At 46.5% G+C, this 288,358-nt stretch overlaps 1 protein-coding gene across 1 annotated transcript; it reads right to left on the minus strand.

Moving 5' to 3' along the window:
• Window positions 1-7,232: 7,232 nt before the first annotated feature.
• Window positions 7,233-236,712, minus strand: TRIM54 (tripartite motif containing 54). Its single transcript, XM_085613274.1, has 9 exons — window positions 235,820-236,712; window positions 122,278-122,450; window positions 88,745-88,916; window positions 85,632-85,727; window positions 83,127-83,360; window positions 80,554-80,576; window positions 60,733-60,857; window positions 34,905-34,991; window positions 7,233-9,513 (listed from the first exon to the last, which is right to left on the minus strand). The coding sequence occupies exons 1-9, from the start codon at window positions 235,985-235,987 to the stop codon at window positions 9,497-9,499; spliced, it is 1,095 nt and encodes a 364-aa protein (XP_085469400.1). The 5' UTR covers window positions 235,988-236,712; the 3' UTR covers window positions 7,233-9,496.
• Window positions 236,713-288,358: the final 51,646 nt, after the last annotated feature.

Here is a 288,358-nt window from a genome sequence, read left to right on the forward strand (position 1 = left end):
TCAATAAACCTCCCACTGTTGAAAAAGAATCAGTATTTTCTTACAAACTGCAGCAAAATAATATGAACAATACATAACAGGTAACTTCTGTAATATATTTCTATATTACCAACTCCACGTGCAGGTGGCATTTAAAAAGTCTTCTGTCCTTGGCCATGTGGTTTATGATGTCACTAGAACCCCCAAACGGAAATATAAGATCATATTACATGGTTCCCCTTCATTTATCCTCTATATGTTTATGTCATATGATTGGTGCTTTGGTGGAACAAAATGGAGCCCCGTTTCGAAGTCTGTATTTCGTAAGGTACAATGCAATATGGAAAGTATTTCACTGGTCTCACTGGCATCCGAATTTCCTCATCATTCGAAAGCCATCTGCCCAGCTTTTCCGCTGTCAGTCCTGTAACAAACATTCTAATTTCAATCAGTGACCATTGTTAGCTGCACCTTGCAGGGAACACCTCCTCAGTGTGAAGTTAAAAGTCTCTCTCTACAGGCAGAATGCATTTTTTAACAAAGGAACTTTTGTTTTCTTAATTTGTACATCCTTCACCTCTCGGATGCGGCCATTGACGTGACGTCCATGTCAAGCATGCTCCAAGCCAGGCACTGTTGATGTGGAGGCCACATAAAAGCGCCAAAGGCACAGAGTCCCTCTGCTGCTCGCACCAGAGGGATTCTCTTTTTTTTTTTTTCAGGTCGGGCTGCTGGGGAAGAGCTTCCCCAGCAGCAAGCCGCTGTTTTTTTAATGACGGTCAGCGCACATGGCGCGCTGACATCATAACTGATAAAGTGAAAGTAAAATGAGCCAATTGACTCATCTTAGTTTCACTTGCATGGGTGCTCAGTGCATATTTCTGCCCCCCCTTATACCCATTTCAATGGGGGCGGGGGGGGGCGATGTTGGAAAGGAAAGAATCTCCACTTTCCAAAGGTATCCCTCCTTAGTAGATCTCTGCTTGCGGATTAACCTCAAAGGGAGACAGTCACTGGAGGTGGCCACTAGACACAGGGATTTGCATAAAAAGAAAAAAAGGGGTGGAGGTGGCCCACCCTGGCATAGTGCCATGCCCTCACCCTAAAGGCACCCACCCCCAGATCTGTTTGGAGGTCTCTTTTGTTGGGGGCAGCATCTGTTTTTTATCAGAACAAGTGTGGGAACACTGGATGGTGGAAAATGTGTGGCTCTCTGCCAATTCTGGCCCTTTCCCTTCACCGAAATATAAGGAAAATGCTTGTTTAAGTAAAAATGTGAGGATTGCAAAGGCTTCTGGGCAAAAAAACATTCTGAGATCAATGCAAGTCATATCAGCCTTGGCTACCCTGAGTGTCTAGTTTTTAGAAATATCTGGGTTTGGTAGGATTCCCTGAAGGGGCAGGCGAGCCACGACTCAAAATCCCCAGTTACCCACATCACCAAACCGAGTTATTTTTTCCCTCTGATTTTTTATGTCTCTGTGCCGTGATGTTGAGTGTTTGGTGCTCTGGGCTTTAGGCCCAGCCAGATAAGTTGGAGTACCATTTTCATCAGCAGTGTGGAAACACTGGGTGGTAGGAATTTTTGGTTCCACACAGTTTCTGGATCTTTCTCTCGCAGAGATGTGAGCAAGTTTATGTTTTTAGTCAAAGGTTGAGGTGTGCACGGCAATCTGGGTAAAAAAAACCATTGTGGGATACACGAGTCACCAGCCCATGGAATCCCTTGAGTGTCTTGTTTTCATAAATGCCAGGGTTTGGTAGGTTTCCCTGGGTGGTGGCTGATCTAGCGCCAAATTCCACAGCCCCCCACATTGTAAAAACAGCATTCACTTTTCTAGGTGAAATGTGATATCTCGAGGTCGCGTTTTAGGGCGTTTTGGGACACTGGTGCCTGACCCAGCCACACAAGTGTAGTAACATTGTTATTGGGAGACAAGTAGAAACACATAACAGTAGAGCATCTGTTATTACCAATTGGATTTCCTGACACTTTCGCTTTCAAGTGTGAGTCATTCTGCAAGAAAGAAGATATTTCACAAAATACATTCTGAATCATGATTTTATGGGTAACCCCAAATTCAGAGGAGTCCAAATAACCACTGTTCCTAAACTCAGTATCTTGTTCAAAAACACATAGGTTTCCCTCATTCCCATTTCTCATTCATTATATTTTACCATAAGAATGGATGTATGGTCAGTACACCATGAAAAATCATTATAATCGGAGTTGCTGTCTCTGGGTGTCACGTGTTTAGAGAACCTACAACCCCTAGATCTGAGCTAGCGATCAAAAGAGTTTATTTGACATAAAATTACAGATGAAAACGTTGTCATCAATGACTATTATTTCCTGCTCATTTTCATTATTTACTTTTATTTCAAGGATTAGTTCCCTCGGCAAAATCTTGAGGGATCTACACAAATTACAAATACACAATGGCAAATGCTGAATTCAGAATTTTGTCATCTTTTTAGAAGTGTGTAGCTTTCTGGGATCACTCATGTTTTGAGGAAATGTGACTGAACAGTCAGGGCTGCTGACTTTGGAACTAGGTAGCCAGGTTTGCGTCCCGGCATTGGTTCACCAGCATGTGACTCTGGGGAGGTCACTTAATCGCCCCGTGCTGGGGAAAAAAAGAATCTCACCTTGTGTAATTCAATCTGGTGCACACGTAGAGCGCTCCAATGCTCTGGAGCCAGTCTTAACAAGGCTGTTGGGTAGATGGGCATCCATTGCCCTGGATTGAAAAAATGATTACCACATTAGCTGGTGCAAAAGGTTTCTCAAAACTTCAATTTCTTTTTTTTTGGGGTGGGGGGAGGAATTTTATATAGCGTGAACTAGACCCGATCGGGTATCAGAGCGCTTTAAAAGCACCAGTTTCGTTACACAAGGACACATTCATTTTTCTTAGGCACGGGGAGATTAAGTGATTTGCCCAGAATCACACGTTGATGAGCGTCGTAGCCGAGAGTCGGACCCGGTTCCCCAGCTTCGACGTTGACCACTCTAGCCGTAAGGCTACATACTCTCCCCACATGAAATCAGCATACCACCACGTGGTCTTAGCTGAAGAGTCTAAGCATCTTACTGCTTTTGTTACACCATCTGGAGTATTTCAATTTTGCAGGATGCCTTTTGGACTTGCTTCGTCTGCTTGCTGCTGTCTTTTGGTGAGTTATTATAGGGATTTTGAAGGGGTTGGGGGCTGCCTTGGTATTCCAGGATGCCATTATGGTGAGTGGGAAGGATTACCATGAGAATAGTTCAAGATTAAAAGCTGATCTTTCTGCCCTTAAAACTAGAGGATTGAGATTAAGAAGGGATAAATGTGAGTTTGGTGTACCCAGATTCGACTATATTAGTCATGTTGTATCAGTTGATAGAGTTGGCCCATGTCCAGGCTTTCTCAAAGAGACTGAAGAGGTTCCTACACCATTAGATTGTGCACAGCTTCAGGCTTTTCTTTGTATGTGGCAAACACAAAAAGATGATGGATGGAGTTCTGAAACTTTTCAACTACTCACCCTCAGTCAAGAGATATGGGTTCAACCCATCGTTCTTTTACTCACCATGGAACCCCAGAATGGACCCAGCCATATGCAAATCAGTCTTGACACTGCTCCCCATTGAAACAGTCCAGCCAAAACTGCCAGGCAAGGTCCTCCCTTTACTGGAAACAAGCATCCTAGGACTGGTTTTGGGGTATCACCCCTAATCAGCCAGGCTAACTTAAATCCAGTGGCACAGCGAGGGAAGGGACCCATGTCTGGGCACACCCTAGGCCACTTACGGCAAACACAGCATATACAACAAGATGATTGACAGAGTGCTGAAACTTTTCAACCACTCAGTCCCAGTCAAGAGTTCTGGGTTAAATCCATTGTTCTTTTGCTCACCATGCCACCCCAGTTTGAACCCAGCCATATGCAAATCAGTCTTGACCCTGTTCCCGATGGGAACAGTCCAGCCCAATCTGCCAGGCCAGGTACTCCCTGGACCGGAAACAAGACTCCTGGGACTGATTTCGTAGTTTGTGAAGTTGATGGAGTATATTGGCAGGTGGTCTGTCTTGTTTTCTATGATCTGGTGATGAACTGGAAGAAATATTAGACAGAATGCAGATTATTTGATGGCAAGTATTGTATGGGGAAAAACTGTGTCATTGAAGGTGAAGGGAGGAAATAAATGGCTCATGATATCTCTATGCAGAAATATATGGATAACATGAGTAAAGGTTGGCCCAGAGAAAGAAATTTGCCAGTAACTTTACAACCTTATTGTAAAGTGCAATCAGAGTTATCAGTTGAAGCAGGGTTGTTCTTTAGAGAGAACAAGTTAGTTCCACCAAGTGCCGTCAGAAGCAAACTATTAAAACTTAGTCATGAATGTCATATTAGCATGAATCTTAGCAAGAAAAGATTAAGACAAACATATTGGTGGCCAGAGATGGACAGGGAGGTCAAAGGATGTATTCAGAAATATTCATTTTGTGTGTTACATCTCATATGGTGGAAGTTGGCACTCCAGAAAGGGTGTGGAGTATAGTGAGTTTGGATTTTCTTGGTCCATTTTATTTACTTCCTAACGCTCAAGGTTTTGCTATAGTCCTTATTGATCTTTTATCTTGTGAATGGAAGTCAACTTTGTAAGCAAAGCAAACAATAGGCCAGTAATTAAGTTTTTGATGGACATATGCTCCAGAGAGAGTTTTCCATTCAAGTTATCTCTCATAACGGTGTGCAATATATTTTGGCTGAAATTATAACATTTTTAAAAGACGCAGGTTATAAACACACAAAAAAAAATGTCTGTATCATCCTCAAAACAACGGCAAAGTGGAACGAGCCAACAGTATAGTAAGTGAACGTGTAAAACGTAAAGTTTTCAAGAGAGTGGATGTTGTAGATGCAGTACATGCCATGTTGTGGTCTTACCACAACACTTCTCTTAGCTTTATGGGGCTGTCTCCGTTCCAGACATTAAGAGGGAGGTTTTCTCAGAATTTACTTACACCTGCTTAGTTGGGTGATTTATCTAAACAAGGTCAGATTTTGTTGTCGTCACACAAAACATTGATAAGATGCTTTCCAAATGTAAACAAAGTCAATTAAACAGTAAGAGCAGGTAAGATGTATGCAAAAGAACTAAGTTGATTTCTGTTGGAAAAGGATATTGGGTGCGGGTCAAACTACCTCAAACTAAGATAGAATATGACAGGGTAACATTTGGCACACCATGCCAGATTGTGGAAGTGAGTCAGAATGACTGTGCTTTGAGATTGGAAAATAGGAAATGGTTGAATGTGGCTCATGTAGTGAAAGTGACAAAAGTTTCCAAGAATTAAGTCTCTTCTTTAAGAAGAGGAGTAAAGACGTAGGCATCTCTTTTTATAGTAAACAAAAAAATCTAGATTTCCTGCTAAATTCAAAGACTGTTATGAGATAAATGAATGTAGTTTCAAATGCTTATTATTGGAAGTTTAATATCAATGCATTATTTGTGTATGCAATATATTGAATGTTTATACTTAATGCATTGTTCATCAAATTTGAATGTTATATTTTATAATTGATCTTAATTTTATTTTGTAATTTGTTGTGTAAAAATTATCCTATATTATTGTTGAGAAAGGAGATGTGTTATGACCTGTCATCTCCCTTGTGCTCGTGTTCCTCGCACTTACATAGAATGTTTGAATCCTGTAATGACTAGGACTCTAGAAAAATGAGGAGCGTGAGATGTGAGATAGAAGGTTGATCAGACATTCAAGTAGTTCTGTTGGCGGTTACATATTAACTTGCATTCTTAAAAAAACTCATACTTACCTTACATACAATGTAACATATGAACTACCCTAAACAAGGGTTTAGCACCAGGGGGAAAACCCTAGCAGTTAACTGATTAACTACATAAATATGTATTTTGTTTATTTCACTACAGACAACCAAACAGGATAGTCCAGTATTTCACTTACTGTTTTCAATAAACATTTCTCTGTTTAAAAAAAAACAGATTTACAAGGTAACCTCCCCAAATAAAAATGGAATATAAACAATACGTAACATGTATAATATGGTTCTATGTTGCCACCATCGGATGTTGGTGACCAAACACTTATACTTCGGCCTTCAGGTTTATAACATCACCAGAAGCCCTAGATGACAATACGTAATCATTTTACACAGTTACCCATTGTGTATCCTCTCTCTCTCTCGCTATCCCCTCTCTATATATATGCACAGCTACACACAGAGGGGCTTATTTACAAGCCCCTTGCACCACCCATACCTCACTTTTCCCCATGTGAAAAATGTCGCAAACGTGGCGCAAGAGGCTTGTAAATATGCCCATGAGGATGTATTTCCTGCAGTTGATGTCGACAGCTTATGTCCATGGACCCGACGGGCCACCATAATCAAGGCTTATTAGAGTACTGTGACCTCTTTCAGGGGACTGAGCAATTAGCTGAGGTTCCTGGAAAAGGTCTTTGATGCTGTCTACATCATAACGGAAGGAGGAAGACAAGATCAGCCTGGGTGGCCTGGTTCAGTGTGTTGTTTTTCCAATCTACATTCAATAAAGTACTTTGTTGATACACTTAATACGTTTAAAAGATACTGATCACCATAAATACCCAGGACAGATAGGTTTACCAACCCTCTCTCTAGTTCCTCTTCCTCAGCCCTCTCACTCACTACAGGGAAATGACATTCAGGGACCTTGGAATGTCAATGACATGGATGTGAGACCTGCTCCTCCCTTGACTGCAGCCAACAAGCGTGTCCTGCTGCACCGCAGAGTCAAGGCACAACACGCGGTGCTTTCAGTGATGACCGCGGTGGCATGATTACAGCAATGTATGTGTAGAAAGTGCTTTCTGGCACTGACAAGAAGTGAGTCAAGGATATATCATGTGGTCAGACATTTCTCTCTTCTTGGAATGAAAATGGAGATGTTAAATCGCCCCTACACCAAAACTAGAACTAGTTCTAAGGTTTAATCAGCATAGACAGCAATTTGAATGTTGACATATGTCATGGGCTGAGCATGGGTTTGGGTAGAGCCTGGGACCTACAGCGGCTGTGCATTAGCATCTCTTTTAGGTCCATGGGACCTGCTCCAGTCCTGGCACTCATGGAGAAAGAATGTTTCACAAGTTGGAAAGTAGGAGAGGCACAAGCAACAGTAGTGACAGTATGCATTGACCAGGTCTTTTTTTGCAAAATCAAAACCAACCACTCAGATATTCAGTTATATGCACTTTAATTGATAACAGGTGATTGCTGAAAAAAAGTTGAACATCAAACAGAATACAAAGAAACACTCAACCTTTTCAGCCATCCCTCAACAAAGGGCTTTGCTGTTTATTTTGTCGCTGACACTGCAAATGCGCCACCAAAGGGCATAGAAACTAAGATAGATACTACCCCTAACTACCGTCTGCCAGAGCATTCCCAAGCCCCCGCCATCCCGCCTGACTGCAACCAGTGTGCAGGAACATAAACTCCTCCTCAACAGAAGTGGTACATCAGAAAACAACATCCCTAGACTGTAAGGGGCATGTTTACAATAGTTTAGCAGTGCTGCAAGCCTTCTAGCCACGCTGCCCTACGTCAAAAGAAAAGGGCAGGAATGCACTGTATCTACAAGATACGGCAGAATCCTGTCATTTCTGCTGGCACAGGCGCACAAATTGCAGCCGAGCACCAATGCCGGCACCCTTGCACCATGGTGCAAGGGTGTCTGTGTCGTTGGTATAAATCTTTTTGTGCAGGGACACCTTCCAGCACAAAATCAATCCATAGAGTAGTTTTCCTTGTTCTATGTGTGCTGCAGAATGCAGCACACATGGAAAGAGGAAAAAACTAGGCGATACGCCTGCTTTGGGAAGGCGATAGTTTTGGGGCTGCCCCAGATTTACACTATGTTGTAAATCTGGGGCAGTATCAAAATCCATGGGTGTTGTGCGGGAACACCCACAGCAACAACCATGGAACGCCCCTTCCACGCAGAATAAGGCATTGCCTTACTCCATATTTATAGGACCATAAAATGCCACACAGGGTGGCTTTGAGTGGCCTTGTATTCAGGGGCCAGCACACTGTGCCTCCGGAGTGTCACCAAAGTGATGCTCGGGTTGCGTAAAAGTGCCTCAGGGGCATTGTAAATATGCCCCTAAGTGTCCCAGAATGAAGATGTTGGCTACCCTATGAGAAGGGACACTTTGCTACTCTCCCCGGCAGTGGCACCCTTCGCTGTTTCTAGAGGCCGTACTGCACCGTGCTAGTGGCACGTGGAGGGACGTAGAACCAGCACTCTCTCAAAACATGCAGTCCTTCCTCTTTCTAAACACTTACCTCTGGCCACTCTTTCTCTTTCTAGTAAAATCCCCTTCATTTTTGTCTAGCGCGTTACATGAATTAAAAAATATATTTTCCCCTCCTTCGGCCTCATTGACAAAATTCTCCTTTCTTATGTTATTTTATTTTGGAACAGTGGTGTGTGCCATGCAACCCAATAAAAAATTAGCTACAAGCAATATCTGCCTCTGCGCCTACCTCAAAAAACACACAGTGGGCCTGATTCACAAAGGGCCTCTGCACTCGTGGCAGGGTGTCCTCATTCGTGGCAGGACCTCTGAACTTTAGTTTGTCATTGAGGGGGTCCCACCATGAGTGAGGGCCCTTTGCCATGACTGGTGATCCTTTGCCGCAACTGAGGGTCCGCCGCTACAAGTGCGTGTCATCCGCCACACGTGAGGGTCCTCCGCCACAAGTGAGGGCCCCTGCCACAAATGCGGTCGTCCGCAACAATTGCGGGTCCTCTGCCACGAGTGTGGGCACTCCGCCACGAGTGTGTGCCCTCTGCCACGAATGCGGGGCCTCTTCCACAAGTGCGGGGCCTTTACCACTAGTGCGGGTCTTCCACCACGAGCGCGGGGCGTCTGCCACAACTGCAGGTCCTCCACCACGAGTGCGAGGTCTTCGTTACGACTGCGGAGGCCCTTTGTGAATCGGGCCCACATTCTGGAAGTTTCTGCAAACCAAACCACAAGTCGAAGGAGTTGAGGAATTTTTGCGTTTGTAATTGAACCCAAAGAAATATCTGTTTTGATGGTGTGCGTAATATCACTAGTCGGTATGATTTTAAATGGTAAGAATTTAAACAAATGTGCATTAATAACTGAGTGTAAAAAAACATAATTGCATCGCCTTTTTCTTGTTTCAGTCCTTGTTCCGAACTTCGAAGTTGTTCATCGCTACAACAAAAAACCTAGAACGACTTTCTTTTTGTGTTCCCAAACGAGAAACAAGATATCGACTTTGAAACTGTTCAAAAAAATTATTAAAAAACAATGTTTTTTGGCAGTATAAGAAAAAAGATGGAGGGAAGCACATTTTGCTAATCTGGGATAAGGGGGGTTGCTTGGCTTTGCAGACTTGAGGTACTGTCTCCATCCTTGGTACATTCATCGGTGGTCACCGGAAGTTCCACGCCCGCTTCTTGCCACTAATGTGGACCTGTTCCTGAGAGAAAGAAAAGAAGCGTCAGTCCTGGCATTTTACTTTTAGAGTCAGAAGTCAAATACTACACAAAGGGACCTTATTTAATTTGAATCTTGTGCACACCAGTTTCTTAAGCGTCAGCGCTGGAACATTTTTCACTAAGCGGGTGCTGAAGTCAAGGAAAGGGCCCAGATTAGCGCCAGCTCCATCAAAAAAGAGTTTTTGCTTGTGGTGTTGAACGCCCACCTCTCTTTAACCCCTTCAGCGCGGCGCGGATTTCCGCCCCACGCTTAAGGTTCCGTGCGCGGGCGGGGCCATGACGGAGCGGTTCCGTCATGCGCACAGCGCAACCGACGTGCATGACGGAACCGCTCCATCATGCGCGTCGAAGGGGTTAAAATGGCTGCATGCGTAGCTGGAAGCTACAAGAGAGCCCTCTTTGCTGCCCCCTGCTGGTGTAGGCAAAGCACCTCCCCTTCAGAATGTCTCAGGAATACAAAAGTCATGAATTTAAATGGAAAGAAACGACTCATCAATAACAGCCCTTTGCTAATCTTTTAATGCTTTAAGCAATCAAATTCATACTAACTGATATGTTTCCTGTTGTAAAAACTACTGGCCTGGTTTAGAGTTTAGCGGGTATCCCGTCCGCCTTATTACAAATTCATTAGGATGCTGGTGCAATAGAAAGCGCTTGTAGTAATGTGGAGCTCATATACGTCATGTTTGTGATCGAGTACCCGTCTGCCAAACTCTAAATCTGGCCCTATGTTCTTCTGCTTTCAAGTCATCCTTGTTGTCTAGCTCTGTTTTTTCCTCACTCTTTTCAATTCTGCCTTCACCTCCACAGATCAATTGTCCAACATCATCAATTTTATGAAGCGTTTTGGCAAAAGTACTTCAAAACTTCTAAAATGAGTAAATGAGTGCTGGGGGTCTGCGTCAGTGATACTTCACCGCCAGGTCCACAGCTTCTAACACAAGTTCTCACGGGTAAGGCAAGGGAAGGGTGTCATCTTAAGGGAAAAAATGCTCAAAATACGTAAAAAGACAATAAGAAAGAGAAAAAATGAAAGGAGTCCATGTGCCTAGCATATTTAAAGAGTAAACGTTTACATGAGAAGCGCTTTCTCACCTTTTTCTGATTGCAGATACGTCTTTGACCAAATGCTGTGAAATTTACTCGTTTGCAATGTGCCCATGAGCTTTCTCAGGTATCCTAACCTATGTATTCCTAGAGACAGTGTTCTACGGTCCAGAAATACATTTGACTGTTTATGTTGGCTGGCCTAACCTTTGTGATGAAGGTTTGTGTATGAGGGTTGGCCCCACTGAAGGCAGGATCTCACCCTTCCTCACCCACTCCCTGAGAAAACAGACGCAGGAAAGTGGGCAAAATTAATGATCCAATGACTTACTTTTAATCTTGGACGCACTGAGTCCTCTTCTTTCTCATCACAGTCAAACAGAACAAGGTAGCTATCCTCCATGGAAGCATGACAGAGATGCTTGCCCTTAATGAAAACAAAAAACTTTGAAACTCCTCCCTGTTCCACCACTCCCTGCCCATAGAGGGCGCCCTAGCCCTCTTCTCCAGCATGTGCTGTCATACATAGCAGTAGACCGCCAGAACTCCCAGTAAGGGATTGGAGAAAGCCGAACTATGATGAAGATGAAGTAATGAAGATTAACTGGACCATTAATGCCTCGTGCATCTTCCTAGTCAGTCATACAAGAATGGAGATTTCACATGCAGTATGGGTAAGACAAAGTCAGAAACCCGAAATGCCAGCACAAGCATTTAATAGAAATAACCAGAAACACCATTCAATGCCGTCTTACCGAAACTCTCTGAAGCACATTTCACAAGAGACGGCTGATAAAGCTCAGAAAGAATGAGGGGCAGACCAAGTTGCTACATTACAGATGTGTCTCAAGGATACTCCTCTGCATTTGGGCCTGGAAGTTACCCTGCTCCTTGCGAAACAGCCTTACATCATCTCAGGCCTGGTTATATGTTATAGCCAACAGTTTAATACCACTGTTTTTGGATCATGGCCCCTAGGCCAGAGTGGCAGAAGTTACAGAGAAATACAAGGACAAAAGAGAGAAACCTGATGATAAGATTATAACAGCATTGATTTCACCTTCACCAAGTGGAGTCCATCCGTCTCGTAAGGTACGGGCTTTGCAAAAATACATAAATCATGGCAGAACTCCGCCTTGGCTCAAATGAGATGTGGAGCAGAGCTTTGACATAAAGGACAAGCACAGACATAGGAGATCCTAAGAGACTATTCATGGTTTAACTATAGCCTCAACTTGTGCCCATGCCAAGCTCATGCAATAGGCACCAAGAAAAAGTCTTATCTGGGAGAAATGCAAAAGAACACCCTAGAAAAGACTCAAAGGGCAGGAGCTGAATATACTGCATGACTAATGAGTGACCCCAGGGAGCTACTGGAGAGTAGACCACCAGAGGCAGAAAGGAAAACTTTGAAGATTGCCAGAACAAATTCCTCCCCCACTAAAGAAGCATTGAGCCAGATCCTTGGAATGCCTGAATGGCAGCCTGTTGGGTGCACAAAGAGGAAACCAACAGAGCTAATCAGAAGGCATCCCTGAAAAACTCAAGGACCATTAGTGGACCATTAGTGGATCGCAGCAAGAAGAAACATTCCCCTAATGCGGCCGCCATCAGGCCAAGGTAGATTGGGGCCTGGACTGCAGGATGTCCTCTGTTACTTCCTTCAAGCATCTCCATCTCAGTAGATGGAACCCCACACTCACTGTGCAGCCGGACAGACGAATGACTATCTATAGGGAAAGAGGGGGAGATCCAGGGAAGAGGATGGTAATATCACAAGCAGTAGTAGAGCCTGTATCATCACCTGCAGTAATAGAAAGAATCAATATATTGAGGTCACCTGGAAGCAGCAGTGATCACCTCCACCCGTTCCATCTGGATCTTATGAAGAATACTGTCAATTGAGGGAAACAAAGAGATGCATGGACACTGCATTGCTGTCACTGAAATAAGAGGCCACCCAACTGCCACGCTGTTGACAACATGGCCATCATACAAAAACACGAGGAGGAGAACTGGATTATCTCACCAAAAGATTGGGCTATAAAGCCTTCAGCTAGTGAGAAAAGAATTGAAAAATATGGGGAAATTGCAAAAACTAACAGGCAAAGAAAATGGTGGAATTCAAACAATGTGTTGGAAAGTTTTAAATCAGGGAGAAAACTGTTGACGATGAGTAGAGATGTCCCTCTCCCCATAGGCCAATCAATTCTGTCAAGTCCACCGGAACGCTAGATCAGGTTTGTCTCAGGAAGGTGATGTATGCCGTAACAAACTGATTCTCCCCGCAGACCTGGACTGCTCCTCCACTGATCTGAGTGAAGAACAATTCCAATCTTCTCCAGTTGTATAAATGTTGGATCTCGAAAAAGGACCACTTGTTATGCAAGAAGAGAGGGCGAGCACGTGCAACAGTTGAAAATACCCAAGAGCTTCGATATGCATAGACCTTTTTGTAAATGTGAATGTACAGAACTTTGCATATGTATGTTATCCTGAAGCAACATTCGGAGAACGACAAAAGGGCAAGCCGTGCCTCAAAATGTACTTGCGTTGAACAACAGAAACTGCATTTCCTGCCATCTCTACTATCTATTAAATGGTAGACTTCAGGAAGAACTAATCAGCAGCTCATTGCTAATAAGTTCCTCATTAAATTTCTAAAAGAAGCCGTTTCTCCATCCTCCCTCACTCCAGTTGTCTGAGTCTCCACGCTCCAGACACAGGAGTGCTGGGAATACACTTCCACTCTCTGCAGAAGCTGTCCTCATTTTCCATTGTGTGCCACATTGAATCACTGCCCTCGGGTTATTCAAGAACTCGGACTGCTGGTGACTGAGATGCCTTTCCCTTGATCTTCTATTTATTAGATTATCGGGTCCATTGTGCTTTGCTCGCAAGTGTTAACATGAGCCTAAAACTATTGCCCTAAGATTTGCGTCATTACTGCGCACCGCTGACTTCCTGGTTTTCGAGCTTTACTCTCGCTTTGCTCCAGTTTCTCTGAATCTCAGCGCTTTGTTCGCCCCCTGGATCATGAATCTTATGTGTGCTTACCCCCAGAGAAATTGACCATGTAATTCGACTAAGTGTTGTCTTGATCATGTACATCTGATGACAATATTTTAAAGCACCGTTTGAATAAAGCAACCCGGTCCTGATGATGATCCCAATTTAACCGGATCGAAACGCCGTCGACATTTCAGCTCAATTGATGGCCCCATGGTTCTTTAAATAAATACAAAATCATTTCTACTGTTAAAAATTTGAGTTTAGAACCTTTGTATTTAGTTTCTTATTCACCTTCACTTCACTTTGCGCCGTCCCTTGCTGAATTCACTTTGTCACTTGTGTCGCTGTCTCCGTGTCACTTACACCTTAAGCACCAAGTACAATTTCGGGTTGTCCCTATGCAAATTGAAATTGCCTACAGTGCTGTTACAACTGTTTTATTATTCTTTTGTATTAACTGGATTTAATACAAGATGCTTTTTTCTAATTTTTTTGCCTGAGAGTCTTCCTTTTCTTCCTTTTTGTAATTTCTTGTACATGCATTTTTACTTGTCTACTCTAAATGATACCAGTTGAGATTATTTGTTGTCCTTTACATTGAACCAGTGACATTCACAATGGATCTCAGATTCACACAACACACAACGTCCTATTACCACGCATGTGCTACATACTCAATGCACTTACACACACTCGATATGCAGACAGGATGGGAGTGTGAGGTTCTCGGTTTCACATAAGAGCAGACCAAAACAACAATAAGAGAACACTAGATACAATCTCTGGCACCATCACACTCACAACACTGGCTCAGTGGTTGCCACCTCAATAGTACACCCAAATCAAGTTATACTCGCACATCACAACAGCAGCAAACACCTGATTTTGAACATGTTATAGGAAAATAGAAATTAGAAGGATGCACTATAAAAGTACATGTATTATTTTATACTTAAAAAAAAAATCGGGGGCGTGGCTTGAGCGCCGAAGCGACATGGCGGATCCCGCTTGAGCTCCGCTTCACCGCGGGACTCAGAACCTCCTACGTAACTTCAATTTTGCAGTTTCGCTGCTGAGAAGACCTGCCTCACAATGTTGACATTGCGGTGAGTCTTTTGGACGCCTCACCTTCGAATTTCTTCACCTTTGACGGTCTTTCTCCATGACGGCAGTTTTTTTCCCTCAGAGATGCGAGCGGCCGCCATTTTGTTGCGTTTTTCCGCGGCGCTCGCATCTCCTTCTCCTGATCTTGTCTCCTAATGGTGACTTTTGAATTGAGGCTCTGCTGCCTCCAACGTGTTTTTGTGATGTCTGAAGCCCACCACTGGCACTATTAGTGTTGTTATCAACCGTTTTCCACCACTTCCTGGTTCTGCAAATGCCCTGGCCCGCCTCCTGTCTCAATTTACATTGCTTGACCTCGCATGTTCTGAAGTATATGTGGTGCCCATACCGTTACTGGTTTCTTCAATTTTTGCTGCTCTTGCCAGGTGCTTTCTAACTGATACTGCTGGACTGCTTTCACTCAAGGCTTGGACCCATTGGTCTTTATTAATCTGTTCATCGGAGAATTGGCCTTGGGGTGCCTCTGCCTTGTACTAGCCTAAGTTTACATCCATATCCAGTCATCTCTTACTAAGTTGTTGCAGTGCACCTGTTTGAGTGGCGTACCTACTTTCCTACATTGCAGTGCCGTCAAATTTTTGCTGCTTTGAGTTTCCTTCGCTGTTTGACTTTTTGTTGTTTCTGATGATGGCTAGCGATCCTCACACGTCCAGGGCATCGGTTTCTGGCACAAAACCGAAAAGGCACAAAAATGATCCGCCTTCGCCAATTTTATCATCACCAAATCCAGTCCTGGATTTCATCTTAGATGAGGTCAGAGGTCTCCAGCTCTTCATGTCCGCGACCAACGACAAACTTAAACAAATAGAGGAAAGATGGATTGTCATGGAAAGTAAGGTTCTGGATCTTGAGCAACGAGTCAGCGACATACAAGACGTTTCAACAAAGATTCCTCTCCTTGCCCAAGAAATCCTTAAACTAAAACTCCACACTGAGGATCTTGAAAATGGCAATCGTAGAAATAATCTACGCCTTTTTGGCCTGCCGGAAAATGTTGAAGGGTCTGACTTAATATCATTTCTACAGAAACTCCTTCCAGAACTTCTAGACCTTCAGGCTTCGTCCACTCCTCTTAACATACAAAGAGCGCACCGGTTGGGTCGTCTTCATCCATCTGCTAATAAACCTCGTGGTATTATAATGTTGTTCCTGGAATTCACCGAACTCATGCAAGTTTTGAAGGCTGTTAGACTCAAACGTCGGCTTAATTGGTCTGGTCATAACATTTTCATATCCCAAGATGTTTCCAATGCCACAAACGCCAGACGAAAAGAATTCCTTGCACTTCGACCTCAGTTGCGTCAACTCAATATTCAATATGGAATTCTCCATCCCTGCCTTTGCAAAATCACGCATGAGGGTCGCACACGTTCCTTTGAGGATCCGGATAAACTCAAGCTGTTTATTCATAATTTCTCCTCTCACGGCATGGATACTGGTTCTTGATTCCAATCTTATTGCTGGATTATTTCTTCTTTCTTTGTTATATCGATTTGCATGTTCTCTCATGTTGTTTTTCATTCCCTCCTTACTTTTGTGAGGCTCTAATTCATTCCCTGTTTTCTGCATCTGCGTTCTTTGTGGTCCGCGTCCTTTGGTGTTTACCATGTCCCCCGCTCTTAGATCTTCTATTTCTTTACAGATCTGGATGTTTTTCCTTGATCTATTTACTTTTCTCCTGCCTTCTCTTTTATCTCTCTTTTCTCTCCTTCTTCTTTATTTCTACTTTTCTTTTCATCATAATTACTTGTTCTTACTTTGGTGTTCTTGTTCTGATGCCTATCCTATATTTTGTTCTTTCGCATTACTTACTGAAAATTGTCTTTCCTTATTTTTTCTTGTCTTCCCCGCAGTTTTATGGTCCTATGTCTGTACGTTCCCCTGCATCCAGAAGTATGGTTAATGTCGTTTCGTGGAATGTTCGTGGTCTGGGTCACCCCGTCAAACGTCAGAAGGTATTGTCTCATCTAGCTAAACTTAACACCCAGGTTGCTTTTTTACAGGAAACCCACTGTAATGATAAAGAATCACTTAAACTTAAACATCAATGGGTCAATCAGATTGTTTTCTCTCCTGCTATTGATCGTCATGGTGGTGTTGCTATTCTGTTTCACAAATCTGTTAATGCACAAATTATATCATCTGAGTGTGATCCGAATGGTCGTTGGGTATTGACTGAGGTTAGCATAAATAAAAGACAAGTGACTTTTTTAAATATTTATGGGCCTGTTAAACCTGAAATTGAATTTTGGCAATCTATAAAACTGAAACTATTGTCTATTTCCAATTCTGATATTGTGATTGGTGGTGATTTTAATAATTGGTTGGACCCGTTCACTGATAGAAAATCTAAATGCAAGTTCAAACCTGACAAATCCCACAAATCATTTCAGGCAGCCATTTCTTCTCGCCCTCTATTCGATACCTGGAAAACATGTAACCCTGATACCTCAGAATTTACTTTCTTTTCTCCTGTACACCATACTAGATCTCGTATTGATTATATTCTTGTCTCCAAGTCACTGTTACCTTGTCTCCAGTCTTCTGATATTGGTTCCATTTTTATATCTGACCATGCTCCTGTCTCCACCAATATTGATTTATCTCTTACTACGTGCAAACAAGGTAGATGGCGTTTCAATAATTTCCTTTTATCTGACCGTACTTTTGTTTTAGAAGCGACCTCTTTTATTAAAGAGTTCTTTTCTTTCAATAATCCTTTAGACACCTCCTTACATAACAATTGGGATGCCTTCAAAGCATCTTTCAGAGCTTTCACTATTGCCTATTCCTCTAAGCAGAAAAAACTGATGCATACTAAATATAATGAAACTTTAACTGCTATAAAATCGTTAGAACACAAGTATTACTCTTCCAAATCTCCCTCTTCATTACAAGACTTAATCAAAGCTAAATCTAATCTGAATAAGATTGTTACAAGGGATGCCTGTAATATTCTCCTCAAGATTAAGTCGAAGTATCACGGTGGCCAAAACAAAGCCGGAAAAATGTTAGCAAATTATCTAAAAATTAAATCAGAACGTAAAGCTATTGGCCCCATTCATTCAGAATCAGAAGATACACTCCTTTCATCTGACTCTGACATTATTGCCACATTTCAATCATATTATAAGCTCCTTTATACCGAAACTACCAAGCCCTCTGAAGATGCCTTTGCTTCTTTTTTTCGTGATATTCCTAAGCCCAAAACTCCCCAAGATCTGTTCCAACCCCTTGAAAACGACATTTCCCTACAAGAATTATCTGATGCTCTTAAATCTATGAAGAAAGCAAAAGCGCCTGGCCCAGATGGCTTTTCAATTGAACTACTTTCTGCTTTCTCCTCAATTTTTGCGCCCAAATTATTAGACCTTTTTAATTCCTTTATCTCTAACTCCCAAGCCTGTGGTTCTTTTTTGGAAGCCCTTATCATTGTAATCCCCAAACCTGATAAAGATTCCTCCTATTGTAAAAATTATCGGCCCATTTCACTAATTAATTATGATTGTAAGATTTTTGCAAAAATATTGGCTTCTCGTTTAGAGAAAATAATCCCTTTACTCATTAACCCAGACCAAGTTGGTTTTGTTAAAGGTCGTTTGGCCTCTGATAATGCCAGAATGTTTTCCAATATCATTGCTCTCAGTAAAAAATACCCCTCCCCATTAGCTGCTTTATCCTTGGATGCTGAAAAAGCCTTTGACCGTGTAAATTGGGAATTCTTGCATCATACGTTACGATGGTTTGATTTTGGTCCAAAATTTATGTCATATGTTAAATTGTTATACACCAACCCTAAAACCTGTATTTTTGTTAATGGTCTCTTTTCCCCTTATTTCTCCCTTCAAAGGGGTACACGTCAGGGCTGCCCCCTTTCACCTCTCCTCTTTCTGTTATGTTTAGAGCCATTTCTGGAACGTATCAGAAACAATCCGTTAATTACTGGTTTTAATCTTAAAACTCACCACATTAAGTTATCTGCATATGCTGATGATGTTCTTATTTACATGTCTAATCCTACATCTTCCCTACCACCGTTTTTACAGGAAATTGCATCATTTGCTAAGGTTTCTGGTTACAAACTGAACTTCTCTAAAACTGAGTGTCTACCTTTAAATCCTTCCTGTTACAGGTATATGTTTGAATCGTCTAATTTCACATGGTGTCCTCAAAAAATAAAATATCTTGGCACATGGTTCGCCCCCAACATCCGTGACACATTAGCTCAGAATTTTTCTGCCTTAAAACTTAAAATTACTAACTTGTTAAACCTCTGGTCTCCCCTGTTTCTCTCTTGGTGGGGCAGACTTGATACAATTAAAATGATGATTGTCCCTCAGATTCTGTTTATATTATCTATGTTGCCGTTTAAGATTCCTAATTATTATTTCTCTCAGATTAATTCATTATGCACCAAATTTCTATGGAATAATAAACATGCACGTATTGCTTTATCTAAATTGATTCGTCCTAAAAATGAAGGGGGGGGTAAGATTCCCTGATTTTAATTTATATCATAATGCATTTTTGGTTCGTCAATTTTTTGCTTTATCTAAGGATTATCAAGACTGACCTAAACCTTCTTGGGTTAATGTTGAATGCACATTGTTAAATGACTTTTCAATACGTGATGTTGTTCATATGACTAACTGTACTTTTATTTCCAAATACCCTATTTTGAAACATTCACAAATTTTGTTACGCACACTTTTTTAAAAAATTTGAATAGTTATCAATCCCTTCTGGCGTTATCACTTTGGTTTAATAAGTTCATTAAATTTTGCCACAAATCTTTCTACTACAAACAATGGAAAGAAAAGGGCCTTTTTTATGTACATCAACTGATTGTTAACAATGAGATTCTTTCTTTCCATCAGTTGCAAGAATCTTTTCAACTTCCAGACACCTGTATTCAGCAATATGATACTTTACTTCCTATTTTACAGGGGTGTCTACAGAAATTCCTCTCTTTACCAACTCCTACTTCCTGTCTTTCTGATTCTCCACTATTTCAAATTTCTCCTGATACTATTCCTAGTGCCTCCTTTATATATAAATCTTTATCTATTCCTATCTGTACACGGGTCAAAAATAAGGTGGAACTGGATTGGGAACATGACCTCTCCGTTACTCTATCGTTACCACACTGGGATACATTTTGGCAGAAACTATTCAAGACTTCCAAAGCTGCCAATCTCACACAGTCCCTATTTTTTATTTTTAATAGAGTCGTTATTACTCCCCTTATGTTATATAAATTCAACCATTCTGTCACGTCTTCTTGTTGGTCTTGTCTTAATGCTGAAGGTTCTTTAATACACCTATTATTTTATTGTCCTAAGGTTTATGATTTTTGGAATGATATATGGTCAAAATGTTCATTGATATTCTCTCATAATGTACAACTTAGTATTCAAAATGTATTTTTAGGCACTGTTTCGCCAGATTTTAATCTTGTTGCCCCTGTTTCTCCATTACTGGATTTATTTCTTGCTGTGGCATTTAAAGTTATCCTCACTTGCTGGAAAGACAATTCTAAATTATCCTTTCTCCATTGGTGGAACTATATATGTGATGAACATAGAATCGCTTCTATTCCTCAATCCTCCATTCATCTGCAAATTAAATCTGACCTACTTTGGCTACCCTTTACATCTTTCCTTTCATCATCATCATAATCTCTACCTACTTTTTCTATCTTGATCTTCTTCTCTTTCTTTCTATCCTCTCTCTTCTTTTCCTTCTCTTTTCTTTCTTTCTCCTCTTATCTTCTCCTTCTTTCCGTTTCCTTTTTCCTTTTTGATAAAAAATATTATCCCCCTATTTTAACGTTATGTTATTTCTTACATTGTTTATAACCTTTTTTCTATAGATTTCACTTCCCTTCTTGTCACTATTTTTATATGCTTATATGCTTACATTTTTTGTTTTCTCTTGTTCCTAAGTGGCTAAATACATGTTTGTAATCCTGTGCATTTATAACTTCAATAAAAAACTATTTAACTAAAAAAAAAATCATTTTAAGCAACAGAGTTTTGCAGCCCGGATCCAATACCTTCTCACACCAGTTCCCACCTGGTGCGTTTAAACATGCAATAAATATAGTCACTAAAACGGAGCCACACAGGAAAAACTATTTCTGCACAAATGTAAATTAGTTCAAACCATTCCATCTTTGGTAAAAATCTTGAGTATTTTCTTCATTTCTGACTGCTTTAGAACTATTATAATCCTATCAATTCGCCATTAACAGAGAATTTTGTAGAAGCTATTGGATATATGAAGATTTTTACTGACGTTGGAAGAATGTGAATATATAAACATTTGTGTATAAATATTTTTCCTACATACTATACTTTAGTGACTAGATCTTATTTTTGTTGTCTCACCTTGCTAAACAAGCAATGGCAAAGCCAACATTTCTGGCAGTGGCTGCCCGCCTTTTGGCTTTTCAGTGCTCGTTTTGTTTTATCATTTGTTTTGCAAAACTGTATTTTTGAGGAAGCTGCCTGGGCCATGCAAATCTAAAAACAAAAAAATTGGCTAAAATCTAAATTTGGTCCCTAAAAGTTCACATTGCCTTAGTTAGATTGTCGCGCCTCAGGGAACTACTTTGTGTGTGGATGTGCTCCATGTGAAATGCCAGAACGCTGTCATTCACAGTGAAAATAGCCAATGGCTGACGTGGGCTGACCCCACGCTGTAGGCAGTGGTGAATTCAAATGTGAATGTCAATAACAGACCAATGGATGAAGAGGACTGTTTAACATCCTCAATAAGTAGACACATACAATATATACATATATAATATAAGTAAAATCAAAAGGTCTTGGCTATCGCCAGACCTAAAAATACCTGCATACATTATTTTAACTTCTTAATAATCACGATAAAAGCACTCTTGATGTGGCTGCACACCTAGCTCCAACTCAGAGTAATTTTACATGGATCTGTGAACTCTCAGGATGGAACAGCAGGTACAACAAACTAACAATGTTTTATCACAACATCATTAGTACTTAATATAGCAATACACAACAAGCATCTACAAATGATGGGATCTTACCCAGTTGTGAACTGGCAGCTTTCTGCCGCGATCCCGGATCTGCAAAGGAGTCATATTAAACAAACAAAAAAATTCTTCATCTTGCCAGGTGATTTGGTGCAGAGGAGTGCTTGTAAATGTTGCATGTGATTTGGATAAAATGTTGAGCAAAAAACCTTTTTTATTCAAACGCTAACTGGTGAGTAAACCCTTCCATAATTTTCCTTCTTTACTTCTTTTTTAGCTCCCATTTTTATACTGTATTGATATGCATTTCCAATATTCCATTTTCTCAGATGCACCACATATACATATATTCATACAAAAAAAAAGTTTACAGGGGCGTTATAGTTAGGTTCCGACTTTACACACACAAAACCATAGAAATTAAGCAGTTATAGTTATACTTATCTTAAAAAATGATAACTCATGCTATGACTCGAGCTCTTGCTATGCACTGCTTCTTCATCAATAATTTTATTGAAAATGTTACATTTACATTATCAAACGATGTCATAAATGATGTCATGACTGATGTGGGATATTTAGAAATGCATGGCGAGGTTGCGAGTTATATTTACCTTAGGGAATAAGTTATACTTTTGTGAGATAAGTATACCTATAACTGCTGAATTTTTATAACTTTGTTTGTGTAAAATCTAAACCTAACTATAACGTTCTTGTAACCGTTGTTTTTTGTTGTGAATTTCTATGTTTAAAAAAAATTCTATTTCCCAACTATAACATCCCTGTAACCTGTGTGCTTTTTCAGTGAATTTCAATGTTTTTTAAATGGTATTTCCTAACTATAACGTCCCTGTAGCCTTTGGTTCATGTGTGGCACAATTCCCATTTACAATATTGCTGGGCCTCGGGAGATAGTGTCCCAGGAGCTGTATTGTCCAGGGAAGTGGGGGCCACATGCCCCCTTCCCCATAATACAGCTGTGGGCCCCAGGGTATGGGGTACCCAGGGACAAAAGACGGGTCGGGGAGGGGGGGCCACGTACTCTCCTCCCCTAAAAAAATATGTCCGCCTCGAGGGATTGGGACCCGGAGGTCGGATTCGGCCCAGGGAGGCGGGGCTACGTGCCCCTCTCCCAGGTACAGTGCCTTTGAGTGGTTCGCTGTATGCAAGGGGTTGGCCACAGGCCAACTCCCTGCAGGCACTGCAGCCAACCCCCTTCATGGTCGAGCCCTTTGGCAAACCCCTCACATGCAGTCAACCCCATGCATGGCACAACCCTAGGTGGGCCTCACCCCAAAACTAGCCAAGTCGGGAGGGTGACAAGAAGCCTCCCTCCCTGGGCCGATTTTGGCCCTGGGAACCCATCCTCAATGGCCGACCACATTATTTAGGAGAGGGGAGTACATGGCCACCCTCCCCAGGCCAATTTTTGTCCTGGGGACCCCATCCCCCAGGGCCCACCACTGAATTTATTGGTGAAAGGGGCACGCAGCCCCACTCTCCAGGCCAATTTTGGCCCCTGGGACCCTATCTTTCAGGGCCTGTCAATATTGTAAATGTAGAGGGGGAGCACAGCCCCTCTCCCTGGGCTAATTTCTGGCCCCAGGATCCCACCTCCCGGGGCCCGGCCATAGAGGGGGGCACGAAGCCTCCCTCCTCAGCCTAATTTGGCCCCGGGGACCCCATTCCCCAGGGCCCGTCAATATTGTTAATGTAGAGGGGGGACATGTAGGAGAGTAGGATCTGCTTCACATGGGTACCCCCACTTTTTGTTGGTGTTTCTCTGTTTTTCGACCTTAGTCTGGCTGTGGCCCTGCTAATCAGGACCACAGCCTAGCTGCTTCCTCTCTAAAATGGTTTTAGGTACATATCTAATTGGATTCTGGAGTGCCTTATAGGCCAGTAGTATATGGTATACTATGTACCTAGGGCATAGGTACCTCAGAGGCCTACCAGGGGCTGCAGCATATATTATACCACCCCTGGGAAGCACTCCAAAATGACACCACAGGTCTGCTACTGCAGCCTGGGTAAGGGTGTGCTTGCACCCCTTACAGTGGTATAGGCTACCTATATCACTACCCTATACAGACACATGTAAACCTATAAGCCACTCCTATGGCAGGCCTTGACAATCCTGAAGGCAGAGTGCTTGGTTTTATGTGAGAGGGTGCCCAAGCATGAGCTGAGCCCCTCTGCAGCTTTCGGAAATACTTCCTTATGGCTGTTCTGTGATACAGCCATACCATATACTCTTAAGTGCATTATAACCTCGCGGTAAATGCTAACTTTGGGATGGCTGCATCAAAACATGTCGTGTTTGGAATACTACCCCCCGCCAGTCCTGGCGGTGGGGGTCATTTTCCACCCTTCTAGAGGGAGAGACATGTTCACACTGGCTAAACCCGGTAGGACTTTCCTGAGCCCTGGCATCACAAAATGGATGCCTCTGCCACAGACACGGGTCTGGCCTCCTGCTGCTGACCAAAACTCCGGCAGGGGAGGCCTGGGCAATAGGTTTCCTGTCGAGGGGAGGTGTCCCCACCTCCCCAGACAGGCTGATGTGTATTGGGGCTGAGCGGGAGCACTCTCTGGTGCTTTGAAGTCCTGTACTGGGGCACACTTGGTGTCCCTGTGCATACTCCAGTTCAAACCGGTTGCAGGGGCTACCTGCCCCTGCTCTGGCGCAAAACTGGACAAAGGAAATGGGTGTAACCACCCCTCTTTCCTGGCCCACCCATAGGTGGGACCTTAGAGTTAGTCCATCCCCTAAACTTAGTATAAGTATAGGAATCCAGTCCCTAGGACTTTAGATTACCCTGGACAAAACTCTGTAACGTACATCCTGGACCTTCGACGTTCTATCCTGACTAGACGACTGAAGAAATCTCCCTTGGGGTCAAGGAGTGACTCCCCTGCTTGGCAACTGACCGGTCTGCAATTCTGAAGCTCCCGCCGGATGCCGAAGTCTCTGCATCCCCAGAGGTGGATTTCCAGACTTCCCCGAGGCTACCCTGAGTCCACAACAAAGCTGAGGCCCGTGGCTATCATGGGTGACGTGGAACCGTGACCCCTGGACACTGTGAACTTTTGCAGCAACACTATCTCCCTGGTCCTCCTCGAAGTTGTGCTTTGGGCTCCGAGTAGCCCCAGCCTTGAGCACCTCCTGTACCGAAGATTGTTGGCCTCCACTCCACGAGTGACCCGTGGGCCAGCTCCAAGTGCGACCGCTTGAGGCTCCTTCGCGATCACTAGCCCGTTGGCTAGCAGGTCCCCATGAAGGTGACTCATTTTCTGATTGGGCTTACCTGGTTGCTCCAGACGTGCCCCGACTTACCCTCGCTGGGTGAGTCCCTCAGACCTTGCTGGTCTGCACTGCAGTCCTTTCTCTGAATTCCAGTGACTTGCTGTTGCCAAGGCTTGTTGGGTCCTTTCTGGTCGCCGACACCACAGCACTCGACAGACTTTGTGGGACAGCTCGAATCTGGCTCGTGGACTTTGTCGACGCATCCTGGACCTCGTGGCTGAAGAGTCAAGACACCCATCAACTCACCTGAAGCACCCGACATCTGTGGGCATTGGTCCATCCTTCCCTCGGTCACTGGCTAGTGACCCAGACTCTGTCCCCTCTGCTTTCAGGTTCCTTACATCCTAGATCCAAGCTTGGATCTCTTCGGACACTTCTCCTCTTCATGGCAGCAGCAGTTCTTTGTAGGCTTCCATTGAAATCGACGACGCGACCCGACACCAAAAGACACCTATGCACGCGGCTTCCCTGGGTAAGGTAAATCGAGTACTCCACTGCTCTTGTGGGTGCTAGCCCTAGAACTTCTTAAGTCCAAAAGGGTTTGGTCCAGACTCGATTAGAAGTGTCCCTAATCTTTACATTTCCAACCGCGACATTGCCATAGAAGATTATAGGAACCCGTGGTTGTGTTTTCACACTGCATACAGCTCCCGTGGGTCCCCTGTGTCACTACCTTGGGTGGTTCCTTGGGGTCCCAGCGATTCTAGAGGCAATAGGCCAAGTGCCTGTTCCAGTCGTGGTTCTTATACCACTTTTTTGGTATATGATTTGGTACGCCCCTAGGGCCCAAATGTGTATTTGTGCTTTTACTGATGCTTGATCACTTGTAACTTAAGTACTTCGAACTCCAGTCTCATAAAGAGACTAGAGGGGTGTGTGTTAACCTAAATACATATATTTAAAATATATACCTGGTGTGGTTGTCCTTTCACTTGATCATTCAAGAGATTATAGACTGGTAAAACAAGCTGCTTTACATTCCTTCAAGACTTAGCCTGAAGGCTGCTCTCCATAGCTACCACTAGGATAGCTTTCATATAAGGTTGTCTTTAACCTATCACCATAAGGGGTTGTTTGGACTGATACAAGGTGCCCACTAGAACTAGTGGACAGCATAGATCAGGTCACCTTCTCACAAAACACAGCCCCTCTCCCTGGGCCAATTTCTGGCTCAGGGGATCCCACATCCTGGAGCCCGGCCATAGAGGGGGGCACATAGCCTCCCTCCTCTGGCTTATTTGGCCCTGGGGATCCCATCCCCTAGGGCCCTCCACGTTTTTAAATAGGGAGGGGGCTAGGGAAGGGGGCACGCAGCCCCCCTCCCTGGGCCACTATCAGCCCTGAGGACCCCATTCCCCAGGGCCTGGCCAATTAATTATGGGGGAGGGGGGCCTGTGTGGTTACCCTTCCCAGGCCGATTTCAGACCTGGGGACCCCATCCCACATGGCCCAGCCATATTATAAAGGTTTTTAAATGTCCCACTTAGGGTACCCACCATCTCTTTGTTGGGGGCTGCGGAGGGAGCCCCAAGGCCCCTGCGGCTCCAGCCAGCTCCCTGCCTCCAACGGGAGGCAGCATTGCTCCCACCCCAGCTAAAAATGTTGCTCCCTGTAGGCTGGAGCAATATTTCGTCTGTTTCCCTGCCCGCTTCAGTTAAGGAAGGGAAACAGATGAAAAGTCCGCTCCCAGCGTTTGCTCTCACTTGGCAGGAGCTTTGAAGTTGCTCCTGCCAAATGAGAGCAAAAACAGGTTTCCCTGCCTGCATCAGTGCGGGCAGGGAAACCACTATGTCCCAGGGGTGGGCACCCAGGGACATAGCAGGAGCTGGCCTTGGGGGACGGGGTCCGCAGGGCCATTAATGGCTACAGGAGGGGCTGTCCCCTTAACCACTGAAAGCACAGTTGGGCCCTGGGGAATGCGGTCCACGGGGCAGATCGTGGCCAAGGGAGAGGGGGCGACATGGACTGTCTCCTCATTTTTGCTAAGGCCAGGCCATGGGAAATGGTGTCCCTGTGGCTGAAATCGGCTGAGGATGGGGACTGCATGGCCCCCCTGTTTTTAAAACCAGCTGGGCTGTGGGGGATGGGGTCCCTGGGGCCAAAATCGGCCTGGATAGGAAGTCATGTGGCCCCGCTCGCCCTTTCTTTTACATGGCTGGGCCCCTGGGGATGGGTACCCAGGGGACAAATGCAGCCCGGGGAGTGGGGATGCATGTGCCCCCTCCCCATTATATAATAATGTATTCCCCTGGGACCTGGCCCAACCGGGAGGCTAGTAAAAACAAGTGCAGGAAACACTGCTTGTTTTTGTTACATTTTCCAGCTAATCCGTTTTATGGCCCCCTGGGGGGTCTCTGTGGGACCTCACCACCAGGCCTACGGGATCAGGGGATTCCTACCCCACCTCCTTCTGTTTAAAAAAAAAAAATGTTGGTAGCGGCTGTAGTCATGTTCAAAATCCCTGTGCGAAAATGCATGGGGAAAACGTGTTTTGGGACACCCTCTTTTTCTTGCCCCGCACTTGACGAATCAACCCAAAACTTTGAGGACAGCAGCTAAATTAGTGGCAAACAGGTTTTGGAAATTTCGTGAGGATTTGTCAAACAGCCAAAGTTATTGGCAAAACAAAAAAACACTTTTCCTATGGAAACTAGGTCCTAACTCTAACTAAACTACCTACTGACGTATATGATTCCTGCTAACTTCCATTTTAGGGATGTGCCTTAGAGTCTGCCCTTCACCAATCCTAACACCCATTTGCCGGCCCCACTTGCTCCACCCAGTCTTCACTCGGTTCCCTGTAACCCGCCAACCCACTGGCAATCCTGCACTTGCCCCCAGAGTTGATATTCTGATTGTCCCTCCTGCAGCCTGGCCATACGTTAAAAATTTGTCTGGGGTCCCTGCTTGGAAACCAGAACCCGAATGAGATCCTAATGGTAAGGAGGGTGAGCTGGCTGGGTTATTCACAAAAGTCTTTTCTGGGAGACTGCATTGTTATACATTTCAGAAGGACCACAAATGTAAAGAGAAAACTAGGTGCAAAAGAATTTAACATGCATAGTCCAACTGACATGGTCACCTATCACCCAGGATATTTCTAGAGGCCGCAGGTTTTTCAAAACAGTCCCCTGCCCTCAGTTCAGTGCATTACCTCTTCTATTCCCTCTCCCAATGCATTTTCACTGAAGGATTTAGAAAGTGTGGATTGACGGAAGGCAGCTCCGAGGATGTGCATCCACATCGAAGAAGGGACCGGTATAGCCCATCCTAGTATCATCTACACCAATCTCCAATAGCACTCAGTACTCGGCCCTCTGGGCTTCGCATCCGATCCCCTTACGACTACTGCTAACACCTGTAATACTACACAGAGAATCCTTGGTTGGAACAAGGCCGGTCTCAGCTCTAAGATTCTATACCTATTGGCAGCGTTTCATAAGGGGGTATGACATAATCCTACTGCGGGAAACATGGGGGTATGACATAATCCTACTGCGGGAAACATGGGGGTAGGACATAATCCTACTGCGGGAAACATGGGGGTAGGACATAATCCTACTGCGGGAAACATGGGGGTAGGACATAATCCTACTGCGGGAAACATGGGGGTAGGATATAATCCTACTGCGGGAAGCATGGGGGTAGGATATAATCCTACTGCGGGAAGCATGGGGGTAGGACATAATCCTACTGCGGGAAGCATGGGGGTAGGACATAATCCTACTGCGGGAAGCATGGGGGTAGGACATAATCCTACTGCAGGAATAATGGGGGTAGGACATAATCCTACTGCGGGAAACATGGGGGTATGACATAATCCTACTGCCAAAACATGGGGGTATGACGTAATCCTACTGCGGGAAACATGGGGGGTAGGATATAATCCTACTGCCAAAACATAGGAGTAGGATATAATCCTACTGCGGGAAACATGGGAGGTAGGACATAATCCTTCTGCGGGAAACATGGAGGTATGACATAATCCTACTGAGGGAAACATGGGGGGTAGGACATAATCCTACTGCGGGAAACATGGGGGTAGGACATAATCCTACTGCGGGAAACATGGGGGTATGACATAATCCTACTGCGGGAAACATGGGGTGTAGGACATAATCCTACTGCGGGAAACATGGGGGTATTACATAATCCTACTGTGGGAAACATGGGGGTAGGACATAATCCTACTGCAGGAAACATGGGGGTATGACATAATCCTACTGCCAAAACATGGGGGTATGACATAATCCTACTGCGGGAAACATGGGGGGTAGGACATAATCCTACTGCCAAAACATAGGGGTAGGATATAATCCTACTGTGGGAAACATGGGGGGTAGGACATAATCCTACTGCGGGAAACATGGGGGTATGACATAATCCTACTGCGGGAAACATGGGGGGTAGGACATAATCCTACTGCAGGAAACATGGGGGTATGACATAATCCTACTGCCAAAACATGGGGGTATGACATAATCCTACTGCGGGAAACATGGGGGGTAGGACATAATCCTACTGCCAAAACATAGGGGTAGGATATAATCCTACTGTGGGAAACATGGGGGGTAGGACATAATCCTACTGCGGGAAACATGGGGGTATGACATAATCCTACTGCGGGAAACATGGGGGGTAGGACATAATCCTACTGCGGGAAACATGGGGGTAGGACATAATCCTACTGCGGAAAACATGGGGGTATGACAATCCTACTGTGGGAAACATGGGGGGTAGGACATAATCCTACTACAGGAAACTTGGGGGGTATCACATAATCCTACTGAAGGAAACATGGGAGATATCCCACACACAATTCGATGGTTATCAATGCTCCTCCAACTAAGCAGCGCCCTGAAATAGAGGCTGTGCTTCTGGGGGGCTGGCGATTTGGATAAAGAATACAGAGGGTACAATTAAAGGCATAAAGACACATGATAATAGTTTTCAAGCTATGGTTTTTAATTCCACTATTAGCTTGCATATAGTAAACTTTTACAACAATAATTTAGTCAATATTCCCAACTCAAAGTTTCCACCACTATTTAATTTTATTTCCAATTTAATGGATAACTTAGCCGCAGGGGATCATTCACTACACCTTTGTTTGGCTGGTCAATTTAATGTGCACATTCCCATCACTCTTGAGACTCACCCGAAATTCCACCGCAAGGATGTTAGTTCATGCACCGACTCACGCGGTAGCGAACTAATCGCTTTTCTCACCTCAGTCAACATGACTAACTCATTGGCAGCTATAAAGCCTAGTTGTAGTAAAGTCCCTACATTCAAGGGCAGAGGGAGTCCATCTGTTATCGACTATTTTTTTTATTGCTGACAGTTTTGGAGACCTAATCTAGCAGGGCATGGTTGTCCCATCAACCTTTAGCGACCATAACCCGATTTAAATTATGTTGTCATTTCCTTTTAGGGGGGAATCTAGGAGAGATGTTGGTGCCTGCAGCCTCCACCCGTCAAATGACAACCTAAGGGGGCATGGAGACTACAAGATCCTGACCTGTTTTTAATTCCCTTATCAGGGCCAATCTTGAGCTGGTGTTTTTTTGTTTTATGAAGAGGCCACAGACCGGTAGCGGGTGGGGGCTTTTTTCTGAATTATGCCATAAAATAAAGGAAGGCTTATTGGAACCAGCCAAACCCGCTCTAGACACTCCAAAATGGTTCAACACTGAGTGTTCTATTGCTAACAGGGCCCCCCGCTCAGCACTTAGGGCCAAATCAAGGTACTCCAACCAAGTGTGTAGGTTGCGCAAGTGATACAAACAAATAACCAACAAACGCCGGCAGGAAGTTGTAATGTCCAGTTGGGAACTACTGTTGCAGGCGTCCCATCAGGGCAGTGGCAAGACATTTTGGTCCACTGTTTCTGAACTCAAAACTAGTTTCAGGGCCCCTGACATGATCCCTTTTCATATTACTAGTGATATATGGAAGGAGCACTTTAGGGGCGTCTATGCTACATCTTCTGCGGCAGATACCTTTTGGAACAGATTCCTTAGTTCCTTGTTTCCATACATCCCTGTCGGAGGTTGAGTATGCTATTAAACAAAGCACTGGTGGAAAGGCACCCGGCCCAATGGGGTCCCTATCGAGCTGAATAAACTTAATATACCCTTTTGGGCCGCTCTCCTTACTAACATCTTCAATGGTGCTGCACACTCTGTCCTACCCAACACATGGCGCTTGTCAACCATAATTCCTATATTTAAAACGGGGGATTGTTCATCACCATTCTGTTACAGGCCGATCTCGCTCATAGACATCACTGCTAAATTATTGGGCCGAGTCATATATATTAGGACGATGGAGAGGGTGGACACCAAATCCGTTTAGCCCAGTTGCCAACATAGGTCCATGCGCAAACTGGGTACAATCAAGCAATGCCTTAATCTTAACCTGGGGCTAGGTAAATACACAGTGGGCAAACAATCTCAACTTTAACTAGCATTCATGGATTTAACTTCGGCATTTGATTGCATCAACAGGGCTAAACTTTGGCACATTCTTACTGTCCGGAGACTCAACACTGCCCTGGTACACTTCCTGCCCACCTACATGAGGGAATGAAGGCAAGGGTCCGTATTAGCCAGCAGGGGGAGGTTTCAGGAGATATTGTGATCCATCGCAGAGTCAGGCAGCGCTGTGTGTCGGCTCCTCTTTTATTTATCTTATATGTTAATGGTCTTCATCCTTCTCTTTTGGAGCCACTCAAGATGTACCTATGATGGGGAAACCACTCCCAGCGCTCCTGTACGCGGATGATGCAGTGCTCATATCACGCACTCTGAGAGCACCGAGTCTCGCAGTACATGCCTTCCTTAACTTTATAAAGCAAAAACCAAAGGAAATGATGGACGGAGTGTTGAACATTGCAAGCACTCACCCCCAGTCAACTGATCTGGGTTTAATCCATCACCGTTCTTTAGCCCACTCTGCCACCCCAGTTCAGACATGGCCATATGCAAATCAGACTGACCCTGTGCCTCATGGGAACAGTCCAGCCCGAACTGCCAAACCATGCCTTCCCTGGACCGGAAACAAGCTTCCTAGGACCGGTTTCTGGCATTTCAGCCGTCTTCAGCCAGGCCCGCCTGAATCCAGTGGCAATGTGAGCAAGGGACTCACGTCTGAGCATACCCTGCCAACTTATGGCGAACAAAGCAAAAACCAAAGGAAATGATGGACGGACAGCTATCCTGGCTGAAGAGGGGTGAAACCCCGAAACTGGTCCTAGGATGCTTGTTTCCTGTCCAGGGAGGACCTGGCTTGGCAGTTCGGGCTGGACTGTTCCCATGAGGCACAGGGTCAAGACTGATTTGCATATGTGTCTGGGTTCAAACTGGAAAGGCATGGTGAGCAAAAAAACGATGGATTTAGGCCCAGATCTCTGTACTGGGGTGAATGTATGACATTGTTCTGCATTCTGTCCATCAATTGTTGTTTTTGCATTTGTCACCCCGAGTGGGAAGGGTATGCCCAGACGTGGGTCCCGTGCTCTCCATGCCACTGGAATCAAGCTATCCTGGCTGAAGAGGGGTGAAACCCCGAAACCGGTCCTAGGATGCTTGTTTCCAGTCCAGGGAGGACCTGGCTTGGCAGTTCGGGCTGGACTGTTCCCATGAGGCGCAGGGTCAAGACTGATTTGCATATGGCTGGGTTTAAACTGGAATGGCATGGTGAGCAAAACAAGGATGGATTTAGACCCAGATCTCTGTACTGGGGTGAATGTATGACATTGTTTTGCATTCTATCCATCAATTTTTGTTTTTGCAATTTCCTTAACTTGATGGCCTCCCTCGACCTCCGGACTCATTTCACTGTCTCATTTTATGTCCCGCTGTCCCAAGTGTAGGCCCCTGCCAAACCTGGTAATCAACCCCAATACACTGACTAGAACCAGCTCTTTCCCTTCTCTAGGAATCTACTTTTCTGCCAAGGAATCTTGGTCCCCCAATGTCTCACACCGTACGACCAAATTCTCTATGGCTAATGGGTCTTTATGCAGCCTTCCCCAGCCCTCGGGCGGTGGCTCCCTAAAGCCGTTGCGCCAAATCTATACATCTCAGTGCTTACCCATTGCCATGTACGGCGCTGAGATATGGGGGATTTCTAATTGCATTGACATTCAACGAGAAGAGAAGAGAAAAGATTTCTTAGAAGGGTGCTATCCCTCCCCATATCTGCTGCCACTTATATTTGCCACAAGGAACTTGGGCTACCCCATCTTGAAGATTAGATCCGGGTACCAACGGCTTTGCTCTGGCTATCAATCTGGAAGAACTCTGAAACTGCTCTAACCAAATCCCTTGGATTCGGTCTGTTAAATCTGTAGATCGCTGTATAGGGCTGGAATCCTTTTTCTCTGATCCCCTCACCTATGCTTCCTTAAGCAAAAGGTGTGTGGTTGATGCATTTCATCAGTTTGAGGCATCTCAGGGGATAAAGAGTCTTTCGCAGAGATTGTCTGTAGCCAGGTACCTGGATCTATGGGACTATGGGACTATGATAACCCTACTAATTATAAATGGACTGTCGGCCACAGGTGGGAACGCGCCTCTTCTATCTCAGACACCGATACCTGGCTGTTTCCCGCTGGGCTTTACCCACCGCTTCGAACTCTTACCTTGTCCCTGCGATGACATATCTGAACAGACAATGCTCAATTTCACCTTTTTCTGCACATTTTATATATGTCATACTAGACTCTTCTTAGTTCCAATCCTAAAGAAGTATTGCTACAACCTCAGCCAGTGCAGACCTGCTCTTAGATTTGTATTACTTTTAAATAATGCGTGCGCGTATCCAATGCTCTGGATCCATCTGGTGCTGTTGTTTGGGACTGTACTATTCTGCATTTATTTTGTATGCATTTTACTTGATGTAATTCCGAGTTTTATCTGCTTCATCTTATTGTGGCTTACTTCTCTGGTTGCTACAATGCCACTGAATTGAATAGTTGAGCAGTTATAAATGGTTTCTATCAGATCTACTTGGTAGGATGTGTGTTTTTGGCACCAAATGAACTACAATGGAGAAAAGCCCAGTTGTTTGCTAGGGCTGGTTATCGGTCTTTAATGATGTCAGTTGGTTTGAGTTGGTATTTTTATTGAATCGGCAGAATGTCTCATGATTCTCATGTTTTTCCAGCTGTGTGTATAATGTACAATGTCCTAAAACCCCAATATGCATCTGGCTTCAGTAGAAACAATTTGTAACTGTTTAATTGGGACTTCCTCGTGGGATGTCATTCATGTGATGCGACTGAAACAGGGAGAGAAACAAGTGATCCGGCAAAGGTTTGGAGGTGACAGAGAAAACAACAGCGCCGTCCTGGCTGCAGCTAAAGGTGCCTGTGGCAAAAGAGAGAAAGGACTAAACATGGCGCGTGTAAGCGGACGCGCAGGCGCAGGCTGGTGAATAGAAGGCTGTTAGAAAGCAACTGAAGGGGTTCTGGAGGCCATTACTAATAGCAGAGCAGCCTCCAGTGGTACAGCAGCTTCTAGCATCTGTTTCTATAACTGAAACCTTTCTTTCCTCGGTAAACACACTACACAGTGTATACATTTGGGACTCTTGATGATTCAGCAAGCTCCATTCTTTGGGGGCTGCCAGGGGAACCCCCGTCCACGGCGCCCCTCATTTTGTGATCACAAATACATGTGTAAATTGTATATTCTACCTAAATTGCAAAGTACAGGAGTTATTTTTCTTCCATGAAGTTTGCAAAGCCCAAACTATTTTGTGACAAACGAGCAAAAGAGAGTGTCAGTCGTGCTGTCCGAGGTTACCCAAATGTAAAGGTGAGCACAGGTGATTAAACATGGCTATGAGAGACAGTAACTCACCCTCCGGAGCGTCCTGCCTCTCCTCGTCCACGACAGCCTCCCGCTCGTCGACATCGAAGGCGTCTTCTTCATCCTCGTTGACCACACCTGAAAGAGGAGACCACAGGGTTGAGGACACAGGTCTGGTCTCAGAGTAGGAACAAAGGAAGCACCGGCTGGCACCAGGGGTAAGTACCAGGGGCATGTACCAGGTCCTTGCCTGGTTATAAGCATGAGGAGGCAGGCATTTACTGGGCACTGCCCTTTAAAAGCACCAGGAAACCAGGCCTACTGGGTTCTGTGTGTAAAAATGCCCAGAGAGAGGAATGTCCCTGGTGCAGCTCTGCAGTAAGCATGAGGAGGCAGGACTTTACCAAACACTGCCCTATTACAATCAAGCACCTGGCAATGACTTTCTATCAAGGTATTTTCTGCTTTTAGCACCAGGAGACAGGAGCTAACCAGTCGCTCGCGTGTTATAAACACAATGTATGATGTGGTTCACACGCATACAGAGACCCTGCACTTTCTTTCATTTACTAGTCTCGTCTCTTTACCATGTCCTATCAACTTCCCTCTGGACATCGTGATGTTTGCCCCCTTTGCCAGAAATCGGAATGTTTTCCTTAGTCTAGAAAGAGACTGGAGTCTTTTTTTATTAGCACTGTCGCTGCAGTGCAGTATTGAGTATTAATATACAAAAGGCCAGCCCACTCATTCTATTCTCCACAGCTAAAGCACTCATGAATTCCACTGTCCCCAGTAAACTGGCTGGTGTAACACTCCCTTAGAGGGCCTCTATGACAAGTTGGGTTGGTGGGGAGGCTATGGGGGGGCAGGGTGGACAACAGCCACAATGCTGGTCAGGGTGAACTACAAAAAAGTCACTAAATTAACCTGTGCTTAACCCTCTGGTTGCTTCGCATCGATCTTAACTTAGAGGCAATGTGTGTAGTATTTATGCAGTACAGTAAAAATCCCATATCAATTTCGAAAAAATAGAGTAGAATGTAATACATTATTTGACATAAAAATAACAAAAATCCATTTAGTAGAACTAGATATATGTAATTTTTAACCTTTACGTAAAAATAATGCAAACTGTGGTAATCTGTTCGCACCGGTCCAGGACAACGTCACAAGTTCAGGCAGACAGTGAATATAGGGACTAGGTTAAACCTACTGAGAATTATACCTTATATCTTCGATGAGAGGCGATGCACTGCACCGCACAGCAGAGGTACCCAAGGAGGAATGCGGGTACTGCGTTGAGGTGCGTCATGCTGCATTGGTTCTGATGAGCATTGCTGGGTCCTATATCAGGTTGCGTTGCGCTGCATCACTTCTGATGAGGAGCTGAAAGGCAAGGTCCACATCGAGGTGCGTCGGGCTGTGTTCAGTTCCGATGATGAGCTGTGACGACTGCAATATGAGGTCAGGTTGTGTTGGTTTCCAATGAGGAGCTGCAAGGGCTGTAATGCAAGATCCGCGAAGAAGTGCGTTGCTCTATTTTGGTTCCGATGAGGAGCAGCGGGGGTTGCATCAGGTTGCGCCACCCTGCATGAGTTCTGAGGGGGACCACAGTTGGGCTGGCAGCGCACCTTTATCCCTACTTGCAGGGGTCCAGGACTGGGAAGGCACCACTTGGGGGGTTAGGACTCACAGCAGATAGAGCCACGGTGCAGGGTTCAAGGGTGTTGGAGCTTTTTGTGGCCCTATAGCGCAGAATAGGAGGGCAGCCTACTAGCCTTGGAGTCCCTCTGGTGGTCCTGGGTTCAAGGTACAGGTCCAGTCCTTCTTCCTCAGGTAGCAGAGCAGTCCCTCTTGAAGGCACAGCAATAGGGAAGCAACGCAGCAGATCAGCTGGCAGTCCTTCTTGCAGCAGAGCAGCAGGGCAGGCCTTCTTCTGAGTCTTCCACAGGTCCAGAAGGGATCTGACGTGTTGGTGCTAAGGGTCCAATATTTATACCAGGAGCCGTATTACAGAAAGTGCAACGGGGCGCAACGGGCATGTGTGCCCACTATGTGCGCCCCTGTGGTGCTTTGGTTTTACAGAAGAGGCCTCAGATGCTTGTGGGGCCCCTTCTGTAATACAGATAGCGCCGGCGCACATGTAGCGCCAGCGCTATCTCAAGAGGACGTTCACTCATTTGCATGAGGGAATCTCTTTGCCTCTGCGCTCGCGCCGAATCATGAACATGGAGGCAAAGGCAAAGAAGCTGCCAGGAGGTGCACAGAAATTGCATCACAGAAAAAGGTGTCAGTGCGCCCCCTGATGGCAGCCCTCTGGAGGGGGGAAAGGGGTTCCATGGACCATTCAGACATCCCCTTGCAGGCGGTGCCATCATTCATTGCACCCTCCTGCAAAGGGATCTCTAATCCCTCCTAAAAGTGCAGGTGAGTTGCCGTCTGCACAGTGAAACACAGAGCTTTGAAGCAGCCGCTCCATATTTCACTGGAGTGTGCTGCCCCCAGGGCAGCAAAAGTTCACGGCTGCCCTGGAGCAGCGCATTCACTATAATGGAGCGCAGTTTCCCAGTTTGCACATGGTGCATCTATTTAAAGGAGCGGTATGGTGCTTCTGGAGTTTCCTATCACAGAGTGTATGGAATTTTGTGCTTCCCTGCCCTGGTCCCAGTCTGTCTGCAGTAACAATAGGCTAGGGGGGAAGTCCTTTGTGTGTGAGATGCATCAGTGTATTTGAAGAACAAGTGTGACAGGTGACAGCTCTGCCCCTCTCATTAAGTCAGGATGGCCCATCAGGCTAACTCCCAGACCCTCTATTGTGATGCTGCCTGAGAAAATCACACAAACGCTAACTGCCAACGATGCCTAGTAATGTGACCAAGGAGCAAGCTGCAGGCACCAAATGGTTAGGACAAGAAAATACCACATTTCTAAACATGTTATTTTCAGAATTGTGACCTAAAATCTGACTTTACCATTAAAAAGGTTTTTAAATTACAATTCCTCAGATACCAAACATGAGGTTATCACTAATCAAATGTATTAGGATAACCCAATGTTATCCTATGGGGAGGTAGGCCGTGTAGTAATGAAAAACAAAATAAAGAGTTTTTCACTACCAGGACATGTAAAACTTAAAAGTACATTTCCAACTTTTTACATACGCTGCACTCTGCACTATGGGCTGTTTAGGGCCTACCCTAGGGGTGAATTACATGTTTTAAAAAAGAAAGGTTAGGTCTGAGAAAAGGTTTGTTCTGCCAAGTCGAAGTGTCAGTTCATAACATCAAACACAGGCTGTAATGGCAGGCCTGATGGCAGATTTAAAGGAATTCTTAAGTGGGTGGCACAATCAATGCTGGAGGCGCACTAGTAGCATTTAATTGATAGCTCTGGGTGCATGTAGTACCAATTTACAAGGGACTTACAAGTGAATGAAATGTGGCAATCGGGTGTAAGCCAATTTCACCATGTCTGAAGTTGAGAGTTCAAACACTTTAGCACTTGTTATCAGTGATAAAGTGCCCAGAGTCCTAATGCCAACAAAAACGAATTCAGCAACAGTAGGAGGATTAAAGGGAAAGATTTAGGGAAAGATCAACTTAATCTTCACAGTTCTAACAGCCCTCTTTGCAATAGGGCCGGAAACCTCACTACAAGAACACTTTACAATCTTCCCAGGAGCCCTCCTTCCTCTGCCTATCCCTGCCATGTTGGCTGGCTATCTACAAAAATACAGGGTCCTTTCGAAGTTACCAAGACTTGCATTCAACGCTATTCCTAGCTAAGCACTGGATTGCCTTTCTACTTGCCGGGACAGCTGTAACTCTAATTGGAGCTTCCAATGTGCTAACCAGAATCTTACAAATTCACCCATCTACCTACTTGATTCCCTGGCATGGAATTCACAGCCGCCAATCAACAGGGCCTGGCCTTCTATCCAAGAGTGTAAACACCTCTGTGGGATCTCCTTACAGCACTGGAAGGCTAGTGTTGAGTCTGACTCCCACAGTCAAGATTCATTTCACCCCTCACATATGTCACACCTTGTAAATTATACATTTGAGTATTTTTTTGTTTTTATCTCTATGCCTGTCTGTACTTGCTTTATAGATATGTAGACTTAAGTACTTGTGCATCCATGGGTGTGTCGGTGTTTGTGGCTCATATTGAAACAAAGGCCATTACACTCATCACGCATTCTCACACTTTTTAGGTCGAGCCTGGGCAGTGCATGAGCTGCTCTGCGAGGCATGCTGTATTCAGTGTATTGAAGCTCCGCCCATGCTCCGCCCATATTTTTCATTGGCTTGTGTCATTGTCCACTGTAAATTGTGGCTGTTCATTGGTCAATAGGCTTAGTAGTCCCTTCTCAGTTCCGCCTTGTTTCATTTTGTAGACTGCCATGGCAACACCCCCTGTTATGTGTGTTGTTACTCAGTAGGCTTTAATTACAGCCTCCGAGCACTATTTTCTCAAATAGCTTTGTGTGCCTGCTGTTGCAGGCAGGACACGCTCTCTCCTAGACACACTCTCTCCTAATGCTTTATTTTTATTTTATAGCTCCGGCACCTAATGCTTTTGCAAAGCAATAGGTCTTGCATTTGTGAGAGCTTAAGCTATTAGCATTGTAAATGACAATGCCTTTTATTTATCTGTTTTAAAAACAGCACATAAATAAAGGGCATTGACATTTACAATGCCAATAGCTCAAACTCTCGTAAATACGAGACCTATTGCATTGCAAATGCTTGTTGTGTTTGACATGCCCATAGGAACTTTTTGGTGCAGCCATGGATAGATTCGTCATTCTTTCTGCTTTGATTACAACATCGTGGAGAAGTGTGGCTCACTGGCTAGAGTAGGCAGACCTGGAAGCAGAGGTCAGCCCGGGACCAGGGTTCAATTCCCGGCTCGGCTGGGTCTTGAGTCCATAAATTGTCCATGGACTCGATAATTCTCGCTCCAGTGCATACTCGATTCATGGGTTCACACTCTGCAACTCTGGGCAATAGCTTGCTTAATCTCCACAATGGCCCCTCGCGGCGGGATGCCTGGCTTTCACCTTGTGGATGCCCTGCTGGGTTATCTCACAGGGGAATACCAGGACGGGTTCCCTAAGCAAGCGCTTAGAGACCGGTTGGTGATTTGCGATATATAAATATCTGTACATTTACATTTACATTACATTGCAACAGAGCCATATTTTAAACAATACCAGTTTGCTGTTTTTAGCGCCACCTAGTGGTCACTAGAAAAACTTCAGCAGAAGTGTGGACGACAGAACACCAAGTTATGGCTAGAATTGGGAAATTCGCAGGTGCAGAGTTATTGCGAACACCTGCCATGTTGTCAGGCCGGGAATAGGATGTAATTCCGTTTGCTATAATGTGTGGCCCAAGAAAAAACGATACCTTACCTCGTTGGTGTGTGTTGTCTGAGGACCGGAGTTAACAGTTGTGTGTTTTGAGTGTCTGCCATTTATTGCAGTTTTTTACCTCTACTAGTACTTTGTATGCTTTTGTAACCTGCACACATGTCACTTTTTCCTTTTGTAACGTATCGTTTGCTACCTCTTGTATTTTGTTTGCTCTTGATACTTGCACAATTGTCACTATTGCCTCATGTAACGTAACGTTTGCGTTTGTAACATGCTCACTTGTAATTTTTTTCCTCATGTATCATTACTGTTCCTATTGTAAAGCGCTTTGAGACCTTCGGGTAAAGTCCACGCTATATAAAAACAAATTAAATAAAATAAATAAATAAAATATTAACCCTGGCTAAGGTGTGGTGGGGGAGGGTGGCGGTGGGTGTGTCAGTGCCGGGGGCCAGTCAGAGACGTTTTAATGCATGGGCAAAGTGGGCTCTGGCCCAGGGCCCCAGCCTTTCAGGGGGCCCCCTGACAGAGTCAGCTCCATTCTCCAGAGTTTTGCCCTAATGACCTTGATTATTTCTTAAACGGATTGTTTTAAATACTGTTTTCCTTTAATTTATGTTTTATGTGCCTGATGCGTTTATGTTTCATGCCATATACAGAAAAAAAGTTTCTTTTAGATCAAAACAAGGCCTAACATATAAGAAATGGGAGGGCGTCACAGAGATTATTTGCAGTAATATTGGTGAGCTGCTGCTGTGTTACAATATTGAAAACACACATAACTATCCCTGAATATTAGATGTAAACACATTTAGGGCCTTATTTATGAGAAGTGATGCATCGCTGTGTGAAAACAGGGATGCGTCACTTCTTAGTGCACCCTCCTTGCGACATGACGGAAACGTCATATTTACTGTATGTCCCATCATGTCGCAAGGAATTACAGATACATCAGTATTTCTGGCGTATCTGTAAGCGCAAAAGTGATGCATTGCTGGGGTGTGTCTGAAAATAGGCGCAAAGCCAGCTATGTGTCCTTTCACATGGGGCAAGCCCCATGTGAAAGGGCCTGCATCAGTGTTACACCTGCTGTGAGGCAGGTGTAAGATATGGACGCAATGGCCTCCTAGAAGTGGCGGACTGAGTTCTCATAGATTTCAATGTGCCACTTCTACGAGGCTTTTGCGGGGGAACACCCACTCTGCATACATTATACCTGGCGCAAGTATAATGTGGTGCAGGGGTTTACAAAGTGACGCATCTGCCTAGATGCGTCACTTTGTATATAGGGCGCAACATGGCACATTTTTTTCGCTGCCGGTGCGTCACAAAAAGCGACGCACCGGCGGCATAAAAGTGAAACAAGGCCTCATAAATAAGGCCCTTAGAATTTGGACGAGTGTTCCTTTGCACTGTCAGGGACCTAATGAAATTAAATGAAATAATGTATTTAATAAAGCGCGCAGCCACTCAGACTAGAGTGTCCTGGCACATGACAGCGGGAGGAGACCGTGCGTAAAAGACCCATCAGTTATTAAAAAGCCAGGTTTTTATGTTCTTCCTGAAAGTGAGTAGGTCTGTGGTTAGTCTCAGAGACTCAGGGAGTCTATTCCACAATTTTGCGCCTAGAAAGCAGAGTGATCTGCCTCCAGTGCGGGCACGGCATATTTTAGGCATGATGGCCAGGTAGGCATTGGAAGATCTTAGGTGTCTAGATGTTGTGCAGTGATTAACGCGCTTATTTAGGTAGCTGGCTCCTAAGCTGTGGAAAGCTTTAAAGAAGATGGTCATCTCTTTGAAGTTGATCCGTTCTTTTATGCGGAGCCAGTGTAGAGACTTAAGAATAGGGTTCATACTAGATCTGGGTTTAGGTTTCAGGATGGCTCTGGCCGCCGCATTTTGTACTACTTGTAGGTGCTGGATAAGGGCTTTGGGAAGACCGAGGTACAAGCTGTTGACATAGTCAAGCTTTGATGTCACCAGAGCCTGCACCACGATCTTTCGACTCTCATGCGGTAACAGTAGCAGGAATTTTTTTAGCATCCGGAGTATGCCAAAGCAAGCTTCAGTTAGAGTTTGGATTGGAAAGCGCATGGAGAGTGTCTTGTCTATGACAATTCCTACGTTTTTGACTGTCTCCTTTTCCGCGGGTGGGGGCAGCAGATCTTTTGGCCACCAAGAGCTCCAGTCAGGTGTTTCTGGATTACCAAAGAAAATAACTTCAGTTTTGTCCGGATTGCACTTCAGCTGATTGATCTTAAGCCAGTTAAAAACCTTTGTGAAGCAAGACCTAATCATTGCACCGTCAAAGTCGGTTCCTTTTTCACATGTAAAAATCAGCTGAGTGTCATCAGCATAGGAACCAATTTTGACGCTCTCTTCCTCTATCATAAATGCAAAGGGGGATAGATATATATTAAAAAGGGTAGGACTGAGAATGGAGCCCTGAGGGACACCTACATTCATGGCCGGAACCGGGGATGAGAAAGGTGGGAGCCAGATGTCCTGAGATCTATTTGCCAAGAAGGATGACATCCATGTTAAGGCGCCCCCCCCCCGTTGATGTTAGCAAGTCTCTCCAGGAGCCTCTCATGTGGGACCGTATCGAAGGCCGCCGACAGATCGAGCACTATCAGAACAGACTTGCCTCCCTGGTCCAGCTTACCCTTGAGCAATTCAGTCACATCCAGGAGAGAGTACTTCGTACTGTAGTTAGCCCTAGAACCGGATTGGGACTCATGAAGGAGCTTCCCATCATTAATGTGTTTTTGGAGGGCGTTGTTTACATGCTTTTCTAATACTTTGGAGAGGGCAGGAAGAAGGGAGATTGGCCTGTAGTTGGCAGGGTCTGTCAGTTTGGCGTTAGCCTTTTTTATCAGTGGAAGAATCTTAGCATTCTTAAATAGTTTTGGCATGTTGCCTGAGGAGAGGGAAGCATTAAAGAGCTGGTTTATGGTGGGAGCTAATAGGTTCAGGATATTCGCTGGACATGGGTCGGTAGGAGAGCCAGACTTAATGCTTTGGAGAAGAGTCAGTGACTCTTCAAGCTAAAACTCAGGGAAAACTAGTAAAGATGGAGGATCCAAGAGGTGAAATTTGCTATTGGAACTAAGGTAGAAGGTCAGTTCTTCCTCTGAGATGTTACTGATGGCTTGTTGGATCACGGAGATCTTTTTGTGGAAAAATTGAGCTAATTGCTTAGACCATTCTTCCGTACATGGCCCTTCCTTTGTGCCTGCTTTCGGGACGGTAAAGGATTTAACTATGCTAAAGATTTCCTTACTCTTATTTTGGGCATTTTCTATTTTGGTTTGAAAGAAGTTTTTCTTGGTTGCCTTCACAAGAATGTAATGAGCTTTTAAGGTGTCTTTATACACCTTCCTGTCCACAGGTAGATAGGATTTACGCCATTTCCGTTCCATTTTTCTACAATTTCTTTTGCTAGATCTGAGGGAACCGTTAAACCATGGAGCTGGTGAGGCCGACCTCTTTGAGGAGCGGGAAACAACCGGTACCACTGTACCAATGTTGGTACGGAGCCAGGAATCTATTGAGAGGGTGTCAGAGTCGGGGCAGCCAGACAGCTCCGGTGAGGAACAACCGAGGGCATCTGCTAACATCGGGATGGATATTTTATGGAACGTCCTGTAATTAGGGACCCTGTGCCTTGTGTTAGCCCGAGGGGCTGTGGCAGAGTTGGGAAGGACACATTTTAATAGTAGGTGGTCAGACCAGGTAATGGGAAGAGGTAGGCTTGCTTATATGTTAAAGTTGTGTAAGATTTGGTCTATGGTATGGCCCTTCTCATGGGTGGCAGAAGAAATAGATGGAAACATGTTGCAGGCCTGCAGCGTCCCCAACAAGGAAATTGTTTGAGGGTCTTTTCCATTGTCCATATACATATTGAATTCTCCCAGAATAAGGCAGTTGTTGTATTTTAAGGCCAGGGAGGTGGTGGCTGTATTAAGCGTAGTAATAACATTTCCAATTGCAATGAGAGGTCTGTAAATCAGAAAAACAGCTATGCTATGATGGGGGATAAGGTACAGCAGAAGCCTAAGGACTCTGCACCCTCGATGTTTTCCATTGGTATGGGAGAGCAGTCTAGTTTTTAATTGTAAATTTTGGTGACACCGCCCCCCTTCCCACTTTGTCGTTCTCTCCTAAAGATTTTATAATCCGTAGGGATGGCCAAGGTGATAGTAGGGTTGGAGGCTACAGCCAGCCAGGTCTCAGTGAGAAATAAAAGATCAGGCTGTTCGTCTAAAAGCAGGTCATAAATGTGTGGTTCATGCATTTGCATAGAGCGACAATTTAACAGGGTGGCCTTTAAGTCCTCTGTTTTCTTATTGTTTTTACACTTATTGTTGTGTGGGAGGATCTTGGGTGCAAGTTTCCTAGGCTGGAGGAGAGACTTATTGCATCGAAAGTCTACCTCCAAGCTCGGATCAGCCGCTGTACACTGACATAATGGTAGCCGCCTAAGGCTAAGCAGTTTTTCCCTATTGTAATATAGTGGAAGAAACTCACCGGAGGGGAACTGGGCAGCATGGCCAGAGCCAGATGCCTCCGGGAGGGTGACGGGCGCAGAGGGCCTTGCGCCTTTGGCACACCAGCGGCGCGCCGAAGGCACGCGTCCGTTTGCATCGGGAAGATATAGGCTAATGCCTTTGATGAAACTGGACCGCTAACGCAGCTGAGGAAGCGTAAACTACGTGGGCGGAAGTGAGGAGCTCGATAGTAGCCCCAGCCCTCCGCACAACCGGCGTATCAGCCACGGCGGACCAGAAATGGAGAAAAAGCGAGATGTGAATCGGAGCAGCTAAGGAGGTGCAGGCAAGCAGAATCAAGTAAAGTGCAAGTGCGCGTAGGTAGAAGAAATTGTTAAAAAGCAAGGAGTAATTCAGCCACAATATACAATTTAAAAAAGTATTAAAAACCTAGTAGCAGGGCAGGAAACACTAAATCCTACTGCTGTCAGCTGCACGCGTCTGTTTGCATCAGGAATATATAGGCTAATGCCTATGATGCAAACTGGATCGCTAATGCAGCTGAGGAAGCAGAAACTGCGTGGGAAACAGGGGCTCAAATTGGATCAGAAATTCAAAGCTGTTCTGAACAGGGGCCCCCAAAATATGTTTGGCCCAGGGCCCCCAAAATCCTTAAGATGTCCCTCATCCGTCCAATGTTTTACTTCAGGGGGAGTGGAGAGCCGCCCCTCTCTGCCTAATCAATCAACACTCGTGATCAACAGCAATTACTGAACTGATTAAGTGCCTGGGGGCAGGTGTGAGATTAGCACGGACAGAAGCTGCTGATATCAGACGCAATGGGCAGCAGGGGGCGCACTCTGACACCCCCAGTTCAGGAAAAGACACTGCAAACTTCCTTCTACAAGGGACTTAACAGAAACACTGTAGCAGGAAGGAGAAACATTTTTAGAAAGGTATTCTGTCTTCCCAAGTACATGTAAACGTATGTGCCATTAGAACACCAATCTTAGCAGTTCATTTTCTTTTTTTCTTTATGTAAGTCCGGTCGTAACCTGTGGTCTAAAGTTAACAATAGGTTAAGAAATAATAACGTTGTTTTATATAACGTTATTTCTATAAACCTGTATTTGAAGTGCCACCCCGTAATATACATGATTACACTACAACTTATAACAGATTTACCCCGTTGTCGGGCTTGGACTGTCAAGATTGACTGCGTACTCAGTCAGTGAATGCTCCAAGAACTAACGCTACAATCCTAGTACCAACCCAAGATAGTCCCCATGCTCCCATATTGGATATATTAGACACCAGGGAAAATAATCAGACACTTAAAATCTTAAGTTGGAATATAGCTGGTTTGTCATCCAAGCTAAATTTAGTGGATTGGCAAGCATTAATTAATCAGCAGGATGTTGTTATGTTCCAGGAGACTTGGGCAACCCAGGATTTGTATATGGAGGGGTTTGAATGTTTTAATATCTTGTCCCCCATCCCCACATCAGGCAGACCTGCTGGAGGTCTGTCAATTTGGATTAATATTAAGGCAGGTGGTCGTTTCAGAATTATACCTACGAACAGCGACAAATTTCATGCAGTTCTTTATACTAGGGGAGTTTCAATTTATTTGATAAATTTTTACAATGATGATTTTAAAACTGTGCCCAATATGAACTTTTCATCTCTGTTTAATTTTGTTTTACAATTACAATCTAGTACGTGCGATGACCAAATTATGGGTATATGTTTGGGCGGTGATTTTAATGTTAAGATTCACAAAGACATTTTTTCTGCTATCCGACTTGACACACGAGTTCCTCTGAGTCAACGAGGGGAACAACTAGTGAATCTTTTAAGTTCCCATAATTTCCGGAATGTTATGCAGATTGCCGATCCCCCCCCCCCTGACAGTAGCGCAATTCCTACCTATAGAAGCAGAGGCTCCACTTCTATTATTGACTATATATTTGTAACCGCCTCTTTAGAAAGTTATGTGTTAAAGGCAGAGGTGATACAAACTATGCAAAGCGACCATAATCCGATTAGTACTACTCTAAGCTTTTCACGTCGCCCTGCGCATGATTTTGCGCTCGGTGCACGAGATCTGGTGGCATCAAATGACAAACTCAGAGTAGTTTGGCGCAATATTGACAACAACACTTTATTTGAAAAAATGATTAAACACCACTCAAATCTGGTGGACATTTGTTTAACGCCCTGCCTTTATAATATAAAGGTAGTTAACGCCTTTTCAGGGCTATGCTCTGGCATTAAAAATATACTGTCTAAACCAATAAGGGAGCCGAGTTATGAGCTTGGTTGGTTTAATGCTGAATGCTCTGCGGCTAATAGAGCATTAAGAAAGGCCCTTGTAAGCAAACCCAGAGTGGCGTCCGCTATATCATCACTCAGGGCAAACTATAAAAAAGTTATAAAACGCAGAAAGGAAGAGCTTACTAATAACAACTGGGCAAATCTTGTGCAGGCTAATGTGTTAAAAAACAGCAAGAATTTTTGGAAGGCAGTTAAGGATATGAAATCTATGGGTAATATCCCCACACCAATTGCATGTAACATTATGAGTGAATCTTGGGAAGATCATTTTAGTAAGATTTATGCTGCCCCAATTTCCAATAATCCCAAAAAAGAATACATATACACTGGTGGGATATTGATTGAACTATATGAGGTCGAAGAAGCAATAACTCAAAGCCTGGGGGGCAAAGCCCCCGGACCAGACGGTCTCCCTATCGACCTTATTAAAAGTAAACCTGATTTTTGGGCGCCACTTCTTACGAATGTTTTTAACAATCTCACCAACTCATCTATCCCAGACACTTGGTCAGTTAGCACTATTGTCCCAATTTTTAAGAAAGGAGACCGATCCAACCCGAGCTGTTATAGGCCAATCTCATTGATTGATAACACCCTAAAAATCCTGGGACGGGTGTTATTTAACAGAATTAATTCATGGGCTGAGGATAACAAGATCCTGCATCGGTCTCAATTGGGTTTTAGGAGTAGGGTCGGCACTGTTGAACAATGCCTGAATCTTCACCTGATTGTCAGTAAATACACCGTAGCTAAGAAAACACCAATGTATCTGGCATTCATGGACCTTACCTCAGCCTTTGATTTTGTAAACAGATCCCAGCTGTGGAAAACCCTTTTAATTCTCGGCCTTGACGACTCATTAGTCTCCTTTTTAGCATATATACACAGAGACCTGAAAGCCAGGGTTCGCATTGGAAGGAACGGTGAGGTCTCTAAGCCAATTGAAATTGGTAGGGGGGTCAGACAGGGCTGTGTCTTGGCCCCCCTCCTATTCATTTTATACATCAATGACCTATCTAAATCTCTACTGCCCCTAACTGAGGACGTCCCTAGCATCGACGGGAATAAAATCCCCGCGCTGCTTTATGCAGATGATGCTGTGCTAATGGGGCGTACCCCTAATGCCCTGAGAGCTTTGGTCAACGGTTTTGTGGAATTTATGGCAACATTAGATCTGTGTACTAATTTTAAGAAATCATTTTTAATGTCATGTGGGACTAAGAAGTATTTTAACCTTTCTATTGTATCTAACTCTACCAGATTGTCTAGCACCAGCACTTTTCCGTATCTGGGCCAGGTCTTTGCATCTAACGGTTTGTGGAATGATCACATTGCCCATTGCAATAGGAAATTTATTAATTCTATTAATACAATTCTCAGGCTACCCAAACCCAAAAACATAGAGGTAGTGCCTGCTATTGTCAAAATTTACAGACAACAATGCATTCCAACCGTTACGTACGGCGCAGAGGTATGGGGGAACACTGCCAGCTCACCTATCCAACGAGAAGAGAACAGGTTTTGTCGCAAAATATTGGGTGCCCCATTTTCCTCATCTACATATGCTTGTCACGGCGAGCTTCACTTATCCTATATAGAGGATTTTATTAAGGCACGCCCGACATTATTCTGGCTTAGGATTTGGAAAAACCCGGCCGCACAACTGACTAGGGAAATTATCCTGGATTGTTTAAAATGTGACAGAGGGCTGGTCATATCATGGTTGGCCGGAGTCCACAAAAGCTTAATTAGCCTGAATTTGGAACATCGTTTTATAAACCCTTTAGCCCACAACCCCCCAAGCATTAAAACTGTGGAAAAACTACTCTATGCATCGTATAAAGAAACTAGGCTAGCAGCTGAACGTAATAAAACCTCAGTTGCTAGATATATGCGAATAGAGCATGTATCCACAGTAATGCCTACATATCTCTTAAAACCTGTTGGCTGTTGGGAACGGGGTCTATTCTTCAGGCTAAGGACCGACACCATGAAATACTTACTGTCTTTTCCAACTGGCTATTCTCTGAACCTTGATCACACCCCCTGTCCATGTACCCACAATCTGAAACAATCAATGTTACATTTCTCATTCTTTTGTTCCTTCTATTTACCGCTCACGAAAAAAATTCTGATTCCGTACTTTAAATCCCGATGCGTAACTGATTATAAAATAGCCTATGAGTTGATGCTTGCAATTGATAATGATGAATTATGTTTCCGAGTTGGATCCTTTTTAAAAATGGCTGTACGTTTTCGTAATTCTATGATTTCGGACTAATTTCTTCTATGTCCAACTGTAAATAATGTTTTTTAACTGCACTTTTATGGATATGTTGTTTTTATCCGAATAAAGTTCATATTGATTGATTGATTGATTGATAACGTGCTAAATACCAGAATGCTGCAGTTTCCAAGCGCTATAAAAAAACCGTAAATTACTGTTACACAATTTATGGTACTGCACAAAAGAACTGCTACATCCTCATATCTGTTTAAAGAACAGTCCATACATCATGCTACATAATTCACATGACGTTTCTGGGTACATATGTGGGGATGTCGCCATCTACGTGCCTTCTGCGGGAGTCTATATCTAACATGTACGAAACGTGCTTAATACCAGTGAGGGCATTTAAACTTTTCATCCTTCTAAGATTGATAAAATGAGCAGAACTGAGTTAGCTAATAGAAATGTTTATTTACAGTACACAAAGAGGCTTAATATGCGGTAACAAACGCCACACGTACACAAGGTATGCTATAATTGTTTAATTAAAAAAAACAAAGGTTTCAATGGAAATTAAAGTTACAAAAGGTGTATGCCACAACGCATAGGAAAACAAGTCTGAAAAGTAAGGTAATTTGTAAAACAATAACACCATAGCGCCTTAGAAATACTGTCAATATTCCCGATTAATGCCCGGAGTCATGTCTTTCAATAATCGTGATTGGTCAGAATTTCTTAAGATTTTCGCATGGCATCGTTATGTCTTTTATTTACTTGGCTGTTGTATTTCAGTACCTTTGATCTCTTTGGCCAGTGTTTGACTCTGCAACTATGACGCTCTTTACTCCTGTTGTAAACTTTCTGTTGAGTGAATGAGTGATAAAACAGAGCTATGTAGCACACACTTAGGGGCACATTATCAAGCCAGGCGATAAAATTATCGCCGCTTGAGCGGCAGAAAACTGCCGCTAAAACGGCGATAATGGGCTTGATAATATGCTCTATGGAATTCCAATTGAAGCTCAGGTTAGACGTCCTTCACATTTAACCCGGGCTTCAATTGGAATTCCATAGAGCATATTATCAAGCCCATTATCGCCGTTTTAGCGGCAGTTTTCTGCCGCTCAAGCGGCGATAATTTTAGCGCCTGGCTTGATAATATGCCCCTAAGGACTTATCTAGAAAGATTAAATATTCTTTCCAGGTCTGTTAAATTAAAGTCACATCGCATTCAATATGATTGCTTTCTCAAATGAATATTTCTACTTTTGCTGTCAATTTACTTGGTACATGTTGAGTTGAACCCTATAAAATTATTTTTTGTGTGAATATTCATTGTTCTAAATGTACATCCGTTTGCGCTGTCCTACCTACATTCATAGTTTCACATGTACTGTGTTGGTGTTGTTTAATTGTAAATTTTTTGACAGTGAATCTCTACTTGCTTGTAACTTCTTAGGCTCGTCACAACTGGCCATATGCTGTCAGACCCTAGATGAGTTGATTCCACGCACCCCCCATGTTGGGTCTTGCCTGCTCTTCCGCGCATCTTTTTAGCCCGCCCAAGCCTCATCGCAGTCCCCCCAGAGGCAGAGCTTTGCAGTCAGGCCCGCGAGCTGTAAGGGGCGAGCAGCTCTCAGGCCCGCGAGCTGTAAGGGGCGAGCAGCTCTTAGGCCTGCGAGCTGTAAGTGGCGAGCAGCTCTTAGGCCCGCGAGCTGTAAGTGGCTAGCAGCTCTCAGGCCCGCGAGCTGTAAGTGGCTAGCAGCTCTCAGGCCCGCGAGCTGTAAGTGGCAAGCAGCTCTTAGGCCCGCGAGCTGTAAGTGGCGAGCAGCTCTCAGGCCCGTGAGCTGTAAGTGGCGAGCAGCTCTTAGGCCTGCGAGCTGTAAGTGGCGAGCAGCTCTTAGGCCTGCGAGCTGTAAGTGGCGAGCAGCTCTCAGGCCCGCGAGCTGTAAGTGGCTAGCAGCTCTCAGGCCCGTGAGCTGTAAGTGGCGAGCAGCTCTTAGGCCTGCGAGCTGTAAGTGGCGAGCAGCTCTTAGGGCCCTATTTATCAAGGGGGTTCCTCGCTTTTGCACCAGGCAACTCAATTCACCCACAAAATCCGATTTATCAAGCCACACAATGCCATATTGCTTGGTCCTGAGTGGCTTGATATATCAGGCGTGACGCAACACAATTGCTGCGTTGCGTTACTCTGCCCTGGGAAGGTGCGCCATGGGCGTTGCGTGGGTGATCCCACGCACCTCCCTTGGACCTTGGTGCATTCCCAGATTGACCATTCCTGGGAATGCGCTAAAAATGCTATGCCTTCCCGGGGAGGAGTAACGAGGAGATATATCTTTATTACCCCTCGTTACTTCCTCTTTCTATGTGTGCTGCATTCTGTAGCCCACAAAGAAAGAGGAATATGCCCCATGGGATTGTTTTTGTGCAGGAAGGTGCCCCTTGCGGCACGAAAACAATCCGGAATGCACCGTGGTGCAAGGGAGCCTGCTTTGGTGCTAGGCCGCCCATTTTGCATCAGTGCTGGGAAATCACAGAGATGCGCGGTATTGTGATACATAGGGTGCACGCCTGCCCTTTCCCTGTAACGCAGCGCAGCTGTGTATTGGTGTCTGCCCTCTGTCTGTTTCTTAAAGTATTTCCCTCCATCATTAATATTTGAGCGGCCAAATAACTTGAGCCGGCATACAACAGCAAACATTACAAAATACATCACACCTCTGCACCCAACACAATTCAGAGAGTGCCCTTTCCACCTGCAGTGCTTCTTGCTGCTTTTCTACAGGTCTGACTGCTCACCCCCCTTCAGGAGGACCTGCCTGGTAGGACAGGAATATACCTGCATCCTTTATTGTATCTTGTCAAGTCTTGTCACGTCATCTTATGCTCTCTTGTAGCAAAGGAAAAGTGTTGCATAACTATAAAAGGAATGGAAAAGTGATATTTTGTACTGTTTCATGTCATGTCTTACAGTCATGTCTCGCTGTATTGTCTAGTGTCCTCTAGCCTGAGATGAGGGGTGGGGCATTCTGTGTCACATGTCATGTACCACTGTCATGTTTGTTGTAATGTCTTGTGTCACATGTAGGAATGACAGTGTGGTATTCTGCTGTGTCGCATGTCATGTGTCGCTGACAACTCGTGCAGCAACGTGTTGAGGTTCCTTACCGTTTGCGAGGAGTGTTGTGGCCTGTAGTGTGTCATGTCTCGCTGTCAGGCTTTTTGTAATGTCTTGTGTCACTTGTAGGACTGGAGACTGGATGAGTGTGGTATGCTGCTGTGTCACATGTCATGTACCACAGTCATGTTTGTTGTAATGTCTTGTGTCACATGTAGGAATGACAGAGTGTGGTATTCTGCTGTGTCGCATGTCATGTGTCGCTGACAACTCGTGCAGCAACGTGTTGAGGTTCCTTACCGTTTGCGAGGAGTGTTGTGGCCTGTAGTGTGTCATGTCTCGCTGTCAGGCTTTTTGTAATGTCTTGTGTCACTTGTAGGACTGGAGACTGGATGAGTGTGGTATGCTGCTGTGTCACATGTCATGTACCACAGTCATGTTTGTTGTAATGTCTTGTGTCACATGTAGGAATGACAGAGTGTGGTATTCTGCTGTGTCGCATGTCATGTGTCGCTGACAACTCGTGCAGCAACGTGTTGTGGTTCCTTACCGTTTGGGAGGAGTGTTGTGGCCTGCAGTGTGTCATGCCTTGCTGTCATGTTTGCTGCAATGTCTTGTGTCACTTGTAGGACTGACGAAGTGTGGTATTCTGTGGGGTGTCACATGTCATATGTCATTGTCATGTCTCACTGTTATATTGTTGTAATGTCTTGTGTCACTTGTAGGACTGGAGACTGGATGAGTGTGGTATTCTGCTGTGTCACATGTCATGCCTTGTTGTTATGGCTATCAGCAATGTGTTGTTCTTCCTTGTAGCTAGGGAGAAGTGTTGGTTCCTCCAGTGTGCAGTATCTTGCACTTGTGCCTTGCTGCGCTCTCTTTTAGGGCTAGAGGAGTGTGCAATCTTGCTGTGTCGCATGTCCTTTATCCCTGTCAACGCGTGCAGCAACGTGTTGTGGTTCCTTGCAGTTAGGGAGGAGTGTTATGCCCTGCAGTGTGTCATGTCTTGCTGTCATGTTTACTGCAATGTCTTGTGTCACTTGTAGAACTGACGGAGTGTGGTATTCTGCTGTGTCGCACGCCATGTGTCATTGTCATGTCTCACTCTTATGTTTGTTTCAATGTCTTGTCTCACTTGTAGGACTGGAGACTGGAGGATTGTGGAATTCTGCTGTGTCGCATGTCATGTATCGCTGTCATGTCGTGCAGCAATGTGTTGTGGTTATTTGCAGTTAAGGAGGAGTGTTGTGTCCTGCAGTGTGTCATGTCTCAATGTCATGTTCACTGCAATGTCTTGTGTCACTTGTAGAACTGGAGGAGTGTGGTATCTTGCTGTGTCGCATGTCATGTGTTGATGTCATGTCTCACTGTCATGTTTGCTGTTATGTCTTGTATCACTTGTAGGACTGACAGAGTGTGGTAGCGTGGTATTCTGCTGTGTCACATGCCAAGTGTCATGTCGTGCAGCAACGTGTTGTGGTTCCTTGCAGTTTAGGAGGAGTGATGTGCACTGCAGTGTGTCATGTCTCGTGGTCAGGTTTGTTGTAATGTTTTGTGTCATTTCTAGGGCTGGAGACTGGAGGAGTGGTGTGGTATTCTGCTGTGTCGCATGTCATGTATCGCTGTCATGTCGTGCAGCAGCGTGTTGTGGTTCCTTGCAGTTAAGGAGGTTGTGTTGTGCTCGGCAGTGTGTCATGCCTTGCTGTCATGTTTGCTGCAATGTCTTGTGTCACTTGTAGGACTGACGGAGTGTGGTATTCTGTGGGGTGTCACATGTCATATGTCATTGTCATGTCTCACTGTTATATTGTTGTAATGTCTTGTGTCACTTATAGGACTGACAGAGTGGTGTAGTGGCATATTCTGCTGTATAGCATGTCATGTGTCGCTGTAATCTCGTGCAGCAACGTGTTGTGGTTCTTTGCAGTTAGGGAGGAGTGTTGTGTCCTGCAGTGTGCCATGTCTCGCTGTCATGTTTGTTTTAATGTCTTGTCTCACTTGTAGGACTGGTGACCGGAGGATTGTAGAATTCTGCTGTGTCGCATGGCATGTATCGCTGTCAAGTCATGCAACAATGTGTTGTGGTTCCTTGCAGTTAGGGAGGAGTGTTGTGTCCAGCATTGTGTCATGTCTCAATATCATGTTTGCTGCGATGTCTTGTGTCACTTGTAGAACTGGAGGAGTGTGGTATCTTGTTGTGTCGCATGTCATGTGTTACTGTCATGTCTCCCTGTCACGTTTGTTGTTATGTTGTGTATCACTAGTAGGACAGTGGTAGTGTGGTATTCTGCTGTGTAGCATGCCATGTGTCGCGGTCATGTTGTGCAGAAAGGTGTTGTGGTTCCTTGCAGTTAATGAGGAGTGTTGTGCACTGCAGTGTGTCATGTCTCGCTGTCATGTTTGTTGTAATGTCTTGTGTCAATTCTAGGGCTGGAGGAGTGTGGTATTCTGCTGTGTTGCACGTTTCGCAGAAATGTGCTGTGATTCCTCGTTGCTTCATCTTGCCGTCTGCCATTTCTTGCAGCCTTGCCTTCTGTTCTCTTTTACGAAAGGAAGGGCTTCACATCCTGCTTGGAGTCATGTCCCTGTCCCACATGTGTGTTTGTATGTAACACCTTGCCATTCATTCCTTTGATGTCATGTTGCCCTGACCCTGCCTAGGTTTCAACAGCGGTGCTTGGTCCAGAGAGCCCTGGGCTGAGTGACTGGCAGTATGACAGCCCCTGGTTGGGCTGTGCAGTGTACACTTGACATAGGAGTCCAGTCACTGCAAGCACAGCTGGGTTCAGACACACCAGAGTGCACTGGTACTGAGAAGCGAGCAAGGCCCCCACTCACACCAGTCGCGCTGGACACGCCCCTCCGCAGCATGGCGGCCAACGTTTGCGTCACTTCCGAAGCCGCTCAGATGCTGGTGGGTAAGCAACAGCCGGGGTGGAGGAGAGCGGGGCACCAGAGAAGGTCACCCAATATTGATATTCACTCCCAGTGACTGATGAAGGCTGTCACCCGGAAACTGCAGATTGATGACATTTTGTACAGAGCGGACACCTCCAACAACGATTCCCACGCTGCTGAACGCGCAGGTTGCCTCCCACAGGGGGGCGGGCGCCACTGACTTTTCATCTAGTGTGATAATGATGTATCATTTACATGCACGTGACCGTAAGTGCACAGCGGGATATTAATTCATCCCTGCACAGCTCATCATCATTCATGGACAGGGTCGGCCTGTCATGATCCGACGGGCCTTCACGGTGAATGTTCATTTCTACTGCACAGTGGATATTTTTAATGTTAAAAAAATCATTATAAATTACATACAAATATATAGCTGGGTTTTGGTCAGTTTTCTTCACCCATTGGTCTGACTGAGTGTCCTTTATATTTTGTTTCCGCCCACCACACAATACAGCATGGGGTAATAGGTCAGCCCCATCAGCTATTGGCCGGCTTCACTTTGAGTGACGGAATTATCCTCTTGCATATCTGCATATCCACCCAAAAGTAGTCCACTTCAGTGCCAGAGAAAATAGGCCAATATCTTCTTTTTTCTACTTTCTATACTTTTATTTTTAATTTTTCCAATGGGCAATTTTTACTTTTTTTTGCAAACATATACATGCTACCTTTATATGATATTGATTTTGCCAAGGCTTGTTTTCAAAATGTTTGTACTCATCACACTACTAAGACTGGTTGCTTATGCTTCAGTTTCATTACTCTCAAAACATGTCAACCATATCACTCGGATGAGCCCCGCACAAGAGAAATGACGGTGCGAGTTGAATATCTTTGAGAGATATATGCAGTGCGGCCTGTACTTAAAGGCAGAGGGGCCCGCCCCCTCACCTGTTTGCAGACGAGTGTGAGCAAGAGTCAGCCTGAGAGACACTTTTCATGTTCAGGTCAGGCAGACAGGCGCTGTACGTGCACTGATGTACAGGCGCCTGCAGAAAGGTTTCACAACCCTGTGGGTGTGACCGCGTCAGTCCGGCAAAGCGCTTGGAGGTCTTCCCCCTCATGATGAGGGAGCATGTCACAGATAGACTCAGGCCTGGGCGCTTCAGTTTTAAACCCTGAAGTGTCCAAGACCAAGTGTACATCAGGGACGCTTGTCACAGAGTGGGTGGGGTCAGCAGTCTCACTGGCCCAATCCCTCTCTGTGACAAGTGAGGGACTGCCGACTCCTCTCATTGGCCGACCCATAACAAGGTCAGCCAGTGAGAGGAGGCGGCAGTCCCAATAATCCAGGAACCACTGAGACTTATCTCAGGGTTGGATTAGCCAACTGGGCAATCAGGCATTGCCCTGTGGGCTGGTCTGTTAGATCGGTGTGCAGGCCGTTTTTTAAGCAGTTTGTGGGCCTGATTTATAGCCAGGTGGGATGGGGTTTACTGCTTTCTCTGATATTACCACAAACATTGCCTGCAGCAAACACAAGTGCATGCAATCTCCCATAGCTTGCGCAATACCCACACAGCAGGTCTTTACAAGTTCAAAACGGCCCTGATTTGCAAATGTGGGCATATATTTTAGCAACCTGGTTAGCTACTGGGGGCCACTTGTATTTTGTTTCCTGTGCCAATTTTTGTCCCATTTCCACCTTGTTTTCTTTCCCACCACCCGAGATCAGCACTGCAGCCTGGTATTTTTTTTTTTTAACATTAGGTGTGTGCATTCATATGTATATGTATGAATGTCTGTGTATTTATGCATGTGTGCAGTGAATGGGTGTGTCAGTGTATGTGTACTTTTGAATGGTGGGTGCATGTGTGCACACTTGTGAATGCATGGGTGTAAGTGAGTGTGCATGTAGATGGGTGACTGAGAATGTGAGTGCGTAAATATGATGGTCTGTGTATTTATGCATGTGTGCAGTGAATTTGTGCGTGAGTGTGTATGTACTTGTGAACGGTGGGAGTATGTGTGTACGCTTGTGAATGCATGGGTGTGAGTGTGCAAGTAGATGGGTGTGAGTATGTGGGTGTGTGTGTGTTTATATATATGAATGTCTGTGTATTTATGCATGCATGCATTGAATGGGTGCGTGAGTGTGTATGTACTTATGAACGGTGGGAGTATGTGTGTACGCTTGTGAATGCATGGGTGTGAGTGTGCAAGTAGATGGGTGTGAGTATGTGGGTGTGTGTGTGTTTATATATATGAATGTCTGTGTATTTATGCATGCATGCATTGAATGGGTGCGTGAGTGTGTATGTACTTATGAACGGTGGGAGTATGTGTGTACGCTTGTGAATGCATGGGTGTGAGTGTGCAAGTAGATGGGTGTGAGTATGTGGGTGTGTATGTGTTTATATATATGAATGTCTGTGTATTTATGCATGCATGCATTGAATGGGTGCGTGAGTGTGTATGTACTTGCGAACGGTGGGTGTATGTGTGTGTGTGCATGTAGGTGTGTGTGTGTGTGTGTGTGTGTGTGCGCGCGAGAGAGTGTGGACAAGCTCAAGTCACCAGCAGCCACTGGATATAAGAATCTGGTTGATAGTTATGTTTAAAGTGACGCTGCTTGGGACTTTAGTGGTGCAAAGCACGGCGCAGCACCTGTACCTTAACAGATCAGACATTGACATAACCCCCCACAACGTAACATGGCATTTCATACCAATAGACAACATACAAAAGCGTTGTAGGTTTAGGATTGTGGGTTACCCTTCTTTTGTTGGCTTTTTAGGTCTCGCCTGGCGTTAGCAGCGCACAGCGTTGCTAACGCCATGCGAGGGCTTTTTGTAATCAATTTAACATGTGCACGCGTACGGAGGGACAAAGATGGCATCGGGCTGTCCACATACAGCTGCAAATGCACGCGCATGTGGACAGCCCGACGCCAGACTTCTTTGCCAGGCGTATGGAAGCCCCGGTCGTTAGAAGGTACCGGGTGCTTCCCTGTTTGTTTTCAGTTTTCGCAATCCTTCAGACATGCGCTGCTCCCCTCCCCACTGCTTTTTCACCTGTATGTTTCTTCCCATAGGTCAATGTAGCACTCTCTCGTTTGCTTTTCTCCCTCACCCCTCCGGCTCCACGTTGCTCTCTCTCCGAGTCATTTGCTTTCCTCCAACTGCGCCATCCTTTACTATGTCGCTTCTACAGCCTGCTTTTCAAAAAAATAACACCACACTTTTACACATTTTTTTTCTATTTATTTGCAGATCCAACTTGGATTGGCAAAAAAACGGGGGGGAAAGTGTATGAGTCTTTTTGTAGGTGCACGCCTGATAGAATAATGCAGCCAGATAAATCATAACCCTTTTATCTTCTTTAGTCAACCAGAACAGCATTGAGAATACGCCTAGTGTGGCTAAAAACCACTGACAAAGCCAATAGGTCCCAAAGGTGAGACCTATTTGCTTTACCAATGCTTGTTTAGTCTTGTGTCATGGTCCCTCAAAGGCACCGTGCTTGTGTGACTTACCTGAATCATGGGTGGGTGGTTAGCTGCTTGGATGCTTTTCATGTGTTCTAGCATTTAGTAGTATTTGTTTCTACAACAGACATAGGCACTCAACACTCCGAGTATGTCTGTTTTTTAGCTACTGGACAGTGGAAAGATCTTCTGGTGGGCCCTTATATGTATGTATGTATGTATGTATGTATGTATGTATGTATGTGTGTATGTGTGTATGTATATAGGAGTACTGAATAATGGGCCCCTGTCTCAGCATCATCTCAATCAGAAGTAGTTTCCTGCTAAAATCATCTTTAAAAAAGAAGAAATCAATCAAGAGTACCACATTTCCCAGCAGCCATCTGAACGGGGAGTGACATCACCACATATCCCAACATCCATCTCTACAAGAAGTGGCATCACTGGTTACTACCAAAGATATCTTTAAAAAGAGAGGGTAAGACAGTGGAGCCTTTTTGCCAGCATCCATCTCAAACGAAAGTGACGTCACTGCATTTCCTAGAACACTACAGACACTTCTTGACCCTCCTAGCCTACTTCGGTCAACTCTTCATGGTGCCCTTCCATCTCGGCCCTTCCAGCACTGGGCAGATGGAAACAAGGATGTCACCTGCTAGGACAGACAGATAAAAGTGTCACCTGTCTGGGCCTGTTGGGGAGAGTAAGGGCTTTGGACTATAGTTCCCTGATTCCAGCAATAAATGTTATGACATTATAAATTATTTTGTGGCCTAAATGAACTGTCAGAGCACTGGCAGGGAACGGTGGCACGTGGCCGGGGACAGGTTAGAAAAAAAAAGACTTACCTGCTTGTCGCCAATCGCCAGCCTCGCCTCTCCTCCGTCCTCTGCTCTTCCTCGATCCCGGCAGCACTCAGGCTTCCAGACTCCCCTAGCCAATCACAATGCTGATGTCACCATGACAGCAGTGTCGTGATTGGTCTGAGCGTGTGGTTCGGCACTCAGACAGCGGCTGGGAGGCTCTGCATGCTCTCCACCCAGGCTGTGCATTACAGCCCGATGGAGAACATGCTAAGTGCGCATGACGGTTTGGCCGGCCCAAGACGACCGGCCAAATCGTCATGCACACATAGGCGCACCATCCACTCCTCCCCCGAAACGAGCCTTGCCCCGCCCCACCTTAACCTGGCTCGAGTCCATTATAATAAAAATGATTATAACGTTCAGTTCTCATTTTAATTTTCCTTTAGACTGCTCATAGAGCAGTAGGGCCACGCTCCTCCGCCTTAGTGGAGGAGCCGCCACTGGTCTTGAGACCCCAGATAGTATGGCAAAAAACAAAAAGATAATCACAGGTTTGTGAGTGTGGTCTCAGAGAGGCGGGGGCCCTGCCACACTTGCTCATGGCTGAGACCAAAGAGAACTAGGAAGGAAATATCTGTAAAAACCGATGAAAGCATCAGGGGTCGGACCACGTAAGGATGTCATGGGTTATGTCCTGTGACACTGACCGGAAGTGACGAGAGCTACACCAGGGCTTCTCAGGAGACTCTCAGATTAACCTTGAGGTATGAAGGCTCCAGGCAGGTGGCATCGTGTTACGTAATCCAGATGTATCTAAAATGAACCTTATTGTCTCTCTGTCTCACGTAACCCCTCCCTTTCATATATATATATATTTTTCCCTGCCTTGATTTTAAAGTGTGAATATCTGTTTCACCATTTTACCTCTATACTGCAAAGGCTTTCAGCTGATTGAAAATAAACAAACACTCAGTGTATCGACCTCATAAGGATAAATGGCTGAGCTAGCCGTGACTGGAATAAAATCCGTGGGCCAACTGTCACGCACAGATGTCAGGTGTGGGCGATGAGTTCACGTGCAGGTGGCACGTGACCCTTCTCGCCTGTGAGTGGCGCGCGACACCTCCACATACCTGAGTGAAACTCGATGGTTCTCAGCATCTCGGACACGTAGTCCACGTTCACGCTGAAGTGGTCCATGGTCTCGTAGCCGGGCTCAGGGCGCTCGATGGGGGGCTCCTTGGACGTGTCCGTGATCCTGCAAAGATGGAGGAGTGTAGGTAAGTGGGCGGCTTCTCAAAGCTTGACCAATGAACAATCAGTTTACTTTGATGGTGTGTACTCTGAGATGCTGGAGGCCACAACAGTGTCCTATTGCATAGGGTGTTTCAAACTCATCATCCAAATTCAGTGAGACCACAAGTGGACTGGGAGGCAGGAATAAGGCCAGGCTGGATGGGGAAACACAAGCAATCCTCGCAAAAATGTTGGATCCAGTGTCTTTCTTTCTTCCCTCCATTCATTCATTCATTCATTCATTCTTTCTTCCTCCATTCATTCATTCTTCCCTCCATTCATTCATTCTTCCCTCCATTCATTCGCTATTTCTTTCCTCTATTCATTCAATCATTCTTTTTTCCTCCATTCATTCATTCTTCCCTCCATTTATTCATTCTTTCTTTCCTCCATTCATTCGTTTTCTTTCCTCCATTCATTCATTCTTTCTTTCTTCCCTCAATTCATTCATTCTTTCTCTCTTCCTCCATTCATTCATTCGTTCTTCCCTCCATTCATTCATCCCTTGTTTCTTTCTTTCTCTCTCTCCTTTTGCTCTTTCTTTCATCTCTTTTTCGGTTTCTCTCGTCTCTCTGCTTATGACCCCCATGTTCCTGCTACAATACCCCCCGGGGGCTGGAGAGGGTGGCAGGGGGAGCCGTGGTCCCTTCCAAAAGGGGCCTCTAATGTCTGCTGCAGCCCGGGGAGACGCCTGGTGAGATAAACAGCCAGTCCAGCCCTGGATAAGGCAGTGAGGAGTGAGCACCGGACGCTCCCCTCCCCAGAGTGACACCTGGTAAAGGGATGCTTGTAGCACCCCGACAATTCAAACAAGCACCTTAGAACAAGGGGGCAAGGCAGCTGGTGAAAGCCAACCACAAGACATGGAAAGAATACAGGTCCTCGTAATCCCTGGGCGTCCGGAGGGGATTGTCTGAGGAATGGCAGGGAGTGAGAGCCAACAGATGGAGGTAGGACCGAGTGAGTGCCGAGGGAAGGAGGAAGGGGAGAATGAGAGCAGAAGGATGGAAGGACAGAGTGAGAGCAGAAGGATGGAGGAAGGACAGAGTGAGAGCAGGGGGACAGATGAAGGACAGAGTGAGAGCAGAGGGACAGAGGAAGGACAGACTGAGAGCAGGAGGATGGAAGAAGGACAGAGTGAGAGCAGAAGGATGGAAGAAAGACAGAGCGAGAGCAGAGGGACAGAGGAAGGACAGACTGAGAGCAGAAGGATGGAAGGACAGAGTGAGAGCAGAAGGATGGAGGAAGGACAGAGTGAGAGCAGGGGGACAGATGAAGGACAGAGTGAGAGCAGAGGGACAGAGGAAGGAAAGACTGAGAGCAGGAGGATGGAAGAAGGACAGAGTGAGAGCAGAAGGATGGAAGGACAGAGCGAAAGGAGAGGGACAGAAGGACAGAGCAAAAGCAGAAGGATGGAAGAAGGACAGAGCGAGAGCAGAAGGATGGAGGAAGGACAGAGTGAGAGCAGAGGGACAGATGAAGGACAGAGTGAGAGCAGAGGGACAGAGGAAGGACAGAGTGAGAGCAGAGGGACAGATGAAGGACAGAGTGAGAGCAGAGGGACAGAGGAAGGACAGACTGAGAGCAGACGGCTGGAAGAAGGACAGAGCAAGAGCAGAAGGAGGAAGAAAGACAGAGCGAGAGCAGAGGGACAGAAGAAGGACATAGTGAGAGCAGAAGGATGGAAGAAGGACAGAGTGAGAGCAGATGGATGGAGGAAGGACAGAGTAAGAGCAGAAGGAGGAATGGACAGAGTGAGAGCAGAAGGACAGAAGAAGCCAGAGTGAGAGCAGAAGGATGGAAGGACAGAGCAAGAGCAGAAGGATGGAGGAAGGACAGAGTGAGAGCAGATGGATGGAGGAAGGACAGAGTAAGAGCAGAAGGAGGAATGGACAGAGTGAGAGCAGAAGGACAGAAGAAGGACAGAGCGAGAGCAGAAGGATGGAAGGACAGAGCGAGAGTAGAAGGATGGAGGAAGGGCAGAGTGAGAGCAGAGGGACAGAAGAAGGACAGAGTGAGAGCAGAAGGATGGAAGAAGGACAGAGCGAGAGTAGAAGGAGGAAGGGACAGAGTGAGAGCAGAGGGACAGAAGAAGGACAGAGTGAGAGCAGAAGGATGGAAGAAGGACAGAGCGAGAGTAGAGGGATGGAGGAAGGACAGAGTAAGAGCAGAGGGACGGAGGAAGGACAGAGTGAGAGCAGAGGGACGGAGGAAGGACAGAGTAAGAGCAGAGGGACGGAGGAAGGACAGAGTGAGAGCAGAGGGACGGAGGAAGGACAGAGTGAGAGCAGAAGGATGGAAGAAGGACAGAGCGAGAGTAGAGGGATGGAGGAAGGGCAGAGTGAGAGCAGAGGGACAGAAGAAGGACAGAGTGAGAGCAGAAGGATGGAAGAAGGACAGAGCGAGAGTAGAGGGATGGAGGAAGGGCAGAGTGAGAGCAGAGGGACAGAAGAAGGACAGAGTGAGAGCAGATGGGTGGAGGAAGGTCAGAGGAAGGTCAGAGAAAGAGCAGAAGGAGGAAGGGACAGAGTGAGAGCAGAGGGATGGAGGAAGGACAGAGTGAGAGCAGAGGGACAGAGGAAGGACAGAGTGAGAGCAGAAGGATAGAAGAAGGACAGAGTGAGAGCAGAGGGACAGAAGAAGGACAGAGTGAGAGCAGATGGGTGGAGGAAGGTCAGAGAAAGAGCAGAAGGAGGAAGGGACAGAGTGAGAGCAGAGGGATGGAGGAAGGACAGAATAAGAGTAGATGGAGGAAGGACAGCGTGATAGAAGAAAGAGGAATGAGAGCGACTGAGACTGCCAGCTGCCGGTGTATTTCCAACGAGCAGGAACATACTGCAGGCTGCCTTCTTTCAATTTAACTGCCTTGTACCTGGAGCTCCTGTACCCCACCAGTGACCCCTCATTTTGTTGCCTTGGTGGTCTCACCAGCCAATTTTTGCTGCATTGGATCGGGGACCTAACTGTGTACATTACCCAAGAAACGCTGCCGCAATCTCTGATTCCTGTGTCAGAGGTTCATCTTAAGGAGTATGTCACAGATGCAGTCTTGTGTGCAGGTTCCTGCGCTCAAGGCCGGTTTAAGCGCTGGTGGTGCCCAGTGCGACAATGGTTGTTGGCGCCCCAATGACCACCTCCGCCACAGATTCCTTCACTACTACCCTTTAACCGTGCCTCTCAAGTCTCCATAACCACTCTCTCTCAGATGCATTTAATTAGCTTTATAGTGCCACTCATACCAGTGTAGGGTGTCCGAGCACTTCACATCACACACACTACACAAGACAATCAATCATATGTGTGTAAATCAATGTACAGGAAATGTTACATAAGTCAGAGGACTACAAGGTGTAGAAGTCACATGTCATCCACACTGGTAGACAGTGTAGTTTAATAATGCTTGGTCTGGAGAAGCACAAACTCAGAACTTTAAATGTAACACCATGGTTGGGGGTTCGCTTTAATAATCAGAATTGATTTCTATCAAATGAACTCCTTTTCCAATGTTAGGATAATGAAAGACTAGGGGAAAAATCAAAATGCTTTAATCTATAATTTGTAGTTTGCATGTAGCTCTTAGATGACTGTTAATAGCTCACTGTTCCATGCTAGAATTTAAACTTGTAAACTCCAAGTAACAAAAGGATATCTCAGACAAAAGCAGTAACCAACTGACCTATGTACATTATATGTACTTTGTGATCTGCATGGTACATGTTCTTTGCAACAGGTATATTAACCTTCTGCGCTACCTTACCATGAGTCGAAATTTCCACTAGAAAAATCTCTGATCTCTCTCCCAGAAGAACATTAATCATTAGAGTTATCTTGACATTTTTATTGTTTCCTGACAATTGCTTTAGACCAGGAACGAAGCAGCAGGTGCACTACAAACCGTAATATACTTGCAAAGAGGATGCCCCCACCCGAAGACAGCGCCTGGTACGGTCGCACCAGTCGCGCTGCTCTAGAGCCAGCCCTGACTGCACTTGAGCAACAGGTCTGTGTTCCTCCGCTGGTCTTTTCTTCTTTCCCCTTCAGGAAGTTCCTGCTTTCACTTCTGGCCTGTCATTTTGTTCAGGTGAACATTACTATACTGGTGGGAAAGGAGCTCCCTCTAGTGGCCAAAACTCAGTACTAGTGTGTATGATCTCCAAGGCTAGGGGTGGACAGTCAACTTCGCTCCACCAGCGGAGTTCGCAGAGTTTGCCCACTCCGTGCTCCACTTGGAGCACGGAGTTCTGGAAAAAAAACTCTGCCATCCACTGGCGGAGGAAAGTAATACAGGCGTGCTCACTGCAGCACTCGCCCCTGCGCAAACTTAACATGATGGTATTGGAGCGCTTCACTTACGCACTGCATTCTATCTCGAAGCTACGGGGAGATGAAGTGATTTGCCCAGAATCATAGGACGTCGAGATGCAAGCCTGGCTCCTCAGGTTCAAACTAAAGATGGCAGCTCTGGCCGTTATGCTTGTGTTATTGGCAGGTCCCACACGTTCGTTCCAACAATGCTTATTTACATGAACATGCTCTGCTTCGGAACCACATTTACTCTTCTATAGCGGCGCATGAAGAATGACATGTGGTTCCTCCATCATTGACTGGTAACTAATGGCTTAACGCAGCAAACACGATGTCGCTGTTTTACTTCAAATTGCTTTGCATGAGTTAGTTTTAAACAGTACAATTCGTGCCATGCCAGCCAAGCCGGCGCTTTTAATTCCAATCAACGGGCCTGTGTTCACTTGTTTTCACAACACAGACAAGCCTTTCTTTAAGAGGAGAAGCAAGTGCCCTGTCTGTGATTTAACTTGTAGCCAGTGTTATGCAGACTAGAGCTGCCCAAGATCACAACACAGACAGAAGGTGGCCCAGACCAGGCTCACTTCCAAAGTTTCTCAATCGAAAACAGATGGGTCTCAATTGAGCATAACTCTGGCGTCCTTGTCCAGGAGACATCAGAAGTATGCCAACGCCCCAAATCCTCCTGACCTGACCCCTGAAAGGGGTGGCTCCCTCCAGGCCTGGCTTTCCTCTGTGAGTCCAGACTGCCAAGTCATAGTAAGTCAGCCCGGGCTGTCCCAGGATTTAAACATCACAAGAGACCCCTTTGCTGCCCACCCAGCCGGCTGAGGAAAGGTATTAGAAGTAGCGGGGCCTGCATGGTGGAGCACTAGGGCGAGGGAAGCAGCGCTGTAGAGCAGGCAGAACACCGCCGGGCCCTGGCTGCCAGAGGACGACTTTGATTTCTTCCAGTTTCTTCCCTCTCTGGGTGCCAGTTAGTAGGGCTGGACTAAGCTCTGCCAGGAAGGCGCAGGATGAGACACCGCAAGGTTCTGGCGCGGTTACAGGGACCCCTGCTGTGCCTGCTGCTCCTGGTGCACATCACCCACGTGAGTAACGTGCACATGTGGCCCTGCTTTTGTTTAGGGGGTGTGGGTGTACATGTGGGGGCAGGTGGGCAACTTTTGGGGGGTGCATACCTAGGGTCCTAAACTCGTTCACGTTGATATCCGGGTCCCCTGACGGTGCAGTCCTGGTTCAACTTGAACTTGTAATAAAGCACAGTGAACACTGCCCACTCACACAACTCCGTGGAATTTCACAGAGTTTTTAAGTCACTCTGCGGAATTCTGCAGATTGAAACTCTGTGAGCTCTGCCCAGCCCTAAATGTGAGCGCTTTGTGTCCTGAGGTCCATTATTGGCAAAGTGCAGTACTTTTTCAACTTTTCTAATCCTTGAATAATCAGGTCATGCCCACAGCCAGCAAGTCACAGCCACCGGCATGACTCAATGAAGCTGGGGAGCCTGTCCTGGTTTGGAAGGAATGGTTACACACACAAAACAGGAGGTAGGGTATAAAGAGGCCTCAATCAAATGGCAATTGTTGGTAATTTCAAGAAAGCACACATGTTTTGTGAAAACTGCCCTCACCCACAACAAGTTGTGGCATGCTTCATCATCGGGCTGCTACTGACACCTCTGCGCCTACCAACGCTAGAGGCGGAGCAATAGGGAGGGGTAAACAGTACAACAATGATACAAACAAACAAAAAGGCAGGATCCTTTAGTGCAGAAAAGGTGAGTTTAAAAACTGACCCAGGGATGTCTCTATAATAATTTTATTCCTGGATTCCCCAGTCAGATTAAAAAGGTATATATGTGAAGAAACTATATACCAAATGGATGATGGTGGAGTGAGCTAATTTAAGTGCTCACCACCCCTCCATGCTGCATAACAGTCGACATGTTTCTGCCGATCCAAAATTAAATCTTCGGCATTCCTCAGGACAAATTGGATCCTTATGCCCTTTTCCAAACCCCCGTAAATCCCCACTATTGTGGGTTATACTCCACCTATCAGTCTGGAGTTCCTTGTGTAACTTACTAAAACAAAAAAATGTGAAAATAAAACCTCACATTTATCACAACAAAACTTTATCACGTGTGCTTCTTGGACAAACAACAGCAATTGCCAACCACCTATTTGGTGTGGCCGAAATTTTAGTCTATGTGGAGCTCAATTCACCATCATAATTCAATCAGGCAAGCAATGGCCCATCCAGTGGTGTATTCAAGACACACTATTATGTGCTTAGTACCCACAACAATATCTGAATGTATTTATTACATCACTCACACGGAGTAACGCGTCGCACCACATGCCAGAGACATACTCCAACACCCACACATGTAAGTAAAAGTTATTTTGGGGTTATTACCCCATCATAATAGGAGGTATTTCCAACAAATACGTGTAAGCTCAGTACCATATCCAGCCTGTCAATATGCTTACCAGAGTTTATTAAGCACGTTGCTCGACAAGGCACTGGAGTAGAGAGCGACCCTCTGTAGTCACACACTGCAGAGGGGGAAACAAAAACCACAAGTGTGTTTAATGTTAAAGATCGTCAGTCGAGTCCAACGTGGTCCCTCTATACGGTCTAGCTTATGGACCCGTATATGTCACATAATTGCACTTAGTTTCCTATTATCCTCGTTGTATTAGCTATGGAAGTTGTACTCTGTCCTCCTCATTCACAGCCTCTTTAGAAAACCATGGAGGCTCTCGTGAACTTCTGCTTAATGCGTATGTACCCCCTGTTGTAAAAAGGGAACCGGAGATACCTTGCTACACTCAGGCTTCTCTTTGCATGCTGCCGGATCAAGTGCTCTAAGTTCTTCCCCTCAATAGCTATAAACTCGATCTGGCTCACTTCACTCACTCTCTCAGCAAATACCCCTTACTTCGTCAAGAGTGGTGCGCCGCCTACGGACTCCGTCTCTCCTGGTGCCGCGAAGATGGTCTCACTGGCAATTCCTACGGTATATCACTTCCGCTATCATAACACGTAATGCGTGCTGATGACGGTGTGCGTGACATGTAATCGCGCGTCAAGGCTCGTTCACACTTCTATGCTAGACTGCTAACCTTACTAGTACACTCTCAATTTAGTAGAAGTTAGGAGGCCATTATGTCTACAAACGTAGTGATACAGAGTCTCGGCATGATGTTACATACAACTTATTACGAGTGGGCTCAGAAATTGTTATATGTCTATGATGTAAACTTTAAATGTTAGAGGATACCTTAGTGTGTGTCTCTACCCATATTAACAAGAAGTTAACGTAAACAAACAGAAACAACGTCCTTTCGTCTCCTTTATTATAGGTATGCCCATTGATCCTCTTATTTGTTCCTGATACTATAAGACATTAAACTCCAGGGACTCCTCAAATTCACCAGGTGACTGTTGCCCACTGTACTGGATCATTTTCTTCCTAGAGCTGACCACGGTATGTCATCGTTGAGTCCAGTTTCATGACTTCTAGTACGATATACCCACTTCTGCTCTCGCCAGAAAAGGAACATTGAAGGATCCCTCACAGAAGATGTAATATTGGGTTTATCTAATACTGTCCACAATATGTCCTGTGTTGTATGTCCTTTCTCTGCATAGTGTAAAGTGAGGCGTGTGTTGGTCCTGGCGCACCTGATATTACTCCTATGCTCCATAATCCTTACTTTAACCTTTCTGCAGGTCATCCCGATGTAGATGAAATTACACGGGCACTTGATCATGTAAATAACATTAGATGAGTTACAGTTTGTATGTACTCGCTGTTGCCACGGGTATTTCAAACCCACATCCACCTCTTTAGTGTTCCTGGTCAGGTGACAAACGTCACATGACCCACATTGTGTGTGCCCCGTAACTGGTGTCAAAAAACCTCCTGTTCGGGGAGCCCCCCGAAAGTTGTTTTTAGGGCGAGAGTGTACCAATTGATCCCTCAGATTCTGGCCCCTCCTAAAAGCGAAGAGGGGTTTCTCTAGTTTGAGGCCACTGGAGTTCAATATCCGCCAGTGTTTCAGGACAATACGCTTAATAGCTGTGGAGGAGGTGTTAAAGGTCGTCACACACACTATCTTATTGCTCGCTGGTCTTTCAACTTTCGTTAGTAATGCCTCTCTAGGGCAATTCCATGCTCGTTTTGGAGCTCGTCTGACAATATGTGTCGGATATCCTCTCGCATTCAATTTGCCTTCTAAGCGTACTGCCTCAGTCTTAAACTCATTAGGTTGAGAACAGTTCCTGCGAAGTCGCAGGAACTGTCCTACCGGAAGATTTTCCCGTAGGGATCTGGGGTGAAAACTCCCAAAATGCAACAGTCCATTCTTGTCCGTGATCTTATGATAGACTTTAGTAGACAGTTTTCCCTCAAAGGGAGAGATGACCAAATCCAAAAAAGGTAAACTCTCCTTGGTGATCGTCTTGGTGAAATGTAAAAACTGGTTACGTGCATTTAGCCAGTGTAAGAACTCCTTTATAGATGTCTCATTACCTCTCCAAATGAGGAGGACGTCATCTATAAACCGTTTCCAGACCTGTATGTTATTGGTCCATGGATTGTCTGCATTAAAGATGTATTTCTGCTCAAAAGTTGCCACATTGAGACCCGCTAGACTGGGTGCGAAGGCACTTCCCATAGAAGTACCATGGGTTTGCAAATACAGTACTCCATTGAACTCAAAGAAATTTTTTGTTAGGGCCAACTCAGCTAGATGTAAAATAAATGGTCTAGGGGTCTGATACTGCCAATCCAGGTCAAATAGAAGTTCCTCCATCATACTCAGAGTCTCTTGTTGCGGAATATTGGTGTAAAGGGACTCAATGTCCAATCCCACCAAAAATTCCTCTTCTGGGTCAAAATCCATGTCTGTTAGGAGATTGAGAACCTCAGTTGTATCTTTAAGGTATGCCCTACTACTCTGTACCAACGGTTTAAGATAAAAATCACAATATTGTGACAAGGGCTCCAATATGGAATTAATTCCTGCCACAATAGGTCTTCCTGGTGGAGGTCTAGTGACTTTGTGTACTTTAGGTAGGGTATAGAACGCTGGTGTCACAGGGTCTTTCTTAAGTAAAAAACCAGCCTCATGGTCTGTGATCCAGTCATTATTTAGGGCTTCCTCAACAATCATGCCGATCTCTATTTGAAGTTCTGGGGTAGGATCGCTTCTAAGAATTCTGTAATTCCTCTCATCTCCCAATAATCTCCTGCATTCATTTTCGTATGCCTCTTTTAGTTGGATAACTATAGCTCCCCCCTTATCGGCGGGTTTTATAGTTATTTGTTGATTCCTCTTAAGCTCGTCTAGGGCTTCCCTTTCTTCTCTTGTGATATTCCTGAAGGGTTGTTTGTGAATATCACATAGTTTGTTTATATCATATATAACCGCTCTCTCAAAAGTGGTCACTTCATTGGGGAGTACCGAGTTCATAGGAGTGAAAGTAGACTTATGACGAAAATTAGTGTCCCCTCTTTTTTCTGGTCTATCTTCCTGATCTGAAAAAAAGACATTCAGTCTTACTGATCTAAAAAAATCCGACAGTTCTTGGTGTACCTTGAAACTGTCCATGATGTTCGTGGGGACAAACCCCAGGCCCTTATTTAGTACTCTTTGTTGTATGGATGTAAGTGGAAGGTCAGTGAGGTTCATAACTAGGTCGTCTCCCTGCTGGTTCCCGGTGTTGCCCTGCCTCTGCCTAAAAAAGGGGAGCCCTTTTTTAGGCAGAGGCAGGGGCCGGGGCAGGGGGAGGCAGAGAGGCAACCTGGGTGTCCAGTGGGAAGACCTAAATCAAAGAATTACCCGGAGCATGGCACGGGATCCAACACCGGGAACCAGCAGGGAGACGACCTAGTTATGAACCTCACTGACCTTCCACTTACATCCATACAACAAAGAGTACTAAATAAGGGCCTGGGGTTTGTCCCCACGAACATCATGGACAGTTTCAAGGTACACCAAGAACTGTCAGATTTTTTTAGATCAGTAAGACTGAATGTCTTTTTTTCAGATCAGGAAGATAGACCAGAAAAAAGAGGGGACACTAATTTTCGTCCTAAGTCTACTTTCACTCCTATGAACTCGGTACTCCCCAATGAAGTGACCACTTTTGAGAGAGCGGTTATATATGATATAAACAAACTATGTGATATTCACAAACAACCCTTCAGGAATATCACAAGAGAAGAAAGGGAAGCCCTAGACGAGCTTAAGAGGAATCAACAAATAACTATAAAACCCGCCGATAAGGGGGGAGCTATAGTTATCCAACTAAAAGAGGCATACGAAAATGAATGCAGGAGATTATTGGGAGATGAGAGGAATTACAGAATTCTTAGAAGCGATCCTACCCCAGAACTTCAAATAGAGATCGGCATGATTGTTGAGGAAGCCCTAAATAATGACTGGATCACAGACCATGAGGCTGGTTTTTTACTTAAGAAAGACCCTGTGACACCAGCGTTCTATACCCTACCTAAAGTACACAAAGTCACTAGACCTCCACCAGGAAGACCTATTGTGGCAGGAATTAATTCCATATTGGAGCCCTTGTCACAATATTGTGATTTTTATCTTAACCCCTTCAGTGCCCATGACGAGCTGGACTCGTCATGGGCCGCGGTGGCGCTGTGCCCATGACGAGTCCAGCTCGTCATAGACCCCGCCCGCTAATGCAACGGCCGGCACTGGGCGGGGAAAGGGGCGGGCACTGAAGGGGTTAAACCGTTGGTACAGAGTAGTAGGGCATACCTTAAAGATACAACTGAGGTTCTCAATCTCCTAACAGACATGGATTTTGACCCAGAAGAGGAATTTTTGGTGGGATTGGACATTGAGTCCCTTTACACCAATATTCCGCAACAAGAGACTCTGAGTATGATGGAGGAACTTCTATTTGACCTGGATTGGCAGTATCAGACCCCTAGACCATTTATTTTACATCTAGCTGAGTTGGCCCTAACAAAAAATTTCTTTGAGTTCAATGGAGTACTGTATTTGCAAACCCATGGTACTTCTATGGGAAGTGCCTTCGCACCCAGTCTAGCGGGTCTCGATGTGGCAACTTTTGAGCAGAAATACATCTTTAATGCAGACAATCCATGGACCAATAACATACAGGTCTGGAAACGGTTTATAGATGACGTCCTCCTCATTTGGAGAGGTAATGAGACATCTATAAAGGAGTTCTTACACTGGCTAAATGCACGTAACCAGTTTTTACATTTCACCAAGACGATCACCAAGGAGAGTTTACCTTTTTTGGATTTGGTCATCTCTCCCTTTGAGGGAAAACTGTCTACTAAAGTCTATCATAAGATCACGGACAAGAATGGACTGTTGCATTTTGGGAGTTTTCACCCCAGATCCCTACGGGAAAATCTTCCGGTAGGACAGTTCCTGCGACTTCGCAGGAACTGTTCTCAACCTAATGAGTTTAAGACTGAGGCAGTACGCTTAGCAGGCAAATTGAATGCGAGAGGATATCCGACACATATTGTCAGACGAGCTCCGAAACGAGCATGGAATTGCCCTAGAGAGGCATTACTAACGAAAGTTGAAAGACCAGCGAGCAATAAGATAGTGTGTGTGACGACCTTTAACACCTCCTCCACAGCTATTAAGCGTATTGTCCTGAAACACTGGCGGATATTGAACTCCAGTGGCCTCAAACTAGAGAAACCCCTCTTCGCTTTTAGGAGGGGCCAGAATCTGAGGGATCAATTGGTACACTCTCGCCCTAAAAACAACTTTCGGGGGGCTCCCCGAACAGGAGGTTTTTTGACACCAGTTACGGGGCACACACAATGTGGGTCATGTGACGTTTGTCACCTGACCAGGAACACTAAAGAGGTGGATGTGGGTTTGAAATACCCGTGGCAACAGCGAGTACATACAAACTGTAACTCATCTAATGTTATTTACATGATCAAGTGCCCGTGTAATTTCATCTACATCGGGATGACCTGCAGAAAGGTTAAAGTAAGGATTATGGAGCATAGGAGTAATATCAGGTGCGCCAGGACCAACACACGCCTCACTTTACACTATGCAGAGAAAGGACATACAACACAGGACATATTGTGGACAGTATTAGATAAACCCAATATTACATCTTCTGTGAGGGATCCTTCAAAGTTCCTTTTCTGGCGAGAGCAGAAGTGGGTATATCGTACTAGAAGTCATGAAACTGGACTCAACGATGACATACCGTGGTCAGCTCTAGGAAGAAAATGATCCAGTACAGTGGGCAACAGTCACCTGGTGAATTTGAGGAGTCCCTGGAGTTTAATGTCTTATAGTATCAGGAACAAATAAGAGGATCAATGGGCATACCTATAATAAAGGAGACGAAAGGACGTTGTTTCTGTTTGTTTACGTTAACTTCTTGTTAATATGGGTAGAGACACACACTAAGGTATCCTCTAACATTTAAAGTTTACATCATAGACATATAACAATTTCTGAGCCCACTCGTAATAAGTTGTATGTAACATCATGCCGAGACTCTGTATCACTACGTTTGTAGACATAATGGCCTCCTAACTTCTACTAAATTGAGAGTGTACTAGTAAGGTTAGCAGTCTAGCATAGAAGTGTGAACGAGCCTTGACGCCCGATTACGTGTCACGCACACCGTCATCAGCACGCATTACGTGTTATGATAGCGGAAGTGATATACCGTAGGAATTGCCAGTGAGACCATCTTCGCGGCACCAGGAGAGACGGAGTCCGTAGGCGGCGCACCACTCTTGACGAAGTAAGGGGTATTTGCTGAGAGAGTGAGTGAAGTGAGCCAGATCGAGTTTATAGCTATCGAGGGGAAGAACTTAGAGCACTTGATCCGGCAGCATGCAAAGAGAAGCCTGAGTGTAGCAAGGTATCTCCGGCTCCCTTTTTACAACAGGGGGTACATACGCATTAAGCAGAAGTTCACGAGAGCCTCCATGGTTTTCTAAAGAGGCTGTGAATGAGGAGGACAGAGTACAACTTCCATAGCTAATACAATGAGGATAATAGGAAACTAAGTGCAATTATGTGACATATACGGGTCCATAAGCTAGACCGTATAGAGGGACCACGTTGGACTCGACTGACGATCTTTAACATTAAACACACTTGTGGTTTTTGTTTCCCCCTCTGCAGTGTGTGACTACAGAGGGTCGCTCTCTACTCCAGTGCCTTGTCGAGCAACGTGCTTAATAAACTCTGGTAAGCATATTGACAGGCTGGATATGGTACTGAGCTTACACGTATTTGTTGGAAATACCTCCTATTATGATGGGGGTAATAACCCCAAAATAACTTTTACTTACATGTGTGGGTGTTGGAGTATGTCTCTGGCATGTGGTGCGACGCGTTACTCCGTGTGAGTGATGTAATAAATACATTCAGATATTGTTGTGGGTACTAAGCACATAATAGTGTGTCTTGAATACACCACTGGATGGGCCATTGCTTGCCTGATTGAATTATGATGGTGAATTGAGCTCCACATAGACTAAAATTTCGGCCACACCAAATAGGTGGTTGGCAATTGCTGTTGTTTGTCCAAGAAGCACACGTGATAAAGTTTTGTTGTGATAAATGTGAGGTTTTATTTTCACATTTTTTTGTTTTAGTAAGTTACACAAGGAACTCCAGACTGATAGGTGGAGTATAACCCACAATAGTGGGGATTTACGGGGGTTTGGAAAAGGGCATAAGGATCCAATTTGTCCTGAGGAATGCCGAAGATTTAATTTTGGATCGGCAGAAACATGTCGACTGTTATGCAGCATGGAGGGGTGGTGAGCACTTAAATTAACTCACTCCACCATCATCCATTTGGTATATAGTTTCTTCACATATATACCTTTTTAATCTGACTGGGGAATCCAGGAATAAAATTATTATAGAGACATCCCTGGGTCAGTTTTTAAACTCACCTTTTCTGCACTAAAGGATCCTGCCTTTTTGTTTGTTTGTATCATTGTTGTACTGTTTACCCCTCCCTATTGCTCCGCCTCTAGCGTTGGTAGGCGCAGAGGCGTCAGTAGCAGCCCGATGATGAAGCATGCCACAACTTGTTGTGGGTGAGGGCAGTTTTCACAAAACATGTGTGCTTTCTTGAAATTACCAACAATTGCCATTTGATTGAGGCCTCTTTATACCCTACCTCCTGTTTTGTGTGTGTAACTTTATTCTTGAGGAGGATGAGGTAGGGTTTATACCTTCTCCCCCTTTTCTTTATTGTGATTAATATTGGAAGGAATGGTGTCATATATTTGAGTCCTATCTCACTGCAAAACGGAGGAGAAAATGACATGCTCTCATGCATTACTTAGAGCTGACGGCAGGAACATTTATGAGACACTATCAACCCAGTCAGCGAATCAGGACAAAGTGGGGGATCTAAGTTGGATTTATTCCAAACCAGGATGACAATGCTTGAGGATCATTTTGGAGACAAAGTGAATGTTGTCTTAGAAAGACATAACTTCTTTGGCTGGATATAAGGGAAAATGGAAAGTTGCTCGATTTTATATATATATATAAGAGCATTGCATGGAATATCTAACATGTGTAACTTTGGGACCTTGCATGATTCTTTAATAAGAGATCAACTGATACGCGGCAGAAACTATTCCCACATCCAAGAAAATCTTTGGGCTGCAAACCCATATTCGAAGGAAGCTAAAGATATACCCACGAGGGTAGAACATACTGATTAATGTGTTAAAATGATGGAATCTCCTGACGCATACATGTATACAAATACATTAAGAGGTTATAATGCAAAGAATAAAAAAAAACAAGATAAATTGTCACGTGATAGAGCCTTGATTAAATGTCGTCATTGGGGGTCATGTAGCTAACATCCTTGTGGAAAGGGCTCAATATAGGAAATGTGGGAAGAGGGGACATTTCCTAAGAGTATGCAATGACTCAAAAATAAAAAAAAAGTGTGAGTGTGGATGTGGTTGACACTGTGAAAGACAATAACAAGTATTGTGTTTAAAATTGATGCAGTACTTTCCATGATCCAATCACCATCTTGTAAGATTGTATTAGATAATGAGGCAGCACAAGTCTTTGCACACTCACATTCCTCTTTCACTCTGACTGATAGGGAAGTGATCAATGACAAATGTGGCTTACATAAATATGTGATTGAAAAAATGGGCATCAAACCAGGTGGTTTTAATAAGGACTCTTTTCAATTGGAATGATTGGTCCAAATGGAAATTTGATTTAAGGGCAGAATGAAAATAGGAAATACAAATATTGCAAAACGTTATAAAAGCAAACAAATGCAAACTGGAAATTGCTGAGACAATTGCGACAATCAGAGGGAACAGACTATAACAAGGGGACTGAATTGAAAACAAGGAATACATGGACATGTATTGTAATGTTTTAATATGTATTGTATATTTGACGAATAAAAAGAATTAAAAAAAATTAAATATGCAAAAAAAGGGACCCAACCTCCTAGGATAGAGAGACCAGAAATAACTTGAAATTATTATAACTTCCAATGCGTAGGAACATGTTCTTATTGTAAATCGCTCTTTCACAGGAGAAGAGGTATGCAAGGAATTCCCTGAATTATTTACTGGTGACTTAGGACTTCTTTCTAATTTCAAACACAAAATTAAACTTAAATCTTCTGCCAGACCTGTGTCACATAAGGTCTGTCCCGTCCGGCACATGATGAAAGAGCCTTTGAAAAAAGAGCTTGACAATCTCCTGAAACTTAAAGTTATTAAATCTATAAAAGGTTTGCTTTGGTTGGCTCCTATAGTTATCAATGCCAAGGAGGGTGGGAAAGACATACCTATATTTGTTGATTTAAGGGATCTAAATGCCAATGTATGAGTGGGTCGCCATCCCGTTCCTTGAATAAATGAAATGCTGAGCGTTATAGGAGAAGCAAGCGGATTTTCAGTGTTGGATTTATCATCAGAATACCATGAAGTGGTCTTACACCAGATTCCTGCGCCCTCACTTCCTTCACAACGCCTTTTGGGGCTTTTCAGTCTCATTGCGTGCCATTCGGGTTGGCCTCTGCTGCCATTGCCTTTCAATGCATAATGCAAAAGCTACTGCAGCCGAATGATCAAGATGACATGCGGCAAGGATGAGTCAAGGCACAATAAGATTTTAATGCATGTATTAACGAGACTTAAAAAGCTGGTCTGAGCATAAAAAAAAGAGAAATGTGAACTAGGTGTCTGATCGGTTTCACATTTAGGTCACACATTGTCTAAAGACAGAATTAAGCCCAAGACAGATCTGGTAGGAGCTGCTGGCACAGCATCAAAGATGAGGCAAGGTCTTTCCTGGGCCTGGCTGAATACTATTCCAAATTTGCAAAAGGTTTTGCAGACAAGGTTGAGCCAATTAGGACCTTACATTAGAAAGGAACTCTCTTTATATGGACATCCAACTGTAATGAGACTTTCTTAACCAGAAGGAAATTCATTGTTGAAGCCCCGTCTTTAGCTGATTTTGATAAATGTCTTGTACCATCCTAACCACAGATGCCAGCACCAAAGGTTTAGGTGCCATGTTAGCTGAGTATGCCACGTCTGGTGGCTCAGTATGCCCGGTCTGGTGGTTTAGTGGACTAATGCATCCACTGTAGGGGTCTGTGTTCGACCTCATGGTCACAGGTTCAAATCCCAGTGGGTCCACTCATCCTTTCATCCTTCTGAGGTCGATAAAATGAGTATCATTGAGTTGGGTAACAATAAACAGCTTTTACACAGCGCCAAGATACCCCTGGGTGAACGTGTGCTTTAGAAATACACATGTTATGTTGAGGTAAGAAAAAGGTCATAACTTTTGATTCCAGCACACTTAAGTGTTCTGAGACAAATTACTCTACCGTGAGAAGGAGGCTTTGACATGTGCTTGGACAATTAAACATTAGAAGCTTTTTATGGGGTTTTCTTTCATTGTAAGAACAGATTACAAACCTTCATTTTTGCCTCTTCTCTAAAGGATGTAGAACGCACACTCCCAGAAATGTTCAATGGTCACTATGAGTAATAGATTACAATGTTAAGATGGAGTATCGTCCCGATTCACATACTAAGGTGGTTGACTGTCTATCCCGGACACCTATTAAAAGTAGGGATAGTGTTGAGTGACAATGTGGTGACAATAATGATGGAAGGACCTAACAACAGATTAGAAGTGAAGTTCGGAACAAGGTGAAGAACTTAAAATGTTAGAAATATACATAAAAAGGGTTGCTAATAAGTCGTAAGGATGTGCCTGAGCAGGCAAAGAGAAGTCAGAAGTGAGATATGTCTAGTGGGTGACATGGTACTGAGAGGCAAGAAAACAGTGCCCCAGATCTCTGAGAGATCAAATAGTCGACTTAGCTCATGAGAGTCATCAGGGCAGAAGTTTATCCAAAAACAACGTCCATCATCATTTTAGTGGCCTCACGTGGATAACTTGATAGAAGAGAAGGTTCGAGATTGCATACGGTGTGCCAATAGCAACAGTTCTAAATGTACCAGAAAGACTCCCTTGTCACCAGCGGAGGTACCCAACAAACCGTAGACCAAATTAGCTATGGAATTCAATTACCCCATTCAATAACCCGGTTTAGGGGCAGATATATTACAATACTGGTAGACAACCATTCCAAATGGATAGAACCCTTTGTTTTTTACATCACCACTGGTGTCCTCCTGAATGTCCTTACAACTATTTTCCTGAGGGAGGTTCACCCAAGACGTTGAAAACTAGAAATGCAGAACAATTTAATTCAGAGCATTTTCAGAATTTCCTCCAAGAATGTTTGGTAGAACATCTCAGAAGAGCTCTAGATTGGCCACAAGCTAAAGGCTTGGTTGGAAGAGTCAATAAAATGATCCAATCATGTATTCAATGGGCTTGTATTTTGGGTAAAGATATTGATGAGGCGATACAGGAGAAGTTGTGGTCTTAGGGCATCACCCCTTATAGGATCACAGGGTTCTTAAGGAGTGGACTGCCTGCTACTAAAAGGGTTCTTGCGTGGTTATCAGAGAGTGTGGCAGTGAGTGTTGATATACAACAAAAAAGGGTCCTGGAAACAAATAAAGAGTTGCCAAAGGAAAAACAAGACCAGATGCGACAGAAGACATTGCATAAAAAACACTGTAATGGAAGAGTTTGAAAATCTGCCGGGCAAACGAACCCAGTGTGTAAGAAAAAAACAAATGTCTCTTTCCTATCCCATAAAGATTGAGGAACTCGGATGTAAAGTTGTCATATTGGAAAATGGATCGCTGTGTAGTATGGACAGACTGATTACAGCAGCTCCACATACTGTAGGGATAGTAATGTTGCTAATCCGAGAATGACTCGCGATGCACCTATTTTGATCAAGAAACCTACCAGAGCCAAAGACCCACCTGTTTTACAGGAGACGTTTTGTGAAAATGATTGTTTATGTAGTTCTTCTGCACTCTTTTGTATGTTTTTTAATCCACAAGTATTAGCATGTACATATGTTTACTTTCCTCCCCTTCCCCTTCCCCTCCCCCTCCCGAGGGAGATGCGTTATAATTATGTACTTATAATATATTGATTTTCTCTAACTCATAGTAGGCTCTCCCACCCCTGTCCCCTGCTCTCACTTGGAACATCCCTGGTCTAGAATGTTGCTGCCCTAAGATTCTACTCAGTCACATTATGAAGAACTGTGAAGCCAACAGGCACCGGATTTTGGAAGCCGAGTCTTGGTCTGGAAGAATAAAACCTCTCTATTCATCACCTCTCCGTGTAGGGTGATACAACAGAGAGACCGAGGCACCATCACCCGGCATCCAAGGCGTTCGGTTCACCCGGCCTTTACGCATATCCATTGCAAGTGATGCGTGGGAAACATTTAAAGCAGTATGTGCCTCCGTGCTCAAGGCGTCACTGCTGCAATACCAAGGCCACAGGCGCCCTCTAGTGTCACTAAAGAGGCATTACTTCAAAACTGAAAACATGGAGGTGGTAGGTTAAAGCCAACAGCATGACTGGGTGAAAGCAGCAACCTGCCACAGTGTAAATGCTTCTAACTGACGATTACTAGCCGCCGGAAAACATGGCAAAGGCATACAAAAAATCATTTTTACTCATTACAGGTTGCAATGTGTGCTGATGGAGTCAACAGTTGCTACAGGGGTCAGAAGTTGTGTATCTTCATGTTAACATATTAAATAGGTGACCAGGCTAAGTTTGCACATGAGTTTTTTTAAGACAACAAGATTAAAAGTTTGGGGTCATACATCGATCATGTGAGTAGAACACGGAAGGGGGGGCACTTACTTCTTGTTCAGCTCTTTGGCGTGCTGCAACGAGAGAAGAAAGACATTGATTTGCAACCACAGTTCATGATTCTGGATTCACTGGCCTATCCTCCGCCCTCCAAACCCGCTTGTTTCATGTTTTAAAAAAAAAAATCATTTAAAACTGAGGTTGCTTTTTCCCCACGAAGTCTCAATTTTGGCAGATGACGATGCCGCGGGCGACAGGACAAGTGACTTGCCCAGGATCTTGCCATTTTGCCAAAATGAGAAGCCAGGATTGAAATTCAAGTGTTCTCTTTCCCAAGCCAACAGTTCAGCCACTAAGCTGATGTCTCCCTAGTTTCATTGGATTGAAAACCCCATGATATTAACCCAGCGCTCACTGCTGCAGCGCCGACCCATAGGGATTGAGAAGTGCTTTAGAAGTGCTCCCCAGATGTTCGCCAGAAGATGATTTACCTCCCAGGACCCCGCGCCTCTCCCTGTCTCATGGACTGCACATCTACAGGTCATGACTAGAAGGAACATCTCCTGTAATGCAAATCACCCCCTGACCAGCTGACTCCATTGAAACGTCCCATACAGCGGTCCTCTCAAGACCCTCGTGTTACCCCTCCTCATACCACCAGCCTGCGAAGGGGCTGTTGGGGATTGTGCTCGGCCAGCTGTGTGACGGATTTCAGTTTAAATCCATAGACACTGGCAAAACCCCACCAGATGGAGATTTTCCTTTGCCTATTATACCAAGGCGCGCCATTTCCCCCACTTTTCAGGTTAACTTTAGCTGGAACTGGGGACTCTGCGTGTGTAATGCATTCAGGTGTGTATTTTGGTGTACCTTAACCTTTGACCTGCCTGTCCAGCAGAAGAGGGGAAAGGAGGAGGAAAGAGGTTCTAGTTGCCATAAAAACAGTCTGTGAACATCCCAGCACATCCAGGAATGGACTCCTTTAGGTGATACTACAGATGTGGGGCGGACATACATTCTAAAATGTGGGAACAAGTGTTCCAGCTGCTGGGTGTTCTGAAATGAGTGATCAAGGTCCTTGAAGATAATACAGGCTCCAGATGTTCCCATGTGGGACTTAAGGCAATGAGACACCACGGCAGAAAGGTACCATCAGCGGCAGGGATATGTGTCTAGGCGTGTGCCGACCACTGCCGGCGTATATGATGTGGAAGTCATGTGCCCTCCTAGACTCAGAGCCCTCAGGTTATTTGACCAAATGGCTGCTAATAGCAGGGCCAACAACACAGACATAATCCTTACAGTGTGGAGAAAACTGATGGGGGCATTTTATTCCCTCCGTCTGGTTCTTGGCTACAGATGTTTGTGTGATTTAGGGTAATGGGTTGGCATAGGTAAATGAGCGGGATAGGGACGCTTCCAGATGAGAGAGGTTATCTTTCCTTACAGGATCATTGTGTTCATTTTTGTGGAATATTTGGGAAGGCGCCACCTCACAACCCACACGGAAGAGGATTATGATAGATCTGATTGGACTTTTAAAAAGTAATAAAAACAATATTAGAAAAGGCAGGTGAAGTTGACCCAGATAGCGGGGCAACACTTGGCAGTTAGGACAATATACGCATCCCTCCTGTATGATGTGTTTATAGGGAAGCAGAGAGTGCATCCAGGAAACCCCTGGGTATTTGTGCAATCAAGTCCTTAGGCACCTGTGTCTTAGTGTCAGACCTGAGAGATAGCTGTACCTTTTACAAGATAAAACAGCGTTTATTTTGCCACAACCAAGGGGGTAAAAGATTATTCGGTCCTGAGGGATTCAAACTTGCAATCGATCGCCTCCACGCTTCTTTTGCGGACTCCGCGTCTCACTATCAGAGCGCAGCAGCCTTTCTGGGAAGGAAGAGAAATAACAAAGCCTTTGCGGGGCCCGAGCTCTGGTGCACAACAAAGGGCAGAACCAAAATGGATCCCATTGCTTTGGAAGCTCTGGCTGCAGACCTGCTCAGAGATGCTTGAGGAGTCTGACTTCTACCTCCTAATGCACATTGTTAGGCCATACGCGGCCTCCCCCTGTGTCCTGCACTGGAAGGGGTTTGGAAAGGCAGCAGCCCTGCCCAGGAAGTCTGCACTGCCCCCCTGAGAATGTATATTCAGATCCCCCTCAACCACATGGCCCAGCTTTAAACTGAACTTAGCTTCTCGTTATCGCCCCTTGGAATGGATACAAGCTGCCCATGCAGGGCCAGCCCATGTATGTGTGTGGACTTCAGAAGACGCTCTACAGCCCCAGCTTGGAAAGACACCTGACCAGCACACCCTGTGTTACTGCTCTCCCGGTGAACAGCGCCCAGTGTCCCTTATTTCCGACCCCTGGATCCTCGGTGTTCCTGTTACAGGGACATTTGAACTTTTGACATTACATCTTCATGGGTGGACATTTTCGTTCAGGTTTTGGTGGTGGGCTTTTGGATTTTACAGACTTATTAAATCTTTATCCGCCCGCCACATGACCTTTCACCCCTGTCTGTGTATTTCCCACCCCACTGCCTGAAGTAGTGTCGGGCTCCAGTACTGCGCGCCAAAGCCGTGCACTGAAGCCCAAAAGTGGGCGCCCACGTCACCTGCAGGAAGGCGGCCATCTGCGGCTCCTCCATGGACTGGATGGCGGTCTCCACCAGCTTGGAGGTGACCTCCAGGTGGTCGCCATGCTGGCGGATGAGGGCGCGCACGTGCCGCAGCTTCTCCTCCTGCTCTCGCGCGATGAACTGCAGCAGCTCCTTCTTCCGCTCCTCCATGATGGCGTAGAGGGAGTCGAAGCGCTGGCTCAGGTGCTGCTTCTGGCGCCGGCTGTTCTCCTGCGGATGAATCCAGAGGGTCAAGAGATGAAAAGAGTGCACTGCACACTGTTCAGCTGGAGAGGGGGCCGTGTTTTAGGGTCTACAATATCTGGTTATATAATAACATATATATGGATTATGGGGGGGGGGGTTATTCACAAGTGGGGTACGGTTAAGACACATCAACGCTCATCCCTCGTGTATAGGGTAAAAAGAGGTACTCCGTTTAATAAATATAGATGTATAAAACTGAGACACAAAAATATAACTTAGTTGAAGCCTAAAAATCATGTTTAGTTTTCTGTCAGCAGGTCTCATAGTCAACAGCTCTTTGGATCAGTATTTAGCTGTGCTTTAAATGGGCAGGTGCTGTCCGGTACGGAGTACCTGCACTTGTTTAATTTAAAACGGAGAGTGCCTGCACTTCTCAGCACTGCTGCAATGCATTTAATGGCAGAGTACGGGCACTTCTCATGAACCAGCTGGTACTGTGGATAATGAGTGCCGGCACTTTCATATTTCCATTCCTAGCACTGGTACTATGCCTGGCCAAACCTTCACCTCGGTGGTAGTTGTTACTTGGGCGATGGCCTGGGGCGCAGTCTCATCAGAGAGGTAATACTTTGAGGGAAGGCAGAGCATTTGCAGAATTTCAAACCTGCTAATCAGGGGCTGTGCCAGGCACAGCCTTGTGGAAAAAAGTAAAAAAGCCTCTTGAAGTTGTGTCTCCTTTTTCTATGAAATATTATTACATTGCATTATTATGACTTTCTTCAGACTCTAGGGTGTTACTCTGACTTTTGCCTTGCCCTCCTTTTCCTCTGGGTATTTCATTTAAACATACTGTGCGAGACCGCCAATAGAGTCGGTCAAACAAAACAGCACAATGTTGGGCTTTTATGGCCTCAACAGAATGAACATGCTGAATATCTCTGTCCTTTATTGATCAGTTTTCTCTCCTTCTACCTTTCGAGGCTCTGCTGGTCATGTTCCCAATTCAGTTAATTTGTCTTTGGGATAGAATCAGGTTTAAAATTAGACTCAAAATGCCGCCAAACAGAACCCCCCCCCCCCCCCAGTATTAAGGTAAGTCATCACAACCAAGTGCAAGTGAACCCCCTTGACCAGGCTAGATGTCGGTTAGGCAAAGGATGAGCAGCTAAATCTTTTCATGATCTCCTTCCCTAAAATAGTATTTTATGGCCTAATGTGACAGTGACGTGGCCGAGAAGAATGGGAAGGAGGAGGTTTTGTCTATGATCTTCTGACATCACTTCCCTAACAAGGCCCAAGGGTTTCTGGATTTAGAACGCTTTGGAAGGTGATGTGAATAAGCCCCGAGTTGACTCGATTCAAATTCGTTACTCAATTTTGATGTTTTTTATTATGATTATAATGTGTATGAATTGCTTTTATGATTGCAGTATCTTACAATCGAATAAAGCTGAATTTGAATTTGACTCTATTCATCACAGACAGAGCTGGCTGCCATCGGCCTCTAGACCCTCATAGGAGGGCACTACACTGTTTGGGGAGAGTGCCAGGAATTCATATGGGACTACCCTGTTCCTGGGATGAGTCAAGAAGTCACCCCTCAGAATTCACCCTCAAGGCGCTGTCATATGGAAGGAGGCAGGATCATAGGCTTTCAATTCTAAACCACCTCCTCTTCAGAAGCCCCTGATGAAGAGAGGGTAGCTGGCGAAAGGAGGTCGGGTTACCTGGAAAGGGCGAGCAGATGGGCTCTTGGGTTCACTTTTCATGTATCTTTTAAAGGTGAGATGTTTTAAAGGCGGTCTTTGTTTTAGGCGAAAGTGATAATCTTACCACTTTGCACAGATCATGAAGTTTGAGCTAGTAAGTCAGGTTCCTTAAGTGAAAAAAGGATTTGTTTAAAAGTCTTCACACAAAAATGTTCTTAAAAAGATAATTCTGCTAAAAAGTGGGGGTTGCAGTGTTTTTTCTCCTGCAAATCTGATTGTAACTGAAGGTTTCTCGAACAATTAATTTATTTTAAAACGTTGAACACTTTATCAGATTTATAAAGATTGCAAAGTTGAAAACAAAATTCATAAACATTTCCTAGGAGGAAATCCTTGGAACCTTTCACGCTAAGCAGTCCTGGTCGCCATGTGTTGGCGGCCCTGTGGCACACTGCTGATCTGTTCCAATGGGCAGCACAGGTGTGGGTTTTCATCTTCTATGGATGCAGCTCCTGCCATGCTCCAGCCCCCTCCCCTCGCCTCCAGTTCAGTAATGGCCGCCCACATGCCCGTCCGCTGAGCTTACCTCGATGGTCTTGCAGATCTCCTCCATCTGCGAGATGATCGCCTGGATCCTATCGTTGCCGGCCACCATCATGGCGATGCCATCGCTCAGCTCGCTCTGTGGGAGGTGGAACGAAAAGGGTCAGCTCAGCAGCAAACAGGAGTCTGTGTGTCAGCCGGGAGTCTGTGCATTGACCGCAGAACAGCACCCAGAGCGAAGAGGGGTCAACAGGAAAACTAACCATTTCAAGCATGGAGATTAATTAGCTAGAGAAACATTATCTTAGGGAAATGAGTTTTTGGGCTTTATATGTGTGTAACATAGACTACGAGTAACCCCTAGCGTGATGGGTGTAGCGTGATGGGTGTGCCCAGATGTAGGTCCTGTGGCACGCTTTGCCAAAGGACTCAACCTGCACCACTTGCATGAGACGGAGAAAGGCTTATAAACATCTGGAGTTGGTTGTGTTCCATCAGGAGGCAGCAGATCCAAGCCGAACAAAGCAGCCAGTATTATATCGCCAGGAAAGATCACCATTGGGGCCCAAGCGACAGAAACACCACTCTCATCACCAGGACTCCTCGGTGCTGGGTGTGTGGTCCAGATAGAAAGTTCTATGAATTATTCATTTGCTACAATGTTTTTGTTTTACATTATATTTCATTAACTTTGATATCCATACTATAATCGGTTCTCTCAGGTCCATGCAATAAGGACAAGAAGAGATCTTGAGAGGGTTCAACTTTAGAGAAAGGCAAAACCGTGCTATGAAAGACAGTAAAGATAGTAAAGCTCAACTCATACGTCATTAGGCTGCCTGGGATTTGGGATGGTTAAACACATGACCTTGAATTTCATGTTAAACCCCATAATATGAGGATTGAGTTTTAAAGCACCCCGCTCAGTGACAGAATTACTTTTGTGAATGTGGGCAGACAATGTCATCCATATGGAATCACCCACAACAATTTCCCGCTTGCCCATATGAGGAAAAGTATATTATGGCAACAAGCATTGGCCAAACCTTACAGGCTCATGTAGAAGCTGAAGGATGCCCTCCATTTGTATACTAAGTATTCGCGCTAAACGTAGAATTACTCTTCTCCCATAATTCTGCATAATCTCACGGAACTCGTAGGTAATTCTGCATGATTGCGCTGTACAGAATGACATGAATTACGCACACCCCTAATCACTATCTGTGACCCTTGACAGTTAGGGCAAAGGTTATGGTTACCTTCAATAGCTTCAATAGACAAAAAAATTGAGAAAGACCCTTGGGATCCCTGGACAGAAACTATGGAACAGTCTCAGTCGTTGATTCTGAACAAAACCTGTTTCACTACATTCCAGTAAAAACGACAAAACTAAACTTCCCAAACACACCTTTAACGAATTTAATTCCAGAATTGAGTATCCATAGAAAGCAAGAACTAAACACATCCTACACATCTGTTGGGAGAAGAACTGCCCTGTCCTGATAATAGGATGCATCTAGCTCCATGGCTCTGAAAGGACCTTGGTGACATGCAGCAATATATAAACCTTAAAACAATAAATTGAAATAAAAGAAATCCCTTAAAAACCTAGTAATAAAGATGTAAAGATTAACTCTAAAATATCCACCTATCAGTTCATATAGCTACCAAGCCCGATTACTTATGAGCAGTCAGGACCTGGTGAGGTAAGCGAGTCTTTGCAGAGCACTGACGTGGTGAGGTTGTGATACCACAATATCAACTTTTAAATATTGAACTTCGATCTCATAAAATTCAAGATATTAATGTCTACAACATTACCAAGGTAATGTACAAGAAAAGTAAATCTACATTCTCTAAATTTGCTTACCTTGAGATGTTGTGCAAGTCAATATCTTGCAGTCAATGTTGTTGCAGGACGAATTTTCTGCGTTTGTATTTCTAACATACAATTATGATTTAAAAAGGGGAAAACTTCTCAAACTAAGGGGCACTGTAGGTCGAAAAGGCATCTGACCAAGTGAATTGGGGCTTGTAGCAGGACGTGCTAAATACATTTATCTCAACACAAGAAAGCCAGTCTTTGCAAACTATGCCTCACAATCTGCTGTTTTGCTTTGAATGGCTTTCTGTGATTTTCCAATGTCTCCGTTACTATTTCCAATGGCACATAAGACCTCTTACCCAGAGAACTGACAGTGAATAAAGTTTGAGATCTAGTGAACAAAGTCTTGTTAGGGGACAATTGTCTATAAAGAGGAAAAATACTGGAACCGGCCTCTCCTGTTGCTCCGTGTTTTAAAGCTATTCTGTGTAAACCTGAGGCACTAAACTTGGCATTACTGATATCAAATGAGAAAACAGAACCGAAAGGAATAATGGCTTTTTGTTAAAACAAATACTTCGTATTAATTTTAAATCATTGAATTCTGACAAAAATCACATTTTTTTTACCAGACCTTTCTATGTCCTCATATGATTAAATTATGAAGAACAGCTTCTTGTATTTCTGTAATGTATATGTGTATTTCATGTTGTAGTTACGTGTAATCCTAAATATTGTAAGCTCCCCTGGGCCCATTGTATCCAGTAACTCTCACTTTTCACCTCATCTTCCTCTTCTGTAAGAGTGAAATGTCAGCCTAACTATAACGTCCCAGTAACCTTTGGTTTTTGTCAGTGAATATATATTCAATGAAAAAAACCAAAGGTTACATGGACTTTATAGTTAGGCTGACATTTCACTTGACATAAACAGAGAAATACACCAGTTATAGTTACCTGAGCTAACTATAACTCACACCCCGCAATGAACTGCTTATGACCTCACATATTACATCACTCATGACATGGTCAGTGATATATATATACATATATATATAGTCATCTTGGCTCCATGTTTCCAGCCCAGGGCTTTCATTTGACAACCCAATGTGTTGTGAAAGTTTAATTTTAGAACCAATTTACCTGACCTGATAATAACCCCCATGGGTGGGTTCTTTGCTGACTTTGGCAGCCCCACATAACGAACGCAAGAGCTCTGTTGTCGCCCCCATGTTGGGTGCTTGCTATGAGAGTCGTATCGGAGGCCCTGTGCCAGGAATTTCAGACTGCGCTTTCAGACCTCTGGCAGCAGGAGGCGGGGAGGGACAGTACCTTCTGGCGCTTGTAGACGTTGGCGAGAGGTGCCACCTCGCAGTTCTTGTGCGCCCCGAAGACCTTGCACATGGAGCAGGTGGGGGCCTCGCAGGTCAGGCAGTAAATGTTAATCTTCTCGTCCTCGTGCTCCTCACACATGATTTGTTGCTCCGCCTTGGTGTGGATCGGCCTATGGTGAAAGAGGTCAGAGGTCAAGAGGGGGTAAATGTTGGAAATGTCAACCACACTCAACTAGTCAAGGTGACAGGCAAGCACAACATCTGCAGTGCCATGGAGGATAGTGGAGCCACTCTGGGAGATGGGGGTGCAGTTCCATTGCTGTGAGATATTCCTGCACAGGTTCATTTAGTGCTTCCACTGGGGTTGCTGGGTCCTAAGAACCCCAAGTTCTTTAAGGGAAATAAAAGGTACATAGATAAAGGGCCCTGTTCATAAAGCTTTCTTCCAGGATTAGATGTGTCTCATAAAAATTCAACAAAACTTTTCTAAGTCATACCTACCCACAAGAAAATCTTTGTGTAGGGGTCTGAAAGTGATTCGCCAGTGAACACACAATTTGATAAGTAGAAAAAACTGAATTGGAGCTGTATTACGAACTGAAAGCACAGGCACATCTGCCAATCACGCATAATCAGGAAGCGGGTTCGAATCCCAGAAAATCTCCATGCGTCAAGAAACACCTGTAACGTAGTCTGTGTCTATTGTGAAGCGCTGCTAAGTCCTTGGGCAAGGTTGGCGCTATGTAAAACTGTCCAAAATAAGATGCAGATCCCAGTGGCACAACGAAACTTGAGGGGGTCCCTTTGCAAAGTACAAGGAGGGGGGACGACACGCTACGACCCAGTCAGCTTTCAGGCCAGGGCCCCGCTGCCCGTGCACAGTGCCTGAGTGGACCCCCTGGAGCTCCCTACCCCCCCATCCCCCGGCACCGCAGGGGTAGCAGGGGCTGTTGTTACGCCACTGGTGGATCCTGCCTGTCACTCACAGTCTAAATCTCATCCTCCAAGAGTATGGGCAAAGCATTCATTGTTGATGTCAGGATTCGTCGGTGAATTGCAAAGCGTGAGAATGGAAAATAAGGGATCAATCCCAGCTTGACCAAAGGGTGTGATCTTAGACAAATGCTTTATTTCACAAGCCTCCTATCTGTGCATTATCACTTGTCAAAGTACCTTCAAATGCATGAGTTCAGGTTATGCACTGTACAAAAATCATGTCTTGTGTTTAATTTAATAGGCTATAAGATTTCTCCTTCTGTGATAAGCATCTAAGCAGCATTTACTAATAGCATTGTTATCATAAACTGTCCCTTTTAATAAAAGCTTTTCATAACTTTAAGTAGGAGAGTGAAAAGCTTCCATCTGTTAAAGAAATACACTTTCTTGAACTTTGAAGACACCGTATAATATTCTCACGTGATGTTTATTAGGGCTTGGCTCCTGCACAGGCTCTTAGAGCCAGTGTCAACTCTTGGCTCGGCTCGCACTGTTAATTTGTTGACTCACCCACCTCTAGCAAATTCCCACTGAAATCGAGGTGCACTTCAACAGTCCAGCCGCAAGACTCAAGTGTCCATCACATAACCACATCTCTAGTGTCCACCACGTCTCCACTGTACAGCACACAAGCACGTGTCCAGTGTGCATAACACAACCACGTCTCCGGTATCCACCACACAACCGCATCTCCAGTGTCAACCACACAACCACGTCTCCAGTCTGCACAACACAACCACGTCTCCAGGGTCCACCACACAACCACATCTCCAGTGTCCACCACACAACCACATCTCCAGTGTACACCATGCAAGCACAAAGGGAAAACTCATGTACACTACACTTGAAACTCCTGGGTGTCACAGACTACATTCAAAAAGTCATAAATCATATTTACATCACTTTTTAAATAATGCATCATGGTACTGTGGCTTCAAGGTAAAAACGCACTCAATGTAAAAATACTGTACTGCTAGAAATAGTTGTTAATCTAGAAAAACCCACTAATCTCACCATGCACGCACAAGGGTGGCGTGCAACGCCCTGACACTGCAGCCCACACGTCTAACAGAATCCCCTTCAAGTACTGTGAGGAAATGGGGTGTGTTTTATGGTGTGGTTGTGCAACCTCACAGTGTAATACACTTGAGAATCCCCTTTAGGAACAGTATGGTTCATCTGCCAAACCTTAGTTGAACCCTGGGTAGCCGTGGCACTGAGCAGCAAGGCTTCCACAGAGGAACAAGTGTAAAGCATTTAAACAGCACCAAAACAATTGACGATGAAATCGACATGGGTGCTGCAGGCTGCAAGGAAGAGAGGGGCGCGTTGCTCCGGTCCTGACTGTGGTGTCGGCCCCTGCTGTGGTTGCTTCGCTCGGCAGGCTTGTTTACCGGTGCTGAGAGACCCGGGCGGCGTCGGGGGCAGGCTGCTTAATCGAGGAGGGCCCGACTTGCTTTGGACGGTTGGCTGACCCGGTGTTTTCCCACTGAGGCTGCAGCGAAGGAATCAAGGTTCGGAGCGGTTTACAGCGGCTGGGGCGAGATTCCGGTTTTTGAAAGGAGAGATTCCCTCGTTGGCCGCGGCTGGCTGAACAGCAAGGTGAGAAGCAAAACGGAGGGGAAAACAAGATATGAGCAGTCAGGGTTTTTTCCTTTTGTGACTTGGCACTTGGAGGAGGAAGAGTTGCAGGTGGTGGATGACCTGGAGGCTGTATTGCATCTTAGTCCCGAGGTGCAGCAGGCCATTGAGCAGTGTTGAAAACGTACATTTGAAAGTGCCCTTATTCTCCTGGTGTGTTGGTAGCTGTCACCTTACCTGCTTGCCCTGGAAAGGATCGTTGTGCCTGCTGACTGTCTCCCTCCCGCTGCCGCCATCTCACCGCGGCCGCTGTGAGGAGAGGAGACTACACCCCCCAGCATCCTCTGCGGCGGAAGAGGAAGCCGCCCCGTGTACTTTCGCGCCTGGAGGCGCTATAAACAGCTGCTGGGCTTCCGCCTCACGGGACCGCGCGCGGGCGGCGCCGGGCTGAGCCCGGGCAGAGGGCGGGCCGTCTGTGGCCGTCCGGGGCTGGCCGTGGCTGGGCTGGGCCAGTGGACAAGTGCACCAGGAATTATTTAATTCTTAACACGGACAGATACTTGTCGTGTATTGGTTTATTATTTTAGTGATATAGAGATTCTGGTTGATCCAGATCAAGGCCATTCAGAGTGCGTAGTTTTATTACTTTTTTGATTGTTTATTAAGTGTATTAACCATGTCAACATCTACTAAGGAGATTGTGCGATCCAATATAGCCACCCTTGACAATTACCTTGTGAAAGTAGTGGATAAAATTAACAAAGAACGTCGACTTTCCTTAGGCCGGAGGTGTACTTTGGATCCTCTTTCTAATACTCCTAATCCACCCACCTCTTTGCCTATCTTACCCGGGGGTGGCAGTGACAATTCAATATGCCTCGAACCATCTAGTATGGTTTCCGTCCCAGAACCAGAGTCCGTTCCAGAACCAGAACCAGAGTCTATATCGACTATGTCAGATCCACCCCAAGTACCATTGGTTTTATGCTCTCCGGTTCCGAGAGCACAGAGAGTGCTAAGATCAGGGAAGGGCGCTGGTAGGCCAACTATTTCAAAACGGGGGGGGGAACCATAACAAAAAAAGATTAGACCCCCCATCTAAGTGCATAGTGAGTGATCCAGTCATAGAAACTGAAAACACCCAAGTTAAATTAGATTCTAAGCAATTAGAGTTTTTGGTCAGTATAATAGATACGAAACTTGATAAGATCATTTTGTCTTTAATGGATAAACTTGATACTCTTTCAGAAGAAATTAAGAGGCTGGGCGGGCTTTTATTTATTTATTTATTTATTTATTTATTTAAATTCTTTTTATTTGCATTTTTAAACAACAAAAAACAACGCAACCCACTGCTGTGTACACATAACATGATATGGACGATACAGCCGCCCATCAATCCACCGCCAGTAATACTATAGATACGCTCCCCTACAAAGTGTTCGATCAACATGCACTTGACCCAGCCATCCACCCACCCCCTCCCGCCGTACTGTCTCATGACCCATCTATGTAATCCAGCGTGCCCTACATGTAATCCGACCCGCATTCGTCTCCCAGCAATATCAGGACATGTACATTGAAATTACAGTGCTTGAAGCGTGGTCTGCGCCAACCAGTGAGTGAAGGGCTCCCAGATGTCCTTTGGCCTGGATCGCATCGGCATCAGCTCCCAATATAGCGCTAGCTGCGACTGGCAATATACTACGCTTCGAACCCAGTCCCTGATACTAGGCGCTGTAGCCACCCCCCAGTGCATCGCAATTTGGCGTTTGGCCAGTAGGATAAGCATCGCTGGCAACTTCCGGTGCTTGGGTTTGACCATAGGCAATATACCTAGCAGTGCAGCCTGCGGGGTGCATGGGAGCAGCAGACCAGTGATTGTTCCCACTATGTTCATCACTTTGACCCAGAAAGCCGCCAGCGGGGGACAGTCCCACGCCATATGTATGAAGGTCGCCCCGCCCGCGTGACACCGCCAGCAAGTATCGGAATCTCTCAATCCCATGCGGTGGAGCCGGCGAGGGGTACGATATACCATATGAATATATTTAAAATGTATCAGGCGAAGTCGGTAATTGGGGGATAGGACCTCCAGGAGTCTACAGCATAGATCCCAGTGTTCATCAGAAATGTCGGCACCCAATTCCGCAGACCACAGCTCACGGGCCGTCGGGATCACTACGGGATGGCTATATTGCATACGTTGGTACAATCTGGATATAAGCTTGCGTCCTGACTCCACCGCTAGCACGCTCTCTAGGGCTGGTAAATCTGGCGGAGGAGCCGGAAACGTAGGAAACAGTTTTTGACCTGTGTGGCGTAACTGGTAGTAAAGTAGTGTGTCCAGCAGCGTCGGAGCTTCCTCGCCACACATCTGCTCCAGCGTGATGAAGGAACCGCCCGGGAATAAATCTCCCACTGTGCGAAGGCCGTGTGCCGCAGCTCGCTCGCCAGTGCGCATATTTTGCAGCGGGGACCACATCGGGTTATTCCGCAGCGGCATCGATCCGGCATGTAAGAGGTCCAGTCCGGCCCTGCGCCGTAGCCCATCCCAGGCCCATCTAAGTGCGTGCACCGGGTCTATGTCGGTGCATCTCCGCTTGTGCGGCGCATATAGGGCCTATGCGAGCGGCAACGGTGCCGCTCTATCCGTTTCTATCGCCACATGTGGCTGGAACGGTGTTGGGTGGACCCAGTGGTGTAAAAACTGTGCCTGCGCGCAGTAGGCATAGAGTGGGAAATCCGGCGCTGCCAGGCCTCCCTGCCGTTGCGGGAGAGTGAGGGTCTCCCACGCCACCCTCGGCTGCTTACCTCCCCACGCCAGCTCCACCATCTGCGAGCGCAATTGGCGCAAAAAACTAGCAGTCAGGGGCAGCGGAATGTTCCCGAAGAGATATAAGAACTTCGTCAGGATGACCATCTTGGCCACTGCAATCCTGCCCGCCAGCGAAAGGGGCAAATGCTTCCAGCGGCCGACCCGCTCCTCGACCCAGCCCAGCGCCCGCCCATAATTCTCCGACCATATTTGCTGCATATCAGTGCTGATCCAGACCCCCAAGTATCGCACCGGTCCGTCCGCCCACTCCAGCGGGCAATTCGGGGAAAAGCGAGTCGTCCCGGCCATCAAAGGTAGAATAACCGACTTCTCCCAATTTATGGTTACACCCGATAGCAAGCCATACTCTATCAATTCTCCGGTCATGGGCGAAAGGTTTTCCTGCGGGTCGGTTACATATAAAGTAATATCATCCGCGTATAGGGACACGGTCAGTGCCCTCGATGAAAAGCCAATGCTCCGGTCTGCATGGTGCTGTCGGATGCGAGCCGCCAATGGTTCTGTGGCGATAGCAAATAGCAGGGGCGATAAGGGGCAGCCCTGTCTCGTACCCCTCCCGATGGCAAAGGGCGCAGAGACGAGCCCGTTCACCCGTACCCGGGCAGTGATGTTGGTATACAGCAAGCGAATATAGCCAATGAATGCCACACTCATACCCATTCGCTGCAGCAAGGGAAACAGGAATCCCCATTCCAGGGAGTCGAACGCTTTTGTTGCGTCCAACAGCACCGCTACGGCTTGTACATGCGGGGCTAAGTAGTGTAGCACACCAAATAATGTTCGAAGGTTGTGAGACGTAGAGCGGCCCGGCACAAAGCCCGATTGGTCAGGGCGTATCATAAGTGGCAGTACCGGTTGCAACCGCGATGCTAGCATTTTCGCGAATATCTTTGCATCCGTATTAATTAAGGACAGCGGCCTATATGAATCGCAGTGTTGCGCGTCTTTATCCGGTTTTAAGAGGGCGATAATGACCGCCTCTCTCATCGATTCCGGGAGCACACCCGCTTCAACGGCCTCAGCATATACTGCCAGTAGTTTGGGGGCCAGCAGTTCCGCATATTCCTTGTAGAATTGCGCCGGTAACCCATCCGGACCCGGCGCTTTTCCGGCTGCCAATGCGCCTATCGCATCCTTAACGTCTTCTATCTCGAAGGGGCGATCAAAGTACCCCTTTTGGTGTGCATTGAACCAAATGAGCTGGATCGTATCAAAGTATCCCGACAGCTCCGACAGCGGTGGCGCACCCCGGGTACGGTACAATTCTTTATAAAAAGTCCGAAACGTATCTAGAATTGCTGGAGGAGTATACGCATGCCCACCCTCCGATGTCGCCACTGAGGAGATGAAGGGGGATGGCCTCTGCGAACGCAGCAGGAGAGCGAGCGTCCTGCCCGGTCGGTCCCCCTCGCCATATCTGCGGGCCACAGCCTGTTTAGTCAGAAACTTAAGCTCCCTATCTGCTTCAGCCTGGTATTCGGTGAGCTTGGTGCGCGTGTCCGCCAGAGTTGTCGCCGATAGGTCCGAACAGTACTGCACCTCCAGAGTATGCAGGCTGTCTTCCAGCCGCTTCAGCGTTCCCCTGATGGTCTTCAGCACTGTGGCCTGTCCCTCAATGCAGTGACCTCTTATCACCACCTTGAAAGCGTCCCACAGGGTGCCTTCCGACGCAACAGAGCCAGTGTTCTGTTCAAAATATTCCGTCACGTGTTGGTATATGCCTTCCCGAAACACGGCTGGGCGGGCTTTTAAACTCCCACCCAGGGACCAAGCTTAATACAAAGGACCCATTAATGGTTAAGGCATCAGAACCGAAAACTCTTAATAACGAGGATCCTTGCCCTAATACTACAGCCATACCGAACTTAGCGGTGGGTCCAAATACACCTCTTACATCCACCGTGGTGAATAAGTCAGGGAATATTGTCGATAAGACTAAAAGTTATGGCCATCCTAGACCTAATTTACCCCCGGAATGTGCACCATATGTGGTGGTTCTGACTAATGTTCCACCACTTCAGGTCAATGGGTCCTGTAGTAATCCAGAAACCCATGAGTCCCTTAAGAACAAAACGGTGGCTTGGTTAAATCGAGAGTGTGGGTACCCAGTAGCATTGTCTCATCAAATCTTAACTACTACTAGAGCGAATTGGATAGGGAACTCTCCCAAAAGCAATGGTGGCGATTGTGTGATCGTCAATTTAAACGACCCACAACTAGCTACCACCACTCTGCTTAGAGCCACCTCTCGATCCTCGAATGAACAGGGTATTTTACTCAGACCACTGGGGTTTTTCTATCAACATGTTATTAGTAAACCCTCTAATGTTTTTAAAAGGGGTAGTGGCAGTGCCTCTAATGTGTTCAATAGGTCTGAGGTAGTTACATCTAATCGGTTTTAATGTTTGAGTGATCTAGACTGTAATGACTGACTGGTTCCCGATGTGGCACCCTGCGAAGATGGATTAGCACTCAGTGGGGTGGCGCTAGAAGGAAATACTCCTGGGACGTCTGAAAATGTTAGTACTCCCCTTGACGTCTGCCCGTTAATCAGTTCTGCGGACGATATTGAGGGGGATAAAGGAGTATCTCATGTAGTTGACAATCCCAGCTTGAGCCCAAGCATTTCCCCCCTGGTTGAAGGCATCGAAACATCTTCTGGTTCTATAAGTAGCTTTTTGGTAAGCTGGAATATTGCTGGTCTAGCTTCAAAAGAAACTAGCTTGGGGTGGTCAGAGTTTATTAACCTCTTTGACATTTGCTGCTTCCAAGAAACATGGTGTAAAAAAATTTCAGGTTATAATGGTTTTGTTTCTTACCAGTTACCTGCAACTGCATCCATTTCTGGTAGAGCTAAGGGAGGGCTCTTGGTTTTAATTTCCATCCAAATCCCCATTATTGTTAAGAAACATGTTCTAGTGGGAGCCCACTCACAGATTGTATGGCTTTCAGAGAAGGATGGAAGAAATATTCTTTTAATTAATTTTTATAATAATATTTTTGATAGCAGTAGGTATTTGGTGGTAGATGCTCTGAGTAGTGCAATTGAAGATATTGTCAATGATTCTAATGTTGTTTTTGAATTTATTTTTGCAGGGGATTTTAATACTGTTGTTTGCCCCCTCTCAAGTCATAGTTTGTGTGGGATTACCAACCGCTTTGGGGACGTGGATCTTCATTTTCCTCATAATAAATATGGGGACTCCTTGAATTATCTCCTAGCGGCCCTTGACATGGAAATATTGGTTAATGAAAAGAACGATCAAGATGACAGTATCCCGACATTTACAGGGAGGGGGGCAAACACAGTTATTGATTTTATTTGTATGTCTACAAGTCTTGTCCCATTGAGTTTGGCACCTAAGGTCGTGGATATCATGCTTAGCGATCATAATTGTATTGTTGTAGAGGCTGTCCTGTGGAACAAAAAACCTGTATCCATACAAGAGACTATAGATAATATCGAACCACATAGACCGAATGGTATTCGGTTAAGATGGAAAGGTGACAAATCGGAAATTACGTCCGATTTTATTATTAATAGTTGCTTACCTGAAATTACGGAGATCCTTGTGCAGGATGACGTCACTGCCGATCTTGTCCAACACTTCGTCCGAATCAACACTATAATAGCCCGAAAATTTACAAAATTAAGTGAGGGTAAGTCTAAACAACCAAGGGGTTGGTTTGACCGTGCCTGTACCTGCGCTCTTAGAGAGCTTAAAGATGCTCTGGCAATTAAACCTAGAGATAGGGACCAGGTGTGTCAGCTCAGACTTTATTATAAGAACACTGTTAAGTGCAGGAAGATAGAATTACAACAAGAGACCTGGGATAAATTGTCACAGGCTGCTGAACTGAAAGATTGTTCATTATTCTGGGCTACGGTTAATTGCCCCTTTTTAAAAGATGAGAAGGCTCCGGAATTAACCTCAATGGTTAGTATGGACTCTTGGGTTTCCCATTTTTCTACTATTTTCGATACAGGTAATGTTTTGCTCAACCAAAATGGTTGCTGGCCTATAGTGCCCCTGAATATTAGTATCACGGAGGTTCTAGATAGTATTACCACAAGTAAAGGTGGTAAGGCCCAGGGCCCTGATGGAGTGCCCATTGATATCTACAAATTTATACCAGAGATTTGGGGACCTATATTGGTTAAGGTTTTTAATGCCGCAGTCTGCCTTGGGGTGCCCCCAACTTGGGAGGAATCAATTATCATACCTATTTATAAGAAAGGCGACAGGGGGGATGTAAAGAATTACCGCCCCATTTCCCTGTTGGACTCCTCTGTAAAAATAATGAGTAGGGTACTCCTGGTAAGGCTGGAAGAATGGGCAGAAACCAATGGCATCCTGGCAAATTGCCAGTATGGTTTCAGAAAGGGCCGTGGGACGATCGAGCAATGCTTGAATCTTGAACTTATATTTGGGAAATATACCCAGGCTAGAAAGGGCTCTATTTATCTCTGCTTTGCAGATTTAAGTAGCGCCTTCGATCTGGTGGATCATGCTATTCTCTGGGCTAAGCTGATCGAAATGGGGGCCCCTGAGGGTATCATCTTTTTCCTGGCCCGTCTTTATGAAAAACTCCAAACTAGTGTTAGGTACGGTTCAAATGGGGAGTGTACCACCAAATTTCGGATCGGCAGGGGCATAAGGCAGGGTTGTGTTCTTGCCCCCCTGCTTTTTACCCTTTTCATAAACGAAGTGGACTGTGTCCTACAGTCAGTAGCGGCCGACGCACCCAGAGTTAATAACATTAATGTACCGGTTCTACTCTATGCGGACGATGCCGTTTTATTGTCCAGGACCCCGATAGGTCTCCAACGCCTAATGGATAGGTTTTCACAGTTTATTACATCTAGAAAGCTTGTGATTAACAAAACCAAAACCTATACCATGGAATGTGGTTGCGGAAAGAATAAGCCTCATTCTTATTAAATTGATCAACACAGGGTTAAACTAGTTGATAATTTCAGCTATCTTGGAATTGTTTTTTCTAAGAATTGTAGTTGGGCTAATGAGCACACCAGTGTTAGAGCCAAGATGGCTAGAAGCTCTAATGGGGTGTTCACCTTTGCAACTAAATTAGGTGATAAACGAATAAGCGATATGCTCAAGATTTTCCAGTCACGTTGCCTCTCTACTGCGCTTTATGGGGCAGGGATCTGGGGCTTCACTACGGCTGGGTGCCTACAGGTGGAGGAGAATGTCTTTTTGAAAAAACTGCTGAACCTACCCAAATCTGCCTCAAATGACTTAGTCCATAGTGAACTTGGTATCCCTTTTTTAAATGATTTGATTCTCCTTAGGCCATTATTGTTGTGGCGGTCAATTTGGCTGAAAGAGGAGACGTCATTAAATAAAGCCATTATCAATGACTGCCTCACTTGTGACAATCATTTAAAGATACCATGAATTAAGTATATTGTCAACAGTTTCCAGGAGATTTATGGTATCGATATCAAAACTGATAGATATGGGGCCGCAGTAATCTCGAAGTCAGAAATGAAGCATATTTTTCTGCTGAGTAAATCTGAGAATAGGATTGGTAATTATGGCACTCTATCTACCTGTGTGCAATATAATACTATGAATGAATTAAAGGGTTACCAGCCGTATCTCACCATGGTGAACAGAGTTTCCCACAAGTTTGTCTTAACTAGACTCAGAATGGGGATGGTGCATAAATTGGTCGCTTTCCCTTCTGTGAATAAACAGCCTGTCGGTCCCTGCCCCTGTGACAATTTGACAGCACAAAGCACGATGCACTTTCTTTTGATGTGCCCATTGTATGGGAATTTACGTGTAGCTTTTTTAAAACCTATTTTTAAAAAATTTGGTGTTAGGACACTTCATGATTCTTTTAAATTGCTTTTTAATCTGCATCATGCTGATATTTGTTTTTTTACTGCAATATTTTTACTAAAAGCTATTTATATCAGGAAAAGCATGAGTTTTTAACTATTTTATTCTCCCCTTGTTTTGTTTCATATGTTTGTTTATTAATTATTTGTTGACTACTGTGATGATCTGTAATGCCATCAATCTTTACTATGTATGTGCTTATATGGACATTATTTTTTACTCCGAATAAAGCCTTATGAAATGAATGAATGAAATCGACACGACACTCACGAAATACAAAACCAATTTATAAAAAATAAAGTAGATTTTTATATAATTTTTGACACCACACCGAAAAAGATCCACCTGAGGGTTCCAGCGACATGGATTTGACAGGGTACAGTAAATCAAAGCATTTCACTCAACCGTGAACAAGCAATGGCAAATTCAACAAATTTGACACTTAGAAACAAAAAGTTGGGCATGTTGTAATGCAGTCGGTCAGAGTTACTTGGGGTGACCAACAACAACAGGGAGCAAGCCAGGGGGACCTGCAAGTCCCTCAGAAAAAGGTACCTCCACACAAAAAGCAGTCTTCCAGCAGTTCCTGACAATTTATCCTCGTCCAATAGATTTCTATGGAAGTGGTCCTGATGCTGAGGGTACAAGATGCTTGAAGATGCTCAAGGATGCTGTGGGTACGATGCGGTCAACTGGAGTCTTCCTGCAGTAACTCCTCGGTCCACAAAGGTGATGAGGGGGTCATGGACACATGGTTCGACATTCCACGAGGTCCGCTACGGTCTGGCTGAGACAACTCGCCACTGGACTACCACTTATCTGGCATCGTTGGCTGTAGCTTCACTTCTGGGTGGCCAAGCTGCACTTCAGTGACTCTCCCGGTTCCTGCATACTCAGGTGCAACTTCTGAGCATTGTGGCCTGGTTCCTGGTGCACGACGGCGAGAAGCAACAATCCGGGCATCTGGGCTACCACTCACCTTTAGCACGCATCCTCAGCTGTGAACAGGAGGTCAGTCGGCCAACCCTTGGAGCCTTTGGCTGGGCTCTGGAGACAACTTCTCCCTGAGCAGAACACAGCAGGTGCTGTCCCTCTCTTTGCTGGCCACCTGCTGCAGCAAGTGCATTTCACGTCGGCACAGCCTCTCTTTGACAGGAACTTGGTGCAGCAGAGCAGTCCTTCTTCAGTCCCTCTTCAGTCCAGTCGAGACCTGATTTCAGGAAACCAGGAGTGCACCTTTTATGCCCAGAAAATGCCCACAGGGTACGATGTGGTTGATAGCCAATTGGCTTGTTGGTTCCTTCCCACCTGATGACCACTTCCTTCAAAGTGTGGTACCTGGCTATCCCAGGATGCAATATTCTGCCCACTTCCAACATGGCGAGATCTCTTTCTCAGCATCCCTAGCCCAACCCAGAATTGTGGCTACCAAAAGGGCTTCACACCCAGCAACGGTCAGCACGGATCGGAGGTAGGGGGGCGAGGGCTGGGGCCAGAAGGGGGAGGACGCAGGGGAAGCAGGCAGCAAAAATTAAAATAAAAAACATACCTTCTCGCCGCTTCCTTGCAGCATCTCTCCTCCCTAGTCCTCCATCGTTGACCTGAACAACAGGAAGCACATCCAGGCTCACAGTCAGCCAATCACAACGCTGTCTTAGTAGCATTGTGATTGGTCTGAGTGCTGTGTTTCAGCGCTCAGACGCTGACTGGGAGACTGGGCATGTTCTCCATGCGGGCTGCAATGCAGCCTGCATGGAGAACATGCAAAGTGAGCAAGACTGTTTTGGGCGACCCGCGAGGGCTGGCCAAGCAGTCATTGCACACGTAGGAGGGTGCAACAACTCCACCCCTGTGCCTATCCCTTCATGTAAGCTGCGGAAGTAGGAAAAAATAAAATGATAACGCGAGTTAATATCATTTTATTTTCTCTTTATTTCACTGCTAAAAAGCAGTGGGGCAATGCTCCTCCGCCTTAGCGAAGGAGCTGCCACTGTACACGCCCCTGGAAATCTGGTTAGGCAACTGGTTTTCCCTCACCTGTCCCCAGTGCCAGCCTGTCTGCCTAAACAATAGCGTTGCCCCTCTCCCAAGTCTTTCCCATTTACCCTTCTAAGGCAACTTCTCCATAGAAGATTGCCTTTTGTGCCACCCTCCCTTTGGCTCCCTGCAAGATGGAGATAACACCTCCGCCCAGTGCAGGCCCCGATTGTATCCTTTCCTAGGAGTCGTTAGCACATCTCCCCAGGAGGGCAGAAAGCCGTCTCGGAGGCAGGACCCCATGTACAACTGGCAAGGGTGCAGGGGATTTAAAGCAACAAAGTGGCAACTTTGTAGAAGTTGCACACTACAACTTTCTACATAAATTTCGGCTTGAGAATCATGTTTGGCTTAATATAATAAGTTGTTTGATACCTTGGAGTGCCCACTTTGTTCGCACCACTCCAGGGTTAGTACAGCTGAGGGGTCAGCGTGTAACTCTAAACTCACCATTTGGGAGACCAAGGCTTACCACAATGAAAACAAGTTTATGTTTTTACTGTCAAAACATGTAAAATACATGTTCTGTCCAAGTAATAGCTGCACCCTGCGTTTAGGGCTCGATAGGCCTGCCATCGGGTTGACTTACACATAGTGTGCGGTGACATGGCTTTGCTATTAGTTTTTGGTGATGTTGTAGGAAGATATGAGGGAACGTCAAAAGAGAGTGCAAGTGAGACAAGGAAAACGTAGAGCTAAGGGGGATTTTGAGAGATACTCAGGGTCTGATTTAGAGCTCCGTGGTATATGGAAGATCTTCAGATCTGCAGGGAGAGTGCTGCTTGCAGAGGAGACACCACCAGTGGAATTTCTAGCCATCAATGCAGTTACGTGCTACTGCTTCCGCACGCTCCACCTGCTTTGTAACACCTTCAAGTGGATCCCCACAGAGTCCAGGAAAACAGTCCCCCATGCGCTCGTCAAAAGCAGACTCAACTACGGCAATGTACTCCATGCTGGCACCACCCAGAAACTCTGAAAGAAACTGCAGAACATCTAGAACGCCTCCGCCAGACTCATCCTGAACATCCCACGCTGCAGCCACATCACCGGCCACCTTAGAGGCCTTCACTGACTACCTATCAACAAAAGAATTACTTTCAAGCTCCTCACGCACACCTACAAGGCCCTCCACAATGCCGGACCTGCATACCTCAACCACCGCCTCTCCTTCTACACTACCACCAGACACCTCCACTTCGCCCAACGGGCCCTGGCTACCATCCCACGGATCTGCAAGACCACGGCTGGAGGAAGATCTTTCTCCAGCCTCGCTACAAAGACGTGGAACTCCCTGCCTCTGCACCTCAAGCAATCACCATCACTGCCACAATTCAGGAAAGACCTCAAGACTTGGCTCTTCGACTGAACAGCAGCCCCCCTCGCCAACTCAGCGCCTTGAGAACCTCACGGTTGAATAGTCGCATTTTTATAAAACACCGATTGATTGATTGAGCATGATATCCATTTGCTGAAGGAAACTCTAGTGATGTATCCCCCACTGGATTAGCACTTCCTCCATATCCTGTAGGATTGCCTGTTACTACCCAACTCTACATGACACCCACTGAGAGGGAGAGTCAGAGATTTTGTTCAAATTCAATTTTATTATGGCGATGTATGAGACCATAGACGTAGGAGAAGTGGTGCTCGAGTCCACACTACACAGCAATCAACTAGTGCCTGGGACTAAAACACCTATGTTGGGTTCACCTCACAACCAGAACTTCAGTGGTACCTCTCATGATAGATGAACATTTCAGGTGCTTTTTCAGCTTAAAATGGCTGACGGATAGATCGGAGCAATGTGTGAGCCCATTAAGGACTAAACACAGTTACAGAAATCACCCGGAGAATAAACGTAAGAATAACCATGAGAAATCCCCACTGGAATATCAACACAAGACAAAGTTCAATGTGTAAACAGGGAGGGTTTATTCAAAATTCAAATCGAAAGTGAAAGATACTGTTAATCATTTAGTTCAAATATGCAAAATATACATTGGCAGTGAAAATTAAACCCTAATCTAGTTCAAAGCCAGTACCGAAAACGGACCAGCACAAGGTTAAAAGAGAGAGTAATAGGTCTATAGGGCTGCTGAGTATAGACAGGCGAAGGTAATCATGAAAATAATTCTACGTGCAGATCAGTAAACAGACTGGCATGGAGTCTGCTTTCTAAAATGGCCAGAGTTAATCTCAATGGCATCCTAAATTAAGGGCTTTTATACAATTTTAAGCAAAGAAATCATACAGTCACTATGGTTTGAGAAGAAAGATACAATCCCTAAACCAATTATAAAACAGAAAACGCATCATATGGTAAAGGTAACATCTTACCTTATTCTAATGAAAAAGCCTGCATTGTGTACTACATAGAACACAATAACACGAGTATAACAACGTCTCCGTTCGGGCAGAGGAAATGGCCTTCATTTTAATACATGTAAGGTCCATGGTGCAGGAAAGAACATTAGAATGAAAGGACATATTCTTACAAACAGGACCATCAAACTAACTAAACCTCGTACATTTAATGCAAACGGTGAGGTCACATTGGAGGTTTTTGGTACACAGACAGGGACAGGGAAGAACCGATGAGTGTAGGGTGCACTGAAAAGAAAATGAAAACACCAATAGGCCTAAGTTGGTCACCAGAAGCATAGTTTAGCATTTCTTCATGTTAAAATTCAATGCGTACATTTAGAAAACGCCTCTCAGTAATGCCAGTTTAATTGTGCAGGAATATTTTAGAATTGTCTCTCACAATTGCACAATATGTACACACATCAGCAAAAATGCATCCTGGCAAGGTGACACTTGAATGGGTACATATTACGATGGCCACAGATCACGGCCTGTACGTGCAATGATAAGCACATGCCAAGGTGACTACACGTAAAGATGAGAGGTCAGAAAGATCAGAACTTAGCGTTACATTTGGAGTGGTAAGCAGCCGCAGGAGGCAGGCAGCACAGGTACCCTATTCAGGAACAATGTACAGGTGTGGAGACCCCACCAGGAGCCAGGATAGACCCGGCTCAGTCCCCAGATGTGGACAAACTTCAACTGATATGGACAGGGCACACACTACTGGCCATGTAGTACACGTGATTCACAACATTCCAAAACAGCAGTGCTTAATTTGAGCCGTGGCTCAGCACCGGTACTTAATTGTCAACACCAGCACTTATGACACCTTGCCACATGCTGGCGCTGTTAGTCTAATTTTGTGATGAGCACCAGAACAGTCGTTTAGTAGTTCAACACACATTTAAAACGACTAATAGTTGACCGCCCAAGCTATTCGTGTAGCTTTGGGGGCCTGGAATAGTCTCAGTTTTCACACTTGTAGGATGTCATGGTTTGCAGTTGTGTTCATACTGTTGCTCGAAGCACTGGCAGGAGAGATGGGTGGTACAAGCTTCAGTGGCCTCCTGAAGAGGACCTTGGCACTTATTGTTTTACAAATCAAGCCCTGGAGCCCAGGTTACGGCAGAAGACATGGCACCCCACATCGCCATGATTTCATGGCACACAGAAAACAGCAAAATGTACAGTTTGTTCATCGCAGTGAATGAATAGCATGATAAGTGCACGTCACCTGGATGGAAAATCACTGAAAGTACAGCACACGTGTTGTGGGTATACATCGCCCTTCACCCTGATGGTGCAGATCATGACGTGGATGCATAACGGGGCGAGTCACGATTAAACTGTTGTGAAATACACAGGAAAGACCAGTCAATCTAGTGTTCTTGCAGCAACTTCTTTCATGGCTGCATGTATTACCGCCTTGAAGCACTCCAAAGAGGCACTTTACACAGCTCCACTGTTGCATGTCACAAATCACTAATTCTGATTTAAGGACAGGGGCAGTCATATGTGTAATGGGCAGAGGATTGAGAACACACACTAAGGTGCACTGAATCAGCACTACAAGGACATGCGGTAGGCTATGATTGAACAAGAGTGTTTTGCCATGACTTGGGCCCTCTGAAAGTGCCAGCCTTATCTCTTAAATATGAAGTTCAAAAGCCAAATGACTACTGGAAATGACGCGTGCCTCCAATCCAAAATGGCTGCATGAGCAGGAACACTTCAGGGTGTCGGTGTGAAGATGGCTGCTCGCCTTCACACTCACAAAGATGATGATGCTTCGACTGGATTTATAGATACAAAAGCAAATCACTCTCCCCAGAACTGAATGCACTGTCCAACTTTCTATACTTGGGGGTAGGAAATAGGCGGCACCAGGTGGCACCCTCTTCGTGTCCAGGAACCCCAGCATCATTTCAAATCACCTGTGGTAACTCAGCACACAAAAAGGTAAACCTTCTGCCCGGAACCAAAAACTAAAATAAATGTTTTTATACATGTGAAGCATACATTGCAGAAGACCATACAAGGTCTTCCAATGAGTCAGTATAATGTATTGAATTAATATTTGGAGTGGGCGACTACCCGCGTCGAGGAATAATCATAAACCTATTCAGGGTCTCAACCCCCTGGTGGCTATGGCACAGAGCAGACAGGGCCAACCCAGGGCAATGAGTACGGGATGTAAGCAGTACAAAAACAGTAACAAAGCAAAAATGCAAAATAGTAAGAATCGTAAATGGAATTGATGGCAAAAATTTAACAAGAGAAACCAGAGATATGAAATAAAAAATTTTAAAGTTAAAATAGCACCAAAAAGCCCAAAACACCAATGATACTCAACGCTCGCAGTAGAATAGGACCTAGGCTCAATCTGAAACGGACGGCAATGGAGCATGGGTCAGATACATAAACCATGTTCTTGCTGGTCAAAGATTTGACTTCTGGCTTAGTCTCTTAAGTCCCAATCCACGACTAGAGTACACATCTAAAGCCTCCCAGGACCTCAGGAGAGGCACTTAGAAACTCACGGGGTGTCACGCAGAGACCAACAGGACGGTCCAGTCCAGGTCCAGTTGCCACTGGTCAGTTTTGTACTTCCAGCAAAAGGCCGCTTGCAGCTTGTTGTCTCCCTGTAGCCACCAAGAGGTCTACCATCTGACCCTTGGAGTCTCCTTTTTTGTCCTGTCTACAGACACAAGAGGGTGCAGGTCCAGTCCTTCAAGGTTCCTCTCAGGTCACAGACCGCAGGCACATCCTTATCCAATCATCAGCAGGTCCAGAGAGTGTTCTGAAGTGGGTACCTGGAGGAGCCACATTTATGCCTGGCACTAGCTAGTGGGTGGTGCCCTAACCAATGGGGTAAAAGTTCCCAGAGCCAACACTACCACTTTGGGCATTTTCAAGATGGCGTAACTCTTCGGTCACACTCCACTTGAACTCTGAGGACTTGAGGTGTGTGAGGACAGCGTACTATGGTGATCCTAGTGTCCTCTCACATCTAACACTAAAATCCAGTTTGAGGCAGCCATTGTAACTACAACAACCCCAGAGACAGACGACTGGTAGGAGAAAAGAAAGGTCCCTCGGCAACCAGATACAATACAAGGCACACTAAAAAATATGAATCAACACCTGAATAGTATTACTTTTGCATGGGCATAATTCTACACATTTCAGTAATTCATAAAATGACCCCATGTTGTATGTGGAAAGCTGAGCCAGGTGTATCCAGCAAAAGTTTTATTAATTCGTTTTTTCTGCTTGACAGAGGCATTTAAACATTGTGGGGCCTGCTACCAGAGGTAAACTTGCACCTGAGTAAATCTACATGTTTATGTTTAATTTTACATTTTTCAGTAACTTTACTACTTTCAACTATTCACCTTTTACAATTGTAAAGTTACTCAAAAGTGTAGACTTACATGAATTCAGGGGGTGGGGCCTAATTCATGTGTGTAAAGTTACTACTTGGAACTTTTCACAAGTAGGTGGAGATCTCTGCCAGAGGGCTGTTAATTTTATATCTTTATTTAACCTGAAGAATAACCTAAACAATAACTTGGACCATTAACTGTGTTTTAAATTAAAAATGCTATCATTTTGAATGTATTAAATTTACAATAGAATTATTTTTCAGACCCTCAAGTACAAATATCCAATCTAAAGTAAAAAACATATTTTTATTATGTACTTATAATTATTTAAAGTGATGTCTAGAAATAATTAACAGCAATGTAATTATTTTTTATAAATATTAATTTTACAATGATGTTTATATTGTAAAAAGTTAAAATATGTTAAAATAATTAACTATTTTTTATGTTTCGAATTTTTTTAACATTACATAAAATGTACTCATATTTTCAAACACTTTAAATATTATTATTTTTTAAAAAATTTTGTCCTATGGGATTTTATTTTAAACCCCTGCCGCCATTATTTTCTTTGGGATGGTTTAGCAGTACCTGTGTGTTTTCATAGGTGGTGCTGGACTTACTCCAGCTCTGAGCTGGACTACAATTACAACAGCTTGGCATTCTTTTTGGTTGCACTAACTATATATGGGCATTTTGTGAATGGGAAGGTGCTTACTCTTCTTTGGATGGTTGCATATCCATCCCTAAACCCCTCTTCACCCTCCCTCAACCTTTCCTACTTCTCACTTAACTTCTCCCCTATAGTAGTAAGTATTTCCCATTTTCCAAGCACTCCCTCTGTCCCTCTAACATTTTCTAATAAAACATATACTTATGCGTGCAGAGATTTTTGGAGTCGGGTGGAGATTTCCCCTCATAAAAGATAGAAGAGTCGGAGACCACCACACATAGGTAGGTGCATAGCATTTTATAGTGTGTTTAGTAGTACTACCGTAGTACAACTAAAGGTACTGCAGGAGGAAATTTTTGAATAGGCCGTTGTGCATTTTTAGGCAATGTTTAGCTATGCTTTGTCAAATGTCTGCTCCCTTGTGCAATGCCACTAATATTTTTCCTGAACATGGAAAATATTTTTCCACATGTAGAAAACCCCTTTCCCTACACCCTAATTAATTTTGGAGTTATCGCCTTCCATGTACCTTCCTCAAAAGTACTTTACTTCTGCCCTTGATATGAGCAAATGGGCTACAATGACATGGGTGGGTGTACACAACCTTTGATGGCAACTCATGCCTTGGAACACCCACTCCCCACCCCTTGCACTGGATTAATTAAATGAGATAAAAGTACCCCCTGCTGCACAGTGTAAGGATAATGAAAGTCACCATGGAGTTCCGTGACCATATGGAGGCACGAGGCCACAGTTCGTGTGACTTTATTGGTCACAGAACTCCTTGGTGACTTGCAGTATCCTTCACAACATAACGTCAGGTGTATTTTAACCCCTTGCTCTCTCCTTCTCTAAATACATTACTTAGCTGACAAGTGGCACAATGTTCAGCATCCACATTACTACATGCATATCCCTCACTTCTCATCTCTCATCTGTCTTCCAACATCCCTCATTCAACTTCCATCATCCACCATTTCCCATCCATCATTTCCCACCCTTCATTCTTCAACCTTAATCACTCCTCTATCATCTCCATTCATCAGTTCTCATTCAATAATTCTTAATCCCTCATCTGCCATCACTCTTCCATCCCCACTCTTCCATCATCACTTATCAATCATTCCTCATTCATCATTTCCCACCCTTCATTATTCACATATAATCCATCCTCCTTCATCCCCAGTCACCATCCTTCCTACAATCATTCTTTATCCCTCATCTGTCATCTCTTCCATCATCCACTGCTCATCACTCATCCATCATTCCTCATCCATCATTTTCCACCCATAATTCTTCAACCACAATCCCGCCTCTATCATCTCCATTCATTATCCCTCATTCAGTTATTCTTCATCCTTCATCTGTCATCACTCTTATATCATCACTCATCCATCATTCCTCATACATCGCTCATCATTTTTCATCCACCAGTCTTCATCCTTCATCTCTCACCCAACGTGCCTCATCCATCAGTCATCCTTCTTAATCACACATCACTCCTCCCTCATTCATCATCCCTCCTCCCTCAGTCCTCATCTGTCAACAGCTGCATGTGAAAGCATACTGTGGAGGTGAGGGAAGTTGGAAGGCAGACCCCCAAGCACTGTGTATGAGCATCAGTCCAAGCATTAGTTAATTTCACACGCTGCTAGTAGGAAACAAACAGGGGTTGGGCTCACAGGCACCCCTGTGCTTCCATTGCGAGTGACGACCACCATGCTCTTGACATCACAAGTCACTTCAATCAATCAATCAATCAATCAATCAGTAGATTTGTAGCGCACTGCTTGTCAACCGTGAGGGAATCCAGGGCCTTGCAATAACTTATTACAAGCTACTAGGGGCATCACTTTCGTATTGATTCAGAATGCACCTGTAATATCAAAAGAAAATGTAGAACAACATTGGGTGATTGCATGCTACATTATACCCTCCGCCACGACCGAGGCAAACTCCGCAGTCAAAGAACTACACCGCTGGATCTCCAACTGCACTGACAAGCTCGCACCCCTCCGCCACCCCGTCAATCAACACCCCCTAAAGGCTGCCTGGTTCACCACCGACCTCCAAGAAGCCAGGCGCTCCTGCAGACGCCTCAAGAAACTCTGGCAGAACAAGAAAACCACCGAAGACCTGAACAACAACAGGAATGCCATGAACGAATACCACCAGCACATAAGAGCCAACAAGAGGACCTTAATCAAGAACAAAATCACCTCCAACACAAGTAACGCAAAATAACTCTTCAACGTCATACAGCAATTCACCAAACCCCCCAGCGAAGCCATGGACGTCACTCCATCCCAGGACCTCTTCAATAAGCTCAGTTCCAACTTCCACCTGAGGATCAAGGCCCACAACGACAACTGCAGCAAACAGACTCTGGACACCACCCCCCTCTCCACCACCAACAACCAGCCGAGCATCACCACCTGGAAACCTGCTACCACTGAAGACACCACCAAGACCGTGAAGAGCACCACTCAGGAGCCCCCACGGACCCCTGCCCGCCGCACATCTACCACAGAGCCGCTGCCGCCATAGCTCCTGAACTTGGCCGGACCATCAAGTCAAGCCCCTCCTCAAGAAACCCTCGGCTGACCCGACGGACCTGACAAACTACCACCCCATCTCTCTCCTTCCCTTCGCAGCCAAAGTCACTGAGAGATTCATCAACGCCCAGCTGACCACCTTCATCGAAGAGAACGCCATCCTCGACTCCTCCCAGTCCGGTTTTTGCAGCAACGACAGCACCGAGACCGCCCTCCTCGCTGCCACTGATGACATCCGCATGCTCCTCGACCATGGCCACACTGCGGCCCTCATCCTACTAGACCTCTCCACGGCCTTCGACGCCGTCTCACACTGCACCCTCACAGCCAGACTCCATGATGCCAGTATATGAGGAACTGCCCTCGACTGGATCCGCTTATTTCTCTCCAGCAGAACCCAAAGGATCAGACTCCCTCCCTACCTCTCTGAACCTACAGAGATCAACTGTGGAGTACCCCAAGGATCCTCTCTCAGCCCCACGCTTTTTAACATCTACCTGGCCCCCCTCACTGCCATTGACAGACAGCATTGGCTCAGCATAGTATCCTACGCAGACGACACCCAGCTCATCCTCTCTCTCACGAAGAACCCTGAAGACACCAGACTCAGCCTGGATGAGCGACAGCTGCCTAAAACTGAACTCGGAGAAGACCAAGGTCCTCGTCCTTGGACCCTCCCCCATGGCGTGGGACAGTTCCTGGTGGCCCCCTGCCCTCGGAAACCCCCCACCCCGGCGGACCATGCCCGGAACCTCTGCATCATTCTAGACTCCTCCCTCACCATGACCCGCCAGATCAATGCCGTCGCCTCTACCTGCTTCAACGCCCTCTGCACCCTCCACAAGACCTTCAAATGGATGCCCCACGAATGAAGAAAGACCGTCACCCACGCACTCGTAACTAGCAGACTGGACTACGGCAACACCTTCTACGCCGGAATCAACAAAACCCTGCTATACAAGCTCCAAACCTTCCAGAACACCGCAGCCAGACTCGTCCTCGGAACCCCACGACACAAACACATGACTCCACACCTACGAGACCTCCAATGGCTCTCCATCGAGAAGAGTGTAACCTTCAAGATACTCACCCACGCCTACAAAGCCCTCCACAACATCGGACCCAATTACTTCAACGAAAGCGTCTCCTTCCACGTACCCAAAAGGAACCTCCGCTCCGCTGACCTCACCCTGGCAGAGACCCCATGCATCCGCAGAACCAGAGCAGGCAGAAGAGCCTTCTCCTACGTCACAGCAAAGACCTGGAACGGGCTCCCAGTCAACATCAGACGCTCCCCCACTCTGCAAACTTCAGGAGGAGTCTCAACACCTAACTTTTCGACTAATCCAGAGCTGCACCCCCCTCCCCAGCGCCTTGAGACCCTCATGTGGGAGTAGTGCACTTTATAAACCCCTGATTGATTGATTGATTGATTGATTGATTGATTGATCAATACCAGTGTAGATAGAAGATTACAGAGTCGCTTTTACACATGAGTAAACAGTTTTATGATTGCCAGTACACTTTTTTGTGAATTTCTGGCAGCCATAAATGGACCTATTTGTGGTCTTACACAGAAATGACTTGTTGAATCAGCCCCAAAAGATCCTGCCACGAATGAAAAATGGGACTTCTCATGTTTTAACTTCACATTTGAAAAGAGCACACAAAATTAATCTGTTCTCATGTAATGCAACTGGTGCAATGTAAAGCGCTCTGATACCCGATTCGGGTCAAGTTTGCGCTATATAAAACTCAGTAAAATAAACAGTAGCATACCCTGCCAATGGATGACCTTTACACTTACTGAATTATTAAATTAACTGTGAATCTACATTTCTTGTACATCTCTTAAAACATACCAATTGTTTTTCACACTTAGACCCAACATACGAGTCTGGCGGTCTGAGGATTGCCAGACCAGCGTGGGTGCAGCAGTGACGGTCCGCCACCGCCGCACCAGCGTTCCAACCGCTCCATTACCGAGTTAGCCGGTCGCATCACCCTGGGACCGCCGCCAGGGAACCGCCATTCTCTGGAGGTGGCGTGGCAGTCAGTAGGCTGCAATATGCTTGGCCAGACTACTGCAGTCCCGCCAAGCATTTTACGAGTTTCATCTCCTCCAGGGTTTACATGGAGATTCTTACTCCATGTAAACCCTGGAGGATAGGAAACAAAGGGGGCCCTAAAGGGCCCACTGTGCCTCCTACACTTGTGGATGCACACAGGGAGGCATAACATGTCACCCCTGTGTGCATGCACAACAGTTCACCAAGCCACCCGCCCTGACTACTTACAAGTCGTAATCTGGTGGGTGGGCAGCGGCATCTTCAGGGGAGCGGTGGTGCAGCGGTTTATACCGCCGCACCACCGCTCACCCAAAAGTCATAATCAGGCCCTTAGAGGAAACAACAAGATCAATGAAATAGCAGGTTGGGCAAGTATAAAAGTGATATGAGAAAACATAACAAAAATCAAGGCCAGCTAGGCACTTTGATATATTTTATCACACCATCGCACACCTGAAATGTCAAATACTTGAAGTGGTTGGGTGTTGCCGGATCCTGTGGCCCAGTAGACTAACGCATTGTCTCCAGGAATTTGTGTTTGACCTTGTGGCCATAGGTCTGTATCCTAGAAGATCCACTCCGCCTTTCCTACTTCTCCAGTCAATAAAATGAGTTCCATTGAGTAGGGTTACACGTTGCATTATGTGACAACAGGTCTTTTGGACTATAGTACTGGAAACGTATTGACTTAGAGGCATGAATGAAGAACCGAATTATGCCTGTTATTTGTAACATGGATACATTTTAAGACGAGGCAGAATATCAGTTATTTCCCTGTGAAGGAGGAATATGCTTACATGCTTTTCATATTACTTTAGTGCATAAAAAGTCCTATTGTGTAAATCTGTGGCATTACAATGAAAATGGCTTTATGACATTATCACGCCTTCCTTCACCACGCACATCTTTACATCGCACATTTCACAACACATACCACTACCACGCATTTACATTCATTCATATTACAAATACCTTCACCAAGCATTCCACTACCACGCATACTTTTACCACGCTTACTGCCTCTGAAAAATTCTATCACAGTGTAACACTGCCACCTACTGTTGGAATTTTATTTGTTAACTCTTAATACATTTTTTAATTCCATTTGTGGTTTACACATTTGTTAGTAATTGAACATATTATATTTTTTGGGGGGGAGACCACCCCAAAGACCCATTTTTTAATTATCCTCAAATGCGTGGTTTTGTGTTGCGATGTAAAGACTTGCGTGCCAACAGTCTTAATGATCTAAAAAATGCGTGGAAAATGTACTACGAAGAAAAAACTTCGGAGTAAAGGCGGTTTCCCATGAAAATCTGGCTGCATCAGCAATACCTAGAAATTACGTTAATGTCCATGAGAAAATATAAATATTCAGTATTTTGGGCTTGAAATATTGGTCAAATCTGTTTATGTATTTTTGTATTTGTTTGTGATGGGTATTTGATCTCTTTGAAAAGGGTGAATCCATAAAGGCAGGAGTTGTGTAGCTGGAAGGTGATGTCAGTAACATGCAAACGTGCAGTATTCACAGATTGAAATGCACGCGTGCACGGGTTAATGTCAAAATTCCAAATGTGCTTTTCTTCTTATTGTATTATGGATGTTATAGAATGTATATATGTACTCTTATGTATGATCTCAAGAGCTTTTGTAAACAAAAGCTTGAAATCAGCAGCAAGCTGTGACATAGGGAACTTTATCTTGGGTCACTGAAGCAGGTCTAAAGCAGTGCTTGATTTGTAAATAAATAGGTTACCGGGGCCCTCAGCAGTAGGCCAGTGCAATTTGCATCACCCATTGCCCCGGCCAGTGTAGCCAGTAACAACACAACTATTAACCATCACACTCCTACAGGTGAGACAATTTAAACTATTCCAGGCCTCCACAGTAATAAGAACGGCATGGCTGCTATGTAGTAGTAGTTTTTAACCCCTTGTATGCCCATGACGAGCTGGACTCGTCATGGAACACAGTCGCGCTGTGCCCATGACGAGTCCAGCTCGTCATGAGGCATACCCTAGGGAATCCCTCTGGTGCGGGCACCAGAGGGATTCCCTTTCTGCGAAAAAAGCCTCGGGAGCTGAGGAAGAGCTTCCCCAGCACCTGAGCCCCCCCCCCCACCCCCCCTTTCACTGTAATGACGATCGGCGCGCACGTCGCGCCGACGTCATTACAGTGAAAGTGAAACTGAAATGAGCCAAGAGGCTCATTTCAGGTTTCACTTTGTACGTGCTCAGGGGGCTATCTCAGCCCCCTGAGCACGTAGAAAGACGGGAGAGGTATCGTTGGAAAGGGGAGTGGATACCTGCTTGGGGATCGCCACAGGAGGGCGATCCCCCAGCAGGGATCCACCCACTAGACACCAGGGAGGGGGGAGCGGCCCCTTGGGCAAGGGCCTTTGTTCCCCCCTGTTTTTATTTTTGGGAAATGTAGTCTTTTTGCCCCCCCTGGGGGGCATATGGGGGCATTAGCCCCCAATCTGCCCCCCCCGGGGAGGTAAAAAGCCCACTAGACACCAGGGAAGTTTTGTATAAAAAAAAATAGGGGTGGGGGCTGCCCAAAACGGGCAGGCCCATGCCCCCACCCCCCCCCCCAATTACTACAGTCTTTCTGCCCCCCCCCCCCCCCCGGGGGGCAGATGGGGCATTGGCCCCTAATCTGCCCTTCCAGGGGGGCAGAAAACCCACTAAACACCAGGGATTAGTTTTTAGTTTTATTTTTAGGGTGGGGCCTGCCCGCAATGGGCACGCCAATGCCCCCACCCACCACCATTACAGCCTTTCTGCCCCCCCTGGGGGGCAGATGGGGCATCGGCCCCCATCTGCCCCCCCCCCGGGGGGGCAAAAAGCCCACTAGACACCAGGGAATTGTAAAAAAAAAAATAGGGGTGGGGGCTGCCCAAAACGGGCAGGCCCATGCCCCCCCCCAATTACTACAGTCTTTCTGCCCCCTCGGGGGGCAGATGGGGCATTGGCCCCTAATCTGCCCCTTCGGGGGGGCAGAAAGCCCACTAAACACCAGGGATTAGTTCTTAGTTTTATTTTTAGGGTGGGGGCTGCCCGCAATGGGCACACCAATGCCCCCACCCACCCGCCACCATTACAGCCTTTCTGCCCCCCCTGGGGGGCAGATGGGGCATCGGCCCCCAATCTGCCCCCCCCCCCGGGGGGGCAAAAAGCCCACTATACACCAGGGAATTGTTAAAAAAAACAAAAATAGGGTTGGGGGCTGCCCAAAACGGGCAGGCCCATACCCCACCCCACCCCACCCCAAAATTATTACAGTCTTTCTGCATTGGCCCCTAATCTGCCCCTTCGGGGGGGCAGAAAGCCCACTAAACACCAGGGATTTTTTTTGCGCAATTGTTTTTAGGGTGTGGGCTGCCCGAAACGGGCACGCAAATGCCCCCACTCTCCCCCACACAAAAATTTCAGTCTTTCTGCCCCCCAGGAGGCAGATGGGAGCTGTAGCCCCCAATCTGGCCCCCCCTGGGGGCGCAGAATGCCCACTAGAAACCATGGATTGTTTTGTTTTATTAGTGTAGGGGTAGGGGCTCCCCAAAATGGGCATGACAATACCCCACCCCCGGAGAAATTCCAGTCTTTCTGCCCCCCCGGGAGGGCAGATGGTGGCAGTGGCCCCTGATCTGCCCCCTGGGGGGGCAGAAAGCCCAGTAGGCGCCAGAGAGTATGCAGGCTTTTTTTATGCGTGGGGGTGGGGGCTGCCCAAAATGGTCAATCCAATGCCTCCACCCCCACAAAAAATAGCCACGGTCTTTCTGCCCCTTTAGGGGCATATCAGAATGAAACCCCCTTCCCCGATTCCCCCCCAAGGCGGCAGAAAGCCCAATGGGCTCCGATTGTTTTTTTTTTTAGCAATGTGCATACCTGTGGATTTTGGGCCCTAGCGCAGTTGGCACATAGGCAAACATAGCAAAACTGTACATTCTTTAAAACTAGACACAGAGGGGAATCCTGGATGGGGTGACTTCACTTGCTCTCACCAGGTTCTGTTACCCAGAATCCATTGCAAACCTAAAAATGTGTTCAAAATAACACATTTTCCTCACATTTCTTTGTCGGAAAGTTCTGGAATCTGCGTGGGTCCACAAAATTCCACCCACCCTGCGTTCCCCAAAGTCTTCAGAGAAAAATGGTACCTCACTTGCGTGGGTAGGCATAGTGCCCGCGTCAGGCAAGGGCCCAAAACGTATTGAGGAGACATCAAAATTACCTATCACAAAACAACCTGGTTTTGCAAAGGGGGTCCTATGAGTTTTTGGCCCCGGGCTTGGTGGCCACCTAGGGAAACCTACCAAACCCACACATTTCTGAAAACTAGACACCCGGGGGATTCCAGGGAGGTATGGCTTGCGTGGATCCCCCAACGTTTCCTTAACCAGAATGCCCTGCAAACCTCAAATTTAGCTGAAAAAAATCACCCTTTTCACACATTTTTGTGTGGGAAAGTTGTGGCATCACTGGGCTGACACAAATTTCCTACCACCCAGCGTTCCCCCGGGTCTCCCGATAAAAACGGTGCCTCACTCGTGTGGGAGGCCCAAGTACCCGCGACAGGCAAGGCCCCAAAACGTATTGAGGCGACATGAAAATTGCCTACCTCAAAACGACCTGGTTTTGCAAGGGGGGTCACCTGGTTTTTGGCCCGGTGCTCGGCGGCCACCTAGCTAGGGAAACCTACCAAACCCACACATTTCTGAAAACTAGACACCCGGGGGATTCCAGGGAGGTATGGCTTGCGTGGATCCCCCAACGTTTCCTTACCCAGAATGCCCTGCAAACCTCAAATTTAGCTGAAAAAATCCCCTTTTTCATACATTTTTGTGTCGGAAAGTTGTGGCATCACCGGGCTGACACAAATTTCCTACCACCCAGCGTTCCCCCGGGTCTCCCGATAAAAACGGTGCCTCACTCGTGTGGGAGGCCCAAGTACCCGCGACAGGCAAGGCCCCAAAACGTATTGAGGCGACATGAAAATTACCTACCTCAAAACGACCTGGTTTTGCAAGGGGGGTCACCTGGGTTTTTGGCCCGGTGCTCGGCGGCCACCTTGGGGAACCTACCAAACCCACACATTTCTGAAAACTAGACACCCGGGGGATTCCAGGGAGGTATGGCTTGCGTGGATCTCCCAACGTTTCCTTACCCAGAATGCCCTGCAAACCTCAAATTTAGCTGAAAAAAAATCACCTTTTTCACACATTTTTGTGTGGAAAAGTTGAGGCATCACCGGGCTGACACAAATTTCCTACCACCCAGCGTTTCCCCGGGTCTCCCGATAAAAACGGTGCCTCACTCGTGTGGGAGGCCCAAGTACCCGTGACAGGCAAGGCCCCAAAACGTATTGAGGCGACATGAAAATTGCCTACCTCAAAACGACCTGGTTTTGCAAGGGGGTCACCTGGGTTTTTGGCCCCGTGCTCGGAGGCCACCTAGGGGAACCTACCAAACCCACACATTTCTGTAAAGTAGACACCCGGGGGATTCCAGGGAGGTATGGCTTGCGTGGATCCCCCAACGTTTCCTTACCCAGAATGCCCTGCAAACCTCAAATTTAGCTGAAAATATCACCTTTTTCACACATTTTTGTGTGGGAAAGTTGTGGCATCACCGGGCTGACACAAATTTCCTACCACCCAGCGTTTCCCCGGGTCTCCCGATAAAAATGGTGCCTCACTCGTGTGGGAGGCCCAAGTACCCGCGACAGGCAAGGGCCCAAAACGTATTGAGGCGACATGAAAATTGCCTACCTCAAAACGACCTGGTTTTGCATGGGGGGTCACCTGGGTTTTTGGCCCGGTGCTCAGCGGCCACCTAGGGGAACCTACCAAACCCACACATTTCTGAAAACTAGACACCCGGGGGATTCCAGGGAGGTATGGCTTGTGTGGATCCCCCAACGTTTCCTTACCCAGAATGCCCTGCAAACCTCAAATTTAGCTGAAAACATCACCTTTTTCACACATTTTTGTGTGGGAAAGTTGAGGCATCACCGGGCTGATACAAATTTCCTACCACCCAGCGTTCCCCCGGGTCTCCCGATAAAAACGGTGCCTCACTCGTGTGGGAGGCCCAAGTACCCGCGACAGGCAAGGGCCCAAAACGTATTGAGGCGACATGAAAATTGCCTAACTCAAAACGACCTGGTTTTGCAAGGGGGGTCACCTGGGGGAACGCTGGGTGGTAGGAAATTTGTGTCAGCCCGGTGATGCCTCAACTTTCCCACACAAAAATGTGTGAAAAAGGTGATTTTTTCAGCTAAATTTGAGGTTTGCAGGGCATTCTGGGTAAGGAAACGTTGGGGGATCCACGCAAGCCATACCTCCCTGGAATCCCCCGGGTGTCTACTTTACAGAAATGTGTGGGTTTGGTAGGTTCCCCTAGGTGGCCTCCGAGCACGGGGCCAAAAACCCAGGTGACCCCCCTTGCAAAACCAGGTCGTTTTGAGGTAGGCAATTTTCATGTCGCCTCAATACGATTTGGGGCCTTGCCTGTCACGCATACTTGGGCCTCCCACACGAGTGAGGCACTGTTTTTATCGGGAGACCTGGGGGAACGCTGGGTGGTAGGAAATTTGTGGATACACGCAGATTCCGGAACTTTCCACCACAGAAATGTGGGGAAAATGTGTTTTTTTGTCAATTTTTTAGGTTTGCAAGGGATTCTGGGAAACAGACCCTGGTGGGAGGAAGTCAAGTCACCCCATCCTGGATTCCCCTGGGTGTCTAGTTTTCAAAAATGTATAGGTTTGCTAGGTTTCCCAAGGTGCCTGCAGAGCTAGGGTTCAAAAACTACAGCTAGACATTTTGCCAAAAAAGGGTCATTTTTCACTGCGAAATTGAGGTGTGACCACGTTGCGTTTTGCGCCGTTTCCTGTCGCGGGCACTAGGCCGACCCACACAAGTGAGGTACCGTTTTTCTCGTAAGACTTTGGGGAACGCGGGGTGGGTGGAAATTTGTGGATCCATGCAGATTCCGGAACTTTCCACCACAGAAATGTGGGGGAAATGTGTTTTTTTTGTCAATTGTTTTAGGTTTGCAAGGGATTCTGGGTAACAGACCCTGGTGGGAGGCAGTCAAGTCACCCCATCCTGGATTCCCCTGGGTGTCTAGTTTTCAAAAATGTATAGGTTTGCTAGGTTTCCCAAGGTGCCCGTAGAGCTAGGGTTCAAAAACTACAGCTAGACATTTTGCCAAAAAAGGGTAAATTTTCACTGCGATATTGAGTTGTGAACACGTTGCGTTTTGCGCCGTTTCCTGTCGCGTGCACTAGGCCGACCCACACAAGTGAGGTACCGTTTTTCTTGTAAGACTTTGGGGAACGCAAGGTGGGTGGAAATTTGTGGATCCACGCAGATTCCGGAACTTTCCACCACAGAAATGTGGGGAAAAGTTGGTTTTTTTGACAATTTTTTAGGTTTGCAAGGGATTCTGGGTAACAGACCCTGGTGGGAGGCAGTCAAGTCACCCCATCCTAGATTCCCCTGGGTGTCTAGTTTTCAAAAATGTATAGGTTTGCTAGGTTTCCCAAGGTGCCCGCAGAGCTAGGGTTCAAAAACTAGAGCTAGGCACTTTGCCAAAAAAGGGTAAATTTTCACTGCGATATTGAGTAGTGACCACGTTGCGTTTTGCGCCGTTTCCTGTCGCGGGCACTATGCCTACCCACACAAGTGAGGTACCATTTGTATCGGGAGACTTAGGGTAATTCAGTTTTGTAAAGGAACTGTTATTATCTATTGCCTTTCGATGCATTTCTGCCTTCCAAATGAAAGATATTGTGTAAAAAAGAAGTCATTCTAAAAAATGACTGATAATTCTCATGCTAGTATGAGCATTCCCAATTTCAGAAATGTGCAAATATCTACTGTTTCTAAACTCTATATTTTGTTCCCATTTCAGAAATACATAGGTGTCTTTCATACCGATTTTTCCATGTACACATTTTTATAGAAGAATTACTATATACCCCGGTACATAATAAAAAACCATTGCAAGTTGCTGCTCAGTTTTTGGCTCTGGGTTCGTCGGGTTCTTGGTGAACCTACAAGTCCTATATATCCCCACAACCAATAATGTCCAGCGGATGTAATGGTATATTGCTTTCAAAGAGCTGTCATAATAAGAAGAAGTTACAGGTGAAAACGTTGACACGAAAGGCTTTTTTTTCAACTAATTTTCAATTTATCCTATATTTAACTGTTAGTTTCTATAAAAAAACCTTGATGGATCTACACAAATGACCCCTTGCTGAATTCAGAATTTTGTCTTCTTCTCGAAAATGTATAGCTTTCCAGGATCCATTATTGCTTTTGTACCCATTTCTGCCATTAACTGGAAGGAGGTCAAAAGCACAAAAAATAGCAAAATTAGGCTATGTCCCAGAAAAATGCCAAAACTGTGTAAAAAATGTTGGGTTTCTGACAAAAGTCTGGTATCCCCGAAAAGCTGGGAAAATGGTGATTTCAACCCCACAAACACTTTTTTGATAACATTTGCAGGGAAAAGCCCAGATGCTTTCATATGCAGCCCGTTTTTCCAATTTTTCCGAAAAAAACCAAAATTTTGCTGTATTTTGGCTAATTTCTGTGACCCCTCTAGGAGAATCCACAAACCCTGAGTACCTTTAGAATCCCCATGATGTTGGAAGAAAAGGATGCAAATTTGGCGTGGATACCTTATGTGGTCAAAAAGTTACAGGGGCCTCAGCGCGCACTACCCCAAATAGCCAAAAAAGGGCGTGGCACAGGAGGGGAAAAGGCCTGGCAGCGAAGGGGTTAATGTCTATTGAACTAATAAACAACAGTTATTGTTGTTTTCGTATCTAAATTACACAAACAGCCCCACCATGTGGCAGGCTGTCATAAGTCCCGGTGTTGACAATTAAGTGCCAGTGCTGAGCACCGGAAACCACCGACCGGCTCAAATTAGGCAGTGGTCTGAAGGCTGGTCCATTCAACAGTGGTGAGCTGGAGCAGGGGTTGAGTATCACCTTACATTTGCTGTATTATATCTGGAACTCTCGCTCTGGAGAATTAGGTCCCTGGCACAGTTTGATTAATTTCAAGAACCAACAGGCAGTCGTATAGATTGACTGACATTGCCATAGGTTTTGCACAGGTGGGCGGTGCTCACCTGGAGGACTCCTGCTTGTAGATGTCGATGATGTTCTCCACCAGCAGGTTCCTCTGTAGTCCGTAGACTCCATGTCGATCCAGGACCACCTCATGGCGACAGGACGGACACCGGAAGCGGCCCCCTGATGACACGGTGCTCGAACCTCGTGACTGCCACAGCGGGTTGGAGGCCTGGAAGGATGAAGAGGTCAGGCATGAATATCACCTCTGTGCACAACAGGGCCCTTCCAAAACCACAAGGTCACAGAATGGAAAACCATTTCACTTGAAAAACCAAAGGCTAAAGTGTTGCTATAGTTTGGAATGGAAATACAATCTTACCGTGTGTTAAAAAAAGACATTTAGTGGGGAGACCAAAGGCTAAATAGATGTTATAGTTCACTATGGTAATAAAATCTTACTGAACCTTACATGAACATAAAAAAAAACTCACAAAGGCACAGAAAAAAAGGTTAAAGTGACTGTATAGTTTTGTATTAAATTTAGATAAAAACTTACGTTTAACACCCCCCACACAGCCATCTGAACAACCTGGGGTGCATCGCCTATGGTCATGCGCACTGGGAGGTTGGGTTTAGGCCCCCTGTATCTAACCCCCTACAGCTGCCCAACCCACATTTTCTTTTCAATGTTTACATTTTTTCAGGTACCACGCAAGTTTCACCCCCGGTGCAAGCTTCTTCTGATGACTTTCTAAAAAACTACTGAATTAATTTATACCAAATGATGAGCATTCTTTCTGATTAAAATTCAAACTTTCTGCAAAATTTGGAATAGTTATGTTCAGCCAGTTTTTTCTGTACCTCACAGTTTGCTGTGGGAATTAAAATAGGAAATTGATGTTTTGAGATTCTCCCTTGTTTCTTGGCTCAAGCTTGATGTGTCAGCGCAAAACTCTCCACAACAGATCCAAAGGGAGCAGATTTGTTTGGGAAATTTTCATGCAGGTATATCGAACGGCACCAAAGTTATTGAAGAGACCAATATTGTCTTTCCTATGGAAAGTCAGACCTAACTATAACTATATAAATCTCTCTCAGAGACACACTCCCTTCTCAAGCGTCTTATTTATTAGGCAGCAATCAGGATAATACATTTTCAGCCTTACGAGTTTCGAACTGTTTAAGTTGCCCTTCGTGGCTTCACCATGATCGAACTGATAAGATGCATTATGTGACCAGTAGTTTCCAGCATATACATATCACTCCTTATATAGGTAAGTCTCTTTACTAGCTCACAATGTCCATTCCTGTATTGCCAAAAACAATCATACGCACGTGTTAATAAAAAATAATAAAATTTAAAAAACGAGGCCAGGCCCCAGGGGATGGGGTACCCGGGGCCAATAGTAGCCCAAGGAGGGAGGCACCCCTTCCCGTGATAATTTAAAAAAAAAAATCTTTAAAAACAAGACCAGGCCCCGTGGAATGGGGTCCCCGGGGCCAATAGTGGCCGAGGGAAGGGTATGCCCCCCCTCCCGTGAAAATAAAAGCAAAATGTTTTTAAACTAGGCCAGGCCCCAGGGGATGGGGAACCCGGGCCCAAAAGTGGCCCAGGGTAGGGGGTCCACGTGGCCTTCTCCCGAATAAATTTAAAAAAAATGTCAATGAGGCCATGCCCCGAGAGATGGAGTACCGGGGCCGAAATAGGCCTTGGGAGGGGGCCCGTGCAGAACCCTTCCGTTTAAAAAAAAAAACTGGATCAGGCCCTGGGGGATGGGTTTCCCAGGGCCCACAAAATATTAAGAGAAGTGGTGCCACACAGCCCCCTTTCTAAATATATCAAAAGAAAAGAAAAGAGGAGCCAAGATGGCGACCGGGACGGCAGCGTAGACTCCCGGCTCCGTGAACCTCCGCACCCCGCACGGATATCCTGCCTGAGATCCTCAACTTGTGCTACGTGGTCGTGTTTCTGAAGGAGAGGGGCTCCCGACTGTGTGACTCCGAGGTTTCTAGCCGTGCTATCGCCGGAGAAAACTGCATCTGAACTTTGCGGCCTGTGCGGCCCTGGAGCCGGGACATCGAGTGGACGCCGTGGCCGGGTGGCAGTGCGACAACAGCGGCCGGTGGTGACTGGGTGGAGTCGGCCCACCGAAGCGGTGTTAAACTCGGCCTACATTTCGGCGTGGTCACTTCTACTGCCCAGTGTAGCTGACCGAGTGCATGACCGGGGGAGCAAATCTTAGATCCTCCGGTGACTGCCCCTGCCTTGCTGGTGAGCTGCCCGGCCGCCGTCCGTATCCTGCCCCGATCATTGCGGGCCGCCCCCGGATTTCTACGGGAGCTGGTCCGTGGTGGGGACGACTGTTGCCCGTGACCACGGATAGTTTTTTGCCTGCCCCCGGAACCCGGTCACCCGCGACGTGGACATCGCGACGCTTGTCCCGGGGTCCCGGCCCCGGTGAGGGTCGGGCATACTTGGCGGCCATCTTGGGTCGATGAAGCCTACCATCCTGTCCGCTGGGCCGCAGCGGGCCTGTGAGCGTACGATTCTTGGGAGTGTGGCGGCGAGATCACAGAGAGCTGAGCTGGGGTACGGCGACCTCCTCGAGGCTCTTGGTACTCTTCACTCCTCCTTGGTTCATGGTTTCGTGATCTTGGGGAGTAAGCTCGATGGTGTGGCGTCGGAGTTGGGGCAGTGGCGGCCCGCCTGTCCGCACGAACACAGAGTCTACCCACACTGCGCGCAGGAGGACGCTGTGGCGGCCCTCCCTGAGGTTAGTACACGACTGGACGCCCCGGCCAGTATGCTACAGTGTGTTCGACCTTCTGAGGGCCTGATCTGTCCCGGAGGCGTTGGACCTGAGTGGGATGTGGTGGCCTCATCCCGTGCATGCCCTCCTGCGACCCAGAGACAACTCCAGCAACTGATGTCTGTTTTGGCTGCTTCTGCCTTCCTGAGCCTTGCGTGCAGTGCAGACCCTGGGGCAGCACTGGGAAGCCTGTTTCCTCACGCGGCGGACTGTGTTGATGCTCAGAGACTTCCACCCCACCTGTGTGCGTCGCTTCTCTGTCGTTGTTGGACATTCCTCTGCCTAGGAACATTGGGTATGGTGCTGGGTCGAGGGGTTGGCATGGGCAGAATTCCACAGAGTGGTCAGGGATGAGGCTGGCCCCTCGGGGGTGGTCGCCTAGTGGACGGGCGGGCTTGGGGTGGTGTGCTCTCCTGACATGGCTACTGGCACAATAGGTGCATAATGCTCCCCATCGTGGTTTGAGAAGATTGTTTTGTGCTGTTCCTTGTTCACTTTAGGGGAACCTTACCGTGCGGGAGGGAGAAGCCGGGGGTCTGTTATGAAGGCCCTCCTCCAGTTTATAAATGCTTTCTCAACCCCCCCGTCTGGTGGGGGTCCTTTCCTACTTCTTTTTCCCTATTCTCCTACATTTCGGGTCTGGTTCCAGGGCGACAGGCACACTGCTGGGGGGGGGGGCCGTACTCATCTGCAGAGGTGCAGGGTGGGGGGTTGGGGGAGGGGACTCTGTATTCCTTCATCTTTTTTCCATGGCCTCCTTTTTCTTCTCTGATTCTTTTTGTCTTTCTTTTTCTGGGATCAGCGTGATACACCTCCTTTTGCTATGCCTTGTTGCCGTTCCATGTGTTCACAACTTCCGGGGTGTTCTTGGGGAGTTCTGGCGGGGGACTGCGGGCGCAGCTGTAGACTATGTTTTTCTCCATCCTGATGTTCTTGTGTTTGCGCCATTGACCGAATAGATTGCTGTAAATCGCTAACGTTCATTACTCTGCATATCCGTGATCGTTGTTTTAAAATTGCTTGTCACCTGATCCTTCTGCCTTGTTTCATCATAAAATGAAAACCTCTTTCTCCTGGTGCCCTACTTACGCTGTCCACAGTATAAGCAGTACGATTTTGCTCCCCGAAGTGCTGCCTGTGTTTATACTTGTTGTTCTTGCTCTGATTGCTTAGCGGCCGGCCCTGGGGGGTTGTAGGCCCATACTTGTTCTTCTTGAACTGTCAATAAAGGTTTTCAAAAAAAAAAAAAAGAAAAAAAAAAAAAAGAAAAGAAAAGCTGGCATCTCGCCAGAGGCCCCGCCCCCTCCCTGCACCACTCTGCAAACATGCCTCCTGGTGCATTCTGGGTTGGGGGTTTAAGTCCCCTGGAATGCTAAGGGTCCTTAGGGGCCAACAAGCCCATTAGGTACCTCCAGTAAGCCCCACACAGTGAGAGGTGGTCCGAGACCACGCCCTTTTTTACAACACTCTGCAAACGTGCATCTTGGCGCATTGCTGGTGAGGTGAAGAGGTCCTCTTGTGTCCTGAGGACCTCAAGACTAAAGTGGACTTCATCCCCGAGCAGCAGACCACTCTCAGCAATCCAGCTGTGTGGGGCTTACTGGAGGTACCGCGTGGGCTCGTTGGCCCCCAGGGACCCTCAGGATTTAAGGGGACTTAATCCTCCAACCAAGAATGCGCCAGGATGCATGTTTGCAGAGAGGTGGAGAAAGGGGGCATGACCTGTGTCCACCTGTCAGCAATCCCACTATCTGGGGCATACTGGAGGTATCGGGTAGGCTAGTTGGCCCCTAAGGACCCCCAGCAGCGAAGGGGACTTTAATCCACTGGATCATAGCAATTATAGACCTATCTCACGTCTCCCCTTTCCAAGAAAGATGATTGGGAGGGTTATGAATGGTCAACTCAGCTCTTTCCTCCAGACCAACTCTTTGCTAGACATCACCCAGTTCGGCTTTCGTGCTGAACATAGCACTGAGCTGGCACTGATCAAATCCACTGAGAAAATCAGAGAGGCCTTGGACCAGGGTGGTGCCGCTATACTTAATATGCTGGACCTCTCGGCCGCATTTGATACGGTCCATCATGCAGTCTTGATGGACCGTTTATAGGCGGTCGGGGTTGAAGGCAAGGCCTGGGATCTTCTCAAATCTTTTCTGACCAATAGAACTCAGATGGTAGATCATGGTAGAGATAGATCTAGGCCATTTTCTCTTCCCTGTGGTGTTCCGCAGGGGTCCTCGCTCAGCCCTACATTGTTTAATGTGTATGTGGCACCACTGGCAGTCCTGATTAGATCATTCGAATTCCAGTTAACATCATACGCGGATGACACGCAAATTGTGTTGTCTATCCAGAAGGGGACTGGACCGGATCTAGATGCCACAATTGCATGCAGGCGATTGCAGCCTGGATGGCATCTAACTGCCTTAAGCTAAATGCAGGCAAAACAGAGGTGATTGTTTTTGGGAACATCGCTAACCTCTGGACACCGGATTGGTGGCCAACTGCAATGGGTTTACCCCCAGTCCCTGTGCCACGGGCTAAGAACCTGGGAGTGATCCTTGAATTTAAGCTTTCTTTCAGTGACCAAATTAGCAGGGTTGTCTCGTCTTGCTTTTTTATTCTCAGAACCCTTAGGAAAATCAAATTCCTTCTCCCGGAAGACAGCCTGAAGACAGTAGTCATTGCGCTCATTCTGTCTCGACTGGACTTCTGTAACAGTCTCTATATTAACATCCAAAAGAGACACCTGGCCAGGCTCCAGATCGTGCAGAATGCGGCAGCTAGGTTGATCACAGGGACACCCAGGTTTGTCGCGGTAAGGATGGGTCTTAGGACACTCCATTGGCTACCTGTTAAACAACTAATACAGTTTAAGGCCTTGTGCATAGTTTTTAAGGCACTCACCGGAGTTGGTCCTGATTTTCTGAAACACGCCTTACAGTGGTATGTTCCTGGAAGAGTCTTACGCTCGGTGCAGGCCAAACAAGTGACCCTTTCCCGCTATAATAAAGCCAGTTGGGGTGGCAGGAGCTTTTGCCATTGTGCTGCTAAGGCATGGAATAGCCTGCCTTTCAATCTTAGAAACATAACTGAGCTCCTCCCCTTTAGGAAAGAATTAAAAACTTGGCTATTCACATAATTACTTATCCCAGCTAACAACCACAGGTTCATTTTAGGAGGGTAGTGCACAGCGCCAGGACACCTCAGGGTAACAGAGCGCTATAGAAGTCCTATTAACATAACCTATACAGTTATACACACATCACCTCACTTATTCATGCAGTTTGTTACACATAGGTACTCTCTTCTACAATCACTGACACAAGCGCACACTCATCCATACAGCCACTCTCACAATCACTCACTCTCACATTTAGTCACTTATACACACCAACACTCACATATACTGCCTTTCACATATGTAGTTACTTACACATATACTACAGAGACATCCATTCACTCACTAACACAGCCATATGCACAGTCAGTCACCCATACAGCCCCTCGCAGACGCACTCATGAACCCTTACACCAGGGGTCTTCAAACTGTGGGGCGCGACCCCTAGGGGGGCCGTGGAGTGATGCAAAGGGGGTCGCGCCTTCCCAGTCAGCCTGGGCTGCTGCAGTGAAACTTGAGCTGCTGGGAGCTCAGCTGGGCAGTGTCTGGATTCCTATCTCCGGCACCCCCCCTGTTTTTTCACAGGTCTTTAAAGACCATTTAACATGCCTTTGTAAACTGCTTACAGAGGCTTAGGTTTTTTTTGCTGGTTCCAGTACCCCCTGGGTCCCCACTGTGCCTATTCCTTACATTTGGATTTTACATTCACTGCCGTAGTGTGAGAATGCATTTCATGGAAAGGAATACAAACTTGGCTTTCTGGGGGCGCCGTGAGTGAAAGTTTATTGTGCTTTTGAAGCACCTGCTGCAGCGTTTCTTTCCCGGCAATTACCAGGCCTCACATAAATGTCAAGATAACTTGTGTGATTAATTATCTTCCTGGAGAGAGATCAGAATGTTGTATAGTTGAGGTTTTGACTTAGGTGAAGTTAGTGCAGAGGGTTAATATGCCTGCTGCAAAGAACGTGTACCAAGTAGATTACAGAGTGGTATGAGGTGAAGAGATCAGCAGGTCACTGCTTTCAAAAGAGACATCCTTTTGTTACTTGCAATTTATAACTTAAAGTCCTAATAGAGAATAGTGAGCTATTAACTTTCATCCTAGAACAGCATGCACACTACAAAGAATACATTATTAGACCATTGATTAATGTTGCAAAAAGGGTTAATTTGGCTAGAAATCAATTCTTATTATTAAAGGAAACTCCCAACTATGCTGTTTCTTTTTCGACTCTGAGTTTGTGCTTCTCCACACCAAGCACTCTTGAACTATGCTGCCTACCAGTATGAATGACATGTGACTCCTATACTTTTAGTCCTTTGGCTTATGTAACATTTCCTATACACTGATTTACACACTTATGATTGATTGTCTCTGTGTAATGTGTGTGTGAGGCAAAGTGCTCGGACACCCTACACTGGTATGAGTGGCACTATATAACTAATTCAATGCATCTGAGAGTGTGGGGTTATGGAGACTTGGTCACTGTTAAAGGGTGCTAGTGAGAGAATCCATGGTGGGGGTGGTCATTGTGGGGGGCACCAACAAACATTGTCGCACAGGGCACCACCAGCACTAAAGCCGGCCCTGGGAAGTATGCACAGATAAGCGCTGAAAATACCGCTTTAGGTGACTGCTTTTTTTAGTACCGACTGGGCCACCAAAATAATCTGCTGGCAACCCTAACCATAGGACTGGAAGTTTGTTGCAGGATCAGCACATTATTTATTTCCTTCACCCTCGATCCCCGATTAATGCCGCAATAGTTTAACTTAGATATTAAAGTCTACGCCCCCGTCAATAACATGCTGAGTTACTTCATGGGTCTGGGAATGCACCCTGCATTCAGACAACTCATTCCTCATTCTCGCCCTTCATTGTCACGCTCACCCTGCACTCACAGTGATCACAATGCACTCACACTGATCACCATGCACTTGCACCATTCACCCGCTCACCTTGCACTCAGTGATCACAATGCACTCACACTGATCACCATGCACTTGCACCATTCACCCGCTCACCTTGCACTCACAGTGATCACAATGCACTCACACTGATCACCATGCACTTGCACCATTCACCCGCTCACCTTGCACTCACAGTGACCACAATGCACTCACACTGATCACCATGCACTTGCACCATTCACCCGCTCACCTTGCATCACAGTGATCACTCTGCACTCACAATGCACTTGTCCTGCTCACACTATACCTCAACCTGCAGTCACACGAGTACACTACTCATCCTGCACTCATGTGACACTTCACTCACCTGTCCCCCTCACTACTCGATATGCAACTCACTCAAACAAGCCCATCAGTAATCATACATTCATTCATCCCATTCTGAACTTGCATCCGCACCCAAAATGAGAGAGGACAGCAAGGGAGTGAGAGAATTTGATTGAAGAGGTCAGGGATGAGGAGAAATGTGAATTGCCGAAGAGAAGTGTGGACACGCAAGAAGTGAGTGTGATCCAAAGGTGAGGGCTTGTGTTAGAACAAAGGGGAGATGTGAAAGAGGAATGGGGGGACTGGAGAGGTGTAAGATACAAATAGACAAAAATTTGAATGAAGAGACGAGGTGAATGAGAAGTGCTGAGGGGCACGGGAGGTGACAGGGCCAGAGAGGCCATGAGATAAATGTGAGAGACTGTTAGAGATGAGGGCAGTGAAAGGACAGAATGGCAAGAGGTGATTAAAGGTGAAGTGAGAGGTTGAATGGGGAGAGTTCAGAAGTTGTAAAAAGGGGTGAAAGAAAATGACCTGCAAAGTGAGAGAGGGATCCGGGGTTAGGAGAGGAGAGAGGGATGGAAGGGAGGGGGTGAGAGGAAAGCTGCATGGGTAAACGGCTTAACTCTACACAAAACCGCCAGGGTTTTAAGGGACCCCTGCTTCTTCCGGTCAGGGCCAGGTGAGCTTCTAATGTGGCAGCACGTATTGCTGCAGAGTGGAAGGCCCTTCACAAAGGTTGACTTGAAATCTTTCTGATGATAATTGCTGTATTTTGGTTATAAATGGGTACTGATTGGGTGAAATCTTTCCTCAGCGTTACTGTGTGTAACAAATATCAAAATAATGAAGCAATGCTATCCCAAAATACGCGGCATCACATAACCTTATTTGCATTTTCATCCCACGCAATTTAGTCAACAGGTTTAGACATTTTTGTCAAGAGGGGGTCCTTACGCCTCAAAATGTTGACAGGGGGGTCTCGGCATCCAAAAGTTTGAAGACCTCTGCCTTACACCAAGTGAATCACCCACTCGCTCATCCATGCAGGGAGTCACACACACCCTCACCCACCCACACAGACACCCATACAGGTACTCAGAGAACTAATCAATAGCCCACATAGACACTCATCTACCTACTCACCAACCCATGCAGCCACTTACACACCAACTGACAGACTGATGTAGATATTCACACAGATTAGTCATTCACTAAGACATGTTTACTCACTCACTTACACAGTCAGTCACACACCCACTAAATTATCAATTCAGACATTGATACACCCACTCATTCCTCAATACACCTTGGCATATATATATATATATGAAACTTTTTTTTAAATTCTGTTACTGGATGATGTCATCAGTGATGTCATTTGAGATGTCATTTGAGATGTCATCAGTGATGTCACTGATCATGTCATGAGTAATATGTGACAACATCAGCAGTGCGTTGCGGGGGCGCGAGTTATAGTTAGCTCTACTAACTATAACGGCCGAATTTCTCTGGTTTTGTACGAATAAAATATCCAACTAACTATAACGTCACTGAAACCTGTGGTTTTTTCAGTGAAAATATATATATATTTCCATTTACATTCCCAAACTACATTTCTATTACTGATATTAACAATTCATAAACCTACCGGTGGAGATCACCGCATCTGCCTCCTCTATCTTTTCTGTGCAAAGATGTCTGCACCTGTACGTATATGTTTTAGTGGTAAATGTGGGAGGGGTAAAGGGGTGTGGCTAGAAAATGGGGGAATGCTTACTAAATGGCTAAGTGAGAGGGTTTTAGAACATTTAGGAAGGGATTTACAGAGGCATAAGGCGGGGTTGGTTAACGGAGGAGCATGCCAACACAAACGTGCACCTGCAAAGGAATAAGACCATTGCTATTCACAAACAACACTTCGAAGGCCACTGCAGCCCATAAAGGTGTCAAGACAGGAGTAAATGTACTCCAACACAGCCTAAGAGTAAGTCAAGCACCACATATGGCCATTTACAGGTACTGCAACACACTCTCATGGAAAACAACAGTGTCAGGGAAACAAAATAACAAAAAATAGGAACTAATGTTAAATTAATTAAATTAGTTTTACATTTGAATTATATAGATATATTTTAGTGTTAAAAAGTATACATAGTATACATATTAATTATTTGGTTCTTTTTAAGTAAATTATAAACTATATAACTAAAAGAAATTAAATGTAGGTTTATTCAAAATGCTAATTAATTCAACACAACTTTTAGCATGTCCTAAATATTAAAAATTATTATTTCAAAATTAATATATTTAAATATGTTTTGAAGAATAATAAACTGTAATAATTATCTCTATACTTTCCCATAGGGAGATCTTTGCTCTGCCACAAGTGGCAGAGATCGCCACCTATATACGCAGTTACTAGTAGTAATTTTACTCTCCTAAAACTTGTTGTAGGAGGCTCCACAGGGGGTGAAGACATGTAAATGTATACCTAGGTGTAAATGTGCATTTGGATAGGGTGAACAGCAAAAAAAGTATATAAATATACATGTGAGTAAATATGCATGTGTGCATTTACCCTTCTAAATAACCACCTTCATGTCATATATTTGTTTGCAGATAACAAACTTTTTTCGCTTTGAATGTTTCACTGCAGCATACTTTTAAATGTTTTATTCAAAGCACACATTTTACTTGCTGGAGCACTCCATATATAATGATTTGCCAGCTTTGCCACAGGCAATACCTCTGACTTTAATATGGAAACACATGCCTATCCCCAGACCTCTTGACTTTGCCAGTGCATGTTGCTGTTTTAGTTTTTCTCACATGGAGCATACTTGTAACCTCAGTTTACTCTTAAGTGTAGGAATTAGCATTGCCTTCTTTTCCCTCTGATGTTTCCATAGCCACCTGCTACCCTGTCTGTCCACCCGCCCTCCCGCCCTGTCGCTCCCTCCTTTGAGCGGCTGGCTTGTGCCACCTCCAGGGAGTGCCTCGACACTGGAGGGGGCAGCATGAGGGGGACGCAGGGTGTTTTCATGCATGTTTGAATTCCAGTAAGTAACATAAGATGACAGAGGTTAAACCAGCAGTGAGCCACCCCCGCCCCCCACTCCAGGGGCAGACACAGGCTCGGGGAGGGGAGCGACGCTTGGCAGCTGCAGCAAGTTCTGAGCCTTGAACAAGAACGCTTGGGGAGGCCCCCACCCCCGCCGTTTGCAATGAGGTAGAATCAACAAAGTGTCAGTTGCAGTGTAAGTGACATCCAGCACTCTTTCACCCTATGCCAGTTATAGAGGAAGTGACATCAAGCACCCTTTGACCTGATGCCAGTTGTAGCGGAAGTGACATCAAGCACTCTTTTCACCCTATGCCTGTTGTACCGGAAGGGACAACAAGCACCCTTTCACCCTGATGACATCACAGTATTGACTCCTTGCCCCACACTCACCCCATTAATTGCTTTCGGCGAGGAGTACGTTTTAGAAACTGTAGTAAGAAAACAGTACTCCTAGAGGCCCGGCCGACTTACTTCTTTTCATGGCGCTGTCTTCTTTGCCATTGAGACCAGGGGTAGCAAAGCAATGTCTGAGCCAGGGGTACCGAGGGGGGAGGGGGGACAGCTACTCCCGGAGTCTACCCCTAGTTTATGGCTGTGCCAGCTTAAAATGTATTATTGCGAGTGATGCGGGCGGGTTTCTGGGGGGCACGCGGTGAGGTTGGGGGCGTCAGACACTTTTAGGAGAGGGGTGAAGTGCTGTACTTGGGGTGAAGTGCTGCACTGTACGACTTGAGAAGGAAAAGCAGCACAGGAGCTGCAACTGGCAGGCAAACTGGAGCAGACTGAAGAGCGGAGAAGAAATGTGCCCACAAGATGGATCTGAGCGAGCAACGACGACATACTGTATTGTATTTGTATAGCCCTTACTACCCCTGTGGTGTGACGCATGAAATACCATGTCTTACTCATTATAATAACCAGTGCTTTAAGTGGAAAAAATAAGTGCAGGTACTCACCAAAAGGAGCGGTGGACCGGTGGGGTGGAGCGTGGGTCGGGACAAGGGGCGGAATTAGGGGCGGGGATAGGTTTTCAACCTTTCCAAACTTTATATGCAAGAAATCCAAGTGCATTGTAAGAAAATCAGAAGTATCTGTCTAACGGTTATGGCCCTAATAATCCTTCATAAAGCATTTACTAATAAGGGTATGTTCAAAACCGTCTCTGAATTTTGCCATCAAAGCTTTGCATGCTGGAATTTTGAGAAACCCTTACTTATAATGAGAAAGGGTAACTACGCGTCCCAGCATGCAAAAGCATTGCCAGCTAAAATCTAGAACTGTCTGAAAGTCTAAGGCATTCCATTGAGCTGCCTCTCGCATTTGGATTATGCATGGTTTCCCTTATGAAACATGCGGTTTAAATGCACCAAATGACAACAATTGTGTTGCCTTTAAGGTGTTTTAGGTCTCACCTAGCGACGCAGCGTATGCGCTGCACGCCTTGGCGAGATCTATTGTTGTCGGTTTGTCGGCGGAAGGGGGACAGGAGATGTGCACGCGCTGGGACAGGAGATGTGCACGTGTACGGCTCTCGGCCCACGGCACCACACACTCGCTGGATGCCTCGTACGTGTTTGCAACAGACAAAACCCTCTTCAGAAAGGTACTTGTTTCTATAATTTCTTTTATTTTTAGTTTACTAGTGAATGAAGGTTAGCAGAAACGTTAGTTACCTAAGCATTTATTTTTCAGGCAGATGTGTTTTTTTCTGGTTTGGGAAGTGATTAGCGGTTTAGTGGCTCCAAATCAGGTGTGATACCTCCAGGCTCTCATGGCGTTTTAGCCTAAAATGTGTTGCATCCAGAGCCCTGGAATTTACAGTTTAATAGCACACATTTTTGCTAGGCTATGCCAGGATGCATCTCGGCTAAAAGTCAGTTCCATGTGTAAATCATCTAGTCCAGAGTTTTTCCTTTGCATTCTGGGATCTGTAGTCTTGTTTAACTTACTATAAAATCAAGGCTGCAATACTTCGAAAGGAAAGAATAAACATGGACTGTATCAACTACTCAAGAATGGACTAGGAAAAATTGGGAGTTCGGATAAATGTACGCATCCAGCACGGTTGGGTGGGTTCAAAGCTCCTCTGTGACTTGGAATATTTTTGTAATGTATACCTTTGGACACTTTTTCCCTTACATAACACGTGACTTGACATGACAGCGGCAGAGCAGATACCTGCTTTTCTGCATGAATCCTATAAACATGTATTTAAAAGTCAACTTTCTTTATATTTTACTCCAAAATGAGTAAGGGGAAACTATATAGTGATTTTACAAATACATATTTATGAGGGGTCCACATCTGTCACTTGTTGAGATAGTTATGTGTCCTAAGTGAATGGTTTGCACAGCATATAGTGGTGGCCCTCCCTTAGCATCATGTCATTTGGTGCACTTCCAAAGCGTGTGCTCCTTTATAGTGTTCCCCTTACTTTAAGTATATCCAAAATGTGTTAAAAGAGGTTTTCCTTTTTGGGAAGTGGTAAAGCTTAGCACTGTATACATTTTGGTATTGGTAGGGGATATAAATTAAAAATAAATACATGCCCTGGTATGGGGGTTTTACAGTTGGAAGTTGTATTGAAATTAATGCTCTGTTTTAACTGTAATTTATATTTTAAACTTCCTTGCTCTTACTTTTCTTTTGCCTTTAAATGGTCAGCTAATGTTGTATTTTTTATTCTTTTGAAGTAGAACTTGTTTAAAGTCTTTTTTAGATACTTTTTCTGCAGTAAAGAAAGCAAACTAATTAGGTATAAATAAGTATAATAAAAAGTGGATTTTAAGTATGTTTTAGTTTTTAACTTTTTCATGTTGCAAATTACAAAATGTGCACTTCCTTCTTTTTAGCTTGCAGGTGCTTTTAGCCAGGCACGGTAATGCTCTCCTCGAGCAGGTGTGCAGGAGCATCTATTGTTTGGCATCTCTTCTATTTGTACACCTTTATAATTAGTGGTCTGTCCTACTTGTTAACGTTTGCAATTTTTAATGTCATTTGTTTAGTACTTTTTACATTTTTTCGGTTATTCTCTTTATGGTTAGTGTTAGTTTATAATTCATTTATGTATTATAAGTTTGTTTTTAATATTTATGTATATTTATGTAACAGGGATATACATTATAATTTTTTTATTTTTCTAAATACATGTGATCAATGTTTTGTCGACATTATTTATGTCATTGCTATTTTTGTACTGTTCTATTGGATAATTTGAAACTCAATTCTTTATTTCAATTTTTTTTATAGTCATTATTACATTTCTGGTATTTTTAAAAAAAATGTAATTTGTTGTTGGGTCAAGCTGATACCTTCCATGTTGTCTACAACTGAGCCATTTGGTGTCCCTCAGATTCCCACTTGGTGCATTCCCATGTTCAATCCATTCATGCTGCCACTTTTTACGTCTTCAGCGCCCTGCCTTCCACTCCAATGCTAATGATACAGGTATACGCCCACTTTATTACAAGTATTAAATCGCATGCCAATAACAGAGCATCCACTGCATGGACCTAACCATTACATCTCAAGGGGAGGTAAGAATAATTATTATAATCTTACTACAAGGCTGTAGTACTATGCAATGCAATGGATCCATTAGCATTTTAGGTAAATATTATTGGCCTGGATAGTGCCATATGACCACCGTACAACCATAGCTATTTACATGTCTGGTTCCTCTCAATTAATGAATGAATGGATCAGCAAAGCTTCCCAACTAAAAAGGTGAGGATGAATGTTTTCTTTCTTATGATGAGAGGTGTCACTGTCTAGATTTAGTGTATGCTTAACTGCTAGAGAGCTAGGAAGACACGGTTTAGAGACAAGCAAGTGTGGTTTACATCTGATCCAAAAATCCACAGTTTCATGGGGCTTTCTCAGAGGGATAGGGTTTGCAAGACAAATCATTCAGTGCATGCGCTGCTCACTATGGCGAGATCTATTGTTGTCGATTTTCTGCCGAAGGGGGACAGGAGATGTGCACGCTCCCGGACAGGCAATGCGCACGTGTACGGCTCGCGGCGTACGGCACCACACACTCTCGGGATGCCAGCTTTGGCAAGGGAGGAGCAGCAGCATCTCTCGAAGGGGGACAGGAGATGTGCACGTGCCCAGACAGGCGATGCGCACATGTACGGCTCGCGGCGCACGGCACAACACACTGGCGGGATGCCAGCTTTGGCAAGGGAGGAGCAGCAGCATTTCTGTTGCTCGTCTCGGTGCTGCTTGCTGCCAGCCTCGGTGTTGGACGTTTTGGGGTGGGCCGAGCGTACCCCACCGCCATTACCTACTGTTGCTGGCTCCAGTCCTGTGAGTACGTAGACATCTTTGTGCACAGGATCCCTGGCAGGGGTGCTCTGCTTAGAAGCACCGCTTGCCATACTTTCACCAACAGGCTCTAACGTGGGACATGCAAAGTGCCTGTCCACTCTGTATTGTTCGAAGAATTACTGCAAGCTTGTTTTAGTTGTGGTGGTTTTTCATTTCCAAGTATCTGTATAGCCCTCAGCTGCTGCAGCGTGGCTTCATAGCGCTGTAGGCTTCCTGGGGGTTGATGTTTCATTTCTGCATGGCTCTTACAGCGCAGTGTACAGAGGTGCTCATTTCCACAACAATTTCATCATCCAATACACAACTAACAGAGAACTTACGCGACCCGCCACAATACATCCTGACGCCGGACAGAGAGGTCAAATGTCGTCAGGAGTGGGTAGCCGAAGACTCAAATGTTGTAACATTTGTATAGCGCCTAACGCCCTCTTATGCTGTTTGCAGCACCCACCAGATGAGTGCTACGCTCTTGTCTTCAGTGTCATGTGATATTAACATATTTGACAAACCCCACACATGAAAATTAGTGAATGGCTTGTGTAGCGCAGAGCGGCCTCATTGTGTGGGAGGTGTGGCTTTAGTGAGGATTCTCTTTTTCTTGGAGCGAGGTGCGTTATCTCCCTGTGCAATTTCACGCAGAGGTGGATTTTAAAGCAATAGTTTCAAGTATATAAACCGATTAAACAGTCATGGGTTTTGCAGGCTCTTCCGAAGTATGGCTCACGTGACAACATCTAGCAGTTCTTCAACGTGTTCGCAGAGGCGTCCTCACTTCCGCCTGCCACTATCTATCATTTCTCCAGTTTGCACCTTCCGAATGCTTCCTCCAGACCATGACAGAGGATCTACTTTGGGTGCAGCGTAGGAATACAAAACGTTACACAGATCCCATTATCACCGTCAGTGGGGAGTGGGTCTGTTCATCGGGTTAGAAAGCTCCCCTGGGCCCAAACACGAAGGTCCCCAAATTTATGACACCCTGCAACAAGTTTGCATCACAAAAGTGACACAGCCCGAGCAAAGTGTTTAATTGGCATTTACTTGTTAGCGCAAACTATCTTTTGCGCTGAATAGCAGTCATAAAATAACGGAAAGTAGTGTCACTTTGCATCGGGGGAGACACTAAGGGTGGTGCATGGGCATTCCTATTCACCCACTTATACTTTTGGTGCAAAGCTGTATCTACTATACTAGCATTTGCAATGCAATAGGTGTCATTTTTAGAAACTTTGACCTATTGGTATTGTAAATGACAATGCCTTTTATTATTGCAGGATTGTTTAAACAAATAAATAAAAGGCATTATTATTTACAGTGCCAATAGGTCAAAATCTCGCAAATGCGAGACCTATTGCATTGCAAATGCTTGTTTTGTTTGAGGGTAATCATATAATTGGTGACAAGGGTGGGGATTTACATTCAAGTAAAAAAGCCTAATGTGAATTGCAGATGAACTAACATTTACAGTCATTTAAAACAATGGTATGCTAAAAAGCTGTACTGCCCTGAAGAATGCGCCCCACGCCCTCGTCCATTAGTTTTATGTGGACTCTCAACTCCTACTGTGCAGGATCAAAAGGTAAACAAAACGCCCTGAAGCCTCTCGGCTGCTGGAAGAGTTGCAGAGAAGCACGACAAGATCGCTGTGTCCAGGTGACGAGAGCTGCTTTCTGGCGCTCCTGTGCGATCTCAGCTCAGGATTGCCGAATCAGAGCGGGTCCTGCGAAGAGTGCTGCCAAGGCATGATAAAATGCGAGTGGCGCCACCTGTGTCTAGGCAAGGCCCCAGTGAGTACCGGTACTCTCCTCGTCCTAGGAGAAGTTCCGGTACTGAAGGAGCGAAAATGAAAAAGTGCCGGTACTCCGTACCGGTGAGTACCGGCCCATTTAAAGCCCTGATTATAATGAAGGGTGGAAGTGACCTTGATAAGATTCCGCCATCTTGACTCAGGAAACCTCCATTGAGGAATTTGAAAGAAAAAGATCTTCCTCCCAAAAAACTCAGGAGCGGAATCTGGAGCAATATGTACTCCGGATCCGGAGTCCGCGCATTGCAGAGGCCTGAGAGGCCAGGAGTCGCTGCATCCCGCCAGAAGGCGAACCGGCTGCCCTGACCCCGGAGGCAGTCTCTGACAATTAGACCCGCCAACCAGGAACTCAAACATCACTGCACACCAGCCCTCAGTCCGCGTAACCGGTGCCAACCCTAACCAGGGCCAGCCTTGTGCATGGGCCAGCTGGGCCCACTGGCCCAGGGCGCCAATATTCCGAGGGGACGCAGCAGGGAGCTGTCCCAGTCAATCCGACTGTCTATGGAACTCAAATCACCTTTTGGAAAACCACCACCGTTTCTTAGGGAGGGTTTAATTAAAAGTTCACGGCCAACCCTGTGCTTTTTTGACCAACATCATTCCCATTTTAGGATACACTGAATCCGAGGAGTGTTTCTGTGCTGACCCCACTCTTAAGACCTCTCGACCCAGGCACTCATGACAACTGGCTACCTACAAAGAGTACCTAACCACTCGGTTGTTCGATCCTACAACTGTCTGCTGTCTGTGGCTTAGGTTCTCTTATGATCTGCACCCTGTTTGTGCCACGAAACCTTCTGCAGGTGTAAGGACGCTTTACAAACGTTTTTTAGGATAACATATGGGTCTCTAGACTAGCTGGGTTAGAATAGCCGGTGCCGCCCAGCGGTCTTCAACATAATGTAGACCACGGCTCTCATGACTGATGTACTTTTATAATGTTCCTGACCCCTCAGCTATGCCACGTCTGTCATGATCTCATCGCAGAAGGAGCCTTGTAAACTATCAGCTTCCTTGGATCCCAAGAAGAGATGAGAGTGGTTGGGACTGGAGTGTGGATGCCCGAATGGGTCCCGCGACAGCAGCAGAGTTTGTCTGGTCCAGGGAACCAGATTTCTTGTTCTGAGCCCCGGCCTTCCACAGAAGGGATCAGTGACTGAATATTGGAAACACAAATATCGTGTAGACAGAATAAAGTGCGAATAGGTAAATGTACTATTCTTTACTCCAGAGCTACGTACCTTGCAGATATATATTTCGTCAAGTTACATATATGTGGAATTATATATAATAAAACTTTACTTACCCACAGAAAATAACCTACACGATATTCTTGTCCTCAATATTTTTGACACGATATTCTATCCACACAATATTTCTGTTTCCGACATTTTGGGCAAATGCCCCAGAGAAGGATTGCTCTGTCCGCTCGTGCACAGCTCTGCCTGGTGGTGTAAATGGTGGCTGGAGGTCTCTGTGGTGGCACCTCTGATCTGGAACCCAAGCTTTTAAACACGGGACTGATGGACTCCCAACCTTATGTGTCATGATAATATCAAGACCAAGTTACGGAAGGTTTCTGGGCTCACCAGGCCCTGCTCAGAAGCTTCAATCACAAACTTCAGGAAGAATTCAGAATGAGAAAACCTGTTCATGCATTTTGAATTGTGTCCCATTCATATATACTATGCATCACAGGGTTGTTATTTTTACAGATATGACCGAAAATGCATTTTGTTATAATCACATTTGGGTGTCATTTGGCATTGGTATAAAACATCCAGTAGCTCTGAGAATGCTCACATGGCACAGGTGGGCCCAGAATCAATGTCATTCACGGTTGTACATTTGCACATTTCCAAGAAGCAATTCCTCACTTTCAAACCTGTCAAGTGGAATGGGATTTTGGGAGAAAAATGGGCCCATTATTGCATTTATGTATGGGATCTCCTCCTCCTAACGCGTTGCACTTCCAGGGGGACAAGACCCTGCTACCTGCTCATTAGATTCATTTTAGACCTTGTTAATTTCAGCAAAAACGTAAGTATTTCAGCATTACGCTACAACTCACCTTTGTCTGGCGGGAGCCCTGGTCATCATCATGGTGCTTTGCTGTCTGCTATTTTGCATTAAACACTAGTTGGACTTTAGGCTTCCCAGCCTGTTGTATTTTATTTTTAATAAGGGACTTGTGATGACACAACATTCTTGGTAAACAACACCTTCCTCTTTGGTTGCACATCGCTTGCGTCACTGCCATGATAGGGGGCGCACGTTTATGTTTATCTTGTCTAGCACAGACTGCTAAACGTCATTGCTTCTAGGCGCTTTGTGAGAGGAAGTGGCAGTGCATGAAGTACAGTGATGCACATGAGGGGGGTACATAGATCAGCGCATCTGACAACAAACAGGGAGTGTCAGAAGGTTACGGCCTATTACGGTCCTCAAGTGCAGGCGACGCACGGCAGTGACAGCGCGCTGACGCACGCACGTCGTAATGATTAGCGCCCGTAATGCCGCGTGAAGGATGCCTTGCAGCCGGCCTGGGGTGGTGTCTCAGAAGACCTTGCGCTTAACATTATGTGACAAGGCGCGGGAGGGGCGGGACAGGGAGGGGGGTGGGGTCTAATGTGCTGGGATTGCTGGTTGTCAGACGGGGGGGGGGGCATGCCAGTAAGTGCTATGACTGCCAGCGAGCAGTGCTTGTCTCTGATAGAACGGTATGTACAGGGCTGCGCCGTGACTTCCCTCCAGGAATAGAAACGGAAACACGGGGGTGGGGCATTGGGGGGCAGCACCGCAGACCTGCAGTCTCCTCAGGCTATGCACGACAATCAGAGGCCCAGAGGGGCGTGTCGTACTGTGAACATCACAAACCAGTCACCCTCAGCAGACTGTGCAGGTGCAATCACCTGTATCCAGGGGCGTTGCTTAGTCAGTGAGATTCTGGGGGGTGAATCCCAAACTTCCCAACTATAAAAGCTGTGGCCCGCAGGTGACTGGGGGGGATGAGCAAGGTCCAGGATGGAGTGCTCCCATGAGGAGCAGGGTCAGCAGTGATTTGCATTAGGTCGGCCTTGGGACTGATTACAGTGGTGGAGTGGGCTGCAATCACACTAGCACCAGGCACGCAACGCCCATTGGACTCAAAGGGCTTCAGCCCCCCCCCCCCCCCCGTCGTGTGTGGCAGCCCCCACCTCCCCACCGCGCCCCACACAGGAACTCTCTTTTTAGAGGCGGTCTTGATTCACGCAGAGGTTACAATTCAGGTGAGATAGGTCAGTGACGATTAGGACGTCAGACAACTACGTGTAGGCTCTGGGCAAGAGGCTATCCCTGGTCAGAAAACGTAGTGGACCCTATACCTACCTACTACAGAGGTCTGCGTGTATCCTGTTGGCCAGCGACTGACCCTGTACCTACTACATGTATCCTGCCGGCTAGAGCCGAACCCTATATCTACTACAGAGATCTACACACATCAGCAGGCCAAAGGTGGACCCTGTACCTTGCACTGAGGTCTGCATGTATCCTGCAGACCAGCGACAAACCATATACCTACTGCAGTAATCTCCATGCATCCTGGACAGCTCAGCTATGGTCTGGCTCGACAGCGCAGCATCACAGAGAGGCGCGTTTGCTCCACCCACAGGTTCATGAGCCAAGTGTACATGATTGGATTGGGCTGAAGTTGTATGCTTCCACAAAAAAAAAATGCATGTCCTCCACACAGCTGTGATTATTATGGTCTGGCTTGACAGTGCAGCTGTTGCCAGACAATTATGTGAGCATTATTAGAGAGGGGCTTTGGCTCCGCCCACATGTTGGGAGCTGGAGCTAGGAGTACATGTTTTGATTGGGCAGAAGATGTGAACTTCCACATAACTAGTGCTTGCTCTCCACAGCTCTGATCATTTTGTTAATTTACTCAGCTGCCTGAGCTTCATCTTTCACAGGCACGCCCATGACACTGAAACACTGTTAAAGTGTTTAGATAACTAGATAATGTATGGTGTTTCGCTCTGGCAGCAACACCGATAGAAGGAGGGCAGTCATTAACATGCATGGATTTTTAGGTCTGGCTTGACAGTGCATTCCTAAGCCAAACCTTTTGCATGAACTTCCAGGCCACACACGGCTTTGGAAGGATATTAAAGTTTCTTAGCTAACTAGATAATTAATTGTGTTTTCTCTGGCACAGCAAAACAGGAGAAGTGCAGTCATTACCCAACATCAGTGGTCTTTAAACATTTTAATTCCGCGCCCCACCAGTGTAGAAAAAAAGAATCGCCGCCCCCCCCTCAAAGTTTTTCCCAATTATTCTATTAAACTGGCAATGTTTAAATATGTCTAGACTTATTTAAACATTGCAGAACAGTTCTGTCACTGTTTTAGAAATGCAAATAAACACATGATTTCCAAACATACTATTCTGGTGAGGCAGGCCTTACTAATGTGAAAAAGTATCCAAAGTGTGATTATTGGAAATGGTAGTGGGGGTTTTGGAGAAAATTTGGAGTTCCCTCCCCTTTGACACCTTCTCCTAGCCAGGATTTAAATGACGAATGATGGTAATGTTGGCCCATTACAGACGTGCTTACTGCTGCTAATTTTTTTAGGCTGAAAACAAAGCATAATATTTCTTCTGACCAGAGCCTGGTGCCCCCCATGGGATCACTTGAGGCCCCCCAAACCCCCCAATTTGAAGACCTCTGCCCTACATGGATGTTTGTCTGTCTTGACAGTGAAACTGTCACCTGACCTTTTGACATACCACACCAATAGTATTCTACAGTTTTTTGCTTCCACACAAATACATATTTAGTCCCATGCTATTCACTTGTAATGCTTCACTGTACCATACAACATTCGAACCCAGACCTATTGGCATTGCTAATGCTTGTCTTTGCTCCTCATTCTTAAGGCCTCTTGTTCGTCAGGGACCAGTCCAGTCGCTGACTCGTGGCATGAGCTGGCCCTGCTACAAGGAGCTGCAGTGCTAGGGTGTAGGTATGTCTCTGAGGCTTGTACCTTCCGACTGCTGCTTGGCACTCCCGCCCAGGGGTCTTCATTCTGTACCCTGTGCAGGGGTTAGCACCAGTATTATGGCTGCTGGAAGGGGAGACCCTTACAGCAAGAAGTTTAAAGACCAACCCTTATGCCTCCCCCATCAGGTTACTGCATAGTGTGGAAAGGACTAGGGTGGGCATGGTCTGGAGGGGGGTAGCCAGGGAAGGCAGACGTCTGTAGTGTAGGGCTTAAACTGTGGTGCAGGAATAGTGCAATGGGCCCTTCCACACTTGATTAGTAAAATACAGCCAGAACTTGAGTGCAGAAGGGCCCTCACACCTCTGGCCCCGGTGACACTGCACCTGGTGAAATATTGATAGCTACATGTAGGAAAGTGGGTTTCTGTTGAAGTAACCCCCCCACTTTTTGCCAGACTACTGATTCACTTTTTCTTGGTGTGCATTGGGTCCCTGCCAATCAGGTTCCCAGGGCCTGTGTTCTTTCCCCAAAACTTACCAAATTGGCATCTCTGGCCACAGGTCAGTCCCTGGTAAATGGTACCACAGGTACCCAGGGCACTGTGACCAGGGAAGACCTCTAAGGGCTGCAGCACGTATTGTGCCACCGTTAGAGGCCCTGTACCTTTACACACACACACTGCCTTTCCAGGCTGTGTGTTTTGGTGCAGAACAAAGTGAAGAGTCGACATGGCACACATCCCTGTGTGCCATGCCTACAACCCACTGCCCTGGCATAGATCAGTCACCCCTCTATCTGGGTGCCCTATGCCAGTGGTGAGGGTACAGGTGCATGAGCCCTGTACCCCTAGAGTGTCTAAGTGCATTCTTAGACATTGTAAGTGCAGTGCTGCCATTAAGAGTATATGGTGCTGGGAGCTTGTCATTACGAACTCCACAGCACCATAATGGCTACACTGAAAACTGAGAAGTTTGGTATCAAACTTCTCAGCACATTAAACCCACACTGATGCCAGTGTGGGATTTAATGAAAAATGCACACAGAGGGCATCTCAGAGATGTCCCCTGAAAACTAAACCACCACTAGTGTCCAGGCTGAGTGGCTGCTTTCAGCTGCCACCACCAGACATGTTTCTGGACCCCTGGGTTGAGAGCCTACTGCTCTCTGGGGCCTGAAACAATGCACATCCTGGGACGAGGTGCCAAGCCTCCTCCCACAGGATGGGCAGGGTTCACGAAGGGGAAGCTTCAAAGGCATGCCGCCTTTGTGAGCCTCCCCAGACCATTTGCTGCTTTCAGCAACTGGTCCCCACTGGTTCTGCCCCCCACTTTGGGCGGGAGAACCGGCGGGAAAAACAAGTGAGGGATCATTAAAGCAGCTTTAGAAATCAATATAAAGTGCATTTTCCTTATGTTTACTATTTAAAATTCATACTGACTAGTGAAAAAAATACCGTTATTTGTGTGATTTTTGTACAAGCCAGGATATTAAAATACCTATCAGATCAGGTGTTGTGGCCCTTGGTACATTATATTTTACCGTGCCCACCCCAAAACTCAGTGCTTCTAGTTTTTACTCACGTTACTGACACTATCAGCTATAAAAATTTTAAATTACCAAACGTTTCTATAGACATGAGCCCAATGAGACTAATTAATTGGAGTTTTATGAAAGGGCATGATCCGGGAATGTGGGCCACTTTTTAGGTCTCGCCTGACGAACACAGCGCGAAAGCGCTGTCGCCAGCGAGATCTATTGTTGCTGACTTGCCTCGGAAGTGGGACAGGAGATGGGCACGCGCAGGGCTTTTGGCGGATTGAAGCCTGTGTATGCGCACGTACAGCCACGCAGTGTGCACATCTCCTGTCCCCCTTCTGTCCTCAGCAGCCTCATGCACTTTCACTTTCCATTCCCCCCGTCGGCTCCACAGAGACAGCTTGTTAAATGTCTAACCAGCGAACCATTGACTACTAAAAGTTTGCGATTGTTTATCATCGGGAATTCTGGGACGATAGACTATACTGTGTTAAGGTCAAGGTCAAGGTACTTATAGAGCGCACTGTCACCAGATGGCCACCTTGCGGTGTCGCCTTTAGCGGTTTCCTGGCGCTGATACTCATACCGCTGTGGAACCCCTCCTGGCTTTCCCTGTGAAGTGTCCACTCCTGGGCACCCCCAGGGTGAAGCCAGGCATCCTTAGCGCTGTTGAGGCCAGTGTGGAGGCTAAGCAAGCTATTGCCCAGAGTTGCAGCGTGGGGCCCGTGATTAGAATAGGCACTGAGGCGAGAATAGACAGGTCCGAGGAAATTGAGCCCGAGCCCCACCGAGGCGGGAATCGAACCCTGGTCCCTGGCCAGAACTCTGCTTCAGGGTCTGCCGCTCTAACCATTGAGCCACACTTCTCCATGTTAATGAAGCATTCAGATATACACGCGACCTAGTAGTCGCAGAGATCAACAGGTTTGCCTCACAGCTCAGGTGGCCCGCAGTCTAGAACTGTCCAGACGTGGACTACAAGCTCCCTCCCGGTACTCCTGGCCACTGGCAGGAATCCCCCCCACTTCCCCCTAGGAATCTCCGTTTAACTTACCGAACCCGCACGCCGCCGCCATGTTGAAAACACTTCAGTCCACAGTACCCTGCGCGTGGACCCACCTCCAGTGACGTCACTGGCTACCTGCAACCGTAGCACTGCCTCTACAAAAACGTCACTGCGAGCCGGCTGCACCCGTCCTCCCCTAAGACTGCGCATGCCCAATGGCATGCCCAGAGGCGTCCATGCTGGGGTCAGGCAATCGATTCTTGTTCATTAGGAGGGACAAAGAGGCAGTGCTTTAAGTGTGATGACTCTCTGACACTACTACCACTCATAATAAATAAAACTTGAATAAGAAATAATAATTAAGGCTTGCATGGCACACACCATAATTAATCTTCGCTCGGCGTTGGCGGATCAGGCGCTGTTCTTCGGAAGAGGCTCTGGTGGCAGAAGGGCGCCCCCACGTCTCCGGTGGTTCCCGGGGTCCACTTGCAGCGTCAGCTATTCCATGCGAGGGTAGTACTGCCGAGACGCTGCACGCTTCCGTCGCGCTGAGACCGTGTCGCTGCCGCCAAGCGTGCTTGAGCGCGGCCCGCTGTGCGTGCTCCCGCCACCGGAGGATCAAAAGGCAACAGCCGCCGCAGCACTCTGCAATGCAACCTGTGCAGGTAGAGACAAGGGGCGTGCAAAGGGAAGGAATTAACCCCAGTACACTGCTTTAGGAATAACAATTATTCCTCCTCATTGACAGAAAGATGCACCGCCCACTGAAAGTCTTGTCAGTGAATGAAATGCAGCAGCCCTGGAAATGGGTCAGCAACAACAGCAAGGGATGGGGCCCTCTCTAGACGCCCTGCTCTCTGAAAACAGCCAACCTCGAATATCTTCCACTTCAGGCTCATAGCCCCCCCTCCTTCCGGGGCCTCATTTGGGATTGTCGGATAAATGCCCCCCCCCCCCCAATCAGGCGTAATTACAACGCAAAGCTTCCATCACGATGACACCCCTGGAGCCCCCTCTCCCTCAGATCAGACCTAAATACAACACAAAGCTCCCCTCACGCTCCAGCTGTCATTTGCGCAGGCTGAGTTTAAAGAGGCAGGGGCAGCCGGGAGTTCAGACATCCCGGCCCCAGCCCCACCCACGAATTATGAATGTTGGCTGCCAAGGCGGAGTACAAAGACACCTGCGCCCCTATTGCCTCTGCCACCCAAAGCCCCGCCCACAATATGCTATCAAGGAAAAGCTTCAGCGACAAAATGCAGACAAGAAAACCAGTCTCTGCTTTTGGAAAGTGTTCTTGTTGTAGATAAGTACGTACGTGGGATACTGTTCGAAGTGTATGTTATATGGATATTCTAAACAAGCATTTGCAATGCAACAGGTCTCGCATTCACGAGAGTTTAAGCTATTGGCATTGTTAAATGCCTTTTATTTATGTTTTAAAAATTAACACATAAATAAAAGGCATTGTCATTTACAATGCCACTAGCTCAAACTCTCGTAAATGCGAGACCTATTGCATTGCAAATGCCTGTTTTTTTTAAGAATGCTCGGGCCAAATTGTGATCTCAATCCGACCCTGCTGCAGACTGCAGTGTGTTTAAAATCTTACTTCTGGTCTGCACTTCTGGAGACTTGTAAGCATTGTTCAGCTTGATGATTCACAGTTTTAATGTCTCCCTAAGTCCTGCCCTCATCGGGTCCAGACTGGGCCTCCTGGTCATCTGATTGGCTGCTCAGCTTTCAGACTCAAAAATGCAAATCAGGAGATTGTGCCAAATCACACCTCCCCATTGACTTATTTTTTGTTGTGGAAGTGACGTAATTTTAATATTGTAAGCATGTCTGGTAGGGTGGGGGACGAGTCTCCCTTCTGGAGATGGGATCTCAAGTCTTTTTTCTGGTTTGTGCAGGGACAACAAGTGGGGTTACTGTGAGCAAACCCCTCTCCCTAGGCTAAACTTCTCTCTAGGTGGCAGCCCCCTTCATGGTGTGGGGGAGCATGTACAATTTAATTGAATCAAATCCAAGCATGCCAGAGAAAATATTTATTTAAATAATTAAAGGCAGAGAGGTGGCTCACTACATCCCCATCTCTAAGGCTCCCTGGCTCCACACAGCTCGATCAAAGACCCCTCCCCCAGTTCTCCATTTCAATCCGTATGGTAGGCAGTGGCATTGTAAGGGCAGTCCGGAGGACTTCACTGATTGCCTGTGTTTGTGTAGGGTGAAATAAGCTGTAAAATCGATTTAAAATCTAATATTTTATGTGGCTTTATAGCAACACAATGAAAGACAGAGTCAAGATAGTGGCTGACGTCTGTGAAAAAAGAGAGAAAGCCCTGCCCGGGGGTGGCTACGTTTTGGAGACAGGTGTTCTTGGAATTGACAGAAATAACTGAGCGGGAGCTTCCACCGGACTCGACTCTAGCGCTTTTGGGCTTCTCAAAATCTTTGCCTAAGGGGCTGCGCAGGTTAGTCGACATGGGAGTACTCATGGCAAAGCGAAGGGTGGCCATTTGCTGGTCAAGGGGGCCTCTACCTACGTTGGCCCAATGGGCCTCTGACTTGTTATATTGCTCTACTCAAACGGAAAATGTCATTGATCTCATGCCCCCCCCGCAATAGACCCAAGAATTTCTGGACACTGTACAATACATATAGGGCCAATAAAAATAGTGAGGGAGGGGGCTTGCCGAGAGATGTATAGATGGAATTATTTTGTCTCGATCCAGCTATTCCTACAACTCGGAGAGAGTAAGTTGTCCTTGGTAAAACGATATGAGTGCGAGTAGGGAAGTGAGTTATAGTTGTTATGTAACTTACAGTATGTATATCCAAGAACTGTCCTCCTGTTTCTTGCCTGAGGGTATATTACCCTCGTATCAACTACGTTATGATAGCTGCCTGGTGTGTTACCCTGTTGCACTATGAACCTTCAGTGAATTTTTTTAACTTACCTGCCATTGTGTTGCCATGATAATTGTAATGTGTCTGCAGCCTGTTGCACTGCTTGCACCTGGTGCTGCTTTGTTCTTGTTTAAATGCAATGAAATAATCAATAAAACATTTTTTAAAAGGAGAGAAAGTCCCACCAGGCCACCCCACCAGGCCAGTGTGTCCCTGTCAACCGACTGCCGCAGCTCGACCATCCTTCACCCGAGTCGCAGCCACACCCTGCTGGAGCAGTGTAATTTTGTCTCCACCCTATATGTGCTAAATATATATATATATATGTAGAAGGCAATCCGCCGAAACAAACGCGTCAGTCCATTCCTATAGATGGAATAAGGACTGTGTAAAATGCCTTGAATAAGGACAAAATTATTAAATAAATAAATATTGGGAAAAAACTGACCGGGAGAAGTGTTGTAGTCTTTGGACCGTGTGCCTCTGAATCTGGTGTTCGTGAGGAGAACGCCCAAAGGTAAGGATTTACACCAGAATATATTAAGTTGATCAAATAACTAATGTAATCATGTTCTTTGCATATTCATGTTTAACATTTGCGCGCTCTCTCTCTTTCTCTCTCTCTCTCTCTCTATATATATATATGCGCAGTAATGTAACAGGCATCCATTTTGATTTCAAGAGAGCTTAGCTTGACATTAGGCCTTGATTGAAAACGCTCATTTTAATACTGTCGGTGTGTGGATTATTTCTTCTGTAGGCGCGTTATGCTTCTTGTTAGCTAGAGGATGGCTTTGCATTACACTACCGATAGTGAGGCCTGCTGGGAGGACGCTGGCAATGGATGCTGAGAAATGATGATGAGAGGAGGCCTTCTATGTACGGCGGACCAGGAGTGCGAGATGTCCAAGGCTACCAGCTGCTTACCTAATTCCGAGGAGTGGGGACTTAGGCGGTATGTTGACTCTCTTCACGCGTGGTGACTTGATTGGGTCTTGGTGGTGGGAGAGAGATGTGGGTGTGATAGAAACTACTAGTTATGTTTAGTTGATATTTCCACAGTTAGTTGAAGTGACTTCCCCGTGACTCTGAGAGCGAACAGATCTCTCTTCCAAGCTATCGCTGAGTGTAAAGCTTCATGCGGAATGCTTCCTTGATTTCCCTGGACTTCTACAGAAGTTCAATTCTATGCCGACAACTTCTATGGTTTCTGATTAGAAATCCCTGTTAGCAAATCCTGGATTCAACCTATGTTTAGATTAGAAAAGGGAAGTTTATGTATTGCAACAATTGGTTTCCTTTGTATTGTGGCTGTTGCTATTTTGTGTCTTGTTTTATAGCAAAAGTACATATCATGGACAAATACCAAGTTGAGGCATCCAAAAGGGCCTATAGACTCCCATCTTACCTTCGGAGCTGCCCGATAAGGCTAGAATTCGGGCTGGGGGCCCAAACGTAGGCGAGCACAGCATCCTTTCTAAATTATTACTAGAAGGTAATTAAAGCACCCCCTAGCACCATGCAAGCCGTCCGCCAGCACATCTTCACTCAAGAAGGGAATCTCTGGTCGCAACAAATACAGCACTCTACTGACACCCTTCAAATCGACCTGAGCGTATTAAATACCCTACATCTCAAGTCTGTTATGCTTAAAGCCATTCTAAAAAACAAACCAATATTTTATCAAAGGCAGTCGATAGGGACAAGCTTAAGAGTTCAAGAATACTGCAAGCTGTCATATATGTGCACAGCCAGATTGCCTCAGACCACAACCGTATCGCTCCAGTGCGCTTCCTAAAGGCTGCCCTAAGCAAATCATGTGTGCAAGGCTTATGGGCTTAAAACTAAGGAAGCTAATCTGATATGGCCGTCACTCACCAAAACTGTCAATGATAGACTCTCCAACTATACGTTGGAGCCCTTCAATCACTGACTATGCTGCTGTCCGTCACTCTTACGACCTCACTCTTGCTACCACGCGGAAAACTGTTAGAAGCACTTTTTCTTGCCCATGGCACTCAAATGTGTAACGAGACCATGAATCTGGTGTTTACGGTCTCAGACCCTATGGAATTGGCAGATACATCAGTATTACACAGCAATGCATAGAAGTGGCGAACAATGGCAACAATCTTACCCCCAGAGACGGCAGGCATAGGGTCCGGCCATTTACCGACAAATAACTGCGCCCGATCCGCTCGGCCAAGATACTTCCTAGTAAGAGAATCAGCATCATCAAGCGCCTTACAGCCTGTGAGACTCTGTGCAGGCGCTTCAGCAGCCAGTCCTCTTAACTCGGTTGTGAGAGATGAATGGTGGGAGATGATTTTAAGCATTTTAACTTTGATTAGCACTTTAAGGCACTTACTCAATACTGCTTATCTCGTCTTTCCCCCAGTTGCATTAGGCGTTAAATATTGCGCTATAACAAGACTTTACGCCAATTGCACTTTTTCCCTTTAATGAGCTTTGGGTTTTATCAATTTTATGTATCAGTGTTTTACTACTTGGATCATTTTAACACCTTATATTGTAGAGATTTTTATTAATCACACAATAAAGGAGTTATTAATTCATTACGATTTAACTTACAGGCATATTTTGGCTTTCAAACTATATTGTTGTATCTTCAGAATTTATTTCTACTTTGCATATATACTGGATGGATTAATCTCCTAAAATAAACCCATATCTTTTATTTTATGGATTCCTGGTCTTTATTGTGGATTCACATTGGCTTCACAAATTGGAAATGTATTTCTGATGTTAGCTCCCTCACACCATTTCAATTCGACTTACAAAGGTCCATACGACCAATGGAGAAACATATTTGATATTTTTACTAAGAGACAGAGTTGCAGATGTCCACGCACTATCATTGCCGACTGACTGGCGACTCCTTTTCAGGCTAGCTGCCTGCTCTGACGAGTCGATCTGCCTCTGCACGAGCCGGCCCAGCCCTACCATAGCTGACTGACTCTGCCTGGACCCCACCAACCCTTTCACAGGCCGTCAGTCAACTGACCGGTGGATCCTAATAAGCCGGACGAGTGCTCTGACGAGTGCCTGCCTTTGTCCGAGCCCCGCCCCCTGGTCCTCAAGGACGTGCACTTGAATGACCCGGATCTTAACAGCTGACTGACGCTGCTCTGTGAGGTAGGTTCACGCTCTTGACCTCTGTTATGACCTGCAGGTGCAAACTTGAAAGCATCTGGGCAAAATCAATCGTTTATGCTTCAGACGTCCATACATGAATTACAATGACCCTGTGTCATTTACAGCGCTTCGAAGTAGCACACGTTTTAGTAAACTCAAGGTATTATTAGGCCCAGTTCTCCAGTGCTGCTGCACCGCTCCGCTTCCTCCCCATTTTTCTGAGTGCTTTCTCCTGCTTATCCCTCGATTTTTACTGCTTTCTCCATCCTTTCCCACCGTTTTACTGTGGGCTTTCTCCTGCTTTTGGCACGCTTTTAATGCTTTCTCCTTCTTTTCCCTCCATTTTTCAAAACTCTTTCTCCTGCTTTTGCCTAGTTTTTACTCCTTTTTTCTTTCCTCTCCCCGTTTTTCTGAGTGCTTTCTCCTGCTTTTGCCTCGTTTTCTATTGTTTCTCCTTCCTTTCCCTCGTGTTTCTGAGTGCTTTCTCCTGCTTTTGCCTCGTTTTCTATTGTTTCTCCTTCCTTTCCCTCGTGTTTCTGAGTGCTTTCTCCTGCTTTTGCCTCGTTTTCTATTGTTTCTCCTTCCTTTACCTCGTGTTTCTGAGTGCTTTCTCCTGCATTTGCCTCGTTTTCTATTGTTTCTCCTTCCTTTCCCTCGTGTTTCTGAATGCTTTCTCCTGCATTTGCCTCGTTTTCTATTGTTTCTCCTTCCTTTACCTCGTGTTTCTGAGTGCTTTCTCCTGCTTTTGCCTCGTTTTCTATTGTTTCTCCTTCCTTTCCCTCGTGTTTCTGAGTGCTTTCTCCTGCATTTGCCTCGTTTTCTATTGTTTCTCCTTCCTTTACCTCGTGTTTCTGAGTGCTTTCTCCTGCATTTGCCTCGTTTTCTATTGTTTCTCCTTCCTTTCCCTCGTGTTTCTGAGTGCTTTCTCCTGCATTTGCCTCGTTTTCTATTGTTTCTCCTTCCTTTACCTCGTGTTTCTGAGTGCTTTCTCCTGCTTTTGCCTCGTTTTCTATTGTTTCTCCTTCCTTTCCCTCGTGTTTCTGAGTGCTTTCTCCTGCATTTGCCTCGTTTTCTATTGTTTCTCCTTCCTTTACCTCGTGTTTCTGAGTGCTTTCTCCTGCATATGCCTCGTTTTCTATTGTTTCTCCTTCCTTTCCCTCGTGTTTCTGAATGCTTTCTCCTGCATTTGCCTCGTTTTCTATTGTTTCTCCTTCCTTTACCTCGTGTTTCTGAGTGCTTTCTCCTGCTTTTGCCTCGTTTTCTATTGTTTCTCCTTCCTTTCCCTCGTGTTTCTGAGTGCTTTCTCCTGCATTTGCCTCGTTTTCTATTGTTTCTCCTTCCTTTACCTCGTGTTTCTGAGTGCTTTCTCCTGCATTTGCCTCGTTTTCTATTGTTTCTCCTTCCTTTCCCTCGTGTTTCTGAATGCTTTCTCCTGCATTTGCCTCGTTTTCTATTGTTTCTCCTTCCTTTACCTCGTGTTTCTGAGTGCTTTCTCCTGCTTTTGCCTCGTTTTCTATTGTTTCTCCTTCCTTTCCCTCGTGTTTCTGAGTGCTTTCTCCTGCATTTGCCTCGTTTTCTATTGTTTCTCCTTCCTTTACCTCGTGTTTCTGAGTGCTTTCTCCTGCTTTTGCCTCGTTTTCTATTGTTTCTCCTTCCTTTCCCTCGTGTTTCTGAGTGCTTTCTCCTGCATTTGCCTCGTTTTCTATTGTTTCTCCTTCCTTTACCTCGTGTTTCTGAGTGCTTTCTCCTGCATTTGCCTCGTTTTCTATTGTTTCTCCTTCCTTTCCCTCGTGTTTCTGAATGCTTTCTCCTGCATTTGCCTCGTTTTCTATTGTTTCTCCTTCCTTTACCTCGTGTTTCTGAGTGCTTTCTCCTGCTTTTGCCTCGTTTTCTATTGTTTCTCCTTCCTTTCCCTCGTGTTTCTGAGTGCTTTCTCCTGCATTTGCCTCGTTTTCTATTGTTTCTCCTTCCTTTACCTCGTGTTTCTGAGTGCTTTCTCCTGCATTTGCCTCGTTTTCTATTGTTTCTCCTTCCTTTCCCTCGTGTTTCTGAATGCTTTCTCCTGCATTTGCCTCGTTTTCTATTGTTTCTCCTTCCTTTACCTCGTGTTTCTGAGTGCTTTCTCCTGCTTTTGCCTCGTTTTCTATTGTTTCTCCTTCCTTTCCCTCGTGTTTCTGAGTGCTTTCTCCTGCATTTGCCTCGTTTTCTATTGTTTCTCCTTCCTTTACCTCGTGTTTCTGAGTGCTTTCTCCTGCATTTGCCTCGTTTTCTATTGTTTCTCCTTCCTTTCCCTCGTGTTTCTGAATGCTTTCTCCTGCATTTGCCTCGTTTTCTATTGTTTCTCCTTCCTTTACCTCGTGTTTCTGAGTGCTTTCTCCTGCTTTTGCCTCGTTTTCTATTGTTTCTCCTTCCTTTCCCTCGTGTTTCTGAGTGCTTTCTCCTGCATTTGCCTCGTTTTCTATTGTTTCTCCTTCCTTTACCTCGTGTTTCTGAGTGCTTTCTCCTGCTTTTGCCTTATTTTTCACTGCTTTCTCCGCGAAGCAGCTAGCAACTCCAGGACATTGAGACCCCTAGGCTGATTTGGCGGGCTTTATAAGTCCTGATTAATTGATTACTACTAACCCTTAAGGCCCTAGTCTGACATGTGGCCGACTGACTCTACCAGACATTATAATATGCCGTCTGCACCATTTCTAGCAGACCTTTTAGATGTAGCAGCCCGACAATGGCCTGATACTGGGCCGGCTAGAGAAGGCCTTAGAGACCTAGGCCAGATATCTAGCTGAGTTCCTAAAAACCTGTCCAGTGCATGGCTGTGCGTGGCCCAGCCCGTCCATGGCCATAGCTTGACACGTGACTGACTCTGCCCCGGCCGTACCATGCTTGGAAACCCAGCCTGGCACCGAGCTCACATGTTAACATGCGTGACAAGTGACTTCACTGACCTCGCTCTGGACTTACCACGACTAAGGTGCCTCAGACTGACACTGCACCAGCTATCCAAAGTCCCAGCCCAACATACATCTAACCATGGCTCAGCTGTTAAGGATACTGGGTTGGATGTGAGCCCGAAACCTTAGAGGCACATCGCCAACGCTGCCCCAGCCCTACCAAACATTTAGTCCCTGGTCTGATGTGGCCTACCCTTTTCCTGCCCCTATAGAGGCTTCAACCTTACAGATAACTGTTAAATATGGGTGCCATGCACTATAAACATTACACGGGTTATAAAACAGACCAAAAGCAGTGAAATAAGAAAAAGTATCACAAGATAAAAGGACTCTAAGGGTCATTATCAAGATGACGGCTAGTATTGACCCCTATATTAATTTTCCGTGAGTCGCCAAGCCGATACAATGTAGATTGCAGCAGACAGAAAAATGCTAGCCCTATCAGTCAGAGGCAGAATGCAGTGCTTAATTTGAACTGGTGGTTTCCAATACTCGGCACCAGCATTTTGTCAAGACCGGTGCCTTTGACAGTCGACTTCAAGGTGGCGCTGTCTGGCAAATTTAGAGATGACAATGACAACAGTTAATTGTTAATTCAATATACATTAAAAATGACTTTTTTTAAATTCTTTTTTATTAGTGAATTAGAAATGTAGGTCAAATGACTTGACAGTCCCAATAACATACAATAACCACTGTAAGCCCATGCGATACATCTCCTCAAGTGTACAATTTGACGTAAACACATTGTTATATCACATTGCTGTCGTTCGATTAACACTATGGGCATATTCTCAAGGATCTATTGGCGAGTTATCGGCACTTTATCGCAGCCAAATTCGCGATAAATGTTTCACTCCATGCACAAGCCAGTGCAAACAGCCGACATCACCAGTTTTCCGGCGATAGCATCCTCAAAAAACATCGCCGCGGATGACCCCGGCAACTATCGCTAATGAGATGCAGAGTAGGCGTTCCCGAGCAAAAAGCTGTGACAACACCACTCCACAACATTCTCAATGACCAGCCAGATCGGCGACAAGGCGCGTTAGCAGCAGGAAACTAACACCTGCTCTGACCTGGTGTAAAGTCAGACGACAACCGGCAGCAGCCAAGGGAGCACAGCCCAGAGCCAAACATGAAGAACAACAGATGCCCCGAGCAACTGAACATGCAGCCCGGAGCCCCAATAGGGCAACAACACCTACCGCCACCCCCCCCCGGATCCTAACCCCCACCCCCTATGGACAAAGAGAAAGCACATCAACTCCACGAAACCATGAACCAAACGAATCGCCTAAAATTTCACAATCACAACACCTAACATACAGGTGTGGCCAGAAAAATGGAAATCATACATCCATATCATATAATCCAAATAAAACCTTTATTACAGACTAAACAAAAAACAACAATCTTGAAGAGGCACGGCGGGTCTTCTCTGGGCATTCTGTAAGTCACAGCCTGCAAGACAGAAATACAGATAAGAAGGTGTGTCATGCGCCCATCAAAGTACAGAGAGATAGCTATTCCTAGGACTGCATGATACGAGAGGACGGAGACGGCTACCTGCGTTGGTTGGTGGGGACTGAGGGAGGGGGAGGGAATGCAAAGTTTTCATAGTGTGTTAGTGTAGGGACTTAGTCACGAAGGATTCTTGGTTGATTTGACGCACAGCCCTGGAAGGACTCACATATCCTCGTACTATGCACTATATAGTTGGTGGGGGGCTTTGGATTAATCCTCAGGGAGTATGCTGATGAATATGGAGTATGGAGTTGTATGTGATTGTACAAAAAACCAATAAACTACGTGTTAAAAAAAATCAAAGTACAGAGAGAGAGAGAGAAAGAGAGGGGGAGAGAGAGGGAGATAGAAAGAGAGAGAGAGAGGGAGCGTGAAAGATAGGGAGAGAGAGGGGTAGAGAGAGAGAGAGAGAGAGAGAGAGAGAGAGAGAAAGAGAGGGAGAGAGAGAGTGCCCCCAACTCCTGCCGCCGTCTCCCCACTGATGACTGTGGACACCATTTCCTCCATCTCGTCCAGCTCCTTCTGTGGCGCTGGACTCCCACCTCCAGTCTGCATTGCTGCCTTCCGGTTGTTTGCGAGTTTCTGCTTGGTTTTGCGCTTGACATAATTCCAGTGCCACTTGACCTCTTCCATTGTCCTCTTCAGCACTCCGAGTGCATTCACCTTGTCCACGTTGGTCTGCCATATTCAATTTTTAGTTCCCAGTGACACAGTGGAGGTGACGAACAGTAGTTGATGGTGTTCTATCACCTCCGTTATCAGGATTCTGTTTTCCTGCGGACTGAACCTTTTCGTCCTACTCTTCTTGTCCTTGCCATTCCCTGACCCCGAAGTCCCAGGCTGGTCCTCCTGGGGGCTTGTGGGTTTCTGGTTGTCCTCTGCACTTGCTCCGGCTGACTCCATTGTGCTTCGCTGTGGTTTGGCTTTTGTATGTGTTTTTTTCTCCAACTTCTGTAATGCATTTTCCAGCATGTCGCGTGGAGATTGCAGGCCTGTGGCTGGTTATCGCTGATTTTTGCATCGCAGTTTGAGTCCTCACCGCTTTTTTCGCGTTCGTGTTTCGTATTTTTGCGGCATTGCGTTGATTTTAACACGTTCATTTGACGCGTTGTCATGGGACTATCGCATGGTGCCGCCGGCTTGGGAATACCACGTTAACACAGTTATTTTCCCGCAATAGACTGTGATCTGAAGAGTTGCGTTAAGCTAATTTTGCGGTGGTTATCACACGTTCTTGAGAATATCCCCCTTAGTGTAGTGAACACCTTACACAGTTTACCCATATAATGTATTATCCATGGTTCTCAGTCTTGTCAACATACTCCATTACTTTCAGACATTTTAGCTACTGAGTCAACATAAATTTTATCCCTGTGTCGTGTGTACTCAGAATAATTGGCATTTCCTCTTTGTTGCTAACACATGTCACTAAGTTGGAGTTTCCACACCCTCTAGTTCACCAGTCTCTTTCAGACTGCGTGTTGCAATATATCGTGTCACTATGCCAATTCTCCAACTTGGGCACCCCAGGCACATCTCATCGCCACCCGACGTCTTGCCAGTAATAGCCTTATGGCTATCAGTTTACTGTACGTTTTCTCTATCTTTTTAGTATAACCTAGTAGGGCCATAAGAGGGTCCATCACTAATGTAGTGCCGGTAATACGCCCTAACTCCTGAATGTCCGCCCTCCAATTAAAAATTACAATTACCTGCTGCCCAAGCCATTCTTATAGCTTTGAGGCCTGAAATAGTCTGAATCGTCACACTTGTAGGAGTGTGGTGGTTAATAGCTGTGTTGTTACTATCATTGGCAGCATAGCAGGGGCAGTGTGTGGTGCACGCTGCAGTGGCCTTAATACGAGAGCCCTGGCACTTATTTTTTTGTGCAAATTAAGCACTGGAGAGTGTCATGGCGCCTTACAACGTCTAGTGCTGTACTTCCTAAACGTAGGGCTGAGTAGCTACTTCCTCATGGATGACTTGCTCACTCACTAAACTGTGAAACTTTTTTTAAAAGATCTTTTTATTCCTAGTATCAAAAACAAGGGACAAAACAGCGGCATCTTAAAATGCAAATCCATACAAGAAAAATGCATTAAACACTACACCAGCAAATTCATTATATCAACGTTAAAAAGGCCTCGATATGATACACAAACAAAAATAAGACAGAATTCCACCCAACGAGTCTCCTGCTATACACACACTCAAGAGGACAATTTACAAGAGGCTGAATTACACCAGAATATATTAAACTTCTTTATTTGATTAATTCAAGATCACAGAACGCTCCACAGACATTGCGGTAAATATAAACCTGTGTTCAGGTAATGAAACACACCGGAAGCTGGAACCTGCAGCCGTTTCTTAGACTGTCACTGCTAATAATCCCAAACAGACTAGTAAAAAACTCTAGCACAAAGGACTTGTTCATAAGGGAACTCGGATAAATTGCTAATTGATTCCAGAATTCACGTAGAGCAGGACAAGTAGCGATGACGTGAAGCCACTCCCCTTCTCTCTCTAAATAACATCTAAAACACTGATTACTAACGGGGGGCGTGGCTCGCCAGCCATCATGGCGGACGCAAGTCTGTAGAGCTCCGACCGATATCCCCTATTTATACGCCAAAAGCGATCCTATGCTGCCTTCAATGCCGGAAACTAGCGGAACAGACGCGACATTGAGCAGAGGCCCCTGTGAAGCTTGGGGCTGCACCAGTTCCTCGACCGGGCTGACAGCTGTGGACCCGCGAAGGAGTGCAGCCTAAGGCGAAGGAACGCGCAGAGGAAAAGCATGGAGCGGCTGAGGCTGGGATAAGTGGCGGCGCCCGCCGCGGTAGACGCTGACCTGGGAGGCCCACACCAATGCGGGCGAACTGAGAGAGGCTGCACTTGATAAAGCACGAGAACGGCAGGCGGATCCCTGAAGCCGGAGGCTGGTAAGTGGGATTCGCCCAGGGGAAGCCGCGAGCAGTCTGAGGCCGGGACACACGGAGAGGTGTGCAGGGCCCCGCAAACGATTTACGGACGGGGAGGCTTGGGCCCTGGCTGGTACTGGTGGATACCGAGGTGCTCTGTCACCTGACGAGATGAGCGAGGCTCCGGCAGAGAACATATCCTGGCGACGACGGCTGCTGGAATTAACGGAGGAGAGAGGAGTCAAAGGGCTGTGACATCCTGGGAGCCTTGCAACGGCTTGTGCCAGAGACCACGCATGGGGCCTAGCGGTTACTGTGCGAAACGGGAGCCTCGCGGCAACGGCCATTTTGTGGCCAGTACCCTGCTATGTTCCTGAACAGTGGAGCGAAAGCGACGTGGGAATTGAGGAGCCGGGCGGTGCGACACCCACACCGGGGGTGAGGCTGAGTGGGACGCGGGCGCCACCCCCTTGAGTGGGGGGGGTAAGAAGGACCCCCCCAGGGGTGCCTACTCTGGCCCTCCGGTGGGCGCTGAGGGCGTGGAGCCGTGTGGGGTGAAGGACGCGCTCTGGGCCTGTGCGGCGCTTTTTGCTGTGGACCTGTCGGCGCTGCACCTGAGACTGTCGGAACGTGACTGGGAGGTGTGTCGGCCGCAGTCGGAACTGCTGTCAGCCCTTCATGGAGAAGCTGAGGCCTGCTGAGTGGCGCAGGCGGTTGGCCTGCGGCGGGAGACACACCTAGCGGCTGTATTGATGCCCTGCCGGTGGGAGCGGTCGCGGGAGGCGCAAGCACAGCTGACGGACTGCCGCATGGGGTGCAACACTGCCCCTTGACGAGGAACCCACGTCCCGCTTCCGAACGTTGGCCTGGAACGTGATAGCCCTCGCCGGCCCACGCGCCCCGCCCCTTCTGGTCCCCGCCTGGCGCCAACCCATAGCCTCGTGGCTGTGGGCTCGCTCGCTGCCTCTGCGGGAAAAGGTGTCCACACTTGATGCACACTTCTGCCGCTACGGCGGCGTGACAGAGGACCTCTGTGGGTGCGGACCCGCTGCTGGGGGCTGCTGCGGATCGTCGCCCATGGAGCCGGCGCGGATCCGTGTATGTACGGCCTCCCATGCTGAGGTGGCACCTGGGGGCCTCCTTCTGAGCACATCGACCAAGCGGATTACACCTACCAGCCAGTCGTCCTTTCTTCGCCGCGGCTGACGCGGCCACGCTGCAGACACGTCCACTCCGCTAGACGCTGGCAGCAGATGCCCACGGCACAGCAATTGGTGATGGCCCGTATACATGCCAAGATGCAGCAGGGATCGCTGCGCACGACTACTCCTGACCATACGCACTTGCGAGGCGAGAACGATGAAGGGCCGACATCCGCAGTGCTCGCGGCCAAAATGGACTCTGCATTTGCCGCAGTGGAGAAAATATGGGCAGCCTTAGATCACACCAGGACATCTCTGGAAAACCGTATCGACAAAGTCACCTCGGATTTCACGCTTCTGCATGCGGGTCACCGCAAACTGGTGGATACAGTCGCCACCCAAGGGCAAACACTCAAGGAACTGCAGCCAGTCACCCGCAGTCATGCCACTGCTCTGCAAGATATGTTGGATCGCATCCACGCATTAGAAGACAGGGCAGAGGATGCGGAAGGGCGTTCCCGCCGCAACAATATCCGTGCTGTGGGCTTGCCAGAGGGAGAAGAGGGGCGAAATCCAGAGCAGCATGTGGAGACCTGGCTTCGCGCACTCATGCTGCCGGGAAAACTGTCGACCCAATTCGCGGTGGAAAGAGCCCACCGGGTACCCACTCAGAAGCCCCGGCTGGGAGCCAGACCGCGCCCATTCCTGTTGAAACTTCTCAACTACAGAGACAGAGATGCGGTACTACGAGAGGTTCGAAATATGGACGGTCTCGCTGTGGGCGGCAGCCAAGTCATGCTTTTCCCGGACTATACTGCTCTTGTACAACGTCGCAGAAACAACTATATGGCAGTGAAACGTCAACTCAGGGAACTGGCATTGCCATATTCGCTCTTGTTCCCCGCCAGATTGCGAGTGGTGGAGAAAGGTAAAACCAGCTACTTCGACTCACCAGTGGAGACATGGGACTGGCTTGAGGAGTCCGGGCTGTGGACGGGACCGAGGCCGGCTGATCCAGGAGACGGCACCCAGCCGGGCAAGAGGGACAGGCAGCGCAGACGGCGTGGGACAACGCGCGAGGCAACGCCGAGAGCAGCAGCCCCAACCCCAGAGAAAATTAGACTGGAACGTCAAAATGCGCTGAAAGCAGTTACGACAATCGCAAGCCCAGGCCCCGCGTACCGTCTGGACGTCGACGAGCGACATGCGGTGGTGGTGAGCGGCTCATCGTCGCCGTCAACGGCTAACTCTGAGGAGTTTTGCGGGCCAGAAGTTACCCCGCAAACTGCAGACGGTATTCTGGACTGAGAAACTGCTCAAGCTGCACCATGCGGTGCATCGCTCACGCAAGTATCTCACTGTCCGTTGCTGTGACCGGCGGGGGGCGGGTGAGGGTTGGCAATGTAATCAATTGTGTATGTCCGCTGGGTTGGTTGGGGGAGTCACCCGGTTTACCGTCAGACACCCCTCGGGTCCCTCCGCGAAGCAGCAGATAGCGCGTGAGGACCCCCTTGCTCCTCAACTGTACCTCGCTAACCACACAGGCTACTCTGGCGACACTTATTAATGGCGCACTGCATACACAGGACACCGGGGGATAGCGACAGCAAGCTGTTACCTACACGCACACCCCCCCGGGTCACACCCTGACCTAGTTTTCACCCGCGCAAGGTAGCGTAAGTTTGGACGGACGCACTCGCAAAGTTCGCCCCAGCCGTTATGTGTTTCACTGTTAACATATTGTTATTGTTACCTCAGACCAGTGCTTCCACACTCCACCACATTGCATGTTTATTGGCGCATGCCCCACCCCTGGTTCTCCTAGTGACTACCCACTTCAATCATGACGCGCGTTAGCATGCTCACGTGGAACATACGAGGCATGCACACCCCCACACGGAGATATTCCATCTTTGCCTACCTCCAGCGACACTCAGTCGGAATCGCTCTCCTACAAGAGACACACATGACACAGCCGGAGTTAGATAGGCTGCGGAGGCGCTGGAGAGGTCAAGTGCACGGTACCGTGTACTCGGCGCATGCTAGGGGCACCCTCGTATGGGTTAGGGCGGGTGTCCCGTTAGTTAGTACGGGCGTGACAATAGACCCTGACGGCAAGTACACCCTTGTACGGGGCACACTTAATGGTCAACCCGTATTGCTGGCTTCGATCTATGCCCTGAATGTCGACCAAATACCCTTCCTCACACAACTGTCGCTGGAACTGACCCCCTACGCCGGGCTCCCCTGGCTGATAGGAGGGGACTTCAATTCAGTCCTCGACGTGCACCTCGACAGGTCCTTTCCTCCTCTTCGCACAACGTCAGCTGCCTCCACGGCGCAGGCACTCACTGATTGGCTCTCACACTGGGCAATACTCAATATCTGGTGGACCCTATACCCCACCGACCGTATCTACTCCTATTATTCAAAGACACACGACCTACATGTGCGATTGGATAGAGTGGTGGGGTCTCAGGCTTTGCTACAGCTGGTGGTGAAAGCAGAATACTTGGGGCAGACACATTCAGATCACAACCCCCTGTGGCTCCAGCTCAGCTGGGACGCTGATCGGCCTCCCATACCCACATGGTGGCTCCAACCTACTGCGTTGGAGGACCCTGAATTCCGCTCCTCATTGGGGAATGCTATCCTTACATATTTTGAACTTAACGAAGGCACAGCGAGCAATGCGATGGTGGAATGTGACGCCCTTAAAATAACGCTCAGGGGTCACTGCTTGGGGGCCACATGGAATATGCAAAAGCAACTGGCGCAGTCACTCGCCCACCTTGAATCCCAACTGTTGCAGTATGAGCGGGAGGGGGAGGGGGAGGGCAGCGGCAGGCACGCAAACCATTTGGTGGATCTCCGGACGCAACATACAGCACTTTTGGAGCGCTTGATGTGCCTTAATTATGCGGCACACACAGCCCGCACGCATGCCGTGGCAGACAGGGCAGGACGTCTACTCGCCTGGCTTTTAAAACAAGAAGGCACCCGTACCCCGATCACAGCTGTGCGCACATCGGAGGGAGACCTTGTGTATACACAAAGGGAGATTCATAAGGTTATGGTGGACCACTACACACAACTGTACCGCTCAAAAGCCCGTTGCTCGGGGGAGGACCTGGAGTGGTTCCTCGAACAAGCCCAGCTACCCACACCCTCCGATGCACATCAAGAGGCCCTCAATTGCCCCCTCACCCTGGAGGAAATAGGGGACGCGCTCTCCTCCATGACCTCTGGGAAGACACCGGGCCCGGATGGCCTACCCACTGAGTTCTACAAAGCCTTTCGGGAGTATCTGGTGCCGCGCCTCCACAAGCTGTACACAACGGCGCTTGAAAAGGGCATGCTACCCCCCTCGATGCGCCAAGCCTATCTGGTGTCTTTGCCCAAACCAGATCGGAACCCCACAGACATAGGAACCTGTAGGCCGCTAGCGCTCCTCAACATTGATTGTAAGATCCTCGCTTAGGTGTTGGCGGAGCGTTTGGCGCCAGTGGTCTCTGACCTGGTCCACAGGGACCAGAACGGCTTTGTGCCGAAGGGCAGCACGTCGTTGAACCTGAGGAGGTTTTTCAGGGTAGCCGCGGATAGTATACAAGAGTGGCCCAAAGCGGGCTGCCTTATATTGGACCTGGAAAAGGCATTTGATTGCCTGGAGTGGCGCTACCTCTCGGCGCTGCTGTTGAGCTACGATCTTGGATTGGGCTTTCTGCAGTTGGTGGGCCTTTTATACAAGAATCCCACGGTGAGGGTGCGATTGGGCCCGTACATCTCTGGCGCCATACCAATCTGCAGGGGCACCCGGCAAGGGTGCCCACTCTCGCCGCTCCTATTCGATTTGGCGATGGAGCCACTGGCGGCGACCTTACGCGTAGCGCTGGGGGCTGGCATACCAATAGGGGATGCAGTGCACCAGGTATCGCTCTATACCGATGACCTGTTGGTGTACGTGAGGGACATAGATGATATCCCCCCCCAGTTGGCCCGCACCTTGCAAGACTTTGCCACTATCTCGGGTCTTCGGGTGAATGCCAGTAAATCCTGCCTCTATGCGTTCGGCGAGGGGTGGCAGGATCCCGGATACATCCTAAATGGTACTAAGGTACAGTGGAGAGGAGATACATTTCGATACTTGGCACTCCGGATCTACCGTCGGCCGGCAGACCTATTTGACGGTAACCTGGGCAGGGCCTTCACGGCCATTAAGTCACAGGTACGCTTTTGGGGCACATTGCCGCCAACAGTCACGGGTAGAGTAGCGCTGTCCAAAATGGTGATCCTTCCACGGTTACTGTACTATTTCGCTAACCTGCCTTTATATATCCCTGCTGCCTTTTTTGCTAAACTGTCGCAACTACTTAGAGACTTCATTTGGGGGAACAGTAGACATAGGATGTCGCTAGCGAAACTCTATCTCCCCACAGACCAGGGGGGCCTGGCCGCGCCCTGCTTTGAGCACTACTACTTAGCGGCCCAGCTGCAGTGGATAGCTCGCTGGTTGGCGGATAGGGGTCGGGAGGACACCTCATCCACACTGCCACCACGCTCTTTGGAGCAGTTGCTGGGGCTGTTCCACCCAGCCACCAGGTCTGCGACGCCGACCCCGCTCCTCCTCGCGGTGGCATACCGATGTTACCGTAGGAGCGTATTCCTCACTAGAGCTTTGGTCCCATACACGCCGGAAATACCGTTGGAAGGTTCCCCTAGAGGGACAGGACCGCTCACCTCCCTTGCGCTTGCACACTGGCGGGATGCGGATATACAGACCTTGGGCGACCTGTACCGAGATGGCGTGCTCCTCCCGTATGATTCTCTTGTCGAGGACGGGGAATTGCCACCGGGACAATTCTTAACTCACCGTTCATTAATAAGGATCCTGGCCGCTAAGTGGGGTGATATGTCCACAGAACCCAGCCAACACCTAACCATACAGTATCTACACATCATGGGGCGAGGTAGACGCCTGGTCCGTTGGTTCGCGGCGTCACTACACACACACTCGGCGATCACCCTCGAGCCCCTCCGACGCATATGGGAACTAGATCTGGGGAGACAGCTGGCAGATAAAGAGTGGGAACGAATATTGAAATGTCCGGTACGCATACCCAGAAACATGCGCCTCCGACAGATACAGTTGTTCGTTGTACACAGGGTGTATCTCACCCCTGCGGCTCTTAACAGATACTTTCACCACACTGACGCGGTATGCCCTAGATGCGCCGAGCCGGGGCCTGATCTAGTCCACATGCTGTGGACTTGCTGCAAATTACACACATACTGGCACACAATCAGCGAGTCACTGCGCATTTGTGCAGGTCGCGACATACCCTTTGACTGGACAGTTTACCTAATGCACCACTTCCACAGAACCCCGACCACCAAAGTGACGGCCCGGTTTCTCAACCTGGGGCTTGCAGTCGCAAAGCGACTTCTGACCAGTAGGTGGAAAGCACAGGACCCACCCCATCCACAGGCATGGAGGTGCTCGCTTTCCGCCTGGGCCGGAGCGGAGGGAACCGCCATTCGCCAGGAGGAGACACTGGGGTTGAGGAAGACGCCCATAGCTGCACAATGGGAGGAATTGCTCCGGGCGCTCCGGTGAACCGAGGAGGTAGGCTCAGGGAGACGACCTGAGGGGAGGGATACACATCCAGGACAGAAAGTAGGAGCTCTGCTGGAGCAAGATCGTAGTGTTCCACGTACGACCAATACCTAAACAGGCATCATGAGAGAGCGCAGCTGGATACATGGTTGGGAGCAACAGCTAAGCTGCTGCACAGTGGTATGGGGGAGGGGGAACAGGGGGGTGGTGGGGATAGGCACATTCATATTGGCACCGGTCTAGGTTGAGGTTGTTGGGTTTTTAACTGTTTCATTTCATTGATATCTGTTTAGAAGTCCATATTGATTCGTTTGGGAGACCTCATGCGGTGTATTGATGTACCTGTGTTTCATTGCATTGTACTGTAATTTGCTATGTTCATGGTCTGAGCTGTTCTTGGGACTTACGAGCATTCTGGTGCGGCAAGCACCTCAGGGACTGTTACAACGCTCCACCTTTTCGCATCTGATATGTATTTCTATCAGTAATATGTGCTCTAATGCATGGTCCAGTACAGGAGTGAGCCGCGTTCATGCAAATGTAAACTAAAAGTCAATAAAAACAGATTTAAAGACTAAAACACTGATTACTAACAGAGGGATGAAACCTGTGCAATTGTTCAGGGGTATAGAAGAACAGGCAACAAGAAAAAACTCCATCCGACTAAAATTTGCAGCTCTAAATAGCCTAGAGCTATATTGGCTCAAACCTGGTCACTCCTTAGACCGAATCCTGACCTGGTGTCCTTTTCTATATTCTGAAGATGTTTACCAAGAAGATCAACTCGGCAACCCCCTTGAATCTATCCATACCAACTGCCAAAACCTCTCACATAATTTTTAAAAAACCTTTTTCAAATAGTAAAGGTATGACCTGCTCGGAATGTCGAATACGATTGTAAGAAACTTTTATTTTTCCGGCAACTGTACCTTAGTTTCTTGCCTGTTCTGCTGTCCACCAAAACAAATTGGTCCCTAGACTTGCAAGAGGAGATGTACTTGAAGCTGAAACTGCTGAAGGCTTAGCTTTAGCCAGTGCTGCACTTCATGGGTGGAAAGGTGCAGATCTAAGCCAATTCAATCTTTCAACAGAAGAAACTTGGGACAAACTGGAATTTTCAATTCTTTAAAAACTTCAATATTCCACCAAATAGCTCCTGGATTGCTTTATATATTTTTTTTTCAGAAGATGAATAACTTTCGAAAACACGGGTGAAGGAACCCCTAAGCCGTTCAGCATAGCCTAAACTGGGCAATTATCAAAATTGGAAGGGAAAGTGTATATTTAAAACGAGAGAGAATATCTTATAGTGCTGCCTGATAGTGTGCTCGCAAGTTAGGCAGACAGGGGCGGTTCCTCCTCTATGGTGGAGGAGCATCGCCCCACTGCTTTTAAGCAGTGTGAAGAAGAGAAAGATAAAATGATAATAACTTTAGGTTATTATCATTTTATGCTTCGTGACGTGTCCTGCTGCTTTGGGGGCTGGTGGGCGGGCGGGTAGGCGGGGCTGCTCAGCTCTCGGAGCAGGGCAGGTGAGGAGTGGTTTGCCCACTCCTAAGTGCGCAGTGACAGTTTGGTCGACCCTCTCAGGCCGCCCAAAACCAGTCATGCGCACTTCTCTGGTCCCCATGCAACACTGCGTTACAGCCTGCATGGAGAACATGCCCACCCCTCCAGCCCCTGGCTGAGCGCCATGTCACTGCCATATCACGGCGCTCAGACCGAATTTTAAATGAATTTTGACAGGAACATTAGAAAATAAAAAGAGGCTAAATTGACATTTTAACTAAGGCAATTCTATCAATAATTGAAATGGGTCGCAAGAGCAAGAGAGAGATTACGACCTTTAGTTTATTTGGCCACATAATATAGCCTTATAGCTCCCTGCGTAGGGCTTTACCGGTTATTAAAGGCCCTAAACCCAAGTTATAGGACCGAGCCGCAGGCAGGCGAGGGCCTATAACAAGGAAGATGGACTTTAACACCTGGTATAGCTCAAGACAGAAGGGCTCGAAGGCTATTAGAACATTCCAACCACCGAGGGTAGAATGTTCTACATTTAAAAGGGAGAAACGTGAAGACAAACATTGGAATGCTGAAGCTCCGTACTTATACCAGCTATATAAGCCCGGAGCTACTCCAGTGTATCCAATGGAGCTCTCAACATTCCAATGTCCTCATTAAGTTTAAGCAAAATATAAAATTAAATATAAGTCAATAGTCAACCCTGTTTCATACCATCCGATTAGCCTTCTAAATTTGAAATACAAGAGAACAAGGCCATGTTGTTTACTGCACCTTTGTCTATCCAGATTGGGATGGGTTTCTGGTGAATAAATGAATTTCAGCGGATACTCATTATTTGATACAGGCCTTTGGCTATTTCCCTCAAAGTAAACTGCAAGCCGCTATTCTGATGCTTGACGCAGAAAAAGCCTTGGTCGTTGGGTGGACCTTTTTTACATCTTGGTGGCTTTTTTCGTTTCCTTTCCAGTTTTTATGAGCTCTGAAAAACCTCTGCATGAATGTTTCATCTTCAATAATAATTATTTTGACTGGGGCAGGTAAAATCAGGATTATGCGGGCGACCAGACAAGGTTGTCCGTTGTCCCCAGTTCTATTCGCCCTGCTCACTGAACCCCTTGCTCCAGCGATCCATGGGAGTGAAGGGATTTCTCCTCCTCGCCTTGTTATTTCCAAAATGAAACTATATGTGGGTGGCTTGGAGGTTGATATGAAGACAGGAAAATCCAACATCCGTAACTATGGCGTTCACCTCGATGGAGGGTATAAGATAAATGCGGGTAAAACAGAGGTTCTCTTGCGTTGGATATTCCACACACTCAATGTTACAGCTACAATCCTACTCACCCAATTAGGTATGTGGGCGCTTTTGTCACAGCTAATTATAATGAGTTGTGTGAACTGGGGCTCGGGAGAGCTCTGCCATCAAACGGTCTTCAAGACCGTCCCTAGCTCTCATGAAAGTGACGCAACCCCAGCCCTGCCAGGCCTCTGCGAGGCTGAGGCCTCAGTCCTGAAATGTCCTGACTCTGCTGCCGCCCTACTGGCCACAGCCGCCCTGGACCTCTCAGGGACCCCAGCCAGCCCTGCCCCCTGTCCTAGGAACCCAACACCTCACCTAGTGTGAGAGGGACTCTGTCCCAACCCTGCCAAGCCATTCTGACTCAAATGCCTTGGCTTGAAACGTACCAGACCTTAGAGGACCCGACCTGCCACGTGGCCGACCCAGTCCAGGCGACAGCAGTTTTCATTTCAGGGAGTACCTGCTGAGAAGTAGCCCTGCACCGCTGCAGCCAAGGCACAGTCTGGCCTACCGCAGGAAAGCCTCCTCCACCAATCACAGTCCACAAATACCAGATGTTAGTAGGTGCCTTCCTATACTGGCACCTGTGACAACGTGTGTGCCATGAAGCTCACCCCATAGGAGTACTTCACACTGAGCGCTGTCAGATCATTCTTGATTGCTTTTTTTTAACTATCTTGTATGATTATTAGACTGTTCTGGATTGTAGTTGATGAATGAATGAGTATGCTTTTGTTGAATTGTGAATGAATGTTGGTATGATTGACTGCCTTGATTGTTGTGTGTGGGACCTATATGTATTATGCATTTTGTATCTATTCAGTCACTATGTGAATTTTGACATAAACTGATGAATTATCCGAACTATTATAATAAATTGAATGGATATTTTGTAATCAGTGTTCCATTGTAATCATGTTTTGACCTTGTCCGTGTGTCAGCCCCGGTGTTGACCTATATTGTTTTGACCCTATTTTGGGCTTATATATATCTTAGTGTATAGGCAGGTGATTTTTTCTTGTAGTAGTTCTACGCTTGAGTTCACCCCGCAGGGGTATCATGGCTCTGACAGAAAAAACTGATGTTTTTGTTACCCAACCCAACTGTGCTCATGTCATCGACCTTGGAAGGATGAAAGCCTGAGAGGCCCTGCTGGGATTTCTAACAGGAACATTAATCACTAGAGTTATCACATCATTTTTATTGCTGCCTGAAAGCTAGACGCACAAGTTTGTAACTCTGCAGCAGGTGCATTTGATTCTTAAATTATTGCTCAACGCAGGGTCCCCCGAGTTAGTAGGTGTATGGGGAGCGGTTTACAGGTGTTTGTGTGTATGAATGTTTGCACATGTGTGCACGTGTGTCAGTGGGTGCATGAGCAGGGTTGACTTGTGTATGTATGAATGTATGCACATGTGTCAGTAGGTTCAAGGGCAGGGTTGACAGCTGTGTGTGAGTATATATATGTATGCATTTGTCAGTGGTTTCACAGGCAGGGTTGACAGTTGTGTGTGAGTATATACATGTATGCATGTGTCAGTGAGTTCACGGGCGGGGTTGACTGGTGTTTGTATGTTTCAATGAATGCATGTGTGTCAGTGAGTTTATGGGCAGGGTTGACAGGTGTGTGTGTGTATACGTGTAAGCACGCGAGTGCGTGCCCAGGCCCCGCCTGACACCACTCACCTGCGCCTCGGTCAGCTGCAGGGACGACGCCAGCAGGAATCTCGCTGCCCACCATGTACTGCTGGCGGGAGAACTCCTGCTCGAGCCGGGAGAGCTGCTCGGGGTTGAAGATTGGGCGGATCCGCTTACAATTGCCGGCCCTGGAGCTCAGGGCATCCAGGGCATCGAGACCTGCCAAGTCTCACGCATCAGACGTGACACTAACGCATTTCAGGGTGGTGTTCCGCATCACCGCACTGAAATGCATTGTCACGCATCTTAATGCCACTGTTTCACTCTGCTATACCAGCGCTTAAACTGGCTATGCCAGGCTGTGAGCTTGCGCGCCGGTGCCTGTGTCACCTGTGTGGAGGCTCTGCTGCTCCCCGCAGACTTGCCAGCACTCTGGCTCGCTCAGTAAATAGTTAATGATCTTGTCTGCTGAGTGCTACAAGGTTACAATCTAGCCCCTGCTGTGCCTGGTTGGAGTGCTTTGAATATACCGCCCATGGCGCTTCTGTTACACGGTGCGAGTCACTGACTTACTGCCCAATGCCGAGACCGGGCGGGGCCTGCCTTCAGCAGTGGTTTCCCTCCGCGTACTGGATTAGTGGTGCCGCGGCCAATGTAACAACCATTCTGTTCCCCCGCGCAGCGACAAAAGACATGACTTCCTGCTGCTGCCCAATGCGACGTGACTCATGAGCAGCACGTGAGAATGAAGTTGTGGAGGCGCTGGTGTCAATGAGCTCTGCTCTCACCCTAAGAATTATTTTAAAAAATGTGTCCCTGTGACCGGACCCACCGGACCCAACCCGGATCGCAGCGGCCTCTGGAGCCCAAGGCACACTGTTGGGAAGCTTTGCTGCTGAACCTCAATCATGCCTGGGCGGCGTGGTTTGCCCCGGGAGTCAGCGGGGCCACGAGGCGGCCGGGCCGTACCGAATTGCCGTTTGCTTCGAGTCAGGGCCTGGAGTGAGGAAATGGTGTCTCTCACTCTGCTAGTGTTTAATAAAATGTGCTTTTAATTATACGCACTTTCTAGCGGTGGCGCTGAGCCGGTCGGGGTCACTGAGCCACACTGTGACAACAAAGTTGTGGGAAGCTGAGGTGGTAATCAGCGCTACTCGCACAAATTATTTAAACATGTGAGCTCTGCCACCAGACCTACCCGACCCGCTTCATGGACCGCAGCGGTCGTGGAACTCACCCTAGCGCACTGTGTTGTGCAGTTTTGCTGCTATATGTGAATCATGCCCGATTGCTGCTCACCTCGTGTCACTGCATGGGTTGAGGTAATATACTCTGCTAGTTTCTCAATAAAATTAAAGAAGTGCTTTTAAACTATAACAGTACCTTCTAGCGCCTAGCACACAGTCGATCTTCAGCTGCCTGCTGTGTTACAAGATGTAGTTTTGTAGTAACTCACAGCCTTTGTCTGCTGAGTCACTGTAGTTTTCACTGAGCTGAAGATCGAGGCGAGCAGCAACCGGGCATGATTCACATATAGCAGTGAGTAATAAATAAATAAACATGCGCGGACGAAGGGACACGACGCAAGCCTCTCAGAGAAGGGGGCTTGAGTGTGACAATGTGAAGAGACGCAGCACGCATGTGCTGTAATGCTAGGCGAGTGGGCGGGGCCTAAAGGAGACAGGGTGGACACCAACCCTGCTTCCAGAGAAGTGGGACACAAAAACAACAATAGATCTCGCCAAGGCGAAGCAGCGCATGCGCTGCAACGCAGGTGAGACCTAAAAAGGGGCCTGGAGGAGCTATTTACGCACGGAATCAGGAAACACGAGATCCCTGCGCTGGGCCAGCTTGCAGCATTGCAACCCACTCTAGGCATTCTGTTTCTTTAAACAACCCAAGAATGTCATTGGCCCCTCAACGATTGTCCAATTAAATAGTTGATACACCATCCCCAGTTAGCTGGTGCCAAGACCATGTACTTTCAAAAGCACCCAAGCAGTTTAACACACCCCACCCAACCCACCTGTGGCTCTGGAGACATGCTGCGCACTTGGACTCTCTCAAGCCCGCTCCAGACTACTATTGAAGCTCCCTTTCCTAAATATGGGTGATCAAAGGGGTCCATGTAACTGGAAGTAAGCTCACAATAATCTACCACTACGTAACAAAACCAATGCATTTTGGGAGTTGGAGTCTTTGTTCACTTCAGTGGACACAAAATAGACGAACACAGCTGATAACAATACCTTGCTAAAGGAAAGGTCTGGATATTTCATGGTTAGGTAACACAGAGCCAGTTAACAAAAAAATTGGGTGAAAATAGTTAGTGAGAATGTTATCACATTGCGTTACAGGCTCGCTTTTTGGGATTTATCTTTTACGACTTGGAATAATTTGGAAGGAATTTTGTTTTGGATTTTTTTTTTTTTTTTTTTTTTTTGAAAAAGTTTTATTGAGCAATAATTCGGTTACAAGTACGGGCCTACAACCACCCGGGCCGGCCGCTAGGTACAGAAGGAAATCTACACATATCAAGGCTACAATCAGATCCCAGGGCACTGCCCCGCAGTGGCTTCAGATAGTTCTCGAGGAACAGGAAGCGTAAGTCCAACAATCACAAAAACAAAAAGACAAACAATAAAAAACAAAAGGCGAGTTATGAGGGAAACCAGTGCGGGTCAGGCTCCCCCCGGGAAACTCCAGTCAGGACAATTGAGCAAACCGCTAAAGAGAGGAGTACCGGGAGGCCGGGGACGGAGGGGGGGGGGAGGGGGTCAAGGGAGATGAACGTCCATATGTAGTTGTTCCAAAAGGCGCCAGGAGCCATCAAGGGTCAGGGGGACATGGCGATATCAGTGTCTACCAGGGGGGGCGTACAGATGCCTCCGCGGTACGCGTTCCATTGCCCCCAAATTCTACCCCATGCCCCCGGCTTGCCACGGGCCACATACACTGTCTTCTCCCTAAACATACACCAGTCCATATTCTCCTTCCATACTGACACGGTGGGCGGCCGTTGAGCGCCCCAAAGTTGCGCTATGTCCCTCTTGGCAATCATGTTCCCTAGGGCCGCCCACCGAGTCTGAGCCGCGCTGTAGTCATTGGGCTCCCACACATTCAGGACACAGCGACGCACCTCCGGCAGCAGCACAACCCCAGTGACCTGTCCCATAACCGTGTGGACCCGGCGCCAGTAGTCCGCCACCTCGCGGCACTCCCAAAGGATATGAAGAAAGGTGGCGCTGAGCCCACAGCCTCGCTTACAGAGCCCGTCGTCGGAAAATCCCATCGAGACCAAGCGAGGACCCGTCACATACACCCGGTGGAGAATCTTGAGTTGTACCAACCGGAGACGAGCCGGAATGGCAACCTCCTTGGGGGACGACAGTGCAGACTGCCAATCTTCGTCGTCCAATTCCACCCCATCCCCAGTCCAAGCCTCCCGAAGGCGCACAAAAAGGTCCGCCCGGTGATTAATTAATTTTTTATAAATTAAAGAAATAGTACTATCAGGGACATGTCCGTCAAGTATGCGGTCCTCGAGGGGCGAGGAAACAGGGATCTTGGTCCCCTCCCCGAAGACCGAGAGCAGGGCGTGTCGAACCTGGGCGTAGCGGAAGAACTCCCTGTCGGTCAGCTCGTATTCGGCCTGGAGCACCGCGAAAGTCTTGACCGCGCCCTTGTGCCACAGGTCTCCCACTTTGCTGATACCAATCGTGTCCCACTGGTCAAACCCCTTCGTGGTCCACAAGCTGCCCAGGCGGTCGGAGGCAAACAAGGGAGTAGCACATGTTAATCGCTCACTCCAGCCCATGGCCGCAGTGGCAGCCCTCCAGGTCCGCACAGCAATCTTAGTAGGACCCGTAAGGGTCCGGCCAGCCAGGCGGGAATAAAGTGCCCTGTTATAGTTCCCGCCGGGAAGCAGGAACTTGTCCATCTCATACGCCGGATTCAAGCCGGGCGCATACGTGGCGTGGTTAATGGCAGATAGCTGCGAGGCCCAATAGTACCTGCGAATGTCAGGAAGCGCGATGCCCCCGTCATACCAGGGGAGAGTGAGCTTGGCAAGAGCAATACGCGCCCGCCCGTCCCACACCAGTCTCCTCTGCAGGCTCTCCACCTCCCGAAAGTAGGCCACTGGGATAACGTCGAAGGAGTTCTGGAGTGCATAGAGGAACCTGGGAAGGGACATCATTTTGAACAGCGCGGCCCGACCCAGCGGGGACAGGGGCAGCCTGCACCACCGGGCCGTGTCCTCCCGCAGTCGCCGAAGTGGACGCAGGAGATTCTGCTCATAGCGAGCCACCGGGTCCAGCGAAACGTATATCCCAGGTACTTAAAGCCACTCAGAGATATTTGAATCGGGAGCCGAGGCGGCAGGAGAGGAGGACCACCAGAGATGGGATAAACGCAGGATTTAGACCAATTGATCGTGAGACCCGAATTATTCCCAAAGGAGGTCAGAACGTCAAAGAGGACGTTGAGTGACTGCCGCGGTGAGGTGAGATACAGGAGAATGTCGTCCGCATACAGCGAGACCCGATCTTCGAAGCCCGGGCCCCACCGGATCCCTCTAAGCGAGGGCTCCCAACGGAGCCAGGCAGCGAGTGGCTCCAGGGCGAGAGCAAAAAGCAACGGGGACAACGGGCACCCCTGCCTCGTGCCCCTGCCGAGGGCAAAGGGCCGAGAGACCCGCCCATTCACCACCACTTGCGCCATGGGTCCCGTGTAAAGGAGCCTCACCCAGCCAATAAATCCCTCTCCAAAGCCGAATTTATCCAAGACGGCCCAGAGGAATGGCCACTCAATAGTGTCAAAGGCCATCGTGGCATCCAAAGAAACCAGCACGGCCGGTTCGGAGAGGAACTCCGCCCTGGCAAGGGCACCGTGAAGACGCCGCAAGTTAAGAGCGGTGTTACGGTGCGGGATAAAGCCGCATTGGTCCGGATGAATAAGGTCGCACACGACACTCAACAATCGATTGGCCAGGACTTTCGCCAGGATTTTAGGCTCCGCATTGAGCAGTGAAATAGGCCGGTAAGAAGTACAGCGGTCTCGCGGCTTGCCCTCCTTGGGGATAACGACTATAGTGGCCAAGCGCTGGTCGGCCGGAAGGGAACCCGCCGCAAGAGAGTCGCGGAACATGCGGCTGAGGAAGGGCGCAAGCTTATCAGGACGCAATTTGTATAGTTCAATGGGCAGACCATTAGGACCCATAGCCTTGCCCGAGCGAAGGGAACGGATCGCGGTCGCTATTTCATCCGACGACAAGGGGGCGTCCAGCCGCTCCCGGTCCTCAACGGACAGGCCGGGCAGAGCTATATCTCTCAGTAGGAGGCGAGAGTCATCCTCATCTCTGTCAGTCACCGGGGAGTACACCGCCCGGAGGTGGTCAGCGAAACATTCCACAATCTCATCCGGCTCAGTCACACACACACCATCCGCGGCACGCAACTCGGGGACAACACGATTCACTCTCTCCTTTTTGTCCAGCCACGCAATCAACTTTCCCGCCTTGTCCCCCGCGTCATACAATCGGCCCTGCTGCTCCCTATACATAGTTTTGGCCGCGTCAGTGACCAGGGACCTATATTCGAACTGTTTCAGGCTAAGGGCATGTAGCCCGTCCGGAGTAACATTCGCCTCCAAGGCCGATTCCAACCCCGAGATGTCAGTCTCCAGCTTCACCACCGCCTCGCTCCTAACCTTCTTGGCCACCACTATCTGGGCGAGGGCGTGTCCGCGTATCACAGTTTTAAAGGCTTCCCAAAGGGACAACGCAGACGACACCGACCCCTCGTTTTCACTGAAGTATTGGTCCATGGCCTTAACCAGGCTGTCACGAGTCGCAGGGTCCCGCAGGTACCAGGGGTTAATAGGAGCTATCCGCCCTGCGGACCGCGACCCGGTGTCAAAGAGAAGCCACAGCGGAGAATGGTCGGAGATACCACGCGCCAGGTGTCTGACCTCTCGAATCCGACCAGTCTGCGCCGCGGGCATAAGGAAGTAGTCTAACCTGGAGAGACTCCCATGCGCCCCCGAATGAAAGGTGAACTGACACTGGGTCGGATGCATTAGTCTCCAACTATCCACCAAGCCGAAGGTCTCCAACATCCCACCCAGCCATGACTGGGCAGCGGGGAGGGTCCTTGGTGGGTGACGATCCAGTTCACCCGAAACCACAGAATTAAAGTCCCCGCCCATGAGCAGGAGGCCGTCCGGAAGGTCAAGCAGCATTCGACCCAAGTCAGTAAAGGTGGAGTTCTGGAGGCCCGGGGGGACGTAGACTGAGACCAGGGTAAGGGGCTGCCCCTCCCACCTCCCAATCAAACACACATAGCGCCCTCTGTCATCCGAGACTATCCTCGTGATCTCCACCGGAAGGGAGGTTCGCAGGAGAATGCCCACCCCCCTGGAGCCAGTTGTGAAACCAGAATGGGCTACGAGGCGGTATCCCCCCCTGTTCATCGCATGGCAGACATTGCCGACCAAGTGCGTCTCCTGGAGAAACACCACATCAGGAGTCACACGACGCAAATATTGCAGTACAACACCCCGCTTAATACGGTCCCCCAACCCATTGACGTTCCATGACATAAGCCTCAACCCGTCTCCCCCCATCCCCTCCAATAGATCAAGAGGCCCCCAGCCCGCAGCACGGTTCCCAAATATGGACAAAAATCAATACCTCGCCCTGTAAACAAAAAACACACAACAAAACAACCCCTCTTCCCCCCCAACCCCACCCCAAGTCCAACTCCCCCCACCCTGCACCCCTGCGGGCCAATGACCCCCCCCAACTTGCAGTGTGCCTGTCGCCCCCCTAACCCCATTCTACAAAAAGACCCCGGAGGAGGAAAGGGACCCGAACCCGCCCGCACCCCTCACGGGTCCTGGTAAGACACAGTATGCAAAAGAAGTAAGACCCAACTGTACAGTGCAAAACCGCAAAAGCAAGGACCAAATGTCAGTCTAAGGGGACCCGTCACCTGCGGTGCCCCCAGAGGGCCCGGGCCGGCCACCCCCGTCCGGCAGCGAGTCCAGCCAGTCACTTGCGGCCACAGGAGAGTCAAAAAAGGCTGTCCGCTCTCCATGCTCCACTCGGAGTTTCGCCGGGTAGATCATCGAATACTTCAGGCCTAGCTCGCGGAGACGGCGCTTCACCCCTTGGAATCCCATCCGCTGTTTCTGGACCAGTTGCGTGAAGTCCGGATAAAAATTGATGGTCGAGTTCTCGTAGCGGACCGGGCCACGGGTCCGTGAAGCCTGCAGAATAGCGTCGCGGTCCCTGTAGTGGAACAGTTTAGCCACGATAGGCCTCGGGGGGGCCCCCGGCCGCGGCCGGCCGCCCGGAACTCGATGGGCCCGCTCCACGGCGAAGAATTTGCTTAGGCCAACCGGGGACAGCTGTTGCAGGATAAGTTCCTCGACCACGAGGTCCACCGGGCGGCCGTCGGAGGACTCCGGTACACCAATGATGCGGATGTTGTTGCGTCGGGCCCGTCCCTCGAAGTCCTCAAGCCGCCGGGCCATATGGTCGTTGACCACTCTAATGTCCCCAAGCGCGGCCCGCAGATCCGACACCTCCGCACCCAGGGTGGAGGTCCGTGTATCAAGGGCCTGGACCTTCTCGTTGGTTTTGGAGAGGTCTGCCCGAATCAGGGTGACATCGATCGCGACAGTGTCGATCTTACGGGCCAGGGCCTCATATTGCGTCGCGATGGTTTCCCTGATGCCCTCGATGGCGCCCATAATGTCCTGCAGGGAAAGTTCCGCAGAGACGGTCGTGCCTCCCCCCGCAGCATCCGGGGAGAGGCCAGCAGCGCCGGGGGACCCCCTGCCCTGGGTGTAGCGGTCCATGTTGTTGCTCTGGACCGCTCCCCCGCGCAGAGAAGCCTTGGTCTTGCGCCCCTCCGGACCCCCTTTGCCCGCCATGCGAGCGCAGTCTCTCAATGGGACCTCCGATCAAAAGGTGTGTGAGCGTCAGCAAAAGGACCACAAACTGTCAATGTAGGGGTCGGAGGCGTTAAGCCCACCAGTAGCAGATGGAAGCAAGCCTCGGGCAGAGGCCCAGGAGGCACCTCGCCACCTTGTGCACGCACGCCAGCCGATCTCCTGAAGGCCAAAACCGAAACCGAAAGTGCTGAATCGGCAACTGGCACCGCGCTGAGGCCGCTGTTGTTCAATTGCAGCCCGGCCCCACGGGTCACCTTCACCCCGGCCACCTCCGTCGGGTGGGTCCCAAAAGTTCCGACGACGACAACTCAGGATTCCCAGGTCCGATTAGAGTTTTAAAAAGAGATATATGATCAGCTGGTCTTCATCTCCCAGATTCCATAAACCAAATCAGGATAGTCTCAGGATATATTCCGAGGAGCAGAAAGGGTCCGGGGAGCCCTGTGCTCACGCGACCATCTTGGATGCGCGCTAGGCTCCTCCCTTGTTTTGGAATATTAATGTAACTTTGGAGGTAAGCTTCAGTATTTAGTGTTTCACAGTTGGTGAATTTAATGTAGTATCATTAATAGCTGTTGCCTCATGCCCCTGTCGTCTCAAGTCTAAGGGGACTCTTTCCCTCTTGTTTGTTCTTTAACTCAACAGATAAACTGCTGGAATATTACTTTGAAGGTATTGTCTGATTACATTTTGGGGTACATTGCTGTGTGATTTAAACACAGATTTCACTGAGGGTGTATTGTCAAATTGCACCTTAGCCATCACAGTGACATTTCACAGAATCACCTTTCCTTTACGACAATATGCAAATAATAGGTTTAGAATCTTCTTATAATTATTAGCTTAACTTGGTTAAAAAAGTTATTTATATTTAGTTGGTATTCACTGTCAGCATGCGAAAAAGGCACAATACTTCGGTTTCTTGAATAGTCCCTTGATGCACAAAGGGGATGTTTGGACTTATAGGTTAATAGATTTAATTGTTTTTTGATATTTTACAATGCGATCATTTGTATTACTTCCAGCCCTGAGGAAGTCGTCAGGTTTACAACCCATATGCGACGAAACGCGTTGGTGTAAGGGAGTAGAAGAATTTGCAAAATTAAAAGACTGGACAAGCCCAAGACCACAAGAAATCTTTTTGTTCCTCTATATTACTGTATTATTGAATTTATATTATTTGCGTGTGCTTCAGAAGCTGTTAACACAGACCCATACAGTAACTCTATCATTGGTCCGGCTTGCACACGACCCTCTTGTGAGACTCGCTGCTGGGCACAGCACTCACCCCTTTCAGATGTGCAGCTTTATCACATGTTGAGGAGTCTATGTTGCCTCTGGATAACATCGGTTTCCCCTCCCGGTACATGTGCTCCCAATAGCTGAGATAGAGGGCCACCAGATATACCCTACCGAGGAATTCTGAGGTGCATTGTGCCAAAATTCGGCAAAACTACTGGTGGTGGTAAGGAAACAATCGTTTGGACTGGCAAAGTAATGTCGCTGATGAATTGATGTATTTCACAAGGAATGCTCTCTAGCTAAGGCAGCAATGGGATAGATCTATGTTTAGATCTGGTGTAAGTAAAGCCCTTTTGTATGATATAAAAATACATTTACTATGCCTACATACTTACAGTGGCTTTCAGTCAGCCCTCTTCATACATTGGTCTACTTTAGTGTCATTCACATTTTGCTATCACCCACCACAGCACACAGCATGGGGCACAGGATAAACCCAGTTCGGCCATTGAATTTCCTGACTGTGAGTGACAGCATTCACTCTCGCACATGTGCACATCCGCACATAAAGTAGTCCCATTCAGTGCCAGAGACTACTGGTGCAATGTGACTTTTACATTAAAATAAATTACATTTTGGCCTTTAGACACTGCTTGTTTTCATACAGTGCCCTGTTTCATACTAAAAAACATTCACAAACATAAAATAAGCATTGACCAGTGCTTGTTTTTTTAGTTATTTCATTGAAGTCTTTATAACATCATTTAGAGAAACTATTTAGTTTGAGCCACAAATTTAGGAGCTGTGTTAGTAAGTTACAGTATACTACAGATTTTGTTCCTCTGTGCAAAAAGGTATGTCATGTTGTAGTGCGCACTGGTGTAAGCTTGTCTCACTCATCCTGCTTTTCGCAAACCAGTGCTTTGCCATGTGAAATCGGGAGCCACTTGCTCCCTGCAAAAGCAGCAATTAAAGCAGTTTGCCCATTGTATTATCTTCACAATTGCCTTGACATAAATGATTCATTTTCTGACCCCACCAATTACTCTGCTTTTTAAGTCGAGCTTAGGCAGCGCGCATGCACTGTCTCTCAACATGCTGTATCTACTCTGTGGCATTTCACCACACCCATCACTTTTATTCATTCCTTGGTCTGCCTTTCAAACTTCCTTTGGTTTCTTTAGTAAATACTTTACATTTTTCCCACCTTTTGGCTGTTTTGTTCCTACCCTGAAGACTGACCCTGTTACACTGATCAGTTCACTTCTGGTTATTTAGTTAGTTTCAGCACCCTACTTTTTCTTTTGATTTGGCTCACAGTGCCGTTCCCCCACCACCTCCCGCCCATCGCTGCTCGAAATTAAGTTAATCTCCCTGTGCAGAACCATCGCCCCACCACCTCCCGCCCGTCGTTCTATTTGTTATTGATATGTTCGCGCTGTGATATAGGATTTTTTACATTTACTTGAACTGTTTTGCTCATGTTTTCACTTGCTACTAACAAATGTTGCCCGTGTTTCTTCTTTCCAGTCCCACCTATCACTTCTCAGTATTACTGCCCGCTGTAGCTTCTCTGCTGCTCGTGCTGTGATTTAGGACTGTGTTAATTTATTTTAATTGTTTTGCTTGTGACGCATCTTTACGCTCCCACCCAGCACTTCTGTTTTGCTGATCCACCCCACACCACCATCCACCATCCACGCTCGTTTCAAGAGCGGGCACCTATCATTGGCCGCCATTTTCTACTGTCCTCTGCATCTATAACGAAGGCAGGGAGACAAAAGCAAGTCCTGCACTTTCACTCGGTGCTGTGCCTGTACATGCAGATGGAACAGGATTGCATTATGTCTTGCTAGGTTAGAGCCATCCTGCGTTCCCTTATAGACTGCAGGAGGCAGTGCTAAGGGGTCTACTGTAGTTCCATTTAACACAAGGAGGAAGCTACATGAATGTGGGAAGCTGTGTGCCCTAGAGGGTGAGTGCATTTCCTTCGAGTCTGACGTTAACCCTGACTGGGGGTCTCCACGCAACAGAACAACATGTGCATGCCTTGCAGGCCACAGACTTTTGTTTTCCTTCTCAAATTTTGCAGCGGCACACATCCAAGCAAGCCCATTTTCTAGGAAACTTCTGCTCCCTTGGCTCTATCCCGGTGACCTGCATAGCATCACACAGCTGCCCCACTAGCATGTTTCGTAGAAAGCCAGGTGTCCGTAAAACCCACAATGTCCTCTTCCTGTAAATCGATACTACCCTCCAAAGCATGGTGTCTCGTAGCACTGCTATCCAGAATGTGTCTCCTGTAGTCCTTCAACGTGTCTCTCCTGTACATCCACAGCACTGTATATCCAGAGTGTCTCACCTCTCGTCATAACTATAAACCCCCACCAGGATGGTCATCTTTCTCAAAGCAAAATACCCTCATTTGTTAGTCGTTTTAGATTGGAAAGTTCAGGGGCTGCTACGTGAATCACGTTCTAAAAAAAATCCTGTGTGCTCTTGTTTAACCTGACAAATTGGCCTGACAAATTGGCCTTTATTTCACATAATCCTCAGTAACAGTTTACACAGCTTTAAAATATATTGTATCTGATTTCTCTTTGTATTTGCTTATTTAAAGTAAATACAAACATTTAAATATTAATACTTTTAAAAGGCGAAAATATCAACTTTTGCAGATTTTTGAAATATTTGTTGGTTCCTACCCTACCCTTGTCACTGTGCGATTAGCCTATGCATGTGCTGCATGGGTAAACCCTTCTAAGGTCCCAAAAGCAAGATCAGCGACTCCATCACCGACCTCATCAGCACACACGCCCTCGCCTCCACGGACTACATCCTCCTCGGGGACCTGAACTTCTACCTCGAGAATAACAACGACACCAACTCCTCCACCCTGATCGACAACCTCGCCAAACTTGGACAACTCGTCACTACACCCACCCACTCCGCCGGCCACACGCTTGACCCCATCTTCTCCGCAAGCTCCCATGTCTCCTTCAACCACACCACGAGCTCCACTGGACCGATCACTGCTGCATCCACTTCACCTTCCGGAAACCCACCACGCACCACCACACCCAACAGATGCCGCACCGCTGCTGGAGCAAAGTCACCGAAGACCAGCTTTCCACCACCCTCACCCGGAGCCCACCCACAGATCAGACCAACCCCGACATCGCCGCTCGCACCTCCAACAGTGGATCAGCGACTGCGCCAACACCTTCGCCCCGCTCAAGAAGCCCTCCAACACCCACACTAGCAAGAAAGCCAGCTGGTTCACCGAAGACCTCCAGGCCTCCAAGGGAACCTGCCGACAACTAAAAAAAAACTGGATCCGTGAACGAACACCGGAAAGCTACACAGCCCACAAGAACGCCACCCGCAGACACCACCACCTCATCAGATCCACCAAAAGGACCTCCTTCAAAGACTGCCTAGACAACAACGCACACAACAGCAAAGAGCTCTTCAACATTGTGAAAGAACTCTCCAACCCCAGCTCCAACACCAACGACATCTCACCTTCGCAAGACCTGTGCGACTCGCTTGCCACCTTCTTCCATCGCAAGATCGCAGACATCCACGACAGCTTCAATGCCGTCACCACCCCGGTAACGACTGAGACCCCTGCTCCCACGACCACCACCCGCACCAACTGCCTGATCGCCTGGACCAACATCAACGACGACGACACCATCAAGTTCATGAACACCATACACTCCGGATCCCCGGAAGACCCCTGCCCACACCACATCTTCAACAAAGCCAGCAGCACCATCGCACCCCATCTCCGGAAAACCATCAACATCTCCTTAGAGACAGCGACCTTCCCGGAGAGCTGGAAGCACGCAGAGATCAAAGCCTTACTAAAAAATCCCAAGGTGGACCCCAAGGACCTCAAGAACTTCCGACCCATCTCCCTGCTCCCGTTCCCGGCGAAGATCATTGAAAAGGCCGTCAACAAACAACTGACCAGCTTCCTCGAGGAGAACAGCATCCTGGACCTGTCCTAGTCCGGGTTCCGCAGCAACCACAGCACCGAAACTGCCCTCATCGCAGCCACCGATGACATCAGGACCCTGCTAGACAACGGAGAAACCACGGCCCTCATCCTCCTGGACCTGTCAGCCGCCTTCGATACGGTCTGCCACCGCACACTGGAAGGGTTTCCTTGTTGCGTGTGAGGACCACTGATGCAGGTCTAGGATTTAAATTGCCCATTAAATGAATGATGGATTTTGGGTAGAAAGATGGACTTATGTTTGTCATGTTGTAAAATTTAAAGCAAAGTATCTCACTTACTGACATTTCTAATGTTATTTTAATAATTTTTCATGTATTTTGGGCATTTTAAATACATTTCAGTAATACCCCTTCCTGTGACAGCGCCTCTTGCAATGCAAATATTTTTAAAGCATATGTCACATCACTTCCCATGACATGACTGGCCAGAGGTCATGTGATCCCACAGTAATGTCATCAGTATTATTGCCAATTATTTTCTCAGACAAGGGTGATGACCTTCAAGAGCAAGCAGTCAGTCCTTCTTCCCTGTCTGTGCACCGGTCCGGGTGAAGGCTCGCAGTCTGTGGATCTGCCATGAAGTGAGTGCTCTTCACACCAGTGGGCCCATCGCTAAACTGATTGAAGTCCACAGGATGTCAAATGGGTTGAAACAGGCTTTAGAGACATCCATCCACCAATCAGCTACAAATAGATCCTCTCAAAAGATGCCCTCTCACAGTTCTTTACATGATGGCATTACTTATAAAGATTATATACATGGACAACACTACTCACCGCCCAGTGTTATCTCCTGCAGATGGCTGTGATATGGTCACCAAGGATTGAGCCGAAACGGTACAGTCGTGCATGAATCCTTCTCCAGTGCATTGAGCAGGCTTCTCAGCCTTGCCTGGACTGGAGAAAAAGAACCTAGAGTACATGGGTGGACCGCAGCACATAGACGTGGTAGTAGGGTGATAATGCCAGGAAAGAGGGTGGTTGAGCTTATGTGTGTTTTGTTTTCTTTCTTTGTTCCCTCACCCATCCCAAGGTCACTCCCTGCACACTGCATTATTTATTTAAGGAAGTAGGTAGTGTTACTTAAGTAACTTTTTGTTCATTTGTTGCAGGGATTCTGCACATACACAGAACTATGCGCAGGAAAATGGGACCTTGGTGTATAGGGGATAAGCCTTCCCACCACCTTAGTGCCCGCAAACCCAGGACCGACTAGCTATAGTGTCTCACTCGCTCTCCTACACACTCATCAAGAAACAAATGGCTAGACAACTCCAGAACACAACACTCCCGGATCTCTCAGGAATTGCGGTAGCAAGACACAACTTTTCGCTCACTCTCTCGTACATGTCCACAATAAGAACTGACCGAAACACGAATATAGTTTAAAATGTTTATTTTAACTATTGTGCTCTAAAACGCAGTATACGAGCCACAACCAGCAGTAAAATGCATACAACTAATACAGTCAGCATTGCAGCAAGGCCATATATCATAAAGGGAGATGTCATCATATAAAGACAGTGGATAAAGGACTATTCGGCCTAACCACCCTCCCATTGGTAAGAAGAAGTATTATTATATAATAGAAGATCTCAGGGCTTTGTCCGCAGACCCCATACCTTAGTGCCTAGATGGTATAGCTACATCATAGGAACTGCATTGCTCATCTCCCTGGAAAGCTCCCTCTCCGAGTGTTTGTTTCTTAAACATGCCTCCCCATAATATCAAAGGACGAGTTTCCAGCTGCAGCTGTGTTAGCATGTTTTGTATAGGTGCTAGGGACAGACCAGAACAGAATAACAAGGGGCATTGTTTATCGACCCTGGTCATAGTGTTCAGGCTAAGCTCCAGGAACAGGCAGAGAACAAACAAAGCAGAGGGTTCTCATGTGAAAGGCCTAAACAGAGTCTTGCAAAAATAAAGCCATGTAGTAACGTGCGCAAGAGCAGCATCATGGCTGCTGGACTCATGCTAACTTAGCGATGTCGAGAATGTCCCTATCGGCCACGTGACACATTCTCATTCTAACTACCATTACCACCTCAGTCCATGCCATCTGGACACCATGTTTCCAGTCCTATGCTTTCATTTGATAAGCTGATGCAGTGTGGGAGATGTAATCTTGGTTTGCTTCCATTGGGCCTATGTGCCGGACACACTTGATAACGTTTTGAAAAGAAATGTCAACTAAAAAGAACATTATGTTCTGAGACCATGGAGGGACGTGGTCACCCTGTATGTATCTCTGCTCCCCTTAGCACCACAACAGCCAATACCAGCATGGTACACAGTGCTTAATTTGAGCCGGTGGTTTCCATTGCTGGGCACTGGCACTTAATTGTCAGCACCTGCACTTATGACAGTCTACAACATGGCGGTGCTCTTTGTCTAATTTAGAGAGGAGCACAACAGTTTTTTTTTATTAAATACATATTAAATGACTAATAGCTGCCTGGCACTTATGCTTCTTACAAATTAAGCACAGACTGCAGAAAGAGAAACAGATGTAAACTAAAACGGCCCTCCCCCGAACTAGGAGACCTGTGAATAAAGTGCCCTTTAAAGGACCGGAGGGCGGCTATTGGGGGAGGAAAGAGCCAATCACTGTGATTAGTCTGTGATCATCAGCATCATGAACATTATATTTTTTGCTTTCTTTTCCTCACTCCCATTTCGACAAAGATCAATGTAAAAACAAGCACTAGTAAACATAATAGATCACGTGTTGTCTGCTATACTTTTGGCTTTGTCAATGGTTTTGTCAATGTGTTTTTTTCCAAAATGTTGCTATTGGGAAAGCTATCAATCAATCAATCATGGAATTTATATCGCGCACTACTCACCCGGAAGGGTCTCAAGGCGCTTGGGGGAGGGGGTCTGCTACTGCTCGAACAGCCAGGTCTTGAGCTGTTTCCTGAAGGCGAGGTGGTCCTGGGTCAGCCGCAGGTGGACGGGCAGGGAGTTCCATGTCTTGGCCGCCAGGTAGGAGAAGGATCTTCCTCCGGCGGTGGCTCTCTGGACGCGAGGGACGACGGCGAGGGCGAGATTCGCTGATCGTAGCTGGCGGGTGGGCGTGTAGAAGGTCAGGCGGTCGTTGAGGTACCTTGGGCCCAGGTCGTGGAGGGATTTGTGTGCGTGGGTGAGGAGTCTGAACGTGATCCTCTTGTTGACCGGGAGCCAGTGCAGGCCTCTCAGGTGGCTCGAGATGTGGCTTCGTCGTGGGACGTCCAGGATGAGTCAGGCGGAGGCGTTCTGGATACGCTGAAGTCTCTTCTGAAGCTTGGCTGTTGTACCGGCGTAGAGGGTGTTTCCGTAGTCTAGTCTGCTGGTGACGAGGGCCTGGGTGACCGTCTTCCTGGTCTCGGTCGGGATCCATCGGAAGATCTTGCGGAGCATGCGGAGGGTGTGGAAGCAAGATGAGGAGACGGCGTTGACTTGTCTGGTCATCGATAGGGAGGAGTCAGCTGTCAGTTTCTCATCAATCTAAAAACAAAACTATTGGCTGAAAGCAAAAATATCTTTTGGTCTCAAAAAACACACATAGAAATAGTAGCTCCTGGCATTTAAGAGAGCTACTTTGTGCGTGGGAGTGCTCCTTGTGAAAAGACAGAATACCACCACTCACAGCGAAGTAATCCAGTGGCCGAAGGCCCAAATGCGCCTGACCCACTTCCCCAGGTGGCAGTGGGTGGAACATCATTTTCGAATGACACAATAACAGACCAATGGATGAAGAAGACTGCCTGAGACCCCCTTTAAGTAAGTAAATCAAAAATAACATTTTAGCAATAGTGAAAGGTCTTGGCTAACACCAGACCTAATGAAGCTATGTAAAATGCTTGGTGAAAATAAGTACAAATTAAAATACATATTCTGATTGGCATGACAATTAACATTAGCTAGTAAGATGGGTCAGTGATATGTGGAACCACCACCAACCTCTGTGATCTACAAGTCACAATTTGGAATCATTCTGTCGAGCCAACTTTTCATCCTTGCGTACCAATACATTTGGTAATAGTAACACGTGTTGTTTACAGCACTTAAGAATGACAGACGTGCGGTATAAAGCACTATATTAAAAGCAACCTTTGGTTCTAGTAGCTTGGTGAAGGAGACATGGTAAGTGCCTTCAGGCAGCAAAAAACAAAATGCAGGGACAGTCCGTACATACCCAGTGCCTGGATAACCTCACAGGTGATTAGCCGTGGTCTACAAATTCACATAACATACCCAATCACCGACGTCACCTTATTCAGGAATAGTCCAGGCTCTTTGTCATGGGAGGAACATGTACGATTGAATTGACTAGCTGCGTCAGAGGTGTGTCCTCTCTGACTGACCATGAGAGGCGTGTCCTCTCTGATTCACCGTAAGAGGCGTGTCCTCTCTGACTCACCGTGAGGGGCGTGTCCTCTCTGACTCACCGTAAGAGGTGTGTCCTCTCTGACTCACCGTGAGGGGCGTGTCCTCTCTGACTCACCGTAAGAGGTGTGTCCTCTCTGACTCACCGTGAGGGGCGTGTCCTCTCTGACTCACCGTGAGGGGCGTGTCCTCTCTGACTCACCGTGAGGGGCGTGTCCTCTCTGACTCACCGTGAGGGGCGTGTCCTCTCTGACTCACCGTAAGAGGTGTGCCCTCTCTGACTCACCGTGAGGGGCGTGTCCTCTCTGACTCACCGTAAGAGGTGTGTCCTCTCTGACTCACCGTGAGAGGCGTGTCCTCTCTGACTCACCGTGAGAGGCGTGTCCTCTCTGACACCGTGAGAGGCGACTGAAGTGTCAAATGCCAGGAATTGGTCGTACCACGGCCATCAGGGTCCTCAATCATGGCTGCCATGTATGCTTGACATTAAGTGTGTCTATGTAAGACTTTTGCATGCTGAATCTATGGCAGCTTGTTGTGAGCACTTGAAAAAGAAAAAGGGTGCAAAACAGCAATCTTCAGTTTTGCGGTTTAGTGAACTTGAAGATCACACAGAACCAAACATGTAAAGAGTTGACCCTTGTGAGCCTTCAACCTACTTTTCTCCTTGTGACTTGGGTCCCAACTCTCAGGTTTTGAGATCTGTAGGGTTGAGTAATATTTTAAATTATGATTGGCATGACCGTCAACTCCAAACGCATGACAAGGAGAGACATCAATGAAAGAAGTAACTTAGTTAACACAAGACTGATAATTCACTAAATAGATAGATGCTACAAATGCCACTAACTGGAAAGTGCATGCAGGTGTCCGTATTAAATGTACAAACATTATCACCTTCAAAGGGGCACACATCACCACGGACAGCACCAGCATAATTGGTTTTAGAGCAGTGGTTCTTAACTTTTGACTTCTGTGGACCCCCACAATCATTACTGGAGTCCGGGGACCCCCACTGAATAACTATTGGTATCCGGGAACCCCGACTGAGTCATTACTGGAAACGGAGGACGCCAGCCTAAGCAATTTCAATGATTTGAACCACAAAGGAATACACAAATGATTAAATATTTTATTTAATTTACAAACAAATATGAAAAAAAATCCCAATTTTTATTTTAATGGAAAGGTAGGCGCTTTTCTAAATTCAATTAAGGCAACCCATCGTCTATACTATCTTCCGTTTGCTGCACTTGCACTGTCCCGAGAATCAATCGGGGATACCAATTACATTTTTAGCATCCAATCTCGAATTCTTTCACATTTACAGAACGTTTTAACATTTTCTGTTTTACATTTTGCTTTTTTATTTGTATACACTTTATTAATCTGTAAATAATATTTAATTTTCTGAGCAGTCAGGGAACCCCTGAGTAATCTTTGCGGATCCCCAGGTGTCCCTGGACCATGGGTTAAGAACCGCTGCTGTAGAAAATATGTGCATCAATGGCCTGTAAGAGTATCTGGATTAAAGGCACAGACAATATATACATTAGTGGTCCCAGGCCTCACATGCATGAGTCAGCTAAGACATGGGTCAGTGACCCCATACATTATATGCCTCAGTTGCCCCAGACAGTAAATGCATCAGTAGCCGCAGACAGTAATTAGTATTGATTGCTGCAGACAGCAATGGCCCAAGATACTACATGCTTCCGTGACCTCTGAGAGTAAGGCGCATCAGTGGTCCCAGAGAGTGATATGCATCAGTGGTCCCAGAGAGTGATATCCATCAGTGGTCCCAGAGAGTGAAATGCATCAGTGGTCCCAGAGAGTGAAATGCATCAATGGTCCCAGAGAGTGAAATGCATCAGTGGTCCCAGAGAGTGAAATGCATCAGTGATCCCAGAGAGTGAAATGCATCAGTGGTCCCAGAGAGTGAAATGCATCAGTGGTCCCAGAGAGTGAAATGCATCAGTGGTCCCAGAGAGTGATATGCATCAGTGGTCCCAGAGAGTGATATGCATCAGTGGTCCCAGAGAGTGATATCCATAAGTGGTCCCAGAGAGTGAAATGCATCAGTGGTCCCAGAGAGTGATATGCATCAGTGGTCCCAGAGAGTGATATGCATCAGTGGTCCCAGACAGTGATATCCATCAGTGGTTCCAGAGAGTGAAATGCATCAGTGGTCCCAGAGAGTGATATGCATCAGTCGTCCCAGAGAGTGATATGCATCAGTGGTCCCAGAGAGTGATATGCATCAGTGGTCCCAGAGAGTGATATCCATCAGTGGTCCCAGAGAGTGAAATGCATCAGTGGTCCCAGAGAGTGAAATGCATCAGTGGTCCCAGAGAGTGAAATGCATCAGTGGTCCCAGAGAGTGAAATGCATCAGTTGTCCCAGAGAGTGATATGCATCAGTGGTCCCAGAGAGTGATATCCATCAGTGGTCCCAGAGAGTGAAATGCATCAGTGGTCCCAGAGAGTGAAATGCATCAGTGGTCCCAGAGAGTGAAATGCATCAGTGGTCCCAGAGAGTGAAATGCATCAGTTGTCCCAGAGAGTGATATGCATCAGTGGTCCCAGAGAGTGAAATGCATCAGTGGTCCCAGAGAGTGAAATGCATCAGTGGTCCCAGAGAGTGATATGCATCAGTCGTCCCAGAGAGTGATATGCATCAGTGGTCCCAGAGAGTGATATGCATCAGTGGTCCCAGAGAGTGATATCCATCAGTGGTCCCAGAGAGTGAAATGCATCAGTGGTCCCAGAGAGTGAAATGCATCAGTGGTCCCAGAGAGTGAAATGCATCAGTGGTCCCAGAGAGTGAAATGCATCAGTTGTCCCAGAGAGTGATATGCATCAGTGGTCCCAGAGAGTGATATCCATCAGTGGTCCCAGAGAGTGAAATGCATCAGTGGTCCCAGAGAGTGAAATGCATCAGTGGTCCCAGAGAGTGAAATGCATCAGTGGTCCCAGAGAGTGAAATGCATCAGTTGTCCCAGAGAGTGATATGCATCAGTGGTCCCAGAGAGTGAAATGCATCAGTGGTCCCAGAGAGTGAAATGCATCAGTGGTCCCAGAGAGTGATATGCATCAGTGGTCCCAGAGAGTGATATCGATCAGTGGTCCCAGAGAGTGAAATGCATCAGTGGTCCCAGAGAGTGAAATGCATCAGTGGTCCCAGAGAGTGATATGCATCAATGGTCCCAGAGAGTGAAATGCATCAGTGGTCCCAGAGAGTGATATGCATCAGTGGTCCCAGAGAGTGAATTGCATCAGTGGTCCCAGAGAGTGAAATGCATCAGTGGTCCCAGAGAGTGATATGCATCAGTGGTCCCAGAGAGTGAAATGCATCAGTGGTCCCAGAGAGTGAAATGCATCAGTGGTCCCAGAGAGTGATATGCATCAGTGGTCCCAGAGAGTGATATCCATCAGTGGTCCCAGAGAGTGAAATGCATCAGTGGTCCCAGAGAGTGATATGCATCAATGGTCCCAGAGAGTGAAATGCATCAGTGGTCCCAGAGAGTGATATCCATCAGTGGTCCCAGAGAGTGATACGCAACAGTGGTCCCAGAGAGTGAAATGCATCAGTGGTCCCAGAGAGTGATATGCAACAGTGGTCCCAGAGAGTGAAATGCATCAGTGGTCCCAGAGAGTGATATGCAACAGTGGTCCCAGAGAGTGAAATGCATCAGTGGTCCCAGAGAGTGATACCCATCAGTGGTTCCAGAGAGTGATATGCATCAGTGGTCCCAGAGAGTGATATGCATCAGTGGTCCCAGAGAGTGAAATGCATCAGTGGTCCCAGAGAGTGATATGCATCAGTGGTCCCAGAGAGTGATATGCATCAGTGGTCCCAGAGAGTGATATGCATCAGTGGTCCCAGAGCAGGGCCGGACTGGCCGTAGCGGGCACCGGGAAATCCCCCGGTCGGCCGCACGGGTAGAGTCCAGTTTTGGGCCCAGGGGGCCGTATTTGTTACTGGGCCGTTTTTGCAGCATAGCTGCAAAATCGGCCCTGTAACAAAATCGGCCGAAAACCGACCCTGGCAAAGAGCTCGGCGGCACCCCAACCCCCGGGGGGGGGGGGGGGGCGGAGGGTGGGGCGGCCGAGCACTTTGCCAGGGCCGGTTTTGGTTCCCAGTCTGGCCCTGTCCCAGAGAGTGATATCCATCAATTGTCCCAGAGAGTGATATGTATCAGTCCCTTCGAGAGGAATATGCGCAGGCAATAGCATGCATCAATGAGCCCGGCGGCATATGCATCAGTCGCCGCAGACATTCAGTGCCTCCTTTTGCCTGGGAAGTCTGGGCCTCAATTGATGTAGGCTGTAATGTGCATCAGTGGTCTCAGCTGCTACTGGGCACCTGAGGCAGGAGACAGTAGGAGCATCAGTGGCTCCAAGCCGGCTTTGTTTTTTTTCTCAATGTCATTTTATTGTTGACAGCCAAGACAGGGTTGATGCCTCACAGGGCACCAGCAATATGCATACATGATAACACATAATTATATCAACATTTTCAATGATACTATAGTATCGTTCATACAGGGAATAAATTGCAAACTAACACCTTAAAAAAACAAATAGCAGTGCCACAACATATCTGTTTGAGAAGTAGGAAAGTTTCAGAAACGGGGAGAGCCCACGCCACCTACAACCATAGCTAATATTTGTAATGTTTAAATTCCAGTTCTGTACAATCATATCAGTCATTCTTCGATAGTAGAAGGAGAAGGTTCCAGATACAACCCTCTATAATCTGCCCATCTTTTCCAGATTTTAAAATGTTTCTGAGGGCATCTTCTCGCTTCAAAGATCGGTATTTCTAGGCCCGTACTAAAGTCCATACCCTTCTTCCAGACCCCAACCAACGGTGGAGATTCATCATTCCAGGCCCTGGCTATGTCTCTTTTTGCCAATGTGAGGCCAAGGAACAGTAACTAGCCCTTGTATCTGTTGCCACCCAAACCCTCTGTAATATGCAGCATGGATAGTCGCGGAGAGAATGGAACACACCACCCCAGAACCTCCGACAGGCATGTGGTCACTCCTTTCCAAAACCTCAAAAGCGTTGGGCATGCCCACACCGTATGCAGAAAGGTACCCTCCATAGACCCACATCGCAAACAATGCAGGGATGCAATCAAGCCAGCGCACCATGGATTGCCAGGCAGACGCTCCAGCTGTGGCAGCTGTCCATTTCTCCATAGAGGAGTTTCCCCCACCAGCCCATCCTGCGAAGCGCAGATTTCCAGGTCCTGAAGACCGTATTGGTCGCAGAGGGCAGCTGCCGGAGTAGTACCACAGAGTAAAGGACCGTACGTAGGGCTTTATTCCCCAGCAGCCAACGCTCCATAGCATATGCTGGGTCCCTCCGGTCACCATACCACCAATCATTGAGGACGAGAAAGTGTCCAGCTATATAATACGCCTGGACATCCAGGTGGCCACTCCACTCGAATATGTGGACTGAAAACAAGTCCTAAGGGCCACTCGCGTCGCACCGCCTCCCCAAAGGAAATGGGCCAAGACGGCATTTAACTGGTGAAACCAAGTTGGTTGTATTGGGTATGGATGACTTTGGAATTGGTAGAGAAGACTGGGCAGGGAAATCATCTTAAAAATGGCAGATCTGCCAAAGAGAGCTAGTGGCAAGTGGGACCACACTTGCGTCTTATCACTCACCTTCGTTCACAAGGGGGCCAAATTCGGGTCCCACGTCATAGTCTGGGACACCGAGAGGAACATGCCTAAATATTTCAAAAGGTTTTGGACCACTACTACCTCCCGTGACCATTCGGGCAATTATTCACCAACCCCGCAACGCCCACAGAAAGGACTTACCCAAATTCATATATAGGCAAGAGGTTTCGCCAAAAATCTGCATGATTCTGAGAAGGCGCAGACCAGTCCGATCAGGATTCGTTAGAAAGAATAGCACATCATACACATATAGTGCTAAGTGGTCGGATATTCTCGGTGACCACTCGAAGCCACTCACCTGCGCATCTATTCTTATCCATGCCGCCAGCGGCTCCATGGCCAACGCAAAGAGATATGGGGAGAGTGGACATCCCTGGCGCATTCCTCGCCCTGTAGTGAAACGTCTGGAAGTCGAATCAGCCACTCGGACCGATGCCGTTATGTCTGTATAGAGTAGGTGGATGAGATTCAATAGCCGGGGACCAATATTTAGACAGCTGAGTAAGGCGAAAAGGTAAGTCTAACTGAGAGAATCAAAGGCCTTGTCTATGTCTGCAAGGAGGAGCGCCGCCGTGCCCCCAAGTCTATCTGTGGCAGCTATGGTGTTGTGGGTGCACCTGATAATATGCTGTGTAGCTCGGCAAGGCATAAAACCTGCCTGGTCTTGATGGACCAAGTCTGTTATGTAAGGAACCAGGTGGTTGGCAATCACTTTGGCCAAGAGTTTGGCCTCTACGTTGAGTAGAGATATCGGGCAATCGGATGAGTACTGTTCCGGAGGTCAACCCAGTTTCAAGAATACGACTGTTTCTGCATGTCTACAGTCCGGCGGGAGACCCCCGCCCTCCGTGGCCGCCTCAAGAGCCGCCAGATATGGATTCAGAAATTGTGGATGTTATTTCTGAAAAAACTCACAGCGGAAGCAGTTCGGACCAGGAGCTTTTCCAGTTCGCATATCTAACAGCGCGGTTAGCAATTCCTCCACCGACAGGGGGGAACCAGTGCCTCAAGCGCATCGTCCGATAAAGCTCGAGGGGGAAGATCATCAATGAATTTCTGGACAAGTTCCGCAGAGATGGTCTCATGAGGAGCCTACAAGTTTGCAAAGTATGAGGCAAAACAGTCAGCAATAAGTGACGGGTCTGTAGGAATTTTCCCGTCTGAAGCCGTTATAGTCGGAAGTGTCTGGGGGCGCAGGCGATGCAGCAAGGCACCGGGTTTTTCTCCCCACTGGTAAATCCGGATCCGGGTAGTGAGCCAGCAAAGCGAGCCTCATCCAAGAGCTCTCTGGTGTGCAGCTGCTGTGTATTCAGCAGCTGCCTGCGCGCAATGTGTCCCTCTCCGTATCTGCTAACCTGCTTTAGGGTGAGCAACTGGGCTTCAATCTGCAGCAATTTATTGCGGCGCTGTCGAGATCTTGCGATGCAAAAAGCAATGTTCGCACCCTAATCGTGGGCTTCATCGCCTCCCATAGAGTAGCAGAAGAATCTACCGTATTCGTGTTGTGTAGAAAATATTCCGCAAGGGACCCATGAATGTGCGATTTGTATTTCTCGTCCTGTAGCAACCATGGGGATAAACACCACTGGAACTGGGAGCTTCTGGGATCTAGGGACAGATGTAGCGAGATAGGTGAATGGTCTGACAGGCCCAAGTCAAGATCGCTGCCGAAAGCAATCTGTGAGCATGGGCCGTAGAGAGGAAGATGTAATCGAGGTGAGAAAAGGACTTGTGGACTCCAGAAAAGTAAGTGTATTCATGAGTGGTGGGGTGTAGTGCCCTCCAAGAGTCAACCCACCCCTGTCCAGTGGTAGTAATTTGGAGTCTTGAGTTATTGGCATTCGCACTGCGGCGCGCCACCTATCCTTTGATGGGCATAATACATCATTCCAATCTCCCCCGACCAATGTCAGCCCAGATGGGATCTCGGTCCAGAGCGTTGTCAACCGCTCTACAAGAGTCCATGTGAGAGGGGGAGGCATAAACACTGCCTAGAACGATGGGTTCCCCATATAGTGTTCCATATATCAAAACGAATCTACCTTGAGGGTCTGACTATGTCTTACTGTGTATAAAGGGAACACTATGATGTATAAGGATTGCAACCCCAGGGGATCTTCTACTGAATCCAGCATGATATGTTTGTGCATAGCCAAACCTCCCCAAACAAGGTGCCTAATAGGTGGGTCTCTTGAATATGTAAAATGTCAGCTTTATAGCGCTTGGACTGGTGACCTTTGGTATTCCAGCTTATAACTCGGAGTTCCCTGCTTCTATTTCCATTCGGGTCCTGCATTTTGGCCGGCTTTGAGATATGTGGACAAGTAAGAACATTTGTGTGGCTAAGGCAACCCCAAGATTACACACTCCAAGCCGGCTTTTGATGTGCATCAGTGGCTCCAGGCAGTAATGTGTATCATAATGTCCCAAGGGAATGAACTTAAGGCATAGCATACAGGTTGCTTCCTAAGCTGGCAGGGCCCCACAGGCTTACAGCAGCACCATTCCTTTGCAGCACAAAGCGGGAATCAGTTTGTGATGTAGATTGACCTTCGCAGCCACAGAAGATTGAAGATGCCTGCATACCTCTGGGTTGGCATTTCAGCTGTCTGCCCACAGCAGCTGGTTTGGACCTGATGCGGGTGCATGACGCAGGTCCTCGTGCATCCCTCGATTGCTCGTCGATCAGATCTTCCCACACACAATTGGTCACAGTTAGTGGTAGGCGGGAGTAGGGGCACTCTGTTCACCTCCTAAGCACTCCATTCCATCCATAAAACCTGGGCACAGAAGTGCTGTCGTGGGAGGACAGACTGTGCAGCGCATGTGGGCCAATAACAAAATGTAACCAATCACAGTGCCTGCCAGGGGAATTGGAGGAAGTGACAGCCCAGCCTCTAAAAGGAATTGTCATCTTGAGGGCTGAGCAAGTCTCTAAGTAGGGTTCTCCAAAGTCAGTCCCGGGGGACCGATCCATGCCAGATTTTTTGCATATCCCCATTTTGATAAATGTAGTTATCTTAAAAATTCGCCATGGATCCGGCCCTTCAGGAACAACTTTGGAGAACCCTGCTCTAAGGCACGGTACAGTGCGTGTTCACCTTTACTTTACTCATCCAGTACAGCTTGGTCAAGTATCACACATCATGTGACAATCTCTGGTCGTAGGCAAAATGCAGGTAAATGACTAAAATGCGTTAGTTTGCAACGCAATGTGTGACGCTTGACAGGGCTGCTCTCAAACTATGGAAAGTACCACACCAGAGTTACTGACCGCCGCCATTGCCTCAGGGCCACTTTATTGTGTCCAAGCGGTTTAACTAGGCACTGTTTGCATGGCCAGAGTTCTTCCTAGCTTTCCATTGTACATTTGGTCCTACAAGCCCCAAGGTGTAAAGTGCTGTTGTCTGAAACGCCAGGACTGGCTAAAGGTGATGCTCATGAGGTGAGACCATTTCACAACTCTCCTTTATTTGAAAGGAAAGAAAGACTAAAATCCCGCCCTTACGTAGGGTAGACAGTGTTCACATGACTGTCTGCTTTCCACCAGCTTCCAATTTGCGTTTACAGGGTCTCAAGGAGCTCTGAGGAATCTGAAGGAGGGTACATTTCGGCTCTATGCAAAAAGTAAGTAAAAATAAATGTCTGAAATCGATGTCTCTCTGCATCACTACCCCACACCAGGAACAACATGATGCGTAGCGCCCTGTTCAAAGAAATCCTGGTCCCTCTAGGATTTATTTACAATGTGATATCAAGAATAGGCCTGGGCTAAATTTCCGTTCTGCTCGCAGAAATTGCGATAATTTGACATTTTCGCATTCCGCGGAGAGCGCGAAAATGTCAAAATTTCCGCATTCCGCAGCTTAGCGATAATTTGTTTCTTGCTCGCTCTGTAAAATAATACATTCTTGCACGCGCGATCGCCTTACCTGAATCCCCGCGTTCGCCGACAAGTTTTCCCGATCCGGTCGCGTTCTCCACAAGATGTTGGATTGTTGGTAGCCATTTGCGCTGTCTCGCGACAGTTCGCGCCCGCAGTAATGTCATTGGTCGCGCGTTCACGTCTTTCTTCTCGCGATCAGGCACCGCGAGAAGAGGGAAAACAAGATGGCCGCGCCCGCGAGCAACCGCATGGGTAAGTTGGCGAGCCGTGACCACGCAGAAAATACCGCGAACGGGCGGGAAAAAAACTTCCGCATCTTCGCGATATTTCCGCGTGTTTGCGGAGATTTTTAACATTTTGGGCGATAATTTGCGAAAGTCACTTTCGCAAATTCCGCCCACCCCTAATCAAGAAACACAAACACAGGAAGAGGCTAGTGACCTGGAGTAATATGGCAGGATCATTTAAAAGCTACATTGGACTTATATTTAAAAAAAACAATCTTTTTCAGTGTTATGGTTTCTTTGAAGCAAACAATGCAGCCTGCATGAGAGGTAGGGGTGGGGTTATGGGATATCCGCCCTTTTTTTATTCTCATGGACAACCCTGGGTATCTATGGTTTGGGCCTGGCCAATGTTAGAAAACCTTGTTAGTGTTAGGTCTCGCCTGCAGACAGCATATATACAAGAGCAATACTTACTGCAGTCTTTGGGTGAGGCCATTCCATACCATTGGTTGGCTTTCTTGTCAATCTCAATTGCTTGATTCTTATTCAATGGCGTTCCTTCCTCTTCTTGTGTTTCTCCCTCCCCAAAAGCATTGCTTCCATACCACCTTTTTGCTTGGATCACTTTTATTTATCCTTTGCTCACTTTCAGGGAACTACCTTTTTCTTTTCCTTTCAACACTGATGCTGTGCATCAGCAATAAACATTTCCCCAATATTGAACAGCAAAGCCAAAAGGCGAGACCTATTGTCTCTTCAATGCATGTTTTTGAACACCTGTTTGAGAGGGTCAATAGCAGAGGTGAGAACACAGGTGCCTGGGGTACCCTTCACCCACCAGCATAGATGAGGCAGCCGCATGGTGGGAAGGAAGCGAAGGGAGAGGGCTGGAAGTAGGCAGTGGGTCACCGCAGGGATGGGAGGCCTGAAAGATTATTACTTTAGAAAGTTGGGCTGGGGTGGGTACAAAGAGTCAAAACCAGAAAACATGAAGCGTCTGCCGTAGTCCACCACATTTGTTGAATATTAGTGTGTGTTTTGTGCCGCCCCTGGGTTTTAAGTCAATTTTCCATGTATATTTTTTGATGCCAGCTCATATGTCTCAAACTTTAGGTTTGAGACCTGTTGCTGGTGTTTTAATAAATGCTCTATGATCTATCTAATGACCCCTTCTCACCCAATTCCAAGTTAAAGGCACATTATCTGTGGTTCCTATTTAATGGCTGTGGTTGGCCTTATACACCCCTGTTTTCTGTGGTTCTTATGCAACGGTTACTGATGTACTCTGTATCCCACACAGTTACAGCACTTCAGCCTGGGGTGGTTTCAGCACTTCATCCTGTGCTGGTTTCAGCATTTCATCCTGTGATGGTTCAGCACTTCAGCCTGTGATGGCCACAGCACTTCAGCAAACACAAGGCGATGATGGACGGAGTGCTGAAACTTTTCAAACACTCACCCCCAGTCACATATCTGGGTTGAATTCATCATCATTCTTTAGCTCACTTTGACACCCCAGTTCAGACAAAGCTATATGCAAATCAGTCTTGACCCTGTGCCTCATGGGAACAGTCCAGCCCGAACTGCCAAGCCATGTCTTTCCTGGACCAGAAACAAGCATCCTGGGACCGGTTTCAGGCCAACAGCCCTCATCAGCCAGGCTAGCTTGAATCCAGTGGCAAAGTGAGCAAGGGACCCACGTCTGGGCATACCCTGCCAACTTAGTGTGAACAAAGCAAACACAAAGAGATGATGGACGGAGTGCTGGAACTTTTCAAACACAAATGGTTACAGCACTTCAGCCTGTGATGGTTACAGGACTTCAGCCTGTGACGGTTACAGCACTTCGGCCTGTGATGGTTACAGCACTTCGCCCTGTGACGGTTACAGCACTTCGGCCTGTGACGGTTACAGCACTTTGGGCTGTGATGGTTACAGCACTTCGGCCTGTGATGGTTACAGCACTTCGGGCTGTGATGGTTACAGCACTTCGGGCTGTGATGGTTACAGCACTTCGGGCTGTGATGGTTACAGCACTTCGGGCTGTGATGGTTACAGCACTTCAGGCTGTGATGGCTTCAACACTTCAGCCTGTGATGGTTACAGTACTTCTGTCTGTGGTGGTTTCAGCACTTCAGCCTGTAATGGTTTCAGCACTTCAGCCTGTAATGGTTTCAGCACTTCGGCCTGTGATGGTTACAGTACTTCTGCCTGTAATGGTTTCACCATTTCAGCCTGTGATGGTTTCAGCACTTCGGCCTGTAATGGTTACAGCACTTCGGCCTGTGATGGTTACAGTACTTCTGCCTGTGATGGTTTCAGCACTTCAGCCTATGGCTCTCATTCAATGCCTCACATCACTGTGGGTGGGGTGATGGGCCATGTTGTATTTAAATTTGCTTTTACAATGCTTGTTATTTCCTCTGTCCTTTTCCCTCTGTCACCGTTTTAAAATATCATCTGGAAAGCATTTTACAAATTTATCCACATCTCTAAAAATATTAAACATTACTCTCTGAAATACGGAGGCTTCAGACACGAAACCAAATGGCATCCTGGTACTGATACAAACCTTGCGGGGTGATAAAAGCCGTGAGCATTTTGGATTCCTCAGTGAGAGGAATCTGATGGTACGCTGATCTTAAATCCAACGTGGAAAATACCTTGGCACCCTCTAGCATGGCAACCACCTCATTAATGTTTGGAAGAGGGTGGCAATCTACAATTATACTAGCGTTTAATGCTCTAAGATCAACACATACTCTCAACTTTTTATCAGGTTTCCTCACCAAAACAATGGGAGAAACCCATTCTGCCGAATTAATTGGTTCAATGATGCCTTCAGTGACCAAATCATCCAGCATATTCTTCAACTCCTCCCTAACATTGATCGGCATACCTCTCAACTTTTGCTTTACAGGTATAGCATCATATTTGAGTTTAATTTTGTGTGAATACTCTTATAATCTACACAAAACATCTGAGAAAACATCCTTATATTTTTCTTTTTCTACATTTTCTTTTTCATCACAACTTATGACTGCAACATTTTCTACATTTGTGCTTTCATCCAGCATTACAGGTTCACAGGAGTGAGGATTTAAAATAATGCCTAGCTTCCACTGGTCCCTCCATCCCAGGACATTTACTCCTTTAACAGCAACATATAACTTAATAGGCGTTATTCTGGTTTTGAAGTGCAGGCTAACCAGGAAATACCCTTCCATATCTATTCTGGAACCATCAAAACTCTCTGCAATAATGTCAGGTGGTAATATTTTTTCAATATCCAACGTATCCTTAAGTTTCTTTTTTGAGATAATGGTCCATGGAGAACCAGAATCAGCCATAAGTTGTAAGTTTGCATTTGCAATCTCAACCACACACATGGGAGGATTCTTACAGTGTTTCAGATCAGGATCCTTTATATTGGAAACCACTTCTGAAAGAGAAACCACAAAAGCCTTTCTCTTCCTCTGTACCAGCACAGCATTCACACTTACTAACCATACCACATCTTCCTGAGGTGTAAGCTACTTTACCACGTGCAGATACAGTATTTCTTCTCTGGTCCTTACAAACAGAAGAAAAATTACCTGTCCTACCACATGTCCTACACTCTTTCTTTAATGCTGGACATCCTCCATAGGATGCCATGTGTGTTCTGCTGCCACACCTATAACAAACACCAGACCTCTCATTTCTATCCTGCTTCTTAAACCCCATAGTTATTTAAACGAGAAGTATAAGGTCCAGAAAATGATGCTCCATTACGCTGTCCGTCCGATCGTTTGATGATACAAATTTCTTCACTTTGTTCAGATTTACTATTAACATTTCTCACGGTCTGCATCCCTTTCTCAGACTGCTCTAAAGCCTTGGCTGTGGAAATAGCGTCAGCAAGTTTAGGGTCACCCAATTCCCATAGACGTTCTTGTGTCTTTTCATTTCTTACATGCACAATGATCTGATCCCTAATCATTTCATCACCCATATTCGCAAAATTGCACTGCAAACTCAAAGATCTCATGCAGTCAAAAACTCCTTGAAAGATTCATTTTCATTTTGCATCCTCGTATAGAACTTGTATCTGTTAAGAGCAATATTAGTAAGTGGTTTGAATCTTAATAATTTTCAAACAGTGAAGAGGATCATCTGGGGCATTCGGTAGAGGTTTGTGAAAGATTAAGAAAGAGTGGCTTGACCCTTAAAGCCACGAAGTGTAAAATGTTCAAATCGACAGTTGGATACTTGGGACACACCTTAAGTGGTGATGGTGTGGTTCCCAACCAGTCCAATGTAGATGGAATTGTTACTGCACCTGCACCCACTAACTAAGAGCAGTTGTTATCCTTCGCAGAAATGTGCGAATACTATAGTAAGTCTGTAAGCAATTTTGCATCCAAAATGGAATGCTTAAGAAAGTTGTTAAGACACAAAAGCATTTTTGAGTGGAAGGAAGAGCAACAACCGGCTTTAGAGGATGAAATACTTAGGGCTCCCACTCTCAAACCTTTCTGCATGAACAAGAAATGTATCATCACTGTAGATGCACGTTTGTATGGAATTGGAGGAGTTTTATCTTAGAGGTGTGGTAAGGATGTATGGAATGTGAGTTTTACTTCCCGCACTTTAAATGAGACAGAGCGTAGGTATGCTGTGATTAAGAAGGAACTCCTGGCTTGTGTGTGGACTATAGAGCATTATCGCAACTGTATTTGGGGTAGCAAGTTCATATTCAGAACTGACCACAAGCCTCTTTTAAACAATTTATCCCCAGGTGGCGGATGTAACTCCACGGCTCGCATTGCGAGACTCACTTCCAGGTTGCAAGAGTATTGTTTTAAGACGGAATTTGTACCTGGCAAGAAAAATGCCATGGCCGATTTCATGTCTCGTCTTCCGTGTCAGGTTAGTGGTTCTGACTGCCTTGATGACTCTGAGGTAGTTGCCACCAAACAAGATGTTGTTGCTGGTGGTTTTGATGGTATCTCTGAAGAGGCGTGGAAGCTCAGTGAAAGAGAAGACTCTTTATGGCAGACCATTAAAGAGTATATTCTAAAGGGTTGGCCAGATAAGAAGTACTTGCCTGCTGAAATCATGCCTATGTTCAAAGTTGCGGATGAACTAGAGTTAAAGGGAGAATTAATGTACGAAAATTTGTGCCACCTTTCGGAGTACAAAAGTTAATTTTAGATTTGGCACACAAATCTCATCCTGGCATGTCGGCCATGAAACGTTTCGTCAGAAATTATTTTTGGTGGCCGGGTTTAGATCGCATGGTTGATCGCACTGTTAGATATTGTGAAGTATGCATGAGTAGAGAGAAAATGTTGACAATTAATGTTCCACCGTTAAAAATTTCGAAGTGGCCAGATGAACCCTGGAAAAAGTTGGCTTTTGATATTTCTGGTCTTTTCATGTGTTTACCACATGACTCACAGTATACGTTTGTATTGATTGATTATCACTCAAAGTGGCCAGAAGTAAAACAAATTTGAGTTCCACCACCAACATGGTCATAGAGTTTTTTAAAGAAGTTTTTTCTAGAGAGGGTTGTCCCTCGGATCTTCTGACTGACAATGGTACACAACTTACCTCCACGGAAATGGCAAGTTTTCTTAAACGTCACAACATTAGACATCACACTACCTCAATCTATGAACCACATGAGAAAGGATCGGTAGAACGCTTCAATAGAGTGTTGAAAGGAAATGTATCTGATGTAGTTAAGTTGGGAGGAGACTGGAGGAACTCTTTAAGAGAAAGGCTATGGTTGTATCGCATCACACCCCATACCACAACTGAAGTTAGTCGTTTCCGCCTTTTAAAGGGAAGAGATCCTCCCTTTAAATTTGTCCTTGGTGGTTTAGGGAGAAGTGCAGGAGCAATGCTTTTTCGGATGACTTGATGAGAGGTGCTGCGCACAGGGTGGAAGCCAAACAATTGAAATTTAAGAGGTGGTATGACTGTGAGTGGAAAACTAAATCTCACGGTTTCAGGGTTGGTGACTGGGTCAGAATTAAGAAGCCGGGTTTCACTACCAAATGCTCAGATAGATTTACCACAGCGATGAAGGTTGTTAAAGTTTTTGATAACAGTGTCATCACACAAGATGGTAAGCTCTGGAATGTTTGGCGTGTTGCAAAATGTCCTGCAGGATCCAATATGGATGATGACATCAATGGTGATGTAAGATCCAATCAAGTATACATGCCAAATTCATTTTCGGTACCTCACAATGGTTCTGATGATACTGTTGCATTTACGGTAAAACAGTCAGATCATGTCAGATGTTTCCCTCAAAGGTGGTCTGATTTCATTGGATGACTTGGTGTGTTTATTTTCTCTCTTTGTTCTTTTTGAAAAAGGGAGATATGTTGTATTTACATTTGCTTTTCCAATGCTTGTTTATTTCCCCTGTCCTTTTCTCTCTGTAACTGTTCTTTGCATCTTATAATGTATGTTCTAATTCCTCCTGGAACCTTGAGGCTGCTGCCAAGCAATTAGGGCAGTTGCACCTGTGCCTTGTTCCTGGCAGTTACGCCTTGTTGCTGTGCTACAGTTTTCTACAATAAATACTTTTAAACCACTTGCAGCATCTTACGTTTTTTTACAGGCCACTTGCCTGTGCCTCTGTTCTTAGCCAGAAGTTCTTATATTGACAACCCTTCCTTGGCATCTGATGCTCAATGGCCAACACACACTTGGCACAGGTTGTGATCAGTCCTAAGATAGGCTTGGCACCCAATGACTGCCTCGTGCACACAGACATGGCTCAGAGGAGTACAGAGGTGCCAGCACACAGAGCACCGTCATTTAAAGCCTCAAACACTGCCTGCTCCTCTCTGCTTCTGACACCCCATGCCACAAACACTGCCTGCTCCTCTCTGCATCTGACACCCAAAGCCTCAAGCACTGCCTGCTCCTCTGTGCATCTGACACCCAAAGCCTCAAACACTGCCTGCTCCTCTCTGCTTCTGACATCCAACACCTCAAACACTGCCTGCTCCTCTCTGCTTCAGACACCCAATGCATCAAACACTGCCTGCTACACTCTGCTTCTGACACCCCATGCCACAAACACTGCCTGCTCCTCTCTGCTTCTGACATCCAAAGCCTCGAACACTGCCTGCCCCACTCTGCTTCTGACACCCCATGCCACAAACACTGCCTGTTCCACTCTGCTTCTAACATAAAAAGCTACAAACATTGCCTGCTCCTCTCTGCTTCTGACACCCCATGCCTCAAACATTGCCTGCTCGTCTTTGTTTCTGACACCCCATGCCTCAAACACTGCCTGCTCCTCTCTGATTCTGACACCCCATGCCACAAACACTGCCTGCTCCTCTCTGCATCTGACACCCCATGCCACAAACACTGCCTGCTCCTCTCTGCATCTGACACCCCATGCAACAAACACTGCCTGCTCCTCTCTGCTTCTGACACCCAAAGCCTCAAACACTGCCTGCTCCTCTCTGATTCTGACACCCCATGCCACAAACACTGCCTGCTCCTCTCTGCATCTGACACCCCATGCCACAAACACTGCCTGCTCCTCTCTGCAACTGACACCCCATGCCACAAACACTGCCTGCTCCTCTCTGCTTCCGACACCCAATGCATCAAACACTGCCTGCTCCTCTCTGCTTCTGACACCCAAAGCCACAAACACTGCCTGCTCCTCTCTGCATCTGACACCCAAAGCCTCAAGCACTGCCTGCTCCTCTGTGCATCTGACACCCAAAGCCTCAAACACTGCCTGCTCCTCTCTGCTTCTGACACCCAAAGCCTCAAACACTGCCTGCTCCTCTCTGCTTCTGACACCCAAAGCCTCAAACATTGCCTGCTCCTCTCTGCTTCTGACACCCAAAGCCACAAACACTGCCTGCTCCTCCTTGCTTCTGACACCCAACGCCACAAAAACACTGCCCGCTCCTTTCTGCTTCTTACACCCCATGCCTCAAACACTGCCTGCTCCTCTCTGCATCTGACACCCCATGCATCAAACACTGCCTGCTCCTCTCTGCATCTGACACCCCATGCATCAAACACTGCCTGCTCCTCTCTGCATCTGACACCCCATGCATCAAACACTGCCTGCTCCTCTCTGCATCTGACACCCAAAGCCTCAAACACTGCCTGCTCCTCTCTGCTTCTGACACCCAAAGCCTCAAACACTGCCTGCTCCTCTCTGCATCTGACACCCCATGCCTCAAACACTGCCTGCTCCTCTCTGCATCTGACACCCCATGCATCAAACACTGCCTGCTCCTCTCTGCATCTGACACCCCATGCATCAAACACTGCCTGCTCCTCTCTGCATCTGACACCCAAAGCCTCAAACACTGCCTGCTCCTCTCTGCATCTGACACCCAAAGCCTCAAACACTACCTGCTCCTCTCTGCTTCTGACACCCAAAGCCTCAGACACTCCCTGCTCCTCTCTGCTTCTGAAACACAATGCCTCAAACACTGCCCGCTCCTCTCTGCTTCTGAAACACAATGCCTCAAACACTGCCTGCTCCTCTCCGCATCTGACACCCCATGCCTCAAACACTGCCTGCTCCTCTCTGCTTCTGACACCCCATGCCTCAAACACTGCCTGCTCCTCTCTGCTTCTGACACCCCATGCCTCAAACACTGCCTGCTCCTCTCTGCTTCTAACACCCAAAGCCTCAAACACTGCCTGCTCCTCTCTGCTTCTGACACCCAAAGCCTCAGAGACTGCCTGCTCCTCTCTGCTCAGTATGCTCAAATGGCGGCGGACGGAATGACAACTATTTTCCAACCTACCCAACCCCATGTTTAGGTGGCGGAATCTCGAATCCTAAACTCATCCCTAGTCACCAGAGGGGTCCTCCGATACAGACTCCCCAGAACAGCACCAAGGGTAGGGTCCAGCAGTCTTGAGCCAACCAGAGGATGTACACACCAGCTTGGAGTCTAGGGCCCACAGATCATCGGGGTGGGCACAGGGCTGCAGCTCCTGGCCACCTCATCGCAGCCCCTCAGTCAGCTTGCTGTTTGGGGGGGCGGAGGCCTAGTGTGAGGACAAGGGTACAGTGAGGTGGGACAGCCCTTCACCTGATTCAGGTGGTGACACCTGAGTGGTCCAATGGTGTCTGGGATTGTGGAAGGTCTCTGGTGTTGGCGTTCATGAGTTCATATACTACACTGTTTATTGTGTGATGTGTTCTTTATCACGAGTGCCTAATTGTTCATGACGTTTTGCTAATATTTGACCTAAGTAGCTTCCTTACATGAATGTGTTTTTCAACATGAGTATGTTTTGACATGGCTATAATAAAACTGTTCCACCAAGGTCATGATCTATGTGTGTTATGTTGGTGCCTCGTTTGGGTTGTGTTGGGCCAGACTGGGGTTTTCCGGTCCTGTGGTCAGTGAAACCAATTAAGTAGCACTGCACTAGGGACATCATATCTTGTGAAGGAGACTTTTGGTGAGGGATACACGTTTTGTAAAATTTTTGCCACGATTATTTTTTCTCACTCAAGCAAAGAAAACAATTACAGTAGCAGGGTTTCTTTCTTAAACAAGCACTGGCAAAGCCAATAGGTCTAGCGTATGCGGTAGAGTGGGGTAAAATGGGGTAGATTTTGGAACAGGGAGGACCACTGGAGTGGGATATATTGGAATATATAGGAGTGGAGTAGAGTGGGGTAGATTGGAGAGGAGTTGAGTGGGGTAGATTGGCTTTGAGTGGGGTAGATTTTATTGGGGTGGATTAGAGTGGGTGGATTGAAGTGGGGTGGATAGGAGTACGGAAGTGGAGTAGATTGAATTGTGGTGGATTGGGATCTAGAGGCTTTGAGTGGGGTAGATTACAGTGGGGTGGGTTGTGGTAGGGTGGTGTAGAGTGGACTAGATTGTGATAGATTGGAGTGGGATAGTTTGGAGTGGGGTAGACTTGAGTTGGGTTGATTGGAGTAGGGTGGAGTTGGGTAGATTGGAGTGAGGTGGATTGGGGTGGAGTGGGTAAGATTGGACTGGAGTGGAGTAGATTTGAGTGGAGTGTGGTAGATTGAAGTGGAGTGGGGTAGATTAAGGTAGAGTTGAGTGTGGAGGAGTGGGGTAAAGTGGTGTGGGTAGATTAGAGTGGAGTGGTTAGATTTGGTGGATCAGAGTGAGTAGATTTGAGTGGACTGGGATAGAAAGAGGAGGAGTGGGGTAGTGTGGGGTCGATTACAGGGGGTAAATGGTGGTAGATTGGGGTGGGATAGAGTGGGCTGGGTAGATTGGAGTGGGGTAGATTGGAATGGAGTTGAATAGATTGGAGTGGCATGGAGAGTGGAGTGATGTAGAATGGGGAAGGGTGGAGTGTGATTGGGTGGGGTATATTGGAGTGGGGTGGAGTGGAATAGAATGGAGTAGATTGGAGTTGGGTAGATTGGGGTGGGGGAGAGTGGGGTAAGGTAGACTGGGGTAGATTGAAGTGGGGTGGAGTGGATTAGATTGGAGTTGGGTAAATTAGAGTGAAGTGGAGTGAGGTAGATTGGAGTGGAGTGGAGTGTGGTAGACTGGGGTTGAGTGGAGTGGGGTAGATTGGGTAGAGTGGTGTAGATTGTGGTAGATTGGAATGGAGTGGATAGTGGTAGATTGCAGTGAAGTAGATTGGAGTTGGACAGATTGGAGTGGCGATTGAAGTGGAGTGGGGTAGATTAGAGTGGGGTAAACTGAGATAGTTTGCAGTTGATTGGAGTGGAGGGGGGTGGGGCAAATTGGAAAGAAGTGGGGTAGATTGGAGTGGAGTGAGTTCGATTTGGGTGGAGTGGGGTAGATTGGAGTCGAGTTGGGTAGATTGGATTGGGGTCGATTGGAGTAGGCTGGAGTGGGATAGAGTGGAGTGGGGTAGATTTGAGTGGAGTGCGGTAGATTGGGGTAGAGTGAGATAGATTGGAGTGGAGTGGGGTGGGGTGGGGTTGATTGGGTGGATTGAGTTAGATTGGAGTGGGGTGGGAAAGATTTGAGTGGAGTAATTTGGGTTAGAGTGGAGCGAGGTAGATTGGGGTGGAGTGGGGTAGATTAGGGTAGATTGGTGTGGATTTAGGTAGATGGGATTGGGGTATATTGTACTGGATTGGAGTGGGGTAGATTAGCTCATAGTGGAGTGGAGAGGGGTAGATTGGAGTAGAGTGGGGTAGAATGGAGTGTGGTAGATTTGGGTAGATTGGCGTGGAGTGGATTGGGGTAGACGGAGTGGAGTGGGATAGACAGGGGTACAGTGGAGTGGGGTGTGTGGAGTAGAGGGGCATAGAGTGGAGGGGCATAGAGTGGAAGGGCATAGAGTGGAAGGGCATAGAGTGGAAGGGCGTAGAGTGGAAGGGCGTAGAGTGGAAGGGCGTAGAGTGGAAGGGCGTAGAGTGGAAGGGCATAGAGTGGAAGGGCGTAGAGTGGAGGGGCGTAGAGTGGAGGGGCGTAGAGTGGAGGGGCATACAGTGGAGGGGCGTACAGTGGAGTGGCATAGAGTGGTGTGTTGTGTCGTGGAGTGAGTAGTGTGGAGTTGAGCTGTGTGGTGTGTCAGAGTGGAGAGTCGTAGAGTGGAGTTGCATGTTGTAGAGTGCAGTGGAGTGTCATACAATAGAGTGGCGTGGCGTGGCATAGAAGGGAGTAGAGTGTTGTGGAGTGGTCTAAAGTAGAGTGGCGAAGTGTGGAAAATGCATGGTGTGGTAGCGCACTGCCATTACAGACAACACATTTTCAATTTAAATACCCATTACAATTGTACCGACATACAGTTTTACTACGCACAAAGGATAATGTGTGGAAATGGCATCACCGAGTCTATTGATGTGTTTTCATCATATTCAAATATTTGTTTCCACCATACTTCACAATTACAAACAAATGTGCTCTCTCCCACAGTAATGGTTATTAAACCCACAGTTCAAACTGATACACTAACCCCTATTACTGGAGTCATTAGTTCGGTTACTAATCCTGTTTCTGACTGTTTAGTGGAACCCGAAACGGATAAAGTACCATGCACTAATAAAACAACAAGGGGAAAACGCAAGAGAGGCCCTGTGAAAAGCACTATAAATAGAAGAAAGCAACCAAGTCGCTGTATAAACCAACCTACTCCACAGAGCATGTGGAATAAAGACAAAGACTGCGAAATAGTCACATCAATTGTCACCGAGGATTTTCCGCCTCCATCATTATCAGTGAACGATGGTATTGAGAAACTCTCTGTTTATACTTGCCGAACACAGTCTTCAGCTCTGGATAAAGCCACTTGTGAGGACTTTATGTTGCAACCTGAGGGCACTGATAACTCTATCAGTACACAGACTGAGTTCCTCGACAGAAATATCCAACCTAAACCAAATGGCAATTTGATTGAAACTATCGTAGACACTATTTTTAAACAAGTTGAAGTTCAAATAGCTAAACAATTTAATATCATTTTTAAGAGACTTGATAAAATCGAAAACCTTGTAAAAAAAGAGGAAACTAAAAGGAAAGGTATCATTAGTATAGACACCCTTCGGGGAGAGAAATTCATGGATAAGCTAGAATCACTATGTAATGGCCTGAGGGAGAGGGGTTTGGCTGTTTCCGCAGACCCTGGCCATAGTAAGATCAAAGGTCCTATCATCGCTAAAACTGCCCCCTCTAATAGCAGCCTAGCCAATACCCCACCTGTACGGATTTCCGTTTCAACACATGACCCCTCTGAAGTAGCAGGATCAGTAATGGCCAGAACTGTAAGTTCAAATGTTAAGGCCATTACTGCCCCTTCAGCTACCTCACTAACTAGGACAGGTAATATTCTGGATGGTGTAACCAATAAAGGAGGCGTACCTGAAAGAAATAGAGCTACTAATAATTTAGGGCCGCCGCTCCACCTACCCCCAGAAGCCTGCCCATATGTTTTAGTTTTAGCAGACGTCCCTGCCCTCAAAGAAGGTCAAAGTGAGTCATGGGCACAACTACACAATAAATGCATAGATTGGCTGACCAAACACAAAGGAGCAAGATGGGACATTTCTAATGAGATTATATCAACCCGCCGGGTGAGTTGGGTGGGCCTACAACACAAAAATATTAGTGGAGACTGTATAGTGATTAATTTTAGACATCCAAATTCCGTAAGATTCTTTATGGACACACATAATACTCACGCCAGCCTGTCCACTGCTATAACCCTTCTCCCATTGGGTTATTTTTAGAGGCCCCCCCATAGACTACCTCAAACGGTTTCTACTACCTTTCCTCTATCTAATAGATTTTCCGCCCTATCTGATTTGGGAAGTCTAGATTGACCATCACCAACATCTCTTATTATATTAGATGAGGTCACTAGCACAGTCCCCTTGGAAATGGTAAACCCTATATGTATTCCCAAATTATGCCCAGGTAGATTAGTACCCCCACACGCAGAATGCCCCGACCCTCCTGTAGCCCCCCTTTTCCCTGCCACTATTCTACCGACTGATACTTTAAGTGTCATTAGCTGGAATATTGCTGGGTTTATAGGCAAGATGAAAATTAAAGAATGGGTCACATGGATAAGTGATTTTGATGTGGTAATGCTGCAGGAAACATGGAGTACATGTGCCCAACTATTGGAGGGCTTTTTCTGTCATAATCTTACTGTACCACGCCCTGCCATGGGGCGTCCTAGTGGCGGTCTATCTATCTGGGCAAAAATCTCCAAGGATGTGAAAATCGAACCACTACACGTGGTTAGTAAACATTTGATAGCTGTAAAATATGTTGCAAGGTTAAAGATTTGTTTTATAAATTTTTATAATAATGATTTCGTTAAACATCCTAATCCCACATTTTTAGAATTGTTTAATTTTATTGATGAAATTGCGGATGGAGAAAAGTATGGCCAATTTGATGGTATTTGTGTAGGTGGAGATTTTAATGCTCACATTCATTCTACATCCCCACCCTGCAGACGAGGTTCTGAATTATTGGACTTATTATATAGTAGGGATTTAGATGATGTAATGGGTTACAGTGGAATTGTCGAGGAAAATGTATCGGTTCCCACCTATATTGGCCGCGGTTGTTCTACAACCATTGACTATATGTTCACCTCCTCCCTCCTCAGTGGAGTGTTATTTAAATCTGAGGTTGTCAGTAGTTCATATAGTGACCATCTGCCAATTGTAATCTACTTTAAATCCATTAAAAGACCTACAGGCTCGCATGAGGTTGGAGCCTCAAACATTACTGTATCTACAGATAGGCTCAGGATTGTATGGAGAGGGATCGACAACAAAGAGATTCTAGCTAATGTGATTAGGAATAACCCTCTATTGATCTCTAACTGCTTAACACCCGGTGGCCCCGATATAATCAAGTCCTTCTGCGATTTATGTGCAGTCATAAAAAGGGCAATTTCTAAACCCTTAAAAGAACAGAACATAAGCAATCATAGATGGTTTGATACTAACTGCTCGAGGGCTAATAGAGAACTTAGAAAGGCCTTGGAAGCCAAACCTCGAGATGTGTCCCTTGTCAGATCATTATGCCTTAAATACAAGCATGCATTAAAAGCAAGATCTGAGGAGCTGTTAATAAGCCACTGGGACAATTTGACCAAAACTGCTGCCCTAAAAGACTCGACAGGGTTCTGGAGAGAAGTAAAGAACCTAAGAGCCCTGGGCAGCAACATTACCCCGATAAACTGCAACATCACAGGTGACCTATGGGTCACTCATTTTTCTAAGCTTTATGCTGCAGTCGGAGACCCAACTGAGGATATTTTCCCCGATGGTACCATAGCCATAACACTAGAGGAGGTGGAGGAGGCCATTGCCAATAGTGCTGGCAATAAGGCCCCTGGCCCGGACGGTTTGTCCATTGACCAGATAAAATCGAATACTTGTTTTTGGGCCCCCTTACTCTGCAACCTTTTTAATAACCTGAGTAAGAAGTCCATCCCCTCGACATGGTCTAGCAGTACCATTGTACCTATTTTTAAAAAGGGAACAGGATGGATCCGGGGTGTTATCGACCAATATCATTGATCGATAACACCCTGAAGGTCCTCGGAAGGGTTTTATTCAATAAAATTAGCTCCTGGGCAGACGAGAACTCCATTATCCATCGTTGTCAGTTGGATTTTAGGAGTAAACTAGGCACGGTGGAACAATGTCTGAACCTTAATCTCCTTATGGCCAAATATACAAGGGCTAAACAATCCCCTTTATATTTTGGTTTTATGGACTTAAGCTCAGCATTTGATTTTGTAAACCGTTCCCGCTTATGGTCCATTCTTTTAAATTATGGTTTGGATGAAGCCTTAGTCCACTTTTTGGCCAACCTCCATCGCAATTTGAAAGCCCGCGTACGAATAAACAATGAAGGCGAGGTTTCAAATGATATTTTAATTGGCAAGGGGGTGAGACAGGGCTGCGTCTTGGCCCCCTTGCTTTTTATATTATACATTAATGAACTGTCCAACTCCCTATGCAATCTGACCAAGGATGTTCCTATTATTAACAAGAAACCTATCCCGGCGTTACTCTACACAGATGACGCGGTCCTTATGGGCCGCACCCCGAATGCTCTGCGTATTTTAATTTCGGGATTTGTTAACTATATGGCCGATTTAGGTTTGTGCACTAATTTTAATAAATCTTTTATAATGACCTGCGGTCCTAAGAATTATAAAATTTCAAAGATTACGATAGGTCAAAACACTGTAAAAAGCACTTGCACTTTCCCCTACTTGGGTCTGTTATTTTCTAATAGCGGTTCATGGCAACCCCATGTCGCAATGGGGAGAAATAAACTCTCCAAATCTATTAACTCTGTTACCTCTCTTCATCAACCCCGCCAGGCTGATGTTGTTTCCAGTTTATTACAAGTTTATCGGACCCAATGTCTCCCAACTGGAACGTATGGAGCAGAAGTCTGGGGATTCTCGAATTGCTCAGAATTACAGAGAGAAGAGAATAGATTCTGTCGGATGATCCTGGGGGGAGTTATTAGTGCATCGACCTTCGTATGTCACAATGAATTAAAATTGCATTATATCGAGGATTTTATAAAAGCCAGACCTGCATTATTTTGGTTAAGGATTTGGCAAAACCCAGCAGCCTCCCTTTCCCGTGAGATCATTATGGATTGTTTGCAAAGTGAGAATTCGAGTTTAATCCCATGGATAAATGCGGTAGAAAGGAGCCTTGTGAGCGTCAATTATGGTCACCTATTTTCAGACCCTGACCAGATTGACTGCTCCCATAAAAATCTAGTGAGAAGGGCACTCTATCAACATTTCCATAATGAGAGGGAAAGAGTGGACTCACTGAAACAATCCACAACAAACTACTTAATGATCCGGGAACCACACACTGAATCTCTGATGTTACCCCAGCCCTATTTACGTAAAAAATTGGGCAGGTGGAACAGGATTTTATTATTTAGATTCAGAGACAGGAGCATTGTAAATCTTATCTGCTTCCCACTGGGCTACACTAAAAACCTGGCAAAATTATATTGCCCTTGTGACCTTGGTGGTACCCAGAGTATGCTCCATTTTATTTTTGGCTGTGTGTTCTACAGGAAATATACAAAGCATTACCTAATCCCTTACTGCAGGAAATACAATCTGACTGATCACAACCATGCTCTTAGACACTTTTTAATGCTTGGATCAGACGAACTAATTTTTAGAGTTACTGGCTTCCTCAATGCAATTGTATGTTCACGCAGATCTTTGAAAATTGAGTAATTTTATTTTGTACTTTGCACATCAAAGCCTAATTTACACAAACTTAATGCTTTGCATTTGTTTACATATGCATTTTTGCACTTTAAAGCCTAATTTGCACAAACTTAATGTACCATACCTGTTTACATATGCATTTTGCACTTTAAGGCCTAATTTGTATAAACATAATGCAACGCGTTTGCTTTGCTCCTATAAAACCAGAGGTTACATTTCAGTATATTTCTATATATTGTATGTATATGCATAGTTTAGTAAGAAAGCATATTCGTATTTTATTTGTCGTTTTTGTAAGTCATATTTAATTTGTTATTTATTATAAATTGTGGCCCGAAATTGTAGTATCAAATTGTGTATTTTAACTTGGATCTTGTGCTTTTATGGATGATTTTTTGAAATCCGAATAAAGTCTATTTGAATTGAATTGAATTACAAACAAATGTGCTTCATTGTGTCCTGAGGCCTTCTTGGGCCCACCTTAGTTCTCCATTTTAGTTTTACATTTTACACGTTTTAGGCTGGCACCGCTTTAGCAATTTTATTTTACATGTTTATGCTTGCATGATAGCATTCTGAGAACATGTTGTACATGCTGCTTGTTTTTAGACAGCCTTTCTTGCTATGTAATCTGTACACTCCGTCCAAAGCTAGGAACACAGAACAAGATACCCTAGTGCCTGCGTGGCCCGTTCAGAGACAACTTCTAACATCTAGACATATTGCATCAGAGATGTATCTCTAACAGTGTGGTTTTTAATATATAAACAGCGCACTGCCCCTTACCGATCAGACGAGTACTCCAGTCATGACTGTCCTGGATTGAATCCTGTGTTTAACATGCAGCTCTGCTGACGCTGATCTTCCATCCTGCAACGAAGGATTGTCACTGCAAGTCCTTTCCCTGGCTCAGTCATCTAGGTATGGGGGTTCAGGCTAACCTTCAAGATTAGGCAGAGGGTACAGCCACTATGCTCTCAGAGTAGGGGTAGTGACAGGTGTAAATATATAGAAATCAGACTACCATGGTTGGATTGTTTATTCTTTTCACCATGTTCATAATGCTGGTTACATTGCTTTGTTTTATCTGCCTAATAATCGCAGTTCATTCTTTCCATGGAAGACTAATATTGTTTCTATAAATGTATTGAAAATTGTAATCATATCATTCTTGTGTTTACCCTGGACATGCATAAGTAAACAACGAAATGATAAGATATGTTTCCACGATTTCTGTGGAGACCAGAGGGTCATGTCTGAGGTTGCCAAAATCACCTGCCACCCCAGGAAGGTTAGGGGCTTGGGTGAGGCACTGGGACATAGCTAGGAATTGAGCCGACAGTCTCTGATGGCGTCATCCTAATACGCAGTCCTACCTTTTTAGTGGGAACCATATAACAACATGTACTTTTCTAATTCTGATATATTCTGAAACATCAGGACAGTACATTTTTGTTGTTTGCTAGAAAAGATAACATCCTACAACCCTCTCCTCTCGCATGGGTACTCAGCAGGATTATCACATACATTCTCTCATTTTGAAGTCAGGGAAAGAAAAATAAACACAAAGCTCTCTCGGAAGACAGAGTCTGACATTTGACCTCTCTTTTTGACTGCACAGCAAATGTGACAAGATAAGAACAACATGTAAAGGCCTGTTTACAGAAAGCGATTACTCAGAAATATACAGTCAACAAGGGATGCTCACAGGAGGGATCATCTCAAACTGGACAGCCTAAACCAAATAAAGCCAGCAAATAGAAAGCAAGCAACTGTAAGTTACAAAGCCAATAGTAAGCAATGGGTGAAATGCATTTGCAGGGAAGCTTTCCGAATGCCTACAAGAAGTCGTAGCGTAGTGAGGACATGGGATTAACTGCAGACATTGCTAAAAGTTAGTGTAAGTTAGTAGATGCTTGGCATTCATTTTGCCACTTTTGCACGCGTTACTACATGGCTCTGTTCTCGTAAATACTCTGCTTGCGCTTTTTCACATGAGAACTATCTGTTTTTCACAAATCTAACTGTACACTGTGCTCTCCGTCTGCACAGTGTGTTCAAGGTCGAAAAACAATGTATGCTGTTGATTCACTTTGGTCAGTCCTGCGCCCATAGACAAAACATAGAACACAGCTGCACTACTGAAACTCGAGTGCATTGTATGCATGTTGAGGCACTTGGAGAAAATCATTCCAAGGAAGAAGAGCTGTGTTTGTCCGGGTATGTAAATCCGTGCATCTAAACTTGGAGGTATGAGGTCCCCCTGACAAAGCCTAGAGGTCTTCTATAATTATAATAATCTAGCTCTTAGCACGGGGAGGGTGGTACGGCGCTGTAGTCCTGTTTCCACTGTCATTATAATATGGTTTCCCCTTTTGTGCTTTATGGAATTGTAATAATGCTGATTATATTGTTCTTATGCATTTTGCTGCTAGTATTGGCTCGTGTATTGCATTATAGAGCACGTTAGTTAAAATAAACATTTTAAACTATACAGTGTCTCTGTATACTCACGTTGTGGACAAGTATGAGTGTTTGAACGAAAGAGTGTTCTTGTTCCTACGATTCCCGAGAGGGTCGGAGTGACATGTTCTAGGATGTCTAATCATTGGTAAGTTCGCTGTAGTATGGAGAACGAATGAGACAATATAGATAGTCGGTTTGGGGTTCTGGGCACCGAGGTGGGATTTTTGGTACACCACTACACACCGAGGTCCTAGTTTCCTGCGCAGTTCTGTGTATGTGCAGAATCCCTGCAACATGGTGCACCCAACGTGGGGTCTGGTTGTAATTTACGAGGCACTTTAGTAGTACTTGCACTTGTCCACGATACCTTCGCTTCTGTTTTCCGGAAAAACAGCTGTGACGGCATAACCTACCTATATCAATGTTTTAAGCTTTATAGAATTAAATGTTTTTTATACTTTTGAATTACTACCCTATTGTGCTGCCACGCATTAAGTTGTTATTCTTTCTTAATCCTTAGGGCTGATGTCGATATTGCGGCACATAGCCGCGCTCCGCTACATCTTCATTTGAACGCATATGGAGTTCCTGACGTGGGTATTGCACTTATTTTTGTGGTTGGAACTGATCCAGCTTTCTACTTTGAGGTGTTTTACTCTTGGGTAACCTTTCCTGCAGTGAATGGAGATGATAACTTGTTCAATGTATACACTGACACTGCAACACCTAATGTATATCGGTCTTATAGAACTCTTGAAGTTCAGATTTCGGCATGGCAACACCGTATTTGGTTTAATGGCGCCCTAACCCATTCAGTGACTCCGGTCCGTTTAGGCCCTTTATCAATTCCAGGGGCCACTTGGCCAGTTTTGGCCGGGTACACACCACATCCACGTTATCTAGCAGTCCCAGTAGACGAACAGCGTGTCTTGCACACCTCCTTAATCGAGGTGCATAGGGCTTTAGTACAATATGTCTCACGCAATCTCCAGGTTGGAGCACCTGGGGTTGCTGTACAACCAGCTAGACCTTGCGGACTGACTATTAGTCCCGTTATGGTTAACTTGGTTATGGGCAAGCGTCCACAGAATAAGGATGATTTACCTTACTGGCTTGCTGAGAAATTTGACCAGCTGGAAGCGGTATTTCCAAATACCACTCCTGTGGGAAAACACAGGATTTTAACAATTAGTTCGCAGAAAGACTTAATAAAGTAACCGATTGTGAAAATTGGGGTAAAGTGTTTGCAGCGGTGTATGTGAAGTGTTTTGGCACACCTTCTATGACTGTGATCCCCTCCGGGATTAAGCGTGTTCAAGATGAGCACGGACCGGAGGCGGCTGAGGAGTTGGGGAAGAGGTTGGTTAGAGTGTTCGACGTAGTTGCTGATCTAATTCTTGCTAATGTCAAGGGTGATGCAGTTAACTTTCAGGTGTCTAATGCTTTGTGCCTTGTCCCAGTGGACGATAAGCCCCACAAATTACCAAAAATTATTGCAGATGCTTATAAGACCATTGGACGCAATAGTTTGGGTGTTGAGCCTTTTGCTAGAATACCAGCACAACAGCAAACACAGACGGCGCAGTCTACTAAAGACGAGCGTCCTATCTTTCCAAAAAAGAATTGGAAAATGGAAAGCAAGGGGAGCAACAACAAAAACAAGGGTTGCGTACAACGTCACCGGTACCAGAGTCTTCTGAGCGCACTTATGATTTGCGCGACCGCGCGAGAATTAGGTCTCCTGACCGGTTTCAGGTTCCTGATCAGCGCTCTCCTCGTTCTTCACAGGAAACATCAGGCTCACAGGCCGGTGGCGGAGAATGGCAGGAGCGTAGCAGAGGTCAAGGTGCCCCGCAAGGTCGAGAGCAACCTTGTCAGACTGACGGAAAAGGGAAGATAGACGATTTTCCTCGTCAGCTCCCACAGTTTCAGAAAAAGAAAGTTGGATCTTTGACAGCGATATATGCCACAGACGGTGAGGACCCGAATCGGGAACCTATCTTGGCCAGTAACTCTGCTAGACAGCACAGCGGAGGTTATCATAGTGTGGCAAGCACTACGTCCATTTCTGGAGGCGACAGCAACTGAAACTCTCATCACAGTTGAAACGGCTGACACCCAAGTGGCTCCCCCTGACATATTATATGATATAGTTTTATGATTGAAGGTGACATACAGCGTGTAATTAAAGAGATTTTTGGGGAAAATCTGACTTCTTCATATGAAATTTTGTTGGCAGAGGCAGATTGGCCCCCGCCTTTTGTTCTGGCAGCTCCGCAGGGAGAGGAGGTTACACTTCCAAGTTTTTCACATAAAGTGTCCAAGAAGCAAGAAAAAGATTTTGCAGAAGAGTGGGCTTTGGTGCTTGCACCGGCTCTGTACCGTACTCAGGTGGGCTGGGATAAAGATTCTCCCCCGCATGAGATACCATTACGGTCTATGCCACAGCCACAACCCCAGTATCCCCTTAGGCAGGAAGCAAAAGCTCCTGTTTCTGCGAATCTCGATCAATTAGAGTATCAAGGAATGATTGAGACATGTGTGTCACCGATGAATAACCCTCTTTTTACCGTAGCCAAATCCGATGGGTCGTACCGCTTAGTTTTGGATTACCGGCATTTGAACTCTCATTGTCACACCTTTGCGGTTCAGAATACCCATAGTACTGCTCTAGTAGATAGTCTTGTTCGAAAAAGATATAAAAACAACACTTGATATTTCCAACGGCTTTTTCAGTCACAATCTGTCCCCTGAAAGCAGTCAATGGACCACTTTTACCGCCGACGAAAAATAAAAACAATTCCGGCGTTTGGCCATGGGCTATAAAAACAGCCCAGGTGTACTCGCCGCTCGTGTCGTATCTTTGTTAGACGGCATAGACCCTGATGTGTACTCGTACGTTGATGATATTTATCTCATGGACAACGAATTATGGCCGCATCTTTGTCGCGTGGACCGCATCATAGTTTTGTTAGCGGACTACGGATATAAATTTAACTTTGCAAAATCACACATTGCAGAGTACACAGTGTTGTTCTTGGGCTACGAGCTCAATAATGAAGGTAGAGGCTTGGCGCCTCACTTCTTGGAGAAATGCGCACGTTTGCGACCTCCTACAACCCTGAAAAAACTACATTCTTTGCTGGGATTTTTAAATTTCGGTCAAACTTGCATTGCCAAATAAGCCCAGCGTATCAAGCCATTGTATGCTTTGATCAACCTAAATTTTCCAAAGCCTGCTGCCTTCCGTAACATTCAGCTATCCTGCAATATTTGCAGTCTGATCTACTTGAATCTAAATACTTGTTAACATGTGATAACCACACCAGCCTGGTGATACGTATCGTGCCAGGCGCGGTGGGTTCCACTTACTTGACGTTTAATGAAGGTGACACAGTGCCTATTGCTTACAAATCACATTTGTACACTTCGGCTGAACTGCGGATTTACACGGTTGAAAAAGTGCTGACAGCTATCCAGATGGCGATCCTGAAGGAACGCGCACTGGCGAAGGGGAAACGCATTTTGGTTGTGACACTATATCCTGCTCTAGAAGCAGTGACAAAAGCAAGTCTACCATACTCAAAGGCTTTGCATTCGCATTGGATACAATGGGCTACTTCGTTGACATCTCTGGATGTCACCTCTATCTTCGACTCCTCACTGCAAACACAGGAGTTTTTACAGTATGAATTTGTTCATCCTGCTCCTCTGTCTATGCCTCTGTTGGAGGAGTACCATTGTATCATTTACACCAATGGTTCAGCACAACTGGCGACCAGGTCGAAGCATTCTTATTCAGCAGCATGCGCGATTGTCGCAGGTGCCGTAGTAAACGGAGAGTTCAAGTCCAGTGTTGTACACACACAGGCACTAGGTGACTGTAACGCCCAATTAGCAGAGCTGCGCGCTCTGGTGCTTGCACTAGAGTTTGCAGATCCGAATGTGACTACTTTAATTGTAAGTGATTCTTACTACTGTGTTCAGTCTTTCAATGATAACTTATTCTTTTGGTCTCAACATGACTATCGTGATTCTAAAGGCAGTGCAATTAAGCATAAGATGCTTTGGATTCGAGTCGCAGATCTTAAAGAACCTCTGCCTCTCACACATGTGATTCATACTCTTGGCCACCAGCGTGTAGGAGTATACGCGGTAGGCAATAGTTTAGCTGATGAAGCAGCTAAATCGGCAGTAGCCACGTCTTCGGTTGCAGCAGTTACAAGATCCATGAGTAAGATTGATAATGACATCTTGGCAGCAATAGCTGCTACAGAGAAGTGGTGCAATTACCCACAGGGTTTCTCTTCAAAATACTCTTATCATTTAAGTCTCGATAAGGTTCCTTATGTGAGAATTCATGACGTTGGTGACAGGTTGATTCCCAATGCAGACCGCAGACATGGCATGGCTTCGGCGCACGCTGGCGTGTCAGCGATTGTTTCTATCTTGCAGCAGCATTACTGGTGGCTTGGTTTATATAAACAAACCCGTAATTATGTGCTTTCTTGTGACATTTGTCAGCAGATTAAACCCGCCCACCACAAACGCAGTTGTGCATTTCTAATAAACCTTTTGGATGTGTTTATTTGGATCACTGCGGTCTGTTAATCTTAGTTACAGTTGATTCATGCACACGTTTTCTTTGGATCTGGCCACAACGCAGTGCTGACGCACGAACTGTCATCAGGGATTTGCATGTCTGTGTGGGAATTTTTGCATGTGGCACCTTTCATTCAGACCAGGGTCCCGTGTTCACCTCTAAGGCGTACAAGGATGCCATGAGGTCTTTGGGGGTGCAGGTCAAATTTTCGTCTCCATACAGGCCTGAGGGCAACTCAGTTGTGGAGCGAATGAACCATGACTTAAAGCAATCCTTGACAGCTAGAGTCATAGATACTGGCAGGAACTGGTTCGCCCATTTGTATAGCGTACAATGTGCACTTAATAATCTCCCTAGAAGATCTCTGGGTGGGCGGACCCCATACGAAATGCTCTTTGGAATGAAAATGTTTGTGCCAGACTTTGATGGTCTAGACATGGCGGTGGCTGTCGCATCCTTTGACGTAGATAATCATTCTGTTATATTACAGAAACTACAAGAGACCTGAGACAGTCTTGCAAAGGAACATTTACCATCTGCCACTGATGCAGCACTGCAGATTCTAGTAGTCGGCTGGCTACCCAAAGTCAGAGACCTGGTCCGATAGAAGGTGGAGAACAAAAAAGAGTTTGGCCCCTCTTATCGTGCACCTGTCCCAGTGCTTGGCATGAAAGGAACTCGTTCAGTCATTTTACCACCACTTCCTGGTCCGAAAGACAACAGATACATCTCAGTGGACAATGTCAAGTTACAACGTCTGGCCGATCCTGAATAGTATAACACCAGCGGCTTCTTGTCCAGCAATTTCCAGGAATCCGATGTTGGGCGCTTCTGACAACACGTGGCATGACACTGCCATAGAGACGGACTCTGTTACTAATCCCTTGCTTAAACCCCCCTGCTCCTCCTGTGACCCTACACAGCCCAGATCGGCTGCAGATGCTTCGTAACTGTATGCTTGAATGCTACGGTACTCTGCCCCTGGCCACACTCAGAGTGGCTTATGGATTATCTTTTCGTTTCGCATACTACACTTGCGTGCAACCAGTCTTCACCTGCTCGGAATCTTCATTTGAATGGGTATTGGGTGTTTGCCTCTCCAATACAGTATCTCCTGCACCGGATTTTGATCTGCTAATGAGTCCCTTGGTGTCCCATGAGCAGGAATGTTCTGTGCAGCTGCGCAGGATTTCCTCCAACGGAGATATATCGAATATTACGTAAGTTGTCCTGTGATGGTGCTGGAAGCACCCATAATTGAAGAACACGTGTTCATTCTGTTTACTTAATTGGATGGCGTCTCTTTTTTCTGATGATAACAATGACTTCCGCTTGGAGGCTGTTGCAACTTACTGCTCATACACTATGATGGATGAACTTGGCTGGAGCCCATCATCGGGCAGATATTTTTTTGTTGTTCTGTGTGTATTACCATTCTAGAAGATAATTTTTTTCTGGCTTCTGTGCAATTTTTTCAAAATTGACTGTATTACACTAAATTTGAGGTCACATCTATATAGATGCTCTTGATTCTTACTCACATTTCTTGAACTCTGTGTTCTCCATAAACCTCTGTCCGATGGCCTGACATGGGGAGGGTGTACACTGTGCTCTCCGTCTGCACAGCGTGTTCAAGGTCGAAAAACAATGTATGGTGTTGATTCACTTTGGTCAGTCCCGCGCCCATAGACATAGTATAGAACACAGCTGCACTACTGAAACTAGAGTGCTTTTAATATGGCATTTTATGCGTGTAGAGGCACTTGGAGAAAATCATTCCAAGGAAGAAGAGCTGTGTTTGTCCGGGGATGTAAATCCTTGCATCTAAACTTGGAGGTATGGGGTCGCCGTGACAAAGCCTAGAGGTCTTCTATAATTATAATAAACTAGCTCTTAGCACGGGGAGGGTGGTACGGTGCTGTAGTCCTGCTCCCACTGTCATTATAATATGGTTTCCCCTTTTGTGCTTTATGGAATTGTAACAATGCTGATTATATTGTTCTTATGCATTGTGCTGCTAGTATTGGCTTGTGTATTGCATTATAGAGCACGTTAGTTAAAATAAAAATTTTAAACTATACAGTGTCTCTGTATACTCACGTTGTGGACAAGTATGAGTGTTTGAACGAAAGAGTGTTCTTGTTCCGACGATTCCTGAGAGGGTCGGAGTGACATGTTCTAGGATGTCTAATCATTGGTAGGTTCGCTGTAGTACGGAGAACGAATGAGACAATATAGATAGTCGGTTTGGGGTTCTGGGCACCGAGGTGGGTTTTTTGGTACACCACTACACACCGAGGTCCTGGTTTCATGCGCATAGTTCTGTGTATGTGCAGAATCCCTGCAACAGCGGGTCCAGACAGCTTCACTGTCTGGTAGGTTTCAACGTTAAAACAGGGTTATTAAATAGGATCCAGGTCGCTAACATAGTGGTGATGGGTCTGGCTTAAACTTCTAACACACTTGTTCTAATGTCACTTGCAGGGGCGGCTCCTCCATTAGGGCGGAGGAGTGCTGCCCCACTGCTTTCTCGCATTGAGAGAAGCAGAAACAAAATGCGAGAAGCAGAATGCAGGGGTTAGGCGGGAGGGTATGCCTGGTTGGGGGCAGGCGGGGTGAGGAGGAGTGGCTTGCACCACTCTGAGTACCCTGACTGTTTGGTAGGCCCTCGCGGGCCGACCAAACCAGTCATGCGAACTCTACATTTTCTCTATGCAAGCTGCATGCAGCCTACATAGAGAAAATGGTCTCCCTACAGTTGCCCGGCTGGGTGCTGTCCGCACCAATCACAACGCTGCCATTGCAGCATTGTGATTGTCTTATGGGAGGGGAGGTAGCATGCCTGTTCCTGTTTATGTTCAGGGGCAGGAAAATGCGGGACCCGGCCCAGGAGCAGAGGCAGCGCAGGACCCAGTCAGGTAAGTTTTATTTTTATTTTAACCCCCCCCCCACATCCCCACCCGCAAGTATTGCGAGCCGCGACTGGTCACTTCTCTGAGCCATGTTAGAAGTTAGTGTGAGGCCTGGGATTAAAATTTGTTGAGGAGCGCTCTAGATACTTCTTCCGTTTTTGCAGGTGTGATAAGCAGCACCTCCGAACTATCATAAAATGCACGTGAGGAAGAGAGAAAAACGGGCAACTGGTGCCATCTAGTGGTCTGGCCAGGAAAATCGCATCATTCTCAATGAAGATGGGAGGCGTAATTGCATTTAAAAATCTATAAATAAATGTTGCTGAAAAGGAGCGGGGTTCTGGAAAGCAATGGGACTGAGGCATAATGGCCACTCCGCCCTCCTCCCCTAGCGACTGCCCTGCTCCGGAATGTCCACATATGTACAGTGTGTGTAAACTTATAAAACAGGAGGAACAAATATTCAGGAAGTAGGAGTTTGTCTAGAGCTGTACACACAGTCTCTGGTAGTTGCTACAAAGCCCTGAAGGGGTAGAGACTGTATCTGGTGTAGTTGGTGGAAGGTGTGGAGTGCAACATGATATGAGGTTATGCACTCCTACTTAATATTACTCTAACGCTCTTGTCAAAGTTGGCGATCGGATGAACGCCTTTCTAAATAGTTTGGGGGCATATCAGCAAGGCGAGGCGATAAAATTATCGCGGCTTTAGCATCCGTTTTCGGACGAAAAGCGGCGATAATTTTATCGTCCTATCAGCATGGACACGCTAACGCGTGAATCCATGCCTTAGCGCCTGTTTACTGAACGCCCAGCTTTGCATCTCTAATGAGATGCAAAGTGGGCGTTCCTTCCCGAAATAACTGGAGTTATGTTGCTAACCGACATTTCTCCAATTATCAAGGGAATCGCTAAGAAGCATAGCGATAAGAAAGAAAAGTAGCGCTAACCATGGTTAACGCTACTTTCCTTATGCCTGCTTTAATTCTGACTTAGCCCTGTAATCCAATGGGAGGTGGATTACATGGCTAAGACCACCCTGCCCTATCAGCAAGGTATCGCCGGTCACAGTGCGATTATCGCTGGATTTCCAGCGATAATCGCACTGTTTTCCAGCTAACGCTTGCATTTCTATCGCTTTGGAGATAAGCGTTGCTGATAGCACGCTATCTCCGCGATAGAATGCAGCGATAGCCGGCGATAATTATCCAGCGCTAAGAGCGCTTAGCGATAATTATCGCCGGCCCTTGCTGATATGCCCCTTGTTTTTCTTGAGTTTTCTGAACAGGGTTCTTCTCTGTGGCTGCGGTGAGTCAGAAGGACGTGGTCTGCCTCAACTGGAAGCTAAGGCCCCACCTGAGCACAGTGATATTGCCGCACGTGACCAAGAGGCGAAGAGGAAGATGAAACAACAAGTTGACACACGGTCTCATGCCACAGCATCTGAACTAAAGCAGGGAGATCTATTCCTTGTGCGTGAACAGCAAACACGAAAGACAGACAGTCCTTTCTCGAGCCGGCCACTGAAGACAACACTTGTCAAAGGGCCCAGATTACAGCAGCGACAGAGTCTTACTCCATCACGAGAAACAGCTCTCACTTCAGAGAGTTCAGAACATCAGATGATGAAGAAGGAGAGGCACGGCCAAGTATCAAACAGAAGTCTCCGAGCGCCAACACTGAGAAGTCGGTGGAAGCAGCACCTCACAGCAGTGAGGGACCTCTCCAGGCTGAGGCTGCAGGAGAGGAAAAGGACCAGGGACAGGAAAGCTCCCGCCAAAGGGCAGTGAGTCGAGAACCCAAAAGGCTGATTGAAGAACTATGATGAATGGGTTGAAGCCTTTCATTCTCGAGACTCAGCCATGATGTATCTTTCTCTCCCTCTCTTTTCTCTCTTTTTCTTTTCGTTTCTCTTGTCTCTCTTGCAACATATTCGTTGCATGCGGAGAGTATAGAACATGATTGTTTTCGCCAACTAAGGCAGGTGAGGGGAAAGTGTTTATTTTGTCAACAAAGGGGGGGGGGGAGATGTCGGTACGACGCGCGCAGGTGGGTACTAGGACCCTGCACAGACCAGATGGGGAGGGTATTGGACACTGGACAAGGGACAGCACTTCCGGTCAGCGAGAGGGTGGGCACAGACATTCTAGCAGTGCCCACTAGGGAGAAGGAGGTGCCTGCGTGCACCTTTATGACCACTAAAATAAAGAAGACTTTGTACGCCCTTACCGGCCTTCTTGTATTGTCCTTTGGGGCTAGGGCACAGGGGACACGACAGCGTAGGGAGACCAAACGTCCTGGATTTCCGCAGACAGTCCCGGTTTTTGGATAGGTGTCCCGGTGTCCCGACACTTTTCTCCAAATTGAAGAAATGTCCCAGTTTTTGGGTAGTGCCTGGGTTATTTAAAGAAATGTCCCAGTTTTTAAGGGAGGGTCGGGTAAAACTGCACGTTAATCACAGTGTTATGCAGGCTCACATATCGACCAGCTCTCTTAGAAACGGGGACAGAGGTTCACTTCTTTAAACTCTCCTGCTGTGCTGCTTCGCCTCATTTAAGCAGCACAGCGGGATTTAATGAGGAGTGCATCGGGGCTGCAGAGGCCATAGGGCACGGCCGGGCCCACCAGCACCGGGACCCTGGAGCTCTTCGCAAAACGGGCAGTAATGTGAAAATACATATTTTTTTAAAGAGTATATATATATATATATATTCACTGAAAAAACCATAGGTTTCACACAAGTTATAGTTAGCTGTACATTTCACTCGTAAAAAACCAATGGAATTCCCCCGTTATAGTTAGTGCAGGCAAATATAACTCACGCGACCGCAATCTTCTGCTGATGCTAATACTGTATTTAGACACTTATTTGCCCATGTCTTCTTCCATTAAATTTTAGCTATACATATATTACAAATATTTTTTATTCATAAAGACACATATGTCATCAGCAGAGGATTGCGGTCGCGTGAGTTATAGTTGCCTGCACTAACTATAACGGGGGAATTTCATTGGTTTTTTACGAGTGAAATGTACAGCTAACTATAACTTGTGTGAAACCTATAGTTTTTTCAGTGAATTTGCAAGGTTTTTTAAATGCTAATTCCTAACTATAACATGTGTGAAACCTATGGTTTTTTCACTGAATTAGCAAGGTTTTTTAAATGCTAATTCCTAACTATAACGTGTGTGAAACCTATGGTTTTTTCAGTGAATTTGTACGTTTTTTTAAATGCTAAGTTACTTTACGCCATTCGTGGCGTGCGCGCCCACTTAACGCAGTTCGTTCCGTGCGCGCACGGTGCGCTTCGCGCACCGTGCGCGCACAGTGAGCACGCGGTGCGCTACGCGCACCGCGTGCCCACGTTACGCTACATGGGCCATGTACGCACGATGCGCTTCGCGCACCGTGCGCACATGGAGGACATATGATGCGCTTCGTTGTGAAAGGTAATATTTTAATTTTTCACATCTGTTATATGCCATGCACAAATGGTGCCCTTCGGGCACGATTTGCACATGGGGTGGAGAGAGTATGGATAATTTTTTATTTTTTATTAATTTTTTATTTTTCACTGATGTTACATGACATGCACAAATGGTGCCCTTCGGGCACCATTTGCACATGGGTTGGAGAGAGTATGGATATTTTTTTTTTTTTAAATAATTTTTACCGTACGCGTATGGTAAGCGTAATCGGCGAAATTATCGAAAAAATTAAAATTCCGTTTTTGGTCTTGGGGGATCTTTGAGGACTCCCTCAACATGGCTAGGTGCTTAGGAGCTGTCTAAACAGCCCCTTTACATGTTTTTGGCCTTTGTTTTTTAACCCCCTCTCAGACTGCGAGAGAGAAAATGGCGGCCGCCGCTTCCTGGTTTCGACCGATTCGAATGTTTACTAAGATCTAACAGCCAATCAAAATCGCGCTCGCACACGGCGGCGTGCGCGTACGGTAAGCGCACCGTAAGCGCACCGTAAGCTGGCTCAGATATATATATTGATTTAAAGGCTATTTTCTCAGAATCTACTGAACAGATTTACACCAAACCTACAAAAGGCACTTCCTTGACCTGTAGACTACATCTCTGCCAAATTTCAAGGAACTCTGTTCAGCCGTTCGGGCTGTAGCTGTGTCTAAAGGTCCTATGGAAAAATGCATGGGAAAAACGCGTTTTGGGACCCCCCTTTTATCTCAGCCCCCGCTTGACGAATCCCCCCGAGACTTTCAGGGTAGGAGCGGAGCGTAGCGCCCCATTAGTTTTGAAAATTTCGCGAGGATTCGTCGACCGTCGCCAAAGTTATTCCAAATAGAATGTTGCGGTTTTCCTATGGAAACAGGGTCATAACTATAACTACCTACTGGCGACCGCCAGTAGGTAATATATATATATATATATATATATATATATATATATATATATACATACATACACACAACAAATGCTGTTAATACATCCAAAATGACAGCATGCCACGGACTCCCAAGATTACAAGACCATAATTTATTTGTATGGCAACAACTCAAAGCGTTTCAGAGCTTACGCTCCTTGCTCACGAGTAATATATATATTTATATATATATATATTTGTATATAAGAAAACCTGAGACCTAATAGGACATTTAGTCCTATTTCTATGTCTGTGCCCGTCCCAGTTTTTCATTCTGAAAATCTAGTCACCCTAAGACAGGGTGTAAGGAATTCCAGTTTGGGACCCTCAGACACTCAGGATTCTCCTCCATGTTTTTATCGTCTGAATGTGATTTTTACATAATACGGTGCGCGTGGAAGCGCTCGTAGGTGAAGTGGGGATGTGGGGGAAATCAGGGGCATAGCTCCTAAGTTTCCCAGATCCATGCATAATGTGCTGCACCAGTTTTTTTTCCCTTTGAATTCTGGGATTGTAGTCCTGTTTTTATAATGGAATAAACAAGACTCAAGTTCCAGAATTCAAAGAAAAAACCTGGACTGGAGCAGCACATCATGCATGGACCTGGGAAGCTTGGCAGGGCTGAAGGAGCGTGACAACGCAAAGAGAAATGAAGTGACAACAGTGCAGAGACAGATGCGTTTCAAAGAACAAGCAGTGCTTAATTTGAGCCATTGGTTTCCGGTGCTCGGCACCGGCACTTAATTGGCAACAGCGGCACTTATGACTGCCTGTCACACGGTGGCGCTGTTCGTCTAATTTAGAGATGAGCACAACTACACTTGTTTATGAATTCTATTGGCTAATACCTGCCACTCAAGCCATTCCTATGCTTTGGGGGTCTGGAATAGTCTGAATTGTCACACTTGTAGGAGTGTGATGTTAGTAGTTGTGTTGGTACTGGCATTGGCAGTGCTGGTAGGGAGCTGCAGTGGCCTCCTGAGAAGGGCCCTGGCACTTATATTGTTTTAATAAATTAAGCACTGGCAGAGTTTGTGGTTGTTAGACCTGTCAGCCCTAGGGTGGTCCTTCCCTGTGTTTTTGCCCTTGCCTCATTTTTTCCACCCTGTTTTTCGTTGGCCTTAGGTCTCCGAGCGCCTTTCCATTGCTAATCAGTGTTAAGGTGCAGGTGCTCTCTTCCCCCAATATGGCTGCCACCGGCCCCTGCTACTGCGGAGTGGCCTTTTTAGTAGCACCCTAGTTGCCAGGAGCTGGCCGGGATCCTACAACATTGTTGCGACACCAGCCCGCCTTTTTTCTCCTATAGCTAGAGTGGGGAAGCTCCTGGAACCTGCTGGAACCTTCTAGAAGAAGGGTGGGGTTTACTTTTGCCGCCTTAGAGAGTGGTCTCCTGACCTAGGGCTACTTAAGGAAAGGAGGGAACATTTTTAGTCAGTTGGGGCGACGACGACCTGGGGGAACCTACGCAGGAGTTTTAGGCGGTAGGGCCTAGTCAGGGACCTATGCCACTGAAAGTGACAGGGCTTAGGTGCTGCCTTTTAAGTTGAGTGAGGGATCCTGAACTAGCCCACTGATCTGGCCCAGCGGGAGGGGAACCCAGGGGCAACCTACCAAGCCTGACTAAGAACTATCTAGTCACCAACTCAATCTACCCCCCCCCCCCCCCCCCATCAAGAAACTAGCTACCAAGGGCGCCGGAACCAACAAGCGCCGAGGAAAATCTACTAACTTTACCACAGAACTGCTGGGGGATCGACCAGGTAACAGCGCTGTGACACCCCTGCGCTTCCTGGCCCCACCTGGGATCCCCCCGCCCTTTACTCAAGCCCCACCGTCGTGGGGCCTGCCCCTCTGGCCTGTCCGGCCTGGAACTGGAGCGCTCGCCCGTGCTGGGCACCAGGGAACACTGGGCACCAAAACGACACCCCCCAGGACTAAGTCCTAGGTTCCACGGAACTCACCTCCCGGGGCTGCGGGGCCCGCCGACGCCAGCGCATTCTGGGCACGACGTTGTGCCTCCAGTGGCAGCCCTCAACAAGGAGAGGGCCGCCGGAATCCAGTGTAGGCCTCGTTAGGCCGTGAGACCCCCCAGCGAAGGCCTCGTTGGGCCGAGCGATCTCGGAGAGGCCGCGCTAGGCCTGAAGCTGGAGTCTTCCATCACCTGACGGGGGCGGTCTCCCGAGCGCCGCCCCCGCCGCGTCCTCATTGGTTCGCACTATCGCGCCCCGCAGGCCGCGCTGCCATTGGCGGCTGCGGGCGCGAGCCTCCGACACCTCCGAGGGAATCCCTGGGCCCCCGGAAACAGAGGAGGACCCGGAGCTGTCTCCGATCCCCGCGGAGCTCCCCGGCCACGCCTGGATCTGCCGGGAGCCCCGCGCCGTCCCCCTCAACCCACACACCACCGGGAGCTGCACACAGCTGGCGAGAGGGGCTCTAGGACGAGCGAGCCCCCGCCCGGCCGAGGATTGTCTCCGACGACCTGCGTGGGACCGCCAATCAAGGTAACCCCGGGGGGGGGGGGGGGGGGTGAGGGCCAGAGAGAGGCCCTGGGTTCGCCCCTTCCCCGGGGAAGTTTCTCGTTTACGCCGGTGGGCCCCTGTTGACCCCAGAAAGGGGGAACTAAATCTGCGATGGCCCCCTCAACCCTCGCCCTAAGACGGGCTAAGCGAATACCTCGTAGGAGGAAGGAATTGGGCCTCATACCGGCTGCATCGCGGGGAGTTGTCTCCGCTGCCCAGATGGTGACTGTAAGGAGTGGACATGTTTAAGGCCCCCCTTGAAATGCTCTGACCGAATGTAAAGTTTAGCGCTGTAGGGATAAGCCCTGTTTAGCGGGGTCATGATATGCCATGTTTAGGGATATAATTAAATGCCAGATTTGTTCTTAATGAAAGGCCAGATTTGCTCCTAAAGGAATGCCAGATTTACTCTTAATGAATTGCTTTGTGCAGCGCTATGCTTAACTGCCATGTTTTGAAGCGCTAATGAGTTCCTATGTGCAGCGCTATGCTTGAATGCCATGTTTTGAAGCGCTAATGAGTTGCTATGTGCAGCGCTATGCTTGAATGCCATGTTTTGAAGCGCTAATGAGTTGCTATGTGCAGCGCTATGCTTGAATGCCATGTTTGAAGCGCTAATGAATTGCCCTGCGCCGCGCTCTATGTAAATGCTGTGTTTGACGCTCTCCAGGATCGCCAGGTGCCGCGCTTTGATTCAATGCCAGGTTTTGATGTTCTAATGAACTGCCAAATCTATTTCTAATGCACTGCTTGGATCCTAATGTTGATCTAGATAAAGCTGATTAGTTTTATTCAAACTACCGGTGTGGTGTCAATTATTGCGTGCGTTTCCTGTCTAAGTGGATATGTGTGCTGTATGGTCACTTTACACGTAAGCCTTTGGGTGCCTACCTGCTCGCGCCACGTTACCCCCAGAGGGCCTGGTGACCCCCGGTCCTTCAGAGGTATTAAGAGTAAAGTTCGAGACCCCATGGCGAGGTGGGGGGGAGGGTAGTTGCCAAGAGGGAGCTGGAAATGGGCAGGCTGCATGGGCCTGTGGACCGCTCCTGTCTCTGACGCAGGATTGCGGCTGCCCGCGGCCCCCGCAGGGGGCCACCCTAAGCGGGCGGCCACCCTTAGTCGCATTTGGCACTCCCCCACCCCCACTAATACGGGGGACTATAGGAGGAGTCCCCTGGCCAGATACGTCACTTCCGGCACAAAGAGGAGGGGGAGGTATTTATGCCTCCCCCGGCCATCTTGGCGTCCTCTTTGCGCCGGACAACTACGTCGGCGCCCCGTTAGTCCTTCGGGCGGTTGTGGGCCTGAACAACCGGGGGTTTGCCTTGCTACGCTCTGCCCTGAAAAGGGCGTGAGTAATAAGGGACCAACGTGTCACATGATCCAGTAAGGGGATCACCCGTGATCCAGTAAGGGGATCACCCCCCATAAGGGTAGCGCTGATTGGTTTCTCCACAGTGCATGGCTCATCAGGCAGGCAGGGCAGCATATAGCTGCCTGACCTTGGATCGCCCGTAAGATAACCCACCATATTGCATACTTTTGTATGGAATAAACCTGCAGCAATATTTTTCCCAAACAAAAGTTGTGTTGTGTATTTATTTATGCATGCATACTCTGTTGTGGTAAGGGTGGGGCCTGGTGCCATAATGGGACTCCTGCCGCTTCGCATTCCGTAGCGCCGAAGCTACACTTCGTGGTATTAATAAACACTGACTCGGCCGCCAAATCGGGGTTTTCAGATTCCAGCTTTTCGTGTACAAGTGTCACTGTCGCTACCAGTATGACGACACCCTGTTAAATGTAATGTACAACAAAGAGACCGCCATTTTGAGACGTGTTACTGCCCGATCCTTCCTTCGAAATGAACGAGAAGGAAACCTTAAGATCAAACATAAATTGAGGGCGAGAAGAACAGAAAACACACGGATGGTCGCCAAATAAGACGAAGAGGCCGGTTACTGACTGAACACGTCACGTGAGATCTTCCTTCGGGTTCACACACATTTAAATTCTCTGCACGTTTTAGCCGTACCACCTATCTTTATTAAAATGCACTCTTTTTAACATAGCATTTACGAATAGCATTGGGCAGTTCACGATCCCTCGGTATGGAACAGCGGTTTCAGAAAGATATAACGATTTGACCAGGATCACACAGTTAGAAACAAGATTCACAACCCAGGTCTCCTGGTTCCACAGCTTACCACTAGCACCATGGCTGTCTCTCTCCTGTGCACGTTAGAGTGCCAGGGGTGGACTCTCGTAGACTCTGCCAGATTCCATCGAACTCTTACACTAGGAGGAGTCCGCCCTCCCTCCATGAGACGGCCCCAGTGGTGAGCCAAGCCGACTAGCACATGGATTGAAACCCTCTCACATCGGTGGGTAATTTAAGGCAGCGTAAAACAAGCACAATTTAGAAACATCTACCGCGGAGAGCTGGCACATGGCACACACTTAAATGTTCACTAGTGCTTCAACAAGGGTGTCATAATTAAAAACTACCTAAGCTGTGCTGGTGATGTGGGACGAGATTTGAACCAGGTTCCGGTTCTGCTGCAGGAACTCAACCCACTGAGATAACTTGCTAAGATGTGTGAGGCCCTATGGGCGGTCTCACAAACCTCCACCTTCACCCCGCAGTGGGATTCCTACCTGGGTAGGGTTACCAGTGTCACTCCTGATGTCATGTTTCCATTCTTGGGCACTTTTTAAATTATAAAGTAGTACAATTTGAAACTCTTATCCAATTGGCCTCCATTAAAGTGAAGAAGATACCTTGTTTGTTATAGTGTGCTAGTTAATGTAAACAAATCATTCAAGAAAGCTTACAGTTCCCAGAATGCACTAGGTTGTAAAACAAAGCCCTTGCGAAGACTTGTAAGCCATCTTCTATGAGGTGGTACGCTCTGGGTCCACACCCACTCTTTGCCTCTTCCAGCTTGGCCCCTTCTAACAGACCCCCATCCGATGCCACCCTACCTGGAAGATGTCGTTGGCACACTTGCGGCACAGGTTGTGCTGGCAGGGCAGGATGACCACCGGCTTGGTGAACATCTCCAGGCAGATGGGGCAGATGAGCTGCTTCTCCAGGTTGTCCATGGTCTGGGTATCCCCCATCGCTGGCTTGAACCCCACAGCAAAGTTCATATCCGCCAAGGTGCCGACGGTGTAGGTAGCTACCACTGTAAGGACGGCTTGGCGATGGATGACTCAGCTCTCACAACAGTCTATGTCCAGTGTGGTGGGGGTGAGCTGCTACCACTGCCGTGAAAGGAAGGCTTGGCAGTGGGCCACGCGACTCCCACTGTCGCCAGTGACCAGCGTGGTAGGGGTAAGCTGCTACCACTGTGGTGGAAGGAAGGCTTGGCGGTGGGCCACACGACTCCCACTGCGGCCAATGACCGGATTGGTGGGGGTGAGCCGCTACCACTGCGGTGGAAAGACTCCTTGGTGTTGGGCCCCCACAGTCAATGACCGGTGTGGTGGCAGTGAGTGGCTCCCACTGTGGTGGATCACTCGGCTCCCGCCACTGTCTATGTCGGGTGTGCTGGCAGTGAGCGACTACCACTGTGGAGGAAGAAGGGCTTGGCGGTGGATGACTCGGCTCTCACTGCGGTCAACAGAAGTCGCGATGTGCTTCATCAACTATGGTGGAAGATTGCTTGGCGGTGGATCAGCCGGCTCCCACCACGGCCAATGTCCAGCGTGGTGGCAGTGGGGTGCTATCGGTGTGTCCGATGAATTGTGTCCCGGTCTGGTCCCACTGCATTGGCCTCGACGAGTGCCGCGATGGCCCACAGCGCACTCCAGGGCCTGAGCCTTTACTGAGCCCAGGCTCAGCGGCAGCAGGGGCTCAGCTTAAATTTAGCAACACTCCTGTGACTGATAACCACATGGCACAGTGTTTGCAAGCCGGAGGGATAGACGGGGGGGGGCCCAAGGCACATTCCAGGGTCCATTTTTGTCCTCGGTAATTCGAGAGGCAGACATAGCAGGGCCAGCTGTCAGCGGACGCATTGTGTAACACTGAGTCACTGGCGCCTTTGAGGCCTAGGGTGTGGGACCCAAACGGCGTTCCGTAGCGATGACAGCGGCCCCCGCGTCATCCAGAGCATCTTCATCCAGGCCGGGCTTTCTAGCCAGCAGAACTCTGCATGCCGGGACATGTAGTCTGAAATATATAAAGGACAGGTGAAACTACGAACACAAGCATGAGGAGCGTTGTTTGCTGAAAAAGGGACTCGTCCATAGGCCGTTCAGATGAGCTCGTTTGAGGCTGTTAGTGGGTGTGATGCTCACATTGCACCGACATAGTAGTGCACACATGCGGAGGGCATCAAACTTCCACAAAAGGTCGGATCACAGGCTTCAGGCGAAGGGTTTTGTATTTATGAACCGGAAACCGAAAAGCGGTGTTTCTTTCTTTTTTCCAATTAGCGTGTAATGAGTTATTATTTCAACTGGATGTCAATAACGTATATTTGATTTATAGTTAAAGTTGGTAGTCGTTCAAATTCAATTCATGTTTTAACAAAAGAAACCTTTATACCGGCTTTTGATACGTATGCATTGAATTGAATGAATCTTTATTTTTTGAATACTTAAAACTATAACCATTTTAAAAAACGTGTATTTCATGTATACAGAAAGTGTAAAAGACAACACGTTGGTACCAAAGAAGTACAATAAACGAGCTAACAAATGGGTTAAGGTAAAATGTCCCGACCGGCTTTTGATGCATATGAAAACCAAAATGTCTGTGGCAGATTTTCGGGCTGCAACGTCACACCTGGCTCCAATAGACCACAATCAGCTACCCGCAGGGATCCACGCATTCCACATCACCTCTTGGTATATGCTGGCTTCCAAGCACTATACAAGAAAACATAAGATGACGCACCCTCGCCTCTTCCCTGTGAGCCATAAGCACGCCCCTCACGCCCCCTCAACTCCCCCCCTACTCACACTCGGACCAAGTACTCCAGGCTGTTGTCTAGTTAGAAAATGGTGTTACAACAAACAAATGATGGACGGAATGCTGACAATGCAGACATTCTCCCCCAGTCAAGAGATCTGGGTTAAATCCATCGTTCTTTTGCCCACTACACCACCCCAGTTCAGACATGGCCATATGCAAATCAGTCTTGACCCTGTGCCTCATGGGAACAGTCCAGCCCGAACTACCAAGCCATGTCTTCCCTGGACCAGAATCAAGCATCCTAGGACCGGTTTCTGGCTATCAGCCGTCATCAGCCAGGATAGCTTGACTCCAGTGGCGTAGTGAGCACGGGTCCCACGTCTGGGAATACCCATCCCACTTAGGGCGAAAAGCGTTACAACAAACAAATGATGAACGGAATGCTGACAATGCAGACATTCTCCCCCAGTCAAGAGATCTGGGTTAAATCCATCGTTCTTTTGCCCACTACACCACCCCAGTTCAGACATGGCCATATGCAAATCAGTCTTGACCCTGTGCCTCATGGGAACAGTCCAGCCCGAACTACCAAGCCATGTCTTCCCTGGACCAGAATCAAGCATCCTAGGACCGGTTTCTGGCTATCAGCCGTCATCAGCCAGGATAGCTTGACTCCAGTGGCGTAGTGAGCACGGGTCCCACGTCTGGGAATACCCATCCCACTTAGGGCGAAAAGCGTTACAACAAACAAATGATGGACGGAATGCTGACAATGCAGACATTCTCCCCCAGTCAAGAGATCTGGGTTAAATCCATCGTTCTTTTGCCCACTACACCACCCCAGTTCAGACATGGCCATATGCAAATCAGTCTTGACCCTGTGCCTCATGGGAACAGTCCAGCCCGAACTACCAAGCCATGTCTTCCCTGGACCAGAATCAAGCATCCTAGGACCGGTTTCTGGCTATCAGCCGTCATCAGCCAGGATAGCTTGACTCCAGTGGCGTAGTGAGCACGGGTCCCACGTCTGGGAATACCCATCCCACTTAGGGCGAAAAGCGTTACAACAAACAAATGATGGACGGAATGCTGACAATGCAGACATTCTCCCCCAGTCAAGAGATCTGGGTTAAATCCATCGTTCTTTTGCCCACTACACCACCCCAGTTCAGACATGGCCATATGCAAATCAGTCTTGACCCTGTGCCTCATGGGAACAGTCCAGCCCGAACTACCAAGCCATGTCTTCCCTGGACCAGAATCAAGCATCCTAGGACCGGTTTCTGGCTATCAGCCGTCATCAGCCAGGATAGCTTGACTCCAGTGGCGTAGTGAGCACGGGTCCCACGTCTGGGAATACCCATCCCACTTAGGGCGAAAAGCGTTACAACAAACAAATGATGGACGGAATGCTGACAATGCAGACATTCTCCCCCAGTCAAGAGATCTGGGTTAAATCCATCGTTCTTTTGCCCACTACACCACCCCAGTTCAGACATGGCCATATGCAAATCAGTCTTGACCCTGTGCCTCATGGGAACAGTCCAGCCCGAACTACCAAGCCATGTCTTCCCTGGACCAGAATCAAGCATCCTAGGACCGGTTTCTGGCTATCAGCCGTCATCAGCCAGGATAGCTTGACTCCAGTGGCGTAGTGAGCACGGGTCCCACGTCTGGGAATACCCATCCCACTTAGGGCGAAAAGCGTTACAACAAACAAATGATGGACGGAATGCTGACAATGCAGACATTCTCCCCCAGTCAAGAGATCTGGGTTAAATCCATCGTTCTTTTGCCCACTACACCACCCCAGTTCAGACATGGCCATATGCAAATCAGTCTTGACCCTGTGCCTCATGGGAACAGTCCAGCCCGAACTACCAAGCCATGTCTTCCCTGGACCAGAATCAAGCATCCTAGGACCGGTTTCTGGCTATCAGCCGTCATCAGCCAGGATAGCTTGACTCCAGTGGCGTAGTGAGCACGGGTCCCACGTCTGGGAATACCCATCCCACTTAGGGCGAAAAGCGTTACAACAAACAAATGATGGACGGAATGCTGACAATGAAACCGGTCCTAGGATGCTTGTTTCCAGTCCAGGGAGGACCTGGCTTGGCAGTTCGGGCTGGACTGTTCCCATGGGGCACAGGGTCAAGACTGATTTGCAAATGGCTGGGTTCAAACTGGAATGGCATGGTGAGCAAAAAAACGATGGATTTAGGCCCAGATCTCTGTACTGGGGTGAATGTATGACATTGTTCTGCATTCTGTCCATCAATTGTTGTTTTTGCATTTGTCACCCCGAGTGGGAAGGGTATGCTCAGACGTGAGTCCCTTGCTCTCCATGCCACTGGAATCAGGCTATCCTGGCTGACGAGGGCTGAAAGCCCGAAACCGGTCCTAGGATGCTTGTTTCCAGTCCAGGGAGGACCTGGCTTGGCAGTTCGGGCTGGACTGTTCCCATGGGGCACAGGGTCAAGACTGATTTGCATATGGCTGGGTTCAAACTGGAATGGCATGGTGAGCAAAAAAACGATGGATTTAGGCCCAGATCTCTGTACTGGGGTGAATGTATGACATTGTTCTGCATTCTGTCCATCAATTGTTGTTTTTGCATTTGTCACCCCGAGTGGGAAGGGTATGCTCAGACGTGAGTCCCTTGCTCTCCATGCCACTGGAATCAGGCTATCCTGGCTGACGAGGGCTGAAAGCCCGAAACCGGTCCTAGGATGCTTGTTTCCAGTCCAGGGAGGACCTGGCTTGGCAGTTCGGGCTGGACTGTTCCCATGGGGCACAGGGTCAAGACTGATTTGCATATGGCTGGGTTCAAACTGGAATGGCATGGTGAGCAAATAAACGATGGATTTAGGCCCAGATCTCTGTACTGGGGTGAATGTATGACATTGTTCTGCATTCTGTCCATCAATTGTTGTTTTTGCATTTGTCACCCCGAGTGGGAAGGGTATGCTCAGACGTGAGTCCCTTGCTCTCCATGCCACTGGAATCAGGCTATCCTGGCTGACGAGGGCTGAAAGCCCGAAACCGGTCCTAGGATGCTTGTTTCCAGTCCAGGGAGGACCTGGCTTGGCAGTTCGGGCTGGACTGTTCCCATGGGGCACAGGGTCAAGACTGATTTGCATATGGCTGGGTTCAAACTGGAATGGCATGGTGAGCAAAAAAACGATGGATTTAGGCCCAGATCTCTGTACTGGGGTGAATGTATGACATTGTTCTGCATTCTGTCCATCAATTGTTGTTTTTGCATTTGTCACCCCGAGTGGGAAGGGTATGCTCAGACGTGAGTCCCTTGCTCTCCATGCCACTGGAATCAGGCTATCCTGGCTGAAGAGGGCTGAAAGCCCGAAACCGGTCCTAGGATGCTTGTTTCCAGTCCAGGGAGGACCTGGCTTGGCAGTTCGGGCTGGACTGTTCCCATGGGGCACAGGGTCAAGACTGATTTGCATATGGCTGGGTTCAAACTGGAATGGCATGGTGAGCAAAAAAACGATGGATTTAGGCCCAGATCTCTGTACTGGGGTGAATGTATGACATTGTTCTGCATTCTGTCCATCAATTGTTGTTTTTGCATTTGTCACCCCGAGTGGGAAGGGTATGCTCAGACGTGAGTCCCTTGCTCTCCATGCCACTGGAATCAGGCTATCCTGGCTGACGAGGGCTGAAAGCCCGAAACCGGTCCTAGGATGCTTGTTTCCAGTCCAGGGAGGACCTGGCTTGGCAGTTCGGGCTGGACTGTTCCCATGGGGCACAGGGTCAAGACTGATTTGCATATGGCTGGGTTCAAACTGGAATGGCATGGTGAGCAAAAAAACGATGGATTTAGGCCCAGATCTCTGTACTGGGGTGAATGTATGACATTGTTCTGCATTCTGTCCATCAATTGTTGTTTTTGCATTTGTCACCCCGAGTGGGAAGGGTATGCTCAGACGTGAGTCCCTTGCTCTCCATGCCACTGGAATCAGGCTATCCTGGCTGACGAGGGCTGAAAGCCCGAAACCGGTCCTAGGATGCTTGTTTCCAGTCCAGGGAGGACCTGGCTTGGCAGTTCGGGCTGGACTGTTCCCATGGGGCACAGGGTCAAGACTGATTTGCATATGGCTGGGTTCAAACTGGAATGGCATGGTGAGCAAAAAAACGATGGATTTAGGCCCAGATCTCTGTACTGGGGTGAATGTATGACATTGTTCTGCATTCTGTCCATCAATTGTTGTTTTTGCATTTGTCACCCCGAGTGGGAAGGGTATGCTCAGACGTGAGTCCCTTGCTCTCCATGCCACTGGAATCAGGCTATCCTGGCTGACGAGGGCTGAAAGCCCGAAACCGGTCCTAGGATGCTTGTTTCCAGTCCAGGGAGGACCTGGCTTGGCAGTTCGGGCTGGACTGTTCCCATGGGGCACAGGGTCAAGACTGATTTGCATATGGCTGGGTTCAAACTGGAATGGCATGGTGAGCAAAAAAACGATGGATTTAGGCCCAGATCTCTGTACTGGGGTGAATGTATGACATTGTTCTGCATTCTGTCCATCAATTGTTGTTTTTGCATTTTTTTTTTTTTTTTTTTTTTTTTTTTAGTTAGAAAATGGGATAACTTTTCACTTCCGACATCTTAGTGGGATTGTCCCTAATAGAAGCAGATATAATGTGTCACATTGTTGCAATAAGGGGCAACTGTAACCAAAGCCATCATTCATCCCCATTGGGGAAACTGTACCCAATCTCTTTATCTAAAGGTATGGGAACTGTGACCCTGGTTACAGCAGAGGTGGGGTCAGCGAGTGTGGAGCACGGCTAAAAATAACAGAATATTCTGCAACTTTTTTGGTGGCCTTTAACCTACATGTAAATGCATATTGAATATAATGTCTGCACCTTAAATGAAAAATAAATGGAACTTTAATTTATCTTCAGCAAATGCACTTTTACAATCCAGGGCCCAACTATATCTGAGTGAGAGGATCTCTGAGGGCCCTGGGCTCCAGGAGTGCGCGGCTGACCCGTGCTCCTCCTATTAGAAGAAAGCGACTTTGAGTAGCTGTGTGCTTTACAAATCCAATCATTCATTTACTCATGTTTCTGGTAGGACAGCTCGGTTGGTTAATGCGATCACTTCGGATGTCTGTGGGTGTGACCAGACTGAGACTGGTTTGAACCCCGGTGGATGCACTGGCGAGATAGTGACGTATACAGAGTGCTGACAGGTCCAAGCCTTTGCCAGAAATCACCCTGCATATGTCAAATGTATTACATAAGTATAAGAGAAGTTGCACACGGTATAAATAGGCTGTCGGAAAATGTGAAAAAAGGATTTTTGTTTAAAAGTTTACAGTGCTTTAAAACCGTCGTGGGGCAGATTTACAACTTCTGGCGCATCTCTGCTAATCAGCAGGGATGCGCCAGAAGAGTTGCGACGCATCTGCCCACCCGTGCGCCACCACTGATGCGCGGATGGGCAGAGGTGTGTCGCATCCCCCGGCGGAAAGGCGGCGCATTGCTGGAGTCCCGTCGCAAGCGCGACGCAGCTCCAGCAAGGCTCGGGGTGCCCCTATGCCTAACATGCTGCGTCAATCCTTACGCCTGCTTCAAGCAGGCGCAGGGTTTTGACGCAGCATGGCCGTAAAAGTGACTGAGTGAAATCTTGTAGATTTCGTTCAGCCACTTTTCGGAGGCGTTGCTGCACCGTGACGCATCTCCCTAGATGCGTCACGTTGTAAATACGGCGCAACATGGCGCATGATTTACGCCGCCGCTGCGTCACAGGAGTGACGCAACAGCGGCGTAAATGTGTCGCAAGGGCTTGTAAATCCGCCCCTATGTTTTTAGTAATACTCTGATTGTACCAAGTGCAAACCATTTTTGTTGGTTTCCATTAAAAGGACACATGACTGATTCTATTAATTAAGCTCCATACTGGCTCCCAAGCAGCCTGTAGATTTGTCATAGTTATTTAAATAAAAAGTATGGGAAAGTTTTTGATCAAATGAATAAAGCTCGGGAACGCCGTTCCCAGCCCGCTTCCATCGCTGATTTCGACCTTGGTTAGTGTCTTTCACTTGTTCTACCACTTGAATCTCAGTTGTGACAGTGGCGATGGTGTTCATTAGAATGCGAGACCACCCTTGACCTACTGTTCTTATTTTTATTGTGTTTTTGTGCCCTGCGAGGCACCTCTCAATGCTGCCTGCCCTATTCAGCGGCGCGTGGCCATATCATTAGCCGAAACACAAATTTAAGTGATACATGTCCGTTTGTTAATAACAGATCTTCAAAAGCAATTCCTCTGTGACTTTTTCAACTTCGACTATGCACTCAGTTGACCATCTCTATAACTTCTTCACTGTATCTGTATTTGTCAGGGGGTTTTACACATTATCATAGATTGGGGGTGACTCCAAACATGGTCAGAACTAGATTTTCATGACGCCATCGTACAGGGGTTTAGTGCAACTTAAATACTACTAAAAACATATTATGGAATACTTAAAAAAAAAACTCCTATGGAATACTATAAAACAGCTACTATGGAATACTACAAAACAACTATTATGGGGTATTATAAAGCAACTGCTATGGAATAATATAAAACAACTAATGTGGGGTACTATAAAGCAACTACTAAGGAATATTATAAAATAATTACTAAGAAATACTATAATAAAACGACTACTATGGAATACTCTAAAAAGAATACTATTAACCCCTTGTGTGCCCCGCCCTTTCCCCGCCCTGTGCCGGGCGTTGAATTAGCGGGCGGGGTTCATGACGAGATAGTCTCGTCATGGGCACAGCGCAACCGCGGCCCATGACGAGACCATCTCGTCATGGGCACTCAAGGGGTTAAAGGACAAGTATAATATAAATGTAACAATTACCTTGGAATATTATAAAATAATTACTATGGAATACTATAAAAAGAATACTATAAAACGGCTACTATGGAATAATATAAAAAGAATATTATACAACAACTACTACGGAATATTATAAAACAACTACAGTGGAATAAATGAAACAACTACTATGGAAAACTATATAAAAAAAGAATACAATAAAATGACTAATATGGAATACTATAAAAATAAACTATGAACCGATTACTAGGGAATACTCTAAAACAACTATTATGGAATACTATAAAAAGAATACTACAAAACAACTACAATGGAATATTATAACAAGAATACTATAAAATGAATACTATGGGATACTATAAAACAACTACTATGGGATACTATAAAAAGAATACTATAAAACGACTTCTATGGAATACTATAAAATGACTGCTACGGAATACTATAAAAGAACCACTATGGAATACTAAAAAAAAAATTACTATAAAACAACCACTATGGAATACTAAAAAAAGAATACTATAAAACAACTTCAATGGAATACTATAAAAAAAATACTAAAAAACGACTACTACGGAATACTATAAAATGACTACTAAAAGTACTACTATGGAATACTATAAAGCACCTACTCCTTCTTGAGCGATATGGCAAAGCGGTGGATGCCAGACAGTTCCCTGCCGAACATGATCCTGCTACGATTGTGGTCCTTGGAAAACAGGACACATGCCCACCCACTGCTCGCTCTATCACCTGATCTCTGATAAATGTGGAGGTAAAAATCTATGGCAAAATACTGGTCAACCACTTTCAGCGAGCCTTCCCTTGCCTTGTCCACCCGGATCAATGCAGGTTCATACGACCAGAAGCACTAGGCACTATACGCCGCATATAAGCAGCCATGGCGTACGCCTAATCTTTGCAGGAGCTCGGTGTCCTCCTATTAATATACTTTGAGATGGCCTTCAGTTCGATCAATTGGTCCTTCTTATTCGTGGTCCTGGACTGCACGGGATTGGGGCCCAGGTTTAAAGCTTATGTATGGCTGTTGTGGAACGCCCCCACCGCTCGGGTGTGGGTGAATGGAGCAGTGTCAGACATGTTTCCAATGCAGAGAGGTACCAGGCAGGGGTGCCCCTTTTCCCTGCTCCTCCTTGCTCTCGCAATCGAGCTCCTGGCAATACTCTTCAGCTGCGATGTGCAGGTGCAGGACTAGGAACGGGGTGGGCAAATGGAAGACAAAATTGCCCTGTCGGCCGATGATATTATCCTCTTCCTGGCAAACCCACACCTTTCGGGTCCTTGCTCTCTGGAAATACTATGAATGGCGCTACTTCCGGTCTCCGAGTGAATTGGCACAAATCTCTCCTGGTCTTTATCAAAGGGGACCAAAGCATAGGCAACTGGCACCCTTCCATCCCAGTTCAGAGATTGATCTTTCAGTACCCGGGTGTACATGTTTCCAGAAACCCAGAGTTGGCCTGAACTCTCAACCTCTCCCCACTTATCACCAAAATAAAATACTAGACTTCCAGCGGTGGGAGCGGCTCCCGCTTAATTCACTGGGAAAAGTGGCTCTTTTCAAGATAATGATACTACCCAGATTCCTCTATACCCTTCAGCACTTCCCATTCGACATCCTCAATAACTAGTTCAAGAAAATCAACACCCTCACTGGACCTTTCTTTGGGCTGGCCAGCCACCCCTTATAGCACTAGACAAATGTAGGCGGTCTGTTTACGGAGGGGGGCTGGGGATGGTAGACGTTAAGCATTACTACTGGGTGGCCCACTTGATGGTGAGTAGCAAATGGTTGTTTAGAGGGTGGGATGACCCCACATACCGACTGGAGCTTTTCTGCCTGAGCCTGGGTGCCATTATAGGACTGCTCTATGGCAACCGGAACCCTATTCATCTCCCAGAACTGAGGGTGACAGTGGTTAAGATCAGGCACGCGGCCATGTGCTTCACAGGCTGGGACAAGTGGTTCACACGGATGACCCCGCTGTGGGAGGCAAAGTGGCTACAACCCACTGCCCAACTCGAAGGCTTTAGGTATTGTTTAGGTGTTGGGACGGGATTGGGATTACCACACATAGGGGTGTTTGAGAGGGGGACCACTTGTATTTCTGCCAGGGCCTACAGCAACAGTTCTCATTATCCCCTACACAGTTCTTTAAATTCCTGCAACTTCACCACGTCCTGTCATATCATATATGAGCCGGGACTGAACTACCAGACTACAGCCCCCTCAAAGCTAAACTTCGGATGCACCTTCTCGGTAAATGCACATTGTCCTCCCTATATCGCATACTGGTGAACCATGCGGCACAGGTTTACATACACCTCCAGCAGAAATGGGAGGGGTGGATAGGCCCAAAAGATGATGAGGACTGGCGAGATCGCTCTGATGCCCCCCTACCCCTATCCCAAGTGCTTGTTGAGGGCGGGGAAATTGTCACAACAGATCTGCTCGTTGTGTACCCAAATGGATGCTGACTTTTCCCACATGATGTGGCCCAGTCTTCAAATATTGGGCTTTTGGCAGGGCGTTGAGAGGACGTTGTCCAGAGTTCAGGACAGAACAGTGGCGTTAACCCCCAAAATTGGTATTCTTGGCATTCTGGAAGCCTTAGGTGGACCCCACTAGGATAATGGTGAGGATGGCAACAATTGTGGTCAAGCGAGACATTGTCTGTAAGTAGAAACCTCCGCAAGACCCCTACCCTGGCAAAATGGCGGATGGGAGTGGACTGGTGCGCCAAGATAGAACAATCGATATACTAGGCCAGGGGTTGTCCGTAGAAACACGCCAAGATTTGGGCCAAGTGGTGCTCGAATTATGTGATGGGGAGTGAGGGGTAACGGGCTTCTGTGCAGGGAGATGCAGAGAGGGAGTGTAATTGTTATTGCTGTACTACATTGGCACTGGAATATTTGTTACCAAAAAAACAATAAAAATTGGTTTAGCAAAAAAAACACCTACTATGGAATAATATAAAACACCTGCTGTGGAATAATATAAAACACCTACTATGGAATAATATAAAACCCCTACTATGGAATACTATAAAACACCTACTATGGAATACTATAAAACATCTGCTATGGAATACTATAAAACACCTGCTGTGGAATACTATAAAACATCTGCTATGGAATACTATAAAACACCTGCTATGGAATACTATAAAACATCTGCTATGGAATACTATAAAACTGCTACATTGAAATGCTTTTATGGAATACCATAAAATAACTACAAGGGAATAATATAAAATAACTATTGTGCTACCATCCACAGCAAACAATAAGAAACTTTTTCCCAGTCGGAAGTTGTAGTCAAACTGATCCTATGCCCTCTGAGCCTTATTACATTTGACGTGATGAGTGAGAATGCCCAGTGTAGTCTAAGGGATAAGCAATACGAATACTATGTTAATATTTCGATTGACAATGTATGGTGGCATCAGCCCTAAAGGCCCAAAGTGAGCTCTTCCACTTGATAGAGGGATTAGTTGAAATATCATTTCGTAAATATGTTATGTATTGATGTCATAGTCAATGAGAAGTATTAACCGTGCGTTCTATGTTTGGCTTTTTTTTCATCCTCATTCACCACACTCACTGTCAGATGTCCACCTTAGATCTCCTTTTTCTGCCCTTTTGCCTTTTTGGGAGAGTCATAAGGCTGCCGAGCTGGGCAAGAATGTTACGACTCTTGTGGACCTAGGTCTCGCCTAGCCGTGTATCCAAGATCCAAGTCGGTGTAATCATAGGACAATGGGGAAGGCTGTCGTTGCTCTTTGCTACAGCCTTGTTCCTCCTATTTGTTCCTCTAATATTCTCCCCACTTCCATGTGATCAGCGGAGCCCATATTCTGGATCTTCTTACGCAAGTGGTATTTCTGTCCATTTTAAGAGTATACATAACAGGATCCAACCATTCAGCTTTGGTGGGATCTGACTTAGAGAGACATTTCCTGCAAATTTCTCTTTTTGCCAGCCGTATTAGGTAAAACAACAACTTACGGCTGTCCTTGCACAGTGTCATAGACTCGGGGACACCCCCAAAAATAGTCACCTCAAGGCTTACCTTGATGTTTACTTGAAGTATGTCGCTCAAGATCTTACCCACGTAGTCCCGGTATTGTAGGATACCAGGGTAGACCATGAACATATGGGTGTCATCAGCTTCTCTTTATCCACATTTCGAGCAGGATACTGAATCTGCCCCCCCCGTCCCCCCAGTTTTGCAGTCCTTCTTGGTGACCAGTACGCTCTGTGGATGGAGGAAAGATGAATCATTCTCAAAAAGGCGGGTTTACACGTGCTGTAAAGTGTGCTCATTGATACTTGCCATACGTCTTTGGTCTGCAGCCACGGCAAGTGCTCGCCCCTCAGCGCCTCGGGTAAATCAAAGTCTCCATCCAGAACATCCAGCATAGCCAGTACCATAGTGGCACCTCTTTCCTCCGCAGGTGCACTTTCCGCCAAATGTTCTTTCAGCTCATTAGTATTTCTGTCCTTTATCCCAAATGTCTGTGACCAGAGGGTCAACTGAAGGTTTGACCCGCCTGTCATTTCCTGCAGGTCATCCCAAATACGCCAAATTTGTGCCCAGAGCAAGGTCATCGCCTGTAGGACCTTTAGCCTCACCTTTGTGTAGAATTTCATACCCCCACATTTGTAAAGGCACTTGGAATCTCCGCCTCTCACTTCCTTCAACATTGCCTTGAGCACTGGGCTAACTCCAAGACCTCTGACTTTTCCAGTAGACACATATTATTAACTGAATAGCCCAGGCGCAAAGCTGGAAATCTGGCAATCAGATACCGCCCTCATCTCGTCTCCTGCAGAGTTTCTTCCAGGATATGCTTCCCATATAAATGAGCTGACTTTCTCTTGCAGTTTTATCTAGCCACTCTTTCTTAAACTATAGGGCGATAGCATGGAAAAGAAAGGTGAATTTTGGTAGGATAGTAATTTTTATCAGATTTGCCCAATCGAATTTTGCAGGGGCTGCTCTTCCACTAGGGCGGAGGAGCGCCGCCCCACTGCTTTCTCATGGTGCGAGAAGCAGAAACATTAAATGGTCAATTTTATGTTTCTGCTTCTCGCACTGCGAGAAAGCAGAAGTGTTTGGTTGGGGGGCGGGTCTGCTCCAGGGCAGGGGAGGAGTGGCTTGGCCACTGCTAAGGGCGCTGACTGTGTGGTCGGCCCCAGGGCCGACCAAACCAGTCATGTGCACTCTGCCCTTTCTCCATGTACGTATAGGAGCCTGGCTGGTCGGTGTCCCAACCAATCACAACGCTGCCATTGCAGCGTTGTGATTGGCTTAGGGGAGGGAGGCTGCCTGCTTCCTGTTCCTGGTGGAGGCAGGACAGCAGGTCAGAAGCACGATGCAGGACCCAGGAAGGTAAGTTTATGTTATTGTTAAATTAACCCCCGCGCGAACCCCCGCAAGAACTCCTGCGCAACCGCCCCCCCCCCCCCCCCCCCCGCGAGTCATGCCGGCCGCGACTTGCATTTTGTAAGTGACAGATGCGACCAACTCATTAGTAATTTACCTGTTTCCACCAGAGCCCTATTAAAATGTTTCTTTTATCACATCTTGCGCTATTTTAATTCCATGGTATTTTAAATCTTTTTTTATTAGGACATTTTCTCCCTCCATGTTCCACACCATTATCTCTGTCTTTAGGGGATTTGTTGCATAGGCTATTTCACCAACATCCGTTATCATCTGCACCACCATCGACTATGTGTATCTTAGGTTTGCTGTATAGACCATTATCTATGACCACATTCCTGACTCAGTTCACCTTAATTTTCCATGCTAGGAGTTTCCCTGCATTATTGCTGTATTCAAAGGGAGCCATCTTGTTCGCCTCCCACTTGGCCCTCACTCTAGCATCCAATACTGAAGTGTTACTAAGCTTTCGCTCTTGTAGCTCAATAAGTAATAGGCTTCTGTCGTTGGCTGGCACTGATCCGGTAGTCGCCTTTCCGGGAGGACCATTTCATGTTCTTGTGCCGCAATCTCCTTTCTGTACTCTCTATTAGAACATTGGAATGTTGAGCGCTCCATTGAAGACAATGGAGTGCTCCACAAGGAGGAACCAAACGTAATCACTAACAGCGTGCCACTGAGTGTCCTTGGGCGAACATCAGTGTGACTGTCGGGGTCCTGGTTCACAGCTTCATTGTATTCTTTCCAGGATAGGACTACCCTACTTCCGTCATTGAAATGCATCCCCCTTTATTGCATCCGCCACTCTTTGCGGATTCCCATTTTTATACTTTGTGATAGTCAGAAGGTAAGCGCTAGTACCTCTTCTTTACATAAGTATACTACTTTCATACACCTACTTTCACTATTATTTTAGATCCATTTTTAAGCGATTGGTTTTTAAAGTGAGATCACAGAGAACCAGCATTGACAGATAGATCTATCTGTATTATTAATTTGCAGGAGCTTGCTGAAGAATTACTAATAAACAAGTTACTTAATCCGGAAACACTCTTTCCGGAGGAGACTCTATCTAACAGCAGAATCCTCACCTTTTGAATATTATCCAGGCATCAGATTGGATATGGGAATTTTCAAGCAGTATCTCTGCAAGCCAGAAGCTGGCGTCTTACAAAATCACATATAAGTGTCACACATGCGTGTTAAAATCAGTTGCTTTCTAGACTTTCCGAGCCCGCAGACATAGAGCCTAACAGCAGATGAGTACCGACCAGTGTGCAAAACGTTAGAGTTAGGATCTTTTTAGAAAATAAAAAATCAAGTTCACAGAATGGGGAGGAGGGAGGGAGGGACGGTGAGGAATCTGTGGTTGGATAGAGTATCCATCAGAAAGACCGTTACCATAGGTAAATAACTTTTTCTTACGACGGATACTTCTAACTGTAAAAACCTCACCTTTTGAATAGATACCAAAGCAGTACCTCCCAGGTGGTGAGTCTGTGAACGGATTCAAATCAGAAGTTCCTGTAGGGCAGAGCGGGCAAAGTGCCATTTTTGTCAAACCTGGCTGTCCAGGCAAAGGTGCTTCATGAACCTATGGAGCGACACTCACGTAGCAGCCTTGTAAATCTACAGCACAGACACTCCAAATTCAAGCGCAGTGGTAGCAGCCGTACCTCTGGTTGAATGGGCGCAGAAGCCTTCTGGGGGCTGCTTCTTAGCTAGTGTGTAGCAGATTTTGATCCAGAGTACAATCCAGTGAGAAGTGGGGCTTTTCAACCCGGCTCAACCCTTCTTCACTTCTGCAAATCCAAAAAAAAGAACAGATCGTCCACACAATATTTCTTGGTATGATCAAAGCAGAAATTGACAGTTCTTTTGGGATCTAGCTGATGGAGTATCCCCTCCTCCTTAGAGGGGTGGGGTGGAGTGAACAATGTCAAGAAGTTGATTTGTTGGCCGACGGGAAAAGAAGTTACCGCCTTTTACGAAAGGCATTAATGCTTTCAACGCCAAGCAGATGCCACGCAGCCCCAGTAGGTTGATGTGGAGTTGAAACAACAGCCACCACTGCAGATCTCTCGCAGCCTCCTTCGATATACTAGGCCAAATCTCCCTTATGCTGCGCCCACTGAGATTTCAGATCTCACTGCAGACCGCGCATATGCAATCTGGCATGCTACGCCAGCAGAAGGCAGGAGGCCAGTGGCCCCAGCAGCCTCAGTCATCTTCACTGAGGTCCAGTATGTTAGCGGAAACTTCAGCATCACAGCTCAAATGTCCTGGATACTCCCCTCGGGGTTGACGGTACGGAATTGCACCATGTGCAACACAGCTTTAATGAACGGGAGCATCTGCAAAGGAGCCAGATGTGACTTCAGCACGCTGATAGTGAACGGCAACCATGTTAGAAGGTTCACTGTAATCTGGAGGTAGGTGATGAATGCCTCTGCTGAGCCCATCTTTAGCAGCCAGTCGACACGGCAGGGGAAGACTGGGACCTCGATATCCGAAGATGTGGCGCAACCACTACCATCACTTTCTGAACACCAGAGGGGCGCTGGTGAGGTTGAAGTGGAACTCTATGAATTGAAAGTGCTCTTGCCCCACTGTGATACCAAAGGGGATGATGGACGGAGCGTTTGAGCAAATCAAACACTCACCCCCAGTCAACTGATCTGGGTTTAATCCATCATTATTCTTTAACTCACTCCACCACCCCAGTTCAGACATGGCCATGTGCAAATCAGTCTGACCCTGTGCCTCATGGGAACAGTCCAGCCCGAACTGCCAAGCCATGTCTTCCCTGGACCGGAAACAAGCATCCTGGGACTGGTTTCGGGTTCATAACCCTCATCAGTCAGGCTATCTTGAATCCAGTGGCAAAGTGAGCAAGGGACCCACGTCTGGGCATACCCTGCCAACTTAGAGCGAACAAAGCGATACCAAAGGGATGATGGACGGAGCGCTTGAGCAAATCAAACACTCACCCCCAGTCAACTGATCTGGGTTTAATCCATCATCGTTCTTTAGCTCACTCCACCACCCCAGTTCAGACATGGCCATGTGCAAATCAGTCTGACCCTGTGCCTCATGGGAACAGTCCAGCCGGAACTGCCACTGTGGGCCTGCAGGACAGGGATATGGAAGTAAGCGTCCTGCAGGTCCAACACTACCATCCAGTCATCAGGGTTGAGGGCAGACAAGACGTGGGCCAGAGTATGCATCTTGAATTTGTCCTATATCCTTCTTCGGCACCAGCAAGTAGCAGGAGTAACAGCCAGTGCCCACCTCTGATGCCAGTACCCTACTGCGAGATGGACCTCAGTGTGGTGGCAGGTGCAGAGATTATTGGAAGGGCATTAGCCCCACTGGACAATTTGCTGGACCCACTTGTCTGAACTGATGCTCGCCACCTTGGGAAAAAATTTAGAATCCTGTGTCTGGAAAGACACACTAAAGCAATTTTGTAGTGCGGCCACTGGAGGGGGCAGGGCATGGGCTGCCCACATTGTCTGTAGGATCCATGGCTTCAGCCATGAAATTCTGGGAAACCAGCTGGATCGGGTGCATTGGCTGATGCGGACAGTATTGGAATCCCCTCCCATAGCTACGGAGCGGGCAAAACTGCTGGTGAAACTCTCACAGGATCAGACAGGCTTAAGGAGCGTGTGTGGCCCTGCTATCCTTAAATCACTCAAGGGCGGAGTCTGCCTTTTTGCTGAAAAGTCGAGAGCTGTCAAAGTGCATGTCCATTAGGGGGGACTGGACGTCTCCAGAGAGCCCGTAGACCTCATCTAGGCGTGTCTTAGGAGCGCCACACTGGTGCCTATTGCCCTACCTAGGCAGTCACCAGTGTCAAGTCCACATCATAGGGTGAATTTTGCTCCATTGCAACCGTCTTAAATGGCCTGCGTGAGAGAAGGTCTATTGTCTTCAGAAACAGCAGGTAAAACCTAGGCCACAAAGTCCCAGAGAGCATGGAAATAGCGGCCAAGAAGGCAGATCGCATTGACTGAGCAAAACTGGCTAAAGAAAACATGCACTTGCCAAAGGTCTCAATGTACCAGGCTCACAGTAGTGGGGAATGTGTTTGAGTTGATCCTAATGGAAGACACCTGCACCACTAAGCTTTCACGTGTCGGATACTGGGTTAGAAATTCCAGGTTGCCTGGAGAAGGGAGATGGTGGCAGGCTATCTGCCCACTGACAGGAGGTCCAGAACTTGAATTTGCCCTTGCTACCCATAAGGTATCCATTAGGGCTTCATTAAATGGTAGCAGCGTCTCTGCGTCTGTGTGGCCTGGCTGAAGGACCTCAGTTGGAACATTTGTTTTTAACTCCATGGTTGGCAGTTGGGGGCCAAGTACCTATGCCGCTCTTCACATCACCACCGGGAAGGAGGTACTTTCCTCAATAGCAGGGCCTGGAGGAAAGACCAGCCCACGGCATCATGTAAGTTTCATTACCAATTGTCCTCAGTGTACTGAGGCACCGATTTGTCCTTATATTGGTCGTTATCAGAGTCTGCGTTGAACAGATTGTGAAGAACCTGTTTTCAACCATGAGATAGAGGCACTGTGTCAGAGTCTGAAGGGTTGCCTTAGACGTGTTCAGCTCGGAGTCTGAAATCACCATCGGTTGTGCATCATCCGCCGGAGTCAACGGCATCAGTGCTCAGTGGTGTGGCACAGGTCCTGGCATCAGGACCGTAGTCCGCACCGGAGCGAGTGAGGAACCCGTCAAGTGATCAGAGGGTCCAACTGGTGTCAAGGGACAGACCACCATCTTACAGGTGGGAGTCTTCACAGTTCCTTGAGGCCCAAAGGCACGAGAGACAGCTGATAGAGTGACAAAAATACAGCAGCATGGCTTCGCAGAAATCTATCCATTGCATAGTCACTGAGGCACACAGAAATTCGGGTTGCATTGGAACAAGCCTTGGAATAGTCTCTGAAGGAGATTGGGTTCAGCAAGGAGATCGAGAGGCATGATTGCGCTCTTGAGACCTCGATGGAGTTCAAGAGTGGTGGGAAGGGGCTGAGTCCCACTTGTTATGTTTCTTTTTGGACTAACCAAGGACTTCGACCGTAACAATGACCTATGGCGGGAACAACTTTGGGAACAAAGAAGTGCTTGCCGATGTACATTTTTGCCTCACACTCCCATATGGGCATAAGAGTTCATCTGGTCTCACTCACTGCAGGCACTGGAGTCATGTTCAGAACCCAGGCATACCTGATGGTGATCCGTCACAGACTGTCCCTGCAAGGTTTTGTAGTTTTTGGGGGTGACATTACCCTTGCTCACTGGTTACAATTTGCTAATAATTTTGGAGATAACACTCTCTTTAAAGACAAGGGGTAGTTCTGGATCACAGTCTGGTGGCACGGAAAGAAAGAAACTGACTTCAGCGTGCTGGGTGGTGCTAATATGCGGTTCCACACGTCACTTCTGGAGCAGAACTATGTCGCACAGAGCCACACCACGCCACCTACCGGGATGCAGTTGAATTGCTTGAAAACTTTCAGATCATGTCTGACACCTAGGGAATATTCAAAAGATGAAGATTCTGGAGCTAAAAGTGTCCATTAGAAATGTAAAGTACTAACGAAGTGGAGAGTTTGAATCAAAATGTATATTTATGTATCTTTTTTGATAGACCGCGGAATACATAGGGAACTAGAACATTTATCACATTTTGTGACTCATCACTACCTATTTTGTCATATGATTCGCAATCCTTGATAAACAGTTCGGAGAAACTCAAAATGCCTTGGGAACTACTTGAACAGCAAATAAATGTTTCATCATTGAATAAAAACAGAAACAATGGTGTTCCACTCAATTAGTATCTATGCACAAGTCCTAATGCGGGACTGTGTCTCCCTAATAGTACTACTTGTGGTGGTACCCACTGGGTTTCCAGGTTTGATACTCCTATATCAAAATCTCATCATTAATCCACTGATGGATCCCCGACTGTGCCAACACTTTGGCTCCCCTGAAGCAAGCCCAGAGCAAGAGAGACTCCAAGAAAGCCAGCTGGTTCTCTACCACCCTTCATTAGTTCAGACGCATATTTAGACAGCTCGAGAAGAGACAGAGGAGCAGCAAGACCCCGGAAGACCCCCTCAGCCTTCAAGACCACTGTCCCGGCACACCACCACCTCAAAAGAACAATGAAGAAAGTGGCCCTACAAGAAAGGATCAACGTCAACACACTCAATAGTAAATAACTTTTCACCGTGGTCAAAGAATTTGCCAGACCCAGCACAGAAACAGCAGACATCCCTCCCTCCCAAGACCTCTGCAACAACCTCAACACCCACTTCCACAGTAAGATCAAGGAGATATAAGTCAGCTTCGACAGCCTAGACACACAAGACCCTCCAACCCTACCTGCAAGCACCACACCCTATGAGGCCATACCCCAACCCATCCTACTCAGCTGGACTCCCCTCACTGCGGACAATACACTCAAGATCATGAAGAGCATCCACTCTGGAGCACCCTTGGACCCCTGCCCGCATAACAAATTCAGCAGAGCAAGCACCACCACCGCCCCAAACTCTGCCACACTATCAACTGCTCAGTCAACTTCTTCACCTTTCCGGAAAACTGCAAACACGCAGAGCTCAACCCCTTGCTGAAGAAACCCTCTTCAGACCCGACCGACCTCAAGAACTACAGACCCATCTCTCTTCTCCCCTTCCCAGCCAGGGTCATCAAGAAGACCATCAACTTCCAACTTTCTGAGTTCATCATAGCAAACCACACCCTGGACTTCTCCCAATCCGGCTTCCGAAGCAACCACAGAACCGGGACCGTCCTCCCTGCCGCCATAGACGGCATCTGAGCCCTCCTTGACTGAGGCGAAACTGCAGCCCTCATCCTCCTGGACCTCTCATCTGCCTTCAATATCGTATCTCACCACATCCTATGCACAAGAAAACATGACGCCAGCATCCACAACAAAGCCCTGGAATGGATCTGCTCCTTTTCCACCAGCCGAACAGTCAGACTACCCCCGTTCCTCTCGGAACCCACAGAGCTCAGCTGCAGAGTGCTTCAGGGCTCCTCCCTGAGCCCCACTCTTTTCAACATCTACATGGCCCAGCTCGCAGCCATCGTCAGGAACCATGAACTCAACATCGTCTCCTACGCTGACAACACAGCTGATTCTCTTCCTCGCCAACGAACCAACAGTCTCCAAGACCAACTTTCACAACGGGATGAAGGCTATCGCCACCTGGATGAAGAACAGCTGCCTCAAGCTCAACTCAGAGAAGACCACAGTCCTCATCATGGGCTCCACCTCCTCCACCTGGGACAACTCCTGGTGGCCCGCAGCACTTGGAACCCCCTGCCACACCCACAGTCAATGCATGGAACCTCAGCATAATCCTGGACACCTCGCTCACCGTGAGCCACCAGATCAATGCCGTCTCATCCTCCTGCTACCACACGCTATGCCTGCTTCAAACGATCTTCAAGGAGATTCCCACAGAGTCCAGAAAGATGGTCACCCATGCACTCATCAGCAGCAAAATGAACTACAGCAATGCACTGTATGCCGGCATCACCCAGAAACTCAGCAAGAAACTGTAGAACATTCAGAACGCCTCCGCCAGACTCATCCTCAACATCCCACGCTGCAGCAACATCACCAGCCAACTGAGAGACCTCCACTGGCTCCCAGTCAACAAAAGAATCACCATCAAGCTCCTCACACATGCCTACAAATCCCTACATCACGCGGGACCTGTTATCCCAGCCACCGCCTCGCATTGCACGCACCCACCAGAGACCTCCGCTTCGTCCAACTGGCCCTGGCTACCGTCCCATGTATCTGCAAGACTACAGCTGGATGAAGATCCTTCTCCAAACTCGCAGCAAAGACCTGGAAGACCCTGCCTCTCCACCTCAGGCAATCACCAATCACTTCCTCAATTCAGGAAGGACCTAAAGACCTGGCTCCTCGACTGAACCACAGCACCTTCGACGGACCAGCAGCTCGCCCCGCGCCTTGAGACCCTTAGGGGTGAGTAGTCGGGCTTTACAAGCCACCGGATTAATTTGAATCATAATAGTCAAAGTTTAATTGAATAAAGTTGAGTATTCCACTCTCGATGGTTTTCAAACATTTATTGGTGCAACCCATTCCTATGCTGCCAGTGATGTGTTTATTAGTGCACCCAATCACTATCCGTAACCTGATCCCGATTGGGTGAATTAATGAACACATCACATAGGAATGGATTGAACCAATAAATGTTAGATTAATATCAAACCTGGAATATGCTAATGTACTCAATTAAATTTTGTAAGAAGTTCATAGGCTTGATATCATACATGACACATAACCCTTAGCCAAACGCTCAAACAGGAAAGCCCAAATCAATCCCACAGATAGGCAGCAACACCACAATGGTCTTAGGAGATTGGCCCCAATAGTTTGGCCGGTGGGGGATGTGTTCCCAAAATATAAAAAAGTCAGACGCCACACTAAGTTAGGAACACTCAGCTAATCTGAACACAGCATGCACACTACACGCTCCCCATGCTGGACATCTGGACAAGTACCCACTGGCCCCACATAGTGTCCACGCACGATCGAGACTCACCTGTGCTTCTTATCAAAGAACCAGATTTATGGCCCAATGACGAGGCCCAGATTTCTGTTTCCAAAGCAATGCACAAATTACTTTATGAAGCTTCATGTAAGTATAAAATGGCGGGCGACACCGATGTGCTTTGAGACGGCCCTCAGACCCTGACTCTGTTGCCTGCTCTCCCGGCCGATGCGTTTAATTCAACCAACTGTTCCTGTTTTGCCAAACGCCGCTTGCCTTATTTTTTCAAGGTAAATTCACATTCGAGCAACAGTCTTTAGTATCAAGTCTGAGACCATGATCACATATCGTCCCAGAATACTTCTCTGTATCCAGTGAGTCGCCCGGGGGATAGTGCTTGTGTCCCAGTCTCTGCTAACAAGGGTTCAGGCTGCAGCAACTAAACATCCTGACTGTCTAGCAAGGGACATTTTGAAACCCAAGGAACTTGCACTCTATGAATGTAAGCTGGCCATGGGACATGTATGTCTTCACTCCACTTGTGTGTTTTGCGTAGGGCAAGCATCGCAGGCAGAGAGCCGAACACCAAGCCGCACCCACAGACCAGGCACCCACCACCTACTCCGCTAATAAAGGCCGGAGTGCCCAGAAGTTCCGACCAGCACGCCTCCAAGCCTGCCCAGCGGTCACAGGTTTCTTGACTGTGCACCTGTATCTGTGTGTCCATTGTTGATGCGCATACAGTTTCATCTGCGTTGTTTCAAGGTTAAGCATGCCCCATTTGCCACACATTTTCACAACATTTCCTTTGAGGAGAACACAAACGCCCCGGGTAAAACTGTGCTTTTTTTACTTAGGCTTTGACCAGCCAATGATTCTACCAAGTGTAACCTAAAAGGCATCAATTTAGAATGTCATATCACGGAACAACTGGCACACATAGTTGCAGCAGCTGTAGGCGGCATACGAGTTACAGTGTTCCACAGCAGGCAGGTATTAGTCCAATTTTAGATCTCACAGAATTCCTGTCCAAGTGCATGGGGGAAGGGAAGATCATTCTTATGGAAGAGGAAGCCTCACACACACATCTGTGTCATGTTTCATCATCGGCAGCTTCTCCCCACCCAGGTAGGACAGGGCCGCCAGGGCGGACTCGACCTCCTGTTCATCTCAGAGCAGGAAGGAGTTCTTAGATAAAGGCTGGATCCAGATCGCGAAGATCGCGGAGCCATCTGTATAGTCAGATGGTTATAAATGATAAACGTTCAGTTATAAGGGGCTCTCATTTGAGACAGGTCTGGATTTCCTACCAACAAAAGTGATATTTTTGGATAGATGATCATAGTAGCTGAAGATATTAGGCCAATTATAAGCGGTATGCCAATTTTCTTTGGGTAATTAGGGGGCATTTGACAGACAGGGCAGCTTTTTAGTAAATAAGATGCAGTTTAGCTCCTGTAATGGCCTTCGTTTTACCTAGTAGTATTCATGTGGACATCTAGTAACAACCAGCGATGACCTTCAATCTGTAGATTTGTAGAGCGCATCTTGACACTCGTAAGCGTATCCAGGTGCCTGACCTTGCTTCTCTATCCAAACTGCAGGGCTATCCAGTAACCCTCATGGGCAATGCAGCCTTCTATCTCTAAATCAACTGTGGATAAACAAGTAATGGCCACTAGGAGAATTTCCTTGCTTTTATAAATGAAACAACTCTGTGGTTTTGGAACTTTTCACATCTACATCATCTTCCAGAAGACATTAAATCCCATCTTAATGTGAGGTAGGATAGCTATTAACAGTAGTTATAACACAGTCTGCTCATCCATAGATTTTGTGTCAAAATATCTGAAGTCCAATTTCTTAAGTCTACGTAATAATGGTCATTATAACATTGTTGTGCACTACTTCCATTGGAAGTCTCTATCGTGAGCATTCTGAATAAAACCCAGTTATTTACTGCTGTGACATTACAACAGTGGGACACAATGTATTTTTCAGGATTGCTACGTCACCAGGGAAGGCACGTCCTTACCTTGTGGTTCGTCAACCTGCCCAGGTCTGTTGAGCCTTCTAAGAGATCTCCACAGACCTTAGAGAGGCAGGAGAATGCAGAGGGTGCGTTTCAAATGGGTTATAGGGGAGATCAACTGTTGCCGCCGCACCTGGTGCGGACCTTGGGTGAGGGTTCTGTGTTTCAAATTACCTTATGGGTTAAAAGCACGTGCTGCAGAGTTCCTTGTGTGTCCAGCAGTTTTCAGGCAACAATAAAAAAGTTAAGATAACTGGTGATTAATGTGTCTGCTGGAGAGAGATTGGAGCTTTGTCTAGTGTCAGTTTTGACTCATCATAAAGTAGCGCAGAGGGTTAATGTGCCTTCTGCAAGGAACGTATATCGGTCAAATCACAGAAATGAGTGCGAATGAACTATGAGTAGTGCTATTAAAAATGAAATGCATGTCAGAGAAGGTCTCTGGAGAGATGAGGGGCACTGTTGGTGGGCGGGAGTGAGGGAATTCATGGAGAAGGAGGTTGGGGGGGCACCACAAAAGACTGTTGACCTGGGCGCCACCAGCGCTAAAGCCCACCCTAGGAGTTTGCTTGCTCAAAACATCTTCTCTCTTCTCAGCAAGTGGTGTCTGTGAATAACAGTGACATGAGAATACCAGCTATATTGACAAGCAGATCTGACAGAGCCACTGTCAGCATGGTGCCGGCTCTCCACTCAATGAGCGCACATGCGAGAACTCTGCTTTTGCTAGAGTGGGGGTGAACAGAGGACACAAGGGGAGATGGTAGGAGGCCATGATTGTAGGTTTATCCCCACTTTGCACAGTGGTGGGGTGGCTGTGTGGAGAGGGTGGTGTGGGTAAGGGGCAGTGGGCCGGGTACTCTTTAGGTCGAAGCCTACCAGGCAGCGCAGCAGTCTAGTTGTGAAAAGACTCCTTGAGGGTGTTCTAAAAGCTTCCCTGGGAATTCATTCAGCCCCTTGCTTGCTGTTGGCTTTGTGGTTTGTAACTCATGTTTGCTTTCTTTCTTTTTGCTGGCCTTATTTGCTTTAGGCTGTCCAGCATGTTTTTGTCTTTTCCGTACAGTATATCCTATTTACCAGCGCTCCTTGTATTCTTCCACGACTGCTCACTTTCTGCAAACAGGCCTTTACATTTTGTTCCATTTGCTGTGCATTCAAAGACAGATGTTAAATGTCAGGCTCTGTCTTCCTCGGGAGCTTGGTGTTCACTTTTCTTTTGCTGAATTCAAAGTGAGGGGATTTATGTGACAATCTTGCTGGATAATGGGGAAAAGAAAGTAAAGTTGTTTTTCTAGCACAAACCAACGTCAAATGTCTGTAAATGACCTGTGAAAATACTTCGGAATATATCAGAATTAGGAAAGCACACATGAAGCTAATTTTTTGTGTGATTCTGAAGTGTGGTGGAAACAAATATTTTCTTAAGAGCAGAACAAATCAATTCACTAGGCTATGCCATCTCCACACATTTTTGTTTGTGTGCAGTTTAGTTTGTGCAACTGTGATGATCATTTGAATTGAAAATATGTTGTCTGTAATGGCAATGCACTACCACATGCATACTCTATCCCACTCGACTCAACTTTACGCCACTCCACTCTATGAAACTTTATGGTATTTCACTCTACAACATTCCACACCACTTTACGCTAAACCATTCCAATCTAGGACACTTTATGCTACACCACTCCACTCTACGATACTACTCCACTCTACCCTACACCACTGCAGGATACAGCACTCTATGCCAATTCACTCTAGGTCATTTTACAATACTACACTCTATGACACTCTACCCCACTTTACTCCACTCAACTACACTACACTAAACAACACATCAATGTAGGACACTCCATGATACTTTACTCCACTCTATCCTACAACACTCCACTAAACGCCAATCTACTCCACTCTACGCCACTCTATGACACTCTACCCAACTCCTTCTACACAGCTTTACTCCACTCTACGATGCTCTTCTCCACTCTACATCACTCCATTGTAGGCCACCCTATGCCACACCACAACACTTTATGCCACTTCACTCTATGACAATCTACACCCCTCCACTCTATTCCATTACACACTCTACTCCAATCTATGACTACACTCTCCACTCCAAGACACTCTACTGTGCGCCACTAATGTTTAAACATGCTGAACAGAAGCCTCGTTGGTGACAACATGTCTAAAACACATTGGCAAAACCAATAGCTCTTGCATAGTCAAGATCTATTGGCTTTGAAAATGCTTGCCACATCGGCTTGTTTTGGTCCTGATGAAGCGGCACGGGTCCTTGTGACCAAAGAGCCGCGAAACATGTCGACCCTTTAAGTTACTTGGGCACATTAAGCCCATTGGAGTAACACACAACCTTCGGGTTTTTTATTCTGACAAGGGTACCATCCCAATAAATGCACCAATTCCAGGTATCCCTTAGCCAGTTTTATCTCCTTACACACACTTTGACCCTTCACACAGGATTCCCCCCAACCCCACACACCCGCACTCATCTGACGGCTGTTCCAAAAATATCTCCGCCAAATTGACCTTTCGGGGGACCCGTAGGGCATTGCAGCGCCAGCCCGACGAGGAGCAGACGCCCGATGATGAAGCATGACATCCTACTGGGTGTGTGAGGGCAACAAGAGACAAGACATGTGCTTGCCTCTGACCAGTGGGCTCTAGACCTAGGATTTCCTTTTTTCTCCTTTTTCATGTTTGTTTTCCTTCTTCTTTCTACTTGGATGGGTGGGTGACCCTTGGCAAGGAACATTGACCCCTCATTTTGGTTTGACAATTGTGAGTAGAAACATAACATTTTACAAACAAAAAAACTGCATTATATATCTATATTCACTGACCATGTCATGAATGATGTAATATGTGACATCATCAGCAGTGCATTGTGGGCGCGCGAGTTATAGTTAGCAGAACTAACTATAACGGAGGAATTTCTATGGTTTTGTACTAGTGAAATGGCCAGCTAACTAGAACACCCCTGAAACCTATGTTTTTTTCTGTGAATTTCTTAGGTTTTTTAAATGCTAATTTCTAACTATAACGTCTCTGAAACCTATGGCTGTTTTCAGTGAATTTCAAAGCTTTTTTAAATGCAAATATTTAAGTGTGATAGTAGTTATACTTATTTGTACTGATTTTCAACAGTTTTTTTAACTGTTTATTTATAAATATTTTATTCATTAAATAACATTATATATTTTTCTGAAAATTGCAAAAAAAAAATTAAAAAACATTCAAACTGAAATATTGATTACTTTTTTGTTTTCATTTTCTATTTTAATATATTTATATTATTTTCATTTTTTTAAAAAATTCCAATTTTTTTTCGGAGTCGCGCACTCAAAGCGCACACATCACGGTGGGTGCGCAGATTCTAGCCGCCATTTTAGAAAAGTTGTGAAGGATCCACGTACGGTGTGCGACGGCTGCGTGTTTTTCAGTTACATCATATACATTTAATATTACGTGATGTGCGCGATTGGTATGCGACCAGTCCGTGACTCCTGCTCTCACGCATTCGCAACACATGCGCATTACGGTACGAGATGCTTGCGCGGTGGCGGGTCCCGCGTGACGTCATATACATGCTGGGGCGCACTGGGTGCGCGACTCCCGCAAAAAAGAATTATGTTCCAAAATGATATGTATGTGTCTTTAATATACATATTAGGGAAAGAATGTATCTAAGATATTCATAAAAATAATATATTTGTACTTATAATAAACTTATATTATTTTTAAATATATTTTTGCGAAGTCGGGTGCGTGCATCGTGAGCGCAGAGAACCAGGTCAGCAGAGCTGCTATAGAGCCAGAGAAACCAGGTCAGCAGAGCCATTGTAGAGCTAGAGAACCAGGTCAGCAGAGCTGCTCTAGAGCCTAAGAAGCAGGTCAGCAGAGCTGCTCTAGCGCCAGAGACCCAGGTCAGCAGAGCTGCTCTAGAGGCCGAGAACCAGGTCAGCAGAGCTGCTGTAGAGCCAGAGAAACCAGGTCATCAGAGCTGCTCTAGAGCCAGAGAACCAGGTCAGCAGAGCTGCTTTAGAGCCAGAGAAACCAAGTCAGCAGAGCTGCACTTGAGGCAGAGAACCAGGTCAGCAGAGCTCTTTAGAGGGAGAGAACCAGGTAAGCAGAGCTGCTTTAGAGCCAGAGAACCAGGTCAGCAGAGCTGCTTTAGAGCCATAGAACCAGGTCAGCTGAGCTGCTTTAGAGGGAGAGAACCAGGTCAGCAGAGCTGCTTTAGAGCCAGAGAACCAGGTCAGCAGAGCTGCTCTAGAGCCAGAGAAACCAAGTCAGCAGAGCTGCTTTAGAGGGAGAGAACCAGATCAGCAGAGCTGCTTTAGAGCCAGAGAACCAGGTCAGCAGAGCTGCTCTAAAGCCAGAGAAACCAGGTCAGCAGAGCTGCTTTAGAGCCATAGAACCAGGTCAGTAGAGCTGCTCTAGAGGGAGAGAACCAGGTCAGCAGAGCTGCTCTAGAGGGAGAGAACCAGGTCAGCAGAGCTGCTTTAGAGCCAGAGAACCAGGTCAGCAGAGCTGTTGTAGAGCCAGAGAACCAGATCAGCAGAGCTGCTCTGTAGCCTAAGAACTAGGGCAGCAGAGCCAGGGCCGGCTTTAGGGCGGTGCGACCAGTGCCACCGCACCGGGTGCTGGCTTCCTGGGGGCACCGTGCTTGAACCTTTATTACGCTTTTGAAGCACCTGCTGCAGCGTTTCTTTCCCCCGGCAATTACCAGGCCTCACATAAATGTCAAGATAACTCCTGTGATTAATTATTGTCCTGGAGAGAGATCAGCATTTTGCATAGTTGAGGTTTTGACTTATGTGAAGTTAGTGCAGAGGGTTAATATGCCTGCTGCAAAGAACGTGTACCAAGTAGATTACAGAGTGCATATGATGTAAACAGATCAGCAGGTTACTGCTTTCAAAAGAAACGTCCTTTTCTTACTTGCAATTTATAACTTAAAGCCCTAATATAGAATAGTGAGCTATCAACTTTCATCCTAGAACTGCATACACACTGCAAAATATACATTATTAGAGCATTCATTAATGTTGCAAAAAGGATTAATTTGACTAGAAATCGATTCTTATTATTAAAGAGAACTCCCAACTATGCTGTTTCTTTTTCGACTCTGAGTTTGTGCTTCTCCACACCAAGCACTCTTAAACTATACTGCCTACCAGTATGGATGACATGTGACAGTCTTTTGGCTTATGTAACATTTCCTATACACTGATTAACACACGTATGATTGAGTGTCTCTGTGTAATGTGTGTGTGATGCAAAGTGCTCGGACACCCTACACTGGTATGAGTAGCGCTATATAACTAATTCAATGCATCTGAGAGAGTGTGTTTATGGAGACTTCGTCAATGTTAAAGGGTGCTAGTGAGAGACTCCCTGGTGGAGGTGGTCATTGGGGGGGGGCGCCAACAAACATTGTCGCACAGGGCGCCACCAGCACTAAAGCCGGCCCTGAGCAGAGCAGCTCTAGAGCCAGAGAACCAGGTCAGCAGACCTGCTGTAGAGCCAGAGAAACCAGGTCAGCAGAGCTGCTTTAGAGGGAGAGAACCAGGTCAGCAGAGCTGCTTTAGAGGGAGAGAACCAGGTCAGCAGAGCTGCTTTAGAGCCAGAGAACCAGGTCAGCAGAGCAGCTCTAGCTGACACTGACTGACACTGACACTGACACTGACTGACTGACTGACTGACTGACTGACACTGACTGACTGACAATGATTGACTGCCACTGATTGACTGCCACTGACTGACTGATACTGACACAGACTGACTACTCTCTACTACTCTACTACTCACTCTCTATTACTCTACTACTCACTCTCTACTATTCTCTCTACTACTCACGCGCTACTACTCTCTACTACTCTCTCTACTACTCACTCTACTACTCTCTACCACTCACTCTACTACTCTCTACTACTCTACTACTCACTCTCTACTACTCTCTCTCTACTACTCTACTACTCTCTACTACTCACTCTCTACTGCTCACTCTCTACTGCTCTCTCTCTATTACTCCCTCTCTACTATTCACTCTCTATTACTCACTCTCTATTACTCACTCTCTACTATCTCCTATTCTCTCTCTATTACTCACTCTCTACTAATCTCTACTACTCACTCTCTACTACTCTCTACTACTACTACTCTCTACTACTCACTCTCTACTACTCACTCTACTACTCTCTACCACTCACTCTCTACTACTCTACTACTCACTCTCTACTACTCTCTCTACTACTCTCCACTACTCACTCTCTACTACTCTCTCTCTACTACTCACTCTCTACTACTCTACTACTATCTCTACTACTCAACTAGTCTCAACTACTCACTCTACTACTCTCTACTTCTCTCTACCACTCACTCTCTACTACTCTACTACTCACTCTCTACTATGCTCTCTACTTCTCACTCTCTACTATGCTCTACTACTCACTCTCTACTACTCTCTCTACTACTCTCTACTTCTCACTCTCTACTACTCACTCTCTACTACTCACTCTCTACTACTCATTCTCCACTACTCACTCTCTACTACTCGCTCTCAACTACTCTCTACTACTCACTCTACTACTCACTCTCTACTACTCTCTCTACTTCTCACTGTACTACTCTCTCTACTACTCACTCTCTACTACACTCTCTACTACTCTCTACTACTCACTTTCTACTACTCCACTACTCTCTACTACCCACTCTCTACTACTCACTCTCTACTACTCACTCTCTACTACTCTATTACTCTCTCTCTACTATACTACTCTCTACTCACTCTCTACAACTCTACTACTCACTCTCTACTACTCTCTCTCTACTACTCTCTCTACTACTCTCACTCTACTACTCACTACTACTCTCTACTACTCACCTCTACTCTCTACCTCTCTACTTCTCTCTACCTCTCTACACCTCTACCTCTCTACACCTCTACCTCTCTCTACGCGCACACATATGCACATATATATATGCATATGTTTGTGTATATATATGTGTATATATATATATATACATATATTTAATCTGCATATCTATACAAATACAAATATAAATGCATGCATACATATACATATATGCATACATATGCATGTATGTACATGAAAGTTTGAAAAACACTAATACAAGCAAGGCTAAAAAGCCACCTAATTACAAACAGAATGGCTTTAACTTAAACGAGGGCAAGACCTATTGCATTTTCAATGCTTGTTTACTTTGGTTCCATCAAGAAGGCATTCAGATGTGTCACACATTTGCCATGAATTCTGAATGTTAGCACTCTAGTTGCTCATTAGATCACTGTAGTAAAGCTACTGCTCACCAGGGAAGTCTGCTGCTGGTATTCAAAGTGCATGTTTCAGTCTGCATGTCAGAATTTTTTAATGAAATTGAAGAGGATTTGAGAAGTCACTCAAAATGTGCCCTAATTTTTCTTTCTGCAGCACTAATCATACTTTCTATGGCAGAATGAACCCCCTCATTTTGTTCCTTTTTAAATTAAAATGTTTTAAGTGTTACCACTTTATTCTAATCAAGATGGCTTCAGGTGTGCCATACGTCTGTCATAAGTAGGACTGTTAGCGCTCTAGTTGTTCTTTAGAACACTCTGGGAAGCTGAAGTAGAACACAAAGGAATCAACCGACAGTCTCTGCCCTTGTTGCATGTACATGTTTTACTGAGAATGTCAGACTTCATTCTCACATGACTGAGAAAGATAATGTGAATTTACAGAAAATATGCTCTCAGTTTAGCTTATTGATCACCTTCCAAACCTCTGTCGGAAAGGCATGAGAAAATAGTTTTCTCTCAAACATGATTCATGATATCCCAGCAGAAGGCTTTTTCACATGGTAAAATCACCTCAGAACACACCACTATTCCTAAAATGAGTATGGTACCATCAACAAATGATTTATAATGTAACTAAAGTCTTAAAACCTTCTATTAACTGCAATGCTTTTTAATGAGGTGCTATCATATATATTGGTCCCAAGATGGCTGCCAACACTTCTTGGATGAAGTGCTGACAGCCAATCAGATCTCACGATGAGATGTGTGGTTAGGCTCCGCCCAGATATATCTATGATTTTACTTTTGATTTTCTCAGCAACTACTGAACAGATTTACACCATTTAACCAAAAGGCACGAGTGTGAACCAAGGGCTACCTCTTTGCCAAATTTTGTGTAATTCCGTTCAGCAGTTCGGGCTGCAGCTGCGATTAACGGTTCCTATGGAACATTGCATGGGGAAAACGCGTTTTGGGACCCCCTTTTTTCTCGGCCCCCGCTTGACGAATCACCCCGAGACTTTCAGGATAGGAGCGGACCGGAGCGCCCCACCAGTTTTGAAAATGTTGCGAAGATTCGTCAACCGGCGCCAAAGTTATTTCAAATAGAATGTTGCGGATTTCCTATGGATAATAGGTCCTAACTATAACTACCTACTGGCGACCGCCAGTAGGTAATATATATATATATATATATCCAAATGCAATTTTGAAGCTGAAGGACGCCCAGCCTGTCGGGTCGGGGCTCGTCGGCAGGCGCCACTGCCCATATATTCCAAACGACACGCTCTCCACCTTCGGAACAGCACTCGAGCCCACCAGCCAGTGTTACTTCAATATTCTTTTATTAGACCGGAAGGTGTCGAAACGCGTAGCGGAGGTTGTTTTATCCATGGACACATTCTAATAAAAGAATATTGAAATCACACTGGGTGAACAATTGCAAAGCATTATGGATATTGTGGTCCGCATATTACAATTGGTAAAAGACTTTCAGTGATGATGACTTTTAAATTGTGCTACTAAAGCAATATACAAGGGTCTACTGAAGACCAGGTACTATTAATTAAAACTGTCACTGATTAAGTTACTATAACTTTAAGAATAGCAGGTGTCGACCCGATCCGTGCAGAAGTCCTTCCATAGTGTTCACTAATTACTCGAATATTTAAACAAATGTACTAAACCACGCAGTGTTACCGCATGACTAAGACCGGAAGGTGTCGAAACGCGTAGCGGAGGTTGTTTTATCCATGGACACATTCTAATAAAAGAATATTGAAGTAACACTGGCTGGTGGGCTCGAGTGCTGTTCCGAAGGTGGAGAGCGTGTCGTTTGGAATATATATATATATATATATATATATTCACTGAAAAAACCATAGGTTTCACACATGTTATAGTTAGCTGGACATTTTACTGATAAAAAACCAATGAAATTCCACGTTATAGTTAGTGCAGGCAACTATAACTCACGCAACCGCAATCCTCTGCTGATGCTAATACTGTATTTAGACACTTATTTGCCCATGTCTTCTTCCATTAAATTTTAGCTATACATATATTACAAATTTTTTTTTTCATAAAGACACATATGTCATCAGCAGAGGATTGCAGTTGCGTGAGTTATAGTTGCCTGCACTAACTATAACGTGGAATTTCATTGGTTTTTTATCAGTAAAATGTCCAGCTAACTATAACATGTGTGAAACCTATGGTTTTTTCAGTGAATTTGCAAGGTTTTTTAAATGCTAATTCCTAACTATAACGTGTGTGAAACCTATGGTTTTTTCAGTGAATTTGTACGGTTTTTTAAATGCTAAGTTACTTACGCCATTCGTGGCGTGCGCGCCCACTTAACGCAGTTCGTTCCGTGCGCGCACCGTGCACGCACCGCGTGCCCACGTTACGCTAGATGGGCCATGAACGCACGATGCGCTTCGCGCACCGTGCGCACATGGAGGACACATGATGAGCATCGTTGTGACAGATAATATATTAGTTTTTCTTGATAGTAATATGCCATGCACAAATGGTGCCCTTCGGGCAACATTTGCACATGGGGTGGGGAGAGTGTGGATATTTTTTTTTTTTTGTAATTTTTTTTACCGTACGTAAGCGTAATCGGCGAAATTTTCGAAAAAATTAAAATTGCATTTTTTGCCTTGGGGGATCGTTGGGGACTCCCTCAACATGGCTAGGTGCTTGGGGGCTGTCAAAACAGCCCCTTTACATGTTTTTGCCCTTTGTTTTTCAATCCCCTGTCAGAGTGCGAGAGAGAAAATGGCGGCCGCCGCTTCCTGGTTTCGACCGATTCGAATGTTTACTCAGATCTAACGGCCAATCAGAATCGCGCTCGCGCACGTCACCGTACGCGTACGGTAAGCGCACCGTAAGCGCACCGTAAGCTGGCTCAGATATGTATATTGATTTAAAGGCTATTTTCTCAGAATCTACTGAACAGATTTACACCAAACCTACAAAAGGCACTTCCTTGACCTGAGGACTACCTCTCTGCCAAATTTCATTTAACTCTGTTCAGCCGTTCGGGCTGTAGCTGTGTCTAAAGGTCCTATGGAAAAATGCATGGGAAAAACGCGTTTTGGGACCCCCCTTTTATCTCAGCCCCAGCTTGACGAATCCCCCCGAGACTTTCAGGGTAGGAGCGGAGCACAGCGCCCCACCTATTTTGAAAATTTGGCGAGGATTCGTCGACCGGCGCCAAAGTTATTCAAAATAGAATGTTGCGGTTTTCCTATGGAAACAGGGTCCTAACTAAAACTACCTACTGGCGACCGCCAGTAGGTAATATATATATATATATTCACTGAAAAAACCATAGGTTTCACACATGTTATAGTTAGTGGAAATTTTACTGATAAAAAACCAATGAAATTGCCCCGTTATAGTTAGCGCAGGCAACTATAACTCACGCGACCACAATCCTCTGCTGATGCTAATACTGTATTTAGACACTTATTTGCCCATGTCTTCTTCCATACATTTTTAGCTATACATATATTACAAATATTTTTTTTTCATAAAGACACATATGTCATCAGCAGAGGATTGCGGTCGCGTGAGTTATAGTTGCCTGCGCTAACTATAACGGGGCAATTTCATTGGTTTTTTATCAGTAAAATTTCCACTAACTATAACATGTGTGAAACCTATGGTTTTTTCAGTGAATTTGCAAGGTTTTTTAAATGCTAATTCCTAACTATAACGTGTGTGAAACCTATGGTTTTTTCAGTGAATTAGTACGGTTTTTTAAATGCTAAGTTTTTTTCCCTTATAATAAGCCCTGTACATTTGGTGGCCTACGGCCACCAAAAGCACAGGGGGTGGGGTAAGTGTGGATAGTGGTTTTTTCCATTGTAATAAGCCCAGCACATTTGGTGGCCTTCGGCCACCAAAAGCACAGGGGGTGGGGTAAGTGTGGATAGTGTTTTTTTTATTTTTATTTTTTTACCGTACGCTTACCGTAAGCGTACGGTAAGCGTACCCCGCGAAATTGCCGAAAAAAAAATAAAACCGTTTTTGCACTTGGGGGATGTTTGGGGACTCCCTCCACATGACTATGTGGGAGGGAGTTGTCAAAACAGCCCCTTTACATGTTTTTTGGCTTCCGATTTTAAAAATCTCTCTCAGTGCGAGAGACAAAATGGCGGCCGCCGCTTCCTGGTTTCGGCCGATTCGAATGTTTACTAAGATCTAAGAGCCAATCAGAATCGCGCTCGCGCACGCCACCGTACGCTTACCGTAAGCGTACGGTAAGCGTACCGTAAGCTGGCTCAGATATATATATTGATTTAAAGGCTATTTTCTCAGAATCTACTGAACAGATTTACACCAAACCTACAAAAGGCACTTCCTTGACCTAGGGACTACCTCTCTGCCAAATTTTGAGTAATTCTGTTCAGCCATTCGGGCTGTAGCTCGTTCTAAAGGTCCTATGGAAAAATGCATGGGAAAAACGCGTTTTGGGACCCCCCTTTTATCTCAGCCCCCGCTTGACGAATCCCCCCGAGACTTTCAGGGTAGGAGCGGAGCGTAGCGCCCCACCTATTTTGAGAAATTCGCGAGGATTCGTCGACCGGCGCCAAAGTTATTCAAAATAGAATGTTGAGGTTTTCCTATGGAAACGTGGTCCTAACTATAACTACCTACTGGCTATCGCCAGTAGGTAATATATAGATAAATATCTATAGTTAGCTACTGGACTGCCTTTTGTCATGACATGACTGGCTACATCAGATAGTCTTGACTTTTTTTTAGCCAACCGTACATTGTATGATGGACTTTTTGAGTTCATAACTACAACACAAGGTTCATGTTTTTTTGAGATGTCACATGCGTAAGCAGAATTTTAAGTCTAGGAAAAAAACTGGGACAACAGCACAGGAATCCTTTAAAAATAAAAGCGTTGAAAACAGGAAAATTACACTGTTAGGTTGCATGCAGAAAATAAATGGTGCTATTTTTAAGGTGGGGATCTGGTGAATACGTTATTTGAGGCTGTATTAGGACACACATATGTCCTCTGCAACATTCCACCCGTAGTGCTTCCTCTCTCCCAGACTACAAGAAGATTGTTCATGTTTTCTTTAAAAGTCATGGAGGGAATACTGATGAAAGAATGGGCAGTGGGAAAGCAGAGTGTAGGCAAGTGCTCTTTTTGTATTGTTACCCCTACACTTTTTGACCCAATGCTGATAGTTATGACTCTGAAAGTGCACTGAAGCCTGTTACCCAGGCACCAGTGCCATTGCTCTCTCCCTAAAACATGATGTAGCAAATTTGTACTCCCAATTGGCATGGACTGTAACCTCCTTAAAAGTCCCTAGTAAAGTTGTAGAAAAGTGTACCCATGTCATAGGTTTTGGAGTGGTCACCAGGGTCTGAAGCACTAGCTCTGCCAGCCTGAGTGACCAAGGTAAACAGGTAACACCAGGCCTACCATGGAAGACTGTAGAAACCGTGCAAAGTTCTCCAACTCAAGTTTGCCCTCGCCATGTTTGGCAAGGTCAAACCATTATCTTTAACATATGTCAGTCACCCCTAAGGTAGGCCTCCAAAGCCCTCCCAGGAGTGCTAGGAAGGGACCGCTTGTGAGATGTGTGTGATGGGGGAACAGGAACCTTCCCAACCACCATAGGCTGAGATCCCCAGAATGTCTGCTTCCCCTTTTATCAGACGCCTCTTGATGGTGACACAGGAAAAGGCGACCTTGTCCTTCATTGGTCCTGAGGAGCCTTCAATAATTAGACAAAATGCATCGACCAATGGAATTCGGCAGAGTCTATGTGGTGAAAATGGTCTATGCGTTGATTAATTCTTGAAAGTAGCTGAATAGAGAGTTCTTCATCTCACTCCCTGCTAAACAGGACCACTTCTAGGTAGATGAGGAACTCAATAAAACAACAATCGTACCCTTCAAAGACAAAATATATATGTGTACTCATTTGTCTATTTAGTTTTCATATTTTTAAAAATAAACGAAGTGTACCTACATAGGTTTGAATGTATTTGGGTAAATAATAGAAGTTATGTGCCTGGAAAGTGCATTATGTACCTTCTTTGGGGCGAGCATTAGAATACATGTTAAACCAGGTGGCAATGATAATGTGTTCACATGGACAATGATAGTTTCATTGTTAAGGTATACCAGAGATTGCGATTGATCCCTCTAATTTCAATGTTTCCTTTCTAATCCATATTGAAGCCGAAGACTTATGGGTTTATTGGGGCAGACTCCATTTCTATACACCGCATTAGGCAGTGGCAGAGTAGACCAAGTCAGCTGCTGCCACTCAATCTCCACTCGTAGGTGTAGACTGCACGGATTCACTGAAGTCATTGATGATGTCCAGGGTGATGCTGCATGTGATGTACCTTACAGTTTAAGTGATGTCAGTCTGTGATGGCACTGGTGATATCATGGGTGAGATCAGGGCAATACATTTGTGAAGTGTGGAGGGATTACGGCTGTGCAGCTCACCACAGGGTCAATGGTTATTGGTTGATAAAAAACAAAATTCTTGTGGAGTAACCAATGAGAAAAAGTCAGAGTGGTCTTTATCCCACTTCAAACTAAAAGAGCTGGAGAAAAGGGAACAATAAGGATATGTAAATGGGCAAGAGGTGGCAAGGGGCAATGCCTAAAGAGGAAGAGCCGCTACACAAGCAGGCTAAAAGAAGGTGTAAGAAAGTTAAGAAGTTGACCTAACCTGGACGCCCAACATGGTGGACACATCCTGTGGACACTCCAGCCTTGCGCCCACTAACCATAAAACGTTTTTCCTTCGTGCACGCTGCTGTGAATGAGAAGCTGTAGAAGTGCACAAGGACCGTACACAGACACCAGTGGGCTCCCACTAGGCCACTGGCATAGTGATGGACCAGGCTGCGGGAAAGAGCACAAGAAGTCCAGGACAGAAGGCATCCATGCCACCTGCTAGACGTAGCCTATGGTCCTGGGGATCCCTTTTGTCCCACTGCATATCTTGACCACCCTTGAGAAGAGGAGCAGAGGAATAAGGTGAAGATGTGCAGGCATGTGGCACTGAAACAAAATGGTGGCATGCGTCTAAGTGGGGGTCCAGACCGGAGCAGGGGCAACAGGCTGAAAAATTGGCAATAGCAGCAAGGGAGCAGCCCTGAGAAATTGGGCGTCCGTGATTTTCCCAGAGCGGGTGAACACAAGAGATGTGCAGAGACCTGAGCCTGGGGATAAGACTTGATGATGGAGGGATATGACAAACCATCTACAAAGAGAATGCATTCTATCTCATCATCCTGAAAATGATCTTACGGATGCATACACCATAAAAGCCGAAACGTCGACAAACTCATCTATTTCCTTATTGATTGATTTTCCTTTAGGAAGCGATTTCAGTCCTGATCAGACTCCCTGTTCTATTTATGTATTTTTGTTTAGAATAGATGTTCGCATTAATGACCCTGAGGTATCTGTATCAGTAATATTAAAATCTTTTGTAAACCTTGGCCATTTCTGGGTTGCTTCTACCTTTTGTACCCTTTTTATTTCACACTATATAAATTTAATTTCTGAAGAATTCACACCCGTTTCATCAGTATCTTTTATAGATCTCTTGGGAAGAAATTAACAAATTGTACTGTTGATTGTTTAACTGTATTTTACTGGCTGGAACCTCTGTACATTGCTGTATGTTTAACTTGTTTAACTGAGTGCCCCTAAATGAAGCCCTTGTAGGCATTTACCTATCAGTTCTCATATTTAAGCGGCGGAGCAGTACGTGCTGTTTAGAGAATAGTGTCCTGGTCTCTAAAGTTAAACACCTGAGCCAGGATGGGCCGGGGGGATCACCCGGCTTAGGCCTGCTCCCCGGCACGCAATGTGTGTGCTCTATGGAGAAGTAGTTGGAGAGGTTCTTGGGCTGTAGGTGCTTCGTTACCAGTTCCTCCACAAAAAGATCTGTTGCTGGTCCCTCGGCTCTCTCTGGCACTCCCATAATTCGGACGTCATTTCGTCTCAACTTGCCCTCATAGTAGTCTAGCTGCGCTGTTAAAGTTTCGGTGCGTGTTTGTAGATCAGAGACTTGCTTCTTGATAATTGTCGTGTCCGTGGCAAAGTCACAAGCAACCTCCTCCACATCTTTGACCATGGAAACCATTTTTCTGAGGTCAGCCCGGAATAGGGATATGTCTGTGGAAACAGAATCTAGGCGCCTCTCGAAGGAGGTGCGTACACTGGTGATCGCCGCCATTACATCATGTGATATGGGGGATTCCTGCTCTGCCGGCTTTTGCTGTGCCTCCTGGTCTGAGCCAGGGCCCGACACTCCTCCCTTCTTTAATTTCTGCCAGGAAAATTTGTCTATCTTGGGCTGATGTGAGCCATGTCCCCCCCCCCTGCCTGTCGCCAGTGTCCTGTCTAGAGCCGCAGGATCCTTGAGCAGTTGTTCTTTGCGTTGGGGCACTCACCGATGCATACCGGGGAGATCCCACTTGGTCTGTTGGTTTTCCCCTTTCTGGGGGACCATGCCGCCCCAGAGTGCCTGCCAGTAGTAGTATGTGTCAGAAATGGACTTGTGCAGCGCGGGTGCTGCGATTATTCCAGGCCTCTATTTTACAGGGTTCTTGTCTTGCCCAACGCTCTAGCGCAAGCCCTCCAGGGCCCCTCAATGTTTAGTACTTATTGGCCAACAAGATACAGCCTGCACTCCAACTCGGTGAGCCCCCACACTCCAGTCGTCCAGAGCCAGGCCTCACCTCGAGCATTACCGGGTGTCAGTATCTCCTCCTCGCCCAGAAATAGCACCATCAGGGGGTCCAGAACACCCCAGCCTCAATCGCGCCGCTGTTTCACCTCGCCTCAGTCCAGGCCCACAGCAGGTCGCATCAGTGTATCAGGGGGAGATTGTGCTTACTGGACAGTGTTTTCAGTGGTGCCCCTGAATTATGCTCTCTCCCCACCCGATCCGGATCTTCATCGTGCTGCTTTGCAGGAGGAGGGCCTCTCGTCACTGTTGGTAGCACGGGTGCACCCGCGATGCGTAGCCGATACCGCAGCTTCGCAGTCAGACCGCCTCGAAGGCTGCCCTTAGGTTTCCAGAGCCAAGTGTTCAGGCTCCCAGCTTTGCGGCCGCCTGATGCACGCCTCGTGAAGCCGGATATGTGCAGGATAATTACGGAGAAGTGGTGTTCAAGGCCGGAGCCGCGCTAGAGTGTGGCCATCTTCTCCGGCAGTTGACCACGCCCCCGGTAACTTGCTATTTTGAGTGTCTAAGGGAGAATCAATGCACTGCATACCTGTTTACAGCAAAATGCTGTAGTTATCAGCAGTCAGGAGCCAGTGTTCCCTTGAGAGGAAAACACATAAGCTATAGCTTCTCTCCTCCTGGACTTGGCTCGGTATCAGCTTTCAGTGTATAATATAATATGGAGCAGTCACAGCACTCTGAAGATCGTCTGGCAGTATCTTGCACGATAATCGGGGGCGAAGAACCTCTCTCCTCCTAAGTGGTCAATTGGAAAGACTTTTATATTATATCTTATCTGAGATTGGAAGTTTTGACAAAACCTTAGGAATGTCTGACAGAACCTAAGTGCACCACGATGCTGGTCTTCGAAGCATTCTTATAGGCAAATAAGGTTAAAAGGTTAAAACACATCAATTGAGACTGCACTGTTTATGTTACCGTTCTTGTCCAATCTTGCAATAGAGGGAACAAGGCACTTGTTGCAGATTGATGTTGCATCAGGTGTCTTATCGAGGTCATTGTCTGCGCATCAACTGTCTTATCGAGGTCATTGTCAGAATGACTTGACACTTTCACAGGCTCTTGGAAAAATAAGGACAGAAGACAAAGGTACACATGTCTATGATTCTGCAAAAATAAATTGACTTTGTCATCCCCGGCTTGTACATCTGATGTGTGACGTCATATGCAGAGAGATGTATAGGGCCTTATTTAGTTTATAAGAAAATCTATGATCTCAGAACATTAGGATATAGAATTCTATACCCAATATAATTTCATAAAATAGGACCTACACATATAAAGTACAAAGGGGGTATACATAAATGTAACAAAGGCATGGTAACTTAAAAAAAGCTGGAAATAATGTAATAGGTGTACATGTGTACTTTCTTAAGCCTTGCATGTTTCAATTAATAAAATATTCAAAATATTATAATATAGAAAAGGCAATAGAAAGACATTATCATAAAAGCATACTAAACCATGTCTGTTTAAGAAAGATTCATTATACTCAAATGCCAATTTAAAAAAATGCGGCTCAAAAAATGAAAATAGTCTTTTGAAGCTCTTTTGCTTCACAAGACAGTCTTTATAGTAAATACAGGTCCTGTGCATGTTTCTTGTATAATCATTTGAGGACATTTCAATGTCATCAGGTTCTCACACAGCATGCGAGTGGTCATGGAAAAAAAACATTTGATGCGTGCTTGTCATCATCAGCTTGTACACTAGATGAACCAGCAAACTGCAATTCCAAAGCACCCAGTTATGCGGAGAGTACTTCATTTGAAGGCTTGAACGATAAAAGTGACTCAAGCCAATCATCGGGCAACGCGTCAAAGAGTGATGCTGGGGAAATTGATCCATCATAATAAGCATCTAATTATAGGGACAAATACATTGCTCTGCATGGTCTCTGGTGTGAGTGTAACGATTGCAGGAGCATTTCCACATCTAGGAAAGCCATTTGGGACTGCTCCAGATGTAGACCAAAGAGGATTTCAGCTGGAAAATTCATACACCAGAACCTTGTTGGATCTTAAATCTCGACACCAGACAAAATCCAATGTTCTTTAAAAAGGTGCACAGTACCATTCCTGTTGATTAATTAAAAAGTGTATGTAGGTTTCACTTTTCATTTGGGACACTAAGCACTGAATTTTGAATGATATGAATATGCATTTATATAAACAATCTAACTTTATAAAGAATTTGTGATTATATGGTCTTCTTTCTCTTTCTGACATCTCCTTGCCTTAGATTATTGCCATTGAGCTGTTTATTATTGTATATTATACGTTGATTGTCCACAAGAACCCTGGTTCCATGTGAGTAGGGTGGCCCTTGTGTCCTCATACACGGCAGAACTCAAAGGGACTTCCTTTTGTAGTAACACAGCAACCAATTTGTTAACCTTATCAAAACGCATGCCTCTCATATTAATAATAGGTCAAGTGACATTATTGATTACATGTTGAGGCAGAGGGTACAAGGTTCTTCCACAGCACTGTATTGTTTTAGAAATTGTAATCACATAGTTGGCCAGATTTCAACCCACAAGTAATGTTGGTTAACATTAAATAAGAACCTTTATTCGGTAGTTCATGGGATTGGACGAAGTAGGAGTAACTGATAGAGCACAACTTAACCCCGGCATCAAAGCACTACACATTCCATGCAAGGAAATGTTATCACATAGGAGAGAATGATCTAGAAGATTTCATCTTCATTTAAACACATGTAAGAAACAGGAAATTTCCATGAATGGAACAAATGTGAATGGTGCATTGTCCCATACCGGCCTACAGCTTTACATTTCTGGCAATCATGAAAATGAAAAGCTGTAATAGGTAAATAAATAATACCATGTATCTGCCATGTGACAGGCGGATTTTCACTAACTGTAAACGGTGCTTCTTCCATTTCCTCGATACTCAAAGATAACGTGGATTCTTTTTTAGCCATTGTTCTCTGTGTTAATGTTAAATTGTAAGACTAAAAAAAGCAGTTCATTTAGAATTTGTTAAAGGCATATAACCTGATCTAAGAGTTTGTCAGGCACAATTCAGTTGTATTATAACTAGGGCTCCCGGTTTTCCGTTTAAACAGATTTTTACATATAAATACAGCTGGAAAACAATTCTTCCTTTGTCTGCATTTATATGTAAATTGGCAAAATACTAGTAAATTTTGCCGGGCTGTCGTGCTTCAGCCCAGAGTTGCCACGCCCCTGTTCCTTTTGTTGCTGCCCCAGCCCTTCTTTTGAATTCGGCATCTATTCGGCAAGTGTATTTCTGTGGCCTCAGGGGACAGATTAATGGCGCGCAACATCATTGGGCTCAAAGAGCTTCAGACACCCCCATTCTCCCCCCATTCTGTGTGTCAGCCAGGCTGAGACAGCTTCCCAGGCACACACACAGCCGCACCCGAGTACTTCACAGGTCTTTAAAGGACCATTTATTTGCTAACGAGGCTTTGTTGTGTTTTCTCACCCCTTCTTAGCGTCCCTGCATCTCCGCTCTGCATATTGCTGGGCGAATCAGCCCCCCCCCCCCCAAATTTTTCATAGCCCCCGCCCCAAAATTTGGCTCTAGTTGCACCTCTGTGTCAAGTAGTATGTGTCCGCGCTGCTTAGATTTGAAAGCTAGCACAGCGCTTCTCGGCAGGACGCAGCGATGTAATGAGTATCATTCCTTCTCAGTAGCAAACGGCTCCTCAGGGATAGAGCATAAGCATACCTTCGTATTAGACTTCCATTTCGACTAGCACCACCACATTTCCAACTGAACCCACTTCCCAATGTTTTTGAAGTCTAGTACAACACCTTATGATATATTCTGTAAGGTAGTTCAGCGGGATGAGTGCCTGCTCCATAGATAACCAGCAGTGCAACAATCTGAATCGAGACAGGGCGAACAGCATTTGTTATTCTTGTGAGGGGGTTGTAACGAGCGTCATCTGAATGTACAGCATAATTTATAATTTCTATATATTTGTTTTCACAGCACAAAGGAGGCAAAACTATTTCAATATAATCCCTAGTGCATTATTTTGCTACCCATGTCTGTATTGATCAATGATATACATTGATAATTAGAAGAGTCAACCGGGTCGGCATTTTGAAATGCACACTATTCGGTTTGTTCCATTATTTTTAATTTGTATAATTTGATTCACGTTCTCAAACCATTTTTTGCATTCTGCGAACAGCAGGAGACGTTTTCATTCAGCCAGTAAGGCAATATGGTAGTGAACAGGTAGCGCTAAGTGAAAGGAATTAAATCATTAATAATAATTGTAATGTATACAATGAAACACGTGTTTAATGTCTATGCCTATGTCCTGGCATTTTAATTAGTGTTTTTTGTGTCCCTCAGCGCTCTGAGTTTGTTCACTACCCGCTGTAAATTACACCCTCGGCCTCTGCTCTATAAATGGGTAAATCAGCTCTGTCCCATTAGGAAGCTAATTCATGTGACCTATAGGGGTTATCAGCTATACATGTTGTGCATTCGGATTAATGAGCTCATTTTCTTGTTCTTTATTTACTGTCAATAATGCTGCTCTGCCCACGGGCCTCCAATCATGTTACCAAGTAGGCTTGTAAGGCCATGGCCATTTTGAATGTCATCTTAAGATTATATGGTCATAAAACAGTTACAACGAACAGGTAACAGCATTGTAAATTATGGGCATAATCTATACAAGTACACATTTCACTAGCAGTTGGACGCTGGTTCTTGCTGGCAATTTCAATGTTCTGGGTCTGCAACAACTAGTCCTAGATCCAACTCTTATAGCTGGACGCACAATTAACCTCATGTCTGTCTGCGGCCTGATGGCTTGTGGTGTCCCTTTTGCATTGTGATCAGTGTGTGTTGAGTTCGTTGCCATTTAGTTTGTTGTTCCCTCGGCTCTTGTGTCCGTGTACAAGCAGTTGCGTTGCAGAGATTCTGCTTATGCACAGAACTATGCGCAGGAACCCAGGCCCTCAGTGAATTGTGGTGTACCAAACACTCACCTCAGAACCCAGAACCCCTTATCCGACCAGCATCAGTGTCCCATTCGTTATCCGAGGTTTAGCTCGGCGGTCCCAATGTATAGACAACCCAGAACAAGCGACTTAGTGTATTTCTCAGGAATGGTGGGAATCAGAAATACCTTTTCGTAATTATTCTCATACCAGTCCACAACTGAATAAACAGACACGGTAAAAGTTTAGAGAGTTTATTTTATAAACCTCGTGTCCTAAGATGCAGCAGTTTGGCTAACATAAGCAGACAAACGATTAAAATCAAAACAATCAGCATAGTTACAATACCATAGAAAATGAAAGGAGTAATCATACTAAAATTACAGTGGCTCTAAACCACCTTCCTTTTTCTAGCAAGCTAATAGTATTATTATTATTAGACTAATAAAAGGTCTCTAGGCTTGAATGGGGAACCCCATACCGTAAAGATCAGTTCAGTGAGATAACATCACAGGATCAGCTATGCTCTGCTCCTGGGAAAGCTCTTCTTCCGAATGTAATGAAAACATGTAACACTGCAATATTAAAAGCACCAGACTTTCAGGCATTTGCAGCTGCGTGAGTGTTATGGGCCGATCAACCTGAACTCAACAACATGCACCGTCTAGCGACCCAGACTGTTTCTTTACACTGTTTACAGACCAAGGTCGCTGCTCACTGTTTTGGATGTGAACAACAGACAGTTCTCATGTGAAGCAAACTCGAGTAAGCATTTCTCAATTTAATAACATGTGACTACAGTCTTGTGTGCAAAAGCAGCAAGATGGCTTTCTAACATCTAACACGGTTGTGCTAACTTAGCATTGTACATATATAGATAACGATCTTCACTACACCCCCCCCCCTTGATCGGACCACTAACCAGCAGGGGCGCACTTGCAAGAACGCAGAGTTCAAGTTTGATAGAACAGAACCAAGGGCATGAACTGTAAGTCCATATAAGGTAAATGAAAAAGTTCAAAGAAAAAATAAAGAAAAAATTTAAAAGGAGTGAAAAAAAACCCATATTAAGGATAAAAAAAAAACATTATTGGAGGACATAGGACGAACTGAAAGGACAAAAGTCAATCCATCAAGGTATAAGCACAATAAGTTGCAACAGCTTCCAAGTGGAAATCATTGGAACGTTCCGCAAAATTATCTGCCATCCAATTCAGGACGGGGAAGGAACATACATGCTCCTCAACCACCGGTGCCTCCAGCACCAGACGAGGACAACTTGCGTGTTCTTCAAGATAACTTCTTGCTAAGAAGTCAATCGCAGCCGTTCCGATGTCCCAATTCCCAAGGACTCCATGTGCTGCTCCACAGGCCATAATCCCGACGCCAGAACAGTCCTACTCATGAGCCACTAAGGGGCTCATCAGCCGATCATAATCCGGGGCAGGAGACACAGAGTTCGACAGACACAAATCCAGAGCCCAATGGAACGGACAATCTAGGCAATGAAAGACGGGCTGCACACAAGTAAAGTAGGGAAACCGGAAAGACAATCCATAGGCTATGCTTAAAGTTGCCAGTGGTAAAGTGCCATAGTATTCAAGCATCCGGTTACGAAGATGGAGCAGCCGGGACATGTTGTCGTGTGACGCAAGTTGTGCATCCATAGCGCAGGGCGCAGATCAACAAAAGTATTCCAGCTATGAGGGCGAGAAGCAAAGGGAGACCTCCGAAGACGCTGGAAAAAATAGAATGAAAAAAGGCCGGGATCACACCAAAAATAGTTTGAAAGGAGGTCACGAGGCAGGAACCCACAATTTTAAAAAAATGAGCCATGCCACTTGTTGACGAGGCATTAAAGATAGTCTGAATCAGGGTCCCAAAATGAAGTGGGAGATCAGTATTCAAAAGCGCTTGCACCTCAGTGCGGGTGTTTGCTACGTGAAGGACAAATGTTTCCCGGGATGAAGTCAACGCGACTTCTTTTGAGACAATAGAGCCCTTATTCTGCTCATCTTGTTGAACTCTGCTTCCAAGGTTGGAATGGAAGGCCAGATGGATACATCGAGCCATCCATGCAAGGGCGGGAAAAGGACGTTATTACAGCAAACTACCCTTTGTGATACAGTCACTATGTAGGGAATTCCCACTAACATCCCACAGCAAGCTTCATTATTTAACAGCAAATAACTACCGTTAACAAGCAGCGTAAAAGACGGTGTTATAACTGGCATAGGGATCCCTTTCAGGACGCAAGCTAAATTAGGGGCGTGCACATTACATGCACCATGCAATTGAATGTGCCTACACACAACAGAGTGATCCAAAGTGGAAGTGCACTCTTCACCTTTCAAGTAAACCTCCTTGCCGTCTCTCACACATCTATACGTGAATGGGAGTGACCAAACTTCGTGCAGGAAGGCAGTACCAAGTTGTTCATATCTGCCTAGAGCATAATGTTTCATGCACGAACTGAACTTAAACAGAGGGAACCGTAATGTGATTAACCCATGTATAAGCCACACAGCAGAACTCAATTCAGCAACAGAGAAAGGCAAAGGTTCCAATTTCTCAATGTGTAGTAATGAATATGTAGCATCTTTTATGGACATGAACTGTTTAGCAGTTAAATTAAAAGGAAGGAACAAAGATGAAGTGTTCATGTAATCCCAAGGGACTTTCCCTGCCTTTAAAGTTTGCAACGTTCATGCAAACTGTATAATAGAACGCAACTTATTTTGACCATGATACAATACAGACAAATCGTCCTGCACAATATCTAACACAGATGATACAATATTATCTAAGGTATAAATTCTAGAAGATAGGGTGTTAATACTATTATCTATTACAGCCAATACCTTTTCCATATTGGCTTGATCAATAGCACGTAATCTGGATGCAGCCTCAATTTGTGATAACTTCCAAACTTTGTTATAAACAGCATACACCCATCTTTTGGACCTGCCAACTGCAGGACCCTCAACAAAATCATTCAAATCTATTTAATCGTGCTAAATGAAGTTTAACCGATGCTAAAGTGGAATGTTGCAGCCAAGCCTGGCATAACTTCCCTACTGAGTAGGTAGTTACAGTGTGAGAAGATTCAAAACGGGGGTCTACACGAACCTTCAAATCCAGAAACCGATGTTGACAGGAGTCCGAACTAGTCTGCCACACCAACCACCCTTCCGGATTCAATTCAGAAATATTGAAGGATGTGTTGGAAACCTGTGTCTGCAATATAGCAAGGGACAGATCCGTATGATTACCCCAATTAGGATAAGCACCCAGACCCGGAATGGAGGGAGAATTTAATTTTTTAGAAGTAGCCAATCCAAAACAGGTGGTCTGAAAAATGAACAAATTTAAAAATAGCATGTGATTCGGGATAAGACTGGCACGATGCAAAGCTTCTGTTCCCTGTACTTGCCATGGTTTGGAGCCCCAAACAGATTTAAGATCGATAGTAGCTTTCCATAGATCATAGCCTCCGATTGCCAACTCGTCCATAAAGGACTTGGAATACAACAATTTGGTGTGTGTCAGTCGAATTTTAGAAGACGACTCTGGCGCAACCTTAAAATAAAAGGAGGCCAGATTTGACACACTGAAATCAGAAACATAAGTAAATTTGTCCTCCAACGTGGCGGAGCTGCCCAGCCTAGGGGCGGGACAGTGTTCCCATTGTGTGAAATTTAAAAAATTTCTAAACTTATTCGCTTTGTGCAAGAAATGCGTGCCATAATGTTAACAGAATTGCTCATCATAATTAGCAGTATCTAAATACAAATCCTCAGCATCAAATGCAGCATAATATTTCAAATCAGAAAACAGTGCTTCTATGGCTTGAACATCCCAGTCATCTGAGCGGATGTTCTGCTTAACGACATCACCCATAGAGACACAAAATACATTTGGCATATTAATTACTTCAGTGGGGCCATGAATTTGAAATTTTACAGCATCCCAAGCGATCCCATCACGTACAGGCCAGGCAGTAATGTTCACAAAAGTCTGGTCCCTTTTCATAATATGTGATGAGGAGTGGGGGGCCAAAGTTCAATCAATTAGTCGAATAGTAGATCTTTCTTTCAGGTAGCGTCCATTGATAAGTCTAAAAAACACTACCACAAAGCCAATGGACATAAACAAACAAAAAAAAACATACGAGTACCAGCCAAATGTAAGTCCAAGGGGGAATTAAAAAATGTCTTATGAACAAGGGCACAAATATCGAAACTTTGGACGGGGCATTGGAAGTCAGAGTTATAGTCAAAAGAGTCTTGTGAGTGGGCAACTGTGGTGGATTGTAAAACAGGTAATGTAACATCCGCAGGATAAGCATACTCAACATCTTCAGGCACACCACCAGGTGTCGGTGGCAATAAAGGACCAGTAACTGTGTGCATCTCGACGGCAACATCAGGCACAGTGTTAGAAGCTCGGGCGACAACTGAATTTCTCAGCATCGAAGGGCAAGAAACCACTGGAGTCATACTAAGAAGAATCGGCCACTCGCTGTAGCTTGACATTGTCAATTGAGATGCACCGTTAGCCTTTCAACCAGGAAGTGGAGGTAAAATGACTGTTCTAGTACCCTGTACTCCAAGCACTGGAACTGGTGCATGATAAGAGGGGCCGAACTCCTTCTTGTTCTCCACCTTCTCACGGACCAGATCACCAACTCGAGGTAGCCAGCCGACTACCGGAACCTGAAGCGTAGCATCAGATGAGGAGGGTACGTGTTCCTTCGCTAGGCTGTCTCTGGCTTCCTGAAGATTCTGCAAGACAGCACAGTGTTCATCTACGTCAAAGGGTGGAGCTGACGCCGCCATGTCTAGACCATCAAGGTCTGGGACAAATATTCGTACACCAAAGAGCATCATGTATGGGGTCCGCCCACCCAGAGACCTTCTAGGGAGATTATTAAATGCACGTTGAACGTCATACAAGTGGGCTAGCCAGTTCTGGCCAGTACCTTAAACTCTGGCTGTCAAAGATTGCTTTAAGTCACGGTTCATTCGCTCCACTACACTATTACCCTCAGGCCGGTATGGAGACGAAAATTTGACTTGGACCCCCAAATTTCTCATGGCTTCTTTGTACGCCTTAGAGGCGAACGCAGGGCCCTGATCAGAATGAAAGGTACCACATGCAAAACTTCCAACAAAGACACGCAAATCTTTTATGACAGTGCGAGAATCAGCACTCCTTTGTGGCCACACGCACAGAAAACGTGTGCACGAATCAACTGCAACCAAGATGTATTTGTACGCAGTATCAGAGGTAAATGGACCGCAATGATCTAAATAAACACAACCCATTGGCTTATTAGATATGTACAACTGAGTTTGTGGTGGGCGCGCCGCAGTTGAAGGTTTAATCTGCTGGCAAATGTCACAATTAAGAACATAAGCTCTTGCTTAACGTTGTAGCAGAGATACAGTAGCTGCAACGCCGGCATGCGCGGACGCCATGTCCTCATGAGCTGCTAATATCAAAGATGGTCTGCAGTCCGCGTTGGGAATCAATCTGTCACCAACGTCATTAATCCTCACTAATGGGACGTTATCAGGACTTAAGCGATAATGGTAACGAGCAGGGAAACCTCTCGCAAAAATTTCGTTCCCTGCTCTGTAGCAGCAATAGCTGCCAAGATGTCATCATCGATCTTACTTTTGGATCTTGTAACTGCTGCTACTAAGTATGTTGCCACTGCTGTTTTTGCTGCCTCGTCAGCTAGGCTGTTGCCGACAGCATGGACACCAGCTCGCTGGTGACCAAGAGTGTGAATAACATTGACGAGAGGCAGACGTTCTTTAAGACCTGCCACTCGAACCCAAAGCAGTTTATGCTTAATCGTGCTACCTTTGGAATCATGGTAGTCATTCTGAGACCAAAAATGTAGATTGTCGTTGTAAGATTGGACACAATAAAAGGAGTCACTCACTAGAAGGGTAGTGACTCTGGGATCAGCAAACTCTAGCGCTAGCACTAGAGCACGAAGCTCCGCCAACTGCGCAATACAATCACCCAATGACTGCGTATGCACCACATCGGACTGGAATTCTCCATTTACGAAAGTACCGACCACAATTGCGCAAGCCGCTGAATAGGCGTGCTTTGATCCAGTTGCCGGTTGCGCAGAACCGTCAGTGTATATGACACAATGATAATCCTCGAGCGGGCGCAAGGACAGAGGAGCCGGATGAACGAATTCATACTGCAAAACCTCCTGAGTCTGAAGTGCCGCGTCAAAGATATATGTGACGTCCGGCGATGTCAAGGAAGTGGCCCATTGTATCCACCTTGGATGCAAAGCCTTAGAATTTGGTACACTTGCTTTTGTCACCGCCTCAAGGGCAGGATATGGTGTTACCACCAACATGCGTTTACCTTGCGATAGCGCTCGTTCTTTCAGAATCGCCATCTGCACAGCAGTCTGAACTTTCTCGACAGCGGAAAATTGCAGTTCAGCCGAAGTGTACAAGTGTGATTTGTAAGCAATGGGGACGGTGTCGCCCTCATTGAACGTTAAGTATGTGAAACCAACCGCGCCGGGCACGATTCTTATGACCAGGTTAGTGTGGTTATCACGCGTCAG

The sequence above is a fragment of the Triturus cristatus genome, chromosome 6 (assembly GCF_964204655.1).
Source record: "Triturus cristatus chromosome 6, aTriCri1.1, whole genome shotgun sequence".
In the NCBI taxonomy this organism is placed as follows: Eukaryota; Metazoa; Chordata; class Amphibia; order Caudata; family Salamandridae; genus Triturus; species Triturus cristatus.

Bases quoted from the DNA above. Each gene is read 5' to 3' on its own strand.
- TRIM54 (XM_085613274.1), bottom strand. From the start codon at position 235,987: ATGAACTTTGCTGTGGGGTTCAAGCCAGCGATGGGGGATACCCAGACC. The intron at 88,917-122,277 runs GTGAGCACCGCC...CTTTCACCATAG, and splicing joins TACAAGCAGGAGTCCTCCAG to GCCGATCCACACCAAGGCGG. The intron at 34,992-60,732 runs GTATGTGGAGGT...CTCCTCTTTCAG, and splicing joins AACCATCGAGTTTCACTCAG to GTGTGGTCAACGAGGATGAA.